This window comes from Anas platyrhynchos, chromosome Z (assembly GCF_047663525.1).
Source record: "Anas platyrhynchos isolate ZD024472 breed Pekin duck chromosome Z, IASCAAS_PekinDuck_T2T, whole genome shotgun sequence".
NCBI classification, from domain to species: domain Eukaryota; kingdom Metazoa; phylum Chordata; class Aves; order Anseriformes; family Anatidae; genus Anas; species Anas platyrhynchos.
The window spans coordinates 58003096-58211957 of record NC_092621.1 but is presented as its reverse complement, the minus strand read 5'-3'; the positions used below and the strand labels follow the sequence as shown (position 1 = coordinate 58211957).

At 36.9% G+C, this 208862-nt stretch overlaps 1 protein-coding gene across 8 annotated transcripts; it reads right to left on the bottom strand.

Annotated features, from left to right (window-relative positions):
- Positions 1 to 2729: 2729 nt before the first annotated feature.
- Positions 2730 to 145599, bottom strand: PAM (peptidylglycine alpha-amidating monooxygenase). Of its 8 annotated transcripts, none has more exons than XM_038171367.2 (26): positions 145468 to 145599; positions 86751 to 87262; positions 85583 to 85703; positions 76512 to 76569; positions 67009 to 67096; positions 60567 to 60652; positions 59100 to 59183; positions 50583 to 50631; positions 50042 to 50109; positions 48324 to 48404; positions 48131 to 48207; positions 47727 to 47830; positions 41931 to 42118; positions 40655 to 40723; positions 28321 to 28626; positions 23107 to 23236; positions 14849 to 14965; positions 14257 to 14329; positions 13479 to 13686; positions 12634 to 12828; positions 11522 to 11640; positions 8918 to 9017; positions 7510 to 7563; positions 5597 to 5800; positions 4101 to 4157; positions 2730 to 3576 (listed from the first exon to the last, which is right to left on the bottom strand). In XM_038171367.2, exons 2-26 carry the CDS (start codon positions 86840 to 86842, stop codon positions 3395 to 3397), a joined length of 2910 nt encoding a protein of 969 aa, XP_038027295.1. In that variant the 5' UTR covers positions 86843 to 87262; positions 145468 to 145599; the 3' UTR covers positions 2730 to 3394. The 8 variants fall into 8 exon arrangements, with proteins under 8 accessions (XP_038027295.1, XP_071887634.1, XP_038027299.1 ...); XM_072031533.1 differs by lacking the exon at positions 28321 to 28626 and adding an exon at positions 141779 to 141868 and having other exon boundaries at positions 145468 to 145517; XM_038171371.2 differs by lacking the exon at positions 28321 to 28626.
- Between the last annotated feature and the right edge of the window lie 63263 nt (positions 145600 to 208862).

Sequence of the window (208862 nt, the reverse complement as noted above, 5' to 3'; positions counted from 1 at the left end):
AGCCAGGTAAATGCTTCTTTTTGTTTTGAAAGCCCAAGGTCCAGAAACAGCAAGAAGTTTGCAGGTTTTGCTTGGTTATGCAGATGAATCTCAATATTTCACAGGAACTGAGGAGGAATTTGAGAGCAGTTACAACATAACATAAATTTTGCTAACAATTTTTGATAATTTGCAATGAAGAAAAAATATTTTTGCTTTTAAGAATTAAAAACAAACAAACAAACAAAAACCAGGCTTGCTTATACGTAAAGGAAAACCAGGGTGCTAAAACTTTAGGGTTTACTACCATCTAGTTTACATAGAAAGTGCACTAGCATAAATTCAGCTCTTAACTGACATGAACTTTTTTTTTCTTTCAGTACATGGTTTCTGTACTGTGAACAATACTTAATCCTAACGCACTGTAACATGACAGATATTACTGACCTAAAAGTTCTGATAAGACATAAATAAATCTTTGCTGAGCAAGAAGCTGCTGCCATTTATTGTATTGATCTATAAATCCTCATTAACTACTACAGTGCACAGCATAATTAGAAAACCCTACTTAATCAAGATGCTTCCCAAGGAATCAATTAGCACCTAATGATACCTGTGGCAAGGATAGCCGCTTAATTGGGGTGGTAATTCCATTAATTCCATTTAACTGGGACACCTCCAAGTGACTTGGTGTTACCTGCCCGCTACAATCCAGTTCTCCCCATGACCGCTTGCAGTTACCGCTGTGTGCCCCACGTGCAGCTGGCACACAGCTGGCTCGCAGCTGGCTGCTGAATCACCCTGCACTGGTAGCCTGCTCCACACAGCCTCTGCTTTTCCCACCACTCCCAAGGGCCCCTGTTCAAAACAGGGAGATATGCTTGGTACTGCACCACCAGAGAGAACAGTGCCTTGCTGGCTCATCAGCCTAAGTTGAATGGCAATATTCAGCCCCCCAAACAGCCAAGATTCTTCCATCTCAAAGCCATCAGCAGCTCTTGAAAGTTAGCATCATGTCTTTGGAGTTTTAAGATGGGCAAGTCCATGCTTATTAAAAAACACGGTCCTACCAGAGACAATTGCTGTAATTTAATTAAACGCAGGCATTCCAAATCCACTAGCTGAGATCAGATAACCAGCATTCAACACTTAATATATAAATAACAGTATTAGTGGCTATAACCTGCTAGGCTAGAGGATGGTCCATCCATTTATTAAAATCCTAGCGATGATTAAAGTCTTCCTTTATTGTATTCTTAAGATGCAGCTTACTAACAGTAACAGAGAAAGAACATCCAACACCTTTAAGCAGGTTCAGATTTTCTGCCACCATACCTGCACAAATTTAGAGGTGCACCCTTCCCTCAGAGGTACTCGCTGCTGGGAGGCAGTAGCTTGCCTGCCAACCCAGCTGTCTGCCCATGGCTTCTTGTAGAAACCAGCCTCTGAATTCTGGCGAGCAGGGACTGTGGCTGGTGTTGAATTACTCTGCCCTCACTCATACTTGTCATTAAACTGTGTTCAGCTACTCTTCTCTCAACATTTTTTTTGTTTTCAATTGGCGATAAAGATCAAATAAATGGCAGGAGGAAGGAGGTAGCTATATATAATCTTCAATAATCTAAAACCTGGAAGCAAAGAACACCCAATATCAGATTGGCATAATGTGAGCTATTCACGTGATAGAAAAACACATCCTCACTGATCACGTCTGATAAAAAGCTGATGATCTTTTAGATCTGATGACACATACGCCACCTGTGTTAGCAGTGCCACCACAGCGTTAATAGCTCTCATCAGAAACGTCCTGTAAACTAGTAATGACTTTTTTTTTTCCAGAAAATTTAAAAAATATCCTTCCTACCTTACGTCTTTATCCTTATATAAGATGACCAAAAGCCACAGCTAAAATAACATTGCCTTGCTTCCAAAAGCAAGACAGAAAAAGTCTGTTTTCAGTGTAACATCAGGAAAATATAAAATAGTTGGAGAGGAAGCAACATTGAATACAGGCTATGAAATGGAGTTCTTTTCATCGCCAGCACTAGTCTGTTACAACACCTGCAATGACGATAATGAAGCAGTTTCATAAAACCCTGTGGCAATTACAGCTGTGTACACTCTGCTCATAATACAGTTTTTAAAAGAAGATTAATCATGCTCTGATCCTCAAACTAGACTGATAAATCGTGACAGCGTCACACAATGATTCACACCTAATTATCCTGGCTGTGTGAGTCATCTATCTAGCAGCTCTTCCAGAAGTCTTCTATTCAAAGAGGGAGTACATTACTGGAATCGGGACTACTCTTGTGTGAATGAAAAAGGAAGAGAGGAGAAACAAGAAAATCAGTACTACAAATCAGGTAGCACTGATGCCTACCCTGACTAATTTTCGTATGTAATTTGAGACACGGGTTTCCTCTTAGCTGTGACCATGTTTTATTAAAGTAAATACCCTGCAGTTTTATAATACAAGTATATTTCCTCTTTAAATCTTTAAGCTTGACTTTGTACATGTATATTAGTTATTAGTCTTTAAAAAAACAAAACCAAACAACCCCCCCCAATAAAGCAAACCTTGTGACATAGCAATATATTTTCCAGCTTCCATACAAAATAGCACGTTTTATCTGCTGGTAGAAGACATTAAATCTTTCACTGTATTAAGTGGTCTGTGTAACTTTTACAAAAGTTGTATACAAAAAACTTAAAAAGTATGCAAAAATTCCAAAGTACACTCTGACAGCTAATGCTCTGCGAACACTTTATTACACAAATTACATTCAGCTTCTGAAAATAGTGTTCTAACAGTGGTACCATCTAAAAATAAGACATCCCAGAAACACATCAAGTCAAGAAGAAGAAAAAACAATTAAATAGATACTTTTTTTTTTTTCTTCAATGCAATATAATGCTAGTGATTTTAAAAAAATAGAAGAAGATTTAGCAGCTTCATTTTCTTGTGGCACTGTATTTTCTCTGTACTGCAACAGGTTAAGGACATTGAAGAGGAAAGGCACAAAAAAGAAATTGGCAACTGAATATTTATAGGAAAAATACTTTGTTGAAGCAGGTAATACGACTTATTTACAAATACAGAAAAGATCCCCAAGTTGATATGAGAAAATACTACTGCTTTAAATCAGTGCTGCAATTAGAAGAAGACTGTTTGTTTTATTAAGATGTTCACATAAAAAAAAAAACAACGGCACTGATATGAAACTTCCATACACTCCTCCACTTAAAAAACAGAACGAAAACCAAACAAAAATTAAAGAAACCAGTGTACAGCCCCACACAGACTAGTACAGTTTACAATTAAATACACAAAAATCTTAAACGTGCTTAAGGGAAATGGAATCTGACATTCTGGATTGAATCATATAATGGAGAACGCAAAGGTTGTCTTCATTCAGGATGATGAAGGTGCTGGTGGGGGTGGAGGTGGTGAGTACTCTTCTTCTGAATCTGTGCCATCATCTTCATCCTTCTCTTGGTCACTTCCTTCTGTGCTGAGTCGGTCAAACCCTTTTCGGCTGTAGCCTTTATGACTTGCAAAGAAGTTCCCCAGGTTAAGGCCACCACCACCTTTACCTGTGGAAAAGAAACCCTTGTCATAAGCTTTGCTTTCTTGTATGGGGGAGTAAATATCTACGCAGTCAACACTTCTTTTAAGTATCCTTCCAGAAAGTTTTTTGTAAAGGTCAGTACGAGGCACAAGAACTAATTATATACATTATGGAAGAGAAGGCAATTCATTTTTAAAATACAAGTTTCAAATGACTTTTTTTCCAGCATACATCGTTCCATTAAGAGTCTTTATGCAAGTATCTGTGTTCCTACCACCTTGTCATTTTGACCATAATCTCAGAGCACTTCATCCCATTCACCAGGTACGCTATGAGCACCACTCATCTTCCAGTGGTAGTGACACATCCTTTTCAGCAGGCAGATACTGACAGATGAGGAGTTTTAAAAGATACTTCCACAGAACACCTGTGGTTTGCCCCCGAGTCCTTGTTCTGAGAAAGTTCCATCAAATCTCTTGTTCACCAAAAGTGAACAAATGTAAAAGCCTTCATTTACTGAGTGCTCATAAGATCTTAACTGTTTCTTACCTCTAAGTCTGCCTAAAACTCTGCTCGAATTTGAGTCAAGTTTGTGTTCCCCATCAGCTGAAAAATAAGGTAGATTTAAAAAATGAGCTTAAAAATCATACCCTGTGTTTAAGTAATTTTCTCTATTTTCTGACACAGACATTCATAAAAATTGATCAACAGCACCAAGAACACTGAATTTTCAGCTTCTTGATTAAGGTAAAGTTATAATTCCTAACAGAACAATCATGCAACAAATGCTTATTTTATGCCATTCAGCCATTAAGAAGATTCACATGTAAGTTATTTCTGAGAATTTCACTACTTCAGCTGTAACTTATAACATGCACTACATTCTGGCACACTAAAAAACATGGTGCGACATTTGAAGGTGGTATATATTCCATTCAGGCATGACTGGCTTTCTGAAAGAGAGTGATCTGTAAATTTCGTCGGATATGTTGGAGGATATATACTCTTGTTCAACAGAGTATACTCTTTCCTGATTAATATTGCTATCCCTGATTTGAAGAAAAATAAAATGCCACCAAACTGTTTTTCTGTATATAGTACTCAGTTTCCATAATTTTGTGCAAGTTTATTTTACCAGTGTCACTCTTTGACACTGTAAATTTAGACACAGCTTCAATCAGCATCCAGTGCGAAGATGCTGGTGTAGATCACAACCATTAATGACAGTACTGTAACAGTCTAGAGCATTAGCACACCAAGTGCTTGAACACTGAAAACAGTCTGAAGCAGATTTTAACACAGCAAATAAACATCCAGCTCAGTTACACTGTTGCACTATCAGACTGTTGAATTACCTAGTCTTTTACAGTATGTCCTAGCCAATGACAGTACTGTTATTTGCCAAAAAATATATATTTTTGTTGTTTATCTTGATAAAACTGTTTATGGCATACAGAAAAAAAAAAAGAAGAAAAAGAAGTGTAATGATCAAACTCGACTACAGTCTGTCAGTGTCTCAGAAACAATGCTGTTATATAATATGAATTAAGAACAAATTTACATAACATTGTAATTATCAAGCAAAGATCTCATAGCAATGAAGAAAGGTGCATCATGGAAACATCTCAAAACTCATAAGATGGTAGGGAATAAGAATATACCATCTCTCAGAAATTTTATCTGTTTGCATTTTTTATGCCTCTCTAATACCCACAGAGTCCTCTGTTGTCAAGAATTTAAAGATCCCAAGCTGAATATTCAATTCTGAACTGAGTATTAAAATTAATGCATTCTAGACAATAACACGAATGTATTTTTGATGCCAATTAAAGGAAAGCATTTGACACGTTGTGAAAAAACAGTGGCTTAAGGTGAAAGGCATTGTTGTGTGCATGCTGATGGTTAGTTTGCATGCAGCATCACCACAACTGTGTACAAGGGAAAAGGGACAGCAGGCCTCTTTCTTCATACTGTTGTCCCTCAGTATTCAGTGATGTGTTTAAATGAACAATAAAAGACTGTTATCTACAGTTAGTCATGGTTACCTCCATAGACTGTTGTCTTCCTCCAACGAATAAATACTAAAATTGCCAGCAGGACAACAACAGGGATAATTAGAAGAGTCGTAATAAGAACAAAGGAAACTCCAGTGCTGGCCTGTCGGACCAGATGTTGTTTTTCCTGCTTCTTTAGAGGGTCTGTTGGTTCTGGGTTGTTTTTCAATCTGGCTTCTACAACTGTCTCCGATTCTTTAAAAAGAAGACAATTTAAACAGGCAATCCATATGCATCAAGTAACAAAGAACAAGGAGCTAAAGAAAAAAACAAGCTAGAATATCTGAAGTGATGAACAACAAGGAAACAAAAGGCAAACATTTATGGAACCAGTTTTAGCTCTTGCTGATGTTATCCCAAATGTAAGACAGAGTCTGAGCGATACCACTCCAGCAAGAATGCCCTCTCCTTTTCTCAGATGGGGAAAGAAGTGTCACGGAGATTTTTGCCTTAAAAAACATCTACCATTTAAAATATGGGCAAATCCTGCAAAAAGGTGTATTGGCAAATAGTGATCTAACGATAGTGATCTACTATCTTTTAAATATCTCCTTTTGGTATTAACATTTCTACAATAAATACAGAAATTCAGTGTGTGTTGTATTATCACAGACAAAAAGGAAAATATTTATATTTATTTTCAATAAGTTTGTGACAGAGAGTCAAGTTCTCCTAACAGCTAAATTCCATGAAAGGGCTTTGGCTCTGTAAATCTGTAGAGCTTTAGAAGACTGCATCCGCTCACTCCTGGCTATTTTGTTATCTCTCCATTTGCCACAAGAAAAATAATTTCAGTAAAATCCTCTACACAGTGTTGTGATTGTGTATAAAAGATCACATTCTTCATGCTAACTTTTAATGAATAAAACTGTCCTGCTATGTATTTTAACATTTGATTCAACAGCAGATCTTAGCTGCATTGGAGACACTGAATACAATTGTTAACTCTGTAACAAGTTTTAAATGACATTCTGTTCTGGATGAACAGTAGAGGCTTCAATTTTCATATAACACTACTACAAAGATAACCTGCTGTCTGCTCCAGTAGTAGTAACAGACTTTTTTTCCACTAGCACCTTGCCCAGCTCTGAGGAGCGGTTCAGTTCTCCACATTTTCCCTTTAGAGCTTCTTACTTAAAAACTGTTTCTTACCCATGTGATACTATTTTGTGATTCCCTGTAGCATTAGAAATGTCAGCCAGCATGGTATCTTCCTAAAGAAAGCTGAAATGCATTGACATACCCCTAGATCAGCTATACTGTGGATGCTGTGCTGTCCACACTTTCCCTTTTGAGTGCTTCAGGAGGACTGATGTACCAATAGAGATAAAACAGAAGGACAACAGTTTTCACAGTAAGAATTTCACTGTTTTGTAAGGCCAGCCTAGTTTATTCTACTATATGTTGTAATTGGCAGGTGGAATCTTTGGTATATTGCATGAAGCAAACCACAGAAACACTGAATTCAACCAAAGAAAGCCACTTAAGAACTTCTGAATGTTTTTTTGGTGACTGAGGATTGTGGAGCAAGGGAAAGGTTGCTGGGGAGTAACACTCACATTTCAGAGCTTTCTCTGCATCTAAGGGGGCTAACACACATACCAGATGGTAACGTGGAGTTAATCTACTAGTTAAATTTTCATCTTAGTGTCTGTGAAGCACATCACCACTGAAAAAAAAATGTTGCTTGGTTGTAAATTAGTGTCTACTAGGTACAATGGTTACAAGCTGCTTTGTCTTACTTCCTGTGGCAGCTTGGTTTATGTACAGTAACTGTATGAAAGAGTGGTGAAAAACAAAACAATAATCAAACTAGTTAGCATTTTTTCCTCTAGAGTGGCAGAAACAGTCATAGCCTATGTGAAAATACCAGTTCCTTCATTTCTATTCAGAATTAGACTAACCTTTTATTTCCTGTACCTCAATACCAGCCTTTTTAACTGACCGATGTTCCATTTCTGTAAAACAAAATCATTCTTCAGGACAACTGACATTTTGAAGACACTCAGTGACATTTTCCTGCTAGCTCTGTCAAATGTACAGTACAATCCTACAGTAAACAATCCTATTAGCATCTGAACTTCACCAAGCAGAGCCAATGTAAACTATTCAATAGCTTACAATACCATGAAAAAAAACAAGAGAGATGTTGATTCATAAAAGCTGTTTGCAATAATTAACTCTTAATGCCACAGAAACACTTTATGGGCATGTGTAAGGGTTCAGGGAGTCCCATAAAAATACCACTATTAATTACAATCAGAATCATGATGGATTAAAGACTGGTTGAATCAGGACTCTTTAGCAACTGCGATGTTATACTGCAGTTTCAGACAAAAAGAAAATAAGATACATGGACTTTCCTCATCTAACCTCTAAGTGATGAAGAAATAAATTATTTTTTTGTTTTTATGTTTCTTTGAATAGAAATCTAGAAATGCTCTTTTCCAGGTTAATACATTCAGAAACAAGCCACATCCAGTCAGACTTACAATTTATCTGGTCCAGTGTCCTGTTACTAACAGCATCTGATACCAGATGACCCATAAGAAAATCAATAAAATATAAACAGACAAATGCGGAATAACTGGCTTAGTCAGAAGTTTATTTATAATAGCAGACTGTTACTGGTTGACTAACACCGTGAAGCCCGAGGCTTTCTCCCTCGTACATTTTTTTATCTGATATAATGTAACAGTAGATTATATTTTTATTCCTTTAAAGTGTATTTGTAAATCCTTACATACTCTTATTTCTTTTATTCCTCTCTCTGAATCCTACTAAACTGATGCCTGACTCATCACGTTCCTCTCCCTGATGTCAGGCTGTTTGGCTTGGGGGTTAGTGGATTAAAACTGGGAAGTGTTTCCCCTTGATAGGAATAGGGTTTGAAATTATACTAGATTAATTTTCTAATGATAAATATTCCCAAAGAAGTTTAAAATTGACTTCTGTTTTTATTTCAGCCCCTGAGAGTTTCTGATATAACTTCAAAGGAAGCAGTGAACTTGTCAGCAAATGACACATTAAAAGACCTAAAATGCAAAAAACCTCATACTTTTAAGCATATACTGATATAATGAGGTACAAATCTACCGTAAGGCAAATGCATTTGGATTTCTCCTCATATGAAAAATCAGCTCACACATCCTGGACTCTCCTTTGGCAGAGTAATGCTGAAGAACAATCACTTTACACAACTTCTGCAGTTGTTCTGTACTTAAATCATTGTCATTAAACCAGTACCAGATAAGTGACACTGATCTCAAGATACAAAACGTGAAGTTGTGGCGTTAAGAACAAAAAACATACTTTCTGTGGATGCAAACTTCCACACTGTTCTGGCATGAACATCTCCAACGAATACTGTTTTGTCTTCTGAAGCAACTATATCATGCGGCATCTCAAAGCTCTGTGAAGAAAAGGAGTGACAGATTACTTTTAGCTATCTACACATTGTCATATCCAGTCCTGGAAAAAACAGCAGGTCTAATGTGAGTGAAGGGAAGAGGAATTACATTTCCATTATCTGTTTGCCTTCTCAAGGGATAATATCTTAGAGATATATTCATGCTAAACAATTCATATTTATGTTCTTGCATTTAGTTTTATCCTGTGAAATATAAGATGCATAGTGCACATACACAGTGGTAAGTAAGTTATTATGTTGAGAAAATTAAAATATCAAAAAAAGTGGACTTTTGAGATACTACATAGTGATGTACAGTGTATGTACTCCAAGAGCAGCTGTAAGCATTGACACTAGACCATTCATTCTCCACCAAATCTAGCAAAGGTCTGAGCTAACTTGTTCTTTTTTTTTTTTTTTTTTTTTTTTTTTAAATCAAGGAAGCATGTTGGAATGCTATGCCAGTGTATTATTGTTTACAGGTTTAACATTTGGAAGAGGTGAACAGAGGATCCTATTTTGCTATCTAGGAGTGTAATGAATGAAACACCAGAATTTAACAAAAAATACATTGCAATTTTTGAAGGGCAGATCAGGAGAAAAAGATAATAAGTTTGGCCATGTTGCTTTTAGTTTATCCAGAATGGTCTTCTCATGTCTTTAGATTTCACATTTATTTCCTGACATGAGTTATTGTCCTTGATACCTACAGACTAATTAAGTGAGAAACTTCAATGCGAAGCAATAAGCTGCCACATGACAAGCACATTCCAAAGCAGCACCTAACCCATCTGCAACTTAAAATTAGTAAAACTACGAGAAGAACAAAAAAAATCATCTGATTCTGTTTTGAATAAATGTCTCTTCCCTATTTTTTACTCTTTTTACTATTTTTACTGTTCCCAGAAAAAGGTTTCAAGAGTAAGGGGCAGTTCACTTTCCTACCACTGAGAAACCAAAGAACCTGGAATAAAAACCTGGGATAAGGCAGTATCTTTGTAGTTAACATGTGTTGTTCTGGCCTAAATACCTTTCCTGAGGATGTACTATTTTAGTCTAGATTCCTCCCTAAAACAAGATTCTCAACACTTCCAGATCTATTTCAGCAACTACGGCTGTCATATTAAGAATTTTTCCTTTTCGTGAGTAGACTGGAAAACTGAGTATTGTGAACTACCTTATCAGGGTAAGTTCTGGTAAGTGGTCTATTTCAGATCTCAGGACTAAATAGTGCATCCTGTATACAACATTATCACAAAGAATTGTTTACGGAAAAAAAAAAAAAAAAAAAATCAAATACAAACCACCAAACCAAAAAAAAAACCAAACAACCAACAACAAAACCAAAAATAATAATAATTAAAGAAAATAATCCCTGTAATCCAAACTATGTTTCTTTATGTGAGAAATTGTTTGTGAAGCAAATAGGATGGAAGTGATGTATATAACAGATGTTATGTATTAGCTAAAGATTTCAGTAGTCATCCTTCCAAAACATTAATAAATGAGACAGACTTTCATCACTTAAATTTTGTTTTTCATTATCTTTCTTATAAGTTTTTTTTTTTCCCAAATCAAGGAAAAAAAGTGAATATTTTACTTGTATGTATATTATTCCATAAATACATGAAAAACAATTCAGAAGTAAGAAGTTTGAACTTGGAGTATTTTCATTTGTCTTGTGCCAAGCTATTCCTGGTTTAAAGACTGATCTTGGATCACCTTATGAAAGCTGTGCACCTGCTCTACTGTCTGAAGTCAACATTTAATACAGTAATTTTCTACAGTGATCTGTAACTGTGCACAGATAGTTAACATTATCTAATCCCCACTGAATCTCAAAACAATGATAAATCCACTCTGTTTTTGTCAGTTTGTAGACAGTACAGCTATTTGCTATACTTAAAAAGAAATATATTTCTGTAGTATCCCTTAAAACTGGGCTGCAAATCATTGAGCATATGTGCTACCCAGAAATGGGAGTCATTCTTTTATCTAAGACAATCTATATATTTTTTAATAAATATTTTTAAACTTGATTTTGCACAACACTTTATAAATAACATCTAGCCCTCAAACTAATCTTCTGCAAAGAACAGATGTAATCATACAGCTGAGTTTTATTCCTGCATAGGAATACACTTTTTTGGACATGTAATGGACATTAGTATCTAATTCTATAAATATTTCTGGACCTTTATTCTTCTTTTAAATTAGCTTTTAATAACTATCTGCCAACAATAAAGTGAACTTATCCTAACTAAAGGTATTATCTGTAGGGATCATCTCAAAGGTGGTATAATTTTTGAGCATTTAATACATGTAGAAACTAAGATCTGAAATTCTAGCATCTCCACTAAGTTTGAATTATGAAGAATTCCTTTGAATACTATACTTTTTAAAACATCTAATTTCCTGTAATAGTTGTATAAAAGTTAGAGAAGTAGGATGTTACCAACAATCTCCTGTACATAATTATATACACCAGGCACTCTGCAATACTCTACCTTTCTAAGCGGAATGAAAGTATCAATTATTTCTCCAGTAGAGAAGTTCATCACAAATCCTTGCACTGGTTCTGCTTCTCCAGGGTAAGGCATTCCATTAACTGCGAAGAGGAGACCACCTGCAACAATATTGGATTTTCTTTAACAACCCACACCTTGCAAACTACAGTGCAGGTCAATAGTAATTGTATTGATGTAAAAAGCTGTCTGAGAAAATGGGAATGACTGACAGAGACAGAGGTAACTCAACAGGAAACTAAATCACAACAGAAAAGTTAAGTAAGGTATCACAGAGAAAAATTGTGGACAACCAGTCTATAGAGAGATGCTATAAAGAAGTGGTCAGAAGCTACTTCCTAACAGTCTTAAATAAACTGGTTGTGGGTGCATGGGAAGCAGGAGAGGAGTGGACTACAAAATGGAGTCAGACTTGCTCACTCTCCCTACAATGCACCTCCTGCTGTCAGAGACAGCAATGGGCTACATCATTTCTTAAATTCTAGGCAAACGCATCAGAGATTACCTTGATATTAAATTCGATATCAACTACAGAGTCAGGAGACTGACATTCCAAAATTCCTTGTCCAGCTGTTGACGTTCCCACCACCTTCAGTATTGGTATTAATTTAATACAGCTATTGTATTAATTATCAGTTTTTGATAATAAACTGCGTAACTTCTAAATAAAAACTGCTTGCTTTTGGATTTTATATTTTAAGAAACTCAACTCTTGATGGCTTGGAAGCTCGTTAAGTTTGCTCTCTTTGATGGAGCTTGAAATGAATATTTTAAAACATTATTACTAATTATGGACTGTGCCATCACTAGGAAGCAAACAATATAATCTGCTTGTTGACAGTACATTTAGAGAGTCTAATCAGTCATTTCTCAGGAGTAGAAATTATATGAAAGCTTCTCTCACCCCCCCCCCCACTGCAAACAGGAAAATAGGATAGTTCTAAAATTTTCCATTACATCAGCACTACTTTGAAAAAGAATAAATACCTGGATAAAGATACATGATAGCACTCTTTATGAAATGACATTGTACACAGTGACATACTGGCATTAAAGAACTACTTGAAATCTGAAGAATGGGGAAAAAATATTACCTGGAACATATGAAACTGCAAACAACTCTCTTCCAAACGATTTGTGCTTGATCTCTCTTATGAACTCCCCAGTTCCTAATCTGAAACACTGAATTCGACCGTTTTCCCTGTCTGCAACACAGAGCTGACTGAAGTCGGGGATCAGAGCTAAGCTGTGGGGGATATGAAACTGTCCAGGTCTGCCTGAAGAAGTCTCTGCAACACAAAATATACACATTTGTGTTAAAATACAAAACATTCTGCTTAGAAATAGCAATATTTCACATAATGCAGCATAGCATTGGGAAAAGTTTTTTGTTCTCCTAACAGTTTTACTCATTTAGGTAAACTCTTGTAGACTTTTGCATTATCTTTGTAAAACCTGAATTTGTGAATTAGCTATTTCTCTATAATAGCATAATCCCTGATGCATAAATCTGAGAACAGATTTAAGTCGGACAGAAATGTAATTATTCACAAAACTTAAAATAGATGGGATCATGGCATAAATCTTAGAAAAATGGTAAAGGCTTATACCATTTGACCACACTTTTAGAAAAAGATATTATTACTTTTGAAAGTTTAAATATTTTATTGCCAAGAAAGGACATGCTGATACTTGGGTTGAATGCATGCTAGCAGACTCTTATTTTTTATTTTTTTAGAGAATATATAAATACCCACTACAACTAGCTGTATAAACATTAGAGAAAAATCTGGAATTTGATAAGAAGGGCAAAATTGAACTGGGACCTTGATAGTATTACTATAATAGACGTTTATAAATGACACTAATAATAGTATCAACAATCTCACAGCTGATGATAACATGAATTCATGATAGCAGAGTATCAGTGAGCTCTGACCTTCTCCCCACTGCATGATGTACAATCCATTTGGAGAGAACTGGATGATTCGGCTGTTACAGTAGCCGTCAGATACATAAACACTGCCGGAGATCGGATCCACAGCCACATCAGTTGGTTGACAGAAATGATTTTTGTCACTGCCTGGTTGCAAAGCTACTCCTAGGGTCAGTAATGGCTCTTTCGCATCTGCTCCCAGTTTGAAAACCTTTTAAATCAATAGAGAAAGATAAGAGGTTTCAATTATGGAGGGTGAAATACAAGACGGATGTCTGCCTATGAAAAGGATATCTATTACTCTGTATAAAATAAATGTATATACTGAACACAACCTTAATATCTTGACTATGACATCTATTATCAGTTTTATAACCATTCTGATTGTGGGAAATTTATGCATAAAATATAATTTCCTGTGATTACAGCAAACAAATTAGTTTCATATTCTGAGCTTGAGTGCATAGGAAAATTGATAAGCAAAGACGTAGCAGAAAAATCTGTTCTCTTTCAAACGAATTGCTGTTTTAAAACAGGCACTTTTAGTTCTGAATACTTTGCTCAAATTATTCTACACAATTATTTTCCAAGAAGGCTATAGGCATATAAAGCTATAGGCATATAGGCATATATTTCCATAAGCATATTCTTAATGTTTGTCTTAACAAGCCTACATAAACAGTTTACATCATAATCCTAAGTTTACATAAATCTCTAGGAGAACAAACAAACAAAAATGGCAAAACACTAAGGCCCTTGTGTTAAAGGTTCAAAAACATACCTGATGGAGAGCTACATCAGTGACCCAGTAGTTACCATTCTTATCTATACTCAAACCATGTGGTAAGTAAAACCTGCAAACACAAATGCAGAAGAATCAAGTTAAAGACATCTTTCAGGAAGAATGATATAAAGTAGATTTGAAGATTTCCTTTTTTATCTACAGATCAAGAAATGCTCTAAAAATAACAACCTGTTAGTATTTCACAAAAAATATACACTATAACTATAGAATTTTCTTGACAAGACTGTCTCAAATCTGGAATTCACTTGATCTCTACTTTCTCAGTCCGACTAACATTTGGTATCTTTAAAGAAAATATACAATACTCTTCAGCTCTGCATTTCTGTTAATCTGGCTGGTAGATGAAATTATATGAATTACCAGATACCAGATGTAGTGAAGATGGCAAACGATTGTAATTATTATTTGCAGAGCTTTTTCAGTTGTTCAAATAAACACAAAATCACATAATGTAATACAAAACAGATATGTGAAAATGGCTTGGTGACTTTTGAGGCAAAATATGTAGAAATTGTAATAGTTCTATTAATAAAAACAACAACAACAAAAAGAAAAACAAAAAACTTACAGACTTTTGCCTGTGGAATGCAGCAATTTTGCAGTACTTGGATTCAGGACAAGAATTGTGTTCTGTTCAATTGGTCCAAGTCCTCTTTGTTGATAAACAAATTTGCTGTCAAAAGAACTACACAAAAATATGTAACACAAAGACAGCATTAGAGAACAGTCCAATGATGATGACTACACATGCAACTTCAAGTTAGGTTTTGTAGTTTAATTCCAGTGTGAGTTACTAGCACCTTTTGTTTTGTTTTTTAAAAAGCCTTGTAACATTGTATGATTGTAAGAGTTCTAATGTTGGGATGTCTGCATTTCCTACTGAAGTTATGACTTCCTAACTAAAGGAATACCAAATCATCTCAGCAATAATTAAGACAATCCCAAAGCAAGCAAGCAAACAGAAAAAAAAATCAAATTTTTTTAAGTTGTTAGTTTGCTTTTTTATTTACTGTGGCAAGTTAGAGGTGGGAAATAAAACAATTTAGTAAGAACATAGCAAGAACATAGCTATAGAACATAGCTAATCAGCAGGGCATAATTACCTGTATGAACTTGTATACTTTGTACTAAGGTAGGCTGTGTTCATGCTTTTTTTGTTTTTTGTTTTCTTTGCAAACATAATTTGTTATTTTGCCAGAACCTGCTACTGTAACATTCAGATCTTAAGGTTCTAATCCTTAGAACCTGTGCCCTTGCAAGAAACCATAGGACATGAGATGTGTTTCTCTTAACCCCACAACTCCACATACAATTTTCAAGGTACATGGAATATATTAATAGAAACATTTAAACATGCTGCTATATAATTCAGACATAAAGAACAAGCATTGCTTAACCTTCTAGAATGCACTGGCCAGGTGTAAAATTATCATGCACTTAACAAATAATAGTTTAGTCATCTGTACCCATACAGAGAAGCTGGCTATTACAGTAGCCTGTTGAAATGTGTTCAGCCTTCAGTGAAGGTAAATAGAGCACATAAAACATTTTGAAAAACAATTAAGCCTAAATGTTGGAAAAGGGTATTTGATTATGGATAAAAAACACGTGAATGCATGACACACTCTTTCCTCCTGCCTTATATTTTTAAAGCTGTTTATTAATTCCCCCAAGATAAATCCAGCTATGACTGATGCAACTTGGTAAACAGGAACATGATTTTTAGTCACAGACCAGACTATGAATAAAGCTATTAAAACTTTATATGGTACAGTACTGGTAGCCCAGCCTCTCCATAACATTAAATATTTATATGTCTAGAATTTTCAATGCGGAAAGGCAATACTGGTTTCATATATAACCAGAAAAAAACTGACAGAATGTGTCCTAATTCTTCCATAGGCTACAATTAGAAATAATGTTTAGGTATTATCTTTATATATGGTAACTATCTGTGCCTATTTCTTCAGCCTCTGACAGGAATCAATATACCCTTGTCACTGTGACTGGTTACACACAAGGCATTACTAAATCTCTCTACTGCGCTGTCCTGAACACTCTGCCGTGATGCTGCGATGAGACACACAGAATGGCTGAGGTTGGCAAGGACCTCTAGAGGTCATCTGGTGATAACCCCTACTCCCACAGGACCAGCAGGTTGCCCAGGACCATGTCCAGATGGCTTCCAAAGATCTCCAGGGAGGGAGACGGCCCCAGGCTTTCTGGGCAGCTTGTGTCACCCATACAGCGAGGCAGCACTCCTGGTGTTCAGAGGAAGCCTGTGCTCCTGTCTGTGCCCACTGCCTCTTGTCATGGCACAGGGCACCACTAAAACAAGCCTGTCTCTGTCCTCTCTGCACCCTACCTTCAGGTATTTCTACTCATCAACAGCTGAGCCTCCTCCAGGCTGAACTGTTGCAGCCCTCTCAGCCTCTCCACACAGGAGAGGTGCTCCAGCCCCTTCATCGCTGTCATGCACTGTACACCAGGTGTGGCCTCACCAGCACTGTGTAGTGCAAAGGCCACCTCACCCCTGTTGATCTGCAGGCAGTACTCTGCCTAGTGCAGCCAGGAACAATGTTAGCTTTCTTGGTGGCATGGACACATTGATGGCATGTAGCTAACAAGGGTACTACATTGTGTACTACTGATACACAGTGCCCTACTGATATTTATTTGCTTATTTAACGATGGCCCAGTAGATTTTGGTTTTTATCATTATTGAAAGTTATATTCTAAGGCAAGTTATTTTGTTTTCAAGTGTTGTTTTTTTTTTTTTTTTTTTTTAAACAAAACCAAACAAAAGATCCAATAACAAAAGCTCCCACAAAATTAAAAATAAAAAAGCCCCAACACACAATGCTTGATTTCAGTAAATGACAGGGGCCCAGGAATCTAACACTCCTAAGGTACAGATGACCACAACTGTAAGCCCAACACTGGACAGACTGAATGAATGTTTGGCAGCAGAACAGAAGCTTCTGAGGTGCTTGGCTTATGTTATACCTTTATGTATGCATGCAAATAACTGGGATTAGGGTCAAATATTTTACTCCAACACATGGATGATTTTTCTCCTTTCCACAGCTGCATGATGAATGCTTGCTTGCTAGCTATTTACCTTTGCTAAAATGTTTTAGTTTATCTTATGTTAATGGATATGGATGAAAACAACCTTTTTAGGCTCAAGCTCTGTGAAGACTATTATTATTAATCAGTGCAGCTAATCACAGATGAGAATCTTAGCGAGGGTAGGTATTGCACAGAAACAGCAACAGCAATGACAAGAAGGAAACAAGATTCTACCTCTTTGCAGAACTGACTAGGTAGACAGTTTAAAAACTGATTGTTTTTCCTTATTATTATTCCTGATCCTAGTAACGGTCCTGTCCAGACTTCTAAGCATTTCCTGTTAACAACTACCCAGCTCTGCTGGGAACCGAGTGCTTTCAGCATAAGCATGAGATTGCACGGTATTTTCAGCAGAGGAAGCTTAGTGAACTTTGAAATGAGGTTATGGGACTGATCTTTTGTGTGTATTCTCCCTGACAAATATCTTTTTCTAGCAGTAAGACTAGTATGCTACAGAGTCACTCTTTCCTTTCCAGGGCTTATGAACATTTTCCAAGCTACTCTGTGCTTCTTTGTTTTATTTGATAAATGAGGACCCAGACTACATTGACTCTTTCTAGCTTAAAAGAAGCAAAAGCAGACCAAGAAAAGAATTAAAACCTTACTGTTGTATGTCATATTACTCTGCTCTCAGCATGGCTTTCTAATAGGTTCTAAAGTTTCATGTTAACGGACAACTGAAACATGCTGCATCTGTCACAACTTCTAATTTCAAGCTCCAATACAATTTCATAGCATGTTTTCTACTTCAGCTGGCCACTTCACACTAATGCAAACAATTTATTGCTACATCTGCTTTTCTTCTGGTGTGCTACATATTAAAATCTAGATGGACCACCTGATCTCATAAACCTTGAAAGTACAAGACTGAGCTCTACTCTTAATCAATAATCCATCACCACTGTGGCATCGTGCTCAGCCTAAATTAACCTACCTAGCTTGTTAAGAATGCAGCAGCAGATGTTCAAAAATGCATTATATATTCTGTATTATGTCTTTTATAAGTTGCACACATGGTCAATCATTTCTCATCACAAATTCCAGAAGAATTCTCAGCTGATTCATTGCTCTGCCTGTTGAATAGTTCATATATATATATATATATATATATAATAGTTTATATTTATATATAAACATTTACATTTTGAATAGCACACACTGAATATGGTACGAAAGACATAAAACTGAGGACAGCGTGTGGTAAAAGAAGATGACTCATTAAAGGAGCATTTTTTATTTTTTTTTTTAACCATGCCCAGAAGGAATGTTAGAGCTGCTGAAAAGCTGCTACTATATTACACAGCTTGTCATTTTGTAACTGTTTTTGCTCTCTAAAGCAGACTGAAGTTGCCTTATAGGAGCACAGACCATTCATCCAGCTATATTTAGTTGAATGAGGATCCAGCTTTTATGGCATATATTAATAATGCATTGGAAACATTTGCACAGTGCCTAACAGCACAGATAATTTTATTTTATTTTATTTTTAATTTGTTTCTGTACTGTGACAGAAGCACTGAAACAGAGAAAATATATTCTGGGCTTTCAGGCTCAACTCATGTTTATGTTTTGCTGAGGAATATTATACTTCGTTACTTGTGTATTTGCTGCTAATGATAAACATTAACTTACAAGCCTGATAACTTCTTATCCCTCTTCTACATATAAAAGCCATGATAATTCCCTTTCAAAATAATCTTTTTCTATTCCTTCTTAATGAAAAATAAGAACAGATACGTTCCTTTTTTTTTTTTTTTTTTTTTTTTTTTCAGCACAGCCCATGAAACAGTCCCCAAACTATTTCATATGCGCATGAAATACATGAAAATAGAAAGGGAGGCTCACTGGCTGAGCACACAAAAGTATGCATATTTCCTATGCAGCAAGATTTGGAACAAATATTTAGCTGCAGTCATGTTTTCAACATACACTGTTTTAAAATCACTCTATATGTAGGCCCACAGAATTTTTAGTTTATCTATTTTAAGGGCTCCTAACAGCACTAGGCTTCACAGAATCGCAGAATGGCTCAGGTTCGAAGGAACCTCAAAGACCATCCAGCTCCAACCCCCTGCCATGGGCAGGGATGCCACCCACTATATTGGATTGTTCAGTGCCCCATGTGGCCTGGCCTTGAACACCTCCAGGGATGGGGCATCCACAGCTTCTCTGGGCAACCTGTGCCAGTGCCTCACTTCCCTCTGAGTGAAGAATTTCTTCCTAACTTTTAATCAAAATCTCCCCTCTTTTAGTTTAAAACCATTCCCCCTTGTCCTGTCATTATCTGACCGAGCAAAAAGTCACTCTCCATCTTTTTTATAAGCCCCCTTTAAGTATTGAAGTATTGCCATAAGGTAATTCCAGAGCCTTCTCTTCTTTGGGCTGAACAGCCCCAGCTCTCTCAGCCTTTCTTCATAGAAGAGAAATAAATTTCATATGAACTATTCAGCTATGCTCCACAAGAGGAAGAATAAAACAACACTTGAGAACAAAACAAGTGAATCCTTAAGTGAATCAGGATTCTACACATAGATATCTTCAGTCAGGAAGTTTTACTTTTTTCCAACTCCAGTCCCTGCATGATGGCAAATAGGTGAGCCTCCACACTAAACTCACGTGCAGATTAACACGTGATATTTTACCATTACTACGTGGAAACATTTAGCACATTTCATAAAATAATCAGGTTAATTAACAGTTGACAGAAAGAAGCTGTCAGCTGTTAGCTCTAAGGTGCTAGCTCAAGGCTGACTACTCAGTGGCAGACAAAAGAGTGAATACAACGTTATACATTATTCAGAAAGAACAAAGGATGGAAGAAAGAAGGTGCTTTAAACCCATAACCCTGAAGCATACTTCCTTTCCCCCATCTCAGGAAGTAAGAACTAGAAGAAGATATAGAGATGACAGTAATAATGATGAATTATTTTGATACAAAGGGGACCAAGTGCACAGGGACTCTCATGGAAATACCTCACTGGAAATGAGGGAACTGATAGGGATATTAAAGAAGCTCAAAGAAATTATGAGTGTCAGGAGAAGATAAACTGGAAATGATTGTGTATTGTTGGCAGAAGCAAAATGATGAACATAAAATGAGTGATGAGGTAGCAGGTGCAATACTTTTAAGACAAGGACTTTTTCACACTTAGTGCAACAGTCAAACTGCAGAACTCACTGGTAAGGGTGTAAAGGTTTTATACAAGTTCCAAAACCATAAATAACCTGGCACATTTATTGATGGGGAAACTCCCTAGAGATCATAAACATAAATAGTTTTTTGTTTTGTTTTGTTTTTTCCTCTCCTAGGAAGTCCCTTAGTCAAGCTTCTCATACTCAGAATATGGGCATCTGCTGTTGTCCAGGACTGGACTGAATTAAGTCAATCTTTAGTGTGACCCAGCACAGGTATTGGGTACATCAATTTCTAGATTTCAGACCACAACTCTGATCCTCTGCACCCACACCATAAGAAGTTTTTGTTTTATTTAGAATCACAGACTCATAGATTGGTTTGGAAGGACCTTAAAGACCACCTAGTTCCAACCCCCCTGCCATGGGCAGGGACACCTCCCTCCAGACCAGGCTGCCCAAAGCCCCATCCAGCCTGGCCTTGAACATCTCCAGGGATGGGGCATCCACAGCTTCTCTGGGCAGCCTGTGCGAGTGCCTCACCGCCCTCAGAGTAAAAAATATTTCTACCTAATATCTGATCTAAACCTACCTTCTTTCAGCTTAGAACTATTTCCCCTGGCCCTCTGACTACAGGCTCTGGTTAAAAGCCTTTCTCCTTTTTATAAGCTGCTTTTATACACTGGAAGATGGTTATATTGTCTCACCAGAGCATTCTCTTCTCCAGGCTGAACAACCCCAACTCTCTAAGCCTCTGTGCACAGGAGAGGTGCTTCAGCCCTCTGAACATTCCTGTGGCTTCCTATGGACCTGCTCTAACAGGCCCACATCGTTCTTGTGCTGGGGCCCCCAGAGCTGGCCACCATCCTTTCGATGCAGCCCATCAGGATACAGCTGGCTTTCTGGGCTGCAAGTGTACATTGCCAGCTCGCATCCAATTTTCCATCTACCAGTATTCCAAGGTCCTTCTCTGCAGGGCTGCACTCAACCACTTCATCACCCAGCCTATATTGATTGTCCTGACCCAGATGCAGCATCCTGCACTTGGCCATGTTGAATCTCATGAGGTTCACCTGGGCCTACCTCTCAAATCTGTCCAGGTACCTCTGGATGGCATCCCTTCCCCAGTAAAGTGTTAACTGCACCACTCCGTTTGGTGTCAATGCAAACTTGCTGAGGGTACCTGTGTCATTAATTAAGATAATAAATACTATTGGTCTCAGTATGGACCGTTGAGAGACACCACTGATTACTGGTTTCAATTTGGACATTGAGCCATGGACTAACTCTTTGGATGAGGCCATCCAGCCAATTCCTTTAACCTCTGTAGACTTCCTAAAGACTGCTTGGTCCCAAACTCCAGTTTTGTGCTCTGGGCTGTGGGTATACCTCAGTTGTCAGAATCCCCCAAAATATACATTTCAGAAGTGAGAAATGAACAAAACTGCCAGATTATTTTCAAATGTTTTTTCAATACTTTTTTCAATGACACAAAGAAGAAAATTTATATTCATCTGTAGGAGCATGAGAAAAAACAAATCAATACCAGCTTTTAGTTGAAGATTGAGTAATAGAAGTTGCAGCATGCATCATCCTTTCAAGTTTGATAGTCTACACTTGCATACTCTTGAGCTGGAGAGATCACTGATACCATGCACAAGAAACTTAAATGACTGCCTTATCTTCTACATTACATTACTTAGCCAAAAAACAACTGATTTTCTCTATAGAAGAGTTTTCTAAGCATCATTTTACTATAACACTGAGAAAGCTGCCTCCTCTAATTTTCAGAAAGTATCTTCTCTTAGAATATATTCATCAAGAGTTAGAAAAAAAACACCATACTGTTTTAGCCTTGTAAGTATCAAGAACAGACACTTAGAAGAAAGATTTAAAAAGCACACTTACAAAGAGTACTATATAGTATTCTGTTATAAACTAGCATTAATTACTCCCAGTGTCCTGTTGCAGTTTCATGATTTTTTTTTTTTTTTTGGCAACTAAATGGTTAGATATACTGTTTAAAAGCTTTAAGACATAATGAGATATATTCCAGGACTCTGGAATGTTCTGCTTTTAAAATAAATAGCCAACATAAAATCTTGATTTTGTGATGACACTAGTTTTTAATGATGAAAGTCTGTTTTGAATGAATGCTACACATGTCCCCCATCCCTCCCATTTTTTTTTTCAGCACTGAAGCTAGCTTTGCATGTCTTAAACCCAAGTATTAATAGTAGTATACCTTACTAAAACAGCATTCTTCCCAACCTATTGTTCCAGCCGAAGACATGGACAAGCAGGGATAAGTTTTGGGACATAATGTACAATATTCTTTTTCTCTGGAGACATATTCTTACTGTCTAAAGAACTAGCAACCCTATAGCCCTGAGAACGTCAGTCACCACTTCAATTCTGAGTCTCCTGAAGGCACTTTCAGCCAAAGAGCTGAATCTTAAACAGAACAGGAACTGCAATCTATTTTGTTTCTTTGAGAAGATACACAAGATATATACACTAAATTGACCTTTTAACAAGCCATTCTGCAAAATGTCTACTTACTTTTCATCCCAAACATGATCACCTCTGTGGAAGACAACTAAGTTATTTTCAAGGTCCAGAGCCAAGCCAGAAACTTGGCCCAGCTTGAGGTCTAACCCAGGCCACTCCACAGCCTCTTCTATGTGGAAATCTGACCAAAGAAACAAGCAACAACAAAAAAAGGCAGACATTAATGTAGCACATTTATACTAATAAAACACACATGCACACACACACAAAAGAAAGAATATAAATCTGGTTAACTGGCTTTTTGCATGTATGAACATACTCTTGCATGCAGAATTTCCATGAATGCATTGCAATTTAATTCCAAGCATAGCTTTATGCTTTTTAAGTAAAGCATGCACAAACAATGGTATCCTGCTAGTAGTCTGGAAGGACGATAGAAACTTCACAGCTTTGTTAATACTTTTTAATATTGGTTGATTGGTTAATTACAGAAACATACAAATACTATCCAAAATAAGCAAGCAAATTTAAATAATAACCTATCAGTATTTTATTTAAAAAGCATAATGGAAGAATAGGAATCACTAGTCTATCTATAAATCTGAAGTGGCTGATTCACAACTTTTTTCAAAAAAGCTTTTAACACACAAAAAAAAAAAAAACCACAATGCAGAGAAGCAAGATAAACAGCAAGATAAACAGCAAAGAGAAACAAATAAAATAGTACTTTTGTGAAGTTTCTTCTCCTATGACATTTCTTAAAACAAACATATGCATTAATTAGCTCTAGTTAGTGTTTGTATCCTAATCCAAAGATTACAGGCATGAATAGGAAATAGATGTCTAAATCTGATGAAAGAAATGAAGGAGGGTATCTGTCGCTGTTTATATATTAGGACACTTTTTAAGAACATATGCTGGGAAGTTTTTGAATAACACAAATCTGATTTTCACACTAAGCCAAAAATACAGGATTTAGCAAGGGAACCACTACTAAAAAAAATGGATAATTTCTGTTTTTGTCTTAAGTAGTAAAACTTCTCAATAAAGGGAGAAAAATATAGCTGCAAATTAAGATTAAAAAAAGACTGAAACCAGACTTTTAAAAAAGAAGTTTGCTTCAATCTAAGAATGCTTTATATAAAAGCAGACTTACAATGATTAAATGTGTGAACAGAGATGTCCAAAATTTGGAAAAGTAGCAGAATGTTGGCTGCAAGGATTAATTTCTTACAAATAGACTGCTTAATATGCAATTTGAAAGAGGTTGGTCTGGATTGCTCTTGCATTATTGACAGATAATTGAACTGTATTCCCCAAAATAAAAAATACAACCACAAGAAAAATGTTACTAAAACTGATAAAACAAAAAAGAAAACAAAATCTGTTAAGAAGCTTTCTACATGTTAGAAAATCCATCACTCCTTTCTTTTGGATGTGAATTTATTCAACGTAATTCAGATATTTCTAAGGTACAGGCTTTGTATGTAGGTACACACTGACAAATTGAAGGTGAATAGAAAAGAGTTTTTTTGCAGTTATCTGAAACTGAAGCTGTTCCAGTAGTATTCAAACTGTCTGCTAGCATCGTTTTTGCTATTTTCAGTTTTGCAAATTTTAGCTCAACCTGAAGTTTGTGTATTTTGCTGTGATCCTCAAAACCAATCATTGGGATACAACCTAGCCACATGTAATCATACAATCTCCATTCAGAGTGCTGAAAGATCAGTGTTTTGAAACAAGTTCTCAACACAAATTACCCAAGGAATACAAGAGGCTTCACTTGAAAGTGTTATTCTCATGAAAGGAAAAATAAAAGGGACAATATCCCCAAAATCTTAATCGTAACCTCTGCAACCCAGCTTTCTGGTAAGCGTAATTCCCACTTCCTTTTTACTTGGAAGAGATGCAGTCTGAGGAGAAAAAGCAAACGTGGTGGAGGGAAAAGTATTTTCTACAATCTACATAGGGAAGAGAGAAAAACAGTGCTGAAAACTTAGCACAGGAGATATTTTACCTTCGTAGTTCTAGATACCTAGCTGTGAGTAGCTAACAGAGAAATTCTGTCAGCTAAAGCAAACCTAAGACAAATCTAAAATAGTCACCACCAGTGAATATAAAAAAGCAATCAGAAAATTCAAAACCAAGAATCCTAATGCAGCAGTTTTAGGTGAAAAAAAAGTTCCAAACTAAGAGAGGATAAAAATAAAATTAAACATATTCATAAAAACCACAGTACTTTGATACTGTTGAGTTGGTAGCAGCAGGTGCAATACCAGGTATGTTCACCTGTACCAGGACATCAGGATTTTGTAAGCAATAAAAGGACAGAAACCCAGTGTCTGCTTCATCAGTTGCTCAAAGTTAGCCTGCATGAAACTTACATACATTTAATATTTCAGTGCCCCATGGTCTTTGAGACTTTTCCCAAAGAGATAGAAAAACTAAAGTCTCAATACAGAAAGCCTATATTTTGTCCTTTGTAAAATTCAGTTTCCAAAAAGGCATGCAGAATACGAAATTTTTATAGTTACTTTTAAAGGACAAAAATATTTCCCATAGATGAAAACATTAAAATCATAGAGTCATTTAAATTGGAAACATCCTTCAGAATGAAGTCCAAACATCAAACAGTGTAATACAGTCTAATTACAAGAACTCCAGCTACACAACCTTTGGATTTTCTCACAGTTTTTCAGAATTGGTTTACTGTTATTTTTTCTTGTTCATGTACAGGTTTCATACTGAAAGTCCTTCCATGAAGGGAATTAACTTTTTACATAAGCTTACTTACTAAATGTATGTATCATACATATATTCATATATCTAAGACTGGTTGTTAATTCCCTGCAGAACTAAGTAGTCCATAGACCTGTTATATACGAAACTAAACATAATTACATTTCGCTATTAAAACAAATTAAAGTTACTTTTTCAAGTATATAGATACACAATCATTGCTTTTGTTGTAAATGAGATTTCTAAACTAAAAGATCAGATCTTCTATACTGTAATTTAGAGTAATTCATTTGGTTCAATAAAATTCTTAAGAATTAAATAGCATTAAAACACGCAAGTCAGATTTTAATCTCCCTACAAGTGAAAGTCTAAAGCCCTTATTTATTAGTAAAATTGCAACTTACTGTCCGTAAATCCCTAGCAGCTATTTTTTGTTCTTATCTACAAGTTTTATTCATGTTACATTTACTCCCTGCCATCAGAGTAGTCATTTATATTTTGACAAATGTAAATAAGCACTGTAAAAGGAGTTTTAAAACTTGGAAAATTATACTTCTTGCTGTAATTAGAAGGTGTAATTGGACCAGTTGCAGTGATGTTGAACAACTTGCTTGACTAGTGTTCACTCACAGGGTGGTAATATAACAGCAGTACAGAAAGGTTATAAGTAGTATAAAGTTATACACATAATATTTATAACGATCTTAATTCGTATTGTTTGCTTGCTATTTCAGGTCTGTTACATGTTAGAAAAATGAGGATTTCTAAGACTAAAAATGTTAAACTTTTGGAATTTTATGAAGGGTACAATTTTTTTTTTTTTAAATTAAATCAAGACAACATAAAACCACTTCACATTCCACTCTTTCCTCCTTTAAATGAAAATCTGTTAGAGAAGCAGGTTTGTATTCTTCTAAGTCCCAAAACAGAATTTAAACATATGCTTGAAGATTTTTTGCAATAAAAGTTCTTTTGCCAAAAGATGGCGCTGATAGCTTCTGAAGTTCAGAACTTCTGTAGTTAGTATCAGAAACATTGGACAAGAATGCTAAGATCATTTCAATTTTGCTTTTTGCTGTATCTCAGTCCTGAGTCATTTCAAAGTCCATTTATTAGCACTCCACCAACAAATTCCCCCACCAGATGAATATATAACTACTAAAGTAGCAGAGCAAACAATTTCTACAGTCAGAATTCATGCCATATGGTGTTGCAACTTAGGTATTTATTCAGTTCACTGACACTCCCTCTTCTGAATCAGTTAAAACAAAGAATTTTCTTAGCTTTTTTCCTCTCTACACATCACATATGATTATTTTGAGGTTAACAAACTTTTTTTTTTTTTTTTTCCCAGAAACATACACACATTACTCTTCCAATCATTTAATTCCAGCATTGCCTATGGAATTTTTTATGATTATCACTTGTCAAGGCACATGATAACATCGCGCCTGTTTTTTTTGCTTCTATGCCAATACTTTGATAGGTTCTCATTTAACCAACTAAAACAATACAACGTTGGAAAGTCCTCATTTTTGGCCTTCTGTTAAATACAATCCCAGAATTAAACTGAATTTGAATACTGCAACAGAATCTCATGTAAACAGAGATACTACATATTCACATTTTGAACAGAAATAAAAATCAAATGGATGACATATGATGTGTATTTGTATACAACAGTACTTGGAAACATCAAGCTGGTTGGTTGCAACATAAAAGCAAGCATGTGTTGCTACAGCTTATGCATACAGATGACTTGCATGCATACGTATTTTTTTTTATGAGATACTTATCACATACTGTATTATCTGGCTTTCCACATTAGCAAGACTAAGCACAATCAATATCACACAGACGAAAATGCAAGTAAAACAAACACAACACTTCCACGGTTTCTGCTGTCATAGAAACCTGAAGGGAATGAATTATAATCCTAGTATAATAAAACAGCCAGCCCAAGAATATTAGGATAGCCAAAGCCAATTTTAAATGAATATGCACAATGTTTTTCTTCTGAAGAATTTTTCATGACTCTTCTGAATAAGAGAAAAACAGCCCATAGGATTACAGCAATAAACCTCATAAAATCTTGTGTCTGACAAACCAAGGTAAATCAGAAAGCTCATAAAATACATAGGTTATCCCAGTGATCATTTCACAATCATTAATCGTATTAAAAAAGTCCATGGTCCCTGACTTTTATATTCTCTTGTGTTTAGCTTGTTTTATAATTGATATGTTTTATAATTGATACCAAATAATTAAGTACAAGTCTTGAGAGTGGAAAAAATACTCTATATTCCAAACAGTACTGGCATTCTGCTATTGGTATACATTCTTTCTTCACATAGAGAAAAGAAGCCACTGAAACAGCTACAAAAGAAAGGCAGAATATTTCCATAATTAGAAAAGCTGTTATGTAAAATACTTCCAAGCATCAATTGATATTCCCTTCAGATTTTGCTAATGTGGATCACAGCTCTTACATTGCATTTCACTGCATAAAATTAACCCCTAACCCACCTCCTGTATGTTCTTTATCCCAGCTTCCCTCATCATGCTTAGGATGTTGTAAAGAGAAATGTCTGCTTTCTGGTGGCCTCAAAGTAGACTCTAATCTGTGAAATTTGTGAATTCTGTCTCTTACAAGAATAGCATTGTCCCTCTCATCATGATTTGTGATTTCTCTGGCAAGGTCCTTCTTTTGGACTACATTAGCAATCTCAGCTACAAGATCTGTTTCTGCCTTTTCTGTAGGGTTTTGCTTATGCACATGAGCAACATCTTCCCTTTCTCCTAGCAGCTTGGAAAGGAGTGAATAGAAATCACCTGTATAGAAAAGAGAAAAGATAAGAGGAAAGGAAGGAAAACAAAAACAAAAAAAAACACAAAACAATTATAACAGATCAAATTGTTTTAGAAAACTTCAGCAAAGCACATGTAACATAACTAGTCAAACAATCGTCAGTCATAGCATTAGAGTGAACTGTGTCTCAGGAATTGAATGAGCCAAGTCTGTGGTATAAAAAGATAATGTCAAATCATTATCATCTTCATTTACATAGAAGAGTCCACTTTTACCTGACGTTTTGCCATCAAAAAATCATTACCTCTGTGCAGATGTTCTTGAGGAAGAAAAAAAAAGGGTGAGCATAATTTTAGAAAATAATATTTATGACACAATTATCCAGATTTGCCAGGTTACTGCTGCATTATTCTATTTTTATATAATAGAGATGCAAAAACTCCACAGTTTTATCAATTTACTCACTCATAAAGACAATCATATACATAGATGCATGTCAAACTATATTCCTTTGAAATCTGTCATCAAATAAGGAGCTTAGGCTGAAAGAAAACAAACCTTTACAGATCTTATACAGCATACTGCTGAAAGAAGATTGCCTAGTGAAACTCTGAGTGGTCCACTACATTTTTGATGCACTAATTTGGTCTGGGTTCTGCCCCTCCTCTCCCCACAAACAGTAACAGCCATCAGCCATGATATCAGCTGGCAATGCAGGGAACAGTATTTTGTCAAGTTGCTTAACATGGTCATCACTATAGATTTCTTAGAAACTAAACATTTCAGTAAATTCCAGAACAATAGCTAAAAGGATACAACCTGAAATTAAGCATGCAAATGCAATAATACAACTTGCCTCACAAAATATACAAGTCATCTGAGCTGTTTTTGAAGTCCATTCTCAATTCTTTTTTGCAGGATTCAATAAAGTGGTGACATGACATGCCTGCTAACCAGCAGGTTAACAGTATACACCCTACTAACAGCAGGTACCCAACTTGTTTGAATTTACCAACCAAGTATCTTGGCTGTCTGAAACTATTACAAACTGCAGTTACACCATTGGAGTAGAAAGAGTCATTCAACTCACATTTAGATTAAATTCAAATAAACGTACTTCTATTTCATTTTAAGTACAAATCACTCATTATTAAAAATCTGTATTATCTTATACCGATTTCAGGGTATATTAAGCACTATTTAGACAAGCAAACTATAAGTAATAAAATTTTCATGCAAAAAAATCACACAGAATCAGAAACTATGATCTGCAGCCCAGAAATGTGGTAAAACCACCACAAAATGTTGTCTTTTGGAAATGTCCTTAAGGGGATCTGTCATGTTTATAAACAGTTTGAGTAGCCTTTTATTCCTTGCCCATGCAAATGGAATATTCCAGGTGAAAATGTCTGTCAGAAAATAATTATTGAAGTAACAGGGCCAATTTTAATGAAATTAAATGACCAAAGCAAGTTAGGTAAGAGAAAAGAAATGTTAAGCTATATATAAAAAAAAGGCAACATTTGCTTCAAATATAATTATGAAGCTAGTATGCCTCAAAACCCTCATACCATCATTCAGCTAGTTCAACAACTGATTGAACTAGTTCAAGAAGTGTGACATAATAGAAGCTTTGGATACAAAACATACATATTCTGATAAAGCTTTATAACTCTGTTAATCAAGTTTTATAGTCACCAAAAGCATCCGGGAATTGGTGCTGATGTAGGAACACCTTTGGAATTTTTACTTAAGGAACAACTTTTGGTATTAAAATAGTTTTCATTGTCTTTAACTATTTTTTTTAGCACCATTTTAGAAATAAAACAAAATTTGTAAGTACAAGAGTTTTTGGTTTTATCCATGGATTGAGATCCGCAGATAAGAAAACTTTTTTTATATGCAGTCATTTCTAAAGGTGAGGTTTGAATGGTAAAAGCAGTGTTCGTAATGTAACTATGACATGTCTCCCCACAGCAAGCAAGCCTGGTGTGTTTTAAACTTCAGACCTTTTTAAGGCACCTTTAGTGCTCTTTGACCAGTTCACTCTTTCCTAGTTCCATATCAACAGTCAATTCAACAGATTAATTTGCTTGTAATTCTTTGTCACAATGAGAACATGTGACAGTTTGTATATAGGTTTCAGCTTCCTAACTCATAATTCATATGCTCATTCATTTTAAACAAGTTTTCCAGCTTCTTGCTTCTGACAAAGACACCGCATTCTATGTCTGATGTGTACTGTTTGACTTAGAACTATTAATTCACCCTCTAAAACTTATAGCACTTGCTGTTTTTTCTTTCTTAAAAAAAAAAGAAAAAAAGAAAAAAAAAAAAAGAAAAAAAAAAAGAAAAAAGAAAAAAGCTTTAGTTTACAAAAAAGTTTCAGTTTACCTGTCTAAAACTAGCTTTAATTACTACAAAGAATGCTGTGAAATAGGACTCAGTGGATTACGAGAACTAAGAAGAAAAGAGGAATCTAACTTAGAAACAACAAAAGCCAAGGGAAAACTGTCAGAACAAGGTGCTTTCAGGGAGAATTCCTGTGGACTTCTCAGGAACTACTAATCAGTGACTCAACTTCAAACAGGTTGATCAGATTTAGTTTACTCCCAGGACCAATCATAAGAGATGTTAGGTATTTTCAAGCACTTTTAAAGTACTGGTGTACTAAGTAAGGGAGGTTGGACAGGTCACTATCAGTGGCTGTAGATCAGGTATTTTCCAAATTTCCTGAAAGGCTTTCAGTAAGGAGCAGGGTTGTAACCACAATAGATACGAATATTCAAGAACTGCCTGCAAATATGGAAAAGGGCATGACTCACAGAGTGAAGGTGGTGTGAAGTGCAGCTGCTCTGAAACTGTGAACTTTAGCCTAAGTAAATGTGTTTCTTTGACAAAATAAATACAAAATCCCTATACCTAAAGTTCCAAAAGACATCCATGAGACTTACAATATATTTGCCCACCATCTCTATATGCTTGGCACAAACAGCAGGCTGAAGTCTTCTGTCAGTTTCTTGGCAACTTTACACTGCTCACAGTATTTACAAAGCAGAAAAGATGTGTGTAGATACCAAAGATTCCTAATTACTCAATGTAACCAACCGATTCCTGAACTCCACATATTTGAATTCCAGTCCCATATTATCTGGAACCAGGCTTTCTCAGCTTTGGTTATGAACCACAGGCAGACTCCAATAAACTTGTGAGCAGCATCATTTTAAGAAGTTATTCAGAATCCACTACAGATAACTTACAAAGAGTAGACTCATGTTGTCTCTGATTAACTGTTGGCTCTCTGCAAAATCATATCCAGCAAATGTCAAAGCAAGCTCATGCTGCAGCTTTACAACATGTTTTGTAATAGCTGGAACAGCTAAAGGATGCTGCTTACCTGAAGATATTCAGTGTGAAAGGCACACCAGCAAGATGTACTGTGTTACTTGTTTGGTTTTGTTTGAGATGAGACAACCTGACCTTTAGAATGACTTGAAGACAACACGGTTGAATGAATCACTTGCTTTTGTTGAAATAACTGAAATCTAGCATGAATAATTTATTTTCTTCCAGTACTCAGTCCAGTCTCAGAGATGCTGGCTGATTAGGTGAGTTTCAGAGAGGATACTTACATGTACTTAAGCTATCAGGACACTTCCCTCTATGTAATACAGTATAAGACGATTGGCTACAAATAGCTGGAGTTAATTCTGTTCTGGAGGAACCAAAGTTGTTAAGACCAACAACTCCAACATTAAAAAACACAAAAGTGCTGTTAGTTAGTTTAACCTTAAGTTCTATGGCACTCCCATGCTAGTCAAATTATTTTACAGAACCTGACTTGACCTTGGTGTAGAGCTGGATTAGTTAAAGACAATACAACGGTTTAGTATGTTGACCACAATGGTCTGGGTAGAATCCTGAAAGAGTTGAACTGCCCATGAATAAAATCAGACTTCTTTTTTTCACCTCTATGTTGTAATCTTCCAAACTTTCAGAGAACAGTCTCTGTCCATGGTTCTTAAGTTTCACACCATCATGCAGTTGCAAGTACCAACTTATTGTCTGTAGGAAGTATCTGGCCATGGTGCTGCAAGATCAAGCTAAGAGATGGGTAGAAAATTCAACCTTTCAAACACCAAGACTTTTGGCAGAATGATATCTTGCCAGGACAGAATTGAAAGAATTGAGAGCAAAAGCCTATCTATGGCTTATCTATGTAGACAACATAGTGCTACTGCAAAGTTGATTTGTGTGATGCTGCAGTTAGTTTTAACTGAAGAGTGAACACTTGCATTGAAAGTCACCTCTTTTTGAACATGTCTGATCTGATATAGAATCAGTATGACGGTCCTTTTAAACTCCAGTGTTTCAGCCTATTATGACTGCAATAAGAGACAAAACTTCATGGTTAGCTTTGGTTTTCGAAATTATATCTGAATAAAATCCAGTGTATTCTGAAAATACATCTCTGTCTTATCAGAAAATGTTTCTTTTTAGCCTGTTGGTCTGGCAAAAATAGTGACTGATTTTTATTTTTTTTATTTTTTTATTTTTATTTTTTAATTTTTTGGAAAGTCATGAAATCAGGGTCCAAATGGTATGAACTCCAACTAAGACATAGCCTCATCGTAAATTTCAGCCTAATAATACCTAAGTGCTATATCAATAGTTGTATCAGAGAAATGCACCCTTTAGATGAGTAACTATCCTATCAATGAAGAAATCAAAATCTGTCTGTCAATATCACCTTCATGACTGTGTCCTCATGACCGAATGCCTTCCAAATATTTATCAGTATTTGTTAAAGCAAAAGTTCCATTTTCTGTATCTGTTTAACCATGCCTTCTTTGGCTTCCACATGAAGCTAGTGAGTGTGTTTGAACAGACATACATGAGATAACACTGCCGGTAGAAAAGAGAGAAGAAAAGCAGAGAAAGAGAGTGCAGAAGTGTGCAAAATCCAATGTCTGTTTATTTATAGGAAGTGATATTAGACACAGTTTGACGTAACGATCCAAATCAATTTTCAAAATGTTTTCTAGTCTAATATTTTTCACAAGTCCTACCATTCTGATTTAATCTGCTGTTTTGATGAAAGCACTGGAAAGATTCCTCAGAACTAAAAACTATTAAATAAGAGTGTTTCTTTATGAAGGAATATGAAGGGGCGGAGGACAGAGGTATAGCTAAGGAGGAAATGAAAACTGTTAAGTTACTCTAAAGGTTGTTGGTCCCCATCACTGTGCCCTAGGTGATGTACACTTAAAGCACAAACTGACATGTTTGAAGAAATGGAATTGCCTCTGTTCTCAAGCCATTTTAAAGCAGATTAGAGAAGAAAAATGGTGGAAGCAAAGGTTGCAAAATAGTATCATTAGCTTTGGTTGACAGTAACACAATTTTCTGTTTTGTTCTATGTCTGCATGTTCCTAAGAAGGGCTTCTGCTACTATTCCAATGTAAATCTGGCTTCCTTTGTTTTTAATTCAACCACCAAAATATTTTAATATACAGATTATAAAGTCACTAGGTCGAAGGATTTTGTAACTGGCAAAGACAGAGATAAGTGTTAGAGAAAACATAAAAGAACTTCCACTAAGTGTAAGTTTGACTCTTTGGTAGAGATGGGGGTTTCTTCCCCAGCAAGTTGGAACTTGACATTCAAACCCCAAGCTGGTCACAATTTATTCTCCAGACAAAACAGTACTTCCTCAACTTCATGAGCGTATCAACATAGCAAAGAAAACTTCTGCCTGTTATTACCAAGACATATATACTTATATATTACGGATACCTAAGTATCCTTGTTATTTGGTCATTTTTATTTAAGATCTATCATCATCATTCTTCAAGACATGCAAATTGTAAGAAAGAAACATTTTGCACAGAATAAAAAAAAATAATATTCTGTTTAATGAGTTTTATATTTGTGCTACAGTTTTATTTGAACAACTATGAAAACAGCTCAGAATTCTCTGAACCCTTCCTAGACTAACACAATGCCTATTTTCAATTCTTCAGACACGTTAATGATATTATAACCAGGTTTTGCAGCTGTTCAGTGTTAAATAAATATATATTTTTTGGCATTACAGAATATACCTAAGTGAAGCCCCTCTGTAATTCAAGAACTTAAACCATGTGTCAAACAGTCAAGACTGAAACACACAATTTAAAATAGTTTCTTTTCATGCTTGTTATATTCTACTGCTTAGGTAGCCAACCCATACCAATTGCCATGTTTTACTTAGATCTAATGCTCCCTTTTCTACTGTGATGAACATGTTTTTGCAAAGATTATGAATAATCCTATTCTAACCTAATTTGAGCCTCATCTTTTATTTACAGCTTCCAGCAGGATCTTTTAGTGCTAAAACAACAAACAGATTTTTAATCTTTGTAATTCTACTTCTCTAACTGTAAATATTACTCTTAGTACTTCTTAGTAGCATTGTCTTCCAAGCTTTAATGCAGACACTTTTATTGCTGCACCCTATTTAAGGAAACTCATCTAATCTCTGTGCACCAAAGAAACATTCCAGGGCTAAAATATGTGGAATTTCTCTAATACTTGGCCTTAATCTAAAACATATCCATTCTATTCCAGCCCACATCAATACTGGAAAATAAATGTCTTCTCTTTCAAACCTCATATTTTCTCCGTCAACCTCAAGAATTTTAGCCATCTACCATACTGATCTCCTCCCTTTTCTTAAGAACAGCACACAAGCTAGAAAAAGTAAACTTTTAAGGTAAACTATGACAACTTTATTTTAGAAAGGAATGTAACTTATGAGTACATGTGTTGGCATAAACATACATCAGGTCTCACAGTTTGACACTATCATTACATAATATCACAGAAACATGCTACTTCATGACTTGAAAAAATCAAGGATCTGCTTGCATGCTGATTCTGCTTTGTTTCTCCTTTCACCCCACCTCTGCTTGGAAATCATAGACATTTCCTCCCTTTTTCATTCTTATAAGAAGGAAACAAAACAGAGATAAGACAGAAAGAGGAAAACTGTAAGCTCTCGTTTCACTTAAATCATTAATTTCTATCCCAGGTATTAAGAGACTTGTTTAGTATATTTTTTTGTATAAAATTTCATAGAGATGTACAGAAGAATACTACACAGTAAACAGAAGTAAACAGAAGAATACTACACAGTAAACAGACATTTCAGCTTCTCAATTCACAGATTCTGCTACAACCTAGCAAAGTATTTCTAGCAGTGTCACAAAAATGTTGGGGAAAAATATTCATCCATGTGTGGATGTGCACACATGCATGTGCAATTAGAGCTTATAACAACTGAAAATGATTTAAAGATCAGGTAGGCATCCAACAGGTAATAAATACCAGAATTATATGTAACCTTAATTCATCTCCCATTTTGTATGGATTATGATGTCACTTTTTCCTACTTGGATGCATACTATTTTTCCAAAGAATTGCTGTTATACAACCAATGGGCAGTCCCTATTCACTATATTTAACCTCATCCAAAGAATACTCCAAGCACCCCTGAAAAAATTTTTAACTGAACAGATAGACTTCTCCTTAACATTTCTGTTAAAAAATAAATAGAAACTTTTATGAAACACACTAAATTACTTCATTACCATAGCCTGTCCCATAAAATTAGGATCCATAATTACTACTATTTTGCTAGAGATTCCAGCCAGAATTGCCATTTAGTGTCCATTAATTTTGGGTGTTCACCTAGAAACGTCTCAAAAACCAATTTTACAGGATACTTAACATTGTATTTCACATCATATATTCAAACCATAACTACACTGAGTTTCAGCAGGAGCTGTCTATATGAAAGAGAGATTCAGTTGTTTGCTTCTGTACAACCGATCTTACCACCAGGTCTGCAACCATGATCACAGACTTGAAGCTCTCCTTTATAAAAACTAAAATCTTTTTTTTTTTTGTTTGTTTGTTTTTGACATCATTTTAAATATTAGTTTAAATGTAGGAGGTTTTAATAGGATTTCAGTTAACACATTCAACCGTGCAAAGGGGATAGTCTGGCTGGGACATTCAAAAAGAGATTTTGAATTCTCTTGTATTGAACTTCACCATTCAAGCTCCCGGAATAGCCTGTGTTCATAGTAATCATGAAATAATGGGGGATGAGAAAAAAAATATCTAAATGTATTGCCAATACAATTCACCAATTCTGAAGGCAAATGAATGACTTCCATGACTTCCACTTCAGATTCCAACACAACAGGCAAAATGATAAGAGCTATTTTTAGTACTAATTTCTGAATTCCCTAAGCCAGACACAATAAAAACATGTAGATTTTTATTTTTTACAGTATCACAGTAAACATTAATATAATAAGAAATAAGATGAAAACCGCTTCTTTTTTGTTAGCTGTACATGTGCAAGTAACACATACATGTGTATGCAACAAACCCTTCTGAAACAAAAAATCAACTTTGAATTTTGTTTTATAGGCTGCAAATGAATTTTCAGTTCAAGCCAGCCTTGAAATATACAAACTGTTTATGCATAATTATATTGGCTTTACTAGAAAAAATATTTGCCTTTTCTGCTTCAAAGGAAAGTTTATTACCACATCTAGTGCATACAAAGTGCGCTATCAAATCATGAGCCACAAGCCAACAGTTTAAATAATGCACATTTGATTTACCATCACCTGTATATTCCCTCTTGTTATTGAGAAACAACTCCTGCTGTTGTGTCTACACAGCTTTCAGGTATAGCAGCAACTGACTGTCTTGATAGTAAGGCAGCTTTACTGCTTGCATATCAAAACAAACCTACGCTGCATTATACCATACCACAGTCTATGGCAGGGATAATGTTGAGCAAACAATGAAAAACATTTAAGCCTTTTTTCTACAAGGAAAGATGAAACATCTAAAGATGTGGGAAATATTATGAAAAGATAATAGTTTTTTCAGTACTGTATCCGTTGAATCTAATTTAATTAAACTTCTCTTGATGAAAAAAATGTGCTGGAGAGTTAGTGCTTCAGCAGGAACAGAAAACACTGTTTGTATATGCACAAGTGTTTAAATCAACTGCATTTCCTGCAATAAGTAACTTTTTATGAACAGTTTATCCTCACTAGGCAATGGCACTGTTGCTTCAGAAACAATATAATGAGGTCAGCTTCATTAATGTAAGTTCATTTTAATTTTGACATCAGAAGGATTTAGCTTTGTCTTCATGCTGAGTGATGATTCACTGTGTGATGAATACTACTTATTTCAGTATATTTATAGCATTTCTTAACATGCTTCTCATTGAAGATGTTGGAATCAAGAATTTATAGTAAAAGCAATGGTAACTCCAGGAGGTATCAGTAATATAAATCAGCTACATGTAGAAGTAAATCTGTTAAAACTATGTCCAGGTAATCATGTAAATTATTAGCAAGCTGGTATTATTAAACAGCATACATTTATTCTTTTTCCCTTTTGAGGCAAACACTTAAATTTAATACTAGCCACACCAAAATTTGTCCCCATCATCATCATGTATCTATCTCCCTGGATTTGCTAATATCTCCAGGGCAATGTAATTACTATTTGAATTTTAGTGAAGTAACAATGTTTATTTCAATTACCTGAAAATAAGAAGAGTAAAATGAAGTTGCTCCAGCATGAATGATGAAAGAAAAAAGTAAAATGCAAGGGTAAAACACAGTTGTGGAAAAATCACTGAAGTATTATCTTCAGAGTGAGCGAAAGGCTGAATTTAATAAGCAACAGCTCATCAGCAATAGAACGAATCAAAACCTAACTCTTGGCAGATCTGTATCTTGAAGATAAGTTTATCATACAGAGTATTTCACATCACACCATAAATAAATAAAAAAAAGCTATACACTTTACCTCGGTATTTATTTGCTTCTGTGTGGGTTGGGGATTCACCACCCCACGCTGTGCTGTAGAACTTTCATTCTGTCACCTATAAGGCTTTGTTCCAATTTGGTTGATACTGGCTAACTCACTAAGGTTATTGCAGAAGATAGACAAGACCAATTTCAGGTCATGATTTTCCCAGTGTGTTTTACCAAACAATCATGTAGACCCAGAAAGCACTTCTAAAAAAAGCCTTACAACTTCCTCTCTTTGCAGGCAAAAATAAAACCAAAGTCTTTTAATTATTGCTTTTGCTTTTTTTTTTTTGGCTTACATACATATAATTTAACTGAAGTTTCGGGTACCTCAATGCAAAATTGAAGCCAGGGTCCTGTAAATGACCGAAGAATTTATCTTAAGCTAACAGCTAAGAACATGAAACAAAATTTGCTCATTGCAACTACTGTGTTTTGATATTTCACATCACGAACCTACCTAACTTCAAACGGACAGCGCAATGAAGTCTGTTTCCATAGAAACGTGTTACATGAGGATGTATACCAACTAGTGGTCTAAGCAAACAAAACTGCACTACAGAAATGTTGCTTTGAAACACATCTCAAACACAACTGAAAAGTATTTTAGAAAGAGCATCTTGTTTCAAACATCTTGTTTCAAACATTAATGAATTCAATAAAGCATATGGGTAACATCCTCAACCAAGGCTAATACACTTTCTAGTAACATAAGGGTGAAGCTGCTTATCAGCATAAACTTTCATATATATATTTGTAAGCAGCTAGCTCATACTGGTCTGGAATAAGCTTAAGAAGCAAATATTTTTTGAGTTGTATTTATATGTAAAAAAAAATCTGTTTTAAATTTTTTAAGGTAAGTTTCAAATTTGCAATTGTAAATATTGCCTATAGTAATTTACAGTACCTTATGTAAAGATGCTCTTACACTCCAGAAGCTAGTTTTTAATGTAACTGTAACTTAATTATTTGAGTTAACTTCACAAAATAGCAGTGCGTATAGAAAGCTTAACCCCTTTGGGAGATGTTAGTAAATTTCCTTCCACCTTTAATGAAAACAAAGATTAGCAAGTGCACAGATTAACATCTCCCAAATATTCAGACTATTTCCTTAATACCACAAGAGTACAGCTAATACTGAGTACATTTAAAAAAAATAAAATTGTATTTGATATATATTTTATGAATTCATTCTTCCTTAGCAGTCCAGTTTCATCATAGGCACCTGACTTTAATTTTACATTTTATACTAGATTCATAGAATCACTACAGTTGGAAAAGACCTCCAAGATCTTCTGGTCCAACCATCCCCCTACCACCAACACCTACTAACAATACTAAACTTAAGGCCCATTCAGCATGAAAATGGGTGAGAATAGTCAACATACACAGAAGCTTATCCAAAGTCCTACAAGCCTCAGCAATGTTCAATTAAAAGAGAATGAAAGTATACCTGAAAAGGATTTCTCCTCCTGAAAAAAAAAAAACTCCTGATACTAACCTAGTGTCAGATAACATACTATCCACAAGAACTTCAACGTACAGCCATATTTTAATAACTCTGAAACCTAAGTAACAATCAGCATATTTCTAGACACATTAGTCATGCTTTTTGCTACAACTAAATATTGTACACATCCATGCATGAGTTGTTATGCGTATATGAAGACATACATATTTCGTGAGAAAGATTTAGTATTAAACACTAATAGCACTCAATCCACAGCACGTACTACCAATATTGAAGCGTAGTAACATACATATGCACAGTAATACAAACCAAGGAATAGGAGGAGAGCTAATAGCACATTACATAAATCACCACATTAAAGAGTGAATGAATTCTCTTTCTATTGGACTGCTACAACTTCTTCGTGTCCATTCTCCAGGATTGCATTTACAGATAAATTACAACCTTCTTTAACAAAGTAAAACAAAATCAGAAAAATCTAATGAGATTATAATGCACTAATAAATTTTACCTACAATGTCTTATATAACTTCCAATATTATTAACTGAATAGAACATTACAAACTGCATCAGCTAAAGGAAAAAAAGATTTAAAACTTCACTGTCATCTACAATCAGGAGATTTAATTTATCACAATTTAACATTAATGAGTTCCTTACTTGAAAACGAAATAAACAAGTACATACCCTGATCCAGAATCTCTCCCTCTTCTCCTTTTGACAGTTGCAAAGAACTTTTATCAGTATCCTTGGTTTCTAAAAAAACGAAATTTAGAATATGCTATTCAATTCTGTATGCTAATGGGACTAAACATCATCTGCTAATGGAAATAGTCCTTCTGAAGCGAGTATGTGTTGTTTTTTTTTCTTCCCCTCCATCATCTATAGTAGGTGCACCAACCAGTGTAGCAGTAAACCAACTAGAATAAATAAATAATATTTTCACAAGTAACAGGATAGAAGTAAGGTTTAGATAGAATTTTAGAACACTACATCCATCTCTCTATCCATCATAATGTAGGCAGACACATTACACAGTTGTAGTAAAAGCTAGGGTATTTATTTATTTTTCTGAAGTTCTTAAATTAAAAACAATATAGGTAACTGATATGAAATTTTGTGCTATGCAAGTTTCATAAAAACTTTGTGAAAGGGTAGCATAAATCTGCTTGATCAATGGGTCAAAGCTTAATTTATATAGCAGTCCCAAGTCAAATGAAGTCAGCAGAAAAAAAAAATAAAAAATTACTCAGTAACTAGGATGAAATACATTCCAACTTTTATGACTTTTAGTGCCTAAGGATTGCCCAACAAAAATGCAACAAATGATTCCAAGAGAACTACAGAATGAGAAATGATCTAGTTCTGTCTGGGCAGTATTTTGCCATAACTAGTTATTAGCTTTCCAAGCGCTTGTTAAAGCATTCTGCCTCTAATATCTGCTGTCCTGCATGGAACTGTACTTTACTACACTGACATATTTGCCATAATTGCTTCTGAATAATACTGCTGTGCCAACATATATGCACAGCAGTGTTTAACAGACATTTGATTCCTTCCATATCAAGGTACTAGGATCTAGAAAACTGGGATCTAGAAATGTTATGCTTCAACTTCACAGGAAATAGAAGCTAAAGCAACTATTAAAAAAATGTTAATGTTAAGTGCTGATATCTACCATAGCAAAGAGGTCAATCTTTGGGGTATATAGCTCAGTTAGCTATAAAAGTATGTAGGAAATTGAAAGATGACAATAGGAGAAAATAGGCAAAAGTCTTAGAGACATTTTTCACCAAAATCAAGAGTAGAATCTCATAATGCTCTATAATAAACAATTTGGATTTTATTCAAAATTGCATTTCTTTTCTATGAAAGTTTATCAAATAAAGCAACGCAGACAAACATATCAGTCAGCAAAAAAAAAAGGCCTAAAATAAAATGGATTGCAAGTTTTGTTTTTCACCTTCATGATGTCCATGAGTCATCTTTAGCATATCAGGCTTGATGGGAATAGGAATATTTGCTTCCTGTGGTATGTTTCTGAACATCTCAGGGTTTGCATTTTGTGTGCAGGTCATATATGAGACAGCATGTTTGGCTTCCATATAGTACATAATGTAAAAATTGCACATTTCATCATTGGCTGTTCCCCTATACAATACAGAAAAGATGCAGCAGTTAGAAGAGGAAAATTAGCTCAATATAGAAGTTATCTAATTCATCTAACATGCTTAACAGAATATTAAAAAAGTTGCAATTAAATGTTCAGAAGTCCCACACTAAAACACTTCATGGCTTCACAGCAGTGAACCAGTATCAGAAGTTTCTCTAGAAGAGAACGAGTCTCATTAGAAACTACCAGCTTGTGCAAGCTCCTCTAGTATCTCAGGAATTCCTGAGAACTAAGTTTTGACTCTAGAGAAAATGGCATCAGTGATTTAAACTGCTCTTCCTTCTCCTCTTTTGTACAGTACACTCTTCATATTCCCCAATGTGTCATCAACTATGTACATGTTCTGATGAAAAAGACAGAACTGTAACATTCATTATAACATATATTTTTGACTACCTGGGGTAAACTTGATTTAGAGTCACTTGATTTAAAATCATTGGAAATAACTTCTATGTTTAATTTCAGCAGCTATCATTTAAGACAGTTGTTTTCCTCCACATTCAAGTACATGCATTCAATAGCCAGTCACAGTGGTTCCAACACAGCAAAACTTGATTACATATTAAGATACCATAAATAACTCTTAAAGAAAATATATCATTGCCATCTTGAGAATAACTCGATCACAAGCTTCTGTATGAAGAAACATGACTAAACAGTAGGCAAAATCTAGTTCTTTGACAGCTGTTATGCATGTACTTGAAACAGAAGAGGCTTTTCTGTATTGCTGCATAATCCTGCCTTCAATAGAAAGTTCAGCTGGTATGAGAAAGAATTTTCTCTGAAAAACTTTACTTTATGCAGCAGACAATACCGGGGCTGTTTGCAACTGTGATCTGTTTCTGTTTATTTATGCCATATGTGCTGACACCTTTTATGGCAGATATAGCCCTGACAATGGAATAAGCTATAACTTAAAAAGAAAGGTTCACAAAATAAAGGGTTTTATGTTAAGACTTTTTAATCAGCTTTCACAATTAACCAGTGAGCCCACACTCATAAAATGACACGGGGGTGGCCTATTAGCTGTTCGCAAAAGACGTCAGTGCTGACTTTTCCAGCAGCATCCTGCAGCATTCATTTATTCACCATAGCAACAATAATGACACCAGCCAGAGGGGGGACAGAAGGAACATGGGAGAAGAGACTGTTTCAAAAGGGGAATTGGTATTTTTCCGTGGATTGAAAATTTACTATCCCTTGGAGACCACAAAAATCAGACTCTGACTTGGCAAGCTCTGCCTAAGCTTTTAGAAAGCATTCACTTCACTGTTGTACTCCAACTATGATGGTCGCTATTACAAAAAGGGAATGTGGAAGTTGCATGAACTCTGGTTCACCTGACACATAACTGTAAAAAATTTTAAATTATAAACCCTGAAATGCATAGACACAGTAAAAAAACAAACAAAAAACACTATCAACAACAGTTTTAGTAAATTCATAGAAAACACAGAGTCCTTCCATTAAATTCTTGAACTACTAAGAAATCCCGTTTTGTGAATGAGTTTAATGAGTAGAAATGCTAATGTACAAATTAAAAAAAAAAATTAAAATCTCATAAGCCACCTTCATATCACAGCCACAGATATCTAGAAGTGTGTCTAGAAGTGTATTCAGATCTTGGTATATGATCAATACACAGTGAAGTGAAACTAAAACAGGATTTATCATCAAAAAGCAAGGTAATACAGTTAAAGAGTCTTAAATACTGAATATGGAACATTTTGCTACAGGCACATGAACCTTCTCTGGGATGGTACAATACTTGTTTATTTTTGAAAATTATAATTTCTGAAATCTATATTGATGAAAATAAAAATGTTTATTTTTGAAAGGGAAAGATACAACTTAACATGGTTTTCCATCCATTAAGAGTTCCATGCAATACACTGAATTACAACTGGATAAAAAATGGTCAGTGGCACTTTCCTCTACAAAGACATGAACCTTACATTGACTGGGCTCCAATTCTTTGAAGTTCTTTAGGCTACCAAATTATATATTACTTGACACAACATCAACTCTAATTTTTACTCTGAAACATCATTATGTTATCTGTTATAAAACTGTAGTGGGTCTTTGCATGGAGTACTTACTGGTTTCTAGAAAAAAAAAATCCTTTGTAAATTAGTAATTATTCTTATAGTTGTTGATCATACTTGACAGAGGATAATTCAATCCTCTGTTATGAAGTTTGAGTTTGAGGAGAAATACAGATAAATGCAACTGTTAAAGAGATGACTCCTGCCTCACCTCTCTACAACGGAGATTTTAAGTCTGTGATCTTGCAATTACCTTGAAAATATACACTGTCAACAGCACAAGCAAAATCAGGTTTCATTTCTAAACCTTTTTTAGTCAGAGATACATACGTATACGCATGCCTCAATACCACATTTGATTTTTCAGACGAGGAGAAGAGAAGGCTAAAAAAGGCTAATGTGAGCAATGGATGTCATGAAATAACAGAGCAAGATAATAGACATGAGCTAGTGTAACTAAATGAAATCATGGAAAAAAAATCTAATGTGCAAAGAAACAGACAACACAGCTATGAAGGGTCTAAATACAAAACAAGAATATCTAATACTCCTTCCTCTTCTACTTACATATAAAGTAAAGACGTGGCCAAAAATGGCAATTTCAATCTTAATTGGATAAAAATGCAAAGAAATTGAGGTAAAAATAAACTAAGCGAGCACTGCATTACAAAAAAGACAATCACTCAGCATTTTGAATGACAGTGCACTTGGACGTTATTATAGACAAAATGTTAAAACAGTAAGTGCACTGCACAACAGCCATTGAGAAAGGCAGCAAGAAAGACTATCAAAGACCTATCATGGACACAGTATTCATCAAGATAATTTGAGTGAAGCATAGAATACAATAATGTGATAAGGTGTCCACTCCTTCAGAAATTCAGAATATAATGAAAGTAACATAAAGTAACTCAAAAAATGTCAAGCAAAAGAAAAAGTGCATTCATATGCAAGGCACTACTTGGCTATTGCAGAAATTACACCACTATTAAAGAACTATAACACTGAAAACATGATTTAATGACAAGCAGAAAGCATATACTAGGAATAGTTAAGCTTTAAATGATTAGCTTTGAAAGGGGGAACAGACAAAGCAAATCCATAAGTTTGTTTTAGCCCAGCTTTCTATGTATATTAAAGATAAATCACATAAGGAGTTTAAGATCTTTTTCAGATAGTTCAAAGAAAAACAAAAATTCAAGCAGAAAATTACAGACCGGGAAAGTGAACATGCAGACTTGATCTGATCCTTTTCAGGTATGTATTACTTCACAGTTTTCATTTCACACTTGCATTTCCTGTTTATTTTCCAGTGTATATTTGAAGCTTAAAGGATGGAACTCAAAAAAAAATTTTTTTTGGGGGGGAGGGAGTGGGTGGATTTGTCATTCCAAACAGAAGTAAGATAACGGCAATATAAGGAAAACACTTTCTAAGATTTAAAGAATGCTCATACATTTTAACTGTTACATATACCCATTATTGTTGGAACACATTCCTTTTTATCCTTCCATTTCATATTTATGGTGATAGTTATTTCCCCATGTTTTTATACATAGTTCCAAAATTTGCATTACTTTTTGTGTATTATTTTAACTTTTGCTTAAAATGTTTGTGTATTTTTTCCTCAAAATTTACAAGTAGAAATTACATAATAAAAGTTCCTATCACTTCTTTCTCATTGTAAGGTTATCAGCACATTGAAAATGAAGATCATAATTCTCCTGGGACTGTTTCTTATTCAACAAACAGAAAGTACTTTGCACAATGTTATAGAAACATGACAGAATTTTAGAACTTCAAAAGGTCTACTGTTGAATGTTACATAAAGGTTTTGGATATTACTGTTATGACCTTTGTAAAAAACACTTCTCAAACAATTCATTTTAGTTCAGCATTTTAACTGCCAATGAAAAAGAGTTAAATTTGTGTTGAACTCTTAAACCTACACTGAGATGCAATCTTAGCATGTGTAGAGTGTGAAACAAGTCATCCCTTGAGGTGCTGGTGCATTTACTTCCACTAAAGAAAGACTTCTTCAAGGTATGTTCATAGCTCTACATATCCAGTAAATTATAGTTTAGAGAACTGGTGCCACTTAAGATAATATTAATATTGCATGTATTTTTAAGGATGAATTTGTCAACTTGACCTTATAGAGCCCTCTCTGTCATCTTTGGCTAAACAGCATCACTAACAGTTCAGATTTTTCTATTTGTTATTAGTCACTTAATTGTTTTTCATAAAAACATGTAATTTTTTATATTGAGAAAAAGGCAACTGGAACATTATTCTGAGCTTTAAGATTTGATTTCATAATGGGTCAGAATTTATCACAGTTTTATAAACTTACAGAAATCTTGTTTCTGAAATAGTGAAAAGAAATTGCAAAGCTTTATTATTTTATTTTAAATGGTCAATAACTTCAATTTATTAAAAATACTGTTTTTATAACTGACGTTATGTTCCTTGCTCTAAGAGCAGTACCACCCAACATCTGAGCAAGGCCTTTGGTAGCATAGCTTCAGCTGAGAGATGTTCTGAACATTTCAGAAAAGTTATTATTCAAAAAAGAAAGGCTATGAACATACTCTAGAGTTAAATCCAGCAAACCAGACAGCAAAACAGATCGCTCCAGTGGAATTTAAGTTTCACAGAATCACAGAATCATCTAGGTTGGAATAGACCTCCAAGATCACCAAGTCCAACCTCTGACCTAACACTAACAAGTCTGCCACTAAACTGTATCACTAAGCTCTACATCTAAACATCTTCTAAAGACCTCCATGGATGGTTATTCAACCACTTCCCTGGGCAGCCCATTCCAATGCCTCACAACCCTTTCAGTAAAGAAGTTCTTCCTAATACCCAACCTAAACTTTAGCCCACTCCCCCTCGTCCTGTCACCAGGCACGTGGGAGAATCCAACCTTGCTACAGCCTGCTTTAAGGTACCAGTAAAATGTAATAAGGTTGCCCCTGAGTCTTCTTTTCCCCAGGCTGAACAAACCCAGCCCCCTCAGCTGCTCCTCGTAGGACTTGTTCTCAAGGCCCCTCACCCTTCATTGCCCTTCTCTGGACTTTCTCAAGCACCTCCATGTCCTTCTTGTAGTGAGGGGCCCAAAACTGAGCACAGTACATGAGGTGCAGCCTCACCAGAGCCGAGTACAGGGGCACAATCACTTCCCTAGCCCTGCTGGCCACACTGCTGCTGATACAAGCCAGGATGCTGTTGGCCTTCTTGGCCACCCGAGCACACTGCTGGCTCATATTCAGCCAACTATCAACCAATACTGGTTGACTATCAACCAGGTCCTTCTCCACCAGGCAGCTTTCTAACCACTCATCTCCCAGCCTGTAGCATTGCTTTGGGTTGTTGTGCCCCATGTGCAGGACCCGGTACTTGGCCATGTTGAATTTCATACAGTTAAGTTTGTTAGAACTATGTTACAAGAAGACAAAAAAAAATTATTTCTGCACATAACCAATACCTTGGATAAAAAAATAGTTACAGACGAATCAGCAAAATAGAGAAGATTTACCCTATATGTGTTTCTGTAGTTCTGCCTTCACCACTGAACACACATCTAGCTGCCAGGATATCATCATAGCTAACATCAACAGGATGTTCTACTGGATAAAACGCCTGAAAGAGAGGATGATTCACTCTAATTAGTAAAAGTGTCTCATTGACGTCAGTTTGCACACAAGAAGGACAGTACTACATGTCTGAAAAGTAATTTCAGAAAGGTTTTTACATCATAATGTAATCACAATAATACTTGTCAGTATTCATGCATAGTGGCACAATAATGTGCACCAGTGGAAACGTTATGATGCAGACCTGTGAGCACATGACTGTTAGATAAACTTCTTAGTTTTAAATACAGACAATTAAAAATTTAAAGCTATAATGACAAATAAATAAAACACAACAACAACCAACCTGCGGTAGCTGTGGACTCTGTCTACCAATTAATGTCCATTGACCATTTCTCACCCTGTATCCACTCACTACTTTTCCTGTAATATACAGATGTGTACAGGGATATCAGATACACTTATAGAAAAACATGTTGCAGGCTCAGTATTTTTCTATTAAATACTTTAAAATTCTAATGTTGCAATACAATTCTTACCTAGTCTGTGTGTATGAACTCTGTAGGCAAAAAGGTGCATTGGAAACCTTTTGTAATGGCAGGCAATGTCTGCATCAACCACTGTTAAAATATGATGGCAATAAACACATATAAACATATTATTTACTAAACAGAGGAAATCTACACTACTGTATTTCATTCAACATGAAACTAGTTTACAAAAAGCACACCTACACTGGACAGACAATTTTAAAAGAGGATGGATAATATTTTTTATTTCTGTAGTATCTATCTCAAGACATCTTAAAATAAAAACAAGTAAAATGTATTACATATACTTACTTTCTGTGATGATCCAAAAGTTGCAGTTTTTACTGTGTACACTACCACTATTTAATGAAGTATAATGCATTTTCTTACAGAGTGCATTCAGGGACATTTAAGACATGCTATGATAAACAAATAGTCTACTCTGGGAGAAATTAAAATAAACATAATTCTAAACCAATATAGTTTATAATGAAAGCCTGATTTTAAGATCATATAGTTATAGACCCACTCTTACAGATTTAGATACAGACATTGTCAAAGAGGTGCACTACAGACAACACCTGCAAGCTAGTAGTTAGGTGCAGGAACAGTAGCTAAGGGGTAGTCTACAGAGAAATTCCTCTGCAGACGCCTCATAGAGAAGTACAAGGGGACCGGCTGATGTTTTCCTGTGTGTATCAAACTTGATGCCCTACTTAAGGACAACAAATTTGAAGGAACATGAAAAGGCAGTAACAGTACTTGTTACTAACAGGTATAGAACTGGTTTTGTTCTCCCTTCTTTTGTTCCTATACAACTGAAAAATTCATTTCTACGCTAATGAAGTATTTCTGTAGAGGGGAAAAAATAGTGGGATGTTTTTAGATTAAACAGCAAAATAGCTAATTTTCAGTTCAAACTAAAAAGAGATTTCAAGTTGCTGAATTCATTGAATAGATGGGAGTCAGTTGAACATTTAACCACATCATCCTATTTGGGCAGCTAAGTTGTAACTGGGAAAAGTGGCATCTTCAGATATCCAATTTGAAACTCAAGTATAGCAAAAGAAAATGCAACTTCTATGTTCAACTTACTTAGAACATTCCAGGCTAGCTTGAAAAAAATGATATTAGGACTATTTAATCTGAGTTTTAGATACATTCTACCAAGCATGATTCTGAATAGGAACTGATCAGAAATTTCATTTTGCAGTGTTTTTTTTTTCAACATTTTGGCCTTTTAACCAACCAGGAATATAGGAATAAAATTTTTAAAGAGCAGCTCCTTTCTGATAGGAATTCATTTATTGAAAATGACCTTTTAAAAAAATCACAAATGTATAGTATGAATGATAAATGTAGATAAAAGAGTCCAAATTTTACGGATTTATGGGAGAGGGGAGAAAATAGATAGGATCTTTTTGGTAAAATATTGCTTAGGAGGACAATAAATCAAGTAAATACTTTTAAGAATCCTAGTAACTTCAATGCTGTACGGATAATTGTAGTTTTGTACAGTATTACTTTCTACAATATTGACTGCCTCTGCAGATATAGATGACTAGGAAATATTGATAGTTGTAAAATTATATCCTATTTTTAATTATTTGTTTATTTTAACAATTAACTCTTCCATCAGCTAGTCTCCAAAAATATTTTCTTCCACAATTGGCAGAAAATAAAAATCATAATGAAATTACACAGCCTTTTGTAGAATTACAACTTACCTTTCTCGCCTGGTGGTATTACAGTGTTCACAGACATCATGAGATACATTCCAGCAATCAAAGGCTGCCTGCAATTCAAAACCCAAGCTGTTCTAACCAATCTTTTTGTAAAACCAGACTGCAAGTGACATGATATATTCAATACCATTAATTTCTAAATTTTGGATTACTTTCAAAACTGGTCTACAGGAAAAGAAGCCATTACACAACACTTACTCTTCCCTCCTTTTATATACTGACCTACAGTTTTTAAAGCATCTACTACAAAGTGTATGAAATAGGACAAAATGATTACATAATTGCTATCCTCTTCCCACATTTCTAAATGTGAACCTCTTAAACTCTGTCCTTATAGCAACCTATCACCAGATCTCATAGCAGGAATAAAACTTTTGCCAGCAGATGACACGTGGCTTCATATTGTAAGTACGTAATATTTTTATTTCAGTTTTTTTTCCAAAGAAATCTAAAGGTTTCAAAGTCTTCTCTATTGATGAAAAAAAAAAAGTTGTAATAGGTATATATTTTTAAATGTACTTACTTTTGATGTGTCAGATGTAAAGTTACACCAGAGCAATCCTTGTGCTTATCTGTACAAATTACAAAACAGTTTAATCATTGGAAATGAACGCATGAAAAAGTACTGCACATAGATAACATTCTTCTGGTGTATAACAAACAGCAGACAAAATAAGTTTTAACCTTACTGTTTTCAGTAAAACATTCATACTGCGTTAATATTACTCAAATTTGCACAAACCTGAACATCACAGGGCTGTATTTAGCAAAGTCTGTACAAAGTTATTGTGAATGAAAAACCAAACTTGTTTTTTGACACTAGAAACTGCAGATCTTTGTGAACTAGCATCTGGGAAATGAAACCATGATGTTTTTACAATAGCAAGAAATACTACTTTGCATCAGAAAAATGTATTTTGACAAAAACTAGAAAAAAGATTTGGGGATAATTTTTATTTTAGCCATTTATATATGCTAGCCAACAATTAACAAAATAGAAAACCTTGTAATAAAATCGGCATATGAATTTGAGATATCTGTACATACAACAACTTTGTTTAATGTTGGATAGCCTATAAAGGCAGTAAAAAACCCTCACAGATATTAGACTTTACTTTCAATACATTCACAAAATAGACAGTCACTATTTCTACGTAATATAAAATTCAGTATATGTATTATGAGAGTGAAAAAGCTGCTGATCCAGTCTCACTGGATTTCCATAATGTCCATTGTCATGTGTCCTGAGAATTCTTACTTTCTCCAGTTTTGTGTCTCTCAACAAACACTTCTTTATCTAACAATATGAACCAGTAAGTGACAGCAGTGATACCTTTAAAAATAGCAATGAAAAGAAAAATCCAGTCTTTCTTTGTATGGTAGCTCTTTCATTTAAACTACTTAATCCTGTAGCTGCATTGAATAAATTAGGAAGGCATGCCTAATTAGAATTTTTGAACCTAGGAGCAACAAAGCAGAAGGAAAACTGCTGGAAATTCAAGTGGCACTGCAGAAAGAAAAGAGGATCAATGCAATGCAGACGGAATTGAGTAACAGTCAGGGGACACAAAATCTGCATGGATGAGCAAGTAGCTCCTGGCAAGACACAAACAGAAGAAGGAAGTATATGGAATGTGGAAAAAGGGACAGGCCACTTGAGGGAAATATAGGAACAATGTCAAAGTATGCAAGGGTGTGATGAGGAAGGCCAAAGTCCATTTGGAATTAAATCTGGCAAGGAATGTCAAGAACAAGAAGAAGAATTTCTTCAAATACATCAGTAGAAAAAGGAAGACGGGAAATGTCAGCCCGCTTCTGAATGGGTGCCCTGGTGAGAAAGGATACGGAGCAGGCAGAGATGCTGAACACGTTTTTAAATTCAGTCTTTACTGCTAAGATAAATGCTCAGGAATCTCAGACCCCGGAGACAAGAGAGGAAGTCCAGAGAAAGCAGGACTTTCTCTTAAGATTGGGTCAGATGGAATGCACTCACAGGTGCTGAGTGAAATGGTTAATGTTATTGCTAGGCCACTCTCCATCACCTTTGAAAGGCTATGAAGCACAGGAGAGGTGCCTGAGGACTGGAAGAAAGCCAATGTCTCGCCAGTCTTCAAAAAGGGCGAGAAGAAGGATACAGGCAAATACAGGCCAGTCAACCTTACCTCCATTCCTGAAAAAGTGATGGAACAGCTCATCCTGGAGATCATCTCCAAGCGTGTGGAGGAAGAGAAGGTGATCTAGAATAGTTAGCATGGATTCACCGGGAGTCAGTCATGGTTAACCGATTTGATAACCTTCTATAATGAGATTGACGGGCTGTGTAGATGGGGGTAGAACAGTGGCTTGAATTCAGCAAGGCTTTTGACACTGTCTCCCAGAACATCCTCATGGACAAGCTCAGGGAAGTGCTGCCTAGATGAGTAGACAGTGAGGTGGATTGATAATTGGCTGTATGGAATAGCTCAGAAGGTTGTGCTTAGTGGTACAGAGTCTAGTTGGAGGCCTGTAGCTAGTGGTGTCCCCCAGGGGTCAGTACTGGGTCCAGTCTTGTTTAACTTACTCATCAACAACCTGGACAATGGAACAGAGTGCACCCTCTACAAGTTTGCTGATGACACAGAGCTGGGAGGAGTGGCTGATACTGCAGAGTGCGTCTCCACTGGTCACAAACCAAGGCGACAGAGCCATCAATACCTTAACAAGCTCGTGGAAATTCATAAACTAGAGAGGTGAGACCCCAAATTATGTGCAGTTTTTGTACAGAGTGAATCCACTGTGATATTTATGCTGCTTGTGTCACATGTGTGTCTAGAGTGTTCCTCCGGTAAATGCCATCCGTAGAATAATCCTGTAATTACTTTTTAATTAGGGGATTGTTTCCTTTGGTTCCTTTTTTTTTTTTTTTTTTTTTTTTTTGTGCTTGTTTGTGTGAACAGTAAACCACAGCAATGAGTTCAGAGACCTGATCTGCATACTGAAGAAGTGGGAATTACTGCAAAGGTTTATTTCCTCTCTTTTAGCATGCTTGTTCAACTCACTTCATGGTAAATCAAGATGAAAAAAAAATAAAGAAAAAAGACAAATCAAAACACCAGCCTAACCCACCAGTCTTTGTAACATCTGGGGTATGGTGCTACAGGCACTGTGGGGCAGATGGCCCATGATGATGCCACTGAGTGAGGGGCTGTGACCCTCCTATAGCCCTCACTGCTTATCTTGGGGCACCAGCAGAGGCCACGTCAGCCTGGCTCATAACTGGCCTCCAGCTGAGCATGTGTGTGAGGCTTGGAGCATTGAGCAAGGGAGTGGTGGAGCTGTGCTGTGGGGCTGCTGGCAACCTCTCACAGTGCCCATCCCTGCAGCCATTCGCGTATTTCCCTGGCCCTGCCTCGTTTGGGGGTGGCTGGTGTGAGGCACAGGACAGCGAAGGTGCAGGGCCAGGGGGTTTTCTGCTGAGGGGCTTGGGCATTGCTGCTGCCCACCCCAGCACAATGAGTGACTCTGGCCTCTCTCCATTGTGCAGTTTGGGGCAAACCTTCAACAGCTGCAGTGCTGAGGCAGGCGAGCAGCTCCTTGACCTCAGCTCTCCCCAGCCCACGAAAGAGCCTGATGGTCATGGATGTGTCATTGGACTGGATCTGCCCAGCCTGTGGGCACAGCCGGGACGATGTCGCCTATGTGACCCCCATCTCCACCAGCTTTGCTATGGCTGTGCACTGCGGTAGGCAAAAAAAAAAATCCAAGTTACCCCCTCTGCAGGAAGACAATTAACAGGATGACGGGGAATGGTCTAAAGTTGTGCCAGGGGAGGTTTAGGTTGGATATGAGGAAGAACATTAATGAAAGAGTTGTTAGGCATTCAAATGTGCTGCCCAGGGTAGTGGTTGAGTTACCAGCCCTAGACGTATTTAGAAGACATTTAGATGCAGAGCTTAGTGATATGGTTTAGTGGAGGACTGGTTAGTGTTAGGGCAGAGGTTGGACTACATGATCTTGGAGGTCTCTTCCACCCTAGATAATTCTGTGATTCTGTAAAATACGTCAGTAGCAAGAGGAAGACTTGGGAGAATGTAGGTCCACTACTGAATGGTGCAGGTGCTCTTCTGATAATGGATGCAGAGAAGAAAGTTACTGAAGCCCTCTTTGCTTCACTCTTTACTGCAGATCTCAGGAATCCCAAACCCCAGAGACAAGACAAACTCTGGAAAAAGGAAGATTTTCCCTTGTTTGAGTAGTACTGGGTTAGAGATCATTTAGGCAAGCCTGATAGCTTGCCAGGCTGGATGGGGCTTTGAGCAACCTGGCCTAGTGGGAGGTGTCCCTGCCCATGGCAGGGGAGTTAGAATTAGATGGTCTATAAGGTCTCTTCCCATCCAAACCATTCTGTGATACCCACAAATCCATGGAACTGGACAGGATGCACGCACAAGTGTGGAGGGAGCTGATGGATGTTACAACTAAGCAACTCTCCATCATCTTTGAAAAGTGATGGAAAACAGGTGAGGTACCTGAGATCTGGAAGTCAATGTCATTTCAATATTCAAAAAGGGCAAGAAGGAGGATGTGGGAAGTGACAAGCCAGTTGGCCTCACCTTCATCCCTGGAACGGTGATGGAACAGCTCATTCCTGGAAGTCATCTCCAAGCATATGGAGGAAAAGAAGGTGATCAGGAGTAGTCAGCATGCATTCACCAAGGAGAAATGATGCTTAACGAATCTGATAGCTTTCTATGCTGGGATGACTGGCTGGGTAGATGAGGAGAGAGCAGTGGATGTTGTCCACCTTGACTTCAGCAAGGCTTTTGACACTGTCTCCCAGAACATCCTCAAACAAGCTTGAAAAGTGTGGGTTAGATGAGCGGACAGTGAGGTGGATTGAGAACCGGCTGGATAGAAGAGCTCAGAGGGTTGTGTTGAGTGGAATGGAATCTACTTGGAGGCCTGGAGCTAGCAGCGTCCCCTCAGGGGTCAGTACTGAGTCCAGTCTCGTTCAACTTATCCATCAATTACTTGGATGAAGGATCAGAGTGCACCCTCAGCAAGTTTGCTGATGATACAAAACTGTGATGGGGCAGCTGACAAACTAAAATGCTGTGCTGCCAGAGAGACCTGGACAGGCTGGAGAGTAGGCTGGAAAAGAACCTCATGAAGTTCAACAAAGGAAACTGCAGGGTCCTGCACATGGGACGGAAAAAACAGGACAGGTTAGATGTTGACCTGTTGGAAAGAAGCTGTGTGGAGGAGGACCTGTGAATCCTGGTGGACAACAAATTAAGCATGAACCATCAATGTTCCATTATGGACAAGAAGGCCAGTGGTATCCTGGGGTTCATTATGGAGTGTTTCCAGCAGGTCAAGAAATGTTATCTTGCCTCTCTACTCAGCCCTGGTGAGGCCACATCTGGAGTATTGTGTCCAGTTCTGGGCTCCTCAGTACAAGAAAGGCATGGAGTTTCTGGAGACAGTCCAGCAGAGTGCTATGATGATGATGATTAGGGGACTGAAGCATATCTGTTAGGAGGAAAGGCTGAGAGGCCTGGGCTTCTTCAGCCTGGAGAAGAGAAAGCTGAGAGTGGATCTTAATGAGGAATACAAATATTTTAAGGAAGGATGTCAAGATGATGGGGCCAGACTTTTTGGTGGAGCCCAGCAGCAGATGTTCTATCTGAAGGTAAGGAAAGACTTCATTACTGTGAGACTGAGAGCGCACTGGAAAAGGTTGAACAGAGAGGCTGTGGAGTCTCCTCCTTGGAGATCTTCAAAGCTTCCCTGGATGTGGTCCTGTGCAACATGCTCTAGGTGACCCTGCACGAGCAGGGGAGTTGAACTAGATGACCTCCAGATGTCCCTACCAACTTCAACCATTCTGGCATTCCATGAATTTCTGACTGTCCTTCCTAAGGTACATGTAATATTGCCTCAGATACAGAGATTTAGGTACCTATATTTCATACAATGGAGTGAGTATTGGTTTGGTAGAGCACTGACAAATGCACAAGTTCACTTGCAATTACACTACAAGTATTTTAACTACTAACACACACACACAAAGCTAGCCAGCCAGTTATTGTCACGGTATTGACCACGTTTTAGCTGTTTTATAAAAACAACCAAATGAACAATGCACTTTATAAAATAGAATTTTTCAGTAAAATACAACACAATCTTGCATACAGCATTTCTGTGCAATTGCATGTACAGAAAAATATTAGACACTAATAAATTAATTTGAACTTTAAGATAAAAATCCTCTTACTTAAAATAGTCTTTAAAACACATTTGAAATACAGTCTTTGAGTGCTTTAAGTTAATTTTTAAAACCGAGAACAAGTTTTTTGTTTTTTTTTTGTTTTTTTTTTTAGAAAAACTTTGCTCTGCTGGGGCTGGCAGAGAGGGAGGTAGAGAAGAAGATGATGAGGCTGAAGTAGACAAGGGACTGGACCAAATAAAAGACTAAGCTACAGCAGATAACAGCAGGTGACAAGAATTAATGTATTGTCAGAACTGGCTTTAAACAATGAAACAGGTTACAAAGATAGCAAATGATGGAATGTGATTAACCTGTTTTAACTGGTTCTGAAAGGTATTGATAACTACTTTGATTCTAGAGAATAGGTTCTATATTCTCACATCTGCTGGGAACTACTAAAGTAATAGTATGACAGGTTAGAAACAACATTAGTCTTTGTTACAAGGGCCGGAAAAAAATCTAGGGATTGGAAGAAAAAATATTTTTTAAATCAGATTTGAAATCACTTATACAGAAGAACGAATCATGAATAGTGTGACAACTGCACTTTATATCACTAAAACCCAAATTTTAAATTTTGATAGCAGAGCATAAAATGCATACCTAAACATGAATATTTAAATATGGATTATAGCTAAGAGAAAAGTAAAGCATAATTAGCTTAATAACTGGTTAATGAAATGAAGAAATATCCTTTTTACAAATAATTGAAAATGAGCGTTGATAAATTTTAACTATATTTTTCTCCCCAAAATGGATAGGAGGTAGAATTGGGTGCTAATACATAAACAATTACTATTTCAAGCCAAATATTTTATATTTGCAATGATTTACAGGTCAGAAAATTAAACTCTGAAAAATGCTTCTGAATTCTTGATACACTACTGGAAGCATAATAAGGTAACTGAGTATATTTCATCATTTGTCATCTATTATGAATTGTAACAACTGTGCAATGAGTATGAAAATTGACTATATTCTTACATTTTGAAAAGCCACATTTATCAACAGACATCTCATTCCACACAAAAATAGTTTCAGATAATTCCTGAAGTTTAAAAGTATCTCTAAAAGTAGTCTGAGGTTCCAATGCAACAGTCAAGGTTTAGGGGACTTCAAATTACTAGGACTTCAATTACTTAAATTATATTTTCTCCACTGGAATTTTCACAGGCAGAATAAATTAGAAGTATATTCTCACAAAAACAGTAAAAGAGATGTAATTACTTTTCACTTAAACACAGTATCAGACTACCAAATAAAATAGCGAAAGCACCAAAACTAAAGCAGAGCACATCCTGTCATACTCCTCATCTGCTGAAACAGTACACGACACTAGTACTGTCTCATAAACTATATCCTTCTTAGCAGCTCACACTTCTTAAACTTCCATCTTTCTGCAGGTTTGTATCCCTGACATCAATCCACAGCCAAAAAAAAAAAAAAAGGACAGATGTGCCATGCTAGCACACCATTTTTTATTTCCAGTTTTAACTTATTTCACTACTTTCTTTGAGCAAGAGGATTTTTTGACTATACAATTTCACAATTATGTTGATTTACTAATAAAAAAAATTCTAACACATCCTGAACTAATGCACAAGTTATTCTTCTAATTTACTTAATTTTTTTTAAATAACAACATAGACATAAATTATACTTAAGAGTGAATATGAACATTGAGAACTCTCACTGTCCACAGGCAATAATGAAGACAAGGTTCTCAACTAACATGTTTTCTTCAGAGGTTTGTAACTCTAATTATTTGTGATTTTAGCAGGCAAAGAATTGCACAGGATGTACATATCCATGAAAATAAATACTTTCAACTTCTGGTCATGCACTTTTGCACATGTAATCCATTTAAAAGGTCTGGCACACTCAGTTCCTTCCTCTTTGTCCTTGCCCAATAGCATTACTGCTGTTAAACCACAATACATCTTTGTATCATGGAGTAAACTGTACCATCAACCTCAGACAAGTAATAAAGACAGTAGGACATTGTTACCGAAAAATCTAGATGAGTATTGCTCACACTTGGCAGCGAAGAGGTGTACCTAAGAAGCTGCATTGCACAGGGAAGCTGCTAGCTAGCGGCTAACAGGGAAAACTTAGAGGGTGGTGAGGCACTGGAACAGGTTGTTCAGAGAAGCTTTAGATGGCCCATGGTCATCATGGTCATTAAAGAACCAGGTCTTTAACGTCCCTTCCAATCCAAGCCATTTCATGAGTCTACAATCCCATGACTTTTGGAATGTGCATTAATGAAAGCCAAATGCCCTCCCACAATAATAAGCATATTGCCATTCTTGAAATTATTTTAATCTTTTTATGAAAAATGCTGTCTCCATGATTTACGACTTTTAGAATTGCTTACACAGATACTTTATTTGACTGGCATACATACTGTATGTCATCTTCCCCACCAGCTATTCAAGTGTGGTTAGTTGTTTTTATGTATGTTTGTTTCAACTTCCTGAAATACAATGCAGAATTATACAGTCAAAGGCATTTCTCCCTAAACTTAAGATTATTCATCTATTTCTTCATTCATTTAATTCACTTGATCTCAATCTTTAAAACAAATCTGTTCACCAGAAATAAAGCAAGTTTATAAAGAAGTTTATAAATTAATATACGACCTTAATTACAAATATGCCAGATGATGTTTATCTTTGTGGATGGTACTAACAGAAAAAATATTTCGTGCAGATTATGTAAATATAAAAACATTTATATTCTGAATTTTTCTAACTGATATAGCAATGAATGAAACTCAAAAATACCTACCTCTAAATGCACTGATATCACCATAATGTACCTGGAGTACAAAAAACTTGCCACCTGTTTCTCCCCCAACTCTGAATCCAACACCTAAGGGAAGGAAAACACATTAAATAAAAGGCAGATTTTGCCATCCCTGTAGGATTTGGTAGAACTTTCATCTCCCAATCTCTTACAGCTTGTAGCCTTCACAGTTAGTAACACTTATTGTGAACATATGAAAATTAAAAGGAAACAAACATTCAAAGTAAAATATTTTGAGTTGAAAATTAACATTGTACGCTAAGAAAAATCTTGTGGAATTTATGAAGCTCTGTTGTTTGCTGAGAGAAATAACAATAGGCACAAAAAATGGAGGAATTTGAAATAAGTTCAGTAATAGCAAAATATCACCATCACCGAAGAGATTTTTCTAAACTGGTCCTACAATTAAAACTCCTGGAAAGAAGCAGTGAAAGCAATTTCTACTTAGAAAAATACTGAATCCCACTAGATTAAAAACTGCCAGTGGCAAAAGTGGTAAAGTGGACTGCAGCCTCTCTGTGCACAAAGTAATATCGTTATGATAAGAAAAACACTCCATACGTGATATTTACGAGCAGCTTAAAGACAAGAAAATTATTACTAGCTGAGGTTTAACAGCAGAGCAAACACCAGGTTTTCACAGAATCCTTGAACTGTCAATTTTTTTAATTGACATTTTAATAACCATATCAATCAATATTTCTGTTGTAAAAATTGATTATTTAAAATAAACTGCTTCATGATACTGCTCCCAATTATGAAATTGAGCAATAAAATATAAGAGAAAAAGAATTTCAAATTCCAGGTATTTTACATGTATATACATACATTTATTTATATATAAGATAATAGATGCTAGATGTTTCTAGGACTACTGGAGGTAATTAGAAAAAAACACTTCTCCCTGTCTTCCTAGTAGCCTACAGAATTTTTATTTTGAATCAGCAAAGTGATTCATTAATTCATCAAACAAAAGTGAAAATAAACATGTTCAGCTACATGAAAACATCAATAAATGAAAAAAAAACCACAAAATTATTCAGTATATTTAACACAAAAAAAAAAATCAATATTTAGATTGAATTTGTTTGTGCTTTCTCAAACACACAAAAACATTGTTATGCAATTTCATAGAGACGGCATAAACTGTGCCATTGACAGGTATATAAATAGTACCTTTCCAATAATATACAGTTCAAGATTAATGCAATATATATTATACTATTAATTCCCCATCGCCTTTTCTCCCCATAATGATAGTGCAATTTTAGCACTATTCCCAATTATATTCCCAACTATATTCCCAATTTATGAAGTTAAAGTATATAAAACTGTGTTTAGCTGATGGAAACTGTATAAAAAGTTCCTAGATGTGCCAGCTGCTTATTTCCACATCCTCTCTTCTCCCCTGCATCTGCACAAGAAAACTTCACATTAAAGGCACGATACCTTTGGGTAGCCTGGTGGGTGGAGCATTTCTTGCCCAAGCATACAAAATGTTTGATTTGTCTTTGCATGTTCCTTCATCACAGTCCCTACAAACATGAAAAAAGGATTATTTTTTTTTTTAGTTCTGAAATCAGAAAACAGCAAGTGAATTACATGGAAGACACTAATTTTAAGATCTATGAAGATGTTTTTGGTTCTATTTTGAGTAAATGCAGTTCTTCTAATGAAGTCTGCTTTCCTGGCTATCATTATTAGATCCTACACCTTCTTCACTTTTTTCCTTCCTCTGCTTTAAGATAATATTAGGCAAACATACTCAAAAACACAAAATTCTTACAGCCTCTTGCCAGTCTAGTAGCCACTATTAAGAAATAAGGAATCTTTTTGTGAGAAAGACCCATCTGGAAATTTCTAGCACTATTAGCTCAAGTGCCACAAAATGGCAACAGATGCCATACTTACACAGAGGGACAGAGTTCATGTATAAAATACACAAAAACGCAAGACACGGAAGTTTTAAGTCAAAACTGATATTTAAAATTCATCTAAAGATTGTTGGCAAAAAAGAAGTATGCTACAGGCGGTTGTATGTGAAGCAAGTAGAAGGTATTCATGCTCCTCCCTTTCACAGAAGGAAAAATATGATTTTCTATATGATTTTCTAAGATTTCCAATAGCATTAGCTATTATGTTTTCTTCTAACTGAAAGCACTGCCATAAATACGAGGCTTCCATCAGCGAAGGGCACAGGATACTTCTTTCCCTTTGCTAATTTTGCTCATAACACATTTCTAGACCTTCACGATTACTAATTTGGAGATCACTTCACTACACCCTCCACCCCCTGGCTCCCCAGTGAAACATATCTAAAGAAGAACTTTATTTCTAGACAAGACAAACAGATTCAAGTGTAAGTGAATCGTTTCATCACTAATGATTCATACAGCTGCAGGTAAAATCTGTGCAGCTTTCAAATGCTAAAAGCTAAAAATACAAAAGACTCCAGGGATCTAACCAGCCACTGGGCTGCACAGGTCAGAAATACATTAATGATATTGGCTAGGAGGATCAATAGCAGAAACCACAAGCACAGTCACAATTCCACTACCACAAAGCGGGCCAGCTAGCCTTCATTTATATCACAGTATTTAAGACCCTAGCAAAAAAAAAAAAATCTATCACATTAACTAGGTAAAACAAAACAAAAGGGTAGGCTGTTCCAAACTTTCCTCCTGATGCACCAGGAAGGGAAAGAATGAAACACTCATGCTGTTCTTTCATTACACTTTAAAAATGGTCAACTTTAATTTAGGCATAATTGCTGATCTTGAAACTTCAAGTTTTCATTTTTGAACCAAAGTCAAAGGAAATTCAAAAAAAAAAAAAGATACAGATTTAAAAGCAGCAAAAAGCACTAGCAGTAACAGTAGCTGGTAAAAGCTAGTAAAAATATGTTTACAAGCACAAATAAAAAGACCTATCACTTGGGAACAGGGCTTCTTGTCCATTTCCTCCTATCTTCTCTATTTTTTCTAAATTCTTATGGACTTTCCAAATGCATTCTCCTGAGCCTTGAGTAAGCTTAGGAGCTGGAGTTTTTAATGTCACTTTGATTGAAATATGAAATGATGAGTCTGAAAGCAAAATATTTAACTGTCAACAAGACTAGTATTTTGCCATCTTTTTAAATACTTACATTGTTTAAAACAGCAAAGATCTTTTTCCATTTCTTTCTCTATTATTTGAGGTTATTGAGTAAGAAAAATTATCACATCTAGTTCTCAAGCTGAATAGTGCAGAACATTCTCCATTCACCACTAGGCAGTGATGGTACTAGGAAACTATGCTTGGACATATAAATCTTTATACTGTTCTCCCTCTCACCTAAGCAGTGAAATACTTATCTTATGGAACCAGTCTTGACATCTGTTGCAACCTTTTGCTGGAACTATTGATGCAGTTCTTCCAGTCAAAAGCTGCCAAAGCCATGCTCTATTGCCAACAGAAGCAGCTAATCTGATAGAGGAATTTTTGGGTGGTGATCTATGGCCTGTTCTTTTACATTCGTTTAGATTAGATGAGCTATATGAAGTTGCCCTGCCTGATCTCAATAAAGACTATGCCTATGAATCATCTGAAATGGGAGCTCATTTCAGTGTTCAGTTTGACACAGCGTGAGGCTTGTCTTGCCAGGAGGGTCTGAAGTTCCAAATAATTCAAGAATTTCTTTAAGTCATCCAAGTGTATTCTTGATTACCCATGAAATTTCAATGAATCAGCTCAACCATGCATCTTCAATATCAGTAGTTTATCAGCTCAGATAAAACCGGTGAGAGCGGCTGAACTGTTTTAAAGCTGATTATGGTCAAGGAGCAGAAGCTGCTACCTGTTGATTTTTTGTTGTTGTTTTTGTTTGTTTTATGTGGTGGGCAACAGCAGAGCACATGAGCCCTGTGAATCTACTTTATTTCTGAGGAAATATTAACAGCCTGTACTATTTCTGTTGAAATACCAAGCCCTAAGGTAGGGAAAAACACCTGTGCATCCCTTCAGCATTTGTTCGGACAAAGACTCTCCCATTTTGCAGTAAAAATGTCACTCTCTGAAGAGCCAGTGCAGGTCCAACACTGTAACGCAGCTTTACAGTCTATACACATACATACTACATTATTTATATGCATACACAGATGTATACCAGCTATTTACACAATATTACCTAAGTGTGCCAAAAAGGTATGAATACAGAACTCTAAAGCCTGTAGAACTGAGTGATCACCTTTCTTTCTAGCCTTGCAGATTACCATGGGCAGAGCGAAATGAAATGGTACAACATTTTGCAACAATAGTAATATGAAATGATGAGAGAGTGAACAAAGATTTTCTAAGAATATAAAACAAATATTAAGCTTCAGAAGCTTCATACAGTAAAAAAGCAGTAAGATTTACTCAAAATCTGGATGTGGAAAAATCAGAAAGATCACAAAAATACAACGCTAATTATGCGATTCATCATTTGACAATCCGTTTTTTAAGTACAGCAGCCAAGAACAAATGCAGTATTAACTGCTATGCAGCACACACTGCCACTGCTGAGTCCCTCTCTGCTGGGCAATCACTCTTCTCCAAGAAAATGATGATATAGTCAGGAAACAAAAAATACCTCAACCCTAGTCTCAAGCCTGATTTGTGTCTGATTCAACTTTAAGACTTTCAAGCTTTTGATCCATCTGATCTTGTACAAGCTCAGGAAGTAAACATTTAAGTTAAATCTTCAGAACATCAGCTAGATGTGAGTTTAGCACAAACAGAACAATTTCCAGACACTTTAAAACAAAACACACTATGAGCAAAGTTTAGATGGTTTTAAGTAACACACTCAAGATGTAAACTGGTTTTCAAAGAACACACAGTCTTATGTTGGTATATTTTTTACATAAATTTCAACTCTTTAAAAAACAAATTCTACTATATAACATAAGCCACAATAAAAAGAATAAAAAAGTCTGTTTGCTGAGAAAATAAATCAACAGAAAGTAATGCTTTCATAGCTTATTTTTTACCTGAACTTTTTTAGCACCTACTTTTCTTACAAGACAAGATTGTAACATTTGTAATCAGTAATAGAAATGTTAGTTGATAAGTAGAAGGTAAATACAACTTTTGATGAATGTTTGTTATATGTTCAAAATATCAAATTATCTCCCCAAATCGTGTAGAACGGCTAAATTATTTTTAAAGAATAAAATATACTATACTACTAAAATCCATCTCTATTTATCTTTTTGATAAGCATTTAAAAGATAATTTGAGATTACAGAGCTCTGTCAGAAATGTTTTAAAACTGTTACACAGATAACAATAACTTGTATGAACTTTGTAGTGTCAACAAACTATCCCACCTGAAAACTTGGAAAAATTGTGGGAAATTTCTGATAGACTAGTAATTTCCCCAGATAGCCTCACCTTTACCTTCTCAGCTGTTTCGCTCCTACATCAGTTTTAGAAGCACTGAGCTTCCCTTGGCTCTCACAGGTTAGGTATTTTGAAAGGTAAGTCAACTACCACATTACTTGACATAGAATACGTTTTAGCTTACTTTTTGCTCAGTTTCCTTCTGTACACCTGATACTATAATTTTCCGTACTCAGAAGAGAAGCAACCCACACAGAAAGATGGATCTCTGATCTTAAACTACCACTAGCATTTCTCCTGTAATACACTGAAAAATGATGAAGATAAGAACGATGAGGAATGCATAGAATTATACTTGCGCAGAAAACTGTGATGTAGGAAAAATGCTATGTGGATCTTTATTTATTTATTTATTTATTTAATAAAAAGTGGATACAACCCCACTTTTAGAGAAATTAAGGCATGAGGTTTGGTTATTGACTGATGATGCTAACAATTTGAAAGTTGACTACAAAAGTCAAAAATAACACTGGTAATGGGGGAAAAAAAGAGGAGGCTTTGTCATATGCCTATTTGATTCAAACTGTCAATTCATATACATGTGGTAACTTCAATTTGACTTTTGGTTCACAAGATCTGTCAAGAATTAGGGTTACAGAATATCGTTTGAAGTCTTTATGACCAATCTCTCCAAAGTACAGAACCTTCGCAATAGAAAATTCTTCAAGAACTAAATCACATTCATCTTGCTAGGAACTTGAAGCACAACTTTACATCTGTTCCAGTCCACAAAACCTTTCCTATGTAAAAAGATTTCTCATGACTCAGGGGAGGAGGCAACATTTTCCTGAAACCAAAAAAAAACTTATTTCAAGAATGCTTTCTAAACTCATAAGAGAGAACCCCTTAGATACAGATTTACTAATTATTTGCAGTAACTTCATCTAGATACTGTAAGGGACATGGCTGTCATAACAAAAAAGTAAATGCTGAGATTTTGACAAAAAGCTACATATATTTTTGTAAATATATGGCATATATATTATATACGGCATATATATTATATATGCCATATATTTATAGTTTAAAATTACATATATTTATAATTTAAATTTATAATTTAAATATATGTAATTTTATATATGCAGGTGTGTGTATAAATATTAATTAACTAGAGAGGCTACAGTTACATTAAAGTCCACTGGCAACTTATACTAAACAAACAAAAAGCTTAAAATTTTTATCCTGACCAGGATAAACGATCAACACAGAAATCTTCTGGAGAAGAAACTATAGTCTGCTTAACAATTGGCATCAATAGGGTCATTTCCTTAGTGACTCCTGATATGCCTCACAGTATTTGTTTCTTTTGAAAAGCAGGTTACTGAAAAACAGGTTACTGATTTAGTCTTCTAAATACAAATTAGCAGCCTAGATTTCTTGGTATCCAGTGGCACCCTGCCACTATAGCTCCTGTCTCCTCTGAGATAGTGAATTAGTCATAAAGAATCAGAAAATCTTTTATCCTCCTTACAAAGGAGTCAGCTAAAAAAAATATAATAAGTGTAGAAAGACTGGTACATCATGAATTTCTTCTTCCTTCCAAGTTTTTCTACTTTTCAAAAAACTGTGACACTGGAAAAGGTTTATGTGGAAGCAAGCAACACAAGAACAATGTGGTGATTTTACACAGCTGGGCAGCTGAGCTGCACTACTACCACTCTCACTCCTCCTCCTCAAGAAAACAAGGGAGAAAATACAATGGGTCAACGTTTGAGATAACGACAGGGAGATCACAATTATTGTCATGGGCAAAAGAGACTTAGCATAGGGAGATTAATATAATTTATTGCTTATCACTCATATACTAGCACAGTGAAAAACTAAAAGCACACTAAAAACTGCTCCAGCACGGGTCCCCCGCGGGTGGGGGCAGCTCCCCCCAGAGCCCCTGCTCCTGCGTGGGCTCCTCTCCACGGGCTGCAGCTCCGGCCCGGGGCCTGCTCCTGCGGGGGCTCTCCATGGGCCGCAGCCTCCTCCAGGCCACATCCACCTGCTCCAGCGGGGGCTCCTCCACCCATGGGGGGGCTGCAGCGTGGAGATCTGCTCCATGGGGGACCCATGGGCTGCAGGGGGACAGCCTGCTCCACCAGGGGCCTCTCCCTGCACAGCCCGCAGGGGAACTGCTGCTGCCTGCCTGCAGCACCTCCTGCTGCACTCACCTGGGGACTGCCGGGCTGCTTCTCACTCCCCCTGCTGCTGTTGTGCAGCTTTTCCCCCCTCCCCCCCTCCTTTTTTTTTTTTTTAATCTGCTCTCATAGAGGCGCAAGCAACACCATTTATTGGTTTGACTCTGGGCAGCAGCACGTCTCTTTGCAGCTGACTGAAACTGCCTCTTATCTATTATGTGGCAGCTGCTACATTCTTCTCACAAAGGCCACCCCTGCAGCCCCCTGCTATAAAAACCTTTCCTCAAAAACCCACTACAAACAATTAGATACAATAACAAAAGCAAGTCTGCATCTCTTACCAGTAATTTTCAGTAGAAGAGGGTTCATTACATCCAAAGAGTAACATGTGATGGACAGTGTCCATGCTGGCATGAGGTTTAAAGTCAACTGAAAAACAAAATAAAAAATATTCTTACTCTCACGATGATTTATATAAGGAAGAGCATTTCATGCTATTATTTCCCTGTAATACTGAAAAAATTGGAAATATCCCAAACCACAATTTTTGTTGTAACCAGTCTAGTACAAATCTTAGCTTCAAAAACCTGCATTTCTGCATTCGTGATTTAACAGAACTGTTTTTTTTTGTTTTTTTTTTTTTTTTTTTGACTTCTTCAAAGATACAAACATTAAATTACAGTTAAGAGCAAGTAGTACCTTGTGCATTGGCTGGAGCGATATCTTCGTGACGTATTTCATTTTGTTTACGCTTTTACTGCACCTTTCTTGGGACAATAGCTCTAAGAATAGAATTATAATTTATTCCCACTAATGTGACAACCCTTTTGGAAAGGAAAACAATGTCCGCTTAAAGTCAACACACTCATTGCCCAAATATTTCTCATTATTAGAAACTTAGATGAAGGTGAATGTATGTCAGCACTCAAATGTCTCTGTTCTTTACCCAATGCCACAAAACCACTATTTTTGTTTCTCAAATATTTGTGATTCTGTTCAGTACTGAAAAAAGTTTACTAGATCACACTGTAGTAATATTGATCATAAATGTACAATACACAGCATTTCTAAAAATAAAACAAGATACATTGTGCAACTTCCTCTGTTATTTCTGTGCCAGATGCAGGGAATGTGAAGGAATTTTTCTTCAGGCGAGACAAAGAAGAGGGTTGGAGGTTTTTAACCTTATTTTACAGCAGAAATTCCAAAACTGAGTCACTCCTTGCACAACATGTACATAAGCCTTTAGGAGCCTCCAAGTAAGTGTCTTTTAGCTCTACGAGTGTTAGTATAGGCATATCAAGAAGCTGTAAACCACAGAAATGATTTCTACTTCAGAATTTTGCAGATTTACTTGCACTCTGAACTCAATATGTTAACAGCAGCTGATGCAGAGCTCCTGAAGTGAATGATGATGTGGATTATTGTCCCAGATTTTGAGAGGGGGAAAAAAACCAACAACAACAACAAAAATGGACAGCTTTCAACCCCTACTTTTTGGAGCTGAGATTTACAGTAAGAAATGAGGTAAAACAGCCACATGTTAAGGCATGGAAGTCGAAAGCTAGCTTGAATACATAAGGCTAACAGGTAGATCGTAAGAAATGAGCTTGTGGGGGGCCTGGTATGGGAAATAAGAGATGCATCCACATGACCAGGGAAAAGAGGAAGCCAAAGTTACTTTAAGTGCTACATATTTTTAGAAATGAGTTTGCAGAAGTGATAAAGTCAGCAGCATGAAAGTCCAAAGATTGTGTAACATCTTTCTTCCTACTAGCAAATGTTACTCATTCCTTAGCCATAAAATTAATCTGTGTTACATAATGATCTTATGTTTTGGTATTTTTATGACTAACAATTAGTAGTGAAACCATGATTTACTCTTGTATGGGACAGATAATGCATTATGTTATATGGACTTCCTATCTTAGTTTTCAGGCATTTTAAGCTACTATTGCCAATGCAAGCAAGAGAGGAAATTTCTGAAGGCATTCATCAGGAGTTTGTTCACAGATGTGAAATTTAATGATCTTTATTGCAGAACTCAATACCTGTACAAAAGGTACTGCAGCAACACCTTGAAAAACAGCCTTCAATAAAGGTTAAATTAAAGATTGGGCTTCTCATCTGCTGGAGACACTACCTCTTCTACTGTCTTAATGTTTCTCTTTAATCTCCTGCCACTCTCTCATTCTCTATAATTACTGTAATGAGTGAGTCAAGAGATCTCTTATTCTTTACACAGTGTCCACCTACAATGACATTCTGGTTCATGAATGGGACCTTCAAGCACCATTATAAAATTTACTCTAAATAGCATAACAAATACTACTAGTATAAATAGAAAATAGAGCACTACAATTAACAAATTAAAACCAGATTTCTATGTGAACCACTTACACACATTACTCAAGCTTACATTTCATCATTCCTTCTGAAAGAATAATAAAAATGCTTGTAAGCTAAAGAAAGCTTTGCAAGAGTCAGCTACTCTTTTCTGGTATAGATATTTTCTTGGAAACACTGCCAGGTTTATACCAGTTTTCAAAAAAAATGATATAAAAGACTGATATAAAAAAACTGATATTTTGACCCTGGGGGGTCAAAACTAACCACACAAAAATCATCAACCCAAAACAATAAAAATAAAAAATAAAAAGTGGTAAAAGCCATAAAAATTAGTGTCAGTTTCAAACCAAATACAATACCTGTTACAAACAAAGGCTTAAGAAATATCAAACAAAAGCCTCTAGTTACATTTCTAGCCTAAACATTTTGTAAAAAATAAATACAACATAAATCAATACGTAAAAGATTTGATTTCCTGTAGAAGAAAAAATCATAGTTTTGGACAAACACAGTATCAACACCTGAGAATGGTGTAAGTGGTATAGTTGGACAGCACTTCATACTTCATAGTTATACACAAGATTGAGAAGAAAGCCTGAAAAGACTTTCACAGTTCAAAATTAGAGAACTAATAAGCTCTATATCAGTGATATTTACCTATTGCAATATGTGACTGGAATTGTATTGTTTGCTTACATGACTACAAACTGACACAAGAGATTGGTACTTTTCTTACTAAAGCACTCAAAATGAGATATGAATTCAGCATTTTTAAATCAAAAAAAAAAAACTTCTAAAAAATCTGAGTTATTACTGTTTCTCATTTTTTTTTTTAATTTTTATTTTTACTAACTGGTTATATTAGTTAATAATACTCTATTTAAAACCAAATATTTGAAAAACAAAAAAACAGGAAAAAACACAATACCACTTCTGATTTAGTTTCTTTTCAGGTACAGCCATCAAATAAATTTTAACTTTTTTATTATTATTTTTTAATGCACAGAGAAGCACTACAAAGTAATTAGTGAAATATGAGGAAGAATTTCAGTATATAAACTAAATCTGAATCAAGTTTTACTTACTTTCCTGACAAAATACTACTATGAATTATGAACTCTAGAAGAAACAGGATAGGAATGAACAGACAGGACATTAATTAAAACATAACAGTATCTAGCTAAGGTATGGCCATAAAAAGTTGATTTCTATGAAGTTTATCTTTACAAACAGCAATCCAATTATTGTTGATATTCTTTAAAATAAACTAGCTCTTTCAGTATAATTGAGTTTAATCATATCAACACATCAATGTCCACAGTTTGACAGATTAGAGGTCTTCAATACAGTCAAGTCCCTATATAAACTTCGCTATTGCCAAGTAATATGCCATACTAGAGAAATAAACTTGCAGCATCTGAGAAGCATATACAGAAGGAAAATAATAAATCATCTATTTCCTTTTGTGTTGCTGAGTGTAATAGGTTTCATCTCATTTCTACAGCACATTCTGACAGATAGGGACTTATCATGAGTCTCCAAGAAAAAGACACGTTTATTTACTGGTCACCCATGTGAATGCACGTCAGAAGGTGATGATGACAGTCAAATTTCTTGGCTGAGTGACTCGCTGTCAGACTCGATTCTTAACAGTGTCTGTAGAACACCCTTTAGCTATCACTACAGCTCAGTAGTCAAAAGTTGATATTTATCGACGCCTGTGCCATTAAAGACTCAATCTGTTTTTCTGGTTTGCCTTTTAATCCATAAACATTAATCGGAAAGGAAGTGTAAAGACAAAACCATTATGTGATTTTCAGATGTGATTGGAATAATACTTTCTTGAAAAATTACATATTGATATCATTCATTAATATCTTTTGCATATAATTCTCATAGTCATTTCATTTCTCTTATTACGACTAATTGTCGGTCACAATTAAGAGCAAAAGGTATGCTCCTAATATCAACCTAAATGCAAAACAGCCCAATACATAAGTGAACACTCCTCAACGTCCAGCATTTGCAGATCTTTCACCACAGAAAAGAGACTGGTTCAAACAGAATCCTCACCCTTGACAATCTGATCCTCTACTTAACAGCATCTGCAGCAATACACAGACACATTCTTGAAAAAGACCTTTAAGGCAAAACTCGCTGTACTCATCCTAGTTGATAACACTTCGTAAGTAAGCTCAATCAGTTTCTTCATTTGATACTGTCTGAAAACTGACTCTGAACTAGCTGGCATATTCTGGTACAGTATTCTTCCAGTTTTGCATAGTGAAGTTATATACCCTTTGTCCCTGTACAAGCATGGCAGTCTGCTGGTTTCAAATATTAAGGGAAATAACAAAGCTGAAGTCTGAACTCAAACCTGGGGGCGTTGGTTGAGAGGAAACTCAGTATAACTCACTGTAGTGGGTAACATGGCAAGGTTTTGGTAGTGGGGGACTGCCGGGGTGGCCTCTGTGAGAAGAATCCAGTGGCTGCCCCATGTTAGATAAGGGCCAGTTTCAGCCAGCTCCAAAGGGACCTGCTGCTGGCCAGAGTCAAGCCAATAAAGCATGCTGTTTATGCCTTTGTAAGAGCAGAGGTGAGGAAAAGGAAAAGAAAACAAAAACAACAACAACAACAACAACAAAAACTGCTGCACAATAGCAGCTGCAAGAGTGAGGAGCGAGAACCACCTCAGGATGCTGGGGCCCATGGAGAGCACTGGGCCGGAGCTGCAGCCCATAGAGAGGAGCCCATGAAGGAGCAGGGAGCCTCGGGGAAGCTGCCGCCCATCCGTGGGGGACCCGTGCTGGAGCTCCTGGGGGATGGATGGACCCCGTGGGACAGAGCCGTGTGGGAGCAGTGCTTGAAGAGCTGCTGCCTGTGGGCAGCCCCTGCAGGCTCAGTTTGGGAAGGTGTCCATCCTGTAGGAGGGACACCATGTGGAGCAGGGGCAGAGAGCAACTGTGAGGGAGTGGCAGTGAAGCATCAGGGACTGACCCCATTCCCCCGTTCCCCTGCACTGCTTGGGGGGAGGAAGTAGAAGAGGGTGGATAGGGGGAAGGTGGTTTTAGTTTGTTTCCTTTCTTTCTCACTTCTCTAGCTTGTTAGTAATAGGCAATTTCTCTAATTTCTCTTATCTCCCTACGCTAATTTCTCTTATTTCTCTTATCTCCCTATTGCCCGTCACAATAATTCTTGAGTGATCTCCCTGTCCTTATCTCAACCCTTGAGACCTTTCCATTGTATTTTCACTCCCTTTCCTTTAAGGAGGGGGAGTGAAAGAGTGGTTGTGGTGGAGCTCAGCTGCCCGTCTAAGACCACCACAGCTAACAATGTGAGCTTGCAGCCCAGAAAGTCAATGACAACCCGGGCTGTATCAAAAGAAGCACTGCCAGCAGCTCAAGGCAGGTGATTCTTCCCCTCTACTCTGCTCTTGCAAGACTCCACCTGGAGCCTCACATTCCGCTCTGGGGATCCTACCACATGAATCACAGAATCATACAATCATTAGGATTGGAAGAGACTTCCAAGATCACCTGGTCCAACCATCCCCCTACTACCAAGGTCACCCACTAAACCATGTCCCTAAGCACCACATCCAACCTTTCCTTGAACACCCCCAGGGACGGTGACTCCACCACCTCCCTGGGCAACCCATTCCAATACCTGACTACTCTTTCTGAGAATAAATGTCTCAGAATTTCCAACCTAAACATCCCCGGTGCAACTTGAAGCCATTCCCTCTAGTCCTATCACAAGTTACCTGCAAGAGGAGGCTGACTACCAGTTCCCCACACCTTTCTTTCAGGTAGTTGTAGAGAGCAATAAGGTCTTCCATTAGCCTTCTCTTCTCCAGACTAAACAACCCTCAACCACTTCTCATAGGACTTGTGTTCTCTCATAGGACTTGTGTTCTAGGTCCTTCACCAGCTTTGTAGCCCTTCTCTGGACATGCTCCAGGGCCTCAATGTACTTAGGGGCCCAAAACTGAACACAGTGCTCAAGGTGCAACCTCACCAGAGCAGAGTGCAAGGGGATGATCACCTTCCTGGTCCTGCTGGCTACACTGCTCCTGATAGAAGCCAGGATGCCAGTGGCCTTCTTGGCCACCTGGGCACACTACTAGTTCATGGTCAGGCAAGCATTAGTCAACACCTCCAGCTCCTTTTCCTCTGCACAGCTTTCCAGCCATTCTGCCGTGAACCTGTAGCGCAGCACTGCATGGGGTTGTTGTGGCCGAAGTGCAGGACCCAGCGCTTAGCCATGTTGAACCTCATTTCATTGGCCTCTGCCCATTGACCCAACCTGTCCAGGTCCCTCTGCAGGGCCTTCCTACCCTCCAGCAGATCAACACTACCCCCAACTTGGTGTTGTCTGCAAACTTACTGAGGGTGCTCTCAATTTCCTCATTCAAATCATCAATAAAGATATTAAAGAGTATGGGCCCTAGCACCAACCCTTGGGGAACACAACTGGTGACCTGCTGCCAGCTGGATTTCACTCTGTTCACCACCACTCTCTGGGCCTGGCCATCCAGCCAGTTTTTAACCCAGCAAAGAGTGTACCTGTCCAAGCCATGGGCTGCCAGCTTCTCCAGGAGAATACTCTGGGAGACCATGTCAAAGTCTCTGTTAAAGCCTATGTAGGCTACATCAACAGCCTACCACCTCATCCATCATGCAGAAGAAGGACATGTTGGGTGAGTTAGGGCTGTTCAGCCTAGAGAAGAGAGGGCTCCAGGGAGACCTTATAGCAGACTTCCAGTTCCTAAAGATGGCCTACAGAAAAGCTAGGGAGGGACTCTTTGTCAGTGGATGTAGTGACAGGACAATGAGTAATGGCTTTGAACTAAAAGAGGGTAGGTTTAGATTAGATGAGGGTGGTGAGGCACTGAAACAGGTTGCCAACTAGTAGCTGTGGATGCCCCATCCCTGAGGTAATTTATGCAGCTAAAACAACAAGTCGTCTCTTCCAAGGCCCTTATATTTCATCAATATACAACAAAACAGTGCTGCTGCAGGTTCTTTTAACAGAACCTGCTCTTCCATGATCTGTTGGAAGGAGGAGGAGAGAGGCCAAAACCAGGAAAATAAAGGAAAGCATAAAAAAATACCAAAGAGAAGAGAAAACATTTACTTAGCAGTATTGAGTGTAAATAAATTGAATTGGAGTCAGAACACAGATTCTGGTCTTAGATTTATCACTATACTGTCTCAGAAACTCATTTTGTTTTCATTATGCATATTCATACCTATTGAGAGAATATATTGTCTTTTCAATACATTACTGAAAAAACAGCCAGTATGTCAGGTCATCTTTTAGTTTTTAAATGCTGTCACAAAGATAAACAGGAATTAATGAGGGTTAATTATGTTATCTATTTGCAATGCAATGAATGCAGATTTTGCTTAAACCATTTGAAAATATAGACAAGATCCTATTAGAAAGATGTATTTAATTGTCTATGTCAATATAATGATTATTAAAACAACACAAAATGCATGCAAGTAAGTAAATACTAGGTTTTGTAGCACTTGAAGATATTAAGTTAAATTTCTTGGATGACGCCTATTGTAAAAATCTCTTTCCTGAGAAGAAGTTGAAATTTCTATTTATGTATTTTGTAAGATAGGTCAGTTTGCGTTCTTTGTATTTGCTGCAGTCAGATATGTTTGAGTCTGGTCTGTCCAGTAATTAGGCAACTTGCATTGGTTGCGAAGACTCTAATTTGACAAACCTTTTCAACGTGAAGTCAATGAAAAGTGATTTCACTGAAGTCAGATGGAACTGATCACATGCTTAAGACTGACCCCAAGCTAATAATACATATTGGTGGAAGTGACCAAAGAGGAAAAAAATAATTTAAATTTATTTTCAGAATATCCAAATATAAGATGTTGTAAGCAATACTGTTGAGGGCAATCTTCATGTTCACAGAATTGGATTTTGTTTTTAATTTGCTGATCATGTTCCTCTTGCTCTCCAAAGCTTCATATAACAACTAGAATGGTTTTGTTGCCCAGACCTTATATTGCTTTGTATTATGTGTATTCAAGCACAGTGATCATTGGAAAGATGATTAAATCTGGTCAAAATCTGATTAAAAAAAGGAAACATGAAAACATGAAGTTTCTCAGTTGTCAGAGAAAAAATTGTTTTTCTGGCTGAATCACATTGAGATTTTGCACAAATTCCATTTTTAATTATTTTAGTAGGTCCTTCTAAACGTATACACCACTAGAAGTATTTTGTATGGATTTAATACATGTAAACACCAAATGACAGAAATAAATGTGCAGCAATCTAATAAATAATTGAACTATGCAATTTTGCAACTCAATGAAGCAATAAAAAATAAACTGCTTAAGCAGCAGGTTAGTGGTATGCCTTTCTATGAATTACTTGAAAGCAGAAGAGTCAATTGCATGCATTGCATGGTAAGCTGCAGAGTTTATCAGAGAATGAACATTCAATTCCTTTCATTATTTATTTTTTTTTCCCGGGGTCAGATTCACACATAAAACGTAATTTCATGGTCAGGGGCCAACTTCTTTGCTAAGCAGAAATACAGGGAAAGCATTGAAGAAAAAATAACTTTTTTTTTTTTTTTTCAGTTACCAAAATGTAACATGAAAGACTGAAAACAAGATTTCATATCTAAAGGATTTCCACATAGAAATCTGCATGGAACAATAGTCTCATAATAGTCTCTAAAACAAAAATACAGAATTCCTACCATATTTACTATAAATGCAGATATCCTGACAGACAACAAGGGATAATAATATAGACATTTTCAGTTTAAAGAACATACTGATAGTGAAACTATCTAAAGAAAAATCATCATGCTTTCTCTCTACTTGAACAACTGCAGGTTCACAAACAAGGAAAACAAAACTGAAAGTACCCCCAAAGACCTTCTGAAGAGATGGTATTGCTTTGCAGATCTGTATGATCTCTGTGCTGATACACTATTTCCCACTGTTTGTCTGCCACCTTTTTCAAGCTACAAAATTAAAAAAAAATGGAGGGGAGAAGTTTTTTTTTTTTTGTCTTTCCTCTTTTCTTTTTTTTTTTCTTCTTCTCTTCCCTGGATAAGTAAAATCTTACTGCAGCCAATGTAGACTGTAAGTGCAAAGGATTTACAGCCTCCACCAGCAGGTAAATAAACAGTGTGTTCAGTGGAGCAGAATTAAGTATCCGGCCAGAAGACAGGAAACCAATACTTTACAAATGAGGCTGTTTGATATTGACTGCCAGAGGCATCTGCATGCAGCTCCTTAACTACTATTACTCATGAATCTCTCCAGATACAGTTTGTTACCTTGACTCTAAGTAGCGCTCTCTAGTTTGTTTCTGCATTAGTCATGATGAATGCATTTTAGAAACTTTGACAGCCAAAGATTAAGCCAATATCAGTCAAAGAAAAAAAAAAGAAAATGCTGACTTTCTTCAAAATGGTTCGCTTAAGTTCTTGTAGTATACCAATACTTACCTACATAAGCTTCATCATCCACTGGCAGGGGTACTGACATGCAGAGGTAGGTATCAGACTGTTCAAAGAGAAAAGAGAAATTTTCATTTTAAAATGAAAAGATGAAATCAACTTTAGGTCCTACAGAAGTGCCATCAAGGAAAAACACCACTTGCTTTACCAAGATATTCGTCCAGGAATTATGTAGGATGTCTAGATTACTGTAAGAAATTAATTCATTGCTATATTTATATGTAACAGAGATTACTCTATAAGGTTATGGATATGGTTTGTAGGTTGACAGTTATGCTACCATCTAATTTAAATTTTATTTTTCACACTTAAGGCTGTTTAAGAAAGAAAAGATCATCAAATACTGGCATTTGTCTACACCTATGAACTCCAAATCTGACAGGACTTTCTCTTTCATGAGGACTGGGCAAAGCAGACAAAGAAAAAATTCCTCCTACAAGAAGCTTCAGATTAATTAAAGATACTAAAGATAGGCTTAAACATTTCGGAAGCCACTGAGAAGGAAAGACAGGTACAATGGTGATAACAGTAAGTGATTACACAGGGCAATGAGGTGCACAGATAAGAAGCTGACTTTGGTGTTTTTGATAGATGATGGGAAGTATGAACAAAGGTCAGCTTATGCAACTGATATGAAAGCCTTTGTGAACTCTAGGTATATGCATCTACAGAGTGAACATTGAACATGCAAACTGAAAAGGAAATAGTCTTTTTTTCTATTTTGCCTGGATTTTGAAGTAATTAAAAAATATATATATATATATATTTTTTTTTTTAAAACTTCATTTGAACCTTATACCCAAACTTTGAAAGTCAACAGCAGAAATGCTTCACAGCATGAAAGAAATAAAAAACAAAGAATCTGCTGTTTATTTATAACGCAAACTTGAGTTTAGTCACGCAAACTGCCTGGACCAAAAATAAAGACAAAATGCACTTTTTTGAAAGTATTGTTTATCCAATTGCAAATTAAATTAGTTAAGGACAGAGTATTATGAGTGAACAGAGACATAATGGAATGAGATTTTATAACTTGTGACTTAATGACTACACGGATTATTAGAAGTTTAAATGAATCCATATTTTTGTCTTTCTTTTCGTAACCAAAGATTGTCATCTGGAAGTTGCAAATGTATTAAAAATGGTATTGTGCTACTCATTTACGTGAGCTGTTGCAGAACTGTTACGTCTCTTTGGCTTGCTGTTCTAACACATCTACAAGTAGCAACTGTCTCAACTGAACATCTTTCGTGCTCTCTGTTATCTCTCTTCAATGCTTATAATCTCTCTTACGTAGTATATATATTGTGTAGTTTAGACAGTCTTTGTTAATCTGATCTGCATTTAGGAAGGCTCATGTATTAATCCAATGGATGAGTGAAAAAACAGCAACAACAAAAAGACTTTCTGCTTTGCAAAAAAAATAAAAAATAAAGAAGGAATACTCAAAGTCTTTTACTTTCCATCTATCTGTTATCATTTATATTGCTGTAGGATAGCCACTTTCAGATTGTTCTCCAAGGTAATCCGAGGCAAATTCCTCCAAACAGTGAGTTTTTAATGGTTCTTTTAACACGCTGAGCCTACAGATCATCAGTACAGGCAAAGCCATGAATTGTTCCCAACCCATTCTATGCAAGGCATAGTTTCATATCCCTTACCCCTGTCCTTACAGTAGTTCCATTCCACAACCCCATATTATTTTCAGTTTGTCCCCCTCTTCTGTCCTAAAAGCAGAGAAACTAAGAAGCAAACCTGCCAAATTACCCTAAACACAACCTCCTCTTAAAATGTTTCCAATAGCTGTAAAATAAAAAGCACTGAAGCACATTTGAAGAAAAAATATGCCAAGATAATAGATGAATTAAAAGTAGTATTACAAATTAATAACAAAGAACTATCATTATCTGTTAAACATAACAATCTGGACTAAAACTCCAAGACAATAGGCCAGGTTGCCCAGGGCCCTACCCAGCCTGGCCTTGAACACCTCCAGGGATGGGGCATCCACAGCTTCTAGCTGGCAACTTGTTCTAGTGCCTCACCACCCTCCGGGTGCAGAATTTCCTCGTAACACCTAATCTAAATCTCCCCTCTTTTAGTTTATAGAGTCATAGAACATCAATAGTTGTAAGGGACCCATGAGGATCAAGTCTCATGGCTCCACACAGGACCACATGTCTGAGAACATTGTCCAAACGTTTCTTGAACTCCGAGAGACTCAGTGCTGTGACCACTTCCTTGGGGAGCCTGTTCCATTGTGCCTTCTCAATGGAGAACCTTCTCCTAATATCCACCCTGATGCAGTCTCATGCCATTCCTATTCTTGGGTCCTATCGCTGGTCCCCAGAGAGCGAAGCTCAGAGCCCACCCCTCCACTCCCCTTCTGAGGAAGCTGTAGGCCACAATGAGGCCTCCCCTCAGTCTCCTCTTTTCTAGACTAAGCAAACCAAGTGACCTCAGTCGCCCCTCATGTATCTTGAAATGTATGCTTCAAGTATAACACCGTTCTCCCTTGTCCTATCACTATTTGCCTGAGTAAAAAGTCACTCTCCATCTTTTTTACAAGCCCCCTTTTAAGTACTGAAAGGCAACAATGAGACTGCAGGGAAACTTGAAGCTGTCTTTTCTCCAAGCTGCACATGTCCAGTTCTCTCTGCCTTTCTTCATAGTAAAGTAACTCCAGAGTTCTGATCATCTTCTTATGCTCCTTTTATACGCATCTGCTGTTACACGTAGTTAGAGAAAAGATGACTTGTTCGAATAGATCATGCAGTCAACTAATGCAATCATTCTGAAGTCTTTGTCATTACTGGTGTGAAAACTCATGCTGGCATAGTTGGAGGGATTTTCCATGTAATTTTTTTATTTTATTTTATTTTTTACATACAATTCAGGTTTTATTTAGATTATAAAGAAAACAAATGAAAAATCAGCTAGAATATTCACAAAAGAAATTCTGGTAGTTTATCTTGAATTATCAGTGTTCTAGACTTTAAACACAAGAACAGTAGCACCCTGACATTCAAGCACTTCAAAAGGCACATTCCCTAATCAACAATAATTCTGTCTCATTTTCTCTGTCTCACCATGAGCTAGGGTCTGTGAGTCTAAGTGCAGGCATTTCATCTATTACAGAAGAAATTGTTATGTAAACTTCAGAAGTATTTAAAAAGCATGCACAGAGAAAGGAAATGAGATTGTTGCACTATACAAAATTGCATCTATTCAGAGGTCTGAAAAAAAAAAAAAGTTTAAAGGTGAGATAAGAACAACTTTCAAAATGCCACAACTGCATTTTAAAGCATACTGGAGACAGGGAAAGGTAAAAGCACCAAAGTTTTTCCCTTCCATCTCCTGCCCTCCTCCCCCTCTGCTATTCATTAAAGGAAGAACCCTTGTCATTAACATCCATTATTGACTCATAATTGCATTATTTCTCATAAAGCTCTGGTATTGACATTCACTGTGCCAGGGTCCAGATTGATATTTAACTGAATTTTACTTTTTGCAGAATTTCACCATAAGAAATAATCAAGTCATTCACACAATTTTCTCCAGAGTCAGAGTAAGTCTTGGGATCTTTGGACAAGGTCTCAACTTGACTGTCTTAGATAAACTAAAGAGGTGCCAGTAATGTATGGGTATCTGACATAGGAGATTTGCTCCCTGTTTTATATATTGTTATCTGATACAGTATACCCACACAAACTGGAGATGAGAAATTACAACCAAGGATGTCAAACTTACTTAGTTCTTAGAAATAAAACTACAAACTTGAGTATACAGGTATTACAAGTCACCCTACTGGCAGAAGCTCGAGATAAGCAAAATGTACAAAAGATGCTCAAGATATATATAAAAAAATCACAAAAGAAAACAAAAAACTTGTAGAATCCATTAAACACGAGAAACTCTACACACAGCCTTTCCATACCAACAGTATCTCACTAAATTACATATTTTATCACTTTTTGCACTTTTAGCAGTGCAAAGTTTCAAATGAGTATTTAAGAACTCAACCAATACTGTACCAAACTAATGTAGAAAAGAGTTTGTCCAGACTCAAACACAGTAGTGATAAATTAAAAAAAAATCCCTATTTTTAATCTCACAGAATGACTTAAGATACAGTGTTAATTGAACTGCAATATATTATCAGTATTTCTTACTTGCTTAGTAGCAAACACAGGTATTCACAACAGCAAAAATGTATTACTGGCAGAGTAAATATGTTTACCTGCATTCTCAATAACGCTTTCACAAAATAGCCTTCACTTTGCTTAACAGTACTGGTTTTGTATTGTGTTTGCTCAAATTTAGCTGATCCCATCCCTTTTTAGATGATAAAACATGCTGCTTCACATTTAAATAATCAGTCCTTGAGTAGTATTAATTTACTGTGATGAACAATAATTTTTATACCATTTTCAAGTATAAGGAATGATTACAGAATGTTTCCCTCAGATCTACAAAAGCACCACAGCCGTCCTCTCCACAGCTCCTGAATTTCTTCCATCCTTCAGCACCACACCAAAATTATTCTTCACATGACATATTAGCGGCAATTTGTTCTTATTGTGCAATTGGAATAAGCATTAAGAAAAAAAACAGAATATTTATGTACTGCAGGTATTTTTCCCCCATATCTAAGAAGTGGTAGCATTTGAAAGCACCAAGAAATATAAAATATTTATTAACCAAGTCAGAAAACTATTCTACTTCACTGGTTTTCCGATTTGTAATGCTTGAATATACACTTCAGTGATGTTGTTCACAAAGGCTGCTTGGAACATTTTCACAGGCATGTTTGTGTTTGACATTTATGCCAAAAGAATGCACAACCCAGGGGCAGATTCTCACAGTTAGCAAACTTCTAACCCATGTAAAGTAGATGGTTCTCTCTGATTCACTCACAGGGCAGCAGGGCAGCCAGAGCTACAGAACATAAGGCAAAAAAGAACTACGACAACAAAAAACAACAACACAAAGTCACTGAGCATAGGTAATCATTAGAATAAAATGCAGGTTTTTCATAGCAACCTTTCCACTGCCTAGACAGCATAAGATACATTCTCTTAAAGCAGGGGCACACAGATAACCTAACAATACAAGGACAGACATTGATCTTGGTTCCAGACATGTTCAAATCTTTCCACCAAGAATTACACCACCTTCATCGTGATATGGAGCTACCTGTGCAGACCATACAAATGGTCAGAGTTTTTTTCTCCTCCACCACCTCCTGCCATTTGGAAGTGTGTACCTATTGCTCTGTGAGCCACCTGTGTATTTTATATGTTAGCTGTAAGCCCCTGCATTAAGAGAATTCAATGATTCCTACAAAAAAGGCATTCCAGAACAACTATGTGAATATTTATAATCCAGATAGACTCTTCATGGTAGTATCAAAAATTCACATCAGTTTCAGAGAACACATACAGATGGTTAGACTTTCCAGAATCCAGAAAGTTTGTTTCATTTTTAGCATCTGTTTTCAATGAGAATTACTGAGAAATACAATGGACTTTGGAAAATAAAACTAAATGTAACTGCCTACAGAGACACTATGGAAGACCTCACTTCAGCAGCAGAATTATTTCAGTAGTTCCCATTCTTTTTCAGGTCTGGGGATATTTTTGACTAAACAAGCAATAACTCAAGCCCTTCTAGAACAATTCTTATGTTACCCAAACCTTCTGATTGTAGGTCTATCACAGGTCACACAAGTCCACTGGTCATGAATTATAAACAAAGCGCTAATTAGTTCCATTAGACACCTTTCTGCTCACTGTGATTCTAGACAGAAATATGACTGTCACATTTGTGAACCACCAACACAGAAGGAGGACAGAATTATGTTTGTGACATCTACTCAAGGTATCAATCTGTGTCCAAGCAGGGAATTCAGCAAGTTGTAATCCTACATGTTGCTGGGAAAAAGAGAAAGCTGGCATTGAAACTTTCAGTTTACCTGAGTTTAGAGTAGTCACAAAAATTAGCACTTTACAGTTCTAAGTCATGCAAGTAAATTTAAAAAAAACAGATAATCCAAAGACACAGCAAACATAATACAGTTTTCTGAACAGTTACGTAGTGCCATCACAGTTAGCTAAAGTTGTGCTGTCTAGTCTGCAGCTGCCTTACTCTTTTGAAAGCACTAGCTTCCAGTATGAGTTGAATCCTATTTTTCAACCTCTCACAAATGTAGTTGTTTCAGAAAATTTGAAATGGTGTGTGGTACCTATGTTTATTTAGCTAAATACATATATTTTTGTGAGGCTGTGTTTTAATCATTCAGAAAACTGAACTCAAGCTTACGTAAATTACTTGACATGCATGTTCAAAATAAGATAGTTGATTTACTGACAAATGGTGAAATGAGAAACAGAACTTAGAAGATAAAGCATATCTCAGAAATTTAGGATAAAATTTCTTAACATAACCATTCCAGCATTTTTTTGTGAGCAGAACGCACTGACAGAAACTCTTACTAAGAAACTTGCAAAGCTGCCCAGTATCAGGTTTCTCACCTTTAGAAGGTCCTAATGCTATCTAGTTATTTAAATTAAAAAATAGTATGCAAGAAGCAATTCAAAGAGTTTTATAGAAACAAGTATTTCCAATGTCAAAGCAAATGCCTAAGAGCAATAATGAAGTTAATTGGTGGCAGAAGGAGGCAGAAGAGCTGAAGTTGTTTCGTGATACAATTCATGGCTTACAGAAAATATCTTAAAATTGTAAAAATTCAGCCACTAAGTTTGTAGAAACAAGTGGCAACTGGGCATTTAAATGTGGTTTATAAATACCTTTTTCAAGAAGAAGCAAACAGCCCAACTCCCCCCCCCCCCTTTTTTTTTTTTTTGGCACTGTGGCTGTTCAGTAGTTGTCTATTAGCCTTTTTCCATACACACTATTATTTTTATATTCTTTGTGAAGGACATGACGTAAAAGAAAAAGTCTTTCACACCACAAAAGAAGATATCGCTCAATTTGTCAGATTAACCAATTGCTTATCTAAATAAAAGTTCCACTTCTTTGCATTAAATCACAGCTTAATGATCTAGCTGAAGTGTGAGACTTTCTTTTCACATGATGAAGAACAGACCATATGGAACGTACTGGTGTTACTCTACAGATACTATTTTTTTCTCTAGAATTTAACTCATTCACAACTTCTCTAATAATTTCTGTTCATCCTCCTTTTTATGTTTTTTTCATCTTTACCATAAAAATTGTTAAGATTCAGAACTCAGGAACTGAATTTAGTCACAACCAAAATAACAATACATCTCCAGAAATCTGTTACCAAAGCATTTTAAAAATTGCACTTGTCCCCTTGCTCATTGGCATCTTTCATGAATAAAGATAAACTTACAGATAGGCCCTGGAATTACAAACCTGTATATGCTTCTATGTAACTTAGTATGGACAACTTGCAGATCTGCAGTCACTGACCACATAAATCTGCCAACAGTTAGGGCCAAAAGACACATGAAGAAGATAGCAAGGTAGTAAACTACTACTACAGAAGAATTTCCTCTCTAAAGATGATTATTCACTTCCATCTTCTTTCTGCCACAAGTGAACTAACTGCACTGAAACTAAGAAGCTGTTGGTTAATTCCTTTTGTGAACCACAAGAAAATAAGCAACAATGACCGGAAAGGCAATCTTTGCTGTGGATATAAAGAGTTTAAGCTGCCTAAATAGCAACCAGGTTTCCTGTTCAGCTACTGTGGGGCAGTGTGGAAGGAGGAGGGGAAATGGAAGGGGCAAGGGGAAAGAGTTGGTGAAACAAAGAAAGGAAAGTATGAGCTGGACAGTGGTATATAAGGCTAGGAATTATTATTACCTTTTAAAGAATTAGTTTAGAAAGTTGCTTTCTATTGCTGTCTGTCTTTTCCATCCCTCGCCCAAATCTATACTAGAGTGTAACATTTAAGTTCATGTAAAAGCTGTTGGATATAAGCATACAGACATGTAGAGAGAATTATTTCCCAACAACTATTATTATAGCCTTAACTAAAACTTTTGTAATTACAAATGTTCACCTTGAAGAATTCAAAGTACTTTTCACTCTCTCAGAAAGGCATGTTTAATGTTTTGTTGCAGGCAAGTTAGATAAAATAGAAGAGCAATACTCCTGTTTGCAATTACTGGAATGACATCACTTGCTCTAAATTACATGTTCCAAAGGGGTGGTCCCCAATAACTGAAAACCTCATTTTCCCTTCAGTATTTTTTGAAACTGCTATCTGCAACAATGAGTCATCAGCTACTGCAGCACAACATCCTGCTCTTTCCAAGCATCTGCAGCCCTTTAAAAGGGACGCGTGGTCTTTTAATGAAATATATAGTTCCCTGCATTGCCTCACTGAAAATTAAAAAAACAAGAAGCCACGCATTGTTTATCTTGCTTAATGAAACTACACATGATAGTAGAAACACAGACTTTTAAGTGAATCTTAAAAATGTTGATGTTAGAACTCTGTCTCAGTTTCTTTAACTGACTTGGCTCAATAGATAAGCAACTTCAAGCTCGAAAGAGTATGGAAATATAACTGATTTACAGTAGCTGTTCTGGAATATTTTAAGGCTTAAAATATTATGTCAAAAGTATTAAGCTTGTGAAATGCTTTCTGTTTTTTCTCTCAGTTTGTCAAAGTTGCAGCAATGTTCAATTTCATGGAACTAAATCCACTGAGGCCCTATCTGAGATTTGGTTTAAGCTCAAATTCTAAATTTTTGTCTCAATAGCACAGCTGCGTATGTTTCACATTAATAAAACTCATTCTTTTAATAAGCTTCAGCAATTCAGCTTATGAAACCAACGTATTACAAACAACACTAGTCAGATGAAAAAATTTTTCAATCATTTGAAATTACTTTTCAGATTCCTACTTTCCTCTGGACATACACTGATCTACTAAAGTTACTGGATTCTTTGTTCAGTTTATATTAGTGTTTATATTAGTTTATATTAGGCAAGGATGTATTTTTCTGGCCTACAAGGAAAAACAGTAAGTGGCAAAAAGAAAAAAAAATCATTTTTCTCACCTGCTTAGGCGTCACTCCAGGCATGCGAATGTCCAACGCAAAATCCGACAGTCCAAGTGAAATCACTGGCCTGTCACTTCCAAGGCATTCACTGGAAAGAGATCTAGTAGCATCTTTATACCTAAAAAGAAGGAGGACACATTTCAAAAATACTGATTTTTATTCTACCTTTCTGGAAGAATAGGTCTTCAGAACTAGAAAAGAAATTTGACAACATGGGAGTAAAACTGGCAATTTCACTTCTTCATGTGCTCTGGAAAACATTTTAATGAACCATCAGATGGACTAGTCTGGAAAACATTAGCTGAAAATGTAACCTGTCGTTTCATCTAGGTAACTGTCTGAGGTAGATGGATGTACAGACAGAATTATTTCACTAGAATATGTCAAGTAGCATTAGTCACTCAAGACAAGTATTTTTGGTTGTTTTTGTTTTAAGACTATGTATCTGTTGAATAATTCAATACAAATTAAATTTAAATAATGTGTAAAGGGGAAATTTTTAACTCTAACAGCATTACATATATAGCAATCCCCATTACAAGCAGAAAAGCAAAACAGCAGGTTTTGCCAAATCACATGAATATCAATATCTATATTGACTGCAACATATAAACAAATTAAAAAACCAATATAGTAAAATACTTCCAGGAGAGCAAAAAGGCTATTTCTCATGTGCACCCTACATTCAGGTTTGCCTATGCAATTTTACATTCAACCTCTTCCTTTAAAGTTTCCCAGATTTCCCAAAGTAAATTTGTTAACACTTTTTTGATAAAAAACATCATTTTAGAGTGCTAGCTATCTAGGGTAGGTAAAATGTATTTACTCACCATGTAAAGTCTGAAATATACCTGTAGCATTACATAAAATGTTACTAATTAATTATAATTAGTTATAATATCATTAACAATATTGTTCTTATCATCCTGATGATAAGCATCCTAAACTCCCATTTTAGAACTACCTGTGGAAAAAAACTGTTTCTGTCATTAATGACGAGAGTGCCATTTAAATTTTTACAAATAAAACTCAGAACAGATGATCAAAACCAAACAAATAGCATATACATTTTTGCCTAGGACATGCTTTTTCATACTTTCATTATATAATAAGTGATCACAGCCTTAAGAAGCATGCATTCAACACGTCTTCTTGCATAACCCACCTCTTGAAAACAGAAAGTGGGCTTCTGAAACCCAAGCAGTTGTTTTGAAAAACAAGAAACAGTATTAGCAGGTTGTTAACGAGGCCAGCCATGTCCACCCTGCTGTTCCTGGCCCGATTAAGGGAGCAGAAAAAGGGCAGTGCAGCTCGATCAGCTGTGATCCTGACAATTAGACAGCAGCAGCAGCATCAATTCACTACTTCATTATTATGTGCTCTGCAGGCATCCTCCAGCTTCTGACAGACCATCTGTCTTGGAAGGTGATGAACTGTAAATCAGGAAAGTGGATGACGCTATGTTGTCTTTATTATTAGCTGTAAAAATCTGTTGAAGGATCTTCCCTTGGAGATCGATGACACCGTGCCTTCGTTCACTTAAGGAGCTGAAACGAAGTAGCACTCCTGTGCTTTCTCCCCAGGTTGTGCAGTTAAATCTGCATGTTCCTTATCAGTCCACGGTGCCAGAGACTCCCAGTGGCATCACAGAAACCAGCGTCAGTCATCTTTCAGAACCTGTAAAAATAGAAGCAGATAAAGGATGACTAACAGATGACAGCATTAGTCCTTAGCAAATCCCCATTGAGGATTTTTGACACATTGGGAAGTACTTTCACCAGACAGCCCAACCCAGTGAAGAATGCTCCACGTCTATCAATTCCTCCCCCCTCCTCCACACAGGATCCAGAACTGATACACAGAACTCACTCTGGAACACATTTTAAATCTTCAGAAAAATCCCCAACAAAACATTAACAGGTAAAAGGCAAAATTTGGAGCATTTCGTGTATATTCTATAAGCAGTTAAAAAAGCCAAACACTGATACAGCAAGAATCAAGGTCTGCAAATGTTATCAACTATCACTAAATGATTCTGCATTTATAGCAGGCTGGGATAATGTTTTGTTTTTAATACAACTTGTAATATACCATTATGTCATTAATGTATGTGCTCCTTGTGTACTCTAGTTATTATTGTTATCCATTTCAGATAATTGATACTAACAAATCATTTTCAGAAATACTAAAACAAGAACTACTGAGATCAGAGTGCTTTATGTTACTTGAATACTTATTTCTATATTTTTCTCTTATGGTTATTTCAGCTTAAGCCATTACTCTCCTCATTGCTTTAATTAACTTCAACTTTAACTGCCTTTATCTCCCTACTTTAGCTGATTACACACTCAATTTCAAAAATTTAAAAGGTTTTTATAAGTATGTTAGAAAGTAATAGTGTGTGTTACTGAAAATATATACAAATGGTTGGGGGTTCTTTTTGAGCATTACTACTCCAGCAGAAGAAAAATTTCAAGTCACTAATAAAACCGATCTTTAAAATGTATTATTTAGTAATTCTTTAAAAATTAATATTAAACACAAAACCAACGTAAATAAGAAGAAAACTACCTTCCAGCCCCTGAAAAACATGGACAAAATATTGCTATAAGGATGAAGAAGCAAAAAACTGTTCTGAAATGAATTCCTATTTCAAGACAAATCACTTCCATTTCAAGGCATACTCACTGAAAAGGCTTCAAAAAGTGCTTATGGATAGACTAAAATCCATGCTGGCAACTTGCCTGATGTTTAGCAGATACGCTGCTTTTGCACTGAACAATTTTTAAGAGATAACAATTTAAAAACTTTATTAAATTAAACATTATTAAAGATTAATGAATCTATTCTTCACTGAAGGATGACACAAAAGATTCCATCACAACTAGAAATAGACTTAGATTTCAGCTTGTCAAAAACATGCCAAATCTGTCTAAAATTCATGCAAGCGTTGAAACGAGACTAATTCTTTTTGTTTATGTAAATTCTCATGTCTTCCTTTCTGTGATCTTTATCTTGACTAGTGAACTATGGAAAACTGCAGAACATATCAAGGATTGCACTATGATGAAAACTGAACATTATTTTAAAAAAAGAGTGAGATACACTTCACAAAAAGTAGACAACTATAAAGATGGAGGACTTAATTACTTTTACTCTTGAGGGCCTAATTATACAACAGTAACTGAGCAGCATCTTTGCAAGTTATTTAACTGAAGTTCTAGCATAGCTTCAGCACATATGCAAGAAAGGAAAACTGGTCATCACAGACAAAAAAAAACACACTTATGACCTTTTCATAGACATGCACACATACAAAATTATTTCTTATCAAAACTGAAAATTACATTACACTGACACACCTAACTGTGAGGCTCAAATTCAAAACAGAACTGGGGGCACTTTGCAGAATACTGATTCAACTTGATACATTTTTTCTAGTAAGTTAAATAATGAATATTGACGTACTACAAACAAATATTCTTTGATTGTTTTGTCCCTATGTGGCAGTTCTTTTTGTGTAGATTTTCATCAATATATTCAATATTGTTTTTTTTCTGTATTAATTGTGAGCACAAAATTGTTAAAAAATTATTAATATTTACCTAGATATACCTACCCAACTTTTCAGTTATTTAACTTACTGTTTGATTATAAAATTTGAAAAGTTGAATGACTGAATAAACCTGAAGGTTTAAAAGTCTACTTAACACATTTGCTAAAGACTAACAGAGTAGATAGTGCTTGTGGGTTTTTTTGTTTGTTTTTGTTTGTTTGTTTTTTAATCATATTATTCAAGAAATTATGTCTTCATTCTCAAAACTTGCTTGTCACTTGACAAGCAAGATCTGTGAAGAAAATGGGCAGAAGGAATACACTGGACTTTAACATACAGTTACAGTGTTCTAACTTAATTTTCTGGAATGTGAAAAGATACTTTCCAGTGACTAGAAAAAAAAACAAAAACAAAACACAACTATTTCTTCAGCTTTAATAACTCCGATATTATTTATACCAAGTCTGTTATAAACATCTACCTGCTACATGAATTAATAAAAGGAAGCTATTGTGAAACCTGATCAATTACAGTCCTCCCTCATCCCAAATATGAGTTTCTTTACAGCAGCTTTCAATTCTCCCCATAGAGTTAAACACGGTAATAGTGAAAATGACTAGAATACGTCTTAATATTGCAGCGAACTGCCTGATGACTCATACATAGCTTTTAGAACACTGATCACTGACAAAAAAAAAAGGAATAATACTCTGGAATTATCTAACAAAGCAGAGAAATCTCTAGTGAGATGAATACATATATACTTAATATATGTATATTCTTGTTAAAAAAATGGGCCAATTTATTCTACAAGCTTTGTTATCACCTACAGTTTCATCAGCTACATGGATATGGATATGGTTAAAAATTTAATAATTTAATGCATCTGGTACTTAACATTAGGCTCTTGCACAACTTTATTTAACATCTGGGGACATGAAGAAAAAAAAAAAAAAGGAAACTAACCTGAAGAGATCTCAATCTAATTTTAGATATGATGCAATAAGCAAGAATGCCAAACAACAAGGGAAAAACTGAGGATGAGAGATTCAATAATACGATTACATGGTTACTTAGGTTCATTACGTGGACATACTGATGCCACAGTTCTGCTTTCAATTTGGAGTAAGAGAATCCAAGGGAACAGGAAAAAAGTGAAGTAAAAAAGATGTAATTAATGACAAAGACTGGAGTAAAACGAGAGAAAGGTAGATGAAAATTAGCTTGAGCAACATAAGCATGATATTCTAACCCTGACACCCCCATCAGATACTATAGAGGACAGATATATATATTAAAAAAAAAAGGAATGTAGAAAAAACAAAGTAGCCAACAGCAACTAGCGGCAAGACATCTTACTGAACAAGCTGAGAAAAATCAGAAAAAGAAGGGATCAAGAAGATGGAATTAAAAATACAACTGAAAATAGCATGAAATAATAAAAGTAGTAATTTTTCAGTGTGATTGCATAAAAACTAAACAGTGAAATTTCTAAAAGAGTACTAATTAAATGACCAATTTCCAAAAGGAACTACTGATAGAGAAAGCTTTGCATTAATCAGTTTCACAAAGTATGCTGTAATATTTTTTTGTTTGCAGTTTCATAATTAGAACATTTTACACAAAGTAGAAAGTAAGCATGCCACAAGCAAAAGCCTCATCTTCAACCGCCACTACCTCCAAAAGAAAAATAAAAAAAAAGTGGTCAACACTAAAAAGTCTTGATCCAAAGGTTCATCAAGGGCATTAATTTCTCACAGACTAATCTTGTTTCATGTTTCTCATTTACTGAGATCATGGAACTGAGAATGGACATGATTTCTGTCTTCAGCTATAGCACGGAGTCAGTGTTTTATCTTTGACTAAGTATCAAGCTTAAACAACTCAGCTTTGCCATCTTTAGATCACAATTAGATCACAAATAAGTATATTTTGCAACCTCTGTTGTCAAAAATGAGGTTAAAATTAATGTTTGCAAAATAATTTTTGAATGCCTGTCTGAAAATGCAGACTATTTGATGAGGAGCATCCATTTGCTGACATCCTCATAAAAAAGGATTTTATTTATTTATTAAATTTTGGAACTTTTAGCATGTGTTGTTTTAGAACTGGGATAACTCTGACAGTAGACAATTTTGATTCTCCAAAACTCAAGAGTGTGACACTGAGACATTCATATATTGCCTACTTTTGTCAAGAGGACATCCTAGCTCTTCATGAAGTAATTACAGAGAACACCAAGAAGGTATCTGATAGTTGGATATATAGGCATGCTGCTGTACCTCAGGTATACAAACAAGAGCACCAGTTCAACATACTGCAACTATGCCACTTCACTGAGGCATTTTATTTCTTTCTTTGTTATTTCCTTCTTTCTTTCTTTGCTATTACACTGCAACATCAGCATGTTGTGGGATCAGCTTTGGTCACATTCATTATTGCACTGACTGCCGCCACTCACAACACTTTGGTCAGAGATGCATACAAAAAGTGTTTGGCACAAGACCATCAAATTAACCCTTCTCAACAGAACCTAAAACACCCAGGAAAACAGTCAGATACAGAGGAGATGGGAGTGCTGTTGTCAGGAACATGCACATATATGCAGATGACCCAAAAGTACCTGAGGGCTGTGGTGCCCTGCGGGGCCTGGACAGGCTGTGAAATGGACTGACAAACCTCAGGATTCAGCAAGGGGACATGCAAAGTCCTGAAAAGTTGCTTTATGCTCATTTCCAGCTGCAGTACAGGTCCCAGGGGTCACCTTTGTGGACACCAAGTTGAGTATGTCAAATAAATGTGGTAGATTCATCTGTCTCAGTGACCTCTGCAGTAAGATTTGAGCAGATCCTTCACATGGCAGGTGAAGGGTCTTCCCTATGAGTTTTAGCTATTAAAGTTCTAGCATTCTCTTTGATACAAAGATAAAGGCACCAAGAATAGATGGTACCAAGGATTTTCTCTGTGGATTTTGTCAGCAAAAGATGAAAACTTTCTCTTCCAAACTGAGGTCTCTTGGTCACTGTTACAACCCCAATGTCTTTACAGGGGAATGAATCAGTAAGATGATGGCCAGAAGCACAGAAAAGTCTTCCCCAGATAAGCTGGTTTTATAGTTTATATAATTCTTTGGAAAACAATGAATTCATGATTACAGAAAATTACAGGAAACACATATCTTTTAATGTTATTAAGGTCAGATAAATGTAGCCCTGTATTTAGAGATTTAAAGAAAAATACATACAAAACCAAAAAAAAATTATTGATGTCATATTTTACTAAACTTTTAGAATAAGTAACACACCAGCTTAAAAAAAACTTTTTTTTTTTTTTTTTAATGTTTTGAGATGTTGTTTTTGTGCAGAAATTTTACTTTCATTGAAACAACTCACCTATAAATAGTTTTACAGGAAAATATTTAGAACATGATTATAAATAATTCAAAAAACCTAAGGAGCTTCCTATAGTAGAAGCTGCTGCTGCAAACTAGACTTCATTGGTCTGTTCCTCCAAAAAAATTAAGATGAACTTCCATCATAACCTAAACACTACTGTACTTGTAGGCTGTCTTACGTTCGCTTCCTCTTCTTGCTCTGGAGTTGTTCATCAAGCTGATGCCCTCCTCATCCCACCCCAGCAGAGAGCTACTTTTCCATCCAACTGATCAGCCAACGTGCCAGTCTGCACTGCTCTACGTCTGTCTGTCAGTAAAGAAATGGTGCGAGAACACAGCTGGAAAGTATCCCATTTCAGCAGCAGTCCAAACTGGATTAGGAGTAATATAATACTCATTTTAAAATCATTTATCTTCATGAGTTGTCTCATACAGTTGGCCTCTTGGTTAATTTAGATTTTGCAAAATTTTACCTTCTGCTACCAAAAACTTCTGTAGATATGGATATCCAAGAAAAAACAAAAACCCTACTATTGTTTTTATGAACAACTTTTTCTATGGTTTGATCAGCTGAGCATAAGTATGGTGCGTATTTTTAAAATAAATGTTTGTGATGACAAGCAATCTACTGTTCATTCCATGGAAAGAAATACAGCATTTATACTCTGAATGAAGAACTGTGACTTGATTTTTCTTCTGTATATTACAGCAGTTTAATTGGATGATTTCTAAATGGATTTACTCTGCATGCTTTCAGAATATATTGAATGTGGAAAATAAGTTTTTTCCCTCTTTTTAACTATAAGTATTAAATTCACACAAAGAAGTGCAAAAGAAAAAAAAAAGAGAGAGAGAGAGAGACTGCCTGAATACTTAAATTCATTTTGAGGGATTTTGCTGATCTGTTAGCATTTTTGTTGGTATTCTAATGAGAAACGAGTTCCACTTATACATATATGAAAACAACCTATCTATACCAAGAAAAATACTTGCAATTTCAGTAGGTATTGAGAGTTTTACCTACTGGACAGCTTTCTTTTGAGATTAATTGAAGCTTTCTACAGCAAAGGGATAGGGGATTAGAAACTGTCATTTACACTCTGCCTTTCATTTTTGGAGATCAACAGGTTCACAATACAATTTGTATGTTCTTAACCACTGTAAAGAGCAAGAATCTCAAAAATATCATAAACCTTATCATCCAAGCCGTAAGTACACCCTTCTTAGTGAACAATAAAGGAAACATTTAAATTATACTTAGTAGGCTACATGTGCGGCAAAAGAGATTACAGAAATTAAAAATAAAAGGAGGTATAAAAAACAATCAGAGATCACAGAATCACAGAATTGTCTAGGTTGGAAAAGACCTCAAGATCATCGAGTCCAACCTCTGACCTAACACTAACAAGTCTGCCACTAAACCATATCACTAAGTTCAACATCTACACGTCTTTTAAAGACCTCCAGGGATGGTGATTCAACCACTTCCCTGGGCAGCCCATTCAAATGCCTAACAACCCTCTCAGTAAAGAAGTTCTTCCTAATATCCAACCTAAACCTCACCTGGTGCAACTTTAGCCCATTCCCCCTCGTCCTAGGCACATGGGAGAATAGACCAACCCCCAACTTGCTACAGCCTCCTTTAAGGTACTTATAAAGAGCAACAAGGTTGCCCCTGAGCCTCCTCTTCTCCAGGCTGAACAAACCCAGCTCCCTCAGCCGCTCCTCATAAGAATTGTTCTCCAGACCCCTCACCAGATATACTTACGCAAAGAAAGAATATGGACATTAATTCCAGGAGGGTTAGGTTTATTATTGTCTGCTAATTTACAAAATATGATGACATTAGAAACAGGCTCAGAACTCTACTGCAAGCATCAAGAGATGCTTGCAGAAGCATCCACGAGGAAAAACAGACAAACCAAGAGAAGCGAAAATTTAATTTACTGTCTAACATTTCTTCCCTCATTACTTTAAGATTCATGCAGCACATTTAAATCAATAGTTAAATGATGTTCGCAAGCACAGATGTTTAAACTACATTCCTGTTTCATCCTTAACATGGATGGACAGCATCTGCGTGCATAACTAAGACGGAACAGAAGGTTTTTGGAAAAGGAGTCACAGTGACAAAGTCAAAAAACACACATACTGAAAGTGTCAGAAAAAAGTTTAATTTCTTATTTATAAAAAATGATTTATCACAAGTGTTTTTTACACAGTAGAAGACAAGAAAATAAGGAATTTTGTGATGAGATAAATGCCACTGAGGTGTTTGATGACAGCCAGTAACTCTCAAGAGGAGAATGCTGAAAGATTGTGAAAGCTGAACAAGCTGAACACTGAAATTACAATTCTGTACCAAACACAATTGTTTTGGGATGCAAACTGTCAGAATGGCTACCACCAGAGGCTCTGAGGTCTGCCCACAGCTGCTGTCACAATCTCCTAGAGGACAACTGAAAGGGGCAGACTTTAAAGTCCAGACATCTCTGATTTTGTCAGAACAACTTCTAAAATAGTAAATTTCATAAAGAGTGAAAATTAATAGAAAATGCATATTAAAGAGAAAACAAAAAATATTTACCTGCTGTTTCACAGAGATCTTACAGAGCAGCCCTTGCTTAGCTGCCAACAAGTAGATCTGTCTCACCAACCATATTTTCCCCTTTCCCAAAGTTTGGGACATATGCATTGTTACCACGTCCTTTTCTCCAAACAAGATTTAACTTATGTTAGAAACTTGCTATAGAAAAACCAAGAAAAGATAAAAATTACAAATGCTACTTCTCAAAATGATGAAAAAAGTTAATTATGATATCACTCAGATGTGAGACAAATTTCTGAAAAGAAGGAAACATAACGTTATGTATCCTACAGATATGCATTGGTTATGTTTCAGGCCAAAATAAAACTAACTTTCTTGGAATTTATTCATTTTCTCTGTCATCACACTGTGAACTATTGGGTATAAACTTGTTTAAGAATGCAAGATTGTACTTTTGCTACAGAAATAAGCAAAAAAAAAATAAATCATTTCCTGCTCACATTAATGTATAAATATTCTAGCATTACTAATGTGTGAGAAGATTTCAAGCAGGAGTTCATTTTTATAACCTGATTTTTCATTCTTCCACATCCACAGAGAGAAAACACCATAGTAAAACATCAGGCAAATTGCACATCTTTTCAGAAATTCTTACAATGAAAGGCTTCTTTTTTATTTTTTCCTTATCTTATAGAACTAATTAGCAATTATCCAGTTTCTAAGTCAATAGTCCTGAATAAATTGATACTAAAATCTTACATAATTCTGAAATATCTGCTGGTGAAACTGCTTGAAACACTCTAATATGAGATGCAAGAAGTCCTTCCCTTCTTGTGGGAGTCATGCCTTCTCAGAAGCTTGAAGACCAAAGAGATTACATTTAAAATGGCCATTGGGCATTTCCATGGCATTTGAAATACATTTTATTTCAAAATAAACTACGTTGTAATCCTTCTGCTTTGACCAACCATCAAAATAAGAAAAGTTCTCTTGTCAAGGAAGATCAATGCTTTTAACTGAAAGATGACACCTTCACTAAATACTAATTTCATACTCTGAAAAAATGAACAAGTTGGATGGTACTAATTACTTGCTTAAAAGGGGAAAACACTTGAGAAGCTTCCTGTTTCATTTTAATATTTAGATCACTATCAGTAGCAAACGCAATAACGATAAAGGTTCACTGAAGTGTCCTTTGTTTTCCCTTTGCTGTGGAAAAAAAAAAAAAAAGAAGAGAAATTTACTAAAGGCAGGATGTTTAAAAGAATTTGGATTAGCCTCCAAGGATAAAGCAAATGAGAGATCATGAGGAATATTTAAGTTGAATTATGCTTTACAGATGGATGAATTAAATTAATTGCATGTTCCTTCACTAAGAAGGACTTCAAAACATGCTCACTGAGTTCCTTATACATATATATATATATGCACTTGTACAGGAACAAAAGCAACATTTTTTTTCAGTCACAACGTCCAGAATTTTTTCAGCATAGCTATTTGATGTTTTTCAAAGGGCCTCGTTCCAAACACTTGTGGGGTGGCCACACAAGCAGGCAGCAGGCCCTGGGAGCATCTCCTAGCAGAGTATTTCATTTGAGAGACACCAAGGACAGAAGGCTGATGGTATTCTACCCCCAAACCAATCAAACATTTTTTTTCTTGTGCTGTAGCAGGACACTCTTAACTGTGTCCTACTGCAGATTAGAACCTGGAAAGTGCCAAAGTGACACAGTCAAACTGCAATTTGCAGCATTTTTGCTTCATTAAAATCACAAGCTACTTTAGATTTGCAATACACTCACACAAACTTCTTTAAATTATATTCATTAATTAATCTGGTAGCCGTTCCTTGTTCCAAAAAGCTCAGATAGTAACACCTCTTAATTAAAGAAGTGATAACGAAAAGAATAACGAAGATAACGAAGTCATTGTATCTAATTCAATTTATCATTAGTTAACTGAACAAGGTAAGATGCAAACAAAAAACAGGTAAATGAATTCTCTTACAGTTCCTATTTTACGGCACAAACTTTTTCCTAATGTGTGTGTGTGTATATATATTTATTTACAACTAGCATCAATGGAAGTGAAAATAATTCTGCAGTCATCAAAAATAGTTGGAAATCTGGTAATGGGAAGTAACTTCAGATTTTCAGTATCAAAAAAAATCTAATAGAACTAATTAGCAAGGTTGTTTTATTGAACACAATAAAATAGACCAGTATTACAACTGAACACAATATTAAGTGGAATTTTTAAAGAGCAAAAAGAAAAGTAAAAAGACGAATTGCCTGTGATTACACAAGCAGCAGGCTTTTCTATGAACTGTCTACATAGATGGGATATAAATGGATAATCAAGTAGCCCAAGTTTCTTTTGTAGAAGTCACCACTACACACAGAAAAGCAAGAGAAGATCACATGAGAAGACAGAAGAAAAACAGAGCAGAAGGAGAAAGGAACAGTAAAGAAAAAAAGCAGAAACCAAAACCAATGTGAGAAACAAATACTGAGAACATACTAGGCTCAGTTACGTTGGAAGAATCAGTATCTATTCTTTTCAAGCAAAGAGCAAGTCAGATGAAATAATTATCTCCTGTTAAAGCCTAATCAAATTTAACAGAACGAATTCATGCTCAGAAAAGGTCAAGCCTTCCACAGAAAAATAAGTTTGTGTAATAGGTATCTGTTGTTAAGAATGATGTCTGAAACCATGCACTCGAAATTGCAATAATAGTGCTTTCAAAAGGCATCCATAATACAACAAACCTGCCACCATAATGGGGAAATGCATTTACTATAGAACAAAAGTCTCATGAAAATTATTCAATACCAGAAAACAGTAGCTATCAGTTACATGGAAAACATACAGGTTGATCCAAAGATTTTAAGCTTAGAATTAGTAAAATGCAAAAGATTGTACCAATCTTGGCTTACATAGAGCTTACACTAAAAATTTTGCTGCCTTAACTAGGAAAGTAGGAAAGAGAAGGCATTAGGAATACTGTATACTACGTGAAAAAAAATAGAGGAAAGAAAAATGCATATCAAAATAAAGCTCCCCTTTACGTCTGTGCAAATGTTGGGCGATATTCCAACTGTCAGCCAACTTGATAACTTAATGGGTAATATTAGCAAAAGCTACTCTCAATAACATGTATTTTGTCTTTGTATGAAATGTTGTAAGAAGCAAAAGGAAATTAGCTGCAATTTGCCTTGAGAGAAGAGTATAAATGGTGATGAAGTTTATGACTGATACTTTTTTTCTGTGTTTGGTGTCTCAGTCAAGCAAAATAAGGCAAAACAGATATAAGCTTTGGGGAAAGGTGCGGGGGGTGCAGGAAACAAATCATTTTTAGTGTCTAAAATTTCCCTGCAAACACGTGCCTTACACAACTACTGGTCTAAGGGGGGGGAGATTGCAGGGTGTGTATGTATAGAACTTTTACTTCACTCAAGCTTGTTCATTAAGTCCGGTGCTCCTGGTTGGGAAATGCTATTCAGCTGAACACAAGTAGGACTAGGAAAGGCAATACAGGAAAAATAATATGGTGTTTTGTTTTCTTCAAACTACATTTTAATTTAAGACTCAATACCTAAATAAATGGAATCACTGCCAAATAAATAATTAAAAAGGAAATATTTCTAGGAGCACAGGATATGAAATTAAATCTATGCAGGATTGGAAAAAATAGCTTACTCTTTCTGTGATTTTAGAAAACATGTTTTAAAATCTATTAATGTAGAAGATGTTTTCAAAATGTAGGATTTTTCCCATAATTCAGATAAATGGCAGTTCAAATTATTCTTAATATTTTTTTTGTTTGTTTGTTTTTTGTTTTGTTTTGTTTACAGCAGAGGCAGGAAACCCATTTTAGTCCAAGATATTCCAGTAACTCTATTGTCTGCCTTAGCTCATGCAGCAGTCATTTTGACTTAGGAGAATGGGCATTTTTAATTCACATTTCTTTTTCTTCCTTTATTTGTTCAGACGAAAGCATATATAGGCATCAGGGAAGACTCATGTACCTTTCCTCTCCACTTTATAAGCTACTCAAACAATTACTTATTACATACCCGAGATCAACGGTACATGCAATTTTAAAAGCTTACTGACGTACTGGTTATTCTGAATTGTGAGTAGCATTAGCTTACATTTATTCTCAAAATCATGGCTGGCATTTAAAACAATCTGCTAATTATACTCTATGCTAACAGCCATGGGTCATACCAATTTTTTCTCTTCCAGAGAAAACTCACTAATTTCATAGACAACAAGTTACCTTAAGGACAAACAAAACTAATTCATTATTGCTAGTGTACTTGCAGCATGCAATTAAAAAGCAAACCTGTTCTTGATCAAATGAACAGAAATCAGGTACCATTGAACAACAAGAAGGAGGAAGAGGCTACTACTGAAGTAAAGTCTTTCATGTATCAAGAGGTCCTTGTGAGTGCCAAAATTAAAGATATGCTCTCTTTTTTAAAGATCTGGCCTCCCCTGTCTGATAGAACAAGCAAATGCTCTGAACCTGAAATAATATATTAGCTTCCTTATTAGAGAAATAAAGAGAACATTTTAATAACAAATCTGTGAATATGCACACATTCATTTAGTTAAATTCTGAACTGTGAAAAAAATCATGACTATCTAATGTCACAATATATCATAATATTTCTAATGAATGAGTGTTAACAGACGAGCTCTTGCTGTAAAGAGCAGACAACTGCACACTGCTGGAAGTAAAGAACTGCTGTCCAGGGGAGAACAAATCCAGAAAGCACATACGAAGCTGTACTGTGCAATTCTGCTCAACAATGTTCAAGAGCGACTTAATTTCTCACGTAATTGAGATTCACGTTTAGTAGATACACACAGATGTACAGTGCTAATATCAAAATCCTCAAGCTTTGTGTTTTCTGATTCCGGCAGGATGGCTGTGATTTAAGAATGATCCACTCTAATAAAAAGGAAAACAAAGGACAGAAGACTTAGCTTGTCCTTACTAATTTCAACAAATTAATTGAGAAGCACTTCTGCTTGTACAGAATCTAAGAACTCAAGGCCAGCTGTAAGGAAATCTCTTCAGCTTTAAAGAAAGGACTTAGTTCTTCGACTCAGTAAAAGTCTCATTGTTTATGGCCACTCTTACAGGCCTTGTATTGGTATAGCAAGGAATTTCCCCTTACCTCTCATTCAGTACAACACTGGCAAAAGCTGCAATTTGGTAGGTAAATGCAAAGTTTAACCTACTTTCATATAAAAAGATTATCTGAGAATCACTGCATGTATGTATTTTACGCTGATTGCCTTTTTCTTCAGAACTCAATCTCTTCCCTATCCTATCCCATTTGTCAGGTGATAATTTTGATTCTTGGAGAGCAGAAATTAAAGCAGCTGTTTTTATCAGTGACTTATCATGTCAAAACACCGTCTTTTATTAAGTACGATGTAATTGATTTATGCCAGCAGACCATTCTGATGCTTGTTAAGTAACAGCAGCTGTGAAAGGAGGAAGTGAACCAGAAAGGACTCGGGACCCCAGAAGTTATCAGGAAAAGATCAGTTACTGGTAGCACAGCTTGATAAACCAATGGCAACAGATAAAACATCACAGAAAGCAAGAGTTTAATCTCCTTTCAGTAGTTTTAATGACATATGACTTCCCTATTCTCATTCTACTTGGAGATTTCTTATTATAACAGAGAACTAAGATAAACTCAACAATATTATCACTTAACAGCCTACAAAAAAAAATTATGGTACTTTTTTATTTGTCCAGTTTACCTTTCCCCTGATTAGTCCACACTTCTACTTGAGTATAGCTTAGTGTCCTTTGTCAGTAAACAAATACAGAATAAAAGTAGCCAGGCAGAAACTTAAACATTTATCCCATTTTTACTGATCTATTTTTTTTTTTTTTAAATAACCTGATTTTTCTTTCAGAGTGTGAAAGCTAGAGGGCTAGAGATAGAAGAAATAAATACAAGTCACTCATATTCTGGATAAAAATAGCAGTAGAAAAGCTAGAACAACAACAACAACAAAAGAGAACAATGTTGAATATTCTGTTCAAAAATCCCAATTTTATCTTGCAGCATTTTGTTGTTGTCGTTTTTGTTTGTTTGTTTTACAAGTAAAATATGAAAATGTCATTTTGTTTTCCTGCCTAAAGTCCTCATGGGGCACGAATATGCATTTATGCAGGAAAAGAAAAAATAAAAATCAGTATGGGGTTTTCCACAATACTCAATTAAAAATATATTTATAAAGTACTACATATTGAGCTAGTATACAGCAAAAACATCTACCTAAACAGCTAAACATCTACCTAAAATGCTAAACAGAACATTATAGCAATTTTTAGCATAAACATTACTTCTACTTTCAGACGTACTTTCAGAAGTAAATTATTCAAGCTGAATCCCCAAAACTGAAACCCAAAAGACTTCAAAAGTGCAGTACTTGAAAGTATTCAGATTGAAATTTTGGTACTTTGCTTACAAGTCTATTTCTAAGATTGAAGTTTTTAGGTCAGCATTAAAAATTGTTTACAGAAATATTTCATTGTCCTGTTTTAAGTCTTCCTTAACCATTGATTAAAAAAAAAAAGTGAAAAGAAATGAGACTTTGTTATGTATCTTGGTATGAAATATGACAATTTATAACAAAAAAAAAAGAAGTGCTCAGCTCACAACAGGAAACGCAGATCACCTATCATCAGACTTGAGCACACTACCAGAAAGGTAATCTGTACCTAGATCACTTGTTGGGAACAGCTAATGTTTTCAACACCATTACTATCTTAAGTGAGGAAGCATTTTTGTCCAATGGGTTACTTTAACTGACAGCTTAATATAACACAGATTATTTCACAGACTAATAAAATAAATAGGTGTAAAGATTATTTCACAGACTAATAAAATAAATAGGTGTGAAGTAAAAATTAGCTAGCAATCCCAATAAAGTGTTTTCAAAAATCTGACCACATCGGGTAGCCCATAGAAACTGGACAGCATGAACAGTGGGCACGGATAGAGTAGAAAGGTTTTAGCATTACATATTCATATTAATTCATTACATATTACATATTCCTTCCATTTCTGAAACTTCTAATGCCCATATGGAGGTATACAGCTTAGCAGAGAACATGCATTACTCCAGCCTCGGAGTACATAGCTTTCCTGCATTTACCATTTGAAACTAAACTTATAACTTCCAAATTTACCATAAATCTGTTGGTTCTATCTGAACAACCTTGTGGCACTTCACACTTGAAATCAAGGTACTGAAGAATCTATTGTAACAAGGCAAAGATTAACTTCCAAGCCAATGATGGAAGCTAGGTGACAAAATAACAAAAATAGACAGTAATTCTGCAATTTCATAATTGACGTGGCTTTTTTCAGATGAAATCTTCAGACATCCTAAGCATTAGAAACAGGAGCAGAACTCATACAGCTGAACCTTCACACCAGCAGGACATCTTTTTCCTGTGGTTCAAATCAAATTCTACACTTTTTTACAAAATACAAACGTACAAGAGATGCTAGCAGGCACCTGGTCCTTGAGTCTCACAGACAGGTATAATGACATTAGAAACTGAAACATGGGAAACGTCACGTCTGAGAGAAAGAAACTCAATGGGCTAAACTGCACTTTGTACCCAGAGACTAGGACATTGTAAACTGATTGTGAACTAAAAACAAGGAGTATTGATTTTAGATACAAACATCCTTCTGAAAATTAGGCCTCAAAACTCAATGTCAATTTTCTCTACTCAGAACTGGATTACTGTAGCAACTACTCATGCCAGTCCACTGAGCGGTTGCAATTTCCTTTGGTAAAATATTTTTACAACCCTCCTTGTATGGCTGTTTAATGGATTATATAAAGTCCCATTGTTTGTGACGAATGAGGAATTATCACACAGTGCTGTTTCTCTGCAGTGAATGAACATCATTTCTAACTAAAGCTTTCAAGAGGTAAATCTGTGTTCTGTATCAGCAAAGACCTCACATCTTCCACTTATGTGAGAATTAATCACAGCACTTTATCAGATCTTTATAAATCATATTAATGGTGTTTTTTCATACAATACTTGAAAGCAGAGGTGACTCAAATGCCAAGCAATTGGCTAGCATCTCATCAAAAAATTACACAGTAGACTTCTTTGTGCACTTGTGTAATAAAAGTTTAAGAAATGCTTATGTATGATTCTTATGAGATTACCATATAAAAAATAATCACTGTATTTATTATTAAGATAAGACTGACAAAGTGAGGATAGCTGGTCAAAACATTGAAGAGAACGAGGGAAAAACGGCTATTACCTTGTAAAGGTCCTTGTAACTCCCTCCTGCATTACACCTTCTCCTTCTCACACTCTGAATTATGCAATGCCTGTCCTTGAGCCACCAGCATCTCCCTGCAGGTGCTCAAATGCACAAAAATTCTATGACATATTTTAGAGTTAACTTTTAAATATCGTATCATTTAACCCTTAACTATAGATACAGATTTACAACAGAGAGAGATGCACAGAGAGGGGGAGATGCAGAGAGGGACCATGGGGTGGGAAGGGTCAGCTAGGTAAGCAATAAGGAAACTTGTTACATTCTTTATCCAACTGTTACCTGATGAAACCTGCTGGGAATTTTTCAGTTTTCCCACACGTTGCAACTGAGTGTTCTCACCTTGCTAATGAATAACCTACACTGTTATTTTGTACAGTGCTCTCCTTAAACCTTCCCTGCATTCTGCAACCACTGCATGTCACTATTAAAAAGATTAAGGAAGATTTTAGTAAGGTTTATGTAGATGGAGCCTGCTGTTACGAAGGTAAGAGCCATGTTAAGAATATGAAGCTGACACTGCCTGTTTAAAAACATTAAATAAAAGCAAATTAAAACAACAAGGAAAAAACAAACAGACAAAACACAGACATGTTTTGGTATCTAAACTTACAAACAGAAAAGCTGAAGGTCTTTTAAGTTCTATCTGTATGGTATTTAAGAAAATATGAAGTAAATAGACATCAATTGGGACACTGCTTAGCACAGAGTAAGATAACGCATGCTACATGTATTGGGAGGGGGCCACCCTACACAGAGATGTGTCAGTTCCAAAGCCTCCTTCCTCTCCAGAGCAACAAAAAACAACGCTTTTAACACTAACACTGAATGTTACTCTTTTGTTGAAGACAGATAATGAATGACACAGAAGTTCGTACTGGAAAAATAACTGCCTTTCAGTTTGCACACCTGATTTATTCCTTGCAGAACTCTACAGAAACAGTGTAAGAAATTAATACTCACTCTTGGAGAAACATAACCCTCCTTACTCTCCATTTCTGAAGTTATGGTTTCAGTCTACTGAGGGCATATATCTGGAAGCACAGCTCCCCATCTAGGTTTCTATGCAGTTTGCTACTTTTTCCAAGCCCCTATCCATCATTTATCAGCAGTCCTGGCTATCGGGGGAGGTCCCAGCTGACTGGTGACTAGCAAATGTGACGCCCATCTACAAGAAGGGCCGGAGGGCAGACCCGGGGAACTACAGGCCTGTCAGTTTGACCTCAGTACCAGGGAAGCTCATGGAGCAGATCCTCTTGGGAGTCATCACACAGCACTTGCAGGGCAAGCAGGCGATCAGGCCCAGTCAGCATGGGTTTATGGAAGGCAGATCCTGCTTGACGAACCTGATCTCCTTCTATGACAAAGTGACGCGCTGGGTGGACGAGGGAAAGGCTGTGGATGTGGTCTACCTTGACTTCAGCAAGGCTTTTGACACTGTCTCCCACAGCATTCTCCTCAAGAAACTGGCTGCTCTTGGCTTGGACTGGCGCACGCTTCGTTGGGTTAGAAACTGGCTGGATAGCCGGGCCCAAAGAGTTGTGGTAAATGGAGCCAAGTCCAGTTGGAGGCCAGTCACTAGTGGCGTCCCCCAGGGCTCGGTGCTGGGGCCGGTCCTCTTTAACATCTTCATCAATGATCTGGATGACGGCATTGAGTGCACCCTCAGTAAGTTTGCAGATGACACCAAGCTAGGCACGTGTGTCGATCTGCTCGAGGGTAGGAAGGCTCTGCAGGAGGATCTGGATAGGCTGCACCGATGGGCTGAGGTCAACTGCATGAAGTTTAACAAGGCCAAGTGCCGGGTCCTGCACCTGGGGCGCAATAACCCCAAGCAGAGCTACAGGCTGGGAGATGAGTGGTTGGAGAGCTGCCAGGCAGAGAAGGACCTGGGAGTGATGGTGGACAGTCGGCTGAATATGAGCCAGCAGTGTGCTCAGGTGGCCAAGAAGGCCAACGGCATCCTGGCTTGTATCAGAAACAGTGTGACCAGCAGGGCTAGGGAGGTGATCGTCCCCCTGTACTCGGCTCTGGTGAGGCTGCACCTCGAGTACTGTGTTCAGTTTTGGGCCCCTCGCTACAAGGACATCGAGGTGCTTGAGCGGGTCCAAAGAAGGGCGACGAAGCTGGTGAGGGGCCTGGAGAACAAGTCCTATGAGGAACGGCTGAAGGAGCTGGGCTTGTTCAGCCTGGAGAAGAGGAGGCTCAGGGGCGACCTTATCACTCTCTACAGATACCTTAAAGGAGGCTGTAGAGAGGTGGGGGTTGGCCTGTTCTCCCACGTGCCTGGTGACAGGACGAGGGGGAATGGGCTTAAGTTGCACCAGGGGAGTTTTAGGTTGGATGTTAGGAAGAGCTTCTTTACTGAAAGGGTTGTTAGGCACTGGAACAGGCTGCCCAGGGAGGTGGTGGAGTCACCATCCCTGGAAGTCTTCAGAAGACGTTTAGATGTAGAGCTTAGGGATATGGTTTAGTGGGGACTGTTAGTGTTAGGTTAGAGGTTGGACTCGATGATCTTGAGGTCTCTTCCAACCTAGAAATTCTGTGATTCTGTGATTCTCAACGCAAGCTACCTGAAACAAACAGTAGAGAAGGCCACCTCTTTGGAGCTGCGCTGCAACTTGCGTACAAGCACCACGAGACAAACTGTGGCAGACTGCCAAAAGCCTGAGCCCCACAGTTGAGGTAGGTTTACACAGGATTTCAATCACAGATAAAAGCTTTATTTATTAGTGCTGTAACGGCAGAAAATACATCAGAGTCACACAATGCATCACGTTGCTATAGCTTCCTAACAGGCAGCCTTTGGAGGTGTAACAAACCCTATGGGCCACACGGAAATAAGCCCCTTTGAAATACCAGGCAGCCAGGTCACTACTCCACCTGCACCCAGATGTCTCTCAGAGGACCTAGACAGCATCATTTGTGTTCCATGCGCCCTGTGAGGGTGCGCAGCCGTGCACAGAGCTGGGCTGGAGGTAAGATGACAGAGGCAGAACAACTGTGGTGGTGCCATGAGGAAGCCCAGTGCCACTCAGATGCAGGCGCTCACTCCTTACACACCCCTAACATAACTACTAGAGGGAAGGTCAGCTTCTTCCTTACCATGCAACCGCCATGTGGAGGAACTTTCCAGAAACATATGACTAGCAGCGGAGTTACCTCCCACTGGCTTTCACTCTGTTTTAACAGATTTTAATGCTGGCCAAGGAACTGAGCTTGAGGTTTTAAAGGGAGATGCTGCAACCATTCTCCAGTTCTTCTTGTTTTCCCTATATGCTTGATTTTTTTTCCTTTTCATCCCTTTCTGAAAGGAGGTAATTCAACTTAATTTGTAATTACTTATCTAGATTATGTTTTCATTGGTGTTTTGTACTAAATGACAAAACAGCTGCATCATTTACAAGTCTTGTCACTCTGCTTTGACTCAAGAGAATCAATTCAGACCCTGCATTAAGCTGCAAAGAAAAACACATTCACAAGTTGTTTACCAGGTAGAGAGGCTTGATACAATAATTTGAAGATCACTGTGATGTTTTGGGAGAAAAAAAAAAAAGAAAAAAAAGAGTGTCCTTTTCATTATTAATTCAGGCTATATATGACATTCCATGAATAAAAGCCAACACTGTGCTCTTTAAACACAACTTTGGCCATATCAAGTAGAGGGTCTGACAGCTTTCTGGAGGGCTAGTTTTGACTAAATGAGAGATAAAGAAAAAAAATCTCACAAGGATTCAGTTTAAAAATAAATACGTTCTCCACTGTTTAAAAAAAAAAAAAAAAAGGCAAGAAACACCAAATAAATTTTTATACAGACATTTCATAGGTCTAAGCTTAACTTAGAATTTTCTCAAATCCTGGAAGAGTTCTCATATGTAGACAAAATTTTACAATATGTGATCTCAAAACAAAATGTAATAATAAAAATTAAGAATCTACAAAAACCAGTCCATGGTATTGCCTAAGATTGGAAACATTCTTGCTTTGATTTTATTGTGCTACTAACTAATTATTAGATGCATCAGTGGACACAAATATTCAAAAAATTTACTGACCAATGTTTTCACTAAAATAATCACTTTTTCCATCTCATCCAACAGTGGAGATCTGTTTTCCAATTATATTTAATATCTTTGGGCAGGAGACAGATATCTTGCTAAGTAGGAAAGTTAAAATTACCTCATAATAATCACAAGAAATTCTCCTGAGACCACCCTTTGCAATCAGGCTGAAGACAGATGGTGCCCATGTTCAGCACCAAGTAACACTGACCACAATATCTGCCACTCAAAAACACTTGAAGGATGAGCTCCATCTGCGTCTTAATTACTGCTATAGTAAAATCATCCGCTGTAACGGCAACAGCTCCACAATTTTGTAACATTAAAAGATAAAGCATTTTATAGCTAAAGGATGTTACACAGGACTAGCCATTATGAACTATTTACAGTGAAAGAGGTTAAATCTTGAAATATGAACAAAGTTGAATAGCTTCCTAAAAAAAAAAAAAAAAAAAAGAGAGAGAGAGAGAAAGACAGCCATACATCTTCTGTGAAAGCATATGTTTTAAATACCTCCTTAAATAAACTCTCATTCACTCACTAAAAAAAAAAAAAAAAAAAAAAAAAGCAAATTTTAGGCTTATATTTTGCATGGAAGCATTGCAAATAATATCATGTTTAGAAAAATGTAACAATACTGCATTTGTTTTCATTTTTGAAGTGTTCTGTAATATAAAGCATAAAGCTTTTAGGCATACAATAACACACCAGAATTTCATACTCTGTTGTCACACAAACTTGACAAATAGAAGTAAAAGATAAGAGATATAACCTACCTCCGTTATATTCAACATAACACAAAGAGCAGTGTTAAATCATACTTGTGAAGTACACACATTATGGGGCTCTGAAATAGCAAACAAAGCTACGGAAAAAAAAGTACTACTGGTGAGTTACAAAATCATTCCTGAAGAATACTTATGATGAAGAATACAAAACATACATAAAACAACTGTCTGGGTACTTCTGTAATATGTGGGTATTTATCTCAACAGCTAGTTATATCTAAACAGATCAATTCACAAGCATCACTAAATTCTTTTCCTAGAGCTTCCATGACGTTAGGAGGTAGCTAATTCACCATACAGACTGGAAACTGAAACACATGACCCTGCATGGCATTTTGGGGCCAAGCCAAGAACTAAATCAAGTCCACCTGCACCAAAGTGCTGTTCACAACCCATCATCATAACTGATTCTCGTAAAGTCACAATGTCCTCAATAAAACTTGGAGCTAGAATAGCCCATAATTGGACTGGACATTTCTAAAAGCTTATATTAGAGCTATGAGTGACAGATGTGTATTTTCCTATTATGATATCAAATTCTAATTACAGGAGGACAGAAATACAATATTTATCATTCATAACTTTTACATGGTATCTCTTCTTATTGTCGGGCTACTGTAACTAACAGGTAAAATAACATGGGCATTGTGTACTTCATTCCTAGGTATCACGACCAGAACTGTTTCAAGATTTCTTTCTTCCTTTTTTTTTTTTTTTTAAGCTGATGAATTGAAAAGGTTTTGTATTAAAACAAACTTGAGACTTTCTAAAACAAATAAAAGAAATTGCCTACTGTTGCCTTCTCAGGAGGAGAGAAACAGGAGAGACACAAATGCAGTGGCCTTTCACCTCTCACCTCCCATAATAGAAGCAAACTTTGTACTGTCATGTTCATTGTCTTTGAATATAAATCCCAGTTTAATCTCCAAGTCACTGCCATACTGATGTTCTACCCTAATTTTCTGAAGAAGATGGCACGCTCCTTTTTTGCCCTTCAAAACTAGTCTCACTTCCCTTCGACTAACCACAGAGTAAACTACAACCCTCTTTTCATGGATGCCTTACTGTTGATGTAAAAGCATTCAAGTTATACTGAATTTATTATTTTTTTGAAATAAATAAAGTCAACGTAGCTAAAAGATAGAAATCAAATCTTTCTCCTTCACTAACCCTACAGCGGCATTTCTCCGTGGCTGAAGCACTTAAAGAACACAGTGACTGATCTTTCACCGCTCCATTCTTTGTGCACTGAAGCTTCTTTCAGGTACGTTTTAAGGACATAAGCAGGTGGCAAGAGACCCCTTACACGCTATCAAGCTAATTTAATTAATCAGGCTGATGAATCTTTTAACTATTGGACTTACTCAAAAAGTAACAGAAGTCAGATGCTGATATCTTGCACAGGTACACAACTGCTTTATTTCTGTAGAAGTCTAGGTTTAGTTCTGGAATTAAAGCACCCTTCTGACTCCCACTTCTTTCTACTGTAGTCACTTACAGACTTACATTCTGACAATCTCAAATTAATTTCATCCCTAGTTTAAACTGTGCAGTTTTCACTAACGTCAATATGATTTTTCAAGCATGATTCTTGCAGCACCCCCAGAAAACCACCATTTCCTTTTATATAAATTTTAGTGCATTGAAAAGAATGGTACTGTTTTAAAAAGAGAAAAGAAAAAAAAGAGAGAAAAGAAAAAAAAAGAACAAAGAATACATCCCTCACCTACAACCTCTCTGAGGTAATACATGATGGTACTACAGAAACAGAGGTACTTAATTGAATCATAAATTAATGTCTCTGTTAGAACCACAGCACTGCTTCTGTTCTGAGGTTAAATAGTCAAAAGACAGAGAGAGAGCAAGAAAGGAAAATAATTGTGTGGCTTCACCATTTTGACTTCTATTCAGGTCACAAACTAACAACACCACAAATTGAGAGGTGAAGAGGAGGAGGTTTGAAGACCAAAACATAAACAAAAACCACATAACCCCAAATGAAATCCTTTAAAAAATACTGCAGTCCTACCTCCCCCTTCATGCAGAACATGCCTAATAGGAATTATTTTGATTTTTAAAGAAGTTCTCCAGAATTAGGTGCTGTAGTTAGACACTGTAGACACAAAATATCCAGCTCAGGATAACACAAGCTCTACTGAATGCTAAAACATTTTTCTCAGTACACTATTACTTTTATTTTCTATTTGCCTTCATACACTGCAAAGAATGATCACCTAAGTTACCCACCAGTGCAGAGTAATCATATATACAGGATATCATAATAATCCCCAAACCAGGAAGTCATAGTTTTAGAACAGGAGAATATCAATTTGAAAATCAGAACACCACTGGAGCAAAAACAGGTTAGTAATCAATATGTACTGAAATTATGTGTAAACCCCCAGAACTTCAAGAATCCCTTTAAAAGAACAGAAGTTCTAACTACTATTTCTACCTCTTTTATCATCGTTTTGTTAAACACGTTTAGTCACAAATGTTTACATGGTTTCAGGCAAAAGAAAGGCACACTGAACTTGAAAGGCAGACAGTTAAAAGAATTTTATGTAGATTGTTTTTCATTTTCATATGGCTACAGAGGGAAAATTCTACATCTTCAGGACAGAGCAGAAAAGTTTTCAGGGAGATTTTTGGAATAATGCAGAAAAAGACACACAAGTGTTGCACATGGATTTTTCTACCTTTGTAGTCCTCCTGACTGAAGGATCCAAGCTTCTAAAATCATACATGCTTATCTCTAAGTCATTCTATTTATTAAGACTAAAAATACTACACACATCCTGTCAGTAAATCTTAGCCAGACTGGGACACAATTTGTCTCATATTGACTTAAATGCAAGCTGCATAGCCTTCATCTCCTCATTCCACATACATCTGTACAAATAAAGCCATAACAGACAGGATGCAGTTTAGTAAACACCAATGATTGATTCTCAAAGACTACACATTTCCTCCATTATAATTAACTTCTGTGGAAAAAAAAAAAAGGAAGATGCACCATCCCATGGAGACAAAAATATGCAAAATAGCTTAAAAACTTTGTGTTAAGGGGGAAAGTCTGGCCAGAAATAGAAGGCTGAGAAAGCTGAGGCAGCTATGGCTCCTCATCCACAGGAGCGGCCAGAAGTGAGATCAGGTCAGTCTTCTCAGGAGGCACACCACCCTGTGGCCTCGCCACCAGCCAGCTGGCCTCTCCTGGTCTTTTAACCAGCCATCTCCTCCCATGGCCTCAGCCTCATAGGTACTTATACACCTGCTTCCCTGGGCACCTCAACCACCCACCAGCCAGCCTGGCTTCACCTATGGCGGTCACCGCAGGTGATCCCATGGCCCCATACCCCACTCCAGCTGCCAGCCCTTAAACCCACCCACTGTGGTCTGTCACACATGGGCACCAAAAAGGGAGGGTCCCTCCATCCTGTGGTCGGACCCCCATGGTGGTGCCCTGGCCCCCTGCATGCACAGATCAGAGCCCTCGCCAGGGAAAGGGCCTGAAGGGAATCTGACAAGATGGCAGGAAGCAAGGTGCTTTGAGACCATGGTGCCAACCTGCATGCTATCTATAAACAGCTGGCCCTTTTTAACCCCTTCCACCCTGTCTTTGCTTGAAAGATTGTTTTTTTCTGCTTGTTTGTTTATTTTGGTCATCATTTAAGAACATCATGCTCCTTGTGTCAGATCTTGAAATGGATTCTCTTGTTCAAACAAGGTCAGAAAATTACCTGTGATTTCTATCTGAATAGTAACTTTACAAAATCTTAGTGAAAATATTCAGAAATTTGCAATTCAAATTAAGTAAAAATCAATTCACTAAAATCACTTGTACCAGCTCTTGTCTTTAACAGCTGTCTCAAACAGAGAGATTATAAAAGACACAAAACCCCACCAAAGTGCTAGGGTGTGGTTTCACTTTACAGCTAAGCCAAAAAAACAAAACAAAACAAAACGGGCATGCTCAGGTGCCTATGCTCTGTGTGCCAGTTTATTGTGTCTTCTTGACTATGACAGAATTTGTGATTCCACAGATTAAAGTGGAATAGGTTCATCTTGCCAATTTGGTGGAAAACCTACTTGTTTTGTTACAGATTATGTTTCTGTTGTATCATCCAGACAGTCAAATTCACCCTATGACAGATAGTGAGAGAACGGTACCAGGAGAGTGCGTTCAAGGAAAGCAAGAGCAAGACTGCTCTTTTCAGCAGCAGCCAGACAATAAATTTTGATGTTAAGCAAATTTAATATGTCATAATGTTTATTATGTAACCTTGTTTTCCTGTTATATAATAGAAACAGAAAGGGCTCCTAATTTACCCTGCTCAAGCCTTTTTTGCTTAATAACTTCTTCTTCAGTCCATTTTTAAGGTATGTATCTCCATCGCTTCATTCTCAGTATTGTTTTAAAACTCCCCATAATTCCGCAATGTCCTCAAGCTGTATGGCCTTTATTCGACTTTGTTTTTCTTAAAAAAAAAAATAATAATAATAATAATAAAATTAAAGTGTACTATTTATCCTTTCCCCTATTCCCCCTATTATCTTACTTGTTTTCTACTCAGAATATTGAGAATGGAGAAAACATGCCAATGATTAATGATGCCACTCTAATAGAGGATCTCAAGTACTTTTACAAGTATTACAACACAGAGTCCACCCAAACGTGAACCCCTATAAACGACCTTACAGGATTATAGTGGAAGAACAAACACAAAGCTTGTTTTCATTAAGAATTGTTTGACTGTGACATGTGAACAGAGTCTGGAGCTCTGGTGGGAAAGAAAGGGAAGGAACAAACAATGGGAGAAAAAAGTAAGAAGCTCACAAGCCCAATCTACTTCTATCTCCTTAGTTGGGGACATTAAACAAACAGTTGTGCATTGGACAATCACCACTCCCTTGCTACATGGGTTATGTACTGGATGGTTGCGTCTAATCTACCAAAGCAAAATTTTTTCTTACAACTGCTCCTCAAAAGCAATACTAAATAATTTATGTTGGGTGCATAAATTCATGCTGCCTCCTATGCCAAGGATACAAAGCAGGAAGAACTCCTGAATAGGGATAAAAAATAAAGTCAGGTTTCCACCCATGTTGTAGCTGCCAGGTATCTGCCACTAACCAGACACAGCTTAGTTTTCCTTCCTTTCTAAAACCACTTGAGTAACTATTCAAGATGCCATTACCCAGAATTAAAATGAAACAGGACTGGAATTTAATCTCCATCTATGTATGTGATCATCAGCAAACTGCTGATGTGAGCGCTGTGGACAGATCATTAATCTTTACTACAGCATCATATGATAAAATTTTCCCCAATGACTTTAAAAAAATAAAACAAAAACAAACAAAAAATTGTTTCCTTTCAGTGATAGCCATGTAACATTGTTTGCATCCAGAAGACAATACAACCAAAGCAGTTTAAAAAGCAAATTTAGGCAGTAACAATTGATAGCTAATTGTCATTTCAACCCCTTTAAGACATGTTTAAAAGCATGTTGCTTTTAATTGGGACTGTAGTTAAGAGCAAACGCATATGCTGGAGAGAAACGACAATGATACAGAAGGTAATTAATACAATGATGTCTTTTGGGACAAGAAATACTGTTCTAAAGATTAGAAAAATGGGTATGTCATCACCATTAGCCCATACTACAAAAAGTAACACTTGAAACTACTAATTCCCTTTCAGAGGTTAAATATGCTACAAGAGTAGTTGTTAGTATCTAGATTAATTGTTAGTATCTAGCTTAACTAGTAGAGTAGAATTATAAACTCAATATATATATAATATATAATTATATCAATGTATAATAATATATATAATAATCAATATACAATTCAATGTCATGATCTGAAAAAGACATTTTGAGTAAATAATGAGCTATAACAATTTTCCCATTCCCCTCCCCCCTCCATACCCAATCAACTTGTGGCCAAAACGGGGCTTATATACATATAAGTGTAGTAGGAACTACAAATTAGAGTGTAACTGGACTGGCAAAGTATTTATGTTTGTACGCAATTTTTTAAAATTTATTTTGTCACATTTGAAATGCTTATTCAAGAAAGCTAAGCAAGCTAGAACTTCTAAAATTAAATTAATATCATAATCACTTTTACCTTAAAAATTACAATTACAAATTAACTTCATGCCCAGTGGAGAGTATTTTTTTTTTTTTTTTAAGAATCTTTCCTTTTTCTTTCTTTTTTTATAAAACATTTGATACGTTCTTTAATATATATAATAACCTAATATATATTATATATGTGTATATATATATAAAAAAATATATATAAAAACTTAACTTGCAAATCACCTTTTTATGTATAGATTCAAATTGGCCCACTGAAAAGTATACAGAAACCTGTTCAATTAAAAGAACTTACAAACTACAAGTACAGTCTACTACAGAAACTACAGTCTACTACTCTCATATGTACTTCAGATATTCATTCTTTTTTTTTGTTCTGATTGGAATCTGTTTTCTAATACAGTTTCTGGTTAAAAAAGTGTTATCAGTATTTTTATTTTATTTTATTTTTTAATATTCCTAGTGTTTGCATCCTAATCTTGTTTGCAGTTAGGCCCACCATTAACGTTCTTAATTTCACGAGAACCTGCAATAGATAACAAAATATATGCAACTTGAAATATGTTTCCTTATTTCCATAATACGGAACTGCTCACATTGAACTCAATTGAAAAACCACAAAATCCTCATAATCAGCTCTTTTTCCATCACTTTCAGAAGGGAAAATTATGAGTCAATCTTTAATCTCAATTCCATGTGTCCAAACAATATAAATCTTTTGACATTTAATACAAGTAGTCTCAAAACTTTGACTACGGAAACTTTGAGTGTATTTTTTTTTTCCAAAACAGAGCACCTAAAACTGATAAATAATAGAGTATACTGTGATCAATACAAGATTGCTTTTAGTACATATATAGATAAACGATTTTTTGTAAGTACCAAACATGAAAGTTAAAAGACATCAACACTGGAAGGGAAAGTAGCTTCTTCAGTTTAACTGAAATAATCTTTATTACAGTAGGCAATATTTAGTCAGTCAAGTAGAAGAAAAAATAGCACATTTATCTTTGTATTAGAAAGGAAAATCCTTAGTCTACATGAGCTTAAAAAAATCCAAGAAAAGACATGATCATCACTAGACAGTCTAATTTTTCTAGTGCATCTTGCCTACAATGATTAATAAGTTTCCAGTGATCTTACACATAGCATTAGACTGCCGAAGTGCCTTATTTAATAGCCAGTGCATACTAAGTACTTTCAGGACCCCACTCCCAGACAATTTACTATCTAAATAAAACAATGGACATTACGGTCAAAACACCCAGAATAAAACAAGAAGAGAGGGAAAAATATATGTAAGTATTTTTAAAGTATGCATGCTGTATAGTTAACCAGAAAAAAAGGTAAATTGGCTTGTACAAAATTCACTTCATGTGCATTAATGTATGTTCTCCTGCAACACCAAAATCTCCTTTTACAAACTTGTTTTCACTTGTACTAATAGTTATTTCCTCACTGCCCACCCCAAACATTTTTTGTTTTAATTTTAAGTATTAAATACACAGATTTTTATTTTTAAACAGATAAAATCCCATAGAATTTTCAGGGTGGAGAAATTGAAGAACAATAAACCCAAAATGAAGTTATACGACATTACAAGAAGACACAAAAAGAAGACATCATTTATTATAATTCTGCAGCTCAGCTCCTCCAGTTGTTTGTTTTTTTTTTTTTTTTTTTTTTTGATAGAAGACTGAATTAAAAACTAAACACTGGGCATGGCCATTTGCAACAATGTAGATGTAAAGTAATGCAGAAAGTGGACTGGAAAAAAAAAAATCCACCTGTGAAACCAAATAGTTCCTGGCTTTTCATCTTGGGCTTACTAATAAACTTAGCTTGTAAGGCCAAAATGTACAAGAGCCTTGTCAGTTTCTCATAAAAATCAGTGTGTTCAGTGTTTTATTACACTTTTCCACTACTCAATATAAAAACCAGAACCTCTGCTTTGCTGAAGAGTGACAACATAATTTCAATAAGAATTCAAAATTCTTGCTATAACCGAAATTGCATACAGAACAATTGCATGTGTACTCTGTTTATCCACTGCTCCATTATCCACATAACTAACCCACAATTCAAATTACTTTTTTCCCCCTATTTTCTTTATCTTTATTTTTTTCTTATTAAAAGCTTCATCTTGTTTCTCTTAGGTAATGCTCCCATTACATATTTTGTGTTCTCTTCTGTTGATTAGAAATAAGAGCTCAGGGAATTTAAATTGGTAAATAGAAAAAAATAAAAAAAAAAAGCTCTAATTACTTAGTAAAGCAGTTTTTAACTTAAAGAATTTTTAGTTTCTATTCTTCATATTGTTGAAGATTATTTAGACTTTGCCAAGTTTAAATTACACAAGCTATGCAATTAGTTCACATAAAACACACTTTATGTATTTTGTGGATGACTGCAACAGAGGATAAAAAAAGCAATGCCTCACAGCGTTAGGATATAAAAAAAAAAATTAAATATGAAGCAAAAGCCACTTACCTTCCAGCCTCATGAATTTCTAAAATGATGCTAGACAATAGAACATATGGAGGGGCGCTTATGATCTTTAGCAAGGGCTGAATCATCTTCATGTAGATGCTCTGAATAGCCCCTGTATGCATACTGACATCATCAGTAAAGACTTGTAGGCAGAGGATACTATGGTAACCATGCAATGTGCTGCAAGAGAGAAGCCTTTAATTGCTTTAACAACTTCCTGAGGCTCTTGCTACCAGGCTTCGATTTGCTAAGTAGGAAATGAAGGCTGTCACAGAGGCAACGAGTGTGACACTGAGCGGGAAAAAACCCTCACTGAATCCTGAATCTCTTAATTGCGATGTGACTTTTTAAGTGACAAATGTCATAGCCTGAATCCATTACTGACATTTTCTGACACCTGCAAGCTCTGCCGGAAGCCATAGGTCAAGAAATAATACTGTCAGGTAGCAATTTTATAAGCATTTGTATTTTGCTTTCTTATTTGCACATGTTGATACCGATGCATTGAGATGTTCTTTTCTCCAAGTAATGTCACAGCATTCAGTACAGGATGCTCTTCGCTAACAGGGGGTCAACGGACCAGTCACAACAAAATCTGAAGTCCAGATACTGCGGCTCAGGTACAGCATTGACTGGCATGCTGTAAAATCCTAAGACCACCACATATTTACCCCGCTGTCTCTCAATTTCAGTAACTGTCTGTCAGTATATCACAAATGAAGCACAAAGCTCACATAAATATTAGCAGCAGTGACATGATATAACCAACAAATAGCTGTATATGAGGTTTTGGCAAAACTTTCAAAAGAGCTGTAGTATTTTCTCTTAATTTTGCATATAAATAGCTCAGCTTTTTTTGTTTTTTTTTTTTTTCCTCCCCCTATTTTAAAAAATAAAAGCTAACAACATGAATAGCAAGAATTACACAAAACCAAAAAGCAAGCCTTAGAGCAGGAATGGGATCCTACCCAGCCACATTGTTTTTTGTTTTCAGTTCCAACCAGTTTGGGGTTTTTGTTTCTTAAGGGGCATGATGGATGGGGGAAAGAATCATTGTCTGTAGGTTTGACTTAAGCATGACAGTGTTATCCTGAAATCAATTTCACTTCTTTAACACAAATATGACACACATTGCAAAACAACAATACTAACATTCCAGTTTTGAATTCCCCAGGAACTCAGCTTCCCCTTCTTGATCTTCTCCCAAGCTAATGCTCCGCTTGAGCACTGAGATCAATTAAGAATTATTCTAGATGGAGCGTGATAGTTACCCAGAAACGACAGAATCAATCATTTACATCTATTGCTTTTGGCTCAAAACTGCAAGATAGAATTTTATTTTTTTTCCCTTAAAAATGCAACTATTGGGAAATCTTTAACAGCTTCTGTTTCAGTCTAGTCCTCAACTCCGATTTGCCACCAGTATTAGATATTTAAAAAAATAAACAGTAAAAAATGCTTTCTTAATGTATAAATACATTATACATTGGAAGAGTAATGCTACCAAAATTTCATTGCTTCTGTGAATACTTGGAAGTCTAAACCTATACATTCATAGGATGATTATAGAAGTACTTCAACACCACAGCTGAGATGGTCAGTTCATACTCTGTACCTGTGGAAAAAGAACAGCATACCTTGCTGAACTGTACGGCTGGCAGTCTGATCTCCACACACACAATTATCATGTGGTATCGAGCACAATTGCCAATTAAAATGTTCAGGTTCATGTTTAGACTCCAGTCTGCCAATGCAGAAACATTTCTTTATTTCTAGAGAAATCAAAATTACTTCCTGTGCAGGAGGCTGATGTCAGCTTCCCACAAACACACGGAGATCCTAGGCACGCTTTATCGTTAAGATTCCCCCTGATACCTGAAACAAATGTCTAGAAGAGCTGCTGAAATGGGTTGTTTAATAAGTGCCATAGTTTCAATTCTAACATTAATCAAATCCTTGCAAGGAAGCTGTGCTTCCCACAGGTAGGTAGAAAATTCTGACATGGTAGATTAAGAAGGCTTTTAAGGCCTCATATTCCATCCACTTCCAGAATTACCTGTCATTCAACACATCAAATTTTGCACTTTTTTAAAAAACAACCAACCAAAGAAAAACTTGCTGGTCTTTTTTCAAGTACAAGCACAGACCATGTCTATTTTACACACACAGACTGCTTTTCATAGCAAACTTTCTGTATGCACGCCTGGTTTAAAAACTATTGAGCCACGGTACAAAGAAGCATATTGCTCTCCATCACAGCATTTGCTACTTCATACATTTAATGCTATGTAATTGGTAGGAAAAATGTATGGAACAGTTGGAGAACTGTCATTATCAAGAAGTTAAATATACAGCACTCAAACAAGTTCCCGCTAACTGCAGCGAGGCAGAAAGCCATAGCCAGTTATTTTCCTTACTTCTCTGCTGAGGCAGGATTAGGACCCTAATGGACACTAACAGCCCTTATCTTCGTAGGTGAGTGGGTTCAGAGACAAAAAGCAGCTCAAAACAGAAGCAGAAAATGGCACAGACACTCTGCCCCCTCTGGCTCTGCCATCAGACCGGCACAACAAGCTGGTTAGCGCAGGTGAAGGTGCCCGATCAGAAGTCAAAAGGGCCAGAGGAGTGTCAGGAGTGAAGCTCCTTCTAAAGCCAGGGTGTGAAAGGTGCATGCCATTTCCAACTGGTTCTTGAATGACTACAGAGAAGGAGGAAAAAAAAAAAAGGCAGACAAGTATGCAACCAAATATAAAAGCCTGTTCTAGAATGGAAGAATGAAGTGCTAGTATCTTGACTGTGTAGTTGAAAATGTAGTTGCACAGGACAAAAATGAAAACCTACGCAATCTTAAACTGCTAAATGACACATATGGCATTTCGAGTGACATTCATCTACAAAACTTTTCCCACAACACCCTTTCAGTCTTGGGATGAGGAGCGACAGGCAGTATCTGGCACCTCAAAGAAATTAAATCCATCCCCTCAGAGGATGTAAAAATAAATAAATCCAAGAAATCCATTACCTCAGAGTCTTGATTTAGTAACTAAGTGACTGTGTCAGTTTCTTCAGTTAGAATATCTTATGAAAAGTATTTTTCTGGGAAAATTCTACAACCTCCTCTTCCATCTCAAGCTAACCCACCCACAACTCATTTAAAAAGAAAATAAAAATAAAGGGTAGTCATCTGTTCCTTGAGCATTCTTGTAGCTTAATTTGATATGGAAAGTTGATATGTCAGCCATAAAGCTTTGTCTGTATAATGTTACTTTTTTTAATCTCCACCACAAAAAAAAAAAAATAGGCCAAGAAAGTACAAGTATCAATTACAAGGAAACAACAAAAAAAAGAACTAGAAAAAGCACAAAATTCCAAGTAACAGTTTGGCATGCTTCTTAGAGGCTTGATTTGAGCTGAACAAAGTGTGGGTTCTAAGAGGAAAAACAATAAGCAATCACATTATTTTGGACCAAGACTGTAGACAGGCACAAGGTTAGGGCACCGGTATATGTTAGAATGGGATTGCAAATTACAATGAGAGACAAGCACACAAATTTCTTCTTAAGGTCAAAAAGCCAAGTACTGAAAAATTAAGGTTGGTGTATATAAAACAGCAATCTTGACTTCATTTTTGCAGACACATCCAATTGTTTCCTCATATGCGTAAGCTTCTAAGACTCCATAATCATCCAAAAATCTCATTTCAACAGCAATAGAAAGGATGAAGGAAAAAAAAATATGTTTGCATTCTTTAGCAATCATGACAGCATATTCTGAAGTACTGTTCTTATTAAAAGGCATTCCAAACTGCTTACATCTGTATATTTCACTAAACTCTTCCCCCACACCCAATCTCTCTTGAAAGAGACCAAAAACATGCACACAAAATTTACCCAGAACATAATGTTACATACCCAGTGTTTACCCCTATTCCTACTGAAACCTGTGCATAAGCCATGTAAAGTCAGTAGGTGTTGAACAGGTGGGTACAGGACATGCTGTAAGAGGTAATACCTCTTACAGCATGTCCTGTACAAGCTATAAGAAGTGCTGAATATTCAACGCATTAACTCCTAGCAATAGATCAAAAATAGCTGAAAATAAGCAGATGGATTTAAGTTTAAAATATGTGAAAAATATTATGATGCAATATAAAGGATTATGAATAGAAAATTCAATTAGAAAACTTTTGAATTAGAAGATTACTGTGTTTACTTCATATATATATGTGTGTGTGTATATATATATAAATATAAATGAATATATACATATATATACACACATACATACATACACACACACCTCCAAATTTAGGGGTTGTCTATTCCTCTATAGTCATTAACACATTGAAACAGAGTAGCAATTCTTATCACCACTAACACTAGCAGTAAAAAGGAAGGCAAAGAACCTTAGGCAGGATCTCCTTACTCTATCACATGGATTCCTGAACCTAGCCACATCACAGAGTGTACGAAGGGTAAATAACACACACAGCCACTTCAGGCCAAGCAAAATATTTTTAAATGCTTCACCTGGTTTTACCACCAAACCTACTCAAATCTAGCTCTTACTTGGCACCAGCCCCACTTAAAGTCTATTACGGACTGCATAGTCCTAGAAGGCTCTCACAGAAGCAGGGTAGTATCAAACTGCTATCGCAGCTTTCTCTTTATAGACTGTGCCTGGATGTTGTTTGTTCTTGCACTCAACTCCACAACAAACATCTTTCCTGATACTGGGAAGGGACCAACATGTGCACATGCTTCAGGAATGACCACCACCACTGCTGCCCATCTCTTCAATGGTCTCAGAGCTGACAAAAGGCACTCAACCATCCTGCTACCTGTTACAAAACACTCGGTAAAAACACAAGCTATGATCACATTATGGCTGGGAGCAGTGGGGAGTGGGTGTGGGGAAAGGAAGATAAAAATGAAAAAAAAAAAAAAAAGAAAAGATGCACAGCTATTCTCAACAAGTGACTTTGTCTCCAGATACCCAACTCTTTTTCATTTAACCACCTAAAAAATGTCCTATTTTTCTCAGTCTGTGTATCCCTTCAGTTAGGGTCTGCTGCTTGGGCGGGGTTGCTTTATGCAATACCCAGGGATTAGCTACAAAAATAAAACTCAGAATCAGGACTAGGCATTTCTGAAATAGTTATGGCACAACATATTTACAAACAGCATGCACCCGGGCACTTGTAGTGATAGATTCGTATTTGAAAAACTGCAGTAAAAGATGCCCCATGGATTATTCCTACAGTTCAAAGCTTAGCTTTGAAGATTAACATCTAAATACAAACACTGTACTACAATACTGACACCCAATTAATGCTTGTAAATACTGATCCCTGACACATATGAGCAGTTTTCTTGTAGAAGGCAAAAACTTCTCACATCTGATACATTTCCTTAAAAGGAACATCAATGCACACAATGATATCTACTTACATTTGTAAGGGTGGAATAGTTCACCTTGAGAGAGAAGAATGAGGTACATAGCAAGACTAGTCCTACCATTCATTTCATTTTACATTTCTGCATTTCAGACAAAAATTCCAAACTAAACCACAACTTTCCATCGTCTAAAAATACCCTAGTGTCGCTCTGTCCAAATGCTCCTCACAGACACAGGAAAAAAAAAAGCATATTAATTTCCTTCCACTCCCTTAGCTTCATGTATTCATGGTTATCGGGTAGATTTTGCAGCTCTGCCAATGGAATGTCAGCACAGCTTTTTGTTCAATCCACAGAAAGTTTCCTGCTTTGCCCTAAAACAGTGTTATCCTTCAGTCACTGTATGCCACCATTTCTTTACCATGTTACTGGCCTAAGAGCTAATTAAGCAAATCGAAGGCCAGCTAAACACTAGACAGAAACAAATATATATTCCTCAATCCATTCCACTGTTGTCCAGTAATTTTAACACTTCCACTTCAGGGGACATACTGAGTTTATGCCATTTGCAAATCTCAAAAATGTCTTGGTGATAAGTGCAGACTTTGTTTTCCAAAGTTGGCAACTTGGCTCTAGAAGAATGACTTTGCCAGATTAACCACATTTTGAGATGCACACTTTTAGGACCTAAAGGGCGTCCCTAGAAGAAAGGTAGGAACTCTTTGTCAGGGTGTGTAGTGATAAGACAAGGGATAATAGCTTTAAACTAAAAGAGGGTAGGTTTAGGTTAGATAATGGGAAGAAATCCTTCACTCAGACGGTGTGGTGAGGCACTAGAACAGGTTGCCCAGAGAAGCTGTGGGTGCCCCATCCCTGAAGTGTCTAAGCCCAGGTTGGATGGGGCTTTGAGCAGCCTGGTCTGGTAGGAGCTGTTCCTCCTGTCCATGGCAGGGAGGTTGGAACTGTATGTTCGTGAAGGCCCCTTACAACCCAAACCATTCCACGATTCTATGCTTCCAGCTTTTATTATAGCAAACTGCGTTATGGTATGATCTCAGACTGCTTATGGAACAAGAGTTGTGTATTTGCCATAGATGTTCCCAGCCTCAAACACTGTCACTGTTATACGAATAGAGTCACTGTCCTGAACTAAGTGGGTCACTTTTCCAGGTAAGAAAATCCCAGCTGAAGGGAAAGATGAGGAAACTTAACATGGTAATTACAACCTATTTCCTGTTTCATGCTGAAACACGATTTACTGTTCATGATTTACTGTTTCATAGCACTATAAAACTTTCAAATTTCAGCACTGAATACTTCACAGCAGAAGTATACTACATCTGTGATACCCACTAGCTCCTCTCAAGCTTTTAGACAGAAACACAGAAGGTAAATTTTGATCAAGAAAATTTTAATATCTGCTTAGGACAAGATACTGCTTTATGGAACACCTGGCAAGCAAGCTTAACAAGGCAAGCACTCCCTAAATGAGCTCAGCAGAGACTTCACAGTGAAATCTTATATCTTACACTGCCATTTGTTTTTCCATGTTGGCCTTACAGGTGAGCAAACAGATTATGTTGACAAGTTTATTTTTATTTAAAGATGACTCAAAGCATCCAGCTTTATTACAAGTCAGAGACATGCTTGAATTAGTCAATTAAAATAAAGGATTTGAATCATTTCATTAATAGTGAAACAAAAACATGAAATCTTAGCAAAATCTACACAAAACACTTAAAAGGCCAGTATCCAGAGCTGTAACATTTTCCTCAAGAAGAGTTCACATATTAAGAAGCATAGATAGAAGAAGAAAACAGAAACCATTGCAACTGCATCACGTTTCATTATTGATTCATTTATTTGCCCTACACATAAAGTACCTAGGTAGGCATAAAGAACATAGATTTATAATTCTATGTCAGAGCACAAAATGAATAGGAAATTGCTTCTGGTGGGGATTTGTCATTTTCATGGAACCTCCTATAGCAGTGTGCAAAAGAAGTAAATAATATCAGTGAAAAGATTTTCTTAAAAGTATATTGAAAAGACAGAGCATGCTAAGTGAAACAGTTTAACAAGCCTTTAAGCAAAGCACTTTTTGCTTATCTACATGTAAATCCAATTTCTTAGCTCTCCTTTGAAAATAAACAACAGCAGCAGCAACAAGCACACACAGAGTTATAATCCTAAACCCATATCTACTGGTAACACATGCAACACTTGTCCTTAATACCAGTTTAAATGAAAACAAACCACTCCATTGTAACAGTCAGTTGAGTTTCACCATGAAATAGCAAACAGTTCTAACAAAACAATAAACAACGGATATGATGCTACCACTCTTGATAATTATCCCGAGTCATAGACTGCTTGGAAGGCAAAACAACAAGCTACTGTAGTAACCAACTACAATACGGTTAGCATATCTAACATATCTAATCCAGTCAATCATATTTTGGTGTGGTTTGAGAGGAGAATGATGCTGTATCAGGTAGCACCATACACAGATACTGCTGAAAACTTGCCCTAATGCCTCAGCAGAGGCAGAACTTCACAGCAAATGCTCTCATTATCTCCCAATAACAAAAAGACTTGAGGCATTCCTCCGGCAGCAGGCACCATACCAACACCCGAATATCCCACCCTCAAAAAGTTTCAGTGTTTCTTTCTAAGAGCTGATGCTGCCTTGTCAACACAGCACTTAAGGGAGGCCTAAAAGCATGGGGTACTTTCTATGTCTGTGCATAGTCTACAAAATGAACACCAAGAAAACGCTATGGAGATGTGCATTAAGATTTTAGCAAAATCAAAGATACTAAAGAAAAGGCTGTTTGACATAGCTCATAAGAACTTACAGATGACAAACCGACTTAGATTTTGATACAAATGAAGGATGTATGGCAAAGATCAGTGTACAGATATCAGGTGCATCACATTCTTCATGTCCATGGTGTGACATGACTACTTTGTATTTTACTTAACTGTAAAATACAGTTATGAATATATAATTACTTGTATAAGCATAAAACGGGAACATAGAATGAACGTAACTATTCATTACATTGCCAACTTTTAGTTACTTTTCTCAGTCTGGGAACATGACAGCCCCCACTGTTAAAGTTCTGGCTTGCAAATGAGTCAGAAATAACAGTTACAAAGTTGAATATCCTGGGCCTAATCTGATTGTGTGTGATTAAGATGAAACTGTGATTTTCCTTAATCCTCCTTTGAAAGAAAGAAATAACTCAGGGTATAGTTCATGGAAATTTAGTACTGTAATCACTTAAGACCTGCTATGGACACCTCAGAGTTTAAGAAAATGAAAAAATAAACCACCCAACAGCTTATGTACAGCAAGAGAAAAGGCCTCAGAAAATTCATATATGCAAGATGCTAGAATTGTATATAGATGAGAAATGGTTTGCTCCTTTACAAAGCCTGTGTTACTGTCCTTTTTCCAGAAGCTTTGTTAAATCAGAGACAAAAATACAGGCTGTAATAATATTTGCTTTATTGGGTTCAGAGTGCATTCTTTGAGCAAACACTGACAATGTTTAAGTTTGAAATTGGAGGGTAGGTAAGAAGTAAGATAGTTTTCTGTGTAAAAGTGCAGCTGACAAGAGCTGCAGGGGCTGAAATAACTGCCCACCCATGTGCTTAGGATGTGTGTCCTAGCCTAAATATCACATTTAATTTAAAAGTATATCCGTCTACCATCAGATCAACACCAGTGTGACAGGCAGAAGAGTGCTCCAAGGCAGACAGCTGGCCACAGCTCTACTCTCTCACGTACTAGAAAAATGCTAACCCAGAGCAGAGCAGGAGCTGATGTGGCTAACAGCAGCAGCCACCACAATCAAAATAAATAAAACCTATTTAATCACTACAGAACAAGTTTTGTGCCCACATAGAAACAAATAATTAAGCTTATTCAAACCAATCTGTTGGCCTCTTTCTACATTAGAAAACGTGAGGAGACATCATATTAAACATAACGACCTCACAGGCATGGATGCCAGTACCAAGTCTGAAGCAAGGAAAATGCATCCTTGGTGGAAGAGGCCTGGGTCAGGGAATACTCAAGCAAACTGAACATAAGACCATGGGCCTTACTGGATCCACACAAGTGCTGAGGGAGATGGTAGATGTCATTTTAAGGCCACACTCGATAACGTTTGAAAAATCCTGGTGACCCAAGTAGGTATACAAGATCAGGAGGACAGCAAATGGTCACAAAAAAAATCCCCCAAAAAGGGTAGGAAGGAGGACCCAGGGAATTACTGGCTGGTCAACCTCATCTCAATCCCTGGGAATATTAGGCAGCAAATTATGGAAATCATTTCCAGGCAAAAGAAGAAGAAAACCATCAGAAGGATTCAGCACAGATTCACCAAGTAGAAGTCATACTCAGCCAGCTTCAAAAGCTTCTACAGTGAAATGAAAGGCCTGGTACATAAGGGGACAGCAGTGGATATCATCTACTTTGCCTTACTTCAGTAAGGTTTTTGAAACTGTCCTCAGCAAGATTGTCATAGACAAGCTGTTGAGATGGATCAGCAGATAGTGAGGTGGACTGAAAGCTGGATGTAAGGATAGGCCCATAGGGTGGTTATCAGCGACATGATGTCTAGTTGGAGGCCAGTAACTAGTGGCATACCCAAAGGGTCAATACTGTGTCAGTCCTGTTTAACGTCTTCATTAATGAGCTGGATCATGGAACAGTGTGCCCTCAGAAGCTTTGCTGATGACACAAAACTGGGAGCAATGCCTCATACACCTGCGGGTCATGCTGCCATCCAGAGGGACCTCAACATGCTGGAAAAATGGTCTGAGAGGAACCTCATGAAGTTCAGCTAAGGAAAATGTGAAGTCCTGCACCAAAGAAGGAAAGAAGCTTGGCAGAAAAGAACCTGTGGTGCATCCTTATGGACACCAAGTTGAACATGAGCTCTCAATGTGCCCTTGCAGCAAAGAAAGCCAGATATGACTGCACAAGGAACAGTGTCATCAGCTCACCAAGGGAGGTGGTCCTTCCCCTCTCCTAAGCACTCGTGAGGCCACATATGGAGTATAGTGCCCCATTGTGGGCTCCTCAATACAAGAAAGACATGGGCATACCAGAGGGAGTCCAACAAAGGGCCACAAAGTTGAGTCCAGAGAAGAGATGTCTCGGGAGGTGGTCCTTATCAACTTTGATAAATACCTGAAGGGAAGGTGCAAAGAGGATAGAGCCAGGCACTTTTCAGTCATGTCCAGTGACAGGACAAGAGGCAAGGGGCACAAAATGGAACACACAAGGCTTCTTCTGAACATTAGGAAGCATTCCTCTACTGCACGTGTGACCAAGTACTTCTAGTTTTTGTCTCTGTTTCTCAACAACTACTCTATTTTTAAGTGGCAATTATCTTAATTTTCCGAGCCTAGTCTGTTTTGCCTGTAATAGTGACTGGTAGGCCATTCACTTGTCTTTATACGGACCCACAAGTTTTCCCGCCTTATTCTCTCTCTGCTGTTGAGGAGGCAGAGAAAGAGAGTGCCTTGGTGGGGGTCTGGTAGACATTGAAGTGAAGTGGTTATGCAACTCTAAAACAAAGTAGGACAGTTTTAGATGCAAGTATACCATCATAACTCTAAGAGTAACATGAGTTTGCAGTGCATGAAAAGGTCAGCATGTGAAAATTCCTGCCCTTGAGTACTACCATCCACTCATTTAAAGAGTAAAAAAATGAAAATAAAAAACAACCCTCCCCAACAACTTCAAATAAAATTAATATCCCAAATACCATACCGCTTGATAAAGATCTTACCTCAAAGATCAATGTTATAGATATTGTCTCAGTGTCAGTTCTGAGGTAATAACTAAATATATAGTACTTTGATTGAAAAGAAATTATATATTCAATTCATCTCTCTCTCTCTCTCTCACACACACACACACAGAGTAACTCAAAAATTTTTCCTAAGCCAACTGACATAATTGTATGTAGGTCAAGTTGTCCTGACAGTGATGAAAAAGATGAAATAAGACAGAGATGGAGATCTTCATAATTTAAAAATCCCCCAAAAGAAAATGCCCTGGTGCTTACCAAAACCAACCACAGACACAGTCCTGTTGTGAACATACAGTTTCTTCATCACTGTGTGATGGAATACATCTTGCATATTAATGGAAAATATATTCAAAATTTGTTTTTTTGAAATACTTACTCCTAGCACAAACTTGAGAGTTCAGGTCAGTCTGCATAAAGAGGGCATACAGTTTTTGGCAGTGGTCTTCCAAATTTCAGTAAAGCATTGATTTCCCTAACTCAACTGCTTAAAGAGAAAAGTACTCTGTATTAAATGAAAATACTACCTGACAAAAATTAATCAAGTGCAAAAGAGGGCAAAAAGCTAATTAATTATAAACAGAGAAGAAAAATGAAGCAAAAACTGTATAAAGACAGTCCAACTTAGAAAAGCCAATTATAGATAAACAGCTGTTTTAAATAAGCATTTTGAAGATGTAGTTACAAAGCTGAGAGTTATTTTGTCTCAAAAAGAGAAAAATAGGTCTCAAAGTGACAAACCAATGAGATCATCCACTAATATTTAATGATAAACAGTTGTTATAAATAGGAACGTAGGGATAAATTAAAACAAACCAAAAAGCATACAAGTGTCAAACACGACAGCTTTAGTACTCTCTCCTTGTGAGTTAGGATTGTATTGTCAAAATAGCACTTCACACTTCCCCTCCCCAAAATATTCAACTTGATAGACATAAAAGGTTTTAAAGAGACCTTTAGAGAGACTGGTCTGGTTCCAGGTTCTGTTACCTGACCTAGCAGTAGGAACATACTCCCTGCCCCCCAATTTTTTTTTTTTTTTTTTTGCGCAACTCCCTTACCATCATAACAGAAAAGAAATGCCCCGATCTCAGATCAGGTGGGACAGATGCCTGGGTATTGCAAAGGAAGACCTAACCAGAAGAACAACGTTCAGAAAAAATGGTCTACAATGAAATTTGATAGGTTGAAGGAATGAAAAATGGAGACTGGCTAAACAGTGAGACAGGAAAAAACTGGTAAAAGGTTCAGGCTGCCTAAGACCTAGTGCGAAGATGGGTTTCCTGTGTCTTAGGGTCAAGAATCAAGAGGCAGGAGTGGCAGTCAGCTCTGACCACAGCCGGAAAGGTCCATTAAATTTCTTCCAAAGCCATCTTGGCAGCATCAAGAAATTCAATGACGTGGCTTTATGCCACAGTTAGCTGCCTTCTGGCACACTTTCTTCCATCAAGTTTGTATCAACACACCTTAGTAACTACAGATAGTACCTTATAGGTGAAGCTGCCAACACTGTAAGAAATTAACTGTGAAAAACTTTCATATTGTATTTCACAGTGAATAGAAATTCTTCAAAAAGCACTCAAGTGTAACAAGATAATTATTTATAGTCTATTTTGCAGGCATATTTAGTACAAACATGTCCACTAAATGGATAGTCAGAACAGAGTATGAATAAAAGAGGTCAAACAGAATAACTAAATAACAAGAACGCTATTTATAGCTGCAAAAAACTGCAAATTGCCTGAAGATGACAGGAAACTGCACTTATGCAAATGAAGAGAGTTGAGCTTGAGATTAATTAAATCATTAATCCTTTTTGTTTGCAACTCATTTTCAGAAAACACTTCAGCTTGACATTAGGAAAGTACTGTATGTGCAATAGTTTATACAAGTCATCTTGAACATTTTGACATTGCTTCTGTATTCATAAGAAAAAATCATTAGTTTGCAGTTTCTGAAGCTTTTTTCTACCTTCTTTTTGTTGTTAAAGCCTGTTTCCAGAGCAAATTCATTTTGAAATCTCCTTGAGACCACCTTATTTGTTTACTTCTTGCTGTCATATAGGATCCTGAAAAAGCAAGGTGCTACACTATGAAGCACTAGGCAATAGGTCTACCAAAAATTAGAAAAATTAGTGAAATACAATTGACCAAGGCAAGGTGCTTCTGATTCACTTTTCTAGGCTTTACCATTAGATATTACAGAATACAGCTAACCTCACCCAGAGGGACCTTCCTCCTGCAAAAACAAAACTTCCAGCTCTAAGTAGGAAATGTATCATAGCAATTCTAAAAGCCTCAGTACAGGTATTCTAAGATGTCTAAGCACTAATGTACACCCAAAAGCATTGCTTAACATTGCTACACTGTGCTGAAGCTCTAATTCACTCTTTTTTTGACACACAATACCAGTGTCACTCTTTTTAACCTAGTAATGTTTGTTTTTTTTCAATTTTAATTTTACACAGTTCAAATATCAGAAATGGCAGTAAAGGAACTATTTGTAATGAAAAGTTGAATTCTTTTCCCTAAAGACACAGAGAAGCATTAGATTTGTTTCCTACCTGCACAAAGCTTCTCGATCTACAGCACAGACATTTCAAAAATAAATGAAACTATTTCAATTTAACTGATAACTAACTAAAGGTAACTACCCTGGATTAAGTAAGAAGTAGCAAACAACAACTACAAAATCTATATTCTAAACAATTATTTAGTTTAATTTCTGTAATGAAAGACATTTTTAAAAGAATTTACAGACTGAATGACACAGGTCTCATAAGGTGCACTTCTTTTAAAGCCTCAATAATAATTTAAATCCCATATGAACTTAAAAGCTCGATCTTGAATACATATCCCCTCAAAACATGCCACTGGAATGCATGCCTCCTGAAAATATGCCCTTGAATCTCCCACCTACAATGTACTGTAATTTGACTACAGCTGTAGACTCATCTCTGTAACTGTTGCATAGCTAAGAAGTTTTATATCAAATAAGTTTGAAGAAATCCACTGTTAAAGTATGAAGATATTTCAAGTAAAGACAAAGATTAGTAACAGGGGAACACCTCTGTTTATATTCTCTAGAAAAGCAACAAATAAAATGTAATTTTTTAGGCATTCTCTTGAAGCTCAAGGCTATAAAACACAGTAGTAAGAATAAAAGTTTTCCATAACCTACCACTGAGAATACTAGCTACGTTTCTAGTACTTACCTAAAACTTCCAGTACTTAACTGGAAAGTGAGCGAATTGGTGCTAAAAGCTAAATTATTTACTCCTAAGCAGCAAGAACAAGATAAAGACAAACCTCAGAATGAGCCAGAGGATAGCCTTGGGATGACCAAATGACCAAAGAACCAAATGTTTCCACGGATCAGATACTCTTTCACAATCAAGTGGTGGTCTGATACTAAGCACAGACATCTGAAGAAATCTACATCACTTCAAAGTGAATTTTTCAAAATAAATTGATTTTAATTCTTCTGTAGTGATTGTATTGTCAAAAATTGTATTTGCAATTAATTCCTGAATCAGCAGCTATTGCAAGTTATAACGGCAGGTGATTAAACGAACAGGTAATATCCTTGATACATTAGATAACAATAGAATACTTTCATGACAGGTCAAAAGATGGCACAGAAAAAACACGGCCTCAACATGAATAATTCCTACTATGGATGAACAAACCCACAATGCTGTTGTAGTGGTAGAAGTACATCTAACAAATTGGTCTGACTTTTGCATGTGGCCAAAACAACTTTCTCAAATCCTTAACTTGGTGCTACCTCTGATCATGCCCCCTTACTTCTCCCACCCCCCCAGCCAAAAAAAAAAACAAAACAAAACAATTCTGCTTCCCCTCTGATGAGATTCAAATGCCAACTATGGCAAGAAAGACTGAATTTATCTTCAATTCAATACAAATGACCCAAATCTCCACGGAAATATATCATGAGTGCAATGGCAATTCCCTGATACAATAACACAGATAATGTAGTATTGCTACCTGTATTATCCCCACTAACTCTTAAGAAAAAAGGCTAAGCAGCACATGACACTGAAATCACTTTTAGAATATCAACCTGCAAATCACAGTCAGTCTTTTGAAGATGTTTATTGAAAAAAAAAAAAAAATAAAATAAAATAAAGATGTTTATTTGCCAAAAGCAAAACAGAAGAGAAGATTTTGTAGGTATTCACTTCATTCAATTCAATTTGCTCTGAAGATGAAATGGACCACGTTAGATAAAAAGCAGTGAAAATGAAGAAATGGGTATTCCATAAATCCCATGGGATGTGGTAGGGAACCAAAACAGTACTATAATATGGACCAAAACAAAGGCAGACAAATACAATGTCCTTTTGTTTGATCTTTTCACAGAGAAGGGTAAAAAACCTTCACTCTTTTTCATGTTATCTGCCTCTCCTCGTTTTGTTCAAGACATGTATAGTTTTAACTGTAAGAGTTTTTTGACTGTACAGCATCAGCATATGAATATGCTTCATGGGCATTTCTGCTTTCACAAGTTTTGTGACTATGAGCTTAAAAAAAAGACCTCTTTTTTTAAAACAAACGAACAAAAAAAATATGAAAAGAAGCCTGCTCTGAAAAGTTTAATTCCCTACCTCTTCTTTAAACTTTGGGCCAATCATTCCAAACACACCACACCATGATGTTGTGTGCCACGCAGAAGACATTTTGTCCAAGATCACCAACTCCTCAAACAAGCCACACCTGCCCTACTGGGCCTTATACTCAAGGCATGGGAAGTCTGAATGCCAGCATGAGCAGCTGCTGTAAGGGAACATGATGGAGTGCCCCAGGGTGGCCTGTGCTGCACACTGGTGGACTAGATGAAAGAGATAACATTACAGCATGTTAGGCAATGATATGTCATTATATATAAATTCCGTAGATTAGCCACAAAAGTGCTAACCAAAAAAAAGATGCTTTTAGCTTTACTCCAATCTGAAGTCCCAAATGACAAAACTGTTGGAACTCTACTTTATTTATGGGAAAAGTATAAGCAAGTGAAAGGGAAAAAGAGACCACAAAAGGAAACCAGGACAGTGGATAGACTGTGCCCTCTGCTTCCACACTCAGCTGAGAAAAGTAGAACACACTAGAAACAATTAACTACCCCTACCTTTTGCAGTGATTTTACCCTTCCACGCAACTGAACTCCACCACAACCACTCCCTCACTCCCCTTCCTCAAAGGGAAAGAGGGAAAAAATACGATGAAAGAGGATAAAGGGGTGAGATAAGGACAGGAAAGTCACTCTACAACTACCATAATGGGCAAAACAGAGTCAGCACAAGGAGATGAATAAAATTTATTACCTATCACTAGCAGACTAGAGCAGCGAGAAATTAAAAACAAACTAAAACCACCTTCCCCCTATCTACTCTCTTCTACTTTCTCCCCCCGAGCAGCACAGGGAAAATGGGGGCTGCAGTCAGTGCCTAATGCTTCATCTCTGCCGCTCCCCCACAGTCCCTCTCTGCTCATGCTCCCCGTGGGGGCCCTCCCACGGGATGCTGTCCTTCCCGAACTGAGCCTGTGGGGGCTGCCCACAGGCAGCAGCTCTTCAAGCACTGCTCCCACATGGCTCCGTCCCACAGGGTCCATCCATCCAGCCCCCAGGAGCAAACTGCTCCAGCACGGGTCCCCCACGGGTGGGGGCAGCTCCCCCCAGACCCCCTGCTCCTGCGTGGGCTCCTCTCCACGGGCTGCAGCTCCGGCCCGGGGCCTGCTCCTGCGGGGGCTCTCCATGGGCCGCAGCCTCCTCCAGGCCACATCCACCTGCTCCACCAGGGGCTCCTCCACAGGCTGCAGCGTTTTTGTTATCACTGTGCAAAAGGTGGTTATGGGTCCTGGCGGTTTGGGCCCTCTCCCAAACAGACTGCATCAAAACAGTACAGACTGCCCTGAGATCACTCGGATGACCACACATCCATTAGAGGCTGGAACAACCGGAGAGTGCAGCCTGCTCCTCATTTGCCCCAGTTGGTCAACAAAAACACCTGGCAGCTTCTGACAAAACAACAGCTGATTATTGATTATCATATCAGGTTCCCACACCCCCACAGCTGTAGCACCCAGCATTGCCATTCTCCTTGAGTTAGCTGAGTCTGAAGCCGTGGCACCATCCAGACAGAAAAATCCTTGGCAGTCCAGCTGCTAAGGAACTGCAGGAGCAACCGATGCACTCCTGGCATACTGCTGCCCTGAGCTATTGACACAGCTCCATCATTCACAATGAGTTGGCAGCCCCACATTTGGAAGATTTCAATGTTTCTCCCACGCAGTAGATCACTCAACTGTGTGGATTCTGTTATGCACATCACTCGTCCCACAGAGGGAGAAGTGGGAGAAGCACTGAGTGATACTACGGAGACTATGCAAAATCATGGCTGGGGAACTGACAACCAAAATATTCAGAAATATAACAAAGAAGTAAAATTTGGAAGGATAATTTGGCAGGGCCATTGTAGAAAGATATCCAAACCAGCTACACAAAACATTCTACATAGCAGAAATGCAGAGCAGAGTAGAAGTACAGATTTATTAGTCTTTGGGGTCTTGGAGGCAATGTATGCCATATTCGGTCCAGACATTAAGACCATTATAAACAAGGAAAAAAAAAATATCCTTTCAGGAAAAAAAGGAAGCAACCACCTCTGATCAAGAAAAACAACTGCTTATTAAGCAGTGTTAGCCCAAAAGCTAGCCAATAAGCCTTTCAAGCTCCAAGCATTGGTTGAGGTTCATTGGAGCCTGTGACAGCAAAGAGACAGGCTACATACACAATTGGGATTTTGGTCATAGAGGTTGCCCCCATCGGTGCAAAACTAAAAATTTGAGCTGTTTTTTCATCCCTGGATGAAACAAAGAATCACCCAATTGGCCAATAGTGGGGCTTCTGGCTTTGCAGTGGGTACCACCAAATGATTGTATTCAATAAATTGGGAAGACATTACAGACTACTACTATGAAATGGAAATGGTGAATTTCTGTGTGGCCTATACCAGTCCAACTACAGTGAGTGCTTTACAGGAGAAAATAGTACAAATTGGCTTGGGTAATGACATTTTCTATCCAGTCTGGTCTGCCTCCATCTTGGCTGCAGTAGGCTTCACCGTATGAGCAATTAACCCAAGAGCAGAAGCAAAATGCATGGTTCACTGATCAGTCAACAAGATAATGCTAAAGAGAAACAGCAATGGAAAGCAGCAGCTTTTATAATGGCTCAACAAGCCTTCCTAAACTACCAAGAGAACAGGAGGAACAGCCAATATGTCAAACTGATAGTCGTGGCTATGGTGCTGGAAGAAGTGACAGCCTCAGAAATCTTTATACTGGCTCTTGGGCAGTATATAAAGGTCTCACACTGTAGTCTAGTGATGATAAGCAGATGACTGGATGATATGCAGCAAACCTCTCTGGGGTCAGAATTTGGAGAACACCCAGCCACACCCAGAAGACAAATCATACTGGGCTACTGCCAGAGTCAAAATTTATAGTCAGGTGATGGTAGCAAACAACTAGCTGTATTTCTTCCTGTACATGCTGACCAGAAGGCCACTATCAAAGGTCTTTGCTTATTAAGCCAATGGTGAGGTATTTCCACTTGTGTTCAAACAGTTAATGGCTCACAAGACAAACAGTCCAGAAGAGGGCTGGTGAAAACCACGTACAACGAGTTTATCACGTACTCCATCATCCTTGGGGAACCAGTTTAGTAGAGCATAATAATATCTTACTAATAGAACATTTGTGAATTCTTCCACCTACGCACACCTTGTAGAACCAGCCAGCAGTGCTGGTACAAGCAGTAGTAAGTCTGAATAGAGGGGGGAGAGTCCAAGGCTACACCACTTACCAACTATTGTTAGGTCACCACCACACAAATGTCTAATGGGTTTGTGTCTGAAACAGGAGACAAATTTAATCTCAGCACAGGACAGATGATAATATTTAGAGAGGACTCTGTCAGGCAAACTGCTCTCTTCCAAAATGCTGGTCCAAGGGCAGGAGGCTATATTCTTAATCTTGGAATGCTCAGCCAATACTCTTTAATATGCTCCACAGACGTGATTTCAATCTGTTCTGCAGAAAGTGGGTATGGGTAGTCTCCTTGAGAAGTCTCAGTATTGCACAAATCCACAGCGACATCTGTCGGCAACCTTTGGATTGCACTGATGCTCCAAGTCTTACCAGACCAGAATATTTTGGGGGGTCAATGAGTACTATGGTTGGAGCTGAAACTACCCACGTTTAAGCAGATGCCTATGTTGATTGACATCTCAGGGTGTTGGGAATGGGAACCTCAGAAAAGTGTGTGTATGTTGGGGGTAGAGGAGGCCCAACATGGGAAGGACCTCCATGTTTTGACCCTTGCAGATTGCTATATATTGCTGACCACTTAGAGATGGAAAAACAGATTATATTCATCAGTAACAGTTTCACAGAATCAGAGAATGGCTGAGTTTGGAAGGGACCTCTGAAGATCATCAAGTCCAACCCCCCTGCTGAGCAGGATCACCTAGAGCATATTGCATAGGGCGGCACCCAGGCAGGTTTGAATATCTCCAGAAAACGGGACTTCACAACCTCTTTAGGCAACCTGCTCTAGGTTCACTCATCTAGGCTGCACTTCTCAAGCTTGTTTATGAGGATGTTACAGGAGACAGTGTCAAAAGCCTTTCTGAAGTCAAGGTAGACCACATCCACCGCTCTCCCCTCATCTACCCAGCTAGATTTATATGAAAGAAAGCTAATAACTAACTTTAAAATATCTTTAGTACAACAGTGTTATTCATTGAGTTATTGTCATTCGACAATGGAAAGACTGTAATAACTCACTGCTACTACCATCACAGCTTGTGACTTATAGAAGATACAAAAGATAACTGTCTTCCCTGAGTGAATTATATGGGCAATTTCTTATGGCAGTTGCATGGTGTTATCATATAATGCACTGTCTGAACAATTTAAACAAACTTTAAATGTTGAGACCTTACCCTAAACAGACACATTTTCAGGCCTGCAAAGCTACTGCGAGCAAAGAACAACCTCAAACTGTTGCTGGAGTTGGACCTTTACCATGCAGCAGCCGATTCACTCAGAACCCCCATATAAGCACTATCATTCTCCATGACGTTCCAGAACAGCACACTGTTTCAAAGAATTGTTATTTTAAGTACGCAGTCTAAATCACCCAACCATGTATGTACATTTTGCACAGTTTCTCATAATATCCTCATAGACAAAGTGATGAAAAACAGTCTAGAGGAATAGACAATGAAGGGGACTGACTGAGCTGCCAGGCTCATATGTGATCAGCTGCACAAAGACCAGCCATAAGCTGATCACCAACATTATACCCCAGGAATAAATACTGGGTCCAATCCTATTCAACATCTTCCTTAATGATCTGGGTGGTGGGGAATACTGTACCCTCAGCACATTTGCAGATAACACAAAACTGAGAGGAGTGGCTGACAGGGAAAGTCCTGCACCAGGGGAAGAACAATTCTGTGCATTGGTATAGGCTGAGGACTCACCAGGTGGAAAGTAGTTTTGCAAGAAAGACCCCAAAGGTTCTGAAGGACAATGTAGAAAGGAGATAGCAACTCATTGCACTTGTGGCAAAGCCAGCCTGGGACATCCTGGTCTGCATAAGAAACAGAATGACCAGGTCAAAGGAGGTGATCCTTCACTTCTAGTCAGCCCTAGTGAGGCCACACATGGAGTACTGTGTCCAGTTCTGGGCTCCCTAGAAGCGTGAATATACTGGACAGGGTCCAGGAACAGGCTAAAGAAATTATGATACTGGGACTGGAACATCAGTCATGTGAGGAGTGGTAGGGCTGTTTAGCCTGCGGGTGAGAAGAATCAAGGGGGGAGAGGGTGGAATCTTATCAGTATACATATAATTATCAGATTGATGCAGATATGGGCAAAGACAGCAGTGCTAGGCTCTTCTCAGCAGCACCCACTGACCAGGCAAGAGGCATGAACCGAAACACAAGCAGACTCCTCCTTATGAGGGTGGCCAAAAATGGCCACACCCTGCCCAGACAAGCTGTGGAGTATGCATCCATGAAGGTATTCAAAAGCCAGCTGGACACAGTCCTGATCAACTTGGTCTAACTGAACTTGCTTAAGTGGGGTGGGGGATTACATGTATTAAATTACTTCCAATGGCTCCTTCAAACTTCTGCCATTCTGTGATTTTGTATTGATTTCTCTGGGAAAACAGCATCCCTCTAAGCGGTAAGACAAGGCAAAAAAAAAAAAAAAGAGAGAGAAAAAAGAGCACTAAGAAGCATATTTTTGCTGTCAAAAAGAAATGAGAAAAACAAAAATAGACATCACTTTAATTAACATTTTCATCAACTGTCACGAGTAATAAAAGCTATGTAACATTTTAAACTGTTTTTTAAATGTATGTATCACAGAAAGATCTTCTGAAAGGACTACTCTGAATTAACAAACTTTAGAAAACTAATAATTTTGTGATCAAAATATATTAACAGTGTTCCAGCAAAAACATCAGTAAGCAAGTAAAAAGCAAAAGGTATTTTGTTTAAACCAACATAAAGATTTATTAAAATCCACCACAGAAATCCTAATCTCTACCATAATGAGATTGGAATTCTTAGTACCATGCAATCCAGCTCCTTAACTGAGTTCAGAGTACAACACACATAGAAAAGAATTAAAATCCAACCACTCTAAATATAAATAATCCACAGAAAACCAAGTAATATAACATGGAAGTCTGAAATAGAGCACTGGTGTTTTAAAATAAAGTATAGCTTTTCTCTCTCTCCATCCATCCCCCTTCCCTTTTAAATGCACTGTTTAGGCATGAGAACTGATCAAGTCAGCTTTGCAATTTTCTTCTCTCTACTCCTCAAAACATCTAGCTTTAGGACCCATGAACGATGCCTAAGGAGAAAAGAACTCTATTATAGCTGACTTGTAAAGCAAAATAATCACTGGGATTCCAGAATCAAAACCAATCCCCAAGCAATAAGTAAGCACTGTTGTTGTGGATAAAACACCGGGCTATAACTGACTTCAATACCTGAACAGATGTAAAGGTGTAGTTTCACACTGAGTAGACTCAACTGAGGAGGGGACAGGGAGGAATCTGCTTCCAAGAGAAAGTTCTGTGGCTTCCTGGAACAACGCAGACGGTAGTATAACAGTGCATCGCTGATGTTGGATTGTGAATGCATACTAATGAACATCACAGAGCAAAGCATCCAGTTACACCCAGTAATTATTGATGTCATCCACAAGTACAGAAGTTGGGAATGTTTTAAGCACCTGTTAATGAAGACGTGAGAAGTAACACATTTGCTGCAATACATGTTAGATACATGAGCCTGTTCTTGACTGCCTCCTGTCTTCTACCCCACTTCACATCAGCTTCCTCTTCACTCTTCCAGTGACACCACATTTCTCCGTACACCGGCTTGCTTCAGGGGACTTACCTTCATCTCAGCTTCTCTACTTCTCAGTTCCCCTACCTCTATTCTCTTCAGAGCAAAGCTACACCTCAACCCCAACATGGAATGGCTCACCACCAACACTTAAATTTGTCAATACTAAAAGCTACTGACCTCTGAAACTTACTGTGGGAAGCACCAGACAGACAACTTTTTGGTTGACATCATCCTGTAGCTTAGAAATATACCTTGGAACTACTTCTATTTACTATCTACATACCTGCATGTAAGTTCACTGAAGGTACATTTAATAAAACGGAATCAAATAGAAGGGGAAACCAAACAGATTCTTAAGTAAGGAATAATTAGAGACAGAAGGAAGTGAAAAATGGAGTGCCAGAAGAAATTAAATATTAATTTATTTATGTTGCATTGGCAGATTATGCTGTTGTTCTTTGATGAAATAAAAGATCCTCTCTCCAGACAAAACAAAACACAGTAGAGTTGGTCTAGTTGGAACTGTGTATATTTTCAGACATACTATAGCATGAAAGATTATTAGTTAAGCTAGAAGACACTGCATTGGAAGATAGATAAAAACAAACAAACAAACAAACATACAGTATGAAACTCATCAAGGAAGGATAACCACAACCTTCATTCAAATAAGGATGATGTGACAGAGTTCCATTAACTTGGACTAAATCAAAAAAATATTCACATAAATATTCTAATATTCACATAAAGGAGACAGGAACACAATACAAAATTCTTCAACACTGCATCAGCAGATTCCATAGATGCAGAGGAATCTGTAGAGGAATCTCATTCACTGTAAGTTCAGAATATGATAAAAAAGAAATGGACAATTTTGAGAATCCAAACAATTAAAGTATTTTTAAAGTTTTGTTCTTAAGTCAAACATGTAGGGATTTTCTGTTCTTATCTACCAGCTGTAAAGAAGAGATGTAACTAGTGAGCATACAATCGAAGCTACTATTATGTATTCATAACAACAAATAATAACAAAAAACAATGTTATGGGTTATCCATTCCAATTTATCTCCATTACCTATCTGTTATACTAGCGTCATTGTGTTTGTCTGGAAGATCAGGAACAGTCCCAGTCCTTGTGTACAAGAAAGATACATTCAAACTGTAGCCAGCAGGAAAAAGGGCAACTAGGATCACAACAAGCTCTTAATTTTCCTGGTATAAAACAAGTGAAAGCCTGAATCATTCAACCTAGCAGTAAAAAGTCTAAGACAAAACATGATTGTTCTTTATAAAGAAACCAGAGTAAATACTACAGGGAAAGAAGTAAGAATTAAACTACTGCATCATATTAAACAAGAACAGGTGAGTATATGAAGACCATGAACAATTATATGCTGGAAACTAGATGGACATTTTTGAAACAATCCAGAAAATAAAGACAATCCACAGTATGCCCTAACATGAGTAAGTGTCTTATTGTAAAGATTGGAAGACGTGATTTACAGGCCTACAACACAAAGCAAATGCACAGCTAAACAAAAACTCTCTTGTGTCCTTGGAGGATAAAAGCAAACTAAACATTTATAGTTTTACAGTGGTCCTCTAGGTTTAATCTAGTACCACAGCTTTAAAAGTCAAAAACCTTTAATCTGAAAATGAATAGGCCACTTCCTACACCCAATGTGAGTGTCAGAAGCAAATACACATATTCGCTTTTAAGTTAAGCCTCGATTAACCCATCACACTAAGGATCATGACAGAATGATAGATGATTTTAAAAGGGAGCACAAACAAATGTTCAGATTCATAAAATATTCCTTCAACCAACCTTTTGAGATACCCTTCTTTTATAGAGATTTATATAGTAAACATTATACTGGCATAACCAGGAGCATGAATGCAAAACAGCACAGACTAAAAAATCAGAGCAAGAGGAAGAGGAATGGCATGCATGCTGCAAATAAAGAAATCAAGAACAGCCATAAAATCCAAGAAAGAGTATTGATAACAAAAGGAACCGTCAGGCTCCGATGGAACATGCAGTAGTATATCAGGTTATGTGGAACCACAAGTATGTGGCATGACTCATCCTCATCCTTCTTTGTCAAAAGCGAACATAAATGCAGCAAAGATCATGCAACATCATTACCAGTCACAAATAACCCGAAAGACATGATAAGGACTTGGCAGGCAGCATCCCTTACCCCCGGCCAGACCGACAGGATACCTCCATCTGCCCTGGTATTCATGAACATAGGAGCGTGAAAGAATGAGTACAAAAGGATGAAAAAGACCTATGAGAAAATAAATGCGAGTGACTGAAGTGGGTTTTGTTCAAAGGAAAAGCTTTATGTCTCTGTATGCAGTATTGCCTGTGAACTGCTTTCACCTGTTTGACTTGCTCTGATTACATACTCTGTTTGGCTGTTACAGGACCACAGCATCTTAAAACAGACTGTTTTTGTCGAGATGGCCGTTGTGTCAAATGTAGTAAGTTCAACTCTGCAGCCAGAATAACCTGGGTTATCATTTGTTGCCTTTCAGTTTCTGCAAAGCACAGATTTTTTTTCTTCTTTGTGTTGAATGGTGGGATTCCAAAGATTTGAATAAAAATAATAAAATACATGGGTTGATAGAGGGAGAGAGAGAGAGAAATCTTTCACTGCAAAAACTATGGTATGTGCTCAAGATACATGGAGTGCTGCTGAGACAGAGCACTTCAAACTCATTACTGCCAAGCCTCTCCCTTAGACATAAGTCAGTCAGCTTGATTCAATTAACTAAATCAGAAAAGCTTCCTTCCCATTGGCATCTCTTCATGCATAATCTCCACACATCCTCTAAACGCTATTTCTACATTTCATTCACTTTCTCATATACAGATGAAAAAGATGCCCTCTGCACAATTTGATGCAAACAAACACAAAAAACAAAACAAACAACAGTACCATCAAGATTTCTATCCAAAGAATGGTGAGTTTCAAAAGCCAGTACTGCACATGAATTGTGTTTCTTATTTATACCCGTGTTACCTTTCTTTGTCAGTACTTTTCTCATGTGGTCACAACCTACATCTCAATCCACACATTTATTCCCACATAATTCTAGTAGCAAATTTACAAAAGCTGGTTTTAACACAAGTTACAAAGTAACCCATAGTCATTATGAAATACTCAATTGAAATATTTTTCAATAAAACCTTCACATCTTTCCATAGGAATACACTGAATCACTATTTAAAAAAATAATAATTCAGAACATTAGGAAGGATTCCTCCATTATCACAGAGAAACAAAGAGGATTATTCATTAAGGAGAAAACCTCACTGCCTTTCAGCAGCCCAGTGTATGTCCATTTTATATATTCTCATTTACTGCCTTAAAAAAAAAAAAAAAAAAGAAAAAAGAAAAAAGGAAAGCAGAAAAAAAAAAAAGATTAGAAGCAGAGAGAAGGGGAGGCTACTGTTGGACAGATCTTAAACCTACAAATATTAGGAGTCTCAATGGTTATACCACTTTCCAATTTGCAGCTTTCTGTAATTGGAAAATACTTAGTTGTGCCTTGGGAAAACACCCTGCATTTACTTGATGAAACCAAATTCTGCAGCATGAGAAAAAAATCAGAACAATGTTATGTAGTTACAGTACATCCAGTGTTTCTTTCTGTCTCTTTAGCATTACACTGAACTATGGTGCTTTAACTGTTTGTTTTCCTTCTTTTTTTTTTTTTTTTTTTAATTGCTTGAAATACTTTCACATGAAGAATACGAAGTGTTATTCTAGACCAGACTTGTAAGCCAGTCTAGCAACAATTCAGCTGCATGGCCAATTCCAGATATCCTTCTGAAGACACAAGAACAGAGTAATACGGTATAACCTGCTGTACGGAACATGGAAGGTACAGTATAATCTATAATCTTGTCCATGAAGTGTTTAACCGTAATTGTTAGAAGCTGTTTTCACATGCAAGTCAGACAATTTCTCTAGCTTGTTTGGCTCAATTTGTGATCATTTACAAATCTTTGTTTGTTTGCACTTGCAACTCTAAGTCTGGATATAATTACACACATAAGTATCCCAGGAGCTCTACTAAATTCTCCATCTCAAATATTATCAGTGACAGTCAGATCAAACTGTTATGTGGAAAACTGGCAAGTTACACAGTGACTTTTAAAAACAGTCTTCGTTTCACTGCACACACCATTGTTCTTGAGCACGCAACATGGGTACTTCCCTCGACCTGTCAGAGGAGGACTGCAGCAGAAATCCTGAGCCATGACTACTTTTAAAACCAGGCAACATGCCAGGAACAAGCTTGTCTTTAGTACATATGCCTTTATCACCACAGTTCCTTAGGATCTACACACAAGGAATCAAGAAGAAAATTTCTCTCAAACTTAACATTTTCCTGAAATCAACCACATGCAGGGAAATAATATCTGAAAAAGCAGATTAGTTTGTATACTATTCTATTTGACACACAGTGGGTTGGAGGGCATCTCACTTGACTAGAAAACCGACAAAGCAACGCAGAGGTGGACCAGTACTCTGGGTCAGATCTCTTTGCCTCCACGAGCCTGAGGGAGAAAGGTATGTGTGATCCCCACATGCTCTTGACCGCACCCATGGGCCTCTCCTTTCTACCTGCACCCGCACTGGGACCAGCACAGAAACTAGACAAGTTCAGGACTCAGCGTTCAAACCAAATTCAACATGCTTTCTATTTTTTCTGCAAGCATAAGCTGGCAAATGCTCACCAACCTCTGTCAGAATTATTTTTAATCTCCTGATGTTGAGGTGCTGGCACAGGCTGCCCAGAGAAGCTGCAGATGCCCCATCCCGGGAGGTGCTCAAGGCCAGGCTGGATGGGGCTTTGGGCAACCTGGTCTGGTGGGAGGTGTCCCTGCCCATGGCAAGGGGTTGGAACTGGGTGGGCTTTCAGGTCCCTTCCAACCCGAGCTGTTCTGTGACAACAGGCACAGAGTGCAAACAATAACATTCTACAAAACAAATCGGTTAAGAAAATGATATTTGGGGACTGAGCTGCAGCTGCCTGAACGCAGGATTTGCCACCAACCCTGTTAACACGAAGATGCAGAAGGACCCCCCCCCCCCACTCCCGGGAGGCAGCACAGGGGACGGAGAGCGCCGGGCTCCCGCAGCCACAACTTGCGGTCCCCGCGCCTGCACCCTGCCCACACCGCTGCCTGCGGGCGGGGGCTGCCCGCTGCTTCCTTCTTTTTTCCCTTTTCCCCTCCCGCGGAGCCCGGGGCCGGCGGCGGTGTCACCGGGGCCCCACCGGCAGCCGCCGCCGCCACCAAGTTGCGGAGAGGCGAACAAACCCCGGACGGGTGCGTGCGGCACAAAATAAGAGACTTATAAAAATAAATAAATAAATAAATAAGGAAAGAAAAAGAAAGAAAGAAGGAAAGCGGCAGCCGCCGCCGCTCGCAGGGCGGTGGGAGCCATAACACCGCGGCTCCACACACCCGCCTCGGGGCGGCAGCGAGCGGAGACCCCCCCCTCGGTGTTTTGGGGGTCCCCCGGGGGCCCAGCGCCGCCGTCTGCGGCGTCCCCACGGCCCCGCAGGAAACTTCGCCGGCTGGGGAGCGGCGCCGCCGGGCAGCTGGGACGAGGCACAGCCCCGGCCCCGGCCCCGGTCCTGATCCCGGTCCTGATCCCTCTGGCAGCTCCAGCCCCGCCGGCCGGGCCACCACCCTCCCGAGGAAGGCGGCCCCGTCCCTCCCGGTCCCGTCCCGTCCCGTCCTGTCCCGTCCCGTCCCGTCCCGTCCCGCCCGGCGGGGCGCAGCGCCCGGGGCCCCTCCGCCCGCAGCCACCAGCCACCGCCTCCTGCTCCTGGCCGCCCGTCCCCACTCACTCACTCACTCACTCACCGCGGCGGCTGCGCTCCGCTGGCGGCGGCAGCGACACCCGGGGCTGCCGCGCTCCGCCGCCGCCGCCGCGACCCCTTCCTGCCGCCGCCCCGCACCGCCCCGGGGCGGAGACAGCCCCGCCACCGCCCCCCGCCCCGCACCGCCCCGACCGGGACGCGGCGCCGCGCACGTCGCCCTCTGCCGAGCGGTGCCCGGCGGCGGGGCTGGGGTGCCCCGGGGCGCTTCGCTCCCCGGCGGCGGCACGACCGCATCGCCCGGCGGCGCTTCTCCCTGTGGGCAGCGCCTGACTTGGTGCTGGGCTGCTCGCCTCCCGGCCGGGAAGCTGAAGGCCCGGCCGAAGGGCTGCGGGCCTTACCCTGGGCCATAAGCTCGCGATGGGTTTGGGGAAGGAGCCCCAAACAGTTCCCGGGGACGCAAACCTTCCCTGGGGCTGTCTTCAGGGAATAGCGGGGTCCTCCAAAGCCGGCCCTCCCTGTGAGTGCAGCAGCTCTGACCTGCAGGTATTAACTAACACACGGAGCCAAAGCCTCTGAAAAGGGAAATTAAAAAAAAGCACTGAAGAATCAACGCTGTCGCCTTTTTGAAAAGGAAGGGGGAAGTTTGAGGAGGATTTTCTTTAGGACGTTGCTTCGGATTTTTCAAAGCGCTGTCTTCAAAGTTGGAGGAAATGAACATTTCAGCTTTTTGTGAATACCTTTATATAGAGGAGGTCACTAATTTAAGGAAACGCTGCCAACTCCTATAGTAAACATCATGCAATCTACCGTAGACTTCATGTTTAATGGCCCTCTAAATAATTCTGCTGTACTTACTTCCATTTGCCTATATCGCTTTCATTACTTTGAGTGTTGTTTGATTTTTTTTTTAACTTTAATCTCACTTATGTTACTTGTCTCTTTGCCAAGTGAATCCATACTGATTCACAAAGGCCATAAAATGGATACATTAAAACATGCTGTTTAACTTCTGCCTCCTCATCTTCTGAACCCTGAGATTAGACTTTCCATGTCCTTTTCTTTGAATATGATATATCCTGGCATAGAAAAATAAAACAGCTTTTTTATTTTGCAACTTAAGCTGTAGCCTCCTAGCATGAAGTGCGGAAAAATAAATTTACTACACATTAGTCCCTCTAATTTCCTGTAAGGAAATTAAACATAGTTTTAAAAATATTTGTCATCATATGTGATTGGGTATATACTCTAACATCTTTTTAATAAAGTCAAAGTATCCCAAATGTTCTTTTTCATAAAAGATAATTTATTATAAGGCTTTTGTGGGAAATAAAACTGTGTGTATGGTTTGGAGGGTAGGGAGTCCTTTAAATCTATAGACTCCTGCATTAGGTCCTAATTCAACAAATGCTTCAAATATTTGGAAGGTAGATACATGCTTAAGTAACAAAATTTGAGGTGAAATTTATATCAAATTGTAGAATGATTTCTTTGGTCTGTGGATACAATGTCATGGTAATGCACTTGGACTTCTTAGTATGCAGGAATGGACTGAATTTTATGTCCTAAACTTTGTGGCAAGTGTACTCATTCATCTGTCAGAGATGTTCATTATGAATGCCAAGCGTGGAGTTGCCACATGCCAGTTATAGATGTATGAGAAAGTATTATTTGAATGTGTCCAAAAAGCTTCTGAGTCATGCAGTTCTCTCGTGTGCACTTCCAAAACACAGTAGTATTGGCACCGACAAACAGCTATAGTAAATGTTAAATCATAAAGGCTGCTAGCATATATCTTGATGAAATATTTTAGCTGGATGAATAAACACATAGATACATAGATAGATTGAATGACTGAAAGCTGTTTTGTTCTTTGTTTTGAGTATCATCTCCTCTGTTTCTGGCAGAGAAGCTCATTTCCTTTTCCTCCTCCCTTTTAGGCAGAACAAAATACCACCCTTCCCTTTTTTATCTAGCATATATAAAAGCGTAGACAGCATATACACTGGAGAGCAGCGTGGAGATTTTACTTTGCAAATGGAGCAGCATGCTGGCAGCATAAAGGATGAAAGTCTTTGAAGAGCTCTTTTGAGGATAGAAATCAGCCCATGAACTCCTTCAGGCTGCAGACTTATTCATTGTTATTTCCAAGATTTTTTCAAGATCTATCTTTTTCAAGATAAATTCCAATTTTTTAAAAAAAGAGAACCAATGAGCTGGATATGTATTATATAGATATATAACACAGACATACTTAGTGTACTTCTCATACCTCAACATAATGCAAAAATACCACAAAACAAATACTTTTCCATTGGAGATCTAATTTTGTCTGGGTAAACAGGGAAATATTCCACAAATTCAATTACCTCTGCTAGCACCCTTAGCAAAACTTTGCTAAGGTTAACACCTGTGTGCAATAAATGGCCTCTGTGGATTGCAGAGGATGTAAGCTTTTTGTGGCACTGCTGTCTTTCCTATGAACAGAAGATATTAATCTTTAGCTCTGCCAGGCCAATACCTAAAAAACTGTAAATAAAAATCATTCATAACTATTGTATAGAATGATGCCATATTTTACATACAGCAGAAATTATTATTGGACCTATCTGATCTATTTGGGGTTTTGCTAGCCCACATATACACTAGTCTTTGATCATAAGGCATATGAGAAATCTGACATGACTGAAAGTGTGTGCCAGTGATTACTGGTGCCCCAGTGCTAGCAATTCAGTTGTTGTCATTAATCTGAATGTGCCAACACAAATAACCATCCTTGAAAATTATCCTGAGGCCTATGATGTGTCTTTAAATAACCTTACTCTTGCCCATTTGCCTCTGGTCTCACTAAAAATGTATTTATTTGAGACCTACAAAGGTCTCACTAAAATGTATTTATTTGTTTATTTATTACATGTATATATATACTCAGTTGTGTTTTTTCTTCTTTTTTTTTTTTTTTCTTTTTTCTCAAAATAATTGGATGTCTGTGATAATAATGAAGGGAGACTTGCCAAAGTGTTAAGTAGATGCAAACCAGACCTTAGACTCCATCTTAGACTTTGTCTAAGTATTTGGTCTAAGGAAAACAGTAGTTCAACATTCATGGCTGGTACTTGACTGTGTTAAGCTGTGACTGATGCCAGATACCAGCTCACCACTTATTTCTGCTGTACATACCTGATGACTAAGGTGTCTAGTGTCAGTGAGAGTGAGTAATTAGTGATTCTAAAGGTTATCTAACGTCATTCGAAAAGGTTACCTCTTCCTAATGTAACTATGCTTGTTTATAAAAAGGGAAGTAACAGTAAATTTTGAAAGTGTTTTGAGCAAATCTGGCCGTAGTCCTCTATGCTTGACGGGGAATTGTGCTGCTGCTACATTTCAAGGATTTAAGAAGTCTTACCATTACTCAGTTTTAAGATGAGATTCCAAAATAGTGACAGATTTCAGAAAACTGACCATAGGCCCACTAGTAAGGAGGGAGGCCCGGTACTGTTATGAAACCTTGAAAGAATAGCTGTGGACAGAGGATTTGAAGGAAGATAAAGAGAGAAGACTAGTGATGCCAAATTGTCCTCTGCATATACTTCCATAATTGACTGTATCTATAAATGTTTGTTTGCATAGAACAAGACAAAATCTGCCAGCAAAGTCCGCTGAACAAACAACAATTGTTTAACTTTTAGAGGCAATTTGTTCTATGCTAACATCATTTTTTTAAAGGTAACTGCAGCCAGGGGCACATGAACAGAGCAGCAGTTCTTGAGGCCAGAGCAAATCATACAGTGGCAGCTATGTATAAATAAGCAGATTTATGGTTTAAAGTGTGAGAAACAAGTACTGCAAAACAAACAATTGAAAAAAAATAAAAAATGTCAATGTTTAGCCACAATTTATCCAGGGGAAAATTTACCAGTGTTGGGCTGGAATTAAAGCACTTTTTGATGGGTTGAGTCACGCATCCGCACCTTTTTAAAATCTAAATAGCTGGAGTTGTCATGGGCTAACTGATGGTAGGTTCATTGCAAGCTAATTATTACGCACAAACAATGTAAAATGTCACCAAAGTTACCGGTCTGGACAAGGATGTAGCTTCAGAATGAGTGCTGGGCAGATCATTCAATCACAAATACAGATCATGGCCAAGTCTGTATGTGCTATGACAAGCAGTAGGATGCTGGATGGGTGCCAGCTCTTACTTTGCTTCAGTCACTCAGTAAAATCAATAATATCCTGTTCAAAATTAATGCAAAAGAATGATGTTATGACACTGGTAAGAGAAAGAGTGAAATAATTTAATATTTACTTACTACTTTAGGTTTATTATAGAGTATTTAAATGGTAACTAACTGAGCTTTGCAACAGCAGTGTAAAGAAGATAAGGCATTTCCCCCCATTTCTACCATGTTCCACAGAATCTGGTCAACTATTCGGTTTTCTAAGACTAAAAACAAAGATACCCAGTTGTGGATATAGAACTAATTAGATAATCTACCAAACTCCCAAGGTATTGCTCTTTTATTAAGCTATCAGTCAATAACACTTAGTTAATCTATTTCCCTTTTTCTTCTTTATTCCAGAATTTTTTTGTCTGAGTTCTACAAGTATTGTAAAGCAAAAGAGTCACTAGGAATCATCTCAGAAAGCAGAGTTCTTGAGCTATCCCCCTTTCCCAGAGTGAAGGAGGCAAGATCCCATCCCTGTGAAATGTTTGAGGGTGGTGGCCAAATTACCTGTTCTTGAAAAGAGAGCATCCAGTTCAGACATCCAGTTTCACTTTGTGTGACAAAGAAGACAACCATTACTTGAGGCCTCTGAGGAAAGGAAGATATCTAATTTTTTTTATTTTTTTTTTTTTTTCCCCAGATTTACTCCATCTGCTCCAAACAGACCCTTGAAAATTCATTTAATCCTTAAAACAGGAACTCATCTTCCCCCTCCTTGTAATGTGTACATTCATTTTCCATCCTTTGTCTTGGATTGATCTTTGCTAGCCAGAAGATTAGCCCTGGAAGCACCTCTAACCAGATGAAGCAAGCAGCAGGATAAAATGCTGAAGTCTGGCAGATGGCCTTTGGGTTAATAATTAGATATTTCATTGTGGAGGTCATTGTCCCTCAAGTGTACAATGATCACCGACAGAGAATGATAGCAAGCCACTAAGTGAATTTGGAATATGTGGGGGATGTGACTCCACAGCATGCCACCAAAACCAATTCTTTCTTGGCTCACAGGCAGAAAGCTGAGCAGAGTATGCAAACCTACCTGTAATTCCTCCATGTATGACATGCTTTTGTCTGTGGCCAGTGAACCCAGATTTCCAGAAACTGAATCCTTTCACTTGGTCCTGCAACAGAGCAGATAATAACATCTGAGTCTAATTTTTATCCTGATATATAATTATTCTGAAATAATTGAGCGTAGTGTTGCTAGAGCCAACTACATTGTTTTTCATCCATTTTCATTTCTTACATTGTGGCAGATATAGCCACTCCTATTATGTTGCTGGAGTCCTCTAAATATAAACCCAAAGGTTTAACTCCATTCTATAATCCATTATAAATTATATATATAAACTGCCTGTTTTTATGGGGAAATGCTGGACTGAAATGAGTATTGACTAAAATGCAGATAGTGCTTTTGGCACCTGCCATGGACAAAGACGCAGAATAGTTTTTAAACCATAAACAAGATCTTTTTTTTTTTTTTTTTCCTCCTGAAGGACATAAAATCCAGATATCTAGACCTCATGAAATACCTGTTCGTGTCTTGTAGATTTCAGTATTTTTTCCTCTGATTTTTGTAGTCCTCTTGTAAACTTTTTTTTTTTTTTTTTTGGATATATATACATGTATATATATTTCTAAGATGCTACTAATCTGCCTTCCTTATGGTTTATAAATCAAGGAATTCTATCTCCAAGTCTAAAATCAAATTCAGTCATTGGCTAGATCTGCTGTACATCACGACTATATTCACATGGCATGAAAACCCAGAACATCTATGCAAACAATAGACATTTGAAGTACCACATTAGTTCAATCCCTATTGAATTTCCTTTGCCATTTAGTGCAAATTCCTTAATGTGAATAAACAATGCAAAAGCAGGAATGTTTCAGTAGTGCTTTTATATGCAAATACTCTTGTATACATGTAAATGCTTATATGAGATTCCTCTGTTTCTGTACCAAAATGGTGTTTTGGTACACCATGTGTACCCCACATCTTCAGTCAGCCTAATGCAGCAGAGATATAAAGATTTCCACCATGGAAGCTACTTGTTATGGATGTAAACTTCAAGCACAAACCACAGTTGTAAATATGTACGTAGACTGCTAATGACAGGTTATGACTTATCCATCAGAACAACTAACAGCAATTCTTGGAGCTTTGTCTTTTTTCAAGAATAGGTGAGAAATACTTATCAGAGTCTTAGTAATTCCTGTCCATGTCACTGAACTCCGGAGGAAGGAGCCTAGATGCTTCCTTATCAAACAGCCAAGTCAATCTTTTGCTGAATGTATAGAGTTTCTAATGAAAATAGTGTAAAGTTAGTGTAACATACAAGTTGGTCAGTAGAAAAATTACGTGTGCTTAAATAGATATTCTGGTTCTTATAGGAGCAGGTTTTTGGGGGGAGGAGTGTGGAGAAAAAATGTTTGTGAGTTAAAGCTGCTGTTATACTATTTGTCTTATAGTTAAGTAGAAGTTCAGTGAAACACTAATGTAACACCATTGTCTGTCTTCTGATCCACATGTGGTATGGCTGAAACTTGTCCAAGTGTCCAAGTGACCTACAGTTGCAGTAATCATCCCCAGGTAGGTCTCATGGAAAATATGAATGTGGCAGCAACACCCTAGCATGTATGTTTGATGGTAAGTTGTGCCATGTTCCATCAATTAAATATACATATACATATAATTAAATATACATGTATTCTTAAGAGAGGATTTCTTCTTGTCTCTATATTCTTGAATTTACATTTGACTTCAGCCCTGATTCAGGCATACAAACAGTGAAGAACTGAAAGGTTCAGTATGACTGCCTTTTGTCCTTTCCTTTTATTTTCTCTAGTTTAAATTTAGAGGATTTCCTGCTCAGCATGTACATGTTTCAGGTCACCTTTTATAGTTTGTTGTTTTTTTTTAGGACATCTGACTCATTCCCCATATTATATATGGAGCCCAGAAGGCTACCCCTAATCCTCTGTTTAGAGGATTCACTTCCACTAAGTGAAATTCTGCCCTTAAAATACTGCATTTGTACAAGGTTTTTTTTTTTTTTTTTTTTTTTTTTTTTTTTTTTTTTGTCAGCTTTCCCTCACTTGAACTTTCCTTCGTACCACAGATATAAACATAATTTTATGAAAGAAAATATTTGTTCTGTTAAACCGCATTTTCTAATAGTGGCCCTGTTGTTTGGGATGGCAGAGTGACAAAAGACTTACACAGTCAGGCTCTTTGTGAGCTTTATACTGTAGATCATAAAATAAAGTAGCTACATTTCCATTAAACTCTCTTAACAGCAGGGGTGGGGTTACATTATTCAGACAAGCTACCATTAAACTCTTCATTTTAACCATAGCAGAGAGGGCAGTGGAAAATGTGGTGCAGAAGGTTATTCTATTCATAACTATGAATTAGTATGGCTATTAGTATGTCTTTTGTGTAAGAAATAAAGAAGTATTTCAAAAGAGGTGGTGCCCATAGTGTACAGTGTGCTGGTCTTCATTGAATAAAAGTGAAAATATTCCCTTTAGGAGACAGTGTCCCTATTGGAGAAAATTACTAACTGCTTTCTCATAAATAATTAATTAAATAAATAAAAGCATGCACAAACAAGCCAAAGCCAGGTGACACACTATAATAACTGAGAAATGCTTTAACATTTTGGCAAATATCCTGAAAATACATACGAAGAATTCTAAGTGTTCCTGCTTAGAATAATAATAGTGGATGCTTACTTGCTTTTTCACTAGAATTCTGAAAGAGAAAAACTCCTGAAAAACTTGTTTCTGGGTTTTATGGTTTACTATAATACATTTTCCCAAAGGTGAAATACATATTTCTGTTCACACACTGCAGAGATTTCAAGAAAGGTCTTGCTGGTCTTGCTCCCTGAAAACACACAAGCATTGCACTTGACATGTTAGGAATCCTCACTTATTCCTGTCCACGAACTCTACCTGGTAATGACTTAAAATATACCAGGAAATTGTGAAAATACAGAATGCAAACTGCAGATAATCTTCCAGTCACTGCTGTGTCTTTGTCTACCAGAATGTACTAAAGTTATCACTACTAGTTTCCATATATTTTTTTTCAAATATTTTGTTGATATTTTCTTTTATGAAATTCAAAATTATTAGAAATATGTCTCATTTCTCTTTCTCATTCATAGAAATATGTCTCTGAAGTTCTTCAGAATGCTGTAAGCATTACCTTGTTAAAGAGAAGTTGAATGTGTTTGTTGATGTCACGTATATAGGTCCTTTCATTAAATTAATTTGAAAGCTTTATTTTAAACTAAGTAATATTATAATAGAATAATGAATATACAAGGAAAACAGCCAGATCTTCTTAAAGCTTAGGAGAAGCTGAAGGATTAGCTGAGGCCAGCTCAGACTCCCATTAGTGAGTTATCCACAAAGCCAGACACAACCAACTGAAGTGAACTGTCTTGAAAGAACCCATCACTGGGACAAGGGGATTCGCTGTTAAGGACTTTGGCTCAAACTCGTGAGGTTGGCAGCCTATCTGAAATGCACATGCCTATCCTCACTCAAATTTTGCTGTGTCATCACAGGTGCAGCTGTGCTAGATAATTCAATTCCAGAATGCTATTATAAAAATCTATGTGAATCTATGTAAATTTATTTACACTTCTGTGTTACAATGAATTAAAATGACAATAATTTATGTAAGTTCTAGTAATCAGCTGGACAGATTTCTTTGGGTATCCCTCTGATATTTTTTATCATGAAATGAAGACATCCAACATAAAGCAAATCCATCAGCTTACAAATGCATTTTAAGAATAATTCATTCCATATTTTTTGTTATTTGTAACTGAAGTATTGAGAGGAGTACTAATGTTATGTATATCCTTTATAGGCATCTGTCAGTACAGCTTATTTGGCACAAGGTATTAAAGAAAATATTCACAGAAACAGTAATTCCTCAGTAAAACTTTAATGTCTTGTTTGCGAAAACTTTGTTCATATAGTGGAGTGAAAGAGAGCCCAGAAAGTTACCTGTTCCATTACACTGCTACAAAGCAAGGTCATTATGTCTAAAATGAATACTTTTTCAGTCAAGTACTTCTGCGGGTTATAGACAGATAGATTTATGTCTTCTTTCAAATTAAATAATTTTGGAAAAAAGAGCTTTTTGAAAACTACTGTGATCATAGTGCATATTTATTAGTGTTTCTGTTAACATTTTTCTTTGACAGCAGGCAATATATACCAGCAGGCAATATTAAACATACTCCATTTATTTTATTTTATTTGACTTTTCCTTTTTACTGTCAGCACCTGGGCACATTATATACACTACTAGATAAATACTACTTCTTTTTTTTTTTTTTTTTTTTTTTTTTTAATTCATAGCAGACAGTAAATGAGATAGCAAGGTGGCCCTTTGAACGTTTTTGACCTTGGACGGCAGACACTGAAAAATGCATGCTGTTCTAAAAGCAGGTTGTCTCAATTTGTTTACTAATGATCCAGAGGACAAGGATCGTGTGTTTATCTCTGGTGCATTATGCATTGGATTCCTGCTCCTGATCCAAGTGTAAGTGTGGCAGTTGCGACATATTTTTAACCCTTCAGCATAGAGCTGAAATTAAAGCACCCTAATTTTTCAACCACTAAAAGTAATTAAGAAATTTTTCCTTATTTTGGGATCCAATTGGAATTTTTTATTTTTTTTATTTTTTTTAAATATAGTACTGCTGGAAAATCAGATTCACTCAAGTGGACTAAATAAATAAAACAATGCTCTTTGTTCATAAGCTGATGCAGAACAGTAAGGTATGTTTGAAGATCTATAAAATAACTTCATGCCACAAATGTCTATCCACTATAGTCTGAATACATCGTATCCCTCTGAACTTCAAACACTGAATCATAACCAATGTTTTATGGTGCTGTGAATGGTGTGAATGGTGCCTACAGGCTAATGAAAAGTAGATGCAACCTTAGAAACTTTTCCTTCCTGTTTGTCTCTTCATCACTTTTCATGCTAAATGCATACTACTTTTGGAGAATATTTAGAAATTTTGGGGAAATTCCGAGACTTTAGTTCCCCCATTCCAACACCCCCATAACCTGCATATGTTCATACCAGTGCTTGTTTGAATCCTTGTTCTTGTGCTAGGAATAAAGCAGGTGGGTTACCTGATTTACAAAGCATGGCAGGTTTCCCAGGGAAAGCTGATGGGTAAGCCCTACTCTGTTGCCACCTTTCTGAATGCCAGTAGCTTGTTTCAGGGCGTGGTTAGTCTTACTGCCTCCAACCAACAGCAGATGGCCACAGGTGTTTTTAACAGTGGTGTTTTTACAGCCTAAATATTGTAGTAGCACACAATTACCTGCTCAGGAGAATATAGGAGGTCAGAAACAACACTACCATTGGTGAGTTGTATTGTAAATGTGCATGCCAAGAGTTTCCCATTGATGTAAGGCAGAAGAGAACGTGAGGACACATTTAAAATTGACACTGGAAATACATGTATAATGTGATTCTTGATGCTTAGGAAATTTGTAGCGCAACTTAACAAACATTCCATTAGCACTGATTTAAAGGGCAATGTATTCCCAACCTTAATGATATAATCGCAAGGTTATTTGCCTTGGAATATGTAAATACCCAGCAGATTTACTCATTTAGGATTTTGGTTCATTTAACAGATTAGGCAGTAGTTCAGTAATTACATCACATCATTTGCTACATGGGGTTTCTAGTTATATAAAATTTTAATTGTTTTTATTTCATATTTGTTTGAGATTTTATAGGGGGAACAAAACTTTAATAATCTAGAAGAGTGTCTTGCCTAACAAACATTTCTTTTCCTTAGTAATTATGCCACAGATATATAGCTGGCATGCTTACCATGTGTGAAAAGTGACTGTACATCATAAAAATCTCTCCATGACTGAGAAGTAAATTCAACCTTGACATCATGGAGATTGAAGCTGAAGAGCAAATTAATTGTTCGCTTCATCAATCAAAAATACCTTCTCTTGGAGGGGCTTAGCCCACAGTGGCAACCAAGTCAGAGCTCCTAGCCAAAATGAGAAAACGTGCCCTCCAGAGCTCTGCAAATACCTCTCCGCTGAGCTGTCAGGTATCTTCCTTCCCTTTGGAAACTGTCAGCGAGACTCATACCGGTGCATTGCTTCCAGGGATCAGGCTTAACCACATGCTGTTCCGAACAAAGCACAGACCCTTCAAAAGGGGAGGAAGGAGGGGGAGGAAATGACACGAAGAATAGCAATACAGAAAAGAAGCGAGGTTTTGCTAAAAGGAATGGGAAACAGGTAGGAGTGATTAGGGGACAGGGACCATGAAATGGGCAATACAGCGCCAGCAGGCAGGCATGCTGTGAGTTTACCACCCGTGTTGCAGGGCTGGTGCTGCTGGGTTGTCCCCGGTGCCTGTGCAGGATGGTGAGAAGCCACAGTGCAGTGGCTGGGGCAGTGAGACCACAGTGTGGAGCTGCACCATGCCCAGGCAGGCCGTGCTACAGGCCCTGCATGGCCTTCCTGCTTATGGCCAGGGCGGCCCGTGGCCTGCTCCTGGGAGGGGAGAGCGAGGCACCACGACCCTCCTTGTGTTCACACCTCCTTTCTCTTTTTTCCTCTCATCTCACCCCCCACCTCATCCTATTACAAACAAATGCCCTGAAAGAGGAGAGTATCCTCGGTGCCATTCTTCTAAGTGCAAGGGATTTGCGCAAGCTGCTTCATTCGTGTTTTAGATCCTGGATAGGATGATGTTGGGGTATTGAGGATATTGTGGGATAAAGATTATTTCCTGAGCTGGATGTAGAAAATCAGGCAGATGAGATGATATGGAAAGACTTCTGATGCTCTCCATCTTACTCTCTCTCTGTATATATACAAATGTGTCTGTTCTGTTAGTGTGTACGTGCATATACGTGTGTTAATAAATCATACCTAAAGGCAAAAATTTCAAAAAAATCATTGTTTCTGTCAATCATTCCAGGGCGGGGGCTTCTCCTAAGGACCTGCAATTGCACATGCAGCTGGGTACATTAAGGAAAATACACATTCAGAATATAAATTATATTTCTGTGTGTAGATGGAGCGTTAACTCTAAAGCTAGTTAGCTGGCCAGCAAAGTATGGAAATAGTGGATTTCACTGTGTCAAAATGGAGTCATTTTGTTATATCATTTTACACAATTCTACCTTCATGCTTCATAAACTGGCATAAAACCACTCCCTTTTGGTCAAGCAGCCTATGTGGCCGTTCTCCCCAGCAATGTACTTTTGCCCAGGCAATATGCAATCATATACAGCTGAACATTCTTTGCTTTGCATGAATTCTCTTCGCTTTTCGGGGTAGAGGAAACTTTTGCCATTGGAATAGGGCAGAGGATAGGGATGAGTACAGAACAGGACCTGTTTTGAATTTAAGAAGGATCATGCTAAAAAGGTTCTTTTACAGCTTTCCTTCCTTGTAGCCCATGGAAACCAGAGCATCATGTTTCTCTTATTTTCTTTAAATTTTATTCATGTGTTAGAGAGCTAACTGCTCAGTGCTCAGAGAATATGAGTAATGTGTTTCTTTAAACAGAGGAGGCAGAAGGAAAACTGACAAAAGGGACTGAAAACGAAGGAAATAAGAGGTCAAATGGCTTACTGGCTTTCCTAAGTTCATACAGCTTCTAGTATTATTGGTAGTATCCACCTTCCCATATCCTTCAAGTCTCTCAACAGTATCTTAGACCAGAGGCCAATGCTGCTTACTGTTGTTATGACTTACTGCTTGTTTGTGTCATGGCAGGCAGTTCTACCATCTTCATTTCCTAGTCATGTATCCAGTCCTGTCCTGAACTTACCAATTCACTCGTCCTTTATAATTACAACTCTGAATAAAACTGATAAATTAACCTTATAATTATCCCCTCTGTTTTAATAATAATAAAAGGAAAATCTTGCTATGTTTACAAAATCAAAGTCAATGGAAAATTCCACAGCTTAAATAAATTAGAAAGAATAAATTAGACCAACAAATACCATTGTGAAAAAGATTTAAGGAGAATGCAGCTAGAAGTTATGCTAGTTACAGATGCAATATGTACGATATTTTATGAAAATTAAACTGCTGTAAGGTCAGAGAAAAGTCTTATTTTTCCCTTTTTTGACCTAGACTGATCTTAATTGGTCAATTACAGGACAATATTTGGCTCAGGCTTCAGCTGTTTTCTTTCTGTTTCCCTGAGATGCTGTAAGCACCATCTCTATTCCCATATCCATTATTAAAATGTGCATTTTTTTTTTCTTTTTTTTTCTCTGAAGATGTAAGTGGAACCAACACCGAGGCTTGTAAAAAGCCCATGCCACCACAGCTGAACAAAAATATTTTAGCAGGAGGCCAGGTTTACAAAAGAAAGAGAAAAGTCTCCCCAGGGGTTCCTGCTTTATTCACAGCTTGAGTGACCTAAAAATAACATATTACTGCATAGAATCACAGCCATATTATTCCCCATGCAGTTCTACCAACATTTCAAACTAAATTAAAGAAGCCATTCTAAGTTTAGTTTCCTGAAGCTGTTTTCCAGCTCATCTTTCCATCTTCTCTGACTTCCACTTTATAACCACTCATTTTTTCTGCTTAATTAAGGAAATACTGTTTTATTCCCCATATGACTGTCTTGATAATGAATATCAACATTTTCCCCTATTCCCAAATCAGAAATATATTCCTACATGCACACGTTCTCCTGTAGTTCTGTTTCCAGAAACCCACAAGATTTGTTGACGATACAGACAAGAGTTTAATATTTTCCTCGTCTCTCAGCAGTAACTGAATAAAATAGCTTGAAACATATCAAGGGCATTTCAAAGAATCTTTGGGGTTTATTATAGCATAGACTAGGTTGTGTTGCCAGATGTATTTTCTTTATTTTGATCCTTAGTATTGCTTCAGTTACTAAAAAGAGCAGAGCAAGATGGCATAGTATGCCCCTTTGTCGAAGGCTAAATTTATATTAAATTAATCTTACACAGATATTTGTGTTGGTCAATTCTTTCTAGTTGATTACTGCTACAATGCCAATGGCAGATAGAAATAAGTATGTGTATGCGAATTAATGTTCACTGGATTGTTTTGACAATGTAACCTCTCATTTCCAATTTGCATTATATAATGCTCATCGGTCAGTGTCGGGAGCTGTATGTATGGTGGTAGCATCTTCTGGAACATTAGTTGCTGTGCAGTTTGTGAAAGCTAGTCATCCTCTGTTAGGAAATGGAAACACTGTGTCATTGGGTTGTGATCACATTCTCACTCATAATAAAGTGGATACAAAAGTTCTTATCAACATCTGTATCTAATGAAAAATATGATTTTTGCTGGAAATTGAGAGTTAGGAAACAACCATCTTCTACATTTTTCTCAGCATTCACAGCTTTTCTCTCAATGTTGTTGCATATGCATGTTTACTTCTTTTAGAAAGGCCTTATGAAACTTTAAAAGAAGAATTATGAAAAGAAAGGGTATAGACTTTTCCTCAAATAGTAGAAGACCTGTCAGTTTCTGTCAATGTGCAAACCATATATTCTATAGATGGAACAGAGGAACCTTTGGGCAAGGCTGCTGGGGAAAGCAGAGAACTTCTCCAGGTTCTATACAATTGCCTTGGCCTGAATGAGTTGCCAAAAATAAGAAAATACTAGCACTTAGAACATATAGTGCAGTTACATCTGCTTGTGTACTGTACACTATAAGAACTTCCCTTGCCTTCAGGTTATTTCCATTCACAGTACTCCAGTACTGCATAGTGCTTTTGTCAGTTAAGAGAAGGAAGCATTACAGCATTCCTGCCAAAACAGCTGCTTCTTGCACCAAAGTGAGCCATCAATAACCAGAAAGAGAACACATATATATGTGTATATATATAAACAAGACCAGAATGCAATAGCTAATAATGTTGATGTTTAAATAATAATCACTAAGCACATGTATTAATTCCTTAAGGAAATGAATGAAACACATTGCCCGATTTCCTTCAAGTGTACCACATTCATCCCCTATTTGGTCTCATTTACATTCTGAATTGCTTAGAAAGAAGAGAGAGAGAAGACACTGGAGACTAGAACAGTGATTTCTTATAGAAAGTTTGTACAGATAATATTAACTGTATCAAAACTTAGCCTGTTATAAGGCCGAAACATGATCTGAGACCTTGATGCCTGAGATGGCATTAAGCTTGACATTTCTGGCTCTGCCTGAAGTCCAGATTAATTTGTGTTTTGACATTGGTTACATTGGTGGGGGTTAAAGGAGAGGAAGAGCAGTTGGAAAAAACAAACAAACAAAAAACAGGGAAGAAGGGGATTGCAGGTAGTTGCAGCACATCAAACTGATCAGCTTTTTCTTCAAGTGCTAAGTTTGATGAAATTTGCTAGAACCAACTCATTGCACTGGCGTGTGGAAACTGGGAAGCTATAACATGACTTCTCAGAGGCAGACTGTCAGTTTTGTGACATTCTTTCTGCCAGCCCAACTCTAATTTACATAACTCGGTTACTCAATTATGCCTCCAGAGGACAGAGCTGTAGTTTTTCTTCTTTGAAACAAGAATCCACAAGCACCTTCGTCATATTGCTGTTGCTTATTTAACCTACTGCCATTTAAGGAAAGGATTTCTGTTGCTGGTTGTTAGCTGCTGCAGAAATGTGGTTTGGCAATATATACGAGCTTCCAGACACTAGTAATGCAACTGATCTCACCTATTCTATCCTCTTTTCATATAATGACATTTGGTTTCCATTAATCTACTTCTACTGTGTTTTTTGTTTGTTTCTTTGGTTGGCTGGCTTGTTTTGTTTTCTTTTGGAAAAATTAATAGTTTATTTTACATTACCTTTAAAAAGTTTTGCTTCATTGAAAATTGTATTAAATATATATATACATATACAAATACAAACAACAGCAACAACAAAACAAAACCACAAAAAGCTGCTTTCAAAAGTAACCACATCACCGTATCCTTTCATAAACTTTTCCATGTAAACTGAATAACTCATGATTCAATTTCAGGACACTCCCCGAAGGTTCAGAATCCAGTCAGCCTGAGCATTATGTGGGATTCTGGTCTTCATTTATGTATAGATTCTTTACAAAGAATTTTTTTTTTCCTTCTCATGTTCTCAAATACATAAATATCCATCCTAAGACCATACATTTTGGACTACTTTCCAGGGATAGACATGATTTGAAAAAGCTGGTGAGAATCTGCACCCTTGAAAGCTGTTTTTCTTGTGCTACTCACTGTTTCCATCTTTTATGTGGGCCATTATAACCAGGCACAGAGAAGAGAACACAACACATATTGTAGAAGCTTCACGTAAACTTAAGAAACTAAGTGATTGTATTTGTAGACGTAGTAAAAGTTTCAGTAAGGTACATTGTGAATATAGATAAGATTGTGATGAATGTCGCCCACTCTACTCAACTGTGGTAGAAATAAATATTTCCCGTATTCTGATATGAGATTTACAGGGCAACATGTTATATAATGCTGAAACAATTACTAAATTTAAACTTCATAATAGACAGAAAGCAAACCAAGAATATAGTGAGAACAGCAGAAATGTAGAACTTACACGTTAAGTTAGTTGTTTTCAATATGAGAAGATAATATATTATTAAAACCACTCCACACAGTGCCATTCCAGACATAAAGCTGATGACAGGCAGGAGTTTAACAGGATGTCTTCCACAAGAACACACTGCTATAGAAAAAAACTTTTAACATAAATATTACACATTTTTCTTCTCAGTAACAGATCAGTCCTGGAAACTTGCAGGATACCAAGCCCCAAATAGGCACAAAATGACTGTAATAGAAAAAAAAAATAAAGATGTCCTTTTGGGAACATAAGCAAAAGACTTAAAAACTGGAACAGCAAATTAGAAGGCAACTGGAACTAAAAAGACGTTTAGATGTAGAGCTTAGTGATATGGTTTAGTGGAGGACTTGTTAGTGTTAGGTCAGGGATTGTACTCGGTGATCTTGGAGGTCTCTTCCAACCTAGATGATTCTGTGATTTTGTAAATTAGAGCAAGTTCTGAAATTGAATGATAGCTGTACTCAGTGTAAAGATTCAGGTATTCAGTGACTTTCCATCAGTTTTCCATGGACAACTCATGTTCTCACTTTAGGCCTAAAGGAAGCTTCTAAACACAGAAGAGACACATGCAGTCATTGCTCCATTTTAAAGGTAGTGAATGAAGAAAATGAACCTTTGACAAGCACCTGAGTCAGTGAAAATGCAGCATCTAAAGCAGTTCTATCCTCTAATTCTCTCAGTGAGTGTTCTCTTGTGCATGCCATCTTGATAGTTTTCAGAGAAGAGATCTCGGTGTTTATTTTTTTTTTATTATTTTTATCTTTTAACAGAAAATTACTGTTATTTAACTAATAAGAACATTAAAAATAACGTGTTTTGATTTTTATGATTACCTCTTAAAAAGTATCAATTCTAATCTAGAAATAAATGGTAAATTCTGATATTTCTTCCCTTCATTCTTTCAAAGCTGTTTCCAATCACTGTGATTATCTTTGCTGGACAATCAAGATGTCTGCAGGTCAAGCACAGCAACACAAACTCCTCTTAAAAAACACAGATGTCAGTCTCAATATCTCTTCTCACTATTCCTTGTATAATCAAAAGGGCTTGAAGAACAAGCAGGATTAGACTTTTCAAAGATATTATTGATGCTATTGTTCTGTCTGTCCCACCTCCTGCTGCTGGGTGCAGTACATGTGTCTGATTACATGTCAAGAGAATACCTGTGCACCCTCTCTCATTAGAAACAGCCCTGTATGACAAGCACATAATGTGTTGTTATTGCCTTTATTTATTTTAACTTTGAATCTGATATTCCATTTCAAAAATAAAATAAAATAAAAATCTTGATTTATGTATCAAGCAATACATAAACTGATAAAGTGATAATTTCTGAGAAGAAAGGAGGAAAGGCTTTTGGGGGTTGCCTGTTGCGACTCTTGGATACTCATAATATTTTAAAATGTCTGAAACTTACGCAGTGGTAAAATCAATGTGCAGGAGAAGAACAGGTTTATGCTTTTGTGGAACAAGACATTCACAGAGGTGTTTGCCTGCTTTCTGTCTAAGTACAAACAGCACACAGTGCATGTATTCATGTCATGGCCTTCACTACCTTTTGAAATGTTATCCTGGAAAGATTTAATCAAAGGATTAAAGAAACCACTGGGCCACTTCAAACTGATACTGGACAGTTTATAAGCAGGAGATGCCTAAATGGTGGCAACACTGTTAAACACTTTGCATCTTTCTTTACAGAGGAACACAAGAGATCAGTTCAAGTCAGAGATCAGTTTACACGTAATGACAGAGAATGAACTAGACCATGTACAGATTAGAGTATTACTTCTTAAAGGCTTAGATCCACTTAATGCAGACAAAGCAGGCTGCCCTGATGGCATGAGTCTGTAAGTCTTAGACGTTACAAGTGAGGAAATGAGCAAAGCAGTAGCTGACTTGTTCCCTCGCTTCGGGATTTTTTTTAGGGGATTAGCAAGTAGATTTCATTATTTAAATTTATTTGAAAAGATAGGAAAGCAAAACATAACAGTAAGTATAAAGAGTTATTTTTTTAATTTTGGAGAAATCCTGGAATTTGGGGCAATGTTAGGGAATCAAAAGAAAGGAGAGAAGAAAAGGAAACAACTATCAAAATCACAGAGGGAAGTTTAACTTAATAACTGCTATGCTGCTTTGAATGTGATAAAATACCTGCCACATACTTGAACTCCAAAGAATGCGATAGACTGCAGACAAATAAAAGCAAAACAGACTAGCCAGATTTCCTACTTTGTGTAAGTAGATGCTCACCCCCTGTATCCTTGTGGGCCCATTAAATGAGGTGCCACATGCTGGACTTTCTTGCGAGGTCACCCTGGAGCCCATCATACGAGAAGATGAGTTATGACATGATGCTGCCAGTGATGGGGTGGAAGTCTCTGACAGCTTTTATCTTTTTCAATGCAAAGTAAAAATCCTGCACACTGGCTCTGCATCAGAAAGTAGCAGATATTTGGATCTGTAGGTGAAGAGGGCTGGTGTGGGCTCAGGCCTCGTCTTCCTGAAAGCACGACAGCTTTGCAGCTGTTCTCAGTCCTGCTGGGAACATAGTGCAGAGCAGAGAGCAAACCAGCCCATCTATTTTAAAGGCATTTGGAGATGTGGGTGAATGAGTCATGAGGGAAAGGATGTTTCTCACTAAATGACCAGATTTTGTGTGTGTGTGTTTGTACTTGTTGTTATTATGTTCTCATTTTAATTTTATTGTCACAATTGTATTCTCAATGTTTTGTTGTGGTGCCTTGGTGCTTCTCTGAAATTGAGGAGGAAATGACTCCGGAGTGCTATGAAAATATGACAAGGTCTGTTTCTACCCAGGACTTGATTCACTTCCAGGTTGTCCTGTTCATTTTGAGAATAGCAGGGCAAAAAGCAATGCTCCAGTTAACAGTTTTTCAGAACTTGTAGTTTACACAACATAGACAACATGTTAAAAAAGTTATTATTATTATTATTTTATTCTGTATTTTTGTCCTAAAGCTGTGGCAATGCTGGGAGAAATTATGAGTGGTTAAACTGTTCTGCACAAACCAGAAGCAAGTATATAAGAATATGAGGAACCCAGCAGGAGGCATGAACACACTGTAGTTAAATGGAAGTGTAACATTTTATCTATTTCTGGCATTTCTTTGTTTTAGACAGTCCAGGGAAAGATCTGGAGGCTGTACCCCTGGGTTGATGAAAGATATTTGACTAGATCTTTAGGTCACCCATGTAGTCTAGCCACAAATGCTGATGCCAAAAATTACTCATTATTGATGTTGAAGGAGGAACCTCTTCTATATTTCCATTACAGCCCTAGATTTTCTTGTCATGGAAGCACCTACCATAAACACACATGGATAAACCAACACGCTTGGACAAAACTGACAAGTCTAGTTTTTCTTGTTAGCTTTCAGCCTTGCTCAGTCCTCTTGCACCCTCTCTCCTTGCCTTTCCATAGTCACACCTCATCCCTCTCCTCTTGCACAGCCAAAACACGTCCCCACTGCCAGCACATCCCTGTGGCTCTTGCTGCTGTATGCCAGAGTGGCATCACCTGGTAGCCTATGAGATAGGTGCTGGAGGTCCCTGCTGTGTCTGCTCCTCTTTGACTGCAGCAACAGAATGGTCAGAAGCTGATGCACAAAGTTGTATTTAGTTACGTGATTCAGGATGCCCCATAGGCTTCCTAAGAAGGAGATGCAGTAAGTTAGAATATGTTCGGCTATGTTGTGTTTCATTTCTTATTTTCTTCCTTTCCTTACATTGCTTCCTCCTCTTCATCCTGCAATTTCATCATAAGGAGCTCACCACAAGGTGATGAATTGAAATTGGTATGTATGCTCACCGCCTTTAAGGTTTCCTCTGCAAATGAAGTTGGTAAAGTTGTTAAGATGCAATGTAAATGAAAAACAAAACAAAACAAAACAAAACAAAAAACAACAACACCAAAAAAAACCAACAAACACATATCTCCTGTTGATCCAGCTTCCTTCATAGTAATCAGTTAACAGTTGTTAAATACATTAAAATTGTTTTAATAATATACTCATATTGAATGGAGTGTCTTATTCCCTGATCTTGCAAAAAATTCTGTCTACACAGCCATGTCTTATTAAGGACAAGCTATGCCATAGTGTTATTTATCATCTAAAGCCATTTATGTTTTTGGAACCTAAATATTTCAGATGTGTTTTATGATGTGATGTCATTACTAAGAAGGGGCAAATTGTCATCCATTGTCTCCATTTTTAAAACTCCTTGTCAAACTTATAGAAGTAATTTGCTGTGGCAAATTATTTTGGATTTGTTGCCTCTATGAACAGGAGTCTGACTTCTTACATGAAAACAAAAATTTGGACAGCAACCTGGCTGTCACCCATGTTTATATACTGGAGAACTGAAACACGGAGTTACAGATTCATAAAAATTCTGTAGGTAAATTTTCAAAAGTTTCTTAATTAGAAAATATTATAATACCTTCTTATAGTTACTTTGTATACAATGTATGTTAAAAAGTTAATGGAAGTTTAAAAGGGTGGTTACACAGTTTATAATTAAGATAGTAATATTCACAAAACAAAACAAAACAAAACAAAACACCACCACCACCACCACCAAAAAAAAACAGCTATACCATAACACAATATTTACCCATCCATATTTTCCACCTGAGCGTATGATATCTGGATAAAGCAGTTTGTGCCGCAGTAGAATAACTGAATAGCTAAAATTGCATTCACAAGAAAAAAGGTATGGGGGTAGGCACACATGCATGCACATGCGCACACAGACCTATGTATCAGACATTACATTATTAACTGAAGGAATGAGACGAAATTGCAAAGCTGTCTTGAAGAGCAGCTTCTAACTGGGTTAAGATATTTGATCTGGCTTTGCTGTCTTTATCGTGAGGTAACATGGATAAAGACCTGTTAAGCCACTGACTCCTGGCTTAATGAGATCTGTATTCTAGGAGCAAACCCCAAACACCATCTGGATAGCTCTCAGCAGCATAGAAAAAGTCAGCCAGAGGAAATGGCGGATTGAATTTAAAGAGTTGAGGCAGGATGAAAAAAAAAAAAAAAAAGAGGAAAAGACAAGAGTGTTGTTGGTGAATTTATTAGCAGGACACTGATTGCAAATTTAAGTGTTTTCCCAGATATATTATATGTTGAAATAAATAATGAACGATCAAATACTAATAGTATTACAGAAGAAACTCTGCAGTCACATTCCCATTTGAATGAATCAAACACATTTTTTAACCAAATCATTGAAAACAATGCTCCACAACTCAATTGCTCTAGAAAGAGCTCTTTCTGCACGTTGTTCCTGGCAGTCGCCAGCAGGTCAGGATAGAACATGCTGAGCTCTGGCTGCCCTGTGCACAGGGCTTTAATTTCCATTACACATTCCCTAGATAAAGGTTTCTATGTTGAAATGAAAGGCATTAGACAGCAGTTGAGCCCTAATCAGTGGCTAATCACCCCAGTTTTTCTTCTGCTAGAAAAAACAGATTACGAGGTATCATATTTATGTAATTAAAAATATGATTTTTTTTGTTATTAAAAAAAATGAACTGAAGTTTAAAAAAAAAAGTATGCTATACATTGAGGTGGAAGTAAAAGCAAAAGGAAAAGATGTGCAGAGTCACTGCAAGTTTTCCAGTTTTCTGGATTTTGGAGCAGGTGTCACCGCAAGACTGCAGTAGCCTTTAGTGGTCTGCAGACCAGCCACAGTCCCCAGCACCCCCCAGACGTGGCAGAAGCACCAGACCCACAGCAGCCACATCCCCATGCCAGAACACTCTGGCAAACACAAGCAGCCCAGGCTTGCTCAGATGCTGGTTCAAGTGGATTTGTGTTATTTTTGTTAGCAGAAACCACAGAAACAAGCCACACTGGAAAGCAGAATTAATGAGAATGTGTGAGATTTGATCATGTTCCAATTACTGTAGAAATGGAAACTTTCACAATTCCTGAAGTGCTTTTATCTTGGTGACCAATGTAGTAATTTGTGAGGTGGTACACTTAGCCAATATGTTTAAGGAAGGAAGTGTGGTTTTGTGGTAAAGGCAATGGACTAACCTTCCATTTCTTGCTCTGCTAAAGGCTCCCTGTTTGACCCTGAGAAGGAATTTTACTCCTGCAATAAGACTTGTCCTACATATTCCAGACTTTTAATTTGCAACACCTGCAGCAGAGCCCCTTGAAAATTAACAGAAGTGCAGTGGTTTGTAGTTAATAAAGCCCAGAATATTAGGTGGGTGATTTTATACAGTAGAAAAGGTGAATCAGTCATTGGTTTTCTGGTTTAAATTAGGAAAACTTTGACAGGAACTGCTTTCCAAATTCATGGAGTTGCCCTTCCTCTTTTTTTTTTTTTTTTTTTTTTTTTTTTTTTTTTTTTCTCCTCAGGGGAAAGAGGAAGTATTTTCTCTCAAATAACCTGGACTCATCAACCCTGACTAGTTTAGCTCCTACAGTGACCTAAGTTAGTGGTAATCAGTGGAGAATAAGAGCTGCCTTTCAGTTCAGTGTGAAAAATATCAGAGAAAACTACTGCTGTATGTAACACATATACTACAGTTGTTACTCTAGCTAGTGCTTTACATTACAAAATACATTTGAACTCATTGAGCCATATGAAGCAAATTTTTAAAATGCCAAATCTGTAGTAGAAGATTGTCCCTAGAGGCAGAGGGGCTGACATTTGTGCTGCTCTGCTGGCGTTATCAGCCAAGGAAGAGGAATACATCTGGCATCACATTTAGACTGATAAATATGATGATAACAAGAAAAAAAAAATCCTTAAGCATCAGCAGCATGTATTTACTGCTCCAAACCCATCATGGTTGTCATATTGTATAAAGGAAACAGAACAGAAGAGTTGCAGGGAATAGGCTATGTAAGAAGATTAGACCAATAGTAGTCAGGCATCTAAGTATGTCCTTCAGCAGTACAGATTGTCTCCTTGTCCATAGGATTCCATTTTCCCTTTTAAATACACACTATATCACCTACAGCTACTGTAAGAGCTACCTGTATGTGAGGATAAATCACAGCAGTCCTGGGCTCTGCAGCACAAATTGCAGAGAATTTCTTGAGGTAAATCTGCAAACAGGAGAGGGCTGTGCTCATGTTTCTCCTTTCTGGCATTTACAAAAAACAACAGCACAAATATGAACATCTAATGTCTGAAACAGAAAATCACTCAACTGATAGAAGGATCAGGAGCTAATGAAGCAGGAAAATACTGAGTACAAATGAATACAGCTTCAGTGGCATTAGTTAGACGATTGTGCACAGCAAAATTAGGGAGATACCCAGTAGGAAATCTCTGTGTGGAGGGATGTGCTAAGATTTCCATTATCAACTACATTTTTCAGGGGTCAGCAGTTCATCATCACCATCTTTTCAGGCAGAGATTTTCTTTTGATAGTTTAAGTTCAGTTTTTTATCAGTTGGGTGTCAAAAATAAAAAACCTTGATTTGAATCATGTGGAGGCATTAACAGTAATAGGTACTTTGACAGTAATTTCTTCTATCCAAAATATGGAATTATTTCACAGTGATTAAGGACAGCATATTTAAAAGTTTATCTGAAGCCAGCCAGCTGGGGACACAAACTGGTTTTCAAAGGAGCAGAACAGGTAGACTTTCATTGCACATCTGCTTTTGCTTGGGTGTTCAGTCTGAAGGAAGGATGAGATTATTAAGGAGCATATGGGCTGGTTTACTTACATCTCTGTTCTCCTAACTGTAGTCAAAGTTGTGGTATGTAAGCCATGTTAAAATATTTTTTTTCCCTGAATGACATACTCCTGGGTAAGGGACAGGTCTTTCTCTCATTCTTTCTCTTTCTCTCTCCATTTCTTTCTTTCTTTCTTTCTTTCTTTCTTTCTTTCTTTCTTTCTTTCTTTCTTTCTTTCTTTCTTTCTTTCTTTCTTTCTTTCTTTCTTTCTTTCTTTCTTTCTTTCTTTCTTTCTTTCTTTCTTTCTTTCTTTCTTTCTTTCTTTCTTTCTTTCTTTCTTTCTTTCTCTCTCTCTCTCTCTCTCTCTCTCTCTCTCTCTCTCTTCCTTCCTTCCTTCCTTCCTTCCTTCCTTTCTTCCTTCCTCCCTTCCTCCCTTCCTCTTTTTTTTTCCTCCCTCTCTCACTCTCTTTTCTCTCTTTCCTTTTTTTTTTTTTTAAAAACTATTTTTTTCCTTCCCTCCTCCCCTCCTCCCAGCAGATAATTCCTCTGTACAGTGATTTGTAGTGGCAGGTTTACAGCCTTCTCAGTCAGCTCCATTGAACACTTTGAAGTGCTGATTCTGTGGCTGGGCAGCTTTCTCCTCTTGTCTTGAGCTGAAATGTGTTGTCTAGCAACAGACAGCTCTCTTTGCCACACTAGAAGAAATATGATGCTTATCTCACCTGTTGCCTTTTCTCCATTTTTCTATCTGACAAAAAGAAAAAAAAATGGCTATGTATATGAAAGTTTAGCAGGGAGTGCTTTATGTACTGAATCAGAGACTCATGCAAGAATTTCAGCTGTGCTGAGACTGTATACTCATGCAGTAACATTGTAGGTCAGTCTGAATCAAATGCTTTTTTAACTGAAATCTGAAACCTTAGAAAGGAGTAGTCCGTGAAATAGTTTAAATTAAACTATTTTTCTCTTATTATTAAGATTTCTTTTCAGGATTAATAGAGTTTTTGATGATAGCTATCCAGGATAACAGACTATGGAACATATGGCTGTACAGGGGAAACCTTTGGATGGCAGACAGCAGAAACTGCCTTCATACACAGTGAACACAGTCACACCCCTAGACACACACAACTCTCCAGATTTTATGGAGAAATCAAAATATTACAAACGTTCCCATGTTCCGAGAAACTCTAGTTTACATGCTCTGTTTAAGGAGTTATCTCTGAAAACATGGTTGTAAATTATTATACTTTGCAGTGGTTCTTTGTGGTTGGCAAAAGAATATTATTTTACACCTGACAGAAAATCCTGGATACACAACTGAGTGCCACATGGGGACAACTATGATGTGATGAGAAGTCTGTCCTCTGACACAATGCTAACAGCAACCAAAATTCAATGTTTCTTCCTCAGGTCAGCAAGGGAAATAAATGAGCATATAAATGCAATACCTAATGGAGATGTGTCAGGAAAAGAAAACCAGTATACAGACTAGCATGACTGCTAATCCTTTCTCAAGCCTATGGCAGCAGTGGGCATAAATCATCCCTAAACTGCTTTGTATTATTCTTGCAAGGTAACCTGAAGATCACATGTAACATCAACTATTCTCATTGGTTGCCCTTTAGACAGCAACAAAATAAACAAGTTAAGATGTTATTTAGAATGTAACCTCTTCTTAAAATTTAAGTTAGAAATGAAGAAAGTGGTTTTTTTTGTTTGTTTGTTTGTTTGTTTTTTGTTTGTTTTGTTTTTTTTTGGGGGGGGGACTTAATGAAAATATTTTCTGGGCTCCTATCCAAGAAATTGTCTGTTACATGAAATTTAAAAGCAAATTCATGTATGTGCCTAAGTGTTTTCCAGGACAAACTACTTATAATTTATCATATAATTAAATCTGAAAGCTCATTATTTTAAATACACTTGAATTTGAGTGCTGTGTATGTATAGCACTTTTAATGTGTGCTGAACATCAGTGTCTTTTTTAGCATCACAGGAGCTATACTTCATGAACTGCATGTTACAGAAGATGCCTAATCTGATGAGGGTTTAAATATTACTTAGGTATGGACAAAACTGTCCTTTCTTATAACTGTGTGACTCTGAAGTACTTTTGTTTACCTTGATAGTCTTCAAATGGTAATTTCAAAAAAAATTTTTTTAGTCACAGCTGACATCCTATTACATACAGTAGTATAACTACTCTAGGTATAAAATCTCCCATACTGATCATGAAAGTGTGAAAAATTAATACATGTAAAAAGGGGTTGAGCAAGATTTTCAGACATCTGTTCTGGACTGCATTTAATGAATTCCGGTGAAATTGCATGGGTTCAGATTTCCATTATATCCATTAGAAACATCCCTGGAGTGTAATGGTAGGCAGAATACTTGAATGGGTCTCTTCTGTATTCTCCTAACTTCCACCTAAAATACATGCCAGGAGCACACCAAGGTATAATAAAAGGGTATGTTCATATAAGTGCTCTTCCAGCTCTGGTCACTCTGAGTCTTGCCCAGGGTAGTATTTTCTTTCAATATTCTAAATTAAGCTTAAAATAAAGCAGACCTATGTATAAGTCAAATATTTGAAATGTTTTGTCCCTATGCCCTGCTCAAGAGAGTCAGGTCAGCCTAGTTATTTAATATATCATGTGCCTAAAGGTTGATAAAAGGATAACTAGAGGTATGATGATAAAAGCCTATGCTGCTTCATGCAGAACTGAAAACTAGAAAGTTGAATTTCTTCGAAATTTTACATTTGTCTGTGATGTTTGTGTTTTAATGAAATAGTGTCATATGAGAAAGACAACATCCATATTAAATAGAGAGGCACATTTAGAAGCAGAATATGCGGCATCCATCCACGATGTGTGGCAGAGTGCCCACTGACATAACATTCAGTTTGCACAGCTAACTGTATCACAGACAGCAAATATGAAACATATGCATTTCCATGAAGCTCCCGGATGAAACTTCATCCAGAAGAGCAATCCTTAAAGTAAATGTGCAAAGACAAATTAAACAGAAGAAAAAAAAAATGCTTCTCTGGCTCTAAACCAAAACTATGCAAGAGCCAAGAACAGTCTGAAAACCAATTTCATGCTAATAGGCAAAAGCTAGTAAATTATGATATTTTATAAAGGATTTTCAGTAGAAGTACTTTTATATACCTCAGTGGTTTGTAAGATAAGTATTATTTATCCCCATTTCACAGACAATGAAAATGAGGGTGATAAAGCTGCTTGTCTCAGGACAAGTTCTTCTAATTCTTTCTCTCCAAGGCTCCATACTAACTGTCCCTATGCTCTAGCTTACAAAGTTCTGGTCAGAATTAAGATATTTAGTTTCCTGGGCATTACTTAAAATTCAATAAGTTTCTGTGTTGAATTCTCTATTTTTTATTAAAGGCAATTCATGTCAGGAGTCTATTACCATGCCAGCTACTGCAGGCAGCTGTAAACCAACCATCTGGCATATGAGAATAATGATCCTGATACATATTCAGTGCCTTTCACTGAGCCCTCTGGAAATCAGATGCACTTCAGGAGTAAATTAGGAGGGATGAGAGATCTGGGAACACAGCTATCTGAGGCAGTATTCTGCCTGCAGTATTTGCAGAAACAGTGAAGCATAAGAAGATGATGAGCCTGTCACTAGGACCTCTGTGTGTCCCTTCCCTCCTTTGCAAGCCACCCCTCAGTGGTTCAGAGGAAGGAACAGAAGGAGCACATCCTTCATGAAATGCAGACTGGGTTCACTCATGGAACACATGGATGTGAGGCTGATGTTTTACCCAAGACAGGCATATTTGAAAGTCTGGTTACTACACTTTGTAACATCAGTTACAAAGTTTCTGGCAGTTGCATCCCTTAGGCTGAAACATCCTTCCTGCCCCTTTTTCAGTCAATTCTGTTACAAAAAAGGGAAGTATCTTCCAAACTATTATTTCATCTTTTGTCTTGGCATGAACGTTAAGAACCTGTTGAAATGAAGACATAACTGCTGAACTCCTATTTTGCAAAGCAAACAGAAAAGAAGTTACTCAACTAGAAGGTCTGTGGTAAAATGCTGAAGCTCTTGTGAGGCAAAATCTTATACACAGAAGCCACAGAACTGACTAAAAACCAAAAACCTGTGAAAAAATAATTCATTTTTTCTCGTGTGCTTTTTGATTAATGTCCATAATTACTCATTAGCCTACTGTTGCAGTAGTGACTTCTTCAAGGGCTCTTGACTGAGAAATCCAGCAGATGGTGAGGAGATGCCCACCTGCTCTGTAGAATCAGTTAGGAATATAATATGATGCTTCTGTAAGGACTTCCTTTGAAGCAGACAGAAATCATCTGCTAATTTATAGTCATTTGTCAATTGTTTCTGAGTGCCTGCTCTGCATTTTTTCATGGCTGAAAACTGTTGCAGTGCAAATTATTTCCTTTCCTTTCTATGCTGAGATTACAACAGGCAAGGTGGCCAAAGAACACAAATACTCCTGGGGTAATGTCATACCTTTAGAGCTGGCGTTTGATTCATAAACCTCATTCTATGCTTTAAGCAGAGGCATCCATCATAGCTGCTATGGCTTCTTGTTGGGAAAACATTTTGATGTTCAGAATAAACTTCCTTGAAAAGAATCAAAAGTAGTCCTGGAAGATAATTCATCATCTTTTTTTTTTTTCTTTTTTTTTTTTTTTTCCTCAAATGTATGAATATTTAACATGGTAATGTCTATTACAATAATTATCGGAAAAAATGTACAAAATGGACATTCATTTAAGAATTTTCACTTAATTCATGAAAAGGTAGGAAATGTCAGAATTAGACACTTTTTAATGTATTCATTGTGACAGAATTAGATTCTTTTTGATATATCAACTTTATACTGTCTTTACTGAAATTAATGGTCTCAAGTTGCACCAGGGGAGGTTTTGTTTGGCTATTAGGAAGAACTGTTCTACAGAGAGGATGGCTAAGCATAGAAAGGGGCTGCCAAACAAAGTGGTAGAGTCCCCAAACTTTGAGATATTCAAGAGACATGTGGATGTAACGCTAAAGGACACAGTTTTGTGATGGGATTTGGTAGGTTATGTTGATTGTTTGACTTGATGACTTTGAAGGACTTTTCCAATCTAAATGACTCTAAGATTCTATGACCAGATTTACTTGCAGATGTGGAAAAATGTTGCAAAACAACAGATGTACTCTCATTTAGAATGGTGGGGCATGTACATGTATGCTTCTTTTCTTTGGAGATTGGGAGAGCTCTTTTAATACTTCCCCTCAGAAGTATGATTTTTAGCTTTTATCTCTACTCACCACAGAAACTGGTGTTTGGGTAATTAATCAAAATTATGATAAGATACCACACCAGAAGGTGCCATAATGATTGTATTTAACTTCTCTTCTTGCAGGCATTGTCCGTCATGTAAGTTCGGAGATTAGTCTGATAATATCTCTTATTGTTATTTTACAAGTCATATACAAAGAGCTTCAGGCCAGACACAAAGCGCTTCAGCTGCCAACAACCTGCTTCAGTGATTCTGACCAGTGACATCCTGAACGAAAAATCCAGCCTCTACAGGAGATTATTGTGAATGCATAAGCTATGGGTTCTCCCCAAGGAACCATTTCTCACCTGAGACATGACACCTGACAGTAGCACAGAAGAGTTTTTGGAACATGACTTTAAATTTACACTTAGTTCCTACACCCAGAACATCCTGTTGTTTTCCTTCTCTGTTGGGAGGAATTGAAAGCAAGGACTTTTGGAGATAGAAATCAGAATCTTTTTTTTTTTTTTTTTTTTTTTACACTTCTCATACTGTTTTCTTGGTTGTTCCTTGTATACTTATTTTGGCTGGGGTAGAGTTAATTTTCCTCATAGCAGCTGGTATGGTGCTGTATTTTGGAATGAAAATTGTGTTGATAACATGCTTATGTTCTAGATGTTACTGAGCACTGACTTCTCAGCTTCTGGTGCTGCCCAGACATCCAGGCTGGGGCACAGCCAGCACGGTTGACTGTGAGGAATATCCTATAACATATAAAATCATGCTCAGCAATAAAAGCTGAGGAAAAGAAAAACGATGTGGGGTGGACATGATTGAAGTGGATGATTTCTTTCCTTAGAAACCATGCCACATGATGCCACATGCCACTTTCCTGGAAGCGTCTGACACCTGCCTGCTGATGGGAAGCAACAAATAAATTCCTTGTTTTGCCTTGCTTGCAAGTACAGCTTTTGCTTTACATGGTAAACAGCCTTTATCTTATCCCATGAGCTCCTTCACTTTTCCCTTTCAATTCACTCCCCCATCCCACCTGGGGAGAGTGAGTGAACAGCTGTGTGGGGCTGAGCTGCCCACTGGGGTTAGCACACAACACACCTCAAAGCAGCTTCCCCTCTAGCTCCACTCATTTGTAGTATTTAACACCTCCAGAACTTTTGTGTCAGAGTGCTAGGCAGAGAAACAGGAGCTTATGTTTGCTCACATTCCACTGCTGGAGAGATTTTCAGAAAAGGAAATTAAGCAAGTCATTTCATTTTCTTTGGAGATCAAACACAATATTATTATGTACTCAAAATCAATATCACTAATGGCAGGGTTGGCTGTACCTATAAGTAAGTGTACAGTAGAAATCCTCCCTCCATCCAAGTTAAAACTACATAAGGATGAACATAGTTTTCAATCTGTTGGTCTGGGAAAAGGTAGCTATATTCTTCTGGTGTCTCTGAGACGGGATTTTGTATGAAGAAAATGGGCCCTGCATTGTGAAGAGGAATTTCTGCCTGGCCAGTGTGCATAGCAGTCATTCTACAGTTTGGCCTATGTTGAGATATTCAAAGGCAGAAAAGGGAAGTTTACAAATGTTTTTAGTAATATAGGGCCAAATTCTGCATACATAAGGATCAGTTTCTTCTAATATTTTAGGAACACCATTAATTATGTAGTACTTTGTGGACTTTATTTTCTTCTATACATGTGCCTATGCATTTAGTTTAGTTAATAAAGCAATGAAATCTGTAAACATGGTTCCATACACAGACTTTGATCTACCTGGGCTCTGTAGGAAAGGTTAGTCGATAATGGGAGTCAACATGTCAGTTCTGTGATCTTTCTATAAATGGTCCAAAGCAAGAACATTATTAGCTTTTGAACACACATTCCAAAATTTTTGAGCCTTTGGGTGCTTGGCATTTGTCATTTTAAAAGCTGTTCACTTTACCTAGCAATTTGTACTCTCCAAAGATTTCTGAAGCACAGTGCATTCCAATGCTCCCTATGTTGTTCTGTCCTATAATTATGATCCACTGCTATTAGATTTCCTCAGTTGTATCCTACTAGTAGCACTACCAGCTTAGTGGAGGCGAATCTTACTTTCTGAGGTTCACCCATCAACTTGTTTTGCTTTGGGAGTTAATTGATTCCTTAGAAATCCAGAACATCCACTGAAAAAGGTAGGAGTTGTTGCAAAATGTTGGATTATGGCTGGGATACCTTATTAAAGTTCAGTTAAAAGACTTGCTGAAGGCAAAATGGTACAGCAATATTGTTTCAAACTTGAAATAGCCTCAGTGGTCCTGTGGACCAAAGTAATGTGTTTATGTATTACATGCAGAGTAAAGCTTAGCTGTACTAATAGTTCCGTGAAAAGAAAATCCTGCTAAAATTAAACAATCAAAGAAGATAGGTGAGATGTGACTTTATGTAGTAAACAGTGATTGAAGAAAGAAGAGAAAACAGCAGGACTCTGCATGAAGCAAATTAATTCATGCTGGAGTTTCACGCTCCTGAAGAAATTAAATTGCCCACTTCTTAATCAGCACAGCTCCCTGCCATGTCAATTCTTTTCTTCATATTTCCTCTCCCATATTTAGCATAATTTGTTCTGTATGAAAATCCCCTAATTTATGCTTTTAATATATTTTAAATATTTTTATTTTTTTTTCAATTATTTTACAAGAGTCTGCCTTTCTTTGTATTACTTTAAGAAAATCATCATTATTCCTTATTCTTGCTCTTGCAGATATAACTTTGTCTTGGCCCTTGGTTTTCTTATTTCTTCTTTCTTTGTTTTCCATAAAAGTGAAGTATGCAGCTATGCCACTACTGCATCTTTGAAACATAATAATGCTAAATATTTTGTGTGGCATAAACACATCAAATATATCATACACTACTTGAAAGGTAAATGAAGACAGTGAGCTTTTAAACTACATATGGAAGTAAAATCAAATCAAAGAGCAAGAACAAAACTATAAGAGTAAAGTAAAAATAGATAAAGAGCTAATTTAAAATACTAATTCTAATTTTTTTTTTTTTTTTTTTTTTTTTGAGGATGTTTGGAACTGAAAGATCCATTCCAGATCTTAAATTAGCAACGCATTAATACACAAATATTATGATTGGAGTAGTGAAGTATTATTTTCCTTCATCCAGCTGAGTCTCTAAATCTGGCAGCATGAGTGTCATCCATTCTTCTGAAATGCTAGCAGCAACTGCAGAGAAAATGTAAATACCCATTATATGTTGTAAAGGAACACTGAGATAAATCAGAGCATTTTGGAGATGACATCAGTATTATACTGCAAGCTAAAATACAGGCTTTGTACTGTACACAGTTCTTTCAGCTTTCTTTGTTATTAGGTATTCTTAAAATAAACCCGTTATACGTGCACTCTTTTCTTTTTTTTTTTTTGCATAAATTGTTATGATAATTATTTGTTATTCATAATCTAAAACCTCTGTTGAACAAAGTGATATTTTGACTGAACAGAAAGTATAAAGAAAATGGCTTTGTCAGAACCTCTCATTCTCCAGAATCAGGCCCAGATTCAGAAAAGCACTTTAGCAAATGACTAAGTATAAACATGTGTTTCAGTTTGTGCTTTTTCAATCAGGAATCAGCTTAAGCATGTACTTAATGTGTTTAATTGAGCTGGGGCCAGAGTTCTGAAAGTGAGCTTTAAGCTGTGTGTTGTTTTGATGGTAGGAATCCAACCTGCACGTAGCACAACTGGCACATTGAAATTCACATTATTTCAAATGGATGTCATTTTCAATTGATACCTTATGAGAAGAGCTCATCAGATTTTATGTCACTGACTATGAACCCTGGCATGATCTGGCCTTGAGCCCAGACACTAAGCTTCAGCTTAAAACCTGGTTCGGATCTGAGTCTGAACACCTCGTCAGCTCGTTTTTGAACTATGGAAAGTGAATTATCTTTTAGCCTGGAGATCTACGTTTTGGAGTATCACTGGAATATCTACTATGGAAAAAAGTGAAATTGGTCCTTGGGACTTTCATATCTGCATCTATCCTTACCACTACATTTCCTTTAGCATTTTGTATTTCTGTTTTAAGGTTCAGCATCCTCAGTATGACATGCACCTGAAAAGATTAAAAAACAAACAAACAAACAGTAAATTTGACTCTGCATATAACTGGATCTAAAATTTCTAGAGAGCTATTCAGATTATTACTAACATATATAACTTGCTAAATGGTGCCATAACATTTGCAGTTTGTTTTCAGGTTAACCATCTCAAACCTTTTCCTCATGTAAGATTATATTTTTATTTTATTTTATTTTATTTTTTTGGGGGAGGGGGGAGGGGAGTAGGAGAATTGTCTTCACTGTTGTTTTTTCTTTGTTTGCTTGTGTGTGTGTCTGTGTGTGTTTTCTCTTTCTGCAGAAGAATATATGAAATTGTGAATTCCCAGTCTACTCCCTACTTGCTATTTTATTCTTCATCTGACAAGCTAACATGCACACAGTTCCAAGTATCTGCATTACCATTACTCACAACATGCAGAGGTTAACTTCAGGTAGTGTCTCCTTCAATTCTGACAAGGAAGAGACTGAAAGAACCAGATGATAAAACTGGTATTTAACACCATCATAATGAATAACAGTACCACTAGCAAATGGGACATGATAAATTAAAATAATGAGTTGTAATTAAAGAAACGGAACTCATAAAGTCCTTGCTTGTTATAAAGCTTTATTCTTCTTTTAAGTCTTGAAACATAAGGTCCATCAGACCAGTGAGCTCAAATTATTTAGCCAAAACTCCTGTTTCCAGGAGCACATTAGTAGATGCTTAAGGAAAAGTCATAGAACAATGAAGACATTGAGTAACCTTTGCCCCAATAACAAATACAGTAGCTGAAATTTCTGTACAATTTCTGCATCTAGATGGTTAATTCATAGTATTCAACAGACCTTGCTGCATGAATGTGTCTAATTCCTTTGTGAGTTTCCCTATCAGTATTACTCTTCTCACAGATAACTAGTGATAGGACTAGAGGGAATGTCCTCAAGTTGTGCCAGGGGAGGTTTAGGTTGGAAATTAGGAGAAATTTCTTCTCAGAAGAAATTCACTCTCAGTCAGGCATTGGAATGGGTTGCCCAGGGTGCCGATGGAGTCACTGTCCCTGGGGGTGTTCAAGGAAAATTTGGACATGGTGTTTATGGACATGGTTTAGTGCATGACATTGGTAGTAGGGAGATGGTTGGACCAGATGAGTTTTTTTTCAGTCTTAATGACTCTATGATTCTATGATTCCTTATTATTTTCCAACAGTAATATATAATCAGCTCATTTTGTATTATTATTATTATATTTTTTTCTCTAAAAGAAAGTCTACCAGTTTCTTGGGCTCAGAACATACAGTCATGTCATGAGACTCATATTTTCCTTCAGAAGTAAGATATTTTATGCAATATTACATGAGTGACCAGATATATAAACATCTCTAAGTTCTCACAGATCAAGGAACATGTTGCTGTGAGTGCATAAGCTTATCTATGATGGATAATTTTTTTTTTACCATGTCTTTAAAACACAGATTCTGCCCGTTCTGTGTGAAGGACCTTAATCATTTTAGGGGTGCTATTTCGTATTACTTCAAGTGGTAGAAACCTGGACTCAATAGACGTACCTGTGATGCCCCCTGTGACAAAAGACTTTTGGCTATAGCAAGTACCTTTGGTATAGCAGGCCAAATGGTCTCATTTGAAACACAGTACCTTTATATAAACTAATAATGATTTCCAAGCTTGATATGCCAGTGAGATTTATAATGCTAAGGCACTTTGGCACAGAACTTCAAGATCTATATGTTAAATACAGCATCTCTGTGACAAAGCAATATATGTGCTTTTAGCGTACTTTGACATTGTTTTTCTATTCTCTGTGTTGCACATGCATGCATGCCTAAGTAGAGGAAAACGATGGATAAACGAGTATTGTCAGTTGCATATTGGATAAGGCAGGAATTTTATGAGCTTGGTGAGCAGTACTAATCATTTAATTTAACAGTCTGGTGACCAGTTCATGCTATTTCTTTCAGGTTTAGCACCCAATCACAACATTAAAAAAAAATAAAAAAAATTGGAGTGCCCCTGAATTTTTCACAGTAAGCCAAGTTTACAAAATGCCAAGAACATATTTAGCTTCTACATTATTTAAAAAAGGTTTAGAGCAAGAGAATGAATATGAAATTGTGTGTCTCTCCCTAATAAATATTCATTTCACCCAGTATAAGGAAATGCATATTCCATCTCAGTGTTCCAAAAATACAATTGAACATCATCATACCATCTGTTTCTCCAGCTTAGACAGCAGCATTTTTACTTGACTTCCTAGAAACATTGTTCAGAAATACTTTGAATTATCCTCTGACAACAGTTTTTGCCACTAGCTGTTTTTAACAGTATGTTAGTAGAAAAAAAAAAAAGTGCCGGTTGTAGATATGGGAAGTGCATCAGATACAGTGCACAGACCCTTAGGAAAAGCAGTGAAGGGAGCATCTTTCTTGGGTTAATTGAAGGCTTTCTGGCTGATTAAGAAACATTATTGTCTGAAGCACTTGTTCTCCGTCATGGTTCAAAGTGCACTGTTGCATACAGAAAGACATGATTATAACAAAGTCTGTTTTGGGGGAGGAGAATTTTGGGGAGGAGATGGATTTTTGATATCATCTACTATCTTGAAAAAGGAATTTCTGAGGGTCCACTGTCTCAGATAATTCTATGACAAAAGTGTAAAATAGGGATAAATACTGATCTTTGAATTGATGTAAGAGTTTGAAAATTTTCCACAAACTATAAAAAAATGTAGTTTACCATAGAATTTTAGCAAAATATCTCACTACTTTTAGTATGCAAGCTATCTGTTCAAAAGAATCAAAAAGATAAAAAATAAATAAATCATGGTTTCTATTTTAATATTTTTCACAAATTTCTTTGGTTTTGTTTGAAAGCACTTTTATTTTTGAAAACTTACTGTTGTACCAAGGGACATGGCAATAGCATGTTACACCCCTGAAGTGGCTGCTTTTCAGTAAAGTGTAAGTAAACCTTAAATTACGCACATTACTTTCAGTCATAGGAAACATAAAAAAATAGGCAATGCTATTATTACTTGTTCTTTGACGCAGACCTATCCTGGGTGATATGCTTTTGTTGCTATAAAGTAGATCCCCAGAAAAATGTACCGAGAAAATGCTCTCTCTTTTATTTTGTTTTGAACGTGTTCATTCTTGAGCTAGAATGAATCATCGAAGCTAATGTTTTGGCTCTTAGTCATCTGATGGATTCATTCCTTTGTTACACAGAAGAAAATATGGAACCCTTCCAGGAAATCAGAAGTATACATTCTATTCTAAAATAATTGGACTAATTTTGCATGTCATAACTTGACTTCATGACTCTGGGTTATTTTATGTTGAAGAATCTTAAAAATCCAACTGAAAACACACACATACACAAATATTTTATCAATGTATAATTTATATGCAGCTATATTTTATATACAGTTCTGGAGAATTACACTAGCTTTGGAATGGGAAATAATCTAACATTTTGGATGTTATGTTAGCCAGAAGGACTCCAGGATCTCTTTAAGGTCAATGTGCTTACAGTAAGAGAGGATTTATTGGACTTAATGTTACTACTACAGCCTTGAAAATGTACATCAAGAGCAACTGATGGATGTCTAGTTTCTGAGATCCAACATTACATAACCCATCTCTTTATCTTAATTAAAAATCATCCCTGCTGTTCTTTGTGTGCCATCTAATATTATTATGAGATATTTCATGCTATAAGCAACTGTCATGGCAAATGGCAGTCTTATTCACAATCCGAAAGCAAAGGAACAGTGTCTATGTTAATTTATTGGCCTATTAAACAACTTTAAGACGCAAGAATGTGTGAGCTTGCTAGGGAAAATTGAATCCACTACACTACTAAAAGACTCACATAGCAAAGCTTGTAGCGTAATTAAAAAATGAAAAGCATTTGCAGCCTAGTTTTTTTGGCATGGTAAAACCTGAATGACATTACAGGCATGACCCATGAAAACAAGGCCTCATATTTGTAAATTCTCATTCATTTAGATTAGATTAGAATAGTTCAGTTGGAAGAGACCTACAAACATCATTGAGTTAAACTGCCTGAGCACTTCAGGGCTAACCAAAAGCTAAAGCATATTATTGAGAACATTATCCTTGGGCCTCTTGAATGTGTAAAAGTATGGAGCATCAAGCACATCTCTAGGAAGCCTATTCAAGTTTTTGACCACCGTAATGGTAAACAGTTTTTTCCTAATGCTCAGAATGAACCTACCTGGATCAGTTTTGTGCTGTTCCCATGAATCCTGTCATTGGTTAGCAGGGAGCAGAGATCTGTACCACCGTCTCTGCTTCACCTCCTCAGGAAGTTGCAGAGAGCTATGAGGTCCACCTCTTGGCCTTTTTTTTTTTTTTCCAGACTAGATGACCAAGGTGTCCTCAGCCTCTCCTAACAGGACATAACCTTCCAGCCCTTTTAACAGCTTTGTTGTGGTCCTCTGGATGTTTTCAAGCACATTAATGTCCTTTTCTTACCGTGGAGGCCAGAACTATACATAATACTTAAGGTGAGGCTGCACTGATTCTAGATGTAGCAAGAGTAAAACCTCTTTTGACTGGTTAGCAATGCTGTGTTTAATGCACCTCACAATGTCGTTTGCCCTCTTGGCTGCCAGGGCACGTTGCTGCTCATGCTGAGCCTGCTGTCAGCCACAGCTGGGTGGCCCTTGGTCTGACTGGGCCTGGAGACCTGGGAGATGCCCTGTGCCTGGGGCTGCCCTGGTGGCCCCTGTTGCCTGGATGGGGTGGTGGCATGAGCCCAGGCCCAGCCCCCACCATTTCTGACCCCACAGCTTCCAGGAAGCTTCTCACTCATGTGGCACTCTGATGCATGATAAACAACACAAATAAATCGACAGGTTCTGTACTTCACTGTATCTTCCGCTTTAGTGAAGAAGAGAGTCTTTTGATACAACCAGGCTAGGGCATCTCGGATTCTCAGTTCACAGAATCATGGAATATTTTGTGTTGGAATGGATGTTATTTCATTCCATCTCATTCCAACCTGCCACTATGGTCAGGGACACCTCCCACCAGACCAGGTTGCCCAAAGTCCCATCCAGCCTGGCCTTGAGCACTTCCAGGGATAGGGCATCCACAGCTTCTCTGGGCAATCTGTTCCAGTGCCTTACCATGCTCTTACCATGCATGAGTGAAGAATTTCTTTCTTATTTTTCTAGCTTAAAACTGTTACCCCTTGTCCTGTCTCTATGCTACCTAAGAGCAAATCTCTCCTCGTCTTTCCTGTAGGCACTGTGGAAGGCCACCATAATTCTCTTCTCAAGGCTTCCCATTCCCTTCTACAGGTCAGAAGTGGTGAAGATTGGTTCTTGTCTATTGTAGGAAAGCCAACTGAAGGTTTCTCAATGAAGCAATTCTGCATTTCTGTCCTGGAGAAGAGAGACAAAGATTGTCCACTCTTTCTGCACTTGTAAAAGTGTGAAAGAGGAGGAATGGCTGAGCCAAATAGTGGAAAATGAAATTTATTTTCACTGCTACTGCTGAAATAATTTCTAGAACAAAATTAGAGCAGTTGACTCTGAAGAAGGATGCTTTACTTACCTTCTCATATTCTCAGTGGTCTTCTATCAGTTTGACCTCTCCTTCAGCTGGAACACTGAAGGACCCAGATGTTTTCCCACTCTAGTTAATATACTGCTTATTTTTTTTTTTATCTCTCTTGTTTGCTGGTAAAATGGTTTCATTTTCTCATCCTTTCAATGTATTATTCCCTAAAGGACACCAGAAACACAAGACTGTTTGTCTGTTTGAGCAGCTCTATTCTGTTTGCTGAAAGTCCTGGAAAGAGGCAGTTAGCTACCTGATCAACCTTGCTGCATAACTTGGGATGAATTAATGAAAAAAAAAAAGCAACATATTGTACTGGAACTACCATGGCAATAAAACAAAGATTGTCTTTTCTCAAAGACCTTGCTCAAACTGTCCAGGAAGCCACCCACAAGGGAAAGTTTTACCTCAGCTTCCAAACTTCCTTCTGAATTCTGAAAGAAGCTGTTAGACCCAAAGCAATGTTACAACAGGGAAAGTGCATTATTTTAGGTCTGTTACTGTAGTGATGTGGTGTTCCTGCACTTTCTTTGGGCACAGCACCTAGAATCCTTCACAAGCATTGGGAAGACACCTCTGCCTAGAAGAGTTTTTTGTGTTGGCACGTGCATGAGTCAGCTGGGTAACCAAATCTAGGCTTATTTACTCTGCAGAGCCTCCTGGGGTACTGGGGGCCTGACACTGATTACTAGTGTTACTAGTGTTACTCCCAGTGCCGTGTTGCAGCAAGGCCTAAATCTGTGTGCAAGGAGTCCATTTATGAATGGCTTGACTGGCTGGTGTTGAGAAGGATTATGTCACTATTTTATTAAGTGTTTGGAGTTCTCCAAGATAGATTTATGAAAGGTTTGAACTTCATGTTTGGTCCCATAGATGGTAGAATACTGGGAGTGTCAAGACTATCTTGAGGTATACTGAGAAAGAAGAGAAAGAACTAAATAAGTAGACGTAACTCATGGTAATATTTTTATAGCATTAAAGTATGAAGTAAATACACCATGAAGTAGGTTAAATCTGCTTAGGTTAGAGCTCTCTCTGATTTGGTATATACCAAACACAGCTCTGCCAAAGTGACCTGTGCTAATGTGATTCTTTTAAAGTACAGCCACTTAAAGCATGGTGTCACATTGTGGGAGGGATACACCAGCTCAAAAGCAGCCTTTTCTGTTACACATACAGTCAAACGGTGTTTTTTTCAGAGCAAAAATTGCAGGTAGCGGTTTCATTTTGTGCCTACCTTTTCATGTATACTTTTATTGGTAAATTTTATTGATAAATAGGAAAATGCTTTCCCCTACATTTAGCCTAAGGCCAAGTCTTGAAAATTCCTGCTCAAGTACAAAAAAATACTCTGAATTTAGAAGAATACATATGCCACGGTAATACAAAACCTCTACTGGGTGCAGACACACACTTCCATTCTTAAATCAAGTACTTTTATAATGCCTTAAAGAACCTTCTGAGAAATTGTTATGCATTATCAGGCTTCCAAACACTCTGCATATAAAGAACAAGCAAAGCACAATCTGCTGCATTCATAGACTACATTTTATGTGTTGAATGATAGACTTAATCAAATATATATGACAGACAGAGAAAGCAACAGCACTATTAAAAAAACATTTATCTTCCTTGAAGAGCCTTTGTTAATTGGCTTGCAATCTTTTTACTTACTGCTTTTCAGTTAACTGTTTACATCTTACAGAAATTCATAGTGAAATAATAAACTTAGTGCCTGAATCATTATATTCTTTATAAGCAATAATTAAGCTGTGTGCTTACAATAAATAGTTTGCACGTAGATTTGTTTAATGTTTCACTCGTATATCATTTTAATGCTGAAAAGCTTCTTTGCAGGGAATTCAGCCTGTCACTGGATGTTTAAATTTTCAGTGTCTGTTGTCATGACAACGAGAATTGACTCTGGTACCCACTGTGTTCAACATAAATTAATTTAAAGACATAGCATTTAGAAACATTTTATTCTTTAAAAAAAAAATCTTGATTTTCCTTAGATACATTGCAGTAAAAAATAACTATATTTGAAATAACATTAAAAACACATTGATTCTCAGTTAATTGTTAGTTTTATTTGAAGAATTCAATAGATTGTACTTAATAAATAATGTATGCATGGAAATTTGTTCCTCCGTTTCTTGTGGAACTGTACTTTTCAAATAATATTACTGATATATTTCAGCCATTTTTTACTTTGAATTCTTTTACTTTCAGATTACAGTTTCAGCATTTTTAAGTCTGCACATTAGATTCTCCAAGTGAAATGTTACTATCTGTGATTTCATCAAATTTCCTTATTCTTTTGCAGGTTTGTCACGATTCCATGAAAACTGCTAACTTACATCTTAGTTTAGCCTATTAACCTTTATGAAACAATCTTTAAAACATATCTACGTATATAGCTAATGGAAACAGAGTACTTCATGTGTGAGATCCCCTGGGATTCTCACAGTTCCAAAGAGGATTAAGAAGAAATATTAAATGCTTGTGTTAAGAGAGGGAAGATGGTTCCAACGGATATAACAAAATATTTTTTCATAATATTTGTAAAGTGCAGTCATTTACAGCATGACTGTAAATCATCATCTTATATTTCAGACTAAAAAGAGTAGTTTATGTCATTGTCTAGGGTGCCTCAGAAGAGGAAGCTGTAAATGATTGTATTTTGCATAACCGTATCATAACAGTATTGACATTTAAAAAAGAAATCTGTGCTTTAACCTTCCTGGTATAGGTAGCTTTTACATACTTCATTCCTTATGTTTTCTGTTATATATATACTTCTTGTGTGACTATTGCTGAAACAGTTCTTTGACAGAGCAAAGTTTCAGTTTTATTTTATGATGAAAATATCATTTAATGATTTCATAATGCATGTGAACAAAACATGATCCTTGTTGAAAATGCAATTATCTTGAAAAAATAACATTTTGAAAGAAGTATTTTTTTCCCCTAGGCAATCAAAGCCATAGCTTTTATTGTTTATTCTGAAAACCTTGAAAAAATTATCCCATTTTAATTTGAACAATCACCTCCTGGATATTGAGTCTTACATAATGAAACACTTTGCAATGCAATACAACATGTTGCTCAGATCCTGTTTCATTTCTGCATGGAAAACACTGATTAATATTTAGGGCTTTAAAAATTACTGCTGAAATTCAGATGTTAATGTCTGTTGGTGTCTCTGTGTGTCTAGCAGTTGTAACCTTGCCATATTGACACATACTGTAATGAGACGTTTAAGAAAACAGAAATCTGCTGCAGCTCTGCATGACTCATTTGCACCAGCCACACACACTCATTAATAACCCAGCAGAGACAACAAATCTGAATCCAAGGTTCCTGTAGGGATTTGTGTTGCAACATTTTCTACAAAAATGTTAATGGCTGCAAACTTTCCTCATTTGGATTAAATCTTCCAAACACCTCTATTTCTTAATGAGTATGCTGTCACTCATTATGTTAAATCTTCTGTAACGAGCTTCAGAGGAGTAAGGCTCTGATAGCTATTCTCATCTGTTACTGATGGAACAATTATGGTCTTATAAATGACTTCATTTTGTAGACTGCTTGATTCAAACCAAAAGTGAAATGGAATCTTCTCACTCCTGAATTACTGAGAGGGTTTTTCTTTTAGGTTCAGTAAGCAGTAAGTATCATAAAGTTCACAGTGACATTGTAGCGTCACAAATGCGTATTTTTAAACAAATGTGGACTTAGCTATCACATCAATAAATGCCTTCCATAGCACAGAACTTTATTTTCAAGCTTACTGCAGACTGGTGATTGCGGACAGCTGATGAACCATTTATTGAGTCCCTCCTTTCCTTGAAAAAGAGAACCGGTTCATCACTATTAGCCAGGTCTTGCAGTAGGAATTGTTACGTGCACTCAAGATGTTGTATAATCCAGGATCTTTTACTTGTGCTATTAATTTTTAAAACATCTGTTTAGGGACCCTTTCAGCTGATCATTCTGAAATTTTCTTTAAGCAGTTTGCTAATCTTAAATTCTTTTCCTGCTACAAGTAAATAAAGTGGTGCCTCTTTAAGATAGGCAGATCTGACACATCTTTCATTTCAGGTTTGATTTTCTAAAGTAATTGTTATTTTCATACTACTAAATATTATTTTTGAGAGCATTAATGACTTAACTAACTCCTGACAGATAGTGAGTAGAGTATTACATAGCTTGGCTTCACCAAGGAGATGGTAAAACAAAATAATATCAAGTCTGTTGCATGTTTGAGAATGCATACCATATGCTTCAAAAAGGACTTTTGCTGTAATTTCTCCTCATAAATGGAGAACAGACTCCAAGTCTTTTACAAAAATATGGAATAACAGCACTATGAATATATAGTAGGTTCACTTTTGAAATGTTTTGCAAAATTTCCTTAAATAAATCATACTTAATGTCTTTGCTGTTACTCTAGGTTAAATCAGATAGAAGAAACCAAACTTCCAATGATAATGGTGTAATTTTCACTTATTTGGAAATCTGTTTGCCATCTGTATTTTTTTTTTTTTTTTTGTTTGGTGAGTATTTTTGTCTCTATCGAGAGGTTCTAGACATGTTTATGATCTATTTTTATGCTCCTATAAAAGAAACAAGACAAAACAACATGCTAATTAATCTTACTATTTTTATTTTAGGTCAAGATTACTGTATTTTTATGTATTTGTTTGTTTATTAGTATTAGTTTCTTCCACAGTTATTAGTTTTGTTCCACAATAGCATTTCAGTTTTAATTACTATCTAATATAATCTCTTGCTGGTATTTGAATGATGTTAGTTTAAATGAACAGGGAAATCCAAATTCAGAAGTGAGACAGCCAATTTATTTGCAGCAAATAAAGTATACTGCCTTCCAGCCCCTTGAACATTCCACTAAGAAATTCTTGAAAATCAGGCCACTTTTTTTTCCTGATACTTTCTGGATACTTTTTGGTCATTATTTCATCTCTTGGCAAAATTTGTAATAAATTCTCCTTTAATCCTGATTTTTCTTTTTTTTTTTTGTCCTTGAGATCCCATGATCTCAGAGAACTAATAACACTTACAAGTTGCTCTGTGTTCTGATTTTTCATGAAAATAAAAAAGAAGTGTCATCTTGAATTTAGTATGCGTTTACCCTGTTAGATTGTCTGGTATGGTTACAATTTTGTGAACAATGTAGCCAGGAATGCATTTAATGCTTCAGTGAGTTGAATGCTCTTAGGATAGTAGCCTAGGTTTTTCAGATGTGGTTCAGAACACAATTTTGATCACTTCTGTGAAGTGAAAAAAAAAAAACAACAACCACCATATAAAATATGGAATAAAAAAATAAAAAACAACGGTAGCAGCAAAATCAATAGACATAGGTAGGGGGCTGTGGCCTGCTTTTAGAGTAACCTAGGAGTTGCAGTGACAGCTGCCTGTACTCATGCATGGCTTCCTGTGTATTGTGCATTGACTCAGGGTCTCATTTGAACTTTTTCTCCCCTCTGTAATTAACAATTATTTCAGGGAAATGCATTTAACTTTCTTCATTCCAAGGTTAATTTTCCTCAGCTTTCTTTGAACTCAGTAAACCCAATTTTCATTTATAACAATAATGTTTTGAATCGCTCTGTTATCTTATTTCCATTTTAAAGGGCTTGTATAGTGACAGTATGGTAGAACAGGTCATAGTGCAAGTGGAAAATCAAGGCCAGGAGGGTTTCTACACATCTTGTTTGTATCTTTCAAATAAATAAGAAGGAAAAAAAATGTTCTTGTCTTTTTATTTTTTTTTTTTCTTCCCAAACATTGAATCTTTCTTTTCTTTTGTAAGACAGAATGTCTTACATTCTTCTGTAGAAAAATGCTATAAAAATGCATTTTTGAATGGTATTAAAAACATCTACAGCGTTTCCAAAATGAATGACACACTGTAAAATGTATCTAAGTTTATTTAGAGTTTTTTTTTTTTTTTAAATTAATAATACTTTATTAATATTAGACTGGAACTTCTGGCACTACAAATAGTATATGCAGTGAAAATGGGTATGAAAAGAAAATCCCCTTTCTCAGTTTATAAAAATAATATTTTACCCATAACATTGTGATTGGACCCTGGACCTACTGAAGACTGTGCAAAATTCCTAATGAATTCATAACCAGATTACAAGTACTTCTTTCAAACAAAGCTTGTTTCATGTGGTTATATTTCCCAGAGATCTGTTCAGTATAACTGGAAGCATCTAAGGGAAAATGAGGCTACATCACTTTCATATGGAGTTTTTCACATAGTCCAGCAAATCTTCCAGACAGAATATTTTTCACAGATAGACAGCTTCTGTTTTCCTTACAGCCATGTTAAAACATTAAATTTCAGTCCTTTTAAGGGACTATTTAATTCCAGGGCATTACCACTAATGTTTACAGAAAATATGAAGCCTCAGAGATTTTGAAGAAAGCTATTGTATTGCCTAAAAGAGCTAGATAGCCACTTCTTATGCTTAGAAACAATTATTTATTTATTTATTGCTAGAAAATGATCAGCAGGCCAAAAAACTTCAGGATTTTTTGTTTTAGTTGTCTGTATGGCTATGAAGAAGTGTTCGTCTTCTTCACTATAGTCTGTCTTCATGTCAGTTGTCAAAATTTATTATTCAAGGAAGAAAATGTAGTAACGTCTAAATGCCTAAATTTAATGTCTAAATGTCTAATGTCTAAATAACTGAAATCTAGTAATGTCATAACTAATGCCTAGAATCTTGAATTCTTGACTTATCTATGGAATAGAATTGAATTCTTTGTTTCAGTAGAGACACAGTTGGCTGTAAGTCACACCGAAACAACCACTTAGCAAACAGTGAAATTACATAAAGAGCAAGCTCCAGAAATTTGCAGGGGATGTATCTGCAACACAATGGGCTCCCTTTTTATAGTTTGGCCTTGTAAGCATTAGACCTACATAAATAATAAAGTAGACCTATGTGGTGGCATTTTAAACAATTTTAAAGAAGAAAAAATAGTAGAATCATCTTCTGGGGAGTTGCTGTGTACAAGGCTGTAGAGTAGAGCTGCAAATAACCCTAGGAAAATGGCAAAAGCTTTTGTCAAATTAAGGCAGCCTTCAGCACTTCTTGAGGTCCAGGGTCAGCATGTATTACTTGTATTTGAAGAAGAAAAGCCTCTCTCGGTAACAAATAATATGGAGGAATTTCCTTCCTGTGGGCATACTCTGGTTAGCAGTAAACAATTGTCACTGTGATGTATCCATGTTCACTGATCTATTTCATTTTGTAACCACCTGCTCTAACAGAAACAGTTGAAATGGAATGATATCCCAAGGATAAATGTGTACTCCTTGGAAACATTTGCCTCTCAGTGTTTATGTTCAGTAACTCTCTTGGTTTCTTGGCTTCCATCCAGCAACAGGAGACTGTTATCCTGGGACAGAATTGTATGCCAATGACATTATCCCTTAATTAAAATATTGCTTGGGCTGTAGTGGTAAATGTTGTGTTTCTCCTATTTTCAAGCTGAACTGATGAATGACCCTGTATGAATGACCCTGTAATTCAGAGCAGCAGACTGTGCACATCAAAACTGCTGTCTGTTCCTCTCTTGACACATAATTCACTACGACAGTGGACACAGTCCTGGTTTGACCAAAAGCAGTAGAAACAGCTCTACTGACCTTATGAAGAAAAGAACAAAGTCCAGCGTACAGAAACCATGTTCACTGCTCAAACAGAGTGATAATGTTTTTACTTTTCATTTTAGAAATGAAACATTTCATTTTTATATTATTTTATCTAATACAGACATTTGGCCAGAAAAATAGTAACCTATTGACCTCACTCATTTAGATGGGACAACACTGCATTCAGTCAACTAATTGATTAAAAGAATTACAATTAGCTTTTCTATTTCCACTGGGACTTTAATTAACTGTGAGTTATGTTTTTGTCATGTTAAACAAACCAGGTAACATAATATTTATTACAGATTCAATGATACGGGAGATTGCGTGATCTAAGTAACTGCATCACTTGTTTTGACTCACTATTTTGAAATGTTTTTTATTTTAAATGTAGATTTTCCTAATTATTTTAAATGTAATGCTAGTTATGCAAGGCATTATTCTCCTGGTCACTGGAAAGTATTTTCAAACAGAAAAAATATTTACCGTCTTGAACATCGATTAACTTCAGAACAGATCCACAGCTATTTCTCCATTATAAAATTAGGTATAAATGTCAAACAGTCATTTTCCTCTTTTCTTCCTTCTGTGTTTTCCACTTAGAATTTCTTGATACTTGCTGAAAAAAATGTAAATTCAAGTGATGAAATGCCTTACCTCTATCTTGCAGAAGACAGATGCAATGCTGAGAAATACATTTGCTTACCCATGCAAAGAGGTGCTTCTAAGTACACTAATAGTAATGTAATGGTCTGATGTCATTTACTGTATAAGGCTGTATAAATATAGGAGATATATGTATTAATTCAACTAAAAATGACAGTTATGCTACTGATAGGCATAAGAAGCCTACAGACTTTTATTTAATTATTTATTTTTCCTACTTCTCATGCTGAGCCTTTACTCCTCAGCAGGTATCTAAAGAATCAGCCACAAACATTCTCTTTTTGCAGCATGAGTCATTTCACACTTTTATCCTGGAATTTGAGGGCTTCTTCTGAACAACTGTGCAGCAGAGAAACCTATAATTTGAATCCTTTCCCATACTTAATCTGTAATAAAAAAGGAGCTGCTGGATTTTAGAACTGCAACCTTCTCAAACTTGAGCCAACTTGCAGCAGCCAGTTTTGGGTAATAATGATTAAAGGTTTAACTTCAGATTAAACAAATCCTTCTTATTCCCATAATAATAATAATAATAATAATAATAATAATAATTAAATAAATAATATTAAACCCACAACGATTACAAAAATTAGACCTGTGAAAAATGGAAGCATATAACAGGGTTGTGGGGGAATTCTTGGTAATTCCTGTTTTTCTCCAGGAAGATGTCAGTCACTGAAGAGATGCTAGATATTATCTGTTAACAATCCAAGCCTCCTTTCACTTCTTAACCACTAAAACAATACCCACTACAAGTGAGATACTCTCATTTTTCATGAATGCATCTGACAGGTCAAAGAGACCAGAAATACTGTCCCACAAGACTAAGAGAAGAGAAGCAGAGCACCCCCATACGGTATCATCATAACAGTTCTAGCAATTGTAAAGCACATTACTGGAGATGTGGTACTTTGTTCTGAAAACAATTAACACAACATATAAAGTCCAGGCATCTGCTTACAGATGTCTGATTTATAAATAAAAACAATCCTTCACTTCTGAAAAACCCTGTTCTTCAAAGTTTGTAAAGATATTTCCAGAATACATGCTGTATACTGCTTACTTCCCTTTATAATGAGAACAATGATTCCACATTTTATTTCTGTGTTACAGCTGAGAGGTTGCCTCTCTCAAGTATGTGGGTAGGCTGGGTAGATCAATCCCTGGTAATGTTTTGCAACACTTAATGGACAAAGTTAATGCAGCTTGTGTTATATAGGGCAATCCCAAGTCTTGAGGTTTGCATAAACTCTGAAGTATCAATTATCTAAACCAACTGAAATAATTTCTAGTGCTGAAAGACTTCTTTGACTCCTCCTTTCTTTATTGCAATTTCCTTCATTTTTTTTTCTGTACTTCAAGCAGTTTCTTTGCTATTTATTTCAAGAAAACATACTTACTTTAATATTTTTGCTTTCTTAATATAACCCTCAAAGAAATGACCTTTGCAACAGATGTTACTCTCAAAATCCTTCCTCTATATCCATTGGTTATGTTATGTGGGAGTTAAGTAGGATACAGATATTAAAAAAAAAAAAAAAAAAAAAAAAAAAAAAAAAAAGTGTACCTTTTGCCCAAGTACGGCTTACTGGAAATAATTTAAACTTTTAAAGAAAAAAAGGAAAAATACAGCTTATCCATGAAGATAAGCCACAGAAACAGATTTTTTGAATAAAATTTCAAAGTCCAAATATTGTAGCAGGTTCAGGAAACTAGCCACATTGTGAAAGCCTAGGTGAACTTGCTGATCAACAGAATGGTTGTCACAATATCTTCTGCTCCTGAGTTTCATTTGACTGTTTAACCATAGCTAGTAACATATCTCTTAGAGCAGTAATGATAACTGAAACGGTATAAACCTGGTAACATTAACATCAGTATTCTTGTGCTTACATTCTTGAAACCAGTTTAGAGACAAAGCTCTTATAAAAGTTTGTTTAACTAATTATTTCCTTCATATTGCATTGTTAAATTTTAAATTTATTTAGAGAACTTTTGAAATTTATTAAAAAAAGTCCAAACAACTTCCCCCTCATAACACGTTCCCCAAACCTGCGCACAACGGTACCTAGAGGCGTTTCTAGCCAGAAAAAACTAATTGATGCCATCTTGTGGTAAGTAAAGAAAATGCAAAAATAATCCACACCTCTCTCTCTCTCTCTCTTTTTTTTTTTTTCCTCTTTTCTCTCTTTTTTTTTTTCTTTCTTTTTTATTTTTTCTCTTTTCTTCTTTGTCCCTACCCTCCCCTGTCCTCCCCTGTCCTTTCCTTCTTCCTTCCCCATAAATATCATTTTATTTTCAAAGTTTATCTCAGCTTTGAAGACATACTTATACAGTTGAAAAAAAAGTTAAATTAAAAGAGAAGCAGCAATCATCAGAAAAAGAACTATCTGAAATATCTAACGTGCTCTGATAAAAACAGGAAATACAGAGCAAGCAGTTAAGTTTATGAAACTACACTAACCTTCAGATTTCTGCCTTGACATGTAAATTAAAAGCAAAATTATGGAAAGTTTCTGTTTGGCTTAGTCATCACTAAGGTAGCACAAACTTTGGCAAAGAGTCTCATGTTAGATTTTCAATGGAAATGCTTGTCTTTGACACTGGATTTTCTCTTCAACATAGTTCTGATATCATCTTGGAAACTCTCAGTCTCGAATTCTCTTTGAGATGGAGATGTTTTTCCCTTAGCATGTTTTTGTCAGTTTGGTCATTCCAGATAATACACTGCATTCTGTAGTGCTCTCTGTCACTACCACCTGATCCGGAATATCAGTTAGAGTCTTTTAGGAGTATTCCTGGAATGTAGTAAATCTACCTAGTAGTTTTGATTCACAGGCATCTCAAAGAGGAGTTAGAGCCTCGCTGTGTCATTACATTGTCAATATTCCTTCCCAGTGTTTTCTTTCTCCATCATTGTAGTGATGTTTTTGCAAAGAGGTAATTATTAAAATAATAAACATGCAGTAAAGGAATATATCTTTCCTTTATGGTGTCACTGAGAGCCCATGAGTCATAGAAATGTCATAAGACCCTTTATTCGATGCTAGATTATTTCTTTCTATTCTAGATCTATGGCAGAATATCATATTGAGTACTACCTTTGTAATAGATGTAAAGAAAACTTTCACACCCAAATATCTATATGGAGTACAGAAAACCTGGTCCTTCTGCAGGCAGGCTTGTGACACTCTTTGGTAATGCATTTCCATCATTAAAGTCTTATCTGTTTGACCAAGTTTCAATATAAAATCTTTACCTAGCTGTTCCCAGTATCTTCCTTTAAAAATAGGTCCTGCTATTTCCAGAGTAGTAGAAAAGACAAGTTCTGTATTCATATAGAAATATTTCCTTTATAAAGTGTGAAATTAGTAAAAAATATCAAATAAAAATAAAAATCATGGGCACTCTAGCCACAAGAGAATAAAGGAAGAAAGAAAGGAAAAGTAGAAATTAATGGTTGGTCAAGTAAAACTGTACATATGTGGTATAATAATAAGCATTGAGTAGTTTGTGAAACCGTAGTGCTCAGCCAATGAGGAAACAGGGGAGGAATCAAGCATCAGGCAATAGGGAATATAAGGTTATGATATATTTCTGTTGTGCATTCCTGCTTGCAGGGCACCCACCATTGCAATCATGAATAAAAATGCTACTTTACTGAGATCTTTGCCTGAGCCTATGTCATTGGCTACGAGGTGTTTCTCACAAATCGAGAGCTTGTCTGGGATCCAGTCACCTTCTGTAGAGCCCCGTTACCACCGAGGGGAGTGCATTCCCTGTTATTATAGTCTTCCCTGGGGCAGTGGTTCTGTACCTCAGTGACAGTGGTTCTGCAGAGAGCTCACAAAGGAACAGATTAAGAAGGCAGGATCGGTGAAAGATTAGGGAAGAAAGGAAGGTATGCACTCTGGGTTTGAGAATTGACCTGGTGACTCTGTGCACAGACCAAGGTAAGAAATATTAAGTATTGGCTTGGGTGTCGGGCAAGACTTGTGTGACGTGATTGAGACATACATCTGTACGGAGCAAGTGTGGAGTCCTGATCCACGGTTCCATAGCTCCAAGAGGGGCATGGCTGCAAATGGACATGAAAGCAAATAGTGAAAGTGAGTGAGAGTCTTGAGGAAATCTGGTGTGCAGTACCTCTTTGCATGGTAAAGTGCTTGGCAGTACCACCCCCATTGTCTAGAACTGGAGGGGTAGTATGTGGTACCCTGCAGAACGAAGAGTTCTGCGGCACAGTGACAAGGGCTAGGAAAAATGGGAAATATGGGTTCCAGGGGATAGGGATATATCCTTCGGGCAGTGCCTACTGACAGTTCCTTCCAGAAGAATGATAACTAATTTGAAAAATAATCCCCAAATTAGAGGAAATTATAAAAAGAAAATAATTAAATACTGTGTATTAATCTGGACAAAGGAACCAATTAAAGAAACGTCAATATTTTGGCCAAAATATGGGTCTGACAAAAATTCAGGCTTTAAATTTATGTCAACAATAAGACTCCTTTTTCAGAGAAAGAATCAAGTTATGCTCCCTATATTCCTAATATTGCACTGGTGGCAGCAGCAGCCACTCCAGGAACTGCAATTAACACTGTCCCTAGAAAAGGAGCACACTCTAGGCTCTGACAAGAATTAAAACAATGTAGAAGAGATATTGAGAATTTTGCCTTCCCTGATACCAACAGTACTAACACTCCTATGCATCCTCTTATGTGACAACCCCTCCCCAGCAGAGAGGTTAGGAGTTTTAAAAAGGAAATGAAGTTTTTAATTGAGGACTGTATAGGACTGGCAGAACAGCTAGATCAGTTTCTAAGGCCTAGTTTATATTCCTGGGGGGGGTGGGGAATGTCAATCTTGAGTATGTTATTCAGTGGAGAAGAATGTTTAGGAGGGGAATGATTCGGCAGGCAGCTATGCAAGGATGGGAAAGAAACACACCCCCTGGAACGGGAGTAATTCTGACAGAGCAGAAATATCCGCTTATCCAACTGGGATAATAACAGCCCACAACACAGAAATCATAGGAGACAAATAAGGTCAGAATGAGAAAGTACTCATGGATGAATCCTAAGGACTCAGTAGCCCAAGGGCTCTTGAAAGTTAATTTTGTGATGAAAACCTGGCCAGATACACAGAAAAAGCTCCAGAACATGGGAGGATGAAGTGAACAGTCACAGGGGGCCCTCCTGTGGGAGGCCCAGGAACGGAGATGAGAAGGATAAGTAGAGTGAAACTAATGTTATCCACAGTAGACCAGGTGGTAAGGCAGAGAGTTGGAGACAGAGGAAGAAAATTGTCATGGGGAGTTGGGCTCAGGATGGAAAGGAGAGGAAGAGAGATGAAGGAATGGCAGGCAAGGAAAGATACTGGTGTTGCAGCCTAAATCCTAGCAGGGACAGGCTTTGAGAAGATATTTTAAGTGTGGCCAGGCCATCCACTTCAAATAGGAATATCCAGAGTGGAAGAAGGAGAGACTGCTGTATAAATTCAGAATGGGGAGGAGAGGAGAAGGGGGAGGGGGGAAGAAAGGGGGGTTGTCAGAGCTTCTCAGAAATCTAGTCCCCTCAAGAGTGCCTGGTAAATGAAAAGGGTTCAAGGGTTGAGATAAGAACAGGGAGTTCACTCTACAACTATTGGCACCGGCAAAACTGATGTAGCATAAGAAGATTAATAAAATTTATTACCTGTTGCAGATGAGCTGGAGTGGTGTGAAACAAAGAAACAGGCTGGGGGCACCTTCTCTCATCCACTATCTTCCACCTCTTCCCCACCCTGTGTGGCACATGGGAACAGGGAATGAGGGCTGTGGTCATTCCCTGATGCTTTGTCTCTGCCACTCCCTCACGGTCCCTCTCTGGCCCTGCTCCACGTGGGGTCCCTCAAATGGGAAGCCATCTTTCCTGAACTGAGACTGTGGGGGCTGCCCACAGGCAGCAGCTCTTCAAGCACTGCTCCCACACGTCTCCATCCCATGGGGTCCATCCATCACCCAGGAGCAAACTGCTCCAGCACGGGTCCCCTGCGGGTGGGGGCAGCTCCCCTCAGACCCCCTGCTCCTGCGTGGGCTCCTCTCCATGGGCTGCAGCTCCGGCCCGGGGCCTGCTCCTGTAGGGGCTCTCCATGGGCCGCAGCCTCCTCCAGGCCACATCCACCTGCTCCAGCAGGGGCTCCTCCACCCATGGGGGGGCTGCAGCGTGGAGATCTGCTCCATGGGGGACCCATGGGCTGTAGGGGGACAGCCTGCTCCACCAGGCCAGAGAATTAACCAAAGAATTTAAAACCAAAGAATTAGAAAATAACATCCTAGATGTGACCCAGGCACTACGAGAGAAGGTAACAAGTTTGTCAAAAATGGTACACTGGGATTGAATGGTAGGTATTAGATTTATTATTATTAGCCTCACAAGGAGGAGTTTGCACTGTAATTGATGCTGGTTGCTGTATATATGTAGACCAAGCAGGATAAATTTAGACAAATCTCAAAAATAACTGGGAGAAAAAACAAGATCTTAGTAGTATCTTGGTTCCCATTAACATTTTTCTAATACCAGTCCCTGCCCAAAGGAACTTAGACCTAAAGACTATTTTTGTCATGTGTTCGTGTGGGGACACTTTCATATTTCTTTGAGTTCTCCCTGTCCCCAGGTTCAGCACACAATATGTCTCTCGAAGGGGTTCCATAAAGCACGAGACCTCTCCTTTCTGTACTTCTGTAGACCATTCTGTTTCTGCAAGAACTTCTGCTCCTCTTGGTTTAAGCTTTCTGCAAAGACAGACAAGTGGCACAATGTGAATATTTGGTCTGAAATTGTATGCAACACAAACTGCTAAATGGAAGAATATTTCAGACCTTTCTGTGCACTGAAATGCATACTGTAAATGTCTTCTAATATCTGATTTTATGCCTGAGAATGTCAACAAGGAATTTTCTAATCACATCTCTACACTTGAAAACATACTATATTATTCCATTTTGCTTTCAAGTATTTTAAAACACATTCTTAAAAACCTGATCTTATTGAAATGGGTCTGAACACCCAACATTTCTATTGTTCCTCACCTATCCTACTCCAAATCTGTTTATTTATTTCAGTTTCTTAATCATGTAGATGGAAATTGAATAAAGAAATAAAGAAAACTTTGTGGGCAGAGTATCTGCATAGCAGTTCTATATTCATCATGCAGAAAGGAAGAGAGAATATATTTGTGTCAGGTGATTTACCAAAATCACAATAAATGATTCAGCCATAGCTTTGTCTTCCCCTATCTATACTGAAAAGAAAAATCCTACATTTGAAATGGCTGAAACTAATCATGAAATGAGATTTAGTATGGCATATAGTTGGATGAAAAAAACCATGGATGACTGTGGAAAGGTAAGGATTACTGGTTATGAAAACCTTTAGACTAAAGCCCTTATATTTTTCATTTCAAGCAGCATTTTTATTTTAAAATTACTCAACATTTTATAAAATTATATAAAATCCTGGGCTCACAGTACCTTGCAATATCACTTGATCCAGCTCTGGTCTGTAAGTCATACCCTTCAGATTTTCTAACTAATATTTATTTAACCTGGTCCTAAGGTCCTCTTGCAATGGAAACTCTACCAAAACAGCAGGAAATCTGTTGCAGTTCCTTACAATCCTTATTGTTGACCTATTTATTCCAGTGTTTAACCCAAATATTCCCTGCAGCAAATGTGCTATTCAGCTTGGAAATGTAGAACAGGCTATTCCCTTCCTTTTAGCAAAAACCTTTACAAACTTGGGAGATTTATATTCCTCTTCATTTTTCTTTTTCTGAAGCTGTTCAAACTTCCCCTGTAGATCATGCTGTCTAGGCTTTTGAACATCTTTGTAACTCTCATCCTTATTGATCCCCATGTCCCCTGAAGCATAGTGTCAAAATGCTCTATCAATGCCCAAATACCTTAATACTGCAATATAAAGGAAAAAAAATCACTTCATGTTCTCAGAGCTTCTGTTCCTTTCTATTGAACTTGTATTCTTTTTTTTTCTCTCTCTCTCTTTTTTTTTTTTTTTTTTTTCCCACTTCTATGCCACTACTCCCATGGTCTGCTTTGCCAACCACTATGAACTCAGTTCCTCTTCTAAGAATTTGTTGCCCAAGCACTTGTCTCACATTCTGTATTTGTGCAGCTGTCAATTTCCGCCTACACATACACTTGTAAATTTGACACTACAAGTTTTGTAGTTGGCCTTGGATTTATCATTTATTTATTTATTTATTTATTTATTTATTTATTTTCAGATCATTTCTCCAGTTTTTCTGTGTATTAGGTGCTCTAGATTACAGCTCTGTCATGTGTCATGTGTAAGGATCATATTCTCTGCAAATAGAAAAAACACAGTGTATTTTCAGAAAGTTTAAGAAATCTGAAAATAGTACACTTTCTTTGAAAATCATTAATTTATCCAGGTTTTTCAGGTGCTGTACAAGGAACCCTGAATGGTTCCTTTTCTCTATACAGTCTCTGTATACAAATTTAAAAAACTTCCTTCCTGGGTACTATTTCTACTCATAACTAAATATTCTCATAAAGAAGAGGAAACAGGGGCTCTGTTACATTTCTTTAGCCTCCCAGAGTTGTTTCTTTGCACTGCAAGTTAGCAAAATACTGGTTCTGATAATCTCTGTATTTGTTCCCTCTGAACGGAAGATGGGAGTCTGTACTTAGAAAAGGGTAGATTGTGTAGGAATTTTCTGGTGTATTACAAAAATATTTGCAAGAGACCTGTTTCATTTCCTCATATTTGCTGTAACAGGGTTCAGGGTTTCAAAATTCAACACCCTTCTCATACATCATGACTCAGTAGTCCATAATCACTTTCAGCTGTAAATTGTAGGGCTGGACTTGTTATTATTATTATTATTATTTTCAATAAAAAGGTCCAGTCAAGACTATTTTTGAACGTTTCTTTTCATTGAAATTATTAAACTCTTATGTTGTGTGTTGTTGTTCTTTGTTTTATTTTTAAGTAGGGTAGATTGTGTTTGTATTTTTTTTTGTCTTTTTATTATTATTTTTTTTTTAGGCGCCCTGTTACGTCTTAGCTATAGTCATAGCATTGTGGGTGGAAAGAAGCTAGGGTTCAGTGGTAGTGGAATGTTTTTGGTGAAGTTTCATTACCAAATTAGCCTTCCTCATTCATTGCTTTCTCACTATGACATGAGCTACAGAGGTTGTTTGATATGTTGAAATATTTCTAAGAAGGAAATACCTCACAGCAAGCAGCATGTAAGTAAACACTGCTTTCATATCACACAGAACTTTCAGTACAGACAGTGGAATTGGCTCAGTATTCATAAACCTAACAAATCACTCTTGTTTCTGAATGTGTTCATTTTATGTATCAGCATAAGCATACATGTTCTATACTTTTATTGGATGTATGTGCATCAAGAAATATTATAAATACAGAGGCAATAATCACATATTTTAGTGTAAAAATGGATGGAAACAGAACATTATTTCTTTGATACCCATTTTAGGAAATAATAAAAACGATACCTGAATATATGTGTGAACTTTTCTTCACCTGCTTTTCCATTTTCAAGATGCATCCAGGAAGACATGGCAGTTTATTTTGTAGCTAATTTTTGTCCAGTTCTGAAACACTAAATCAGAAGCTGAATACATAGAATTTCATTTCTATATATAAACATTATTGCTAGGTATAGAATAGCAGACAGCCTGTGGAAATATCTACTTATCCTTGCAGTATGAATCATCATACCAAAGTTTTCTGGATATTTGTGTGTTTCAGTAATCAAAACAATGTATGTTTGATGATGGATATTTCAAAGAAACACCAATGAAAAACAATGAAAACATTAAAGAAATATTTCATGTTATACTCAGCTATTGCTCGAGGCTTTTCACAGTACACACAATATACAATGATTCATTATATACCAAACCAGCTAAAGCTTGAAACACCTTCTTAATCCTGCAATAAGAGATAAAAAGAGGGAAATCTGACAAAAGTAATCTCAAAACAGAATTGTCTACCTGAAAGGCTATTTACTTTTGTGGTTCCCATTTGTATTTTTAAATGAAAATAGATCCCTGTGTTGTCTTGGGAAATACAGATGAAACAGTTCAAGAAATAACACACCTCGCTGAAGTACTACCACAGTAGTTCATAATCATAAAAATGATCATTAGCTTCAGAGTTCACTCTGTCATATTGAGATATTTTCTTCTAAAATACCACCTCCTCATTTCCTGCCTTAAAACCAAACCAAAACAAAAGACGATAGTTTCATCACTACAAACCAGAAACAAATAAATTCTTAAAATATTCAAGCACAATAACCTTATGATTGATAGAATTATGTACCACATACCATTGATTTTCGAGGTAGCATTCATTTTTGCTTACATATGAAAAGGCAATATAAAAATTTCTGCATTGTCTTTGTCATCATCTAGAACGAATTCTCACAGAGAAGAAGCAGAAAAAATCTGATAAAGTTCTTCTAGCTTACTAAACAGAACTGATGAACATGACTTGAGTCAGTCTTGTTTTAATGAGGCTGATGTTTATAGGAGGTTGTATAGATGAAAAATAGTATTTACAAAAACAATTTATTCCATTAGCAAAAAGAATCTGATGACACAGAATATGTTAGAGATTTTTAGATGATAACTGAAGTCTCCTTTTAAGTGTGGTATACATAAAAATTAAGCACAAAGTTACACACCTCTAAAGACATTAGCAAAGCCCCCAGATGAAATAAATATGCTGGATTGCTGCCATAATTGAGAAATAATGAATTTTACACAATGTCAAAATAATATCATTGTCTCCCGTGAGACACAAAGATAACCTTCAGCAGAAAAGAGGTTCTGTTACTGCAGACAAGGAGACTTTACAGAGTAAGTCACTTCACTCTATTTGGAATGAGAATATCTGATAGTATTTCAATAGCAAATCATCCTAGAAATGTTCTAACCATGTTCCTTTTTGTCATTCTAACTTTGCAAGCACAGGCTATGCTCAATAAAAAAGGATGGTAAAATCCATCACTGATCTCATTCTTGTCCACACAGGACCTCATGTGAAAAGACCAGGCAACTGGAAGGTAGGACAGTGGCTGACATTAAATATATTTTCAGCTTATAAATCAAATGATTGCTCTCAAATGATAAGATTTTGCAAGTATTATAAACTCCTATGAACTACACCTATAGTATATACCTGTACAGTCTATAGTATAAAATTATAATGAAACAAAATTCACATGGATTATGAAATATAACTGGTATCTTCAATACAAAAAAAAAAAAAAAGGAACAAATGGGGAGTTAAATTAAAAACTTTTACTATTTTTGATACCATTATACTTCCTGTTTTCATTTTTCAATTGTGAAGCTGAGAGAGATTCCACATTATTAGTATCAAAAAGTAAAAATAAATAATTCTGAAGAGAGAAAAGAAATCCCAATAAAGTAGTGAATTGCAGACTAGCTAAACTTTTCTGTCAAAACTTTTTTTTTTTTTTTTTTAGTAATAAATACCTTCAGTTTTCCCTAAAACACCTTTATACCTTTACATAAATTTTGGTCTAAAATGCAAATTCCCATTAGGGTTTTTTTTATCTTCAATGAAATCTGAAAAGAAGTTTTGCCTAAGTATATTGCATACCTAGAAGTCTAAATTTAAAAGTTAATCTTACCCCATGTAAAACAAAAAAGAATGATTAACTAAGACCAGTTTCAGACAAATAATGTGATCTGGGATCTGTTTCTTTAAATACACACACACACACAAACAGAAATCTTGTGGCTATTTTGGCTCCTAAGAGATCTATCTCTCCACTTTAAAGAATTACTCCAGTTTATTGCAATTATTTTGTCTGGGAAAACTACACAACTAAATGAGTTAAGATGATTTTCAGACAGAAATGTACACCTTTTTTTTTTATTTTATTATTATTTTTTTTTTCTCCAAAAGGTTGTCTCTCATTAAAAAAAAACAGGACTTTTTTTTTTTTTTCTTTTCCAGTTCACATTTATGGTTTTGGTACAGAATCACCGTAATCAAAAGAAATTTCATATCTGGATAATTAGGAAAATCTCTGCAAAGATCTGAAGGAGCTTTTCACAAGAGATGACTAACAGCCAATTCTTTCTCAATGTGCAGACAGTTATCTTGGTCACTTTTATTAATTATGGCTGGATAATGAGCTTCTGCCTAAAGTAGCAAGATTCAAAACAACTGGGTGCTGTCTGGATCAATACGCCCACCATAAAATTCACCCAGCTGGAGTCATGGAGTCTACGTAACATTCCAATATTTTTTCTTGATGTGGTGGATTGACATCATCCAGCAGCCAAGCACCCACACAGGTGGCTCTCTCACAGCACTCACTCTACCCCTTGCCCAATGGAATTGGGAGAAAATATGAAGAACAAAAGCAGAAAAACTTGCAGGTCAGGATCAAGAAAATTTAATAGGTGAAGGAAGAAAAAAAAAAAAGTGATGGATCACTATCTCCCAGAAGCAGGCTGATGCTCAGCCATTCTCTGAGCAATGGCTATCTTGGAAGCCCAAACCAGCTCTCCTCCTTTTTCTTCTACTTCCAGTTTTCATTGCTGGGCACAACAATACCAACAATACAGTATTGTTGGTATACCAACAATACGGTATAACACATATCCCTTTGACCAGTCTGGGTCAGCTGTCCTGGTTGTGTCCCCTCTGAGCTCCTTGTGAATCCCCAACCTCCTGGCTGGGGGCTTTGGGGGTAGGGGAGGACAGAGGAATGAAGCCTTGATGGTGTGTAAGCACCTTCCATCAACAGCCAAAACACTGGTGTGTTATCTGCTCGGTTTTAACCACAAATCCAAAACACTCAATGTGAAAAATAATATAATATAATAACAATCAAATTCTTTATAATTACAAGATGTTGCATGTAACATATTGGTCTGTAAGTTATTCTTTTAGATAATTTAGATGTTGATAGATGCAAAAGTATCTCTTTTTCCTGTTTATTTATTTATTTATTTTTAAAGAAATGAGAAATGAATCCTTTTCATCCAATATTCCAAGTATTTCACCAAGTATTTGAAGCTACCTGCAAATAATTTTACTAGCAGACAATACTCATATATGAAAACAAGAAAAATATTTTGTGATTGTTCTTCCTCAGTATAGGCTGTGTTGTTTCTATTGGTGATTAAACCAGCTTAAAACTACTTGTCTAGACTGGGGTCTCCAAGCACTTGTCTTTGCTAAACAATGCTAAGAAGGCATAGTTGATATCTATGTCCAGCAGATCTGGACAACATTACCATGTTAGATTATCAACATGTCCATTCAAGTGTCCTTATCAGGACTTCAATACATTAGTGTGTACATTTAATAAAAATGACAAGATGGAGCCTTATTAAGTTCTGTAGGTGTAACTGCCTTCTAACACTCCTTGTCGGTGTTCTCAGAAAAGCAGCATATCTTCTCAGGATTACCTAGGGGAATACAATCTCATGATCATTCCTATCAAAATAGATGATACATATACATGAGTGTGATATGAGATTTTAATTACTACAGAGTAGAACACTTAGGCAGGAAACCAGACAGCAAGAGAAAATATGAGAGTGGAGTTCTCTAGCTTGAATTCATCACATTTTCTTTATATGAATAAAAATGAAGAATTGAAATAGACAGGCAGCTGGAAAAGGTGTCTATGAAAAAGGTAGTTTCTCGTGATATCACTGCTGCTGTATATTAACAAGGCAGAAAAAATAGGGCTTTGAATTTAGTGGTGGTCAACTGCAATGTGCAGTTAGACTTAGACAATATTAGAATATGTCCACACAGTATTTGTATTGCCTAAACACACAGCTTAGAATTTATTCTAAGAATTAATTGGCATCTCTTTGTAATGCAAACAGTTTCTGAAGGAATGAGTGATCCCCGTTGCACTCAGCTATTGAGTTTGTGAACTGATTTCCTGGAACAGAGGATCCTCAGCAGCCTGTTCAATAGCACCCCCATCACTTTGGATTTGATGATTCATTGTAATCTAAAGTCCTAATAGTATCTTAATGTTCTAATAATATCTCAATGTTAAAAAATGTTATGTAAAGCTAAAAATGTTTATTTGTGAGTCATGACGATTAGGTTATCTTCCTTTACTACAACATTGCAAGGTGCATATCCAGAAATGTTCATCTCAGTAAAAGGTTAAAATTGACCCTAGTTTTGGTTTCCACTATCAGATAGCAAATAGCAAGCCAGTGGTATTTGTGGGACAGGACAATCCTCTTTCTGCTTCTGTTTGCAGAAGTTAATTCATACAAAAGGAATATTAGAATTAATTTCAGTGTATAAATAAATATATCTATTCTGTATTTCTCACCTCAGTTCTAAAATTCTGAAAAACATATTGTCAACAGCCCTTCCTTTAGTCATCAAATGATCAGTATTCTTAACAGATTAGTTTTTATTGTTTTCTAAAAATCAGAAATCATTTCTTAAAAGTGAATATAATATTTATGTTCTATTTCCCTTGGCACATTTTTTATATTTGCTCACTAATATTTAAAGTATTATGTTTGCTAACTTCTAAGATCCCAACTATAAACACATAGAACATAAACATAATTCTCTGTATCTCTTAAACATACTTTTCCAGCATTTTATTTTTACCATATTACCAGGTTTTATATGCCATCGTAGCTGTGTGAGGGCTGAGAAAAATGTACAGAGATGGTCCTACAATCTTCACATAATACTTTAAAAAATTACTCATGTCTTAGTTTTCTGTATCCAGAGATAATAAAACCAATTTATTTACTTTAATTATAATAATAATAATACTGTTTCCATTTCCTGGCAGCTTGGTATCTAGAGGAACACCCAAGGACAAGAATATGACTTCATCATTAATGTAGTCGTTTGTTCAGATCAACATGTAAAAAAATTGAGGATACAGTGAGCAATCCCGTATTTTATTTTAGTTTAGTTTGGTTTATTATATTTATTTATTTTTGGTAGCAGAATAGTGCCATTTATTCTTTATTAAATTTATATATTGCTTGAACTATAGTGACTCAAAGAAATGGTTCTGGGGGATCATATAGGTCAAAACAAGTAAACAAAGAGGGAAAAATAGAAATATACCCCCAGTTTGGTGGGGAAGCAAAGAATCAACTAGAGCTATTCAAATGAAGATGAAAGTCTAACTGACAAGCCAGAAAATTATCTTAGCAATAAGGTTTCAACCAGATTACAGTCAATGGACCCACAGAGGTGAGAAAGCATAACAAATGAGTTAACAACACTTTCCTCAGAGTTTTGGATGACAGTGAATATTCCAGCGTAACTTGGAATGGTAGAAGGGAGGACTTAGAAAAGATGGGGTATTTGCTTTTGTATTTCCTTTGTTCATGTTATGAGTACATGTAGGAGAGGGTGTCAGAGGGACAAAATGAAATGCAGGAATGTAGTTTATTAGTCCTGTAGTAA

Bases quoted from the DNA above. Each gene is read 5' to 3' on its own strand.
- PAM (XM_038171367.2), bottom strand. From the start codon at position 86,842: ATGGCTGGCCTCGTTAACAACCTGCTAATACTGTTTCTTGTTTTTCAA. The intron at 76,570-85,582 runs GTGAGAAAAATG...CTCTTTGAACAG, and splicing joins CTGGAGTGACGCCTAAGCAG to TCTGATACCTACCTCTGCAT. The intron at 50,632-59,099 runs GTAGGTATTTTT...TAATTTGTACAG, and splicing joins TGATATCAGTGCATTTAGAG to ATAAGCACAAGGATTGCTCT.